This window comes from Oncorhynchus kisutch, linkage group LG5 (genome assembly GCF_002021735.2).
Source record: "Oncorhynchus kisutch isolate 150728-3 linkage group LG5, Okis_V2, whole genome shotgun sequence".
NCBI lineage: Eukaryota > Metazoa > Chordata > Actinopteri > Salmoniformes > Salmonidae > Oncorhynchus > Oncorhynchus kisutch.
In genome coordinates, this window is record NC_034178.2 from 6,365,731 (window position 1) to 6,574,625 (window position 208,895).

The 208,895-nt window shown below is 44.8% G+C and overlaps 6 protein-coding genes, 5 non-coding genes and 1 pseudogene across 38 annotated transcripts; 9 read left to right on the forward strand and 3 right to left on the reverse strand.

The window, feature by feature from the left end:
* The first annotated feature begins 37,919 nt into the window (after nucleotides 1-37,919).
* Nucleotides 37,920-47,495, forward strand: LOC109890397 (autophagy-related protein 9A-like). 3 transcript variants are annotated; one of them, XM_031824284.1, is made up of 21 exons: nucleotides 37,920-38,145; nucleotides 38,468-38,541; nucleotides 39,396-39,563; nucleotides 39,686-39,729; nucleotides 40,010-40,074; nucleotides 40,183-40,332; nucleotides 40,531-40,672; nucleotides 40,817-40,957; nucleotides 41,175-41,295; nucleotides 41,418-41,593; nucleotides 41,682-41,804; nucleotides 41,982-42,169; nucleotides 42,238-42,391; nucleotides 42,647-42,826; nucleotides 42,948-43,115; nucleotides 43,921-43,953; nucleotides 44,188-44,408; nucleotides 44,492-44,609; nucleotides 44,774-45,035; nucleotides 45,255-45,397; nucleotides 45,475-47,495. In XM_031824284.1, the coding sequence occupies exons 3-21, from the start codon at nucleotides 39,458-39,460 to the stop codon at nucleotides 45,481-45,483; spliced, it is 2,544 nt and encodes an 847-aa protein (XP_031680144.1). In that variant the 5' UTR covers nucleotides 37,920-38,145; nucleotides 38,468-38,541; nucleotides 39,396-39,457; the 3' UTR covers nucleotides 45,484-47,495. The 3 variants fall into 3 exon arrangements, with proteins under 3 accessions (XP_031680144.1, XP_031680143.1, XP_031680142.1); XM_031824283.1 differs by lacking the exon at nucleotides 43,921-43,953 and having other exon boundaries at nucleotides 37,921-38,145; nucleotides 38,468-38,596; nucleotides 42,948-43,148; XM_031824282.1 differs by lacking the exon at nucleotides 43,921-43,953 and having other exon boundaries at nucleotides 37,921-38,145; nucleotides 42,948-43,148.
* A 5,086-nt stretch (nucleotides 47,496-52,581) lies between these two features.
* On the forward strand, nucleotides 52,582-52,654 carry trnak-uuu (transfer RNA lysine (anticodon UUU)). The gene has a single exon. It is a non-coding gene; the product is annotated as a tRNA-Lys (tRNA).
* Nucleotides 52,655-54,340: 1,686 nt separating this feature from the next.
* trnak-uuu (transfer RNA lysine (anticodon UUU)) lies at nucleotides 54,341-54,413 on the forward strand. Its single transcript has one exon. It is a non-coding gene; the product is annotated as a tRNA-Lys (tRNA).
* A 2,978-nt stretch (nucleotides 54,414-57,391) lies between these two features.
* trnak-cuu (transfer RNA lysine (anticodon CUU)) lies at nucleotides 57,392-57,464 on the forward strand. The gene has a single exon. It is a non-coding gene; the product is annotated as a tRNA-Lys (tRNA).
* Nucleotides 57,465-57,786: 322 nt separating this feature from the next.
* Nucleotides 57,787-57,860, reverse strand: trnan-guu (transfer RNA asparagine (anticodon GUU)). The gene has a single exon. It is a non-coding gene; the product is annotated as a tRNA-Asn (tRNA).
* Nucleotides 57,861-58,141: 281 nt separating this feature from the next.
* trnan-guu (transfer RNA asparagine (anticodon GUU)) lies at nucleotides 58,142-58,215 on the forward strand. Its single transcript has one exon. It is a non-coding gene; the product is annotated as a tRNA-Asn (tRNA).
* Nucleotides 58,216-58,337: 122 nt separating this feature from the next.
* LOC109890576 (LON peptidase N-terminal domain and RING finger protein 2) lies at nucleotides 58,338-71,242 on the forward strand. 5 transcript variants are annotated; one of them, XM_020482509.2, is made up of 10 exons: nucleotides 58,338-58,848; nucleotides 64,832-64,950; nucleotides 66,240-66,362; nucleotides 66,489-66,813; nucleotides 66,993-67,110; nucleotides 67,211-67,325; nucleotides 67,461-67,582; nucleotides 67,731-67,889; nucleotides 68,496-68,808; nucleotides 69,080-71,242. In XM_020482509.2, the coding sequence occupies exons 2-10, from the start codon at nucleotides 64,840-64,842 to the stop codon at nucleotides 69,278-69,280; spliced, it is 1,587 nt and encodes a 528-aa protein (XP_020338098.1). In that variant the 5' UTR covers nucleotides 58,338-58,848; nucleotides 64,832-64,839; the 3' UTR covers nucleotides 69,281-71,242. The 5 variants fall into 5 exon arrangements, with proteins under 5 accessions (XP_020338098.1, XP_031680148.1, XP_031680147.1 ...); XM_031824287.1 differs by having other exon boundaries at nucleotides 58,362-58,636; XM_031824285.1 differs by lacking the exon at nucleotides 58,338-58,848 and adding an exon at nucleotides 61,992-63,470.
* A 636-nt stretch (nucleotides 71,243-71,878) lies between these two features.
* On the forward strand, nucleotides 71,879-125,469 carry LOC109890577 (mitogen-activated protein kinase kinase kinase kinase 4). 18 transcript variants are annotated; one of them, XM_031824289.1, is made up of 33 exons: nucleotides 71,879-72,407; nucleotides 72,766-72,831; nucleotides 97,412-97,468; nucleotides 102,231-102,356; nucleotides 102,516-102,626; nucleotides 102,803-102,893; nucleotides 103,057-103,187; nucleotides 103,416-103,470; nucleotides 103,613-103,691; nucleotides 104,156-104,331; nucleotides 104,805-104,877; nucleotides 105,112-105,322; nucleotides 105,845-106,006; nucleotides 106,114-106,200; nucleotides 106,985-107,593; nucleotides 108,781-108,936; nucleotides 111,282-111,500; nucleotides 112,331-112,437; nucleotides 112,538-112,659; nucleotides 112,764-112,861; nucleotides 113,089-113,097; nucleotides 113,613-113,791; nucleotides 114,117-114,228; nucleotides 114,403-114,699; nucleotides 117,114-117,231; nucleotides 117,477-117,647; nucleotides 117,870-118,013; nucleotides 118,133-118,267; nucleotides 118,390-118,490; nucleotides 118,609-118,758; nucleotides 119,642-119,801; nucleotides 122,690-122,829; nucleotides 123,010-125,469. In XM_031824289.1, the coding sequence occupies exons 1-33, from the start codon at nucleotides 72,351-72,353 to the stop codon at nucleotides 123,091-123,093; spliced, it is 4,593 nt and encodes a 1,530-aa protein (XP_031680149.1). In that variant the 5' UTR covers nucleotides 71,879-72,350; the 3' UTR covers nucleotides 123,094-125,469. The 18 variants fall into 18 exon arrangements, with proteins under 18 accessions (XP_031680149.1, XP_031680152.1, XP_031680151.1 ...); XM_031824292.1 differs by having other exon boundaries at nucleotides 117,141-117,231; XM_031824291.1 differs by having other exon boundaries at nucleotides 107,003-107,593.
* Nucleotides 125,470-125,762: 293 nt separating this feature from the next.
* On the forward strand, nucleotides 125,763-138,731 carry LOC109890398 (probable ribonuclease ZC3H12C). 3 transcript variants are annotated; one of them, XM_031824306.1, is made up of 6 exons: nucleotides 125,763-125,875; nucleotides 132,712-133,579; nucleotides 133,751-133,890; nucleotides 133,990-134,224; nucleotides 135,484-135,590; nucleotides 135,830-138,731. In XM_031824306.1, the coding sequence occupies exons 2-6, from the start codon at nucleotides 132,810-132,812 to the stop codon at nucleotides 136,918-136,920; spliced, it is 2,343 nt and encodes a 780-aa protein (XP_031680166.1). In that variant the 5' UTR covers nucleotides 125,763-125,875; nucleotides 132,712-132,809; the 3' UTR covers nucleotides 136,921-138,731. The 3 variants fall into 3 exon arrangements, with proteins under 3 accessions (XP_031680166.1, XP_031680167.1, XP_031680165.1); XM_031824307.1 differs by lacking the exon at nucleotides 125,763-125,875 and adding an exon at nucleotides 125,882-126,256; XM_031824305.1 differs by lacking the exon at nucleotides 125,763-125,875 and adding an exon at nucleotides 130,556-131,101.
* A 1,152-nt stretch (nucleotides 138,732-139,883) lies between these two features.
* LOC109890579 (radixin-like) lies at nucleotides 139,884-175,812 on the reverse strand. Of its 3 annotated transcripts, XM_031824309.1 has the most exons (16): nucleotides 175,352-175,582; nucleotides 171,122-171,169; nucleotides 170,963-171,011; nucleotides 170,441-170,527; nucleotides 153,042-153,125; nucleotides 150,216-150,311; nucleotides 149,397-149,519; nucleotides 148,677-148,828; nucleotides 148,455-148,538; nucleotides 148,177-148,323; nucleotides 147,507-147,603; nucleotides 147,133-147,296; nucleotides 146,548-146,678; nucleotides 143,728-143,981; nucleotides 143,338-143,574; nucleotides 139,884-143,162 (listed from the first exon to the last, which is right to left on the reverse strand). In XM_031824309.1, exons 4-16 carry the CDS (start codon nucleotides 170,450-170,452, stop codon nucleotides 142,998-143,000), a joined length of 1,746 nt encoding a protein of 581 aa, XP_031680169.1. In that variant the 5' UTR covers nucleotides 170,453-170,527; nucleotides 170,963-171,011; nucleotides 171,122-171,169; nucleotides 175,352-175,582; the 3' UTR covers nucleotides 139,884-142,997. The 3 variants fall into 3 exon arrangements, with proteins under 3 accessions (XP_031680169.1, XP_031680170.1, XP_031680168.1); XM_031824310.1 differs by lacking the exons at nucleotides 170,963-171,011; nucleotides 171,122-171,169; nucleotides 175,352-175,582 and adding an exon at nucleotides 175,748-175,812; XM_031824308.1 differs by lacking the exons at nucleotides 170,963-171,011; nucleotides 171,122-171,169 and having other exon boundaries at nucleotides 175,352-175,583.
* A 5,458-nt stretch (nucleotides 175,813-181,270) lies between these two features.
* LOC109890399 (toll-like receptor 13) lies at nucleotides 181,271-182,709 on the forward strand (annotated as a pseudogene).
* Nucleotides 182,710-182,760: 51 nt separating this feature from the next.
* Nucleotides 182,761-189,044, reverse strand: hpxb (hemopexin b). Its single transcript, XM_020482516.2, has 10 exons — nucleotides 188,863-189,044; nucleotides 188,109-188,131; nucleotides 187,676-187,795; nucleotides 187,009-187,166; nucleotides 186,064-186,217; nucleotides 185,192-185,404; nucleotides 184,739-184,831; nucleotides 184,524-184,654; nucleotides 183,885-184,032; nucleotides 182,761-183,596 (listed from the first exon to the last, which is right to left on the reverse strand). The coding sequence occupies exons 1-10, from the start codon at nucleotides 188,922-188,924 to the stop codon at nucleotides 183,370-183,372; spliced, it is 1,329 nt and encodes a 442-aa protein (XP_020338105.1). The 5' UTR covers nucleotides 188,925-189,044; the 3' UTR covers nucleotides 182,761-183,369.
* Between the last annotated feature and the right edge of the window lie 19,851 nt (nucleotides 189,045-208,895).

Sequence of the window (208,895 nt, forward strand, 5' to 3'; positions counted from 1 at the left end):
GGTCAGAAGTTTACACACACTCAATTAGTATTTTGTAGCATTGCTTTTAAATTGTTTAACTTGGGTCAAACGTTTTGGGTAGCCTTCCACAAGCTTCCCACAATAAGTTGGGTGAAATTTGGCCCATTCATCCTGACAGAGCTTGTGTAACTGAGTCAGGTTTGTAGGCCTCCTTGCTCGCACATGCTTTTTCAGTTCTGCCCACAAATGTTATATAGGATTGAGGTCAGGGCTTTGTGATGGCCACCCCAATACCTTGACTTTGTTGTCCTTTAGCCATTTTGCCACAACTCTGGAAGTATGCTTGGGGTCATTGTCCATTTAGAAGACGCATTTGCGACCAAGCTTTAACTTCCTGACTGATGTCTTGAGATGCACATAATTTTCCTTCCTCTTGATGCCATCTATTTTGTGACGTGCACCAGTCCCTCCTGCAACAAAGCACCCCCACAACATGATGTTGCCACCTCCGTGCTTCACGGTTGGGACGGTGTTCTTCGGCTTGCAAGCCTCCCCCTTTTTCCTCCAAACATAACGATGGTCATTATGGCCAAACAGTTCTATTTTTGTTTCATCAAACCAGAGGACATTTCTCCTTCCTGAGCAGTATGACGGCTGCGTGGTTCCATGGTGTTTATACTTGCGTACTATTGTTTGTACAGATGAACCTTCAGGCATTTGGAAATTGCTCCCAAGGATGAACCAGACTTGTGGAGGTCTACAATTTATTTTCTGAGGTCTTGGCTGATTTCTTTTGATTTTCCCATGATGTCAAGCAAAGAGGCACTGAGTTTGAAGGTAGGCCTTGAAATACATCCACAGGTACACCTCCAATTGACTAAAATTATGTCAATTAGTCTATCAGAAGCTTCTAAAGCCATGACGTCATCATCCAAGCTGTTTAAATGCAGAGTCAACATAGTGTATGTAAACGTCTGACCCACTGGAATTGTGATACAGTGAATTATAAGTAAAATAATCTGTCTGTAAACAATTGTTGGAAACATTGCATGTGTCATGTACAAAGTAAATGTCCTAGCCGACTTACCAAAACTATAGTTTGTTAACAAGTAATTTGTGAAGTGGTTGAAAAATGAGTTTTAATGACTCCAACCTAAGTGTATGTAAACTTCCGACTTCAACTGTAGCTACAGAGGGTTGTAGAGAACACAGCAAAGAGGGGTGAAGAGAGGAGGAGGAGAGACAAATTGTTTTAGCAACAGATGGCCCAGTCCCCTTGACAACCCCCTACTCCTGCATGACAACACACACACACACGCTGTAAGCCCAACTCACACATACATAGGTAGAATTGTGGCTATAGCCTTATAGTATGCCATGGCTACAAGTTCCAATCGAGTAAGAAACACTAGTTCTTCAAACGAGTCCATATTCTCTAGTGTGTGTGTGTGTGTGTGTGTGTGTGTGTGTTCTCAGACAGAGGATCCAGATGTGCTTGAGGGGAGCACAGAGAGGCACAGCTGGGTCCTGATGCAGAAGCAGCATTCTAACACAGCAAAAACACTGTCGGATAGAGAGAGAGTCTGTGTTTGTCAGACAGAAATACATAAAGGGATAGAAGAGAAGGAGAGATACGTGTCCTCTGTAGTAGAGAGGTAGGGAGAGAGAGAAGGAGAGATACGTGTCCTCTGTAGTAGAGAGGTAGTGATAGAAGAGAAGGAGAGATACGTGTCCTCTCTAGTAGAGAGAGGTAGGGAGAGAGAGAAGGAGAAAGATACGTGTCCTCTGTAGTAGAGAGGTAGGGAGAGAGAGAAGGAGAGATACTTGTCCTCTGTAGTAGAGAGGTAGGGAGAGAGAGAAGGAGAGAGATACGTGTCCTCTGTAGTAGAGAGGTAGGGAGAGAGAGAAGGAGAGAGATACGTGTCCTCTGTAGTAGAGAGGTAGGGAGAGAGAGAAGGAGAGAGATACGTGTCCTCTAGTAGAGAGGTAGGGAGAGAGAGAAGGAGAGATACGTGTCCTCTGTAGTAGAGAGGTAGGGAGAGAGAGAAGGAGAGATACGTGTCCTCTGTAGTAGAGAGGTAGGGAGAGAGAGAAGGAGAGAGATACGTGTCCTCTGTAGTAGAGAGGTAGGGAGAGAGAGAAGGAGAGAGATACGTGTCCTCTGTAGTAGAGAGGTAGGGAGAGAGAGAAGGAGAGAAGGGGGGTAAAGAAAGAGATACAGGGTGATAGAGGTGGAGAAAGAGAGACAGGGTGATAGAGGTGGGGATAGAGAGACAGGGTGATAGAGGTGGAGACAGAGAGACAGGGTGATAGAGGTGGAGAAAGAGGAAGTGTCTTATATTTATTCTGTCCCTCCAACACAAAGCTCCCTTTCAGCCAGTCAGTGACCTCTAACCCCTGACCCCTACACTACCCCAACACAGGGGGGGACTACTGTATTATAAAGGGGGTAAGTGGGTGAAGAGGGGAAGAGGAAAGGATTGAGAGAAGTTAAAGGGGGACTACTGTATTACATGTAAAGGAGGTGAGGGTGAGGGAGGGGTGAGGGAGGTATAGAAGGGGTGGGTGGGTAGGGGGTGAGAGAAGGAGGACCCTGAAAAAATCAAGGATACCTGAGGTGCTTTCAGTTCGATTGGACATTTGCGGAACGGTTTGTACTGAATGTCAAGTTTCCCCAAAACGTTCTGTAAGAACTTGAACAGACTTTGAGGTACGTTTGCTCCAGTTTCACGGGTGTGGCGAGGTGTGGCTTGAAGAAATTTGTGAAGTATTTTAAGGGCAGTGGCCATGGTGACAGCGTTTCCCAAACCACAACCTCTCCCCGTTTTTCAACTCGTCGTTCAGTAAAGCAACGTTTCGGTTCAATTGAACGTTCCAGAACGTAAAAGCATACTGAACGCAGCCCAGATGTGCACATCTGGAAGAAGAGTGAGAGAAAGAGGAGGAGAAGAGAGGAGGAAGAGGAGGAGAAGAGAGGAGGAAGAGGAGGAGAAGAGAGGAGGAAGAGGAGGAGAAGAGAGGAGGAAGAGGAGGAGAAGAGGAGGAGGAGGAGAAGAGAGGAGGAAGAGGAGGAGAAGAGAGGAGGAGAAGAGGCTTATTGTTTTAGCAACAGATGGCCCACACCCCCCGGCAACCCCCTACTCCCGCAACACACACGCCTACACACACTCCTGACAAAGGCTGTGGAGTTAACCAGGCAGAAAACACACACACACCCCAGATTGGTAGCTCGGGGTAGAACCGCAGGGTGAAGAGTGTCGCTCCTGTACTGTGAGTTGAACACCCGGGGCCAGTGACAAATCCACACACACTTTGTGAGGTCTCTATGCGATAGGTATATATTTTATCACTAGCTACAGTTACTGTTGATTCCATGAACAGTGGGGGTCTGAAATGATTGACAGCCTGCATTCTTTTTTTCGACACCAAACCCACCACTGGTGGGCGTGGCCAAAGAGCTCGATTTCATGTCATCTTCCCAAAACACCGGTTCCAATCCAAGTGCCAATTTCACTGAGCAAACTCCAGGTGTTTACATAAGACGACGTGAACATAGAGGGTTTTGGCCGTGCACACCAGCGGTAGGTTTATAAGCAGAACAGAACCCCAGACACTAGCGGTAAGTCATAAGCAGAACAGAACCCCAGACACTAGCGGTAAGTCATAAGCAGAACAGAACCCCAGACACTAGCGGTAAGTCATAAGCAGAACATAACCCCAGACCCACTGTAAAATATGGTGGTGGATCTTTGATATTATGGGGCTATTTTTGCTTCCACTGGTCCTGGGGCCCTTGTTAAGGTCAACGGCATCATGAACTTGACCCAGTACCAGAACATTTTAGTCAGAAACCTGGTTCCTCTGCCGGGAGGCTGAAACTTGGCCCCAAGTGGATCTTCCAGCAACACAATAACCCCAAACACACATCAAACTCCACAAAGAAATGGTTAACTGGCCACTAAATCAACATTTTGAAATGGCCATCTCAGTCTCGGGACTTGAAACTCATTGAAGAGGACAGTCCAGAAGCGCAGACGAAGGACATCAAGGATCTGGAAGGGATCTGTGGTCTCAGATCCCTCCCAATATGTCCTCTAACTCATAAAACATTTGAGAAATGGACTCAGTACTGTTATCAGCACAAGGTGAGGTATTAAAAGGTATTGAAAACAAAGGTGTCAATCATTTTGACCCTTTTGGAGAATCGTTTTTATTGCTTGTTAAACAAAATCTCTTTCTCTGAGAGTTTTTATTAGTATAAAATAATATAATTTCCCACTTTTTTATGAGCATACATTATAGCTCAGTGTTTGAATGATCTATTTCATACACTCCTTGAAAAAAGGTGCTATCTAGAACCTGAAATAGTTACATTAGGCTACTCCTCTGGCCTCTTGTGGAACACACACACACGCACGCAGAGGGAAGGAGGGGAGGTGACTGAGTGACAGGGGGAGGGAGGGGAGGTGACTGAGTGACAGGGGAGGGAGGGGAGGTGACTGAGTGAAAGAGGGAGGGAGGGGAGGTGACTGAGTGAAAGAGGGAGGGAGGGGAGGTGACTGAGTGAAAGAGGGAAGGAGGGGAGGTGACTGAGTGACAGGGGAGGGAGGGGAGGTGACTGAGTGACAGGGGAGGGAGGGGAGGTGACTGAGTGAAAGAGGGAGGTAGGGGAGGTGACTGAGTGACAGGGGGAGGGAGGGGAGGTGACTGAGTGAAAGAGGGAAGGAGGGGAGGTGACTGAGTGACAGGGGGAGGGAGGGGCGGTGACTGAGTGAAAGAGGGGGAGGGGAAATGACTGTGTGACAGAGGGAGGGAGGGGAGGTACTGAGTAGGGAGGGAAGGGGAGGTGATTGAGTGACAGAGGGAGGGAGGGGAGGTGACTGAGTGACAGAGGGAGGGAGGGGAGGTGACTGAGTGAAAGAGGGAGGGAGGGGAGGTGACTGAGTGACAGGGGGAGGGAGGGGAGGTGACTGAGTGACAGGGGGAGGGAGGGGAGGTGACTGAGTGAAAGAGGGAGGGAGGGGAGGTGACAGTGACAGAGGGAGGGAGGGGAGGTGACTGAGTGACAGAAAGAGGGGGATGAGAGAGAGAGCAGAGGGAAGGGAGGGAAGGAGAGAGAGAGCCGTGTAATCACACCATCTCAGGAACAGTTGCCATCTGACAGTCTTTCAGCTCCTGGGGGGAGGGGGGGAATTAAGGAGAGAAAGAAGGGAGGGAGAAAAAGAGAAGAATGGGAGAGAGCAAGAGAAGGGATGGATGGAGTGTGGAGGAGGGAGAAGACAGAAGGAGAAGGAATATAAATAAATCAGACATCAGCTAATGGAAGACAGGCAAAGGAAAGAGAGGAAGAGAGGAAGAGACGGAGGAGGAGGAAGAGGGGGAAATGTCAGACTCCCAAGAGAGACTCAGGGTCTGGGGTGAATGAGAAAGGCTGGACTTCTGTGTGTGTATGTGTGTGTGTGCATGTGTGTATGTATGTGTGTGTGTGTGTGTGTATGTGTGTATGCGCATGTGTGTGTGAGTGATTTAGGACCTCCTCCTAACTCTGCAACAGATAAAAGAACTACAACCACATAAATAAGGACTGGACATGTAATAAACTCACAGACCTGCAGCCCGTCTCTCTCTCTTCACTGAACTCTCTCTCGGTAAGAGGAGAGAAGACAGGGGGTGTGACTCTATAGGTCATGGTGTCGTTGTGACGATAAGGGGGTTAATCAGGTGAGGAGGAGGAGCATATGCTTACCTCAGAGACACAGCTGTAGATTGATTCTTGTCTCCTCTGATAACCTTGAACTCTCCCTCTCCCTCTCCCTCTCCCTCTCTCTCTCTCTCTCTCAACATTCCATTAAAGGTGATAATACAATCATCAAGGTGATGCACTCAGCAGATTATGGGTGGAGTGGTGTGTGTGCGCGCGTGCGTGTGTGTGTTGTCATGGACCTGACACCTGTCCAATACACTGAGTATACCAAACACTAGGAACACCTTCCTTATATTGAGATGTCCTCTGCAGTCTCTCGATGTGCAAAACTGATAGAGACATACCCCAAGCGACTTACAGCTGTAATCGCAGCAAAAGGTGGCGCTACAAAGTATTAACTTAAGGGGGCTGAATAATTTTGCACGCCCAATTTTTCAGTTTTTGATTTGTTAAAAAAGTTTGAAATATCAAATAAATGTCGTTCCACTTCATGATTGTGTCCCACTTGTTGTTGATTCTTCACAAAAAAATACAGTTTTATATCTTTATGTTTGAAGCCTGAAATGTGGCAAAAGGTCGCAAAGTTCAAGGGGGCCGAATACTTTCGCAAGGCACTGCATACACAATCCATGTCTCAATTGTCTTAAGGCTTAAAAATCCTTCTTTAACCTGTCTCCTCCCCTTCATCTATACTGACTGAAGTGGATTTAACAAGTGACATCAATAAGGGATCCTAGCTTTCACCTGGATTCACCTGGTCAGTCAATGTCAAGGAAAGAGCAGGTGTTCTTAATGTTTTGTACAGTCAGTGTATAAGTCAGATCTGGCCAGATCTGGTACCAAACACCTGGCAGTGAACACACACACACACACACACACACACACATCAGGGAGTCTATTGAGCTATTGTACTAGATTAGTTATGATCAGTATAATGACTTCTATTTGCGTATTCAGTGCAGTTCAGGTTATTTAAAGCTGGAGCTCCTTTCTGTCCCTTGTGACTCAGAACACATTAATGATTCATCTGAAACAGTTCTGAACCAGCTAAAACACACCATGGCAACTTAGACCCCATCACACACAGAGAGGCAGCAGCCTGGCGGATTAACCTGGGTGTGTATTGTGTACGTGTGTGTGTGTGTGTGTGTGTGTGTGTGTGTGTGTGTGTGTGTGTGTGTGTGTGTGTGTGTGTTTGCGTGCGTGCGTGTGGGTGTGTGTGTGTGTATTCAAACCTAATTTTGAGTAGTTGGCTAATTATCACATACTCTCTGATCTTGGATTAAACTACAGTCAAACCCCAGAAACGCCATGGCAACCAGAGCGCCATAGAAACAGCAGAATAATAAATAAGCAGCACAGGAAAGGAGGTGTAAAATAGCCTACTATATGGGATAACAACAACATATCTAACCCTTTACATTTTAGCATCTTCAGGTTGCTGGGAGATGGTGTTCTTGGTGAAAAAAACAGCTAAGGCCGCTGGGAGTTGGTGTTTTTAGTGAGTGTGAAAGATAGCTGTAAAGATGGAGAACTACTCCCATGCCTATAGACAGAGAGAGAGAGAGAGAGAGACCATCCCGGGGAAAACAGCTAAGAATGCTGGGAGATGAAAGAATGTGAAAGAATGCTGTAAAGGGAATCGAGATCCAAGATAGAGAACTACTCCCACACCTAGAGAGAGAGAGAGAGAGAAAGAGAGAGAGAGAGAGAGAGAGAGAGAGAGAGACCGACCGGGGACATGTACCAGGGATGAAGAGATCGGAGATTGTGGGGGAGGAAAAAGAGAGACAAGCGAGAGGGCAGAAAACAAGAGTGAGACGGAGCGATGGAGAGAGGCAGAGCTGATGCAGCTCTAAGCAGAACGAATGTGCTTGCTTCTGCTGAAAATGGGTCATACATCTCAAGCGACTGCTCTCTCTCGCTCCTCTCCAATGAACCAGGATACACTCTATGCATGACTATAACATACCCTTCCCGCTTTACACTACACACTAAACACTAAACTACACAACAGTCTTTCCCCTAGTTTAATATCCAGGCAGGGTGCCCAGGCCCCTTACGCAACATCTAAATCCTCTGGCATGAAAATTACCAATTGCACCAATAGAAGCCCAACTCATCCTTATAGGCAGGGGCCAACAGAGAGAGGCACCGCCTATACATCTGTAGGGGAAGCACTGTCACACATAAGTCAACAGAGAGGGAAAGAGAGAGAAAGAGAGACACACACAAGGACACAGACTTTCACACCACTGATCTAAATATGAGGGGGGTTGTGCAGGCCACAGAAGGATAATGTCACCTGACATTTAATGCTCGGGTTGCCAGTGTGGTGTCAGGGTTTCTGCCTGGGTTGCCAGGTCTAGAGACTAAAGCTGAAATCCTGCCCTCAGTTGAGATTTGGACCCCATCGCCATCTCTCTCTCTGTCCAGACAGAAAGGGGAAAGGGATAGAGGGAGAGATACTCTGCAGAGGGATGACAGACAGACAGAAAGAGAGAGAGAAAGGAAGGAAGGAAGGAAGGAAGGAAGGAAGGAAGGAAGGAAGGAAGGAAGGAAGGAAGGAAGGAAGGAAGGAAGGAAGGAAGGAAGGAAGGAAGGAAGGAAGGAAGGAAGGAAGGAAGGAAGGAAGGAAGGAAGGAAGGAAGAGGGGGATGATAGAGTGAGAGAGAGGGGGGGACTGTATGAGGGAGAGATGGAGGGATCATGAAGGTATGAAAATGAATGAAATGATGATGAAAAGGACCCCCAGAGGTTTGGTCTCCACCCAGCTAAATAAGTAGTCCTGTGTGTGTCCTCTGTTTAATTTAAAGAGAGGAGGTCTGGCAGTCATAACTCATTCAGAACAGACCATTTAATAAGAGTGAATATATTAGTTCATATACACTACTGTACTTTACACACACACACACGCCGCAGGCATGGACGCATGCACACACACACACACTATATGTGCCACTCTCATGCTTACATTGAATCAATATGGCACAGTATAGCATTTACCACAGCCACTGGGTCTGAGAGAGAGGGGGGAGAGAGAGAGAGCTGCATCCCTGTTTCACCCCACAGCCCTGTGGAAAGAAATGGGTGTTTTTTATAAAAAAAAGAATAAAAAAATATTTTACCCCTTTTTCGTGGTATCCAATTGTTTTAATAGCTACTATCTTGTCTCTCGCCCTCACCCTACTAGAATCTGTAGTCAAATGACTACTGTTTGCTGATGATCTGGTGCTTCTGTCACCAACCAAGGAGAGCCTACAGCAGCACCTAGATATTCTGCACAGATTCTGACAGACCTGGGCCCTGACAGTATTCCTCAGTGTTCCAAAAAAGGTCCAGTCGTCAGGACCACGAATACAAATTTCATCTTGACACTGTTGCCCTAGAGCACACAAAAAACTATACATACCCCGGCCTAAACATCAGCGCCACAGGTAACTTCCACAAAGCTGTAAATGAGCTGAGAGACAAGGCAAGAAGGGCATTCTATGCCATCAAAAAGGAACATAAAATTCGACATACCAATTAGGATCTGGCTAAAAATACTTAAACCAGTTATAGAATCCAATGCCCTTTATGGTTGTGAGGTCTGGGGTCCGCTCACCAACCAAGAATTCACAAAATGGGACAAACATTTTGTGTTGCACTTATCCTCCTGCCCAATGTACGATATTAGAGACACGTATTTCCCTCAGATTACACAGATTCCCAAAGAATTCGAAAACAAACCCGATTTTGATAAACTCCCATATCTACTGGGTGAAATACCACAGTGTGCAATTACAGCAGCAAGATTTGTGCCCTGTTGCCACAAGAAAAGGGCAACCACCATAGTGGACTGTGGTGGACCCCTGTCGGCCAGGCCTCCCCTTCCACTGTTGCCGGGGGATATGGAGGTGTGATGTCACAGTGTAGAGAATTTACTACATCTGTAACAACGCCCATGGAGACACACACAACCGGTCAAAAGTACTAGCACCTCAATGTTTCCAGTTTTTATTGAAATTCACAGTTTGTTGTCTTAATGTACTCTGAAATTAAAGCATAGAACAGATAAACAATTGGAGACAAAAAAAAGAAATCATGGAATTGTTTTGTTTAACAAAATTGTATCAACATTTTTGACTCTATATCTACATTTTTTTATAAAAGTAGCCACCTTTTGCTGACATAACAGCCGAACACACATTCTTTCTACAATGGAAATCAAACATTGTGAGGAAAACTCTTCCCAACACTGTTGCAGAAGTTCCCACAAATGTGTTGCACCTGTAGGTTGCTTTGCTTTCACCCTTCTGCCCAGTTCATCACAAACCAAGTCTGGAGACTGTGCTGGCTACAAACCAAGTCTGGAGACTGTGCTGGCTACAAACCAAGTCTGGAGACTGTGCTGGCTACAAACCAAGTCTGGAGACTGTGCTGGCTACAAACCAAGTCTGGAGACTGTGCTGGCTACAAACCAAGTCTGGAGACTGTGCTGGCTACAAACCAAGTCTGGAGACTGTGCTGGCTACAAACCAAGGCTGGAGACTGTGCTGGCTACAAACCAAGGCTGGAGACTGTGCTGGCTACAAACCAAGTCTGGAGATTGTGCTGGCTACAAAACAAGTCTGGAGACTGTTCTGGCTACAAACCAAGTCTGGAGACTGTGCTGGCTACAAACCAAGTCTGGAGACTGTGCTGGCTACAAACCAAGTCTGGAGACTGTGCTGGCTACAAACCAAGTCTGGAGACTGTGCTGGCTACAAACCAAGTCTGGAGACTGTGCTGGCTACAAACCAAGTCTGGAGACTGTGCTGGCTACAAACCAAGTCTGGAGACTGTGCTGGCTACAAACCAAGTCTGGAGACTGTGCTGGCTACAAACCAAGTCTGGAGACTGTGCTGGCTACAAACCAAGTCTGGAGACTGTGCTGGCTACAAACCAAGTCTGGAGACTGTGATGGCTACAAACCAAGTCTGGAGACTGTGCTGGCTACAAACCAAGTCTGGAGACTGTGCTGGCTACAAACCAAGGCTGGAGACTGTGCTGGCTACAAACCAAGTCTGGAGACTGTGCTGGCTACAAACCAAGTCTGGAGACTGTGCTGGCTACAAACCAAGTCTGGAGACTGTGCTGGCTACAAACCAAGTCTGGAGACTGTGCTGGCTACAAACCAAGTCTGGAGACTGTGCTGGCTATTCCATGATTTGAAGTCTACCGTGTTGTTCTTTTCATCTCAGGTAGTTCTGACATAGTCTGGAGGTGTGTCCTGGGTCATTATCTTGCTGTAGGATGAACCCCATAGTCTGGAGGTGTGTCCTGGGTAATTATATTGCTGTAGGATGAACCCCATAGCCTGGAGGTGTGTCCTGGGTCATTATCTTGCTGTAGGATGAACCCCATAGTCTGGAGGTGTGTCCTGGGTCATTATATTGCTGTAGGATGAACCCCATAGCCTGGAGGTGTGTTCTGAGTCATTATCTTGCTGTAGGATGAACCCCATAGCCTGGAGGTGTGTCCTGGGTCATTATCTTGCTGTAGGATGAACCCCATAGCCTGGAGGTGTGTTCTGGGTCATTATCTTGCTGTAGGATGAACCCCATAGCCTGGAGGTGTGTCCTGGGTCATTATCTTGCTGTAGGATGAACCCCATAGCCTGGAGGTGTGTTCTGGGTCATTATCTTGCTGTAGGATGAACCCCATAGCCTGGAGGTGTGTCCTGGGTCATTATCTTGCTGTAGGATGAACCCCATAACCTGGAGGTGTGTTCTGGGTCATTATCTTGCTGTAGGATGAACCCCATAGCCTGGAGGTATGTTCTGGGTCATTATCTTGCTGTAGGATGAACCCCATAGCCTGGAGGTATGTTCTGGGTCATTATCTTGTTATAGGATGAACCCCATAGCCTGGAGGTGTGTCCTGGGTCATTATCTTGCTGTAGGATGAACCCCATAGCCTGGAGGTATGTTCTGGGTCATTATCTTGTTGTAGGATGAACCCCATAGCCTGGAGGTGTGTTCTAGGTCATAATCTTGCTGTAGGATGAACCCCATAGCCTGGAGGTGTGTTCTAGGTCATAATCTTGCTGTAGGATGAACCCCTGACCAACTAGGTGCACAACAGAGGGTATTGCAAGGCATTGCAAAATGCTGTGGTAGCCATTTTGGTTCAGGGTGCCACTCACTCTGTGCAAGTCGTCGACTCTGGTTCCAGCAAAAGAGCCGCTGACCATCACGCTTCCTCCTCCATGTTTGACAGGTGGTGTCACACACTGACAAACCATCCTTTCACCTACTCGACGGCGGACAAAAACCCTGTATGAGGAACCAAAGATTTCATCGGTCCATAAGACCGTCTTCCAGTCTTCAGTAGTCCACTGGCGGTGCTTCGTGGCCCAGACAAGTCTCTTTTTCTTATTTTGCCATCATAGCAATGGCCTTCATACTGTCACTCGACCTGTCAAACCTGCAGCTCGAAGTCTCCTCTTCACAGTTGAAACTGAGACTTGCTGACTTCGACCAGTGTTAAGCTGTGCTTGAAGCTGTTGTTCTATGAGCCACCTATCACGCAAGCTGTTGACTCTCAGAAACTTGTCTTCTGATTCTGTTGTGGCTTTGGCTCTGCCAGACCTCTTCCTGTCAGAGTTTCCTCCAGGTTCTCTAAAGGAAAGACCTATACTTTCAAGAGGTTATAATGGTCTGTCTGTCTTCCTTTGTTAATTGCCTTCTTCTCGCCATTATGATAGCAATATACTACTTCCTGCAGTACAATAGTGTCTAAATAATGCTTAAGAGGGTGTAGTAACAGTCTGTTCCAACACTGCTTTTATACAGACAGAGGGTTTGAGAATAATCAACAAAAGTTGGGACACCTGTAGGAATTGTTAGCGTCAACTTTCAAGGCTTAATTTACGTCCATTGCTGCAGAACAGCTGTAAGTTGTTAACCCTTTACTTGTTCCCTGAGAAAAGGCTTTTTTATAACTCTGAAATGTACCTTATTTTTCAGTTTTTGGAAACCCAAACTTATTTTTTTATTTTTTTTAACCTCTGGCAGTTTACCTCTTACCTTTGTACCATTTCAGGTTATTCACTGGACTTTCAATAAAATGTCAATAAAAACTGGGAAAATGGGGGTGTTCTAAAACTTTTGACTGGTAGTGTACACGCACACAGAATGAATGACGTCACAGTGAGAAGGGGCGGTTGTTAAAGCTATATCAGATCGAGATAAAGAAGGATGGAGGTAAGTAGCCTACAGTTAGAGGATAACACATTCATGCACAGATGATACAAGTTGTGTGTGTGTGTGTGTGTGTGTGCCGCCTTTGTTTGTGACACCATGATGGAATGAATTAGAAACAGGGAGGAGATGGAGGTGAGGAGAAAAGGGGAGGAAAGAAAGGAGAATGAAGAGGAGGAGGAAGAGGAAGGACTGAGAAGGTGGGGAGGTTGGGCACCATCCCCAGTGGGGTGAATTGGGGAAGAATGCGGCCCTGTTTTATGTGTTAGAAACAAAGAACACACCAACCATGTCTAAACCTATTAGGCTTAGGTTGTCACAACAACCTGTCAATATATTAGCATATAATAGATTATACTGCAGGAAACACATGTAGTTTATAGAAAAATGTTTTCTACTGGGCCAAACTCAGTGGGCTAGCAAACTGGTGGCCGGACCAGAGATCTGTTAGCGCCGCTGGCAAAGAGAGAGTGAAAAGTCGAAAATGAGCTGATTGATCTGGGAGAATCGGTAACAACGCAATTTAAACACCAGGATGAGAGAGGACCTCTCTCTCTCTCCTTTATCTCTCTCTCTCTCCTTTATCTCTCTCTCTCTCCTTTATCTCTCTCTCTCTCTCTGCAGTGACGGAATCCAGTGCTATGTAACGTTTTTAAAATTGTATTATTGTTGATGGTGTGTTGTGTTTCTTCTCACTTTTGTTCATTTCACTTGCTTTGGCATTGTAAACTTGTGTTTCCAAAACCAATAAAACCCCTTTGAATTAATTTGAGAGAGAGATTAGGACATGGCGTTAATAATCCATAATAACAACCATAGCCATCGCTGTCTCACCTAGTCAATTCATATCCTTCCATTTGGCCTTCATCTTCCTCCTCTCTCCACCCCCGCCCTCCCCCCTTCAAATCCCGCAATAGCCACACCTCCCATCCTCCCTCTCCGAGACACAGCCCCACACAGTCCCCCCAGAGAGGGTAGAAAGAATCCTCCCACTGATCATACTAGTATAGCCACTAATAACCCAGTAGGTTAGTAGCTTGACAATACCACGCTTTTCTCCCTTAACAGATTGATCTTAATCCGAAACGCAGCTTTATGGAAAGACTAGCCTATTTTCTGGTCAGCCTGCATTTAGCCAATTAGCCTACTCCTCTCCTCCTCTGAGAGAATGGACAGATGAGGATGGCAGTGCAGGCTACATGATGAGTGGTGTGGTGCCATTTTAGCACATCCTGTCAGTTGACTTTAGTCTAATATGATAGGTAGGCTAGCATTCACTTGTGTTGATGACATTGGCCAACATTTTGAGAGAGCGAGAGCGAGAGCGAGAAAGCAAATGTTTTCGATATTGTGACACATAACCTACACCTACTGTATTTTTGAAGAGTTTTATTATGCTTGTGTCTGTCGAGGGTCGGCCATAAATGGATTCTCGTTGAACCACCATCATAGTCTACACCAAATAAAAATGTCCAAACGATATTCACAACACGGGTTTATGACAGGCTACCACGTAATTTATATTTCTATCATTAGGCCAACCAGTACCGGGGAAACATAATATTAAACCGGGGAAAAGCCCATCTCCCATCCCAGCTTACCTCCGCGAAAAACGCTTCCATTCTTCTCTATGTTGCTGCCCGGCGCGCGTGAAGTCAGTCGGTGGGCAGACGCTTGTCCCAGTGTTAACAGAGAACTAAATCACAGCGGGCACCGGGGAAGCTCGGGGTGGGTGGAGGTGGAATATGCTCCTTGGTCCTGGTCGGTGGTGATTTCCATTCATTTGTAAACGTCCCGATTTAAATCCGAACGGCTACAATCCCTGATGTGTGTGTTCCCACCCAACGCGAACAGAGAGCAGAGAGAAAGCAGAGAGAGCGAGAGAGAAAGAGAGGACACACACCTCTTCTCCGTGTGTGCCGCTATAAAAATGTAAGATAAATCCCAAACAGGGAAGCCAACGGTTCCCTCTTCAGTCCTGACAGTGAACTGACGGACTCCACGGATCGGCAACTGAGTGTGTGTTTGTGTGAAACCGAATAATGTTAAGGATAATGATTATGAGAGACAGAGTGAGGTAGCAACGTTATCATCGCGTGCACATCTTTATCCAAACTGTTTGTCGCCACCACAACATAGGCCCTGATACCCGAGTCTCAGGAATTCTCTGTTTGTTTCTGAAGAGGAGGAAAATAACAGGATGTGAACAGAGCTGGGAGCCACACGCGCGCACACACACCCAGTTAATTATTGGGCTAGTAACCGAAGGGTTGCTGGATCGAATCCCCGAGCTGACAAGGTAAAAATCTGTCGTTCTGCCCCTGAACAAGGCAGTTAACCCACTGTTCCCCGGTCGCCGAAGACGTGGATATCGATTATGGCAGCCCCGCCGCACCTCTCTGATTCAGAGGGGTTGGGTTAAATGCGGAAGACACATTTCAGTTGAATGCATTCAGTTGTACAACTGACTAGGTATCCCCCTTTCCCTTTCATTATGTGAACTTTGCCGCTCTGGGCTGTGACTGTAGCTGGGGTGAGTCACATTCCCTCTGGGCTGAAAGAAAATATAACTCACACGCATGTACGCGCCACACACACACACTCTCTCTCTAACCCGCAAATACAGAAAATGCACTATAGGCTACAGTCAAAAACGGCAGAACAATTTTTTGACAGTGGGTGCAGGATTTTTTCCCTTCTGCATATAATTTGGACATTTTGGCAAGCTATTTGTTAGTTAACTTGTCTATAATTAGATACATGTAGTTTATCTTCTGTCATTATATGTTGCCCTAGAAGACTAAATAAACCCTTGCTCAACAGAATAGTGTAATAGATCGATAGAATGAACGCGTGAATATAGTTGATATATAGTTGACATCAGTAAAGTTTTCTTTCGCGGATCAAATACGTTTAGGGACTGTGATAACATACAATAACACAAAGAAAAACAACGGGAAGATTTTCTGTTCAAAATGTCCAAATGACATCAGTTTGACCGGTTATAAGGAAAAAGCAGGCTGTGAAAACGAACCAACGTGTTTCTGATAAGATTTCAGTTCGGCTTCGATGCATATTTTATGTGGTTGAAATACTATCACCTTTTATTATGCTTTTATGTTGAAGACAGCCCCTTTACAGATGGTATCTAACTGAGCAGTGCATTATCTCAAGAGGCAGAAATAAATCAATCATATTTCTCCACACCTGTTCCCAAGTCCACATTTTGCCTACATTTGGTGTATAATATTACGGAAATAAATGCTTAATTATGCAGGAGTTAATATTAAGGCTATGTTAGAGGTTATGGACCTACAGTCTGTGTCCAGATTTCAGTTTACATTTAACCCATCTAAACAGAAGGCTAGTTTTCTTCACGTGCCATAAGCCTATTTGAAGTCCCGTCTTGTGACTGTCGAATTTGTATAGCGCCTCACAATCATCACACATTGTCACGCCCTGGTCTAAGTATTTTGTGTTTTTCTTCATGTATTGGGTCAGGCCAGGGTGTGGCATGGAGTTTTTGTATTGTGGTGTGTTTTGTCTTGGGGTTTTGGTGTGTATGTATTTGGGATTGTAGCTAGTGGGGTTATCTAGCAAAGTCTATGGCTGTCTGGAGTGGTTCTCAATCAGAGGCAGGTGCTTATCGTTGTCTCTGATTGGGAACCATATTTAGGCAGCCATATTCTTTGAGTTTGTCGTGGGTGATTGTCCTTAGTGTCTTTGTTCCTGTCGCTGTATTTAGTTGACAAGTATAGGCTGTTTCGGTTTTCATTACATTTATTGTTTTGTAGTGTTTTGTGTTTCTTCGTATTTACGTTTGTTTTCATTAAACATGGATCGCAATCTACATGCTGCAGTTTGGTCCGACTCTCCTTCACCACACCTAGAAAGCCGTTACACACATAACACAGCTGACACTACTATTATCCTTTTTAACCACTTCACCAAATATTTTACGAAGATTACTTTTCTGTCCCTCCCTTCTGTTTATTTTCAACTCTCCTTTCGCTGCTTTTGTCTTTTTGAATGAAACTTCGACAATGTCCTTTTTGCCTCCGTGGATTGACGTTAACTTTTTTCTGCCCGTTCCTAAACCCAGTCTTCAGAGCCTCGCGGATATAATAGCGTGGACTGCAGGTTATTAGTCAACCTGCGCATTACTAACACACACACACACACACACACACACACCTCTGTCTTCCCTTCACTGGATCTATCACGTGAGCAGTATTCTCTTGTTCTCTCCAGACTTCCAGAAAGAGGGCACAGGTGCCACCATATGAGCGCACACACTCACCAAGAGTGATGGATCCTGGGACAGAAACCGCCCTTTAGGCATGTCACACGTTGTCTGGGAAATCCCATCACTCACAATGTCAAAGCCAATCAGTTTTATGGGGAAATGGCTGTAAATATATTTTTATCAACCTCTTTCTCTCTCTACCACGTTCTTGATCTTTTCTGTCTAGATACACATTTATAACCGTCTGAAATAAGAGACAAAAAGAGAGAGGACACCTACAGGCTATTCATCTGAGAAAGTGAGCACAGAGACAGAGAGAGATAGAGGGGAAACTATTCAACTGTGGTTCTGGAAAGCTACCTGGAGTGCAGGGTTTCATTCCAGCCCTGCAGAAACACACCTGATTCAACTAATTATGGTCCAGACAGAGAGAAGACCTGGATTAGTGGAATATTTGAATCAGGTGTGTTTGTGATGCACAAAAACAAAAGCTTACTTATTGTGAGGCTCTGGATGAGAGCATCTGCTAAATGACTCAAATGTCTGTAACTGGTGTGAATTAGCCAGTGGAGAGTAAAGCTTGTATCAGATCAGTTCTAAGAAACAGCATCTTCAGACTGGAACCTTATATGGTCACACATTTTCAAGAAGTTGTAAACTTTCCGTTGACAGTTGAGAAGAAGCAAGAGGCTATGATGCAACCAGGGCTCATGAAGCACCAGTTGTATGTGGTTCTGTCCCCATCAGCATGTTCAATCTGAGTTTGAGTTTATATGATTTTTTTTTACAGGGACAGCGCACATTAATAATCAACGTTTCGGTAAAAGTGCCGGTTTTAGCCAGCCGGCCCATTTTCAACCGTAGTCCCTGGGCAGGTTATTAAAAATAATAAATGAGATGTTTTCGCCTATCAGAGACCTTCACCACTGCATTCTGCTCTGATATGTCAGGGTTTCCACGATTCTGTGGAAAAGATGAGGAGATATTGGGCTCAGCATCACGGGGTCGCCAGTATTGCAACATGGAGGAATAAGATAACTGACCAAAAGCAGATATAAGGAGACTGGTTCACCACAACACATCAAATCAAATGTTATTTGTCACGTGCCGAATACAACAGGTATTTCACCGTACAGTGAAATGTTTACTTAACCCTTAACCAACAATGCAGTTTAAATAATTAAAATAAATAAATAAATGAATAAGAAACAACAATAAAATAACAGTAGCGAGGCTATATACATGGGCTTCCGGTAGAGTGTCAATGTGCGGGGGCACCGGTTAGTCGAGGTAATTGAGGTAATATGTGCATGTAGGTAAAGTGACTATGCATGGATAATAAACAGAGAGTAGCAGCAGCATACAAATTGGGAATCAGGGTGGTGCAAATAGTCTGGGTAGCTAAATAGTCTGGGTAGCCATTTGATTAACTGTTCAAGAGTCTTACGGCTTGGAGGTAGAAGCTGTTAAGAAGCCTTTTTGACATAGACTTGGCGCTCCGGAGCCACTTGCCATGCAGTAGCAGAGAGAACAGTCTATGACTAGGGTCGCTTGAGTCCTTGGCAATTTTTGGGGCCTTCCTCTGACACTGCCTGGTATAGAGGTCCTGGATGGCAGGAAGCCTGGCCCCAGTGATGTACTGGGCCGTACGCACTACCCTCTGTAGTGCAATTGTGTTTGAAGGCAGAGCAGTTGCCATACCATCTTGTGATGCAACCATGCTCTCGATGGTTCAGCTGCAGAACTTTTTTAGGATCTGAGGAGCCATGCCAAATCTTTTCAGTCTCCTGAGGGGGAATAGGTGTTGTCGTGCCCGCTTCACGACTGTCTTGGTGTGTTTGGACCATGATAGTTCGTTGGTGATGTGGACAACAAGGAACTTGAAGCTCTCAACCTGCTCCACTACGTCCCCGGCGATTAGAATGGGGGCGTGCTCGGTCCTCCTTTTCCTGTAGTCCACTATCATCTCCTTTGTCTTGATCACATTGTGGGAAAGGTTGTTGTCCTGGCACCATACGGTTGTCTCATTGTTGTCAGTGATCAGGCCTACCACTATTGTGTTGTCTGCAAACTTAATGATGGTGTTGGAGTCATGCTTGACCATGCAGTCATGAGTGAACAGGAAGTACAGGAGGGGACTGAGCATGCACCACAAAGGGGCCCCTGTGTTGAGGATCAGCGTGGCGGATGTGTTGTTACCTACCCGTACCACCTGGGGGCGGCCCGTCAGGAAGTCCAGGATCCAGTTAGAGGGTGTTCAGTCCCAGGGTCCTTAGCTTAGTGATGAGCTTTGAGGGCACTCTGGTGTTGAACACTAAGCTGTAGTCAATAAATACCATTCTCAGGTAGGTGTTCCTTTTGTCCAGGTGGGGAAAAGGGCAGTGTGGAGTGCATCATCTATGGATCTGTTGGGGGCAGTATGTAAATTGGAGTGGGTCTAGGGTTTCTGGGATAATGGTGTTGATGTGAGCTATGACCAGCCTTTCAAAGCACTTAATGGCTACAGACTACAGATGTGTTCTTGGGCACAGGGACTATGGTGGTCTGCTTGAAGCATGTTGGTATTACAGACTCTGTCGGGGACAGGTTGAAAATGTCAGTGAAGACACTTGTCAGTTGGTCAGCACATGCTCGGAGTACACGTCCTGGTAATCCGTCTGAATGTTGACCTGTTTAAAGGTCTTACTCACATGTGTTATGGAGAGAGTGATCACACAGTCATCCGGAACAGCTGATGCTCTCATGCATGCTTCAGTGTTGCTTGCCTCGAAGCTAGCATAGAAGTTATTTAACTCATCCGGTAGGTTTGTGTCACTGGGCAGCTCGCGGTGCTTCCCATCAGTAGAGACAGGATGTGTACAATGGCTTCAGTCACAAACTGAGTGTCATACTGGTCTGATCCGAACCTCCCATGCTGTCCAAGAAACCTATGAGATTATAGAAGGTGATGAATATCTCTTTTACAATGATGAGTAAAATGACAACTGTTTGATATCCAACTCTAAAGCTGAAGAGAGCCTGTTGCTGTTGAACACTTCTAACCCTACACCTGAGAAATCCACACTGGATTCAGAATTATGGAAGCGACTGAAGCTCATCTCAGAACATTTGAACTGTCCTTCTCCAGAACCTGTCTCAGTCATACTCTGGACTATACAAGGTGGAGTGCTGAACAGCTGGCAAGGTGTCACTCCAGAAAAGCATCAACCTCACCATCTGCAGTACTGTACATGGTCGAACAGTGTCTTACATAATGTATGCTCATTTCAGAGGGAGCTAATTAGACCTGCTGTACTTCCCAATGGGACAGAGGAATGGTCCCAGGAAAGCCCAGTTGGAAGACTCACCAAAGTATCACCATCTCAAACCCACTCAAGGCCTGGAAAAATCCTTACTGACCAAGAGAAGCAGACAGACTATTTTGTGAATGGAGCATCGTCAGGAAATGACACCCAAACACTCAGGGTATTACTTGTGCATAAAAGTGTCCCCACTAAAAATCTTCAGAATATATAATCTGAGCCCCTCATTGAGTTCTTCCAGAGGGAGGGGAGGTTGTAACTCTGATGTCAAGGAGTATGATAGGTTAGTGTGGTATAGAAAGACTGCTAAAGTGGACAACGTTATTCTGATAGGGAGGAGTGACATACCTACATATAGAGATGATGAGTACAAACAAATGCATGAAGATTTAGATGGCAGATTGAATGCATCTCCCCTTTCTGTCTCTCTGGTCCTCTCTAACCTCTCACTGGAGGACAGTGGGGAGTACTCGTGTGCTGTCATGTCTAAGACAGACTGTTTATCAATAACTACAACCTTCTTGATCAACGGGGAGAGGGTTCCCTTTGGCATCGACTCCACGTTCTATGCAGTTTACTCTTCACTGATGGCCTGTGCTCTGCTGGAGATTGTCTGTGTCACGGTGAACCTGAGGACCAGGAGAAGAGACCAGGCTTCTCTGAAGGCCCAAAGGTATCATGTTTAGGTAAGACACAGATGCAGACAGTGTAGAAGTAACAAGAGTTTATTACAATCACCGGGGCAGGCAAACGACAGGTCAAGGCAGGCAGGAGTCAGTAATCTAGAAAGGGTGTAAAGGGTCCAGAACGGCAGGCAGTCTCAGGGTCAGGGCACACAGCACTGTCAAAACCAGGAGGGCCTAGAAAACAGGTGCAGGAAAACAGGCAGGAGCAGGGAAACAAATGCTGGTAGGTTTTACGAACAAAACGAACTGGCAACAGACAAACAGAGAACACAGGTATAAATACACAGGGGAAAATGGGGAAGATAGGCAACACCTGGAGGGGGGGGTGGAAACAATCACATAGACAGGTGAAACAGATCAGGGTCTGACAGTACCCCCCCTCTAGCGGCGCCACCTGGCATACCTGGATTACAGCCATTTCCCTGGAAACAGGAGACAAAGGGCTGTGAGACATGGTTTTAACTCTGGATACATGAAAGGTGGGATGTATACGACGGGTATGGGACAACAGAAGATGAACAGCAGAGGGGCTAATCATTTTGGAGATGGGGAAACGGGCCGATAAACCGGGGGGAGAGTTTGCGGGATTCCCCTCGGAGGGGCAGATCCCGGGTGGATAGCCATACATTCTGCCTGAGACGATACCGGCGAGACAGGGTCCGGTGGCGATCCACTTGTCATCGATACCTGGAGGTGGTCTTGAGGAGGGCCGATCGGGTTCTCCTCCAGGTACAACGACAGCAGCGGACAAACATCTGAGCAGAAGGTATGCCGACCTCGGGTAGTGGTTCTTCACCGTGATGTCATTGAGACCTCGGTAGTCAATGCACGGATGCAGGGAGGGGGAGGCAGAAGTAAGGATGAACCCAGTAGCTAGGGGGTCCACAATGTAGGTCTCCATAGCCTTGGTCTCCGGACCCGACAGAGAGTACAGTCGTCTCCGGGATGGAGTGGTGCCTGGGAGAAGATCAATCCCACAGTCATAGGGTCGGTGCGGTGGCGGCGAAGAGCCCTGGGCCTTCCTGAACACCTCCCGATGGTCCTGGTACTCCGCATGAATTGATAGAAAGACGTCCCGGAACAGGCTGCGCTGACTTCAGGCAGTGGGCGTGGCAGAACGGGTTCTGATGGCACCGACAGACCAGTCAATGAGGGAGTTGTGTCGCTGGAGCCAGGAGAACCCCAACACCACGGGAACATGAGGAGACTTAATGAGCAGGAACTGGATCGTCTCGCTGTGGTTCCCTAACACACGTAGGTTGATAGGGGTGGTATTGTGGGTGACCCGGCCAATGGACCGCCCGTCCAGTGCTCTAACATCCATGGGAACGGAGAGGGGTGGGGATATCCAGCTCGGAAGCCAGGGTAGCGTTCATAAAGCTCTCTTCAGCCCCAGGGTCGGAGTACCCGGAGAGATTTTGACTGGTTACCCCACAGCAAGATGGCATGAAAAAGATTGCGAGTAAGGGGAGAGGAAAGGTTCTCTGTATGGTCCACCAGAGTACTTGCTCCTACCGGTGAGCCTGGTCTTTTAGTGGACAGGTGGAGACTAAATTACCAGTAGTCCCGCGATACAGGCAACTCTTAGTGTGAAGCCTGTCTAGCCCTTCAGCAGGAGACAGTCTAGCTCTGCCTAGTTGCATGGGCTCGGGAAGAGGTGCATCGTCAGTCTTCGGAGGCTCTCGTGGGAACTCGTGTAGCCTCAGGTTCTCTTGGTAACGGAGCCGTCGGAAACTTCCGGGATACCCCGGGGGCATCTATCCGAATGATCAAGGCATGAGTGAGTCGAGATCCACCGGTAGTTCCCGGGCTGCAAGCTCATCTTTAACTTCCTCCGATACTCCATGTAGGAATGTGTCGAACAGCGCGTCTGAGTTCCAAGCACCCTCAGCTGCCGACGTGCGGAAATCCACTGTGTAGTCTGCCACACTACGGGAGTCTTGGCATAGCTGGAGCAGCTTGCGAGCAGCCTCTCGCACGGACAACGGAGAAAGGAGCAGGAAAATAGGCAGGAGCAGGGAAACTCTGGTAGGTTTTACGAACAAAACGAACTGGCCACAGACAAAGATAAATACACAGGGGATGATGGGGAAGATGGGCGACACCAGGGGGGGGTGGAGGCAATCACAAAGACAGGTGAAACATATCAGGGTGTGACATGAAGGACTGCAGCCAAGATGCAGGGGCAGCAGCACAGCACGGTGGAACAGGAGAGTGAAGAGAGAAGAGAAAAGGACAGTGAGGTGTAAAAGGGTTAGTGCCCTGCTGTAGCTTTTCCCCCCTCACTTATTCACTAGGTTTAAAGTGCATATTCAGGTTATTTTGTTACTTTTTTCAGCTATAGGCTAGTATTGACTATTTCTGTGCGTAACAAAGCTAATGGAATTGTGTAAAGCAGCTAGCTTTATGTGTTCTAAAAGGCACAAAAATATAATTAAAGTATTTCCAAAGCAACTTATATAGCGACTTTAAATCTTTGAGAGTTGTAAATATTCTCTTAATGTGAATGAATATTTGATATGTCTTGACGGAAGTATTTACAAATTTTGTTTATTGCTCAATGCTTGTGCTTATTCAAAGAAAGAAATACGAAGTTTAAAAGATGATTAATTTCTTTCATGACGAAGATGCAATCAGCCAATTGGGTTTCAGTCAGAGAACAGATTAATATAACATTATGCTAGTTTATTTTATTGATCTTGAGTCAAAACATGTTCTTATATTGTCTCCTCAGCTTCCTCTCTCTCCTAGAAACAAACCCCAGATAAAGTTACAATAATCATGAAAGGATAAGCTTCAGCCCTTCATCCTTGATATGACAGTTGTATGTGTAACAGTAAATTGATCTCCCCCCCACACACAACACTGACCTCCATCCCACCTCTGCCCACCATTCATTATTTCATTACCCCCTGACTCAAACATAGAGGACAGAACATGTATCTCACTAACCCATCCCCCCTACTATCACAAACACATTACTCAAAACCCTCTGACACAAAGCTACTTGAATACTGTATAGTGTTTGCAGTTGTATGTATACTGTTATGCATGTTTTAGTGTGTGCATGTACAGTATGCATCTACATGAGTATGTGTGTCAGTCTGGTTCTTTAATGTCTGCTCTGGTCTTGCAGGGAAGCAGAGGGGGAGGGAAGGGGGAGAGAGAATTTAAGGGAATACAGTAGGAGAAGGGGGGGGGGGCGATCTAATTAAGAATCCCATGAGAGATTACTTCATCCTGGATACCCCCTATCACCACAGGGGACTCCCCCCCACAACACACACACACGCACACACACCAATGACAGCATGTCTTCTGACTAAATTATCTGGCGTGGCGACCTCCTGGTTCCCTACAGACAGAGAGGTAATTTAATCAGCTATATCCCCTTCAGCCGCGCATGCACACGTGCGTGCACACACACGCACACTGACACAGCTTAGTTAGCCAAGGCAGCCCATTCATACATCTGTAACCAACAATGACAGTGAGACTGTACAAAAGCACCCAGAGTGGAGCAGCATACTGCTGAGATGGACTTGATTAGGCAAGTGAATTTCACCTGTTGACGCTCTCATGTAATCACACACCTGTCACTAATTATCAGGACTGCCCCGATTGGCTCATTCACACTTCTAGTTTGTATTTAAAGCCTGTCAAGCCATTTATCAGTTTATTTCCACTATTTTCAATATTTGAGCTGTATTAGTTTAATAGGTTTGTCCTTATCACCTTTTATGTCGTGTAAAAATGTATGTTTATTTACCAGAGTTCTGTTCTTTGGATTATATACGAAGATCCAGGACCCAATTTAAGTTTCTATGGAGGGGGAGTGGAGCATGTTTATCTTTTCATGTTATGTAACCTGCTATTGACATCTCCTTTTGTTACAGAACCACACACACACCAACCTTTACCATGTCCAACCGCCAGTCCTAAATAAATAAAGTAAACTTAGGCAATGTCTCTGCCATCTGTTTGCTCACTGACTGGAGCAGCGTACCCCTGGTGACATCTATCCCACTCCAATTCGCATACCTCCCCAAAAGACCCACAGTGACCGTACATACATATCCCAACCAGAAGCCATGAATTAAAGGCAACATCTGCATCGAGCTAAAGGCTAGAGCTGCCGCTTTCAAGGAACGGGAGACTAATCCGGACTCTTATAAGAAATCTCGCTATGCCCTCAGACAAACCATCAAACAAGCAAAGCGTCAAAATAGGATTAAGATTGAATCCTACTACACCGGCTCTGATGCTCGTCGGATATGGCAGAGCTTGAAAACTATTACGGACTACAAAGGGAAACCCAAATGCGAGCTGCCCAGTGATGTGAGCCTACCAGACGAGCTAAATGCCTTTTATGCTCGCTTCGAGGCAAGCAACACTGAAGCATGCACGAGAGCACCAGCTGTTCTGGATGACTGTGTGATAATGCTCTCGGTAGCCAATGTGAACAAAACATTTAAACAGGTCAACATTTACAAAGCCGCTAGGCCAGACGGATTACCAGGACGTGTACTCAAAGCATGCGCGGACCAACTGTCAAGTGTCTCCACTGACATTTTCAACCTCTCTCTGACCAAGTCTGTAATACCTACATGTTTCAAGCAGACCACCAAAGTCCCTGTGCCCAAGGAAGCGAAGGTAACCTGCCTAAATGATTACCGCCCCGTTGCACTCATGTCGGTAGACATGAAGTGCTTTGAAAGCCTGGTCATGGCTCACATCAACACCATCCTCCCGGACACCCTAGACCCACTCCAATTCGCATACCGCCCCAACAGATCCACAGATGACACAATCTCATTTGCACTCCACACTGCCCTTTCCCACCTGGACAAAAGGAACACCTACATAAGAATGCTGTTCATTGACTACAGCTCAGTGTTAAACACCATAGTGCCCTCCAAGCTCATCACTAAACTAAGGACCCTGAGACTAAACACCTCCCTCTGCAACTGAATCCTGGACTTCCTGATGGGATCCTGGTCTTCCTGATGTGCCAACCCCAGGTGTTGCGGGTAGACAACAAATCCCTCATGCTGACTCTCAACAGTGGGGCCCCTCCAGGTGCGCGCTTAGTCCCCTCCTGTACTCCCTGTTCACCCATGACTGCGTGGCTGCACACAACTCCAACACCGAGATCTGGCAGTGTGGTTCCAGGACAACAACCTCTCCCTCAATGTCAGCAAGACAAATTAGCTGATCACCGAGCACTTTAAGTTCCTCGGTGTCCACATCACTAATGGATTATCATGGTGCGCCCACACCAACACAGTCGTGAAGAGGGCACGACAATACCTCTTCCCTCTCAAGAGGCTGAAAAGATTTGGCATGGGCAGCTGCACCATTGAGAGCATCTTGACTGGCTACATCACCGCTTGGTATAGCAATTGCTTGGCATCTGACCGCAAGGCCTTACAGAGGGTAGTGTGTACGGCCCAGTACATCACTGGGGCCAAGCTCCCTGCCATCCATGACCTCTATATCAGGCGGCGTCAGAGGAAGGCCCGAAATTGTCAGACTCCAGCCACCCGATACACCAAGTCTGGAATCAACAGGACCCTGAACTGCTTCTACCCCCAAGTCATAACACTCTAAATAGTTTGTTTAACAGTTACCTGGACTATCTTCATTTACTCTTTTTGCACTAACTATTTTGACTCATACCATACACTGCTGTTACTATGCTGTTACTATTTATTATCTTTCCTGTCTACCCCTTTCCTGTCTAGTCACCCCTACCTATATTTACATATTTACCTCAATTACCTCGTACCCCTGCACATCAACTCGGTACTGGTACCCGTGCATACAGTGGAGCAAGAAAGTATTTAGTCAGACACTAATTGTGCAAGTTCTCTCAATTAAAAAGATGAGAGAGGCCTGTCATTTTTTATCATAGGTACACTCAACTATGACAGACAAAATGAGAAAAAAATCCAGAAAATGACATTGTAGGATTTTTTATGAATTTATTTGCAAATTATGGTGGAAAATAAGTATTTGGTCACCTACAAACAAGCAAGATTTCTGGCTCTCACAGACCTGTAACTTCTTCTTTAAGAGGCTCCTCTGTCCTCCACTCGTTACCGGTATTAATGGCACCTGTTTGAACTTGTTATCAGTATAAAAGACACCTGTCCACAACCTCAAACAGTCACACTCCAAACTTCACTATGGCCAAGACCAAAGAGCTGTCACCAGAAACAAAATTGTAGACCTGCACCAGGCTGGGAACACTGAATCTGCAATAGGTAGGCAGCTTGGTTTGAAGAAATCAACTGTGGGAGCAATTATTAGGAAATGGAAGACATACAAGACCACTGATAATCTCCCTCGATCTGGGGCTCCACGCAAGATCTCACCCTGTGGGGGTCAAAATGATCACAAGAACGGTGAGCAAAAATCCCAGAACCACACGGGGGGACCTAGTGAATGACCTGCAGAGAGCTGGGACCAATGTAACAAAGCCTACCATCAGTAACACACTACGCCGCCAGGGACTCAAATCCTGCAGTGCCAGACGTGTCCCCCTGCTTAAGCCAGTACATGTCCAGGCCCGTCTGAAGTTTGCTAGAGAGCATTTGGATGATCCAGAAGAAGATTGGGAGAATGTCATATGGTCAGATGAAACCAAAATATAACTTTTTGGTAAAAACTCAACTCGTCATGTTTGGAGGACAAAGAATGCTGAGTTGCATCCAAAGAACACCATACCTACTGTGAAGCATGGGGGTGGAAACATCATGCTTTGGGGCTGTTTTTCTGCAAAGGGACCAGGACGACTGATCTGTGTAAAGGAAAGAATGAATGGGGCGATGTATTGTGAGATTTTGAGTGAAAACCTCCTTCCATCAGCAAGGGCATTGAAGATGAAACGTGGCTGGGTCTTTCGGCATGACAATGATCCCAAACACACCGCCCGGGCAACGAAGGAGTGGCTTCGTAAGAAACATTTCAAGGTCCTGGAGTGGCCTAGCCAGTCTCCAGATCTCAACCCCATAGAAAATCTTTGGAGGGAGTTGAAAGTCCGTGTTGCCCAGCAACAGCCCCAAAGCATCACTGCTCTAGAGGAGATCTGCATGGAGGAATGGGCCAAAATACCAGCAACAGTGTGTGAAAACCTTGTTAAGACTTACAGAAAACGTTTGACCTCTGTCATTGCCAACAAAGGGTATATAACAAAGTATTGAGATAAACTTTTGTTATTGACCAAATACTTATTTTCCACCATAATTTGCAAATAAATTCATAAAAAATCCTACAATGTGATTTTCTGGATTTTTTTTCTCATTTTGTCTGTCATAGTTGAGGTGTACCTATGATGAAAATTACAGGCCTCTCTCATCTTTTTAATTGGGAGAACTTGCACAATTGGTGGCTGACTAAATACTTTTTTGCCCCACTGTATAGCTAAGTTATCGTTACTGTTATTTTGTTCTATATTTTTCTGTCTGCATTACTGGGAGGAGTCCGTAACGAAGCATCTCACTGTTAGTCTACAGCTGTTGTTTACGAAGCATGTGTTAAATAGAATGTGATTTGATCCAACCAGTTACCGACCTTGGGTTGGTTGGCCTATTTTTCAGAAACTTACTGTTAATTTGGCAGTACACTGCATTTAAGGTTGTTTTACACACTGAGGGTTGTGTTATGGACAGAAGGTGTTTCCTCTTTACCAATTTCCATATCATCATATTAGCATCTCAGTATCAACTAGGGGTTGTTGTCAGAATAGATGTGCGTGTATATAAGCTGTACAGTTGTGGCCAAATGTTTTGAGAACGACACAAATAAAAAAGTTCACAAAGTCTGCTGCCTCAGTTTGTATGTTGGCAATTTGCATATACTCCAGAATGTTATGAAGAGTGATCAGATGAATTGTAATTAATTGCAAAGTCCCTCTTTGCCATGCAAATTAACTGAATCCCCAAAAACATTTCCACTGCATTTCAGCCCTGCCACAAAAGGACCAGCTGACATCATGTCAGTGATTCTCTTGTTAACACATGTGTGAGTGTTGACGAGGACAAGGCTGGAGATCACTCTGTCATGCTAATTGAGTTCGAATAACGGACTGGAAGCTTCAAAAGGAGGGCGGTGCTTGGAATCATTGTTCTTCCTCTGTCCAACCATGGTTACCTGCAAGGAAACACGTGCGGTCATCATTGCTTTGCACAAAAATGGCTTCACAGGCAAAGATATTGCTGCCAAAAAGATTGCATCTAAATCAAACATTTATCGGATCATCAAGAACTTCAAGGAGAGCGGTTCAATTGTTGTGAAGAAGGCTTCAGGGCGCCCAAGACAGTCCAGCAAGCACCAGGACTGTCTCCTGATTCAGCTGCGGGATCGGGGCACCACCAGTACAGAGCTTGCTCAGGAATGGCAGCAGGCAGGTGTGAGTGCATCTGCACGCACAGTGAGGCAAAGACTTTCGGAGGATGGCCTGGTGTCAAGAAGGGCAGCAAAGAAGCCACTTCTCTCCAGGAAAAACATCAGGGACAGACTGATATTCTGCAAAAGGTACAGGGATTGGACTGCTGAGGACTGGGGTAAAGTGATTTTCTCTGATGAATCCCCTTTCCGATTGTTTGGGGCATCCAGAAAAAAGCTTGTCCGGAGAAGACAAGGTGAGGGCTACCATCAGTCCTGTGTCATGCCAACAGTAAAGCATCCTGAGACCATTCATGTGTGGGGTTGCTTCTCAGCCAAGGGAGTGGGCTCACTCACAATTTTGCCTAAGAACACAGCTATGAATAAAGAATGGTACCAACACATCCTCCGAGAGAAACTTCTCCCAACCATCCAGGAACAGTTTGGTGATAAACAATGCCTTTTCCAGCATGATGGAGCACCTTGCCATAAGGCAAAAGTGATAACTAAGTGGCTCGGGGAACAAAACATCGATATTTTGGGTCCATGGCCAGGAAACTGCCCAAACCTTAATCCCATTGAGAACTTGTGGTCAATCCTCAAGAGGCGGGTGGACAAACAAAAACACACAAATTCTGACAAACTCCAAGCATTGATTATGCAAGAATGGGCTGCCATCAGTCAGGATGTGGCCCAGAAGTTAATTGACAGCATGCCAGGGTGGATTGCAGAGGTCTTGAAAAAGAAGGGTCAACACTGCAAATATTGACTCTTTGCATCAACTTCATGTAATTGTCAATAAAAGCCTTTGACACTTATGCAATGCTTGTAATTATACTTCAGTATTCCATGGTAACATCTGACAAAAATATCTAAAAACACTGAAGCAGCAAACTTTGTGGAAATTAATATTTGTGTCCTTCTCAAAACTTTTGGCCACGACTGTACACTCCTACAAAAAAGGGTTCTTCGGCTGTCCCTATAAGACAACCCTTTTTGGTTCCAGGTAGAACTCTTTTCGGGTTCCATGTGAAGGGTTCTACATGGACCTCAAAAGGGTTCTACCTGATTCCAAAAGGGTTCTTCTACCTGGAACCAAAAAGGGACAGCTGAAGAATCCTTTTAGGTTCTAGATACCACTTTTATTATTATCTTGGACAGACTTTATCAGATTATCCCAAATGAATCCTAATCGCACCAGATGTAATAGCCCTACTCACAATAATGATTAGATTACACAAGCCTGGACACACACGCATACAACGATAGACAGCGAGAGAAAGGGGGTAGAGGGTGAGACAGAGAGCGAGGTGGGGAGAATGAAAGGATGAAACATGTCTTCTGACTAAATTATCTGGCGTGGCGACCTCCTGGTTCCCTACAGACAGAGAGGTAATTTAATCAGCTATATCCCCTTCAGCCGCGCATGCACACGTGCGTGCACACACACGCACACTGACACAGCTTAGTTAGCCAAGGCAGCCCATTCATACATCTGTAACCAACAATGACAGTGAGACTGTACAAAAGCACCCAGAGTGGAGCAGCATACTGCTGAGATGGACTTGATTAGGCAAGTGAATTTCACCTGTTGACGCTCTCATGTAATCACACACCTGTCACTAATTATCAGGACTGCCCCGATTGGCTCATTCACACTTCTAGTTTGTATTTAAAGCCTGTCAAGCCATTTATCAGTTTATTTCCACTATTTTCAATATTTGAGCTGTATTAGTTTAATAGGTTTGTCCTTATCACCTTTTATGTCGTGTAAAAATGTATGTTTATTTACCAGAGTTCTGTTCTTTGGATTATATACGAAGATCCAGGACCCAATTTAAGTTTCTATGGAGGGGGAGTGGAGCATGTTTATCTTTTCATGTTATGTAACCTGCTATTGACATCTCCTTTTGTTACAGAACCACACACACACCAACCTTTACCATGTCCAACCGCCAGTCCTAAATAAATAAAGTAAACTTAGGCAATGTCTCTGCCATCTGTTTGCTCACTGACTGGAGCAGCGTACCCCTGGTGACATCTATCCCACTCCAATTCGCATACCTCCCCAAAAGACCCACAGTGACCGTACATACATATCCCAACCAGAAGCCATGAATTAAAGGCAACATCTGCATCGAGCTAAAGGCTAGAGCTGCCGCTTTCAAGGAACGGGAGACTAATCCGGACTCTTATAAGAAATCTCGCTATGCCCTCAGACAAACCATCAAACAAGCAAAGCGTCAAAATAGGATTAAGATTGAATCCTACTACACCGGCTCTGATGCTCGTCGGATATGGCAGAGCTTGAAAACTATTACGGACTACAAAGGGAAACCCAAATGCGAGCTGCCCAGTGATGTGAGCCTACCAGACGAGCTAAATGCCTTTTATGCTCGCTTCGAGGCAAGCAACACTGAAGCATGCACGAGAGCACCAGCTGTTCTGGATGACTGTGTGATAATGCTCTCGGTAGCCAATGTGAACAAAACATTTAAACAGGTCAACATTTACAAAGCCGCTAGGCCAGACGGATTACCAGGACGTGTACTCAAAGCATGCGCGGACCAACTGTCAAGTGTCTCCACTGACATTTTCAACCTCTCTCTGACCAAGTCTGTAATACCTACATGTTTCAAGCAGACCACCAAAGTCCCTGTGCCCAAGGAAGCGAAGGTAACCTGCCTAAATGATTACCGCCCCGTTGCACTCATGTCGGTAGACATGAAGTGCTTTGAAAGCCTGGTCATGGCTCACATCAACACCATCCTCCCGGACACCCTAGACCCACTCCAATTCGCATACCGCCCCAACAGATCCACAGATGACACAATCTCATTTGCACTCCACACTGCCCTTTCCCACCTGGACAAAAGGAACACCTACATAAGAATGCTGTTCATTGACTACAGCTCAGTGTTAAACACCATAGTGCCCTCCAAGCTCATCACTAAACTAAGGACCCTGAGACTAAACACCTCCCTCTGCAACTGAATCCTGGACTTCCTGATGGGATCCTGGTCTTCCTGATGTGCCAACCCCAGGTGTTGCGGGTAGACAACAAATCCCTCATGCTGACTCTCAACAGTGGGGCCCCTCCAGGTGCGCGCTTAGTCCCCTCCTGTACTCCCTGTTCACCCATGACTGCGTGGCTGCACACAACTCCAACACCGAGATCTGGCAGTGTGGTTCCAGGACAACAACCTCTCCCTCAATGTCAGCAAGACAAATTAGCTGATCACCGAGCACTTTAAGTTCCTCGGTGTCCACATCACTAATGGATTATCATGGTGCGCCCACACCAACACAGTCGTGAAGAGGGCACGACAATACCTCTTCCCTCTCAAGAGGCTGAAAAGATTTGGCATGGGCAGCTGCACCATTGAGAGCATCTTGACTGGCTACATCACCGCTTGGTATAGCAATTGCTTGGCATCTGACCGCAAGGCCTTACAGAGGGTAGTGTGTACGGCCCAGTACATCACTGGGGCCAAGCTCCCTGCCATCCATGACCTCTATATCAGGCGGCGTCAGAGGAAGGCCCGAAATTGTCAGACTCCAGCCACCCGATACACCAAGTCTGGAATCAACAGGACCCTGAACTGCTTCTACCCCCAAGTCATAACACTCTAAATAGTTTGTTTAACAGTTACCTGGACTATCTTCATTTACTCTTTTTGCACTAACTATTTTGACTCATACCATACACTGCTGTTACTATGCTGTTACTATTTATTATCTTTCCTGTCTACCCCTTTCCTGTCTAGTCACCCCTACCTATATTTACATATTTACCTCAATTACCTCGTACCCCTGCACATCAACTCGGTACTGGTACCCGTGCATACAGTGGAGCAAGAAAGTATTTAGTCAGACACTAATTGTGCAAGTTCTCTCAATTAAAAAGATGAGAGAGGCCTGTCATTTTTTATCATAGGTACACTCAACTATGACAGACAAAATGAGAAAAAAATCCAGAAAATGACATTGTAGGATTTTTTATGAATTTATTTGCAAATTATGGTGGAAAATAAGTATTTGGTCACCTACAAACAAGCAAGATTTCTGGCTCTCACAGACCTGTAACTTCTTCTTTAAGAGGCTCCTCTGTCCTCCACTCGTTACCGGTATTAATGGCACCTGTTTGAACTTGTTATCAGTATAAAAGACACCTGTCCACAACCTCAAACAGTCACACTCCAAACTTCACTATGGCCAAGACCAAAGAGCTGTCACCAGAAACAAAATTGTAGACCTGCACCAGGCTGGGAACACTGAATCTGCAATAGGTAGGCAGCTTGGTTTGAAGAAATCAACTGTGGGAGCAATTATTAGGAAATGGAAGACATACAAGACCACTGATAATCTCCCTCGATCTGGGGCTCCACGCAAGATCTCACCCTGTGGGGGTCAAAATGATCACAAGAACGGTGAGCAAAAATCCCAGAACCACACGGGGGGACCTAGTGAATGACCTGCAGAGAGCTGGGACCAATGTAACAAAGCCTACCATCAGTAACACACTACGCCGCCAGGGACTCAAATCCTGCAGTGCCAGACGTGTCCCCCTGCTTAAGCCAGTACATGTCCAGGCCCGTCTGAAGTTTGCTAGAGAGCATTTGGATGATCCAGAAGAAGATTGGGAGAATGTCATATGGTCAGATGAAACCAAAATATAACTTTTTGGTAAAAACTCAACTCGTCATGTTTGGAGGACAAAGAATGCTGAGTTGCATCCAAAGAACACCATACCTACTGTGAAGCATGGGGGTGGAAACATCATGCTTTGGGGCTGTTTTTCTGCAAAGGGACCAGGACGACTGATCTGTGTAAAGGAAAGAATGAATGGGGCGATGTATTGTGAGATTTTGAGTGAAAACCTCCTTCCATCAGCAAGGGCATTGAAGATGAAACGTGGCTGGGTCTTTCGGCATGACAATGATCCCAAACACACCGCCCGGGCAACGAAGGAGTGGCTTCGTAAGAAACATTTCAAGGTCCTGGAGTGGCCTAGCCAGTCTCCAGATCTCAACCCCATAGAAAATCTTTGGAGGGAGTTGAAAGTCCGTGTTGCCCAGCAACAGCCCCAAAGCATCACTGCTCTAGAGGAGATCTGCATGGAGGAATGGGCCAAAATACCAGCAACAGTGTGTGAAAACCTTGTTAAGACTTACAGAAAACGTTTGACCTCTGTCATTGCCAACAAAGGGTATATAACAAAGTATTGAGATAAACTTTTGTTATTGACCAAATACTTATTTTCCACCATAATTTGCAAATAAATTCATAAAAAATCCTACAATGTGATTTTCTGGATTTTTTTTCTCATTTTGTCTGTCATAGTTGAGGTGTACCTATGATGAAAATTACAGGCCTCTCTCATCTTTTTAATTGGGAGAACTTGCACAATTGGTGGCTGACTAAATACTTTTTTGCCCCACTGTATAGCTAAGTTATCGTTACTGTTATTTTGTTCTATATTTTTCTGTCTGCATTACTGGGAGGAGTCCGTAACGAAGCATCTCACTGTTAGTCTACAGCTGTTGTTTACGAAGCATGTGTTAAATAGAATGTGATTTGATCCAACCAGTTACCGACCTTGGGTTGGTTGGCCTATTTTTCAGAAACTTACTGTTAATTTGGCAGTACACTGCATTTAAGGTTGTTTTACACACTGAGGGTTGTGTTATGGACAGAAGGTGTTTCCTCTTTACCAATTTCCATATCATCATATTAGCATCTCAGTATCAACTAGGGGTTGTTGTCAGAATAGATGTGCGTGTATATAAGCTGTACAGTTGTGGCCAAATGTTTTGAGAACGACACAAATAAAAAAGTTCACAAAGTCTGCTGCCTCAGTTTGTATGTTGGCAATTTGCATATACTCCAGAATGTTATGAAGAGTGATCAGATGAATTGTAATTAATTGCAAAGTCCCTCTTTGCCATGCAAATTAACTGAATCCCCAAAAACATTTCCACTGCATTTCAGCCCTGCCACAAAAGGACCAGCTGACATCATGTCAGTGATTCTCTTGTTAACACATGTGTGAGTGTTGACGAGGACAAGGCTGGAGATCACTCTGTCATGCTAATTGAGTTCGAATAACGGACTGGAAGCTTCAAAAGGAGGGCGGTGCTTGGAATCATTGTTCTTCCTCTGTCCAACCATGGTTACCTGCAAGGAAACACGTGCGGTCATCATTGCTTTGCACAAAAATGGCTTCACAGGCAAAGATATTGCTGCCAAAAAGATTGCATCTAAATCAAACATTTATCGGATCATCAAGAACTTCAAGGAGAGCGGTTCAATTGTTGTGAAGAAGGCTTCAGGGCGCCCAAGACAGTCCAGCAAGCACCAGGACTGTCTCCTGATTCAGCTGCGGGATCGGGGCACCACCAGTACAGAGCTTGCTCAGGAATGGCAGCAGGCAGGTGTGAGTGCATCTGCACGCACAGTGAGGCAAAGACTTTCGGAGGATGGCCTGGTGTCAAGAAGGGCAGCAAAGAAGCCACTTCTCTCCAGGAAAAACATCAGGGACAGACTGATATTCTGCAAAAGGTACAGGGATTGGACTGCTGAGGACTGGGGTAAAGTGATTTTCTCTGATGAATCCCCTTTCCGATTGTTTGGGGCATCCAGAAAAAAGCTTGTCCGGAGAAGACAAGGTGAGGGCTACCATCAGTCCTGTGTCATGCCAACAGTAAAGCATCCTGAGACCATTCATGTGTGGGGTTGCTTCTCAGCCAAGGGAGTGGGCTCACTCACAATTTTGCCTAAGAACACAGCTATGAATAAAGAATGGTACCAACACATCCTCCGAGAGAAACTTCTCCCAACCATCCAGGAACAGTTTGGTGATAAACAATGCCTTTTCCAGCATGATGGAGCACCTTGCCATAAGGCAAAAGTGATAACTAAGTGGCTCGGGGAACAAAACATCGATATTTTGGGTCCATGGCCAGGAAACTGCCCAAACCTTAATCCCATTGAGAACTTGTGGTCAATCCTCAAGAGGCGGGTGGACAAACAAAAACACACAAATTCTGACAAACTCCAAGCATTGATTTTGCAAGAATGGGCTGCCATCAGTCAGGATGTGGCCCAGAAGTTAATTGACAGCATGCCAGGGTGGATTGCAGAGGTCTTGAAAAAGAAGGGTCAACACTGCAAATATTGACTCTTTGCATCAACTTCATGTAATTGTCAATAAAAGCCTTTGACACTTATGCAATGCTTGTAATTATACTTCAGTATTCCATGGTAACATCTGACAAAAATATCTAAAAACACTGAAGCAGCAAACTTTGTGGAAATTAATATTTGTGTCCTTCTCAAAACTTTTGGCCACGACTGTACACTCCTACAAAAAAGGGTTCTTCGGCTGTCCCTATAAGACAACCCTTTTTGGTTCCAGGTAGAACTCTTTTCGGGTTCCATGTGAAGGGTTCTACATGGACCTCAAAAGGGTTCTACCTGATTCCAAAAGGGTTCTTCTACCTGGAACCAAAAAGGGACAGCTGAAGAATCCTTTTAGGTTCTAGATACCACTTTTATTATTATCTTGGACAGACTTTATCAGATTATCCCAAATGAATCCTAATCGCACCAGATGTAATAGCCCTACTCACAATAATGATTAGATTACACAAGCCTGGACACACACGCATACAACGATAGACAGCGAGAGAAAGGGGGTAGAGGGTGAGACAGAGAGCGAGGTGGGGAGAATGAAAGGATGAAACAGATGGCCAAGTAATGTTCTTACATATTCAACACACAGGTGTCCATTAGAGTTAACAGACACACTGAACAAAAGGCCAGCTGTCACTCCAGCGGCCCACAGTCACATTATGAATATTCTCATCCACACACTCCACAATGTCTATATGGCATTTTTTGAGAACAAACAACTTGGTTAAAAGCAGATACGTGTAATTGTGAGTCTAATCGACTTCATCATTACTGTAAGGCACAGCCAATGTAACTCAAACTTTAGCAATAGGTTGGGTTTATAGCCCAACCCAGAGGTGAGCTTCAGTAAGCAGTACCCCCGAATGTGTCAATGTTGTTGTAATACCATAAATATCCACTAAGAGGCGGTAAAATACCATTAATTTAATTTTCAGGCGCGCCCATGGATATCGTATAGGCTTTAATTAAAAATGACTGTACATTCAATTCATCATTGACGTTTTCTCGTCGTCAGGAATGATGTGTAGTCTAGATACTTTTGAGTTTTAGATGACGATATTTGAGATTGCTTTATATTTAATTCAAAACAGGAATATCATAATTGACCATTGACCAAAACCTGCATGTCATAAACCCTGTATGAGCTCAAAGGGCGTGTTAAGAAAGCTGAACCAGGGAGCTTTGGGAGTCCGCCTCTTTGGGAGTCCGCATCTGTCTTTGACTGGTTGTTTTCTTCTCCGTTTAGGAAAACCACTCTTCTGATTGGCTAAACCAGGTATCCATCAACCATGACGGGCATTGGTGTACATAATGTGTTTCAGAAATTAAACCAAATTTCGCCTCTGACTCAAAAATAAACAGGAAAACAAAGCCTAGACGTCCTCTATAAACAAGGGCTCGGCTATTCTCATTGACGATCAGTCCACCTGCGTCAAAGGTAGGCTGCGACCCGATAACATTTTCAACAGAATAATAGTCTAGTGCAGTAAAATATAGAGCTAAATCCTTGTGATGATTTTGTAGATCTGTCATGAACATGCAGCTTTCTTCAACAATAGCATTTTGCCAATATCCTGAGAACCAAATCATCTTCACGGTTTCGGTTCTTCCTAGGGTACACTTTCCCGGGCTGCCTAGCTAACGTTACATGTAATGTTTTTATTTTTTTTAATCACAGCTATATTGTAAGCAATGGGATCGGTTTATCGTTACAATTTCATGATTTTAGAATTGTAATGTCCCATGTTCTCTTTCTGTAGGGTGAAATGTAAACGGTAATCCCCTGACGTGTAATGATCCTGGAATGGAGCTAATCTATCCTTGGTCAACAGAGGTGGGCTATTTTCTTGTGTGTAGGCCTAAATACGTGTAGCCGAATCATTTTCCAGGTAAGCTATTTGCGGAAGACTTCAAGATGCAACAATATTTCCACTTACATGTAGATTATAGCATAGGAGGGGGCTGCGTGTCCCTCGTCATTGTCGCCCGCCTTTCAAAAGGCCAGCAGCACCAGGAACGCTTATTGTTTATAAATTAAAACCACGCTGCGCACGTCGGCCAAAAAGCTTGTATAGACTTGGTTTTTGTCGCTCACAAATTGTCACATGAGTAAATTCAGAGCCATAGGCTCTACGTAAAACAGTAGGATATGTGTAGGCTATAATGTGGTTTAAAACGCTCTCTGTGTCAATATCCGTCGTTGTGATTCCGCTGGAGTCGCAGAGCACATTTCGCAACACTGTCCATTGTGTCAGCAGCGTTCTGCCAGTGACATGTCTACATTGGCCAACATGATTAACGTAGGCTGTTTTATACTAGGCAAACGGTCATGGAAATTTTGTGGTATTATGGAATATGATTTGCTGCAAGAATAGTTTTTGTGTGCCTATATCCACACCTGTCAGTTGTCTGTCTGTCTCTTGTCTTTCAAGCATGTCCATGTTCCAGTGATGGGTGGAGCACAGGTGTGATGTGGCTTATTGACATGTTTGGCTTCCTTTCCTCACCTCCTCTCCTTTATCTACTTTCATGTGAGGAGCTGGATAGGTGGATGTCAGAAAGAGGTTCCCTCTGTTACTCAATCCAGTGCAGACGAGGGAAGAGAAAGACACATGGTTATTGTAATACAGACTATCTGTGGATTTATGGCACTGATCTCTCTCTCTCTCTCTCCCACCCTTTCTGTAGTCCACTGGTCCAATCAGTAGCTAGGGGCTTGATTGCTGGGGGTAACTGAAGCTGTGGTTACCATGGCGGCACACTTTGACACAGAGTACCAGCGCCTAGAGGCTTCATACAGCGACTCTCCACCAGGAGAGGAGAACCTACTGGTGCACGTACCTGACGGAAACAAGTGTAAAGTTCTTAAGTAGATTCACACACACACACACACACACACACACACACACACACACACACACACACACACACACACACACACACACTAACCTGTTTTTGTTATTGACTGTTCTCTGCAGCCCCGTGGCACCACATAGAGAACCTGGACCTGTTCTTCCAGAGGATATCCTTTTACCCCTCTGTGTCTCTGTACTCCTGGATCATTCACTACTACAACTACCCCGGGGGTTATTTTAAGACCGGGAGGGTCAACACCTTCCAGGAGAAGAATAGAATCAGGTGTGTAAGAGCAGGGCTGGAATAAAAGCCTGCATTCCCTGTAGCTCTCCAGGAGGAGGAATGTTGAGCTGGTGACCTGAGTTAATTCTATAGCCGACTAGACTTTCATTATGAGAGGACACATGATACTTTTATGTCATCATCTGATCCTTGACCCCTGACACGTCTATAACCTGCACCAGAAGAATGGCTTCACTTGTATGCTGCTGGGAGAGGTCTTTGAGCTGGTGTAAGTACACAGTGTGTCTGTGTCTTCTATGTGGTCCATGTCTGTGTCCTGTGGGTTCGTTTAAAATTTTCCTCTCTCTCCTCTTTCCCCATTTCTCCCCTTCTGTAGCCAGTTGCTGTTTGTGGTCGGATTCACAGTCTTCTTGGCTAACTGTGTGGACTATGACATTCTGTTCGCAAACAAGTTTGTCAACCACACCGACTCCTCCAAAGTCACTCTGCCTGACGCCTTCCTGCCTGTGGATGTCTGCAGCGCAAGGTAAGGCTTATAAACACTTCATAAATGTTTTATAAATGCATTATAAACACTTTATTAGCACATCTTTTGCACTCAAGTTACTAAGGAATGCCGGAAAATGTCCTTACTGCTTTTTGTTTCCCCACCGGTATCTGTGACAACCTGCTTGTTGTTTTCCCGCCAGTATCCATGACAACCTGCTTGTTGTTTTCCCGCCAGTATCCGTGACAACGTGACAGTGATGTTTGTATTGATGATATCTGGAGTGTTCTGGCTGCATCGCCTCATCAAGTTCATCTACAACGTCTGCTGCTACTGGGAGATACGCTCCTTCTACACCAACGCACTCAAGATGAGCATGGTGTGTGTGTGTGTGTGTGTGTCTGTCTGCGTGTCTTCAACCTACTGGTTTAACAACTGATCTTCCTCCCCTCCTCTCCTCCACCTTTCCCCCTCACCTCGTCCTTGTCTCCTCCTCCCCTCCCCCTTCTCCTCCCCCCTCTAGGCAGAGCTGCCATACTTCACATGGCAGGAGGTTCAGGCCCGGATCGTTGAGATCCAGAAGGAACATCAGATCTGTATCCACAAGAAAGAGCTCACAGAACTGGACATATACCACCGTATCCTGCGCTTCAAAAACTACATGGTGTGTGTGTGTGTGTGTGTGTGTGTGTGTGTGTGTGTGTGTGTCTGTGTGTGTCTGTGTGTGTGTGTGTGTGTGTGTGTCTGTGTGCACTCACGTGTGTTTGTGCTCGTGTCAGAGTACATCTTCTACCATCTACCATTCCTCACTTGTACCCCTACTACTGAACCACCTGTCAATCAAAAACAACACCACCTAAACCCCTTTCTTCTTCCTCCAGGTTGCCATGGTAAATAAGTCCCTCCTTCCTGTGCGTTTCCGCCTGCCACTACTTGGGGAGTGTGTGTTTTACACCCGCGGCCTCAAGTACAATTTTGAACTCATCCTCTTCTGGGGGCCAGGTTGGTGTGTGTGTTTTGGAGTTTGTGCTCGGTACACATTGTTTGGTACACTTTTCACCTCTCTCGCTGTCTCTCTCTCTCTCTCTCTCTGTGTCTCTCTCTCTCTCACCCCCACTTCCCAGGCTCTCTGTTTGAGAGTGAGTGGAGTTTGAAGCCGCAGTATAAGAGAGGTGGTAACAGGTTGGAGCTGGCAGACAAACTGGCATCACGTATACTGTGGATCGGCATCGCCAACCTCTTACTCTGTCCTGTCGTACTGGTCTGGCAAATACTGTATGCCTTCTTCAGCTATACAGAGGTAGGGACACGCACACACCGCTGTGCTCTGTTATGGAGGTGTAGCAGATGCTGTAAAGCTCATTTATTGTGTGTGTGTGTGTGTGTAGGTGATAAAGCGTGAGCCAGGTAGTTTGGGAGCGAGGTGTTGGTCTCTGTACGGTCGATGTTACCTTCGCCACTTCAATGAGCTGGACCACGAACTGATGTCACGGCTCAGCAAGGGCTACAAAGTAGGACTGACACACACACACACACACACACACACACACACACACACACACACACACACACACAGAAGGTGTGTAAGGTAATTATTGTGAAATTGATGAACTGATTCTTGTCTGTTGCTGTCAGTAGTGTCTAAATGCCAGATGTCCTTCACTTCCGTGCGTGTGTCCCACCTCCAGGCATCCTCTAGGTATATGAACTGCTTCCTGTCCTCGTTGCTGACGGTGGTGGCTAAGAACGTGGCGTTTTTTGCTGGCTCCCTATTGGCTGTCCTCATTGCGCTGACCATCTACGACGAAGACGTCCTCGCCGTGGAACATGTCCTGTCGTCCATCACCCTGCTGGGAGTGTGTATCACTGTCTGCAGGTGTGTGTGTGTGTGTCTGTGTGCTAAGTCATTTTGAAGGGTTTGGTACATTCTCCCTCTCTCCTCAGGTCTTTTATACCTGACAAACACCTGGTCTACTGTCCAGAGCAGCTGCTCAGGTTGATCCTGGCTCACATCCACTACATGCCAGACCACTGGCAGGGCAACGCCCATCGCTACGAGACACGAGATCAGTTCTCACAGCTCTTCCAGTACAAGGCTGTGAGTAGCACTATAGTCATAACCTTTTCCACTCTTTTTATAAAGCAGGAACTTATGAGTCATTTCTGAAGCACATAGCATATTCCTCTCTACCTGGCCAGAGCCTGTATTCACAAAACATCTCAGATTAGAAGTGCTGGTCTAGGATCAGTGTTCCATTTTTAAGGTTGCAATGAAGACGATTATATGCACAGGGGGGGTGACCTGATCCTAGATCAGCATTCAGGTGTTTTAACCTTTCCTCTGCCTGTCCAGGTGTTTATCCTAGAGGAGCTGACCAGCCCCCTGGTGACTCCCTTCATCCTGATCTTCAGTCTGAGGAGGAAGTCTCTGGAAATCATTGACTTTTTCAGGAACTTCACCGTGGAGGTGGTAGGGGTGGGAGACACCTGCTCCTTCGCTCAGATGGACATCAGACAGCACGGACACCCCGCGGTGAGTCTCTCTCTCTCACACACACACACACACAGATGAGCAATGCATAAATAGTGACTCTCTTTCCCCTCCCTAACTCCTTCCTTTTCTCCTTTCTCTTACTTCCTCTTCCTCCCTCCAGTGGATGTCTGAGGGGAAGACAGAGGCATCTATTTACCAACAGGCAGAGGATGGGAAGACTGAGCTGTCCCTGATGCATTTTGCCATCACCAACCCCCAGTGGCAGCCCCCCACTGAGACCACTCACTTCATCAGCCAGCTGAAGGAGAGAGTACAGAGAGAGACTACAGGAGACAGACACACTCTCACCTCACTGTCAGAGGTAGGGAGACAGACACACTCTCACCTCACTGTCAGAGGTAGGGAGACGGACACACTCTCACCTCACTGTCAGAGGTAGGGAGACGGACACACTCTCACCTCACTGTCCGGGTCAGAGGTAGGGAGACGGACACACTCTCACCTCACTGTCAGAGATAGGGAGACAGACACACTCTCACCTCACTGTCAGAGGTAGGGAGACGGACACACTCTCACCTCACTGTCCGGGTCAGAGGTAGGGAGACGGACACACTCTCACCTCACTGTCAGAGGTAGGGAGACGGACACACTCTCACCTCACTGTCAGAGGTAGGGAGACGGACACACTCTCACCTCACTGTCAGAGGTAGGGAGACGGACACACTCTCACCTCACTGTCAGAGGTAGGGAGACGGACACACTCTCACCTCACTGTCAGAGGTAGGGAGACGGACACACTCTCACCTCACTGTCAGAGGTAGGGAGACGGACACACTCTCACCTCACTGTCAGAGGTAGGGAGACGGACACACTCTCACCTCACTGTCAGAGATAGGGAGACGGACACACTCTCACCTCACTGTCCGGGTCAGAGGTAGGGAGACAGACACACTCTCACCTCACTGTCAGAGGTAGGGAGACGGACACACTCTCACCTCACTGTCAGAGATAGGGAGACGGACACACTCTCACCTCACTGTCAGGTAGGGAGACGGACACACTCTCACGTCACTGTCCGGGTCAGAGGTAGGGAGACAGACACACTCTCACCTCACTGAATGGGTCAGAGGTAGGGAGACAGACACACTCTCACCTCACTGTCAGAGGTAGGGAGACGGACACACTCTCACCTCACTGTCAGAGGTAGGGAGACGGACACACTCTCACCTCACTGTCAGAGATAGGGAGACGGACACACATGCCAATACATACATTGACACTTCAATTTTAATCTCAAGTTTAACATTGTATACATTTCTGAGTTTTTTGATTACACTGATATTAAAGGTCAAAATCGAATTCTCTGTCTCTCTCTGTGTGTGTGTCGCTCGCCCTCTCAGCCAAGGAGTCTGATAGCTAACTTCCTGGCAGGTCCCCCCTCATTGGCCTCTCTTCATCTGGGGCGGGACGGCTCCTTGACCAATCACGGGCCGGTGGGTGTTAGCGACGGGGCGTCAGCCTTGCGCTCCCTCTCAGTCAGCAGCATGAGGGGCAGCTGTAGCTCCACCCATAGGTCAGCCGGACACGCCTCTTCTGCAAGCAGAGCCATGGCAGGATCAAGGTAAAGCCCACACTCCTCCCACAACTAATCAAGCAATCTATCAACTAACTGTCAATCAACAAACTCTTTCTCCCCCCCCCCAGTACTGATGCTCGAACTGCTAGTTCAGGCAGTAGTGTGTGGGAAGGTCAACTGACAAGTCTCGTCCTATCAGAATACGCCTCCACGGAGATGAGCATCCACGCACTCTATATACATGAGGTTTGTCTGTGTCTGGATGGATGGTTTTAAAGATTTTGCAATAAAGAGCATCAAAAGTAAATGCGTCTCTCCCCCTCCCCTCTCTCTCCCACTTCCTCTTCTCCCCTCCCTCCTTCCTCTCCCCTCACTCCCACTTCCCCTCTCCCCCTCCTCCCTCTATGTAGCTCCATAAGCAGCAGTCTGGAGGGGAGTTGTCCCGGCACACCTGGCACAGGCAGGACAGTGACGACAGTAGTGAGGGGGGTTCAGGGGGAGGAAACCCTAACCCCCGAAACCTCATCCCCCGCTCACACACCTTCCCTATCTCCACCCCCGGCCCTATCCCCAGCTCTAACTCGGGCCCTAACCCTGACCGAGGTACCACCCCGGGACAGGAAGTGAGACCACTCCAGAGCAACAGCCAGCGTCGCTACGGGGGGAACACGGGTAACCATGACAACCATGAAAAATGATACTCTCATTCCCTAATATGTAATTATATTGAAGATGACTGATATGGATCATACTGATATCACTCTGTGTGTGTGTGTGTGTGTGTGTGTGTGTGTGTGTGTGTGTGTGTGTGTGTGTGTGTGTGTGTGTGTGTGTGTGTGTGTGTGTGTGTGTGTGTGTGTGTGTGTGTGTGTGTGTGTGTCACTCCTCCAGACTCTGTCGGCCCGGGGGGCAGAGTGGTGAGGTCGGAGCGTGTGCCCATGGGGGGTTGGGCAGAGGAGGGACATGGAGGCCGACACCCCGACACTGTACCTGAGGAGCGCTCAGAGGACGACATGCCTCCCAACATACACAAGGTGTTTACAAAATCACACACACACAGGCCCTGTGTCAGTGTATGGGGTTCCATATCATTGTTTTCCTCTCTCCTCAGGTGACGTAACTGACCAGAGAGAGCCCCCCCTTCACAAACACATCACACATCCTCATCCTACCAGAGAAGAACTTCCTGCTCATCTGTGAACTTTCGACCATGGCTTCACCTTTGACCTCAGATAGACAGACCTGTGGGATAGCAGCATGCCATGTTATTCACTCTGGGCTAGAGAAAAACAATCGAGTAACAGTGTGAAGATGACCAGGACTTTTTCTTGACACCCTCTGTGGATGACACTTCAGCCAATCAAGTGGCGGTGGTTGATGACGGTGGCGGTGGTTGCAGCATGGAAACCGTAGCATATTTATCGGCTTTTATAGTTGCCTCCTAGACACTAATCTAAGGTCAGCTTTATGGTTTGTTGCCGTAATGGTTACAGTTAGGATGTGTGGATCAGAGATCTGTGCCTAAGGGCAACTTCTATCCAGAGATGACTTGTTCTTCTTGGGTGTAAACTGCCATTAATGTACCTTTTTAAAGATAACATTTAGTAATGACAAGTTTCTTTTTTTTAATTCTTAGTTTTTTCTCTTTGTGTTGCTTATATTTATTGTACTTACAGAGAAAAAGTGTGTGTGTGTGTGTGTGTGTGTGTGACATGACAGGAGAGCGGACTTCCAACAAAGTATGACTGCACTGGCACAATGAATCCTTTTGGGTTTGGGTGGTAGATTTGGTGATGGTGTTGTACAAAGACCTCCTAGACATGAAGCAGGCACTAAACCGATATACACCGCGTGCATAGACATACTGGTATGATTCAAATCAGGACGCTGGACTGTTCTAAGTAAATCATCGAGGTGTAGATGGTTAATAAATAGGGATATACAAGAAACGCATCATAGTTATTGATTTTGTGCCAAAGCAAACTTACCAGGCTGGTTGGAACATGTAACTTCAGCCTCTTCAGTGCCATATTTATGCTCTTAAAGCGGCAATCCAATAGTTGAAATGATTACAAAGCACCATCACTGTTTCAGTAAAAGGTTGAAGGATGGGGCTGGAGAAATGGACCCACACTCAAATTCATAGATGGAGCTGTGGATGCAAGGACTTACCATCCATTTGGTTTTAACCCTGTTTTGAAGCTACAGTGTTTGTTTACATTTACAAATGTGTATTTTGGCTTCTGATGAGGTATGACAGTGGAACTAAGCTCATTGGGCATTTATACGTTTTTCTCTCCAAGAATCAATGGGTTTATATCCTAAATGGATGTAAGTCCAAAAATGGAAGTAGTAACTGCAGATTGCCCCTTTAAGCACAACCGTCTCATAACTATACAGCAATGAATCTGCAATCAACACTAACAACTGGACAGATTAGTCAGCATCAGGCCAACTGCATGTTTATTTCTGCCCAACTGTCTGGGGGAAAAAGAGAATGCACTTTAATGACTTTTGTTGAATCCAAAGCATGTCATTTATCAGTATATTGGTTTTGATCATTTCATATTTGTATGACTTTATTTTAACCAGGGCTTGTGCCACCGTCAGAGAGTTGAGGTTGAGATGCATGGTGATTTACAGCTGTTTGTTTTTGCTGTTCACACCGACTCTGGACTCACAAGTAGACTAGCCTGGTCCCAGATCTGTTTAAGTGCTGTATAACCAGCCCCCATATGGTCGACCATGCAGCACTAACAGATCTGGGACCAGGCTAAAGATGACAGATGCTCCCAATAGATACAGTCAGAGACTCTACAGCTGGGTATTAATTTCTAGATGGCAAAGGTCATCAGCGCTGCTCGCTTCATTGATTGATATATTCATGTAATTGAGTGGCCAGCCAGAGAGTCCAATCTGAATCAGAACCTGGATGAAAATAGAAGGCAGACGTGGAGGAATGGATCTGAATAATGTAAAGGGTCTCCTGGGACACAGTGGAACAAGTTTAACAATGAGGTAGTAGAATGCCTTAGCTGACACATATAGACTATCAGTTTTTGGTTTTATAGATTTTGCTGTAAATTGCCATTTTGTACAGTTGGAAATCATCAATAAAAATGTATTTATTTATGTAATTCAAGTTTTGTTACGAGGATACACATGGTAGACACCATCCAATGAAATGCTTACTTGTAATAAATAATAAAATATAAGAATACGAACATAAAGTAAATGGCTCAGTAGAATAGAATAAACATTTTAGCTTAAGTATATGGCATTTTTCTGGGGGGGGGGGGGGGGGGGACACCCCTCTATGTGGCAAAATGCCCCCCGAAGATGAATGTGTTCAAATGTATATGTTTTATTGTGGCATTTTTTTGTAATTGACTCTTAAAAGATAAAGTCTATGTATCTTATTTTAATTAAATGAATCAAATATCGGAAAACAAAATGGCATTACACATCTCACTATTAATATCCTCACAATAACCAGGTTCCCATCCAACCTTTTTATGCTAGTAAAGTACATAAATGTAATGACAGGCCTGATTGAAACAACACTTTCAGTTAACTTTCCAAATGTTGACAAAATAAAATAAGCTTGACAAGGTGAGATCTTTTTATATTTTTCAGTAAAATGAATTATGCAAAACATTTAGGTGGAAATCCTTTATTCGCATATAATAGGCATGATATTTAAGTAAACTTGGAGTCACGCGATGAGATGTGTGGTCCTCCCACTACGACTCATTGGGCAGGCATAGAGTTTATTTAAATTACAGATTAAATAAATTATGATAAACTTCACAGGGTAGTGAAAAGTGCAAGGTGATGAGATTGATGCTCCTTTCTAAAATATTGAGGATCTTATTCTGATGAGATGATAATCGATGCTTGGCTGGCGTGAGACAAATAAAAATAATCTTGCTCTTTTGTCCATAATAATAATATCATCATGTAATCATATAAGCCAGGGATGGGAAACTTCAGTCCTTGGGGACCGATAGTGGTGTCACACCTTTCCCCCATCCCTAGCAAACACAGCTGATTAAACTAATTGCATTCTAAACTGAAGATCATGATTAGTTGACTATTGGAGTCAGGTGTGTTAGCTGGGGCTTAAGCAAAAGTATGACACCAATCCATTTTTTTATTTCACTTTTATTTAACCAGGTACCTGGGCAAAGACTTATAGATGACCTGGAGTCAGTGGGTTTGACGACGAATATGTAGCGAGGGCCAGCCAACGAGAGCATACAGGTTGTAGTGGTGGGTAGTATATGGGGCTTTGGTGACAAAATGGATGGCACTGTGATAGACTACATCCAATTTGCTGTGTAGAGTGTTGGAGCCTATTTTGTAAATGACATCGCCGAAGTCAAGAATCAGTAGGATAGTCAGCCTATGCTGTCTTTAAGCCATTTTGACACAACTTTGGAAGCATGCTTGGGGTCATTGTCCATTTGGAAGACCCATTTGCGACCAAGCTTTAACTTCCTGACTGATGTCTTGAGATGTTGCTTCAATATATCCACATAATTCCCCACCCTCATGATGCCATCTATTTTGTGAAGTGCACCAGTCCCTCTTGCAGCAAAGCACCCCCACAACATGATGTTGCCACCCCCGTGCTTCACGGTTGGGATGGAGTTCTTCGACTTGCAAGCCACCCCCTTTTTCCTCCAAACATAACGATGTTCATTATGGCCAAACAGTTCTATCTTTGTTTCATCAGACCAGAGGACATTTCTCCAAAAATAGTCTGGCTTTTTTATGGCGGTTTTGGAGCAGTGGCTTCTTCCTTGCTCAACAGCCATTTAGTTTATGTCGATATAGGACTCATTTTACTGTGGATATATATACTTTTGTACCTGTTTCCTCCAGCATCTTCACAGGCTGCTTTGCTGTTGTTTTTGGGATTGATTTGAACTTTTCGCACCAAAGTACGTTCATCTCTAGGAGACAGAATGAGTCTCCTTCATGAGCGGTATGACGGCTGCGTGGTCCCATGGTGTTTATATTTGCGTACTATTGTTTGTACAGATGAACGTGGTACCTTCAAGCATTTGGAAATTGCTCCCAAAGATAAACCAGACTTGTGGAGGTCTACAATTTATTTCCAGAGGTCTTGGCTGATTTCTTTTGATTTTCCCATGATGTCAAGCAAAGAGCCACTGAGTTTGAAATACATCCAATTGACTCAAATTATGTCAATTAGTCTATCAGAAGCTTCTAAAGCCATGACATAATTTTCTTTAATTTTCCAAGCTGTTTAAAGGCACAGTCAATTTAGTGTATGTCAACTTCTGACCCACTGCAATTGTGATACAGAGAATTATAAGTGAAATAATCTGTCTATAAACAATTGTTGGAAAATTTACTTGTGTCTTGCACAAAGTAGATGGCCTAACTGACTTACCAAACCTATAGTTTTTTAATAAGAAATGTGTGGAGTAGTTGAAAAACTAGTTTTAATGATTCCAACCTAAGTATGTCAACTTCCGACTTCAACTGTAGGTCTATAACAGTTTGGGTCTAGAGTGTCTCCCCCTTTGAAGAGGGGGATGACCGCGGCAGCTTTCCAATCTTTGGGGATTTCAGACGATATGAAAGAGACTGTCACGGCCGTTGAAAGAAGTAGACCAAAGTGCAGCGTGGTGAGCGTACATATTCCTTTTTATTAGGATGACGGCGACAAAAACAATAACCAATACAAACACAACCATGACGCTTAAGGGCTATGTGCCATAAACAAAGTTAACTACCCACAAAGACAGGTGGGGAAAAGGGCTGCCTAAGTATGGTTCCCAATCAGAGACAAAACAAAGAATTACAAAAACATAGAAAATAGAACATAGAATGCCCACCCCACATTACACCCTGGCCTAACCAAATAGAGAAATAAAACGTCTCTCTAAGGTCAGGGCGTGACAGAGACGTTTAACAGGCTAGTAATAGTCGTTGCAACAATTTCTGAGGATAATTTTAGAAAGAGAGGGTCCAGATTGTCTAGCCCATCTGATTTGTAGGGATCCAGATTTTGCAGCTCTTTCAGAACATCAGCTGTCTGGATTTGGGTGAAGGAGAATTGGGGGGGGGACTTGGGCAGGTTTCTGCGGGGTGTGCGGGGGGTGCAGAGCTGTTGGCCGGGGTAGGGGTAGCTAGGGGAAAAGCATGGCAAGCCGTAGAAAAATGCTTATTGAAATGATCGATTATCGTAGATTTATTGGTGGTAACGGTGTTTCCTTGCCTCAGTGCAGTGGGCAGCTGGGAGGAGGTGCTCTTATTCTCCATGGACTTCACAGTGCCCCAAAAGGACTGGAGCTGCCCATCCCTGATGTAGTCCGTATATGATTCAAATAATCAAAGCTTGATGATGAGTTGGTTATATGAATCAGCAGTACCGTGAGTGGGGAGGCCCTAGGACAGAGTTTGGGAAACTCTGCACACATGCCAATGCCAGAGTGTGAGAAAAACATCAGTAGAATTGAAAATGCAATGGAAGCCCATTTAACTTGTGTTTGTTATTTGGTACATGGCAATTTAACAGCAAAAGGTATTTTATGTGCACTATGTCATCACGCAGAACCTTTAATCTGCAACAAGTCAATATCATGTACTTTATGTGCACTATGTCACCACGCGGAACCTTTAATCTGCAACAAGTCAATGTCATGTACTTTATGTGCACTACGTCATCACGCGGAACCTTTAATCTGCAACAAGTCAATATCATGTACTTTATGTGCACTACGTCACCACGCGGAACCTTTAATCTGCAACAAGTCAATATCATGTACTTTATGTGCACTACGTCACCACGCGGAACCTTTAATCTGCAACAAGTCAATATCATGTAATTTATGTGCACTATGTCATCACGCGGAACCTTTAATCTGCAACAAGTCAATATCATGTACTTTATGTGCACTATGTCATCACGCGGAACCTTTAATCTGCAACAAGTCAATATCATGTACTTTATGCGCACTATGGCATCACGCGGAACCTTTAATCTGCAACAAGTCAATATCATGTACTTTATGTGCACTATGTCATCACGCGGAACCTTTAATCTGCAACAAGTCAATATCATGTACTTTATGTGCACTATGTCATCACGCGGAACCTTTAATCTGCAACAAGTCAATATCATGTACTTTATGTGCACTATGTCATCACGCAGAACCTTTAATCTGCAACAAGTCAATATCATGGAAACACATCTCTGGTGGGAAAATGCTCATATTGTTTTTATGTGTGTTTTAGAATATTCACATGAAAATCTATCACCAAATTGGATGGAAACCTGTTTTATGATGAGGTTTTGATGTACTTTGATGTACTTTTTATTTCCACCCTTCCTGTCCAAGTAATCCTAAAACATCTCAAATTGATTGGGTAACTCAAAGAAGTTACTTACAGATGTTTTGGAAATTATTTGGTAAATGCTAATATATACAGGAGGTAGCATTGACTTGCATCGATTGTCTTGGGGCATTTTGTCCCAAACATACTCACTTAAAATAAAATAAAAACTGATAAAAAAGATAATCTCTAATCAAGTGGATTAGTTATATTTAGGCTCCCCTACTGGTATATATAAAAAGGTATATCACTTTTCCTACATGACAAAATATTTGATCAATGCAACCTCAAAACCGTTTTGTTTGAGTGACTTAATAAAAGTTGAGATGAGACAGATGGCATTTTTAGTTGAGCAAGACTAGTGGCACCCAAGGTAAGTGTCGAACACTTTTGGGAGACATAAAGTGGTTTGTGTGAGAATTACAGGAGCGGGGCGTTTAACCCCAAGCCACCCACATACAAGGAAGGTACAATTTATAGTCCAATGTTTACAAGTGTTTTGGCGAAGGTGGGATTTGGGTGCAAGTGTTTAAATTGAACAGTATTTAGCAATCATAATAAAAGTCTATCGATATAGTATTTACCGGTTAATCTATCATCAACAACTTTCCCTTATTCACAAGTATCCCACAAAACAATTGACCAGTCAAGACTACACCACCAGGTGGCAGGCTACTCCCCTCAACAATGACTACTGTCCTGTCCCACACATCAGTGTCAACATTGACTCCTATCCCGCTCATCAAAGTGCTAAAAGGAGCAGACAGTTCCAGTATTTATGTCCGTCATAATTTCGGAGAGTTTCAACCGTTGGATTTGATATATAATGGCAATTATGCCTACAAGAGCCCGGATAGCTCAGTCGGTAGAGCATCAGACTTTTAATCTGAGGGTCCAGGGTTCAAGTCCCTGTTCGGGCGATAGCGTTTTCTCTCCAGGTGTTTTAGAATCGTATAACCAATCATAATAGGTAGTTCAATTATGCAAATCACCTGCCGTACAATTTTCAGAGAAGAGTGACCTCTGTTGAACAGGTAAGCTTGCAAAAGAGATCTGTGCACTGAAAAAAAACAAGATGTAATTCGTCCTCGGTTCTGAAGTTTATACATTTGTTGTTACATACTTTTGCATACTTTAAATTTGAAGTATATACCTTACCAAGGGGGTTCATGTCAGATGAACGACAGGTATGCAAGTAGGCCAATGGCTGACCTCGTATTGGGACTATGAATCGGAGTTGGCTATGCTCGCCTACAAATGGTTAAGCGATCTGCTATTACACATGGATAATAAGCGGATACATTACTAATAATATTGTAGCCAATACATTTTTTTATGTACAAGAAATTAATGAATGAACTGAGTTGCAGGCCTAGACAAGGACTCAGTCTTGAATGCAGGGGAAAAACAGCACAAAATGTGCACCATTTTGGGTCCCCAGGACCAGGATTGAGAACCACTGGCTGTATTGTTCTGCATATGGTGTTGCAACAATCTTCAAGTCAAAGTTTATTGGTCCATACACAGATTTGCAGATGTTATTTCAGGTGCAGCGAAATGCTTGTTTCTAGCTCCAACAGTGCAGTTATGCTTAGTAAAAAAAAACAATACACATGTAGTCTCATAAAAAAATGAAGAAATATCAGAACGAGCCATGTCAGAGACCGGAATATAAATATACACAGTGTACAAAACATTAAGGACACCCAGTATTAAATTGCAATTGGGTTGAGGTTCTGGTGATTGTGGAGGCCAGGTATTCACTCTCCTTCTTGGTCAAATAGCTTTGAGGTGTGCTTTGGGTCATTGTCCTGTTGAAAAACAAATGATAGTCCCACTAAGTACAAAACCAGATAGGATGACGTATCACTGCAGAATGCTGTGGTTGCCATGCTGGTTAAGTGTGCCTTGAATTCTAAATAAATAACTGACAGTGTCACCAGCAAAGCATCCTCGCACCAACCCACCTCCTCCTCCGTGCTTCATGGTGGGAATCACACGATCAGAAATAATCCGTTCACCTAGTCTGTGTCTCACAAAGACATCGCGGTTGGAACCAAAAATTTCCAATGTGGATTTATCAGACCAAAGGACAGATTTCCAGGTGACTACGTCATGAAGTTGGTCGAGAGAATGCCAAGAGTGTGCAAAGTTGTCAAGGCAAAAGGTGGCTACAAAAACCAGATGTAACTGACCAGCCAGACCAGGTAAGACTACACCACCAGGTGACAGGCCACTCCCACTCAACACTGACTCCTGTCCTCCAGTCCCACCCATCTGCTGAGAGGAGCAGTTAATTCCAGTGTTTGGATTGGTTACAATTCTGACAAAAACAGACCATAGTTTCTAGCACTGACAATGTATAATAGCAGTTCCCCTTGCATAGAATTGAGCCCGGATAGCTCAGTCGGTAGAGCATCAGACTTTTAACACCACCAGGTGACAGGCCACTCCCACTCAACACTGACTCCTGTCCTCCAGTCCCACCCATCTGCTGAGAGGAGCAGTTAATTCCAGTGTTTGGATTGGTTACAATTCTGACAAAAACAGACCATAGTTTCTAGCACTGACAATGTATAATAGCAGTTCCCCTTGCATAGAATTGAGCCCGGATAGCTCAGTCGGTAGAGCATCAGACTTTTAATCTGAGGGTCCAGGGTTCAAGTCCCTGTTCGGGCGATACAATTTTCTCTCCAGGAGTGTTTGATTTGAGTCTTGTGTCCCCTCATGATAGTAGTTAAATTATGCTAATCACGTGTCGTATAATTTTCAGAGGAGTGACGTCAGTTTAACAGGTAAGCTTGCGAAAGAGATTTGTGTACTGACAAAAATATTATGTAATTATTCTTCGGCTCTAACGTTTTTACATTTGTTGCATACTTTAAATTTGAAATGCATCCTATGGATTGGAGTCGGCTATGCTCGGCTACAAGCTGTTATTAAACTATCTGGTATTACACACGGAAAATAAACCGATACATCACTAGTAATATAGTAGTAGTATTTTATTTATGTCCAAGAAATTAAAAGCCATTAAAGGAGTTGCAGGGCTATATGAGAAGTTCAGGAAAAACAGCACAGCTGGCTTGTGCATATTTGCCTCCTGGTAGTAAGAAAAAGGTGTTTTTGTAAAAGTATGGGAGTATGTTTGTTTCTTTGAAATGGTGCAGGGTTCAGGAGTCTCTTAGCTGTCCACGTGGATTCCATGTGCGCAGCCCAAAAAAAGCATGCATGGGCCAACTGTTTCTCGTTCTGAGTCTCATGAAAATGGACATTGGATTGTATGTAAAATATGTAGGCATATATTTATTTAGGCTTACAATCTGGTATTTTCAGATATGTTTTTGGTTTATTACAGACAGTATTCTGTCTCTTTTTCTGCTCATATTAACAGTTTGGCCTTGGCGAGAGAAGTCGAGGCTGTGTTCTGCTCATATTGACAGTTTGGCCTTGGCGAGAGAAGTCGAGGCTGTGTTCTGCTCATATTGACAGTTTGGCCTTGGCGAGAGAAGTCGAGGCTGTGTTCTGCTCATATTGACAGATTGGCCTTGGCGAGAGAAGTCGAGGCTGTCTTCTGCTCATATTGACAGTTTGGCCTTGGCGAGAGAAGTCGAGGCTGTGTTCTGCTCATATTAACAGATTGGCCTTGGCGAGAGAAGTCGAGGCTGTGTTCTGCTCATATTGACAGTTTGGCCTTGGCGAGAGAAGTCGAGGCTGTGTTCTGCTCATATTGACAGTTTGGCCTTGGCGAGAGAAGTCGAGGCTGTGTTCTGCTCATATTGACAGTTTGGCCTTGGCGAGAGAAGTCGAGGCTGTGTTCTGCTCATATTGACAGTTTGGCCTTGGCGAGAGAAGTCGAGGCTGTGTTCTGCTCATATTGACAGTTTGGCCTTGGCGAGAGAAGTCGAGGCTGTGTTCTGCTCATATTGACAGTTTGGCCTTGGCGAGAGAAGTCGAGGCTGTGTTCTGTTCTGCATTAGCAACTCTCACTCAAGGCAGTATAAATGGTAAGCCATGCGGTTTATATGTTTTGTGGCCCACCACTGCACCATTCATTTCCATTGTATTGACCCTCCATTGTCTATCCCATAGAGAATTGTAGAGGGCTCTAGTGCCCAAAAGCCAGTTTTAGCATGGGTGGTGCCATTGAGACTTACATCATTTTGAAGTAGTCAACTGGGTGGGGCTTCCAATGGGTTAAGGAAGGATCACATAATTCCATTTGGGTAATTCGGAGGGATAATCCAATTAGTTATACTCATGAGCAAACATTCCATAACTGCAGGTGGCAGTAAAATGTCAACCACGACTTTATACCTATTCAAATGGCACACTCCAGGTGGCAGTATGCAAATGAACCCTTTTTAGTTTGTTTACCAGCTCATAGAAGTAGTAGAATAAGAAAATGGATTACTTCAAAATGGAGATGGCCGCAATGGCGCTGCCGGCCCAGAAAGCCAAATTCCATAGAAGGCCACATAGAGAAGTCAGATTTGAAAATTCAGAATAATAACACTTTAGTCATCCCCTTTGTGAACAAACCATCCATTGAATTATTAAAATAATTGTCGCTGAGGCCAAATGTTTTTTCCCCCGTCACTTTCAGCCAAAGATATGAACTCTTTTTTTATATTCATCCAGTGTCTGCTATGTTTTTGGATGACGTGATGATGCGATGTTGGTCTGTATAAACCGGATGCAACCCAGATATAAATGGCGCTGCCCTGTATTGTGCAATTCCAGTCCTCTGGGGCCTGACTGCTGTCACAGTTTTGACCAAGCCCCAGCTAACACACCTGACTCTAATAATCACCTAATCATGATCTTCAGTTTAGAATGCAATTTGATTAAACAGCTGTGTTTACTAGGGATGGAGAAAAAGTGTGACACCAATCAGGTCCCCGAGGACTGGAGTTGGCCAGCCCCAATAGGACAGCTACAATGATGAGTCCTCTATCATTCTTTATGGTCTATCCTTGCTGCGCTTCTGTGTTACCAGTGGGGGCTACTGCAAGTTTACTTGAATGGGGCTATACAGTGTTATGTTTAGGGTGTTTTAACAACCTTGTTAGCTTAATAAAATGCACGTGAACAGTACTGTACGAACAGGAGCAGTTAAAAATCATGTTATTTGTGAATGGTTTTCAGGCCTCGTTGGCGCAGTAGGCAGCGCGTCAGTCTCATAATCTGAAGGTCGTGAGTTCGAGCCTCACACGGGGCAGACATCTTTTGTTGTAATTTTACGGTTGAGATGCGATTTTTATACAATTTACAATATTCTATTTTGAATCATGTTTATGGAGAATTATCACTTTGTGTGTGTCTCTGTGTTTGACAGTGGTAGAGTAGTTGAAACTGGGATCCAGTGGAGGCTACCATGGGAGGAGCCAATGGAATGGCATCAAACACGTAGAAACCATGTGTTTGATACCGTTCCACTGATTCCGCTCCAGCCATTACCACGAGCCGTCCTCCCCATTTAAGGTGCCACCAATCTTTTGTGCTGGGATCCCGTGTTATGGTGTCCTGCCATTTGTCCCAACTAGCTCTCTCTTCTTTGTGGCCAGGCTCCATCCATGTTGCTCTTTTATTGTTGAAGTAGGAGTCACTGATGTGGCGATACGTTTTAAGCTCTGAGAAAGGCCGTGAATCTCAGTGCCCGGCTAGCTCAGTCGGTAGAGCATGAGACTCTTAATCTCAGGGTCGTGGGTTCGAGCCCCACGTTGGGCGCACATCTTTTTTTTTGTAGGGACAGCAGCGAAGAGGAAGTGTTCTTGAAATTTGTGTAAAATGTATTTTACTAAAATGAAAGTATAATTGAGAGTACTTTTCACAGGAGTTATGGCAGACGTTAGTCTCCCGGCTCTCTCTGTTCTGGGCGCGGAGATTATTGTAGATGGAACAGCACTAATTCTGTTATGGCAGTAAAGTACCAGTATATGTGTTTAGGGAAAGAGGTTTGCAAAATGGTTGATGAATCTCCAGCATGTTGTCAGTTAACTTCGTTGTATTTTGTCGGAACCACACATTCAAGGAGAAAACTAAATGAAATCGTCCCTGGGTGGGCTCGAACCACCAACCTTTAGATTAACAGTCTAACGCGCTAGCCGATTGCGCCACAGAGACGGTGAAACCTCTTAGAAGGAAACATGCTAAAAATCTGCATCTTCCGAAATTGGGTGACTCAGATATTTGTTAGAGTTTAGAGAGCGCAGGTAAGGGGTGATTTGTATTTCATTTAGTCTCAGGATATATATTGACACTGATCTCTCATTAGCTCAGCCTACTATGGGTGCTGCCGAGCTGCAAAGAGTGTCACTTAGCATTGAAAAGCACCCCAAGAATGAAGTGGTCTGGCACGGGGACTGTGACATTCTTAATAATGGTCACATAAACATGGTGGAAACGTCTCTGTGGCGCAATCGGCTAGCGCGTTAGACTGTTAATCTAAAGGTTGGTGGTTCGAGCCCACCCAGGGACGAAGTTATATTTTGCAACCTGATAAATAGGTCCTTGCAACCCAGAAGCATTGGGACATCCTTACCCCATTTTAAATGGTTATGGTTATGGTTAGTTAAGGGTTTATGGGTAGGGACGTCCCAAGGATCCCGGATAGCACTAATCCATAGGGCTGGGCGATATGACGATATATATCGTGTGACGATAGACGTTTTTCTATCATTTCATATTTGGCACTATCGTTTATTTCGTTGTGTCTAAAATCACACTCTTTACCGTAATATTTTTTGTCAATTGGACGACGCTTTGCGTGTTGTGTGGCCACGTGGAAGGAAATTTGCAACACAAACAAACATGGAGGAGAGTGAAAGTGAAACAGAGCACGGAGATACGGAGTTCATACCTAAAAGAGGAGCTACTTCGGTCGCATGGACGTGGTTTGGGTATGAAAAGTCTGACACTGACCAGAAAACCATCCTTTGCAAAATATGCTTTTTTTTTACCACCTAACATAAACTCACCCCATTCCGTACAAATGTGCGCAACCGCAACATTCAAAAGAGGCTACAAAGAAAACTAATGGGACTGGAGCGACTGTGTTGACGTCAAAATCGGGGGTGTGAACTGGGTTTCTATTCAAGCGTTGATCTACATGGTATGGTAATGGCTCTATAGTATTGGAGAAAAGTTAAAAAACGGTCCCTCCGTTACATCTTGACATGTCATGTCGTAACTCACAGCAAGCATAAAGCAACTATTTCTGTCTTACAATCTCTCTCCACCAGGTGTAGCACTTCTATCATCCTTTTAAAAACAAGAAATCCCTTGTCATTTTTTTTCATCATCATTGCATGCGATCATAATTCTCAAAGGCGCTGTTTACTTCTAAGATCACTTTAGCACCGCCCTAAAAACCCGATTCAAATTCGACACAAAGCTTCAAAGAGGTATGTAATGACACAATATATAAACTCTTTAGTGTTTTATTTACATTTTAGAGGCGATAAGGTGATAAGTTGGACAGATCGAGTGAAAAAAAGCAATTTTCCCACACTACATCTCTCCATCTCACTATCATACATTAGTTTCGCTTCCCCACCCGCCATTTAAAAAAAAGACCCGACGGTATGGTATTGACATTACAGTGGATCTGGAAGTATTATGTTTTTGGGGCGCTAAAATAAGGGCAATTGTACGGACCAAGGCGATGTAAGAGTTTACGTGAGTTTACGTTACGCAAGAATCATGTACTGAAACAGTACGGAGATACGGAGTAACGGATGTGAAACAGCTAGCTAGTCGGTGGTGCGTGCTAAAAAGCGTTTCAATCGGTGACGTCACTTGCTCTGAGACCTTGAAGTAGTGGTTCCCCTTGCTCTGCAAGGGCTGTGGCTTTTGTGGAGCGATGGGTAACAATGCTTCGTGGGTGACTGTTGTTGATGAGTGCAGAGGGTCCCTGGTTCGCGCCCGGGTATGGGCGAGGGATGGGGATGAGACCCTAAAAAGTGGGCGGATTGCCTTGTAAGAATTTGCCGACGAGTAGGTAAACCACCACTACCCTCTGTATTATTGGCCAACGTGCAATCATTGGAAAACAAACTGGACGATCTACGATTAAGACTGTCCTACCAACGTGACATGAAACTGTAATATCTAATGTTTCACCGAGATGTGGCTAAAAGACAACACAGATAATATAGACCTGGCTGGCTTCACTGTGCATCGGCCGGACAGAGTAGCTACGTCTTGTAAGACGAGGGGTGGGGGGGTGTCTATTTGTCAATAACTGCTGGTGTGCTTTGTCTAATATTAAAGAAGTCTCAAAGTATTGCTCGCCTGAGGTAGAATACCTCATGATAAGCTGTAGACCACACTATCTACTATCTATATTATTCTTAGCCATCTATTTACCACCACAAACCGATGCTGGCACTAAAACTGCACTCAACAAGCTGTATAAGGCCATAAGCGACCAAGAAAATGCTCATCCAGTAGCGGCACTCCTAGTGGCTATAATGTAGGCAAATTTAAATCAGTTTTACCTAATTTCTACCAGCATGTCATATGTGCAACCAGAGGGAAAAAACTCTCAAACATCTTTACACAGAGACCCATACAACGTTTTCCCTCGCCCTCCATTTGGAAAATCTGACCACAATAATATCCTCCTGACTCCTGCTTATAAGCAAAAACTAAAGCAGGATGTACCAGTAACTCGCACTATACGGAAGAGGGCAGATGACTTGCCTAGTTAAATAAAAAATGTAAATGACGCGGGTGCTACGCTACAGGACTGTTTTGCTAGCACAGACTGGAATATGTTCAAGAATTCAATTTAAATAAAGGTTAAATAAATGTTTAAAAAATCATCCAATGGCATTGAGGAGTATACCACCTCAGTCACCGGCTTCATCAATAAGTGCATCAATGACGTCGTCCCCACAGTGACCGTACGTACATTCCCTAACCAGAAGCCATGGATTACAGGCAACATTTGCACTGAGCTAAAGGCTAGAGCTGACGCTTTCAAGGAGCAGAACACTAATCCGGCCAAATTATAAGAAATCCCGCTATGCCCTCAGACAAACCATCAAACAGGCAAAGGGTCAATATAGGACTAAGACTGAATCCTACTACACTGGCTCTGACACTCGTCGGATGTGGCAGGGCTTGAAAAATATTACGGACTCCAAAGGGAAACCCAGCCGCGAGCTGCCCAGTGACGTGAGCCTACCAGATGGGCGAAATGCCTTTTATGCTCGCTTCGAGGCAAGCAACACTGAAGCATGCATGAGAGCACCAGCTGTTCCGGATGACTGTGTGATCACGCTCTCTATAGCCGATGTGAGCAAGACCTTTAAACAGGTCAATATTCACAAAGCTTCGGGGGCCAGACGGATTACCAAGACATGTACTCAAAGCATGCTTGGACCAACTGGCAATGCAGCAATGCAGAGTTAAGATAAAGATAAAAACATACCTATATATAGAAATAGTGACACAAGGAATAAATACACAGTGAATAACAATAACGAGCAAAAGTAACATGGCTATATACAGGGAGTACCAGTACCGAGTCGATGTGTAGCGGTACGAGGTAATTGAGGTAGCTATGTACATATAGGTAGGGGTAAAGTGCCTAGGCAACGTGATAGATAAGACTGTAGCAGCAGCGTATGTGGTGAGTGTGAATGGGGTGTGTGGCGTCAGTATGCATGTGTGCGGATGCTGTGTGTGTTGGTTTGTCAGTATAAGTACGTTTTGTGTGTGGGTAGAGTCTAGTGTGCGTGCGCATAGTCAGTGCAAGATTTAGTGCAAAAAAGTATGTGTTTGTCTTTCGGGGTTAATGGGATATGCAACAACTAAAAAATTGCATTTGCTCAGATAGTAAATGGACCAATAAAGTAATCCTCATCTTAAATAGATCTATTTTTAGAGAATAACTAGTATGAATAAAAGTTCAATGAAAAAAAATAAAAAATACATAACAGCCTCCAATATATAGACATTGGTGTTCTAACATAGATTTCCCTTTAACTAGCCGGCTACCACCCGGTTACTAAACCCTGCACCTTGTACATAGACAAGGACTCACTGGTAACTTTAATAATGGAACGCTAGTCACTTGAATAATGTTGACATACTGTTTTACTCGTTTCATATCTATACACTGTGCTCTACTGTATTTTAGTCAATGCCACTCCGACATTGCTCGTCCTAATATCTATATATTTTTGAATTACGTTCTTTTACTTTTAGATTTGTGGGAATTGTTGGATACTGCTGCACTGTTGGAGCGAGGAACACAAGCATTTCGCTGCACCCGCAATAACATATGTGCATGTGACCAATACATTTTGATTTGAGTTAAGCTTTGACAAACGCAGTAACTGTCATTAGCCTATCAATAGCTACATCTATTTTTTCATGAATAATGACGTCTGATAAATAAATAACCATTATGTTTAGTCTATAATCTTTCAGTGACCCACTATTTCTTGTGTATGTTAAAAAAATGTAATAAAAAAAATGCTTACATAATTTTTTAAAATAATCTTGATCAAGGCTGTGTTAGCTACTTTGGACGAATATAGACCCTTTGCATTATACGCCTCGGCTCTAAAAAAAAGGAGCTTTATCTTAGTTATAAGTTATAAGTATCCATGTCATAATCTTCAAGAAACGGACCTTTCCATACATCATTCATGTTCACTTACACAACCTCCTGTCCGTTACAAAACGAACCATATAACACAAGGGGGGAAAAAACACAACACACCAATGGGGGCGCTCCATTGAAGTCACGTGCCATTACCAAACGCGGCGCATTCACCTAGGTCACAGTAAAATTAGGTTGACGGTTTATTTATTTATTATGCGTTGATTAATTTGAAGCCCCATAAGCATTTAGAATTCCAATCGCGTGTATCCTAATTCGGGAGGTTATACAAACTTTCAGTGTAGCAGGTCACATTAAAAAAACAACCAGTGATTGGACGAAGTCAATTCTCGGTCTGTCTTTATCGACCAAATCATTCATTTTTTTTGGTTATACAGATGTTATAGACTTCAATGATATGGATGTTCGTTTGGAAAACCACTTGGATTATTTTATCCACGACAATACTGCTGCTGCGTGGTTGAGTCCAGAAATGCTGTCAGTTGCACGGGAAGCCTTCGTTGCTGGGGACTTCAACCTCCTTGCTGAGATCTACAGCTCCCAGTTGGCGGACCTCCGACACCCGGACCGGAGCCTCTGCCTCCTGAAAGCGGACGCGCTCAGCCGGGCAGGGCGGGTAGCGGACGCTCTGGAATCATACTGTACCGCCGCCAACTTGGACAGGTTAAGACCAAATGAACTAGGGTCTCTCGTTGACTGTATTGCGCACACTTTACGCGTAAAAGAATGCCTAAAAGAATGCACAGACTCAGATAGGGTTTTCGAGGATGAGCATTCGTTGGACCTGTTCTCATGTCGGCTTTGCAAGTGCTTGTTAATCGAGCCAACAACTTTGGAATGCGGCCATACATTCTGCAAACCATGCATTGAGGATGACTGTATCAAAGAATGTGAATTATGTCGTTACAAACTGAACGAAACAAGTAGACAATTAAAACCAATCTGTTTTAAAGTGAATGTAGTACTCAGAGGCCTGTTGGATAAATGGTTTTGCGCAGAGAGTGAAGCAAGACGATGCTGGCTTGAAGGGGATAGAATGCGGAACGAACGTGGCTTTATCAACGCTCTTGAAAAATACAACAACGCTCTTGAAAAAGGTAGGGTAAAATAAAAACGTATTTAATTAAAGGGAAAATCCGCAGTTGAGACTAAGCGTATTCAGCGACACTTTTAGTAAAAAGCTGAGGGATGGGGTTGGAGAAAGGTAACCACTCCAATTCATAGAACTAACATTGCAGTTAAACAAGCTTACATTTTGGCTTCTGATAACGGTTGAAAAAAGGCCATGAGCCATTTTAAGTTCTATTCTAAGAATCAATGGGTGCATAACATAAATGTTAAGTCCAAAAATGAATGTAGCAACTGAAGATTGTCCCTTTAACATTGCATCATCATTCTATTCTCATGATCTTTCTGTGCACATTGAAATAAAAGCCCGTAAGCCACGTCAGTGAAATGCATAGGTTTGTAATACGTTATGTCAACCCGTAAGGTCAAAGCCATGTTATTGACATCACTGATTGAAGGGGAACAGCCCCAGTCTGCAGGTATAATCCTATCACTGCCACCAGTGTAGTGATTGGGTGAGGGGAAACAGTGGTTATGGGATAAGTGCATTACCACATGTGCCATGTTCATAACACAAACTATACCAGATAGAGGTTGGGATATATTAGCATCACACCATGATGACAAGTTCAGCTAAGGCATGAGTTGTGTAAGTAAAGTCATGCACTTTTGTCATAATAGCACAGCCAGAAGAATCATGGGCTGACCTGGTTTGTAGAGAAATGCCTGTGGAGTTTGAGGGAACTCTAGTCTGGGGATCAGAGTAGGCAGAAGGTAGCTTCTACTTATATTATTTCATGCATAGGTAGCAATGGTAGGCTTTCCAAATAAGTCAGGCGTTGCATAGACAAATGCATCGTGGTGTTATAGACACAGGCAGACATTTTTGTCTTGACCCACACACAGCATTGAATGACAGGGCGTCTGGAAGTGACACTCCTTCTCTAATCTCTACCCATTGGTAATGTAGACCTCAGCGTGCAAGGTAATAGGATAGAGGTATGCCACATTCTGAGGGCAGGAATGGTGGAACTGTTTCAACTCATGCCCTAGCCCAGAACTAGTTCCATATGACCTGGATCTTCTGAAATAATATTCTGCTCTACTTACAGCTTGTCATCATTTGCGTAACTGTTTATAGGTTGAATATGTAGGTAACACATTACCCTTTGACAATTCCCTTGAAAGGGTAATGAATACAGGTAAAGCTGTCAAGTAATGACATCTCAATGACAAACTAATAATTAACTGTCTTCAAACCCATACAGCCTGGTTTTATACTGGTTTTTAAGGTACTGAACACGAGCAATGGAGGGTGCTGGAGATATGTGAATAACTTAAGCTGAATCTGACTCTTAGCTAATGTTTGCATCATGTTCTCTCCTCACAGCCCCTTCTATGTGTAGGCTGCTGGGCCGACGGGCAGAGCTGCATATGGAGATGAGCAACTTCAGACAGGCCCTACAGGATGGAGACGCCATGTGTCGACTGACGCCCCTCTCTCCCAAGGTAAGGAAACACTCAACTGTTTCCTGACATTAACACATTTACCCAAATGTTTTTGTGTAAGTTAATAGCACAGTGTCTTTGGACACTGTGCTATCTAACCTCCAAACAAGCTTCAATGCCATACAACACTCCTTCCGTGGCCTCCAACTGCTCTTAAACGCTAGTAAAACCAAATGCATGCTTTTCAACCGGTCGCTGCCTGCACCTGCATGCCCGACTAGCATCACCACCCTGGATGGTTCCGACCTAGAATATGTGGACGTCTATAAGTACCTAGGTGTCTGGCTAGACTGCAAACTCTCCTTCCAGACTCATATCAAACATCTCCAATCGAAAATCAAATCAAGAGTCGGCTTTCTATTCCGCAACAAAGCCTCCTTCACTCAAGCCGCCAAGCTTACCCTAGTAAAACTGACTATCCTACCGATCCTCGACTTCGGCGATGTCATCTACAAAATGGCTTCCAACACTCTACTCAGCAAACTGGATGCAGTCTATCACAGTGCCATCCGTTTTGTCACTAAAGCACCTTATACTACCCACCACTGCGACTTGTATGCTATAGTCGGCTGGCCCTCGCTACATATTCGTCGCCAGACCCACTGGCTCCAGGTCATCTACAAGTCTATGCTAGGTAAAGCTCCGCCTTATCTCAGCTCACTGGTCACGATGGCAACACCCATCCGTAGCACGCGCTCCAGCAGGTGTATCTCACTGATCATCCCTAAAGCCAACACCTCATTTGGCCGCCTTTCGTTCCAGTACTCTGCTGCCTGTGACTGGAACGAATTGCAAAAATCGCTGAAGTTGGAGACTTTTATCTCCCTCACCAACTTCAAACATCAGCTATCTGAGCAGCTAACCGATCGCTGCAGCTGTACATAGTCTATTGGTAAATAGCCCACCCTTTTCACCTACCTCATCCCCGTACTGTTTCTATTTATTTACTTTTCTGCTCTTCTGCACACCAATATCTCTACCTGTACATGACCATCTGATCTTTTATCACTCCAGTGTTAATCTGCAAAATTGTAATTATTTGCCTACCTCCTCATGCCTTTTGCACACATTGTATATAGACCCCCCCTTCGTTTTCTACTGTGTTATTGACTTGTTAATTGTTTACTCCATGTGTAACTCTTTGTTGTATGCTCACACTGCTATGCTTTATCTTGGCCAGGTCGCAGTTGCAAATGAGAACTTGTTCTCAACTAGCCTACCTGGTTAAATAAAGGTGAAATAAAATAAAAATAAAAACCTGCTGTGGTACTTGGGTTTTGTGTTCTCAGGCTCACTACGTGAAGGCCCTGGCTCTGAACAAAGCCGGTTATAATGAAGAGGCCCTGCAAGAATACTTCTACTGTCTGGCTCTGAAGCCAGACTGGACGTCAGTCAAGCTGGAAACGCAAAAGTTAAGCGACTCCACTGTGTTTCTATAGCATTGAAGTTAGTTCACCAAACCAGTTACACAACTACTTGTGTGCCCGATTGACTGCGATAACTGCCAGTCACTGTCTTATGTCTCTTTCCCCCTGTAGATGCTGAGTGAGATGTTCTCTGTGTTCAAGACGGACGGTCTCCCCACGTCATCACCCCACCCCCACCAAACAGGCCCCACCCCCTACCTCAAACCAGCCTCCCTTCTCCTCGGCTCCCTCCATTCCACCCCTCGTAGATGGAGCCAAACCCCTATTGGCCGTAGAGACAGTTTGTCTGACACTGGGGCAGAGACCAAGTCCTCATGTGAGGATTCCAAGACCCTAGCTTCTGTCGTGGCTGCCTTACCTCTCCCCCCTGGCCTAAAGAGGAAGTTCTCAGACGAGCCCCAAGGCTCTGCACCCCCCAACAAGCTCCCCAGAAAAGGTACCCAATCCAACCCCTCCCATTCCATTTGGTAATTATTTATCGTTGCCAAAAAGTAGAATTTTAAAGTAATAGTACTGAACAAAAATCTTACAAAGTATCTTTGTGTTGCGTGAATGAAATCATTAGAAACGTATAGAAACCTCAGCAATAATATAATGTCAATGTATTTGTTTGAGTCTTGTGTTCAGATGAGTCAAGCTCATCCCAGATGCCTGCTGCTTGTTGCAGTGAGAGGAGAGAGGTGTCCCCTCAGCTCCTGGATAGCTCTGACATGGACTGCTCTGTTTGTATGAGGTAAGTCAAACACACACACACACACACACACACCCTGTCTGTAGGTCCAGTTCTCCCTACGTAGTTATTAAAACATCCCTCCCCCATGCCTTTTCTCCAGGCTGTTCTACGAGCCAGTCACCACCCCCTGTGGACACACCTTCTGCATGAAGTGTCTTGAGCGCTGTCTGGACCACAACCCCAACTGCCCCCTGTGTAAAGAGAACATTACAGAGGTAAATAGTCACCACACAGACCAGTCTTCACTACTATTGGAAATGAATACCTATTACTGAAAGACAACAGGAGTTAAGAAAGTAGTTATGACCCAAATTTCCCTTGTTATCTAATTGAACCTGTTGTAATTTCAGTACCTGGCCACTAGAGGGTACCATAAGACCCTGCTGATGGAGGAGGTGCTGCAGCGCTACCTGTCTGAGGAGCTGGCTGAGAGGAGCAAGGTACACCAGGAAGAAATAGCAGAGCTGTCAAAGTGAGTCAGGCCTCATCACATTTCAGCCCCTAACCCCTTCTCAAAACAAAATGTCTGACAATGTTTTAGAATCAATCATTATGATACAATATTATTTGGGCAGAATATCATATTTAGTGGTTTAACCCACGTTTTATTCTCTCTGCAGCTTGACCCAGGAAGTGCCCATCTTCATCTGCACCATGGCATTTCCCACAATCACCTGCCCCCTGCAAGTCTTCGAGCCGTGTTATAGGCTGATGATCCGACGCTCTATGGAGACGGGAACCAAGCAGTTTGGAATGTGCATCGCTGATGACATCAAAGGGTGAGTGGAGGTTTTACACCTGTGCCCACACAGCCATCAAAACACTTTGACACTAGTTTAACCTGTGCACACACAGCCATCAAAACACCTTGACACTAGTTTAACCAAAAGGGTAGCAAACCTATGTTTGCCACTCAAATCAAGATCATGTTAGCCAGCTGAACTAAAGCATACCCTATACACTTTATCTGAGTGCTAACAGGTTTCTGGTATAGTTACTCATCCACACAGGTGTAGCTCTGTGAACTACCTCCACTACACTAGCCTAACCCCCACACTTTCACTCCAACAGATTAATGTGAGCAAATGGCTAATACAGATGTAGGATCTTAATTTGATCACTCTTTTGTTGCAGAGAATATCCCTGCACAGCGGGAAATGCAAACTTGTAGTGTATTTGGAGTTTTAAAAAGGCTTCTAAAGTTTGTAAATTTGACTTGATTTGCCCTAATCTAAAACTTTATCACCCCCTACAAAAATGTCCATGAATTATAATCCACATAATAATTCCCATTTCCAGTTGCTTGCAGAATAATTTTTCTGCTGTGGCAAACTGGCTCAAAATTAGATCCTACATTTGTATACCCTGCGTTTCCCTGACCACAGCTTCGCAGACTACGGCTGCATGTTGGAGGTGAAAGACGTGAAGTTCCAACCAGACGGGCGCTTGGTGGTCGACACGGTCGGAGTGTCCCGCTTCAAGGTGCTGAGCCACGGCCACCGTGACGGCTACAACACAGCCAAGATAAAGCACCTGGAGGACCAGAAGGTGGAGGGAGAGGAGCTGGCGGAGCTGCAGAAGCTGCATGACTGTGTGTACGAGCAGGCCAGCACCTGGTTCACCTCCCTCAAAGACAACATGAAGAACCAGATCGTCAGTCACTTTGGAAAGCTGCCTGTAAAACACTGTGACATCCAGGTAAGAAACAGTCAGCAGATCCATACAGTAGAACTAGGGTTCCGAGTTTTTCCTGGTTTCATTGCCTGGTCAGGAATAAGATCGGACCCTATAGATCCACCCAGCTAAATCTAAATCCCAGTATCTGCTCATCTAAGAATTCACCTTTTATAAAATCTGATTAAACTAATAAACAGTGGCAACTTGGCAGTAGACACTGTTGATTGTAATATGGAATAATTCTGTGTCCCATCTTCTCTAACCCTACCACACTCTGCCTCTGTGTTCTCAGGGGAGTGTCAGTGGTCCTGCATGGTGTTGGTGGCTGCTGGCTGTACTGCCCCTGGAGAAGAGAGCCCAGCTAAGCATCCTGGCCATGACCACCCTCCGAGAGCGCCTCAGCACCACCCGCCGGGTGCTTAGCCTCGTCACACGCAAACACCCGCCAACACGGCGACCATCTTCCTCAGCAGCAGCAGCATCATCACTGTAGTGGCCCCCCCCTGGAGGGGATCAGTTTAGAATAATCTGGGCCCAGTTAGATAACTTTTGACAATCTGGATGTCGCCTATCAGCTAGGATTAAATGCATAATATAAATATATAATGAATATAGCAGGAGTCCCCGTTGAAGTCAGTTATTTTTCTGTTCTATTAATTATATTTCTATGCATTTAATACTATCCGATAGACTAAATCCAGATAGATCATTTTTGGAAAACTGGGCCCTGGAGAAGAAGGGAGAAACTAAATTTTACTCAGAAGCTCTAGCCTCAAATAGTGGGAATGATTTACCAGTGTTGTTCATGATCTCAGGAATGGGTTTTTACTTGAGTCTTACAAAAAGGATCGATGGACTAGCCCTACCCAACCAAAACACATAAATGAGTGTCATGTTTGCACACATATCTTTGGGTCAATTCCATTATGTCCAGTTTTGTCATGTTTATGTGTGGTACATTAGGTTAATCTTGTTTTATTGTTGACCTGTGTACAAGAGGCCTTAAATTATTTTTGCAATATGTTTTTTTTTCTACTATTTGTCATGTGAACACAATTTTCTGGTACAGAAATGTAGCATTTTTCTATGGGACACATAATTAAGATTAATGCACACCATCCCTTACTGGAATAATATGTTCTACTGTATATTGGTAATTATGGCACGAGGGAGCACTTGATGCAAGCAAGAGAAAAATAGCAGCAGAACAGACATTGTAGTAGCACCAAAGATTCACAGGGTGGCAGTCCCTTAAGGGAATGTTAATCTTTGGATGCTGTACAGCAGGGGTGTCAAACTCATTCTACAGAGGGCCAAGTGACTGCAGATTTTTTTGTTTTTTTAAGACCTACACAACCAGGTGAGGGGAGCTCCTTCCTTATTAGTGACCTTAATTCATCAATCAAGTACAAGGGTGGAGCGAAAAGCTGCAGACACTCGGCACTCTGGAATGAGTTTGATGTGGTGTACTGTACAGTAACAATGAGGCCACGTGGTGTTTCTTTCCACTGTTCTGTTGTGAGGCATGCATAGACACTCGCCTTCATAGTTATCTACATGAGTCTATTCCAAAATCACACAGTGGGTCTCTTTCCTGGGCAAAGGCACAAAATATGCCATTTTGCAAATTGTAAGGACGGGTGTACTCTGTGGTCACCACATTAAAAGCTTCTGTGACACTGTATCTCACTCACACAGTCAGATCTAGGAGATGCAGTCAGGTGAGTCATTTGGGATACTATGAAGTCAGAACCGGAAACGACACATATTTGTAGACAATGAGTCACCTCTGTGCTTTGTCATCACCATGTTGGAATGATTTGGAGTCTCCCCCAATTGATTCATTAGCCAAACCCTCTCGATAAACACACGCCTTCGTTCGCCCAGACCAGTGGAGGCTGCTGAGGGGAGGACAGCTCATAATAATGGCTTCAAACCATGTGTTTGAGGTATTTGATACCGTTCCACTGATTTTGTTCCAGCCATTACCACGAGCTTGTACTCCCCAATTAAGGTGCCACCAACCTGTGTCCCAGACACATTTGCAGAAATTGCTCACTACATTTTTGGTAACAAGAATGTGAAAATGGCATTTTATTGCATTCAATTAATCTTAACTTGTACCTTTTTAAATGTGGGATTTTGTTAATTGGGCCCAACATGTTTATTATTAAAACTATTCCATATAGTTATACATTTACCATAAACTTCATCCTCAACAGTCAATTGTCTCCTCAATTTGAGTGTGTTGGCCACGCATACTAATTGGCCAAACCAGATCTTAATTGGTTTGTGTCTTGAAAGGGGGTCTGTTTGAACAGTGTGAAAATAATGCTTTGCAGAGGTAGACATTCTATATGCAATGTGGGAAAGGTATTTGTTGTTTTAATAACCCTTCAGCATGGTCTCTTGAACCATCTGTTTTATAGCCTAATAAATATTTATTGAATTCTGACCATTTTTATCTGTCCAGTTGTTATTTTAACTCCTTGATGTGCATGGGGTGAGGCCGGCTCCTTCACAAGGAACATTGTTGCTAGCCATTTTGTATAGAATGCACACAGATCACATGATCTATAGTAGGACAGAACAGGCTCCATATGTGAGTTACCACAAAAAAATACATGTGTGAGTTACCACGCTGATGTTAGGAAGCAGGGGGCAACCATAGAAAGTTGCCTGAATATGAGGCTAACATCAGGGGTACTTTGGCCAGATGCCCACTGACTGAGACAGGATCAGCTGCATACATATCAGTAATGACGAAAAATGGAAGTGAGTAAAGGAAGCAGGTAGGGGAAATATCACCCTGAAGTTCTGCTTTAGCATGAGGGGTCGAGACTCACCCAATACAGTACACCGTCAGCAGTGTGTACATTTCCTATTAACTAAATATAGACAATTATTTATTATGTGGGACAGCACATGGCGCCCAAACGACGATGTATAGACGACTCTCATTGAAGGTAACCTAATGCGGTAGTACATAGCAAATAATGACGTTTCAGTGCACATTCCGCTCAGCCTCGTTCGATTGTTCCCTTGCCACACCCATGATTACGAATATTGACACCGATGGCTCAAGTGCGCATGTCCATGATTCTGTGCGATAGAGGCCTGCCTCGCCTTTTCTCTCGCACCTATTCTTTACAGACATCCTTCGTTTCAAATGAAAAAAAAAAAGTAATTCTTATTTTTTGAGGGGCCGTTGACTAGATGAGACAGAGAAGAAGAGAAATAGTTTTGTATCTCTATTTCTTGACTGAATAATCACCACTCCCCGGTTATTGCATCAAGGCCCCTGCCCCTCCTCTGATTCCCGACCGGCTTCCTGTGTTTGTGCGGTTCTCACTAGCCAGGGAGCGAGGAGGAGCAGAACTGGGAGTTGAGCGAGTGAAGGGCCGAGCTGCCACCTCAACATGGAGTAGCCTAGTGTCCTCGACAACAGTAGCGGACCACAAAGAGGAATACTCGAGGGGTTATTTTTCTACAAGGAGGCACCGCAAATGATACCAAGTCAAAGATTCCACAACGCGAAGGAAGGATCGGTTTATATTTAAAAGATGGCGAACGACTCTCCGGCTAAAAGTCTGGTCGAAATAGACCTGGCTTCATTGCGGGTGAGTGGTGGACAAGGGCAGTGCCTTTTATTTAAAGATTAGGCTACCCCCAGATGTAATCTATTCCACTACAGTGAGTTAACGTTATATAAAACAAAGCAAACATTTTTACCCAATAAAATATGGATACATTTTCGGGGTTACCATTGCTGGGAGACTTATTTATTTATTATTCGGATCGAGAGAAAGCTGTCGTGCTGCCTGGCTTTCCTTTGTTCGAAATGCATTTGGACGGTTGTGGAGATCAGGGCGCAACAGCTGCGTTAATCTAGGTCCCATTTTTGCAACAATTATTCAAAAGCATTTTCAAAAAGATATTATGGTTGTGTAAAAAAATATATTTTTTGACTCGTTTCAGGATCCAGCAGGGATTTTTGAATTGGTGGAAGTGGTCGGAAATGGCACCTATGGACAAGTATACAAGGTTTGTTACTCTATCGTATATATGTATATATATTTAATTCATCGGTGGCCTAATCTTCGATAATATTTTCTGACACTAGGTAGCTAACGTGACATTGATGCAGTTTTGGCATTGAACATCGAAGTGATCCAGATGTCATGCCTGTGTGATGGATTAGATTCATGTCAAGATGTCTCATCAGGATGTTTCTGTCATTGCACCCCTATAATCCCTGGTTGGATTGGTAAAGATGATGATGCCCCTCTGTGTATTATTGCTTGTAAAAACATCTTTGGTGAAATATGCACCACACCAATCCATGCACCACTCCATTAGCCCAAGCTCCCCTGTTTCTCATCTTCTATCCGGGCTAGGCCTGTACGCTCAGTTGTTTCCAAATTGGGAAAAAAAACACATCTTATTTTCCATTAATATTATAGATGTGTTTAGAAGTAAATGGCAACTGGGTTTGCAGACCAGTGTTGCTATGAGTGTTTATAAAGTGCAGCACATGTCCTACATCACATCCTGCTGCGGAGAGAGGGGGAAAGGGAATCGACTACTGCTGCCTGATGATCCAGACTAGGCCTTGCTTCATAGACAATTTGGTTAAGTAAAATATCATGTGTTACACAGCAGGCCTTTTCCCCTCTCTCAACCATCTGTTTCTTGGTGTCATGTTTCTCTGTGAAAATGATCATGGTGACTGTTTAAAGTAATTGTTGAACTTGACCTTTTTGGAGAATTTAGTGGGTTCCTTCTTTCGGATTTTGAGGATGAGTCTGACCCACTATTGGTGACCTGCCTCTCTTCCCTGTACTTTCCTGTCCATTGGAAGGCCTGGCCTGTGTTAACCCCTTCTTTCAAACAGTCAGGCTAGCAAGACTGTAGCAGAGCAGCTTGAAAACAACTGGAAAGCCTGTTAAGCAGGGTGGTTCACAGGGGCTGCGGTGTCCCTCCTGCCTGTGTCTATTCTCTTAGCTCTCAGGAACAGGGTAGTCTGGACTCCCGACTGAGGAGAATCAACAGTGGTAGTCTGGATGTTCAAACGTAAAAGCAGACCCATTCAGCTGATCCAACCCTGTGGAACAGAGGGCTTTAAAGACCAATGCTGTTTTCTTTTGGTCATGTGACCCCGTTTGTAATGGAAAACTTGCTAGCAAACGTCTTCCTTCCATGAACAGATGGCTTCATGGGTGTATGTGGAGAGAATGATTTACTTTTAGGCTTTTGTCACTCACTTTCATTCTCTTTACTGCTCTTTCTAAATTTCACCAAATGTTAGACTACAGAGTTTATTGGAATTGGTGCGTAAAAACGTTTACATCAAAGGCTCAAATGGGCATTAAAATGTTTACATCAAAGGCTCATATTATGAGCTATTAAATGCTATCTTTCGCCATTTATAGTCAGGCAGAGCATGAGCCACTACCACACTGCACGGGAATAGAATGGACGTCGGGCAAGAGGGCCCCGGGCTGGCTGTGTATGTGCCTGTTTAGTAAAGCAAAATGGAGGACATCCCTTGGTCTAATGATTCCAAGCAAAGCCAACTCGTCTGTGCTGATTTGAAAGATGGAGAACCATGGGGTTGTAGTTTGCTCCTGATTCATACGTCCTCATATGCTATTCTGCAGACAGGTCTACATGCTCTGGTTTGCTGTACATTTTCACAACAGACCGTCGAAAAGCCATTGGATGTCAGAGGTTTACTGTATGCCAACCTCTAACCTACATAATTGTCATGCCAAATAAAGGCAGTTTGTTTAAATCAAATATTCCCCTTTAGTGAGACTGTACTGTGAACTGCACGTTATAAACTAGGCTAATATGTAGCCCAGTTATGTACACTACATGAACAAAAGTATGTGGACACCTGCTTGTTGAACATCTCATAGCAGAATCATGGGCATTAATATGGAGTTGGTCCCCCTTTTGCTGCTATGACTGCCTCCACTCTTCTGGGAAGGCTTTCCACCAAATGTTGGAACATTGCTGCGGGGACTTGCAATCATTCACCAACAAGAACATTCGTGATGTCGAGCACTGATGTTGGGCGATTAGGCCTGGCTTGCAGTCGGCATTCCAATTCATCCCAAATGTGTTCGGTGGGGTTGAGGTCAGGGCTCTGTGCAGGCCAGTCAAGTTCTTCCACACCGATCAACAAACCATTTCTGTATGGACCTCGATTTGTCATGCTGAAATGGGGAAGGGCCTCCCCCCAAACTGGTGCCATAAAGTTGGAAGCACCTAATTGTCTAGAATGCCATTGTGTGCTGTAGTGTTAAGATTTCCCTTCACTGGAACTGAAGGGCCTAACCGAACCATGAAAAATACCACCAGGCGGTTTTTCCTCTTCCACCAAACTTTACAGTTATCGTTCTCCTGGGATCCGCCAAACCCAGATTTGTCCTGACTGCCAGGTGGTGAAGCGTGATTCATCACTCCAGAGATTGTTTCCACTGCTCCAGAGTCCAATGGAGGCAAGCTTTACACCACTCCAGCCTATGCCATTGCGCATGGTTATCTTAGGCTTGTGTGTGGCTGCTTGGCCATGGAAACCCATTTCATGATGCTCCTGAGGGCCAGCAGTTTTTACGCACTTCAGCACTAGGCGGTCCCCTTCTGAGATTGTGTGGCCTACCACTTTGCGGCTAAGCCGTTGTTGCGTTTTGACATACCCACTTCACAATAACAGCATTTACAGTTGACGGGGGCAGCTCTAGCCGGGCAGATATTTGACGAACTGACTTGTTGGAAAGGTGTCATCCTATGACGGTGCCACGTTGAAAGTCACTGATCTCTGTAGTAAGTTCATTCTACTGCCAATGTTTGTCTATGGAGATTGCATGGCAGTATGCTTGATTTTATACACCTGTCAGCAACTGGTGTGGCTGAAATGTCGAATCCACTCATTTGAAGGGGTGTCCACATACTTTTGTGTGTATTTGTACTTGTTACCTCATCAGCTGCCTGACACCAATGATAGGTCAGTGCAGTAACATGGTTAGGTTAACCTATCAGTTAGACGGATGCAGTCTATCACAGTGCCATCCGTTTTGTCACTAAAGCACCTTATACCACCCACCACTGCGACTTGTATGCTCTAGTCGGCTGGCCCTCGCTACATATTCGTCGCCAGACCCACTGGCTCCAGGTCATCTACAAGTCCATGCTAGGTAAAGCTCCGCCTTATCTCAGCTCACTGGTCACGATGGCAACACCCATCCGTAGCACGCGCTCCAGCAGGTGTATCTCACTGATCATCCCTAAAGCCAACACCTCATTTGGCCGCCTTTCGTTCCAGTACTCTGCTGCCTGTGACTGGAACGAATTGCAAAAATCGCTGAAGTTGGAGACTTTTATCTCCCTCACCAACTTCAAACATCAGCTATCTGAGCAGCTAACCGATCGCTGCAGCTGTACATAGTCTATTGGTAAATAGCCCACCCTTTTCACCTACCTCATCCCCATACTGTTTTTATTTATTTACTTTTCTGCTCTTCTGCACACCAATATCTCTACCCGTACATGACCATCTGATCATTCATCACTCCAGTGTTAATCTGCAAAATTGTAATTATTTGCCTACCTCCTCATGCCTTTTGCACACATTGTATATAGACTCCCCTTTTTTTCTACTGTGTTATTGACTTGTTAATTGTTTACTCCATGTGTAACTCTGTGTTGTATGCTCACACTGCTATGCTTTATCTTGGCCAGGTCGCAGTTGCAAATGAGAACTTGTTCTCAACTAGCCTACCTGGTTAAATAAAGTTGAAATAAAAAAATAAAAAATGAGGGGTGCTAGCTGGAACTGGTGGAGGAAGAGCAGCTGTCCTGGGCCCCAGACAGAGCCTGCATGGCCAGGCAGCTTCATTACAAAGCTGGTTTTGTCTATGTGTGTCTGGCTTTCTTTGGGAACCACCACCAGACCCACTGAAAGGATGTGTTTATTAGTCGGGTCTCAAATGCTGAATAATCAACTAGCCCTGTTCCGGAAATATAACTTTCTATCTCTTTCTGTGAGGCTTTTCTTCTTCTTTGCAAAGCAGTTTTTCACCCATTCAAACCTCTCACAATAAGACAATCAAGCACAGTCTATTTCTTCTATTCAGAAGGCCCAGGACAATTTCTTGCATTGAATTACAGTTTTGAAATGCATACTTTTTGTTGTTGTCTAACTCATCTGCCCCCTTTCCTTCTGTTTGATATTTTCGTTTTCAAACGGTTTGTTTTGTAGGTATGTTTTTGTGACACTGTCTCGGAACCAGTCGCCACAGCCTGTTTGATGCAGCTAGCCCAGGTGACATGCAGTACCTCCACTGAATGGCTGACCTTTTCATTTGGAGCTTTTGACAGAAGCGGATTGCAGACACTCTAAGAGCTGAAATGCCATATCACAGCCCCTTGCTGCACGATGTGGCTCTTCTGGATTCAAATGCCTGCAGCCAATCACAGCAGCAGAGGCAAGGTGGCAGTGATTGTTGTCTGGGGCTTTGGACCTTACTGTTAAACTCAGTGGTAGCTCAGGTTTAGATTGTCTTGGGCAACCAGCTGAATGACCTCCGATAAGACTTGAAACTGTCAGTGTGGGTGTGACAGTCAAGGGAAGATGACAATGTTATATGCTCACTAGGGATGCAAATTTCGTTAATAATTGCTACCGACTAACCCACCCTCATTACCTGGCCAACAAATGTAAAAAAAATATTCAAAACCGTAAGGAACGGACATTTTTCATTAAGCGCTTAATGGAAACGTGCAACAAGCCCATCGTCGCGCAGTCAAAAGGATTTATAGCCTATTATTGAACGTGCAATTCCAGTAATGACGCAGCTATTAAAATGTCATTTTCCATTTTTTGCCAAAATGTAATTGTCGGGAAAACCGTTCTAAACAGCTCACCTAATGCGAGCGATTCCATATGTGAGAGATGAACGTCTGTTAGAAACTAGGGGGGGGGTTCAAACTGTTTCGTTTACTCACTTAGTTTGGTTCGTTTGGACTGGTGTGAACTCTATTGGTACTAAGCAACGCACGGTGGTTCGCTCTAAAAGGGTGGTTTCGGTCTGTTTCAATTAGTACGGTGGTGTGGTTCGCTGCAGGTGAGAACGCAGTCCAGACCAAATGCAGAAAATGAACCAGAGTCACGCATTATTGGTTGTTTGACATCATAACTTGACATCTCTGAAACATTGTGAGTAGCGGGTTAGGGGAGATGAGGGCAGTACCGGGGATCTAGGCTGCTGAATATAGACTATTCAGGTAGCAGAGTGGCCATTACGCTGTTTTCTCCCGCATGTTGTTGGAATACCAAAACAAAAGTAATATGAAGATTTGGACACACAAGGGATGCATCACGATACTCAGAAATGTATTTAACCTCAGCATATTTGTCCAATAAACGTATGACTTGGATGAAGTTTTTTTTTTTTCTACAAATATTTTTTATTAAACACACAAGAATGGTGTATAGGTATACAAGACAGGTATACAATTGTTATCTAAACATAAAAGAGCATACAGGAACAACAAGAACCAGAGTTCTGGGTGCAAAACAAATAATACAAAACACGACATACAAAACAAGGACATGTAGAAAGAAAAAGGGTAGATTTCCCCTGAAGTGTTTTTTTTATTTTTTATTTTTTAAAATTTATTTTAAATTTCTGTTCATTTGGCAATGTGAAACCAACCGGACCAAATGGAACAAATACTGATTAAAACTATCGCTCAAAACTGTGTGATAACTCCCTTTGAAATATGGGGAATCTAATAGCAACCACTAGGATGGTTTCGCTAGGCTACATTGAAGCAAGGTAAATCATGCCTTGTTATTATTTGAAGTAAAATGTAGGTTTCAAGTAGAGGTCGGCCGATTATAATCGGCCAATTTTTATATATATATTTGTAATAATGACAATTACCAAAATACTGAATGGACAATGAACCCTTTTATTTTAACTTAATATAATACATAAAATCAATTTAGTCTCCAATAAATCATGAAACATGTTCAATTTGGTTTAAATAATGTAAAAACAGTGTTGGCGAAGAAAGTAAAAGTGCAATATGTGCCATGTAAAAAAAAAAAAAGGTTTAAAAAAAGCTAATGTTCAAGTTCCTTGCTCAGAACATGACAACATATGAAAGCTGGTGGTTCAATCCCTGTTCTTCAATATTCCCAGTTAAGAAGTTTTAAGTTGTAGTTATTGGAATTATGACGCGTCGACTATTTCTCACTCTCTCATTTATTTCATATACCTTTGACTATTGGATGTTCTTATAGGCACTTTAGTATTGCCAGCCTAATCTCGGGAGTTGATAGGCTTGAAGTCATAAACAGCGCTGTGCTTCAAGCATTGTGAAGAGCTGCTGGCAAAGGCAGGAAAGTGCTGTTTGAATGAATGCTTACGAGCCTGCTGCCATCATCACGCAGTCAGACTGCTCTATCAAATATCAAATCATAGACTTAATTATAATATAATAACACACAGAAATACGAGCCTTAGTTTCCGGATTTGACCATATTAAATCACATATCATTTCGAAAACAAAACATTTATTCTTTCAGTGAAATACGCAACCATTACGTATTTTGTCGAACGGGTGGCAACCCTAAGTCTCTAAATATTGCTGTTACATTGCACAACCTTCAATGTTATGTCATAATTATGTAAAATTCTGGCAAATTAATTACTTTTTTTGTTAGGAAGAAACACAGTTCGATACGAGCCAGGTGGCTCAAACTGTTGCATATACCCTGACTCTGCTTGCACTGAACGCAAGAGAAGTGACACAATTTTCCTAGTTAATATTGCCTGCTAACATGCATTTATTTGAACCAAATCTGCAGGCTTAAAAAAATATACTTCTGTGTATTGATTTTAAAACCTCTTGGTGTTAGGGGGCAGTATTTTCATTTTTGGGAAAAAAACATTCCCGTTTTAAACGGGATATTTTGTCAGGAAAAGATGCTAGAATATGCATATAATTGACAGCTTTCGATAGAAAACTCTAATGTTTCCAAAACTGTAAAGATATTGTCTGTGAGTATAACAGAACTGATGTTACAGGCGAAAGCCTGAGAAAAATCCAATCCGGAAGTGCCCCAGGTTTTGAAAGAGCTGCGTTCCAATGACTCCCTATTCAGCTGTGAATGTACCATCAACGAGCTTACACTTCCTACGTATTCCCCAAGGTGTCTACAGCATTGTGACGTAGTTTTGTTGAAGAATAGCCGTATGGGGGCACATTGCGTAAGTGGTCACATGGTGGCTCCGAGAGAGATTCTCGCATAAAGTGCAGAGGTAGCCATTACTCCAATTGGTCCTAGAGAAAAAGTAATTGTCCCGACGGATATATTATCGAATAGATATTAGAAAAACACCTTGAGGATTGATTCTAAACAACGTTTGCCATGTTTCTGTCGATATTATGGAGCTAATTTGTAATATTTTTTATTTATTTTTATTTTTCGGCATTGTGGTGACCGCGATTTCTCAGCCAAACGTGAAGAACAAACAGAGCTATTTCGCCTACAAAAATAATCTTTTGGGAAAAAATGAACTTTGGCTGTCTACCTGGGAGTCTCGTGAGTGAAAACATCCGAAGTTCATCAAAGGTAAACGATTTAATTTGATTGCTTTTCTGATTTCCGTGACAAGTTTTCCTGCTGCTAGCAAGGCATAATGCTATGCTAGGCTATGATAAACTTACACAAATGCTTGTCTAGCGTTGGCTGTAAAGCATATTTTGAAAATCTGAGATGACAGGGTGATTAACAAAAGGCTAAGCTGTGTTCCAATATATTTCACTTGTGATTTTCATGAACAGGAATATTTTCTAGGAAGATTTATGTCCGTTGCGTTATGCTAATTAGTGTCAGATGATTACAACGGTCCCGTTCACGGGCTGGGCGTCACTACAGGTTAAGAAAGGCATTTATGTTTATGGTTAGGTACATTTGTGCAACGAATGTGCTTTTTTCCCCGCAAATGTGCTTTTGTTAAATCATCACCCGTTTGGCGAAGTAGGCTGGGATTCGATGATAAATTAACAGGCACCGCATTGAATATATGCAACGCAGGACAAGCTAGTTAAACTAGTAATATAATCAACCATGTGTAGTTAACTAGTGATTTATGTTAAGTGATAGTTTTTTATAAGATAAGTTTAATGCTAGCTAGCAACTTACCGTGGCTCCTTTTGACGCTGCACTTGTGTAACAGGTGGTCAGCCTGCCACGCAGTCTCCTCGTGGATTGCAATGTAATCGGCGTCCAAAAAGGCAGATTACCGATTGTTATGAAAACTTGAAATCGACCCTAATTAATCGGTCAACCTCTCGTTTCAAACAATTATACTGCCTGAAGCTCACGTTGCGTGGTGGTAGGTGACGCATTGATAGCCTGCCTACCGTTGACTATAGCCTATGCACGCGAATGGCAAACGAGCTTGAATTACGAGTTGAGATTGAGAAATAAAAATAGCAGCTAATTTTTAATATTGGCCATCTTAACAACAGAAAATGGTGCGTGATTGCATTTAGAATAATTTGTTGCGCAATGACAGGGCTTCTAAAACCCCACGTTACAGTTCAGTACCAGTTTTTTGAGGTTCTCTTACGCTGTCTGACAGGTGATGGGCTATTCCGCTCCTCAAACTAGGCTTTGTATGCTGTGCGCATGTGATAAGATACATGACGTATAATGAAAATGCACATGCACTAATTTAATTCCACTAAATTATGCAAATAAAACAATAGACTGAAAAGCAAGACCAGTAAAATGTAGTTTCAACAGCACTTAACCATTAACAGCCCTAATTCTCACCTTGCACTGGAATGAAAGCTATTAGATACTGGTTCTCACTAACATTTTTACATGAGGCCCCTTTTCAAAATGGGCAATGTTGTGCTGCTATAATGTTACACTAAACATTTCAAAATGGCTGATCCTTTAGTTGTGGATGCAATGGCTTAGGCTATTTCCCCCATCACATTGTATACCGAATCTTACTGCCAGCGCCCCCCTCCTCCTGGCTCTCAACATTTCTTAATGAATTGCTTATGATAAACCCTGGTACTAGTCCCAGTAAAAGCATTAAAATAAGAGGGAGGCTAAAGACATACTTGGTGGTAATGGCTTGCTGCAGCACTTCAATCTCCCTGAACGTCATTGACGTAGTGTTTGTGGGAACTCGGTCGTCTTCTCATTACCCACAAAGTGGCGATGGTTCTTCCTCCCCAGCCAACCCCATCTTCAGCATCCGGTATCTTCATGGTGCTCCCCTAGCCACTGAACAATTGGCAATTGCCTCATTTAAGGAGACTGTCGTCAGTGTCCATGCTGGTCTCAGATGTGCACAGCTTTGTATGGTTGATCCAGACTGTATCTAGTGGTCCTATGTCTCAATACAGTTAGTTGTTGTATTTGCAGTGTTTTCATATTACATACATTAATCATTTCGCCTACTACTACAGAGGCATTGACCTCCTAGTCCCACTTTGGTGGTAGGCTGAAAGCCTCTTCCTGCACTGACTGACTCCACAATGGGATTCTCAGATCAGTTTGATCTCTTCTTTGGCTCCAGACCAGCTGGCACTGAGAGATGGGATGGAGAGCCCTCCGGTGTGTCTGAGAAGAGAATGATAGCGATAAAAACAAAACCTGAAGAATTCATTAAGTTATGCCTTTGCGTGGTATGTGGGGGAGGATTCCCTCTACTGGGCTGTACAGAATGGCCATATATAGACCTAGTTAGCCAGCCACTCTGTCTGTCAGGCCTGCAGGGCTGGTGGTGCCCTGGCACTCTGATCCCTGGGACGTGCCAACCTCTCTTAAAGATCATGCCTCTTTCTCTTCCCTTCTACTCTGCAGCCCATATCAGGCCACTACAGGGATGCAGGGAGAATATACCCGCAGTCCCGTGGTGCTGGCAGCTCCTGTGATCTCACTCTTTTGCACTCCATTGCTTTCCTTCCCGCTCTCTCCCTTCTCTCATTGTACCTGTGTGTAAACCACTTTACTTCTCCTGCTTGCTCATAACCTTAAACAATCCCCCTACCAGTCTCTCTCCCCCACTCTTTCGCTCTCTCGCCCATGTCTGCTTTGTCAGGGGAAGGACTTGGCAGGTTTGTGTGAACACAGGGTGAGACGTCTGCTGCAGCTCTAAATAGCTTGGCCCAGTTCTTTGATTGTAAGGTGCACACTGAGGGTCACTGGTTCCAACACTCTGACACGGTGTCAGACACACAGGTACAGAGGAAAGGTCATAAGTCATGGGCAGCATCAAATCCTCTGTGGCGGTAATGCTGTATTGGACCCATACTGGGCTAGCTTCCATATTGTATTTGGGCTATAGCCTTCATACTGGCTTTGCTTAAACATTTCATCTGTCCTAAAATGGCATCGGAAACTTGTTGGGATTTCAAATTCCTCACTTTAAGCTGTCTTCAATATTTAATATTAAGGATGAAAATTAAAATTTAACACTGCTTCATTTTTCCACAAATGAAAGGCAATCTATGTGAGGATGCTTCCCAGGACTTAAACCCATGACATCATGACTTCACCATAGAGGACCAAACTCGGTACTGGGGCCCCCCCTGCTGCACATTTTGGTTTTTGCCTCAGCAATACACAGCTGATTCAAATAATCAAAGCTTGATGATGAGGAGAGGGGGGGGGGGGCGGGCAAGTTTGGGGAACCCTGCCATTTAAAGGATGTAGATGCGCTGAACAAAGGAGCACTGCCGGCAGTGACGGATGATGCAACACAGACGCAAGCACACCGGTCTGCCTCCAAATCGTCTAGACATCCCCAGTCTCTGCCCCTCCCTGTCTTTTCCTTCTCCTCTTCCCCATCTCTCCTCTCTGTACCACTTGGCCATCTTTACCCAGGCTGCCATGTGGGTAGTGGAGGGGCCGTGCAGGGCGTAGGCCGGGCGTGGTGGTACTGTCTGTCCGTATGGAGGTGGGTATCCCCCAAGTAGTGCTGAGTGATTTAGTGCTTTTTGAGAGTTTTTGGTTTGATTATTTAAAAATAGTAACTTCGGTATAATATTTTTGGGGTGGACATGAAATGCACTTTGCATTATGTGGGTTGAATGATGTAACACAGAATAAAACGAGCTGAATTGATTGTCAGAGTTTGTCAGAATCTATCGTCAGAGTTCGTACTGCAAGGTGACCTAAATTGGGATATGCTTAATACCCCGTCCGTCCTACAATCTAAACTAGATGCCCTCAATCTCACACAAATTATCAAAGAACCTACCAGGTACAACCCCAAATCCGTAAACATGGGCACCCTCATAGATATCATCCTGACCAACTTGCCCTCTAAATACACCTCTGCTGTTTTCAACCAGGATCTCAGCGATCACTGCCTCATTGCCTGCATCCGTTATGGGTCCGCGGTCAAACGACCACCCCTCGACTGTCAAACGCTCCCTAAAACACTTTTGCAAGCAGGCCTTTCTAATCGACCTGGCCCGAGTATTCTGGAAGGATATTGACCTCATCCCGTCAGTAGAGGATGCCTAGTTGTTCTTTAAAAGTGCCTTCCTCACCATCTTTATAAGCATGCCCCTTTCAAAAAATGTAGAACTAAGAACAGATATAGCCCTTCACTCCAGACTTGACTGCCCTTGACCAGCACAAAAACATCCTGTGGCGTACTGCACTAGCACCGCATAGTCCCCACGATATGCAACTTTTCAGATAAGTCAGGAACTGATGCACACAGTCAGTTAAGAAAGCAAAGGCTTGCTTTTTCAAACATAAATTTGCGTCCTGCAGCACTAATTCCCAAAGGTTTTGGGACACTAAAGTCAATGGAGAATAAGAGCACCTCCTCCCAGCTGCCGACTGCACTGAGGCTAGGAAACACTGTCACCACCGATAAATCCAAGATAATTGAGAATTTCAATAAGCATTTCAATAAGCATTTCTCCACCCAAATCCAGACTGCTGATGTTCTGAAAGAGCTGCAAAATATGGATCCCTACAAATCAGATGGGCTAGACAATCTGGACCCTCTCTTTCTAAAATTATCCTCAGAAATTGTTGCAATCCCTATTACTAGTCTGTTAAACCTCTTTCGTATCGTCTGAGATCCTAAAGATTGGAACGCGGCCGAGGTCGTTCCCCTCTTCAAAGGGGGAGACACTCCCTACACTACCTTTTCTAAAGTCTTCGAAAGCCAATTGAACAAACATCACCGACCATTTCAAATCCCACCGTACCTTCTCCACTATACAATCTGGTTTCAGAGCTGGTCACGGGTACACCTCAGCCACGCTCAAGGTCCTGAAATGACATCATAACCGCCATCGATAGTACTGTGCAGCCATCTTCATTGACCTGGCCAAGGCGTTTGACTCTGTCAATCCCCGTTTTCTTATCGGCAGACTTAACAGCCTTGGTTTCTCAAATGATTGCCTCGCCTGGTTCACCAACTACTTATTTGATAGAATTCAGTGTGTCAAATCGGAGGGCCTGTTGTCCGGACCTCTTGCAGTCTCTATGGGGGTGTCACAGGGTTAAATTCTCGGGCCGAGTCATTTCTCTGTATTTATCAACAATGTCGCTCTTGCTGTGGGTGATTCTCTGATCCACCTCTACACAGACTACACCATTCTGTATACATTTGGCACTTCTTTGGACACTGTGATAACTTCTTGGATATAGGGGGCGCTCTTTTAATTTATGGATAAAAAAACGTTCCCGTTTTAAACAAGATATTTTGTCACGAAAAGATGCTCGACTATGCATATAATTGACAGCTTTGGAAAGAAAACACTCTGACGTTTCCAAATCTGCAAAGATATTATCTGTGAGTGCCACAGAACTGATGCTACAGGCGAAACCAAGATGAAATTTCAAACAGGAAATGACCCAGATTTTGAATGCGCTTTGTTCCAATGTCTCCTTATATGGCTGTGAATGCGCAAGGAATGAGCCTACACTTTCTGTCGTTTCCCCAAGGTGTCTGCTGCATTGTGACGTATTTGTAGGCACATCATTGGAAGATTGACCATAAGAGACTACATTTACCAGGTGCTCCGGTTGGTGTCCTCCGTTGCAATTATTGCGTAATCTCCAGCTGCGTGTATTTGAGCATTTGCTTCGGAGGAGAAACCAAACTGCCACGAATGACTTATCATCGAATAGATATGTGAAAAACACCTTGAGGATTTATTCTAAACAACGTTTGCCATGTTTCTGTCGATATTATGGAGTTAATTTGGAAAAAGGTTTGGCGTTGTAATGACTGAATTTTCAGGGTTTTTTCTTAGCCACATTTTATGAACAAAACACAGTGATTTCTCCTACACAAATAATATTTTTGGAAAAACTGAACATTTGCTATCTGAGTCTCCTCATTGAAAACATCCGAAGTTCTTCAAAGGTAAATGATTTTATTTGAATGCTTTTCTTGTTTTTGTGAAAATGTTGCCTGCTGAATGCTAGGCTTAATGCTATGCTAGCTATCAATACTCTTACACAAATGCTTGTGTAGCTATGGTTGAAAAGCATATTTTGAAAATCTGAGATGACAGTGTTGTTAACAAAAGGCTAAGCTTGTGAGCCAATATATTTATTTCATTTCATTTGCGATTTCATTTGCGATTTTCATGAATAGTTAACGGTTATGGTAATGAGCTTGAGGCTATAATTACGCTCCCGGATACGGGATTGCTCGAAGCAACAGGTTAACAAAGCTCCAAACGAGCTTCAACGCCATACAACACTCCTTCCGTGGCCTCCAGCTGCTCTTAAAAACTAGTAAAATTAAATGCATGCTATTCAACCGATCGCTGCCCGACTAGCATCACTACTCTGGACGGTTCTGACTTAGAATATGTGGACAACTACAATACCTAGGTGTCTGGATAGACTGTAAACTCTCCTTCCAGACTCATATTAAACATCTCCAATCCAAAATTAATCTAGAATCAGCTTCCTATTTCTCAAAAAAAGCCTCCTTCACTCATGCTGCCAAACATACCCTTGTAAAACTGACTATCCTACCGATCCTAGACTTCGGCGACGTAATTTACAAAATAGCCTATAACACTCAAATTGGATGCAGTCTATCACAGTGCCATCCGTTTTGTCACCAAGCCCCATATACTACCCACCACTGCGACCTGTATGCTCTCATTGGCTGGTCCTTGCTACATATTCATCGCCAAACCCACTGGCTCTTGTTATTTATGAGTCTTTGCTAGGTAAAGCCCCGCCTTATCTCAGCTCACTGGTCACCATAGCAACACCCGCCCGTAGCAGGCACTCCTGCAGGTATATCTCACTGGTCATCCCCAAAGCCAACACCTCCTTTTGCCACTTTTCCTTCCAGTTCTCTGCTGCCAGTGACTGGAACGAATTGCAAAAATCACTGAAGTTGCAGACTTCTATCTCCCTCACTAGCTTTAAGTACCAACTGTCAGAGCAGCTTACCGATCGCTGCAGCTGTACACAGCCCATCTGTAAATAGCCCATCCAACAACCTACCTCATCCCCATATAAAAAAGGTTTTCTGCTCTTTTGCACACCAGTATTTCTACTTGCACATCCTCATCTGGACATATCACGCCAGTGTAAATTGCTTCTCCACCTGCATTGCTTGCTGTTTGGGGTTTTAGGCTGGGTTTCTGTACAGCACTTTGAGATATCAGCTGATGTACGAAGGGCTATATAAATAAATTTGATTTGATTTGCTCAATTGTAATTACTTCGCCACTATTGGCCTATTTATTGCCTTACTTCATTTGCACACACTGTATACAGATTTTTCTTTTGTGTTATTGACTGTATGCTTGTTTATCCCATGTCTAACTCTGTTGTTTTTGTCGCACTGCTTTGCTTCATCCTGGCCAGGTCGCAGTTGTAAATGAGAGCTTGTTCTCAACTGGCCTACCTGGTTAAATAAAGACTAAATAAATACATGTATTTTCAGGTAGAGATTCTTCTCTCCATCCCCGTGCCCACAAAGACCGGACTAGTAGGAGCGCAATGGAGTATGGTCATTGTAGTTAATTACCACATTTTCTTCCCTAAACTACAGTACCAGTCAAAAGTTTCGACACGCCTACTCATTTAAGGATTTTTCTATATTTTTGCTATTTTCTACATTTATAGAATAATAGTGAAGACATCAAAAGTATGAAATAACACATATGGAATCTTGTAACCAAAATAGTGTTAAACAAATCAAAATATATTTGAGATTATTCAAAGTAGCCACTCTTTGCCTTGATGACAGCTTTGCATGCCCTTGGCATTCTCTCAACCAATTTCATGAGGTAGTCATGAACAGTCTTGAAGGATTTCCCACATGCTGAGCTTGTTGGCTGCTTTTGCTTCACTCTGCTGTCCAACCAATCCCAAACCATCTCAATTAGGTTGAAGTCGGGTGATTTGTGGAGGCCAGGACATCTGATGCAGCACTCAATCACTCTCCTTGGTCAAATAGCCCTTATACAGCCTGGAGATGTGTGTTGGGTCATTGTCCTGTTGAAAAACAAATGATAGTCCCACTAAGCACAAACCAGATGGGATGGCGTGGCGTATGGCTGCAGAATGCTGTGGATGCCATGCTGGTTAAGTGTGCCTTCTAAATAAATCACAGACCGTGTCACCAGCAAAGTACCATCACACCACCTCCTCCATGCTTCACGGTTGGAACCACACATGAGATCATCAGTTCACCTACTCTGCGTCTCACAAAGACACGGCAGTTTGAACAAACAATCTCAAATTTGGACTGATCAAACCAAGGGACAGATTTTCAACGGTCTAATGTCCATTACTCATGTTTCTTGGCCCAAGCAAGTCTCTCCTTATCCTTTTAGTAGTGGTTTCTTTGCAGTAATTTGACAATGAAGGCCTGATTCATGCAGTCTCCTCTGAACAGTTGATGTTGAGATGTGACTGTTACTTGAACTCTGGGAAGCATTTATTTAGGCTGCAATTTCTGAGGCTGGTAACTCTATTGAACTTACCCTCTGCAGCAGATGTAACTCTGGGTCTTCCTTTCCTGTGGTGGTCCTCAGAGCCAGTATGTGTAGGTAATTCTGTCTAACACTGCTTTAAAAAAATGTATTGTGTAAGTGTTGCTCTACGCTTTCTGGAGGACCGAGTTTTGAAATCAGTGGAATTAGAGTATGGTAACTAAGACGATGGCGAAAACACCGGTCTCTGGATTATACAGTTGAAGTCAGAAGTTTACATACACCTTAGCCAAATACATTTAAACTCTGTTTTTCACAATTCCTGACATTTAATCCTAGTAAAAATTCCCTGTCTTAGGTCAGTTAGGATCACCACTTCATTTTAAGAATGTTTAATATCAGAATAATAGTAGTGATTTTATTTCCGCGTTTATTTCTTTCATCACATTCCCAGTGGGTCAGAAGTTTACATGCACTCAATTAGTATTTCGTAGCATTGCCTTTTTAAATTGTTTAACTTGAGTCAAATGTTTCGGGTAGCCTTCCACAAGCGTCCAACAATAAGTTGGGTGAATTTTGGCCCATTCCTCCTGACAGAGCTGGTGTAACTGAGTCAGGTTTGTAGGCCTCCTTGCTCGCACATGCTTTTTCAGTTCTGCCCACAAATGTTCTATAGGATGGAGGTCAGAGCTTTGTGATGGCCACTCCAATACATTGACTTTGTTGTCCTTAAACCATTTTTCCACAACTTTGGAAGTATGCTTGGGGTCATTGTCCATTTGGAAGACCCATTTGCGACCAAGCTTTAACTTCCTGACTGATGTCTTGAGATGTTGCTTCAATATATCCACATAATTTTCCCTCCTCTTGATGCCATCTATTTTGGGAAGTTCACAAGTCCCTCCTGCAGCAAAGCATCCCCACGACATGATGCTGCCACCCCTGTGCTTCACGTTTGGGATGTTGTTCTTTGGCTTGCAAGCCTCTCCCTTTTTCCTCCAAACTTAACAATGGTCATTATGGCCAAACAGTTCTATTTTGGTTTCATCAGACCAGAGGACATTTCTCCAAAAAGTACAATCTTTGTCCCCATGTGCAGTTGTAAACCGTAGTCTGGCTTTTTTAAGGCGGTTTTGAAGCCGTGACTTCTTCCTTGCTGAGCGGCCTTTCAGGTTATGTCGACATAGGACTTGTTTTACTGTGAATATAGATACTTTTGTACCTGTTTCCTCTAGCATCTTCACAAGGTCCTTTGCTGTTGTTCTGGGATTGATTTGCAACCAAAGTACGTTCATCTCTAGGAGACCGAACACGTCTCCTTCCTGAGTGGTATGACGGCTGCGTGGTCCCATGGTGTTTGTACTTGCGTACTATTGTTTGTACAGATGAACGTGGTACCTTCGGGCGTTTGGAAATTGCTCCCAAGGATGAACCAGACTTGTGAAGGTCTACAAACATTTTTTCTGAGGTCTTGGCTGATTTCTTTAGATTTTCCCATAATGTCAAGCAAAGAGGCATTGAGTTTGAAGGTAGTCCTTGAAATACATCCACAGGTACACCTCCAATTGACTCAAATGATGTCAATTAGCCTATCAGAAGCTTCTGAAGCCATGACACCATTTTCTGGAATTTTCCAAGCTGTTTAAAGGCACAGTCAACTTAGTGTATGTGAACTTCTGACCCACTGCAATTGTGATCCAGAGAATTATAAGTGAAATGATCTGTCTATAAACAATTGTTGGAACAATTACTTGTGTCATGCACAAATAGATGTCCTAACTGACTATAGTTTGTTAACAAGAGATGTGTGGAGTGGTTGAATATGAGTGTTAATGACTGCAACCTAAGTGTAGGTTGGAGTGGTTGAATATGAGTGTTAATGACTGCAACCTAAGTGTAGGTTGGAGTGGTTGAATATGAGTGTTAATGACTGCAACCTAAGTGTAGGTTGGAGTGGTTGAATATGAGTGTTAATGACTGCAACCTAAGTGTAGGTTGGAGTCGTTGAATATGAGTGTTAATGACTGCAACCTAAGTGTAGGTTGGAGTCAACCTCAACTGTCTTCATACTAAGGCAACCATGGCATCATTGACAGGGAGAGGCGTCCATCCATGATTTTCTAGCTAGCTACATTTTCAGACATGACACTTCTAATTTTAACAGATTCATTCTCATTTTAAGTTAGTGTATTGTTAGCGAGCTAGCTAACGTTACAAGTATGATCTTATTATTTGTATCTCAGAGCCATTTGCTTTGCTAGTTCTAGCATAATGTTAGCAAGCCAATTTATATTATGGTTGATTAGCTACCTGTAGGGTAGTACAGTCATGAGTTGGGTTTATGGTTCATTGTTTAGCCAGCTAGCTACATGCCTCAGCAAGACACCACTATACAATTAACAATTTCAATAGAATGTCATTGCAACAACTGTTGATGGAACTAACGGGTAAATTCCCTCTGGCTATCTACTCCGATTTCAGAGCACTCTCGTCTGTGTGCAAGAGCACAGAATAATTGTGAAATTTACTAACGCCTAACACTCGTTTTTATTTGGCTAGTGTCAGTAAATGTTGGCAAAAAAATGTAAATTGTTGCCAGCTGCACAGTTGCAGTCACATATGTTCTGGATAACATAAAGACAGCCTAACTAACTCTGTTAGGGCGAGTAAAATGGTCAGTGAATGGTTCTCACGTTAGCCAGATTGCTTGATTGTTAGGACAGAACGCTTCGATCAACACTTGAAGAGATGCGTGGGGCTAAAGCTTGAGGGTGTGAATGGTGCTGAATAGGTGTAGACTATGATCTCTCCAGTAGGTACCAAAACATTCAAAGACCTTTTTCTCGAAAGTGAAGTTACAAGGTTATCAGCTTTCAAAGCAGAATTACTTTCCCATTGTTCCTCAAATGCAGTGTATGGTGTAGTCTGTATTTTTCATTTTTTTTTTACATTGGATAAAAGCAATTTCACATTTTCCTACATAAGACCGAATCAAGGCGGTCATTCACATATGGACTTTGTCTTTTACCAAATAGGGCTATCTTCTGTATACCACCCCTACCTTGTCACAACACAACTGATTGGTTCAAATGACAAACTTTTAACAAGTCACACTTGTTTATGTAAATGCATTCCAGGTGACTACCTCATGAAGCTGGTTGAGAGAATGCCAAGTGTGCAAAGCTGTCATCAAGGCAAAGGGTGGCTACTTTGAAGAATCTAAAATAGAAAATTGTATTTTGATTTGTTTTACACTATATTTGGTTACTACATGATTCCATATGTGTTATTTCATAGTTTTGATGTCTTCTATTATTCTACAGTGTAGAAAATAGTACAAATAAAGAAACCCTTGAATGAGTAGTTATCAACGTTTGACTGGTACTGTATGTAGAATATCCCCTCCCCCCCACTATATCGCGCAGTTCAGGCTTGATCTGATTTATCTCTAGAGAAACTGTGCATTGAGCTCAGAATTTATTTTAAATGGAACTGAAATAATTGAACTGACGTCGGTCAATTAATTGTTTAAAAATCAAAAAAGAATTGTCATTTTGGTTAACAGCACTACCTCCCAGGACAAATTGTGCAACGCTGGTCCCATACGGGAGGACCTAGCACACTAAAGGCTGCCTGGCCAACCCAGGAGGAGGAGTTAGAGGGAGTATCAGAGCGAAGCAGCAGTGATGATGCTTGCCTGGGGTCCATATTGGCTCCTTGTTAATCTACTACGCCCTTTGGTATTCCCAGATCCTCCCAGTCTGCTAATAGTTGTCGGTCAGATCTGTTTAACCCCAAAGTGGTATGGGCGAGGGACCAAAATGGAACCAGTATGAAGAAAAGTGAAAGATCCGCTTGAACATAATTTCTCCTATAAACAGGTCTATATTTAGGTAACACCTATAGGTGTGGGTAGCTTTGGAAACATCTCTGTGAGGTGCTCCATGCAGCCCTGTTGCGCTCCAGTACACAGACCTGTTAATGTGCGCTGTGCAGCAGGACGCTGACAGTCCTGCTCACAGTTATGGTACTAGCTGTGGGTTAACCGCTATTTATAGCCTAGCCTTCCACAGTTGGTGGAGGCACAATTGTAGGTTAGTATGCTGGGAATGGGAGTGGAGGGCCATAGGCAGTAGGCATGTCTCCGTGTGTTAACCCCATGGTGTTTGCACAGATTATATTGTAGCTCCTATTACCCTCTCGGGTACAAAAATGTATGTACCAATCACAGATCGGCACTTTAATCTCTGATCTAGCAAGGTCGTATAGGTATTTGGTACTAACGCTGGAAACCTTGCCTTCAATTCCGTTTGAGCACACAGACCAGTGATGGACAGCTATTGAAGCCAATCCCTCTGGGATCAGCTGGTCTGGTGTTGAATGTGTCACCCACTCTGTGGCAGGGCCAAGGTCTTACCCTGTGTCACAGAGGCTGTGTCAGACTTGACAGTTCATGCAGCTTTGGTGTTCTAATCAATTCCCAATGAGTCATGCATCTACACCTACATTTGAAATATGTCTACCATATCTGGATTCCCCTTTCCTGCGCTGTGTTCAAATGCTTTCTATAAACGGTGGGTGAGGCAAAATATGATAAGCTAACTACTGTAGATAACTAGCCACATAACCTCTGTAGCTAGCAAGCAACACTTAAGTGATTACAAATGGATGAGCATAACTCTAGCCAAGCCAAAAATGTTTTTTATATAGTTGGCTAGCTTTTATGAGGAAACCTAGTCCTCACATGTTGGGAATGTATTTCCTCCACCGTTATAATGAAAAGGTGCCTCAGTCCCACACTCAAGATTTCGGGAGTGCTGATGACGTCGCCCACTGTATGCACGTTTGGTACACTGAATGTGTCTAGACTGAGGTGAACACAATCAAGACCACAAAGCGACTTTTGTGCGTCTAGACCCGTCTTTTCAATGTGATCTTTGTGTTCTGATAGCAGAAGTCGCATGTAAGTGGAGACATGACCTGATGTACCTAGTAGTCACCATCAGGCCACAGTGTAGGGACAGACTGTGTGTGTTCCCTACACACACAGTCCGGGGAAGCTCTTTCGTCTGTTCTCCCTCCCTGCACTGGCCCTCACTCTAATGGCTGTCAGCAGACTCACACAGCCCCTGGGCTGTCCACACCACTGCCTGAACACGACTCTGCTTTGTGTGTGCGTGAGGAGCGACCCGTTGAGCTACCTCATTATCATACAGGGGCGAGGCGAGACACAAAAGCCCCTTGCGAACGAGGCTGCGTTCCCGTCCCGGGCTGCAGCCCAGTCTGAGCTTCAACAGACTTTCCCTTTTGGTGTCAGGTTTCTCACTTAGCACCTCGTCAGTTCTACCCGCAAACAAGCAGGTGAAATGCACCACACTTTGGGTCTATTGAACCCAACTCCGTTTTTATGGTTGATACTCTATTAGGAATTTAGTCGCCTCTTCCGTTGAGACCATTTAGTGCTGACGGAAAACAACTAGTTTTGTGTTGAGTAGTGTTTCTTCAGAGGCCGGTACTGTAGCAGCTGCACTGTGATCAATAGCAGCTGCGTTATTGACTGGTCTCTACTCTCACAGCCAGCTCAGCTTTGGCTGGCTTCTCCACTGGCTCAAAGTGGCTCGCTCAACTCCTTCAGTCTCTTGCTGACTCTGTCACATGTTGCCCAAAAACTGATCAGAGAATGCACTGACATCTACATACTTTACCATGGAGTAAACTACAACCTCTTCCCCCATCTCTTTTCACCTGTCTTTTCTTTCTGTTCCACCCCAATCCTCAGTGTGTTCTGGTGGTTGTAGGAAGTCGGGTCAGCAGTGGGTCAGTTGGCTGGTATGTGTAGTAGATACTAACAGACAGACCCTGTCTGTACTGTGAGGTAGGGTCAGCAGTGGGTCAGTTGGCTGGTATGTGCAGTAGGTACAGTACAGACAGGGTCTGTTAGTGAGGTGGGGTCAGCAGTGGGTCAGTTGGCTGGTATGTGTAGTAGGTACAGACAGGGTCTGTTAGTGAGGTTGGGTCAGTTGGCTGGTATGTGTAGTAGGTACAGTACAGACAGGGTCTGTTAGTGAGGTTGGGTCAGTTGGCTGGTATGTGTAGTAGGTACAGTACAGACGGGGTGTGTTAGTGAGGTTGGGTCAGTTGGCTGGTATGTGTAGTAGGTACAGTACAGACAGGGTCTGTTAGTGAAGTAGGGTCAGCATTGGGTCAGTTGGCTGGTATGTGTAGTAGGTACAGTACAGACAGGGTCTGTTAGTGAAGTAGGGTCAGCATTGGGTCAGTTGGCTGGTATGTGTAGCAGATACAGCGTAGTACAGACTCTGGGCCGTCTTGTGCTGCTGCTCACTAGACCATCTCTCTCTCACCACTGCTCATCTGGTTTGTGTTGAGAAGAGGGGCATCAATATTCGTTCCTGATCTGTGTGTTTATGCTTTCTCTTTTGTGTGTGTGTTTGTGAGAGAGACACAGAGACACATTGCCTGCCTAGCCTATACATTGCCTGCCCTAAGGTGGATTAGCTCGTCACCCAACGCCTGTACCCCTCTACCCACCCCCTCTCCCTGCTCAAATGTCATCTTCACCCCCCCCCCCCAGGGCGATCAGCCCCCCCATTACCAGACAGCTCACCCCCTTTTACACCGCCTTTGATGTGCTGGGCCAACCTTTATTTTAGGTAGGCTATATGCTTTAGCAGTGTGCAGCATAATTACATGGATGGACGGCAGTAACAACATGGATGGATGACCATCCGTTAGAAAAGCCAGTTTGTTGTGAGCTATCTTATTACCATGTATGATGATGTAATGTGATTTCACCATTCTGTCATTCATCTGGGCAGCTCCACCTCTTGTGGGCGTTATGTTGCCAGGGAATCGTTGAGAAGGATGACTGGGGAAAGAGTGCGATTTGCTTCTGGTTTTACTGGATGAATGTTGAAGAACAGCGGAGAGGGTTTCAGTGATGTTTAGAGAGACTGTGTTGAATGGCCTACTAGCTATTAGTGTGATCTGTCTTCCTCTGGTTGTAGTCTGGAGTGGGGAGGTTGTCTGTGCGCCTACTGCGCTCCAATCTGAGAGTTGGAGAGAGGCCAGCACATCTGGCTGTGGTTAGGGGCTTTATGGAGTGTCTGGAGCTGCCTGCTCAGTGATAACCCCTTGTTTCAGGTAACCTCTCCAGGGCCACAGTATCAGACCAGGGGCCTCGGGGCCCCTCAGTCAGTCAGCTCCTGCCCTGCTGCTGTTTCTGGACAGGGGCCATGTAGCTCAGCTCTAGCAGGTTGGGATTGGAAGATGGGGCTTGAGGTGAGGTGATTGTTTGTTGTGTGATAGTGGAGAGGAGTTTTGGACTGATATGGGAGAGGGGACTGGCTAGAGCAATGGGGGGGCCCTCCTAAAGCCTTGTCTCACACCGATTGGTTGAGAGATCATCCTCCACTTCCTGTCTTTAGCCTACATTCTTTCCTGCTTTATTTTGTAGTCCACCCCTCCCCATGACCTGAATCTGAGACATGAGAAATCAGTGAGCACTAAAATACATTCACGCCACGAGTAGTGAATTGGCCTACATATCCAACAATGATACGGTGATTCCTCTTCATTTACTGGATGAAACCGTCATTTCTTCCAAAGATTGTCACCCAAGCATCATGCTTAAAGGACTGTGTTCTCTGGGCTCACAGAGGAGTGGGGGGCCGCAGCGGGTGAAAACTGAACCTCTCCAATGCACCTGTGACCTTTCACCTCGACCAAAGGCTTGTGTGTCTTGACGGGGACTCAAGTTATAAGTAATGTCACTGATGTTTTTATGGACAGTGGCCCCGGGATCAAAGTTGAGAGGATTATAAGTCTAGAGATTAACGACATGAAGGCTTTTGTCTCATCCATAGCTGGAGAGAATAAGCTGCTTGGCTTTTGTCATTAACCCCGCATATTTTCAATTGATTGTGGAATGTTCATTCAAAATAGTCTAGATGGAGATGGTCCAGAGACGTGTGTGTGTGTGTGTGTGTGTGCGCATTTATACGCGTCTTGTTCAGATACACAGCTGCTTCTATCATCAAAAACAATACTGCTTTAGCCGTTATCATACACACTGCAGCCCCACAGCAGTGGAAATCCCCATTTTGGTTTCTATCCGGATAATTATTAGCAGCTTTTATCTGTTTTGAGGGGTTTGAGATTGAGGGGAGGGTAAGAGACTATTTCTGTCTCTGTTTATGGAAGTAGTGACTGGTGCTGAGGGAGAATGCTGTGGGAATGTTTGTTCAGCACAGAGATCGTAGCCCCAGTCCATGTCTGTCTGTTTGGATGCTAGTGATTGTTCTGTATCTATGCTAGGCTTAACCAGCCACATGACGGTACACAGACTGAATCGAAGTGATGATGGTTGTCTATGGAAAGAACTCTGACGGTCACCTGTAGATTATAGGCCACTATGTACATGGCTAAGATGGTGTTTACTGTAAGAAGGCATGTTTTGCAAGTTCAGGTGACGCACACACACACACACACACACACACACACACACACACACACACACACTTATTAACCCTAACCCAGCTGATCAGTGTATTACTGTTACCCTCGGTTGACCTCGTGATGACTGACCTGCTATCTTCTCCTTTTCTCTTTGTCTCTACAGGGGAGACATGTCAAAACTGGACAGCTGGCAGCCATCAAGGTCATGGACGTCACAGAGGTAAAGAAGTTCAAACTGACTGGAACACACCGTGTGTGTGTATTGTTCAAGGAGGATGTTACATGGCCAGGTCTATTGGTGAAACGATGTAGTCTGAAGCTGAGCTGCGATGACCTTTCACATTTCAAACTGCCCACCATGCCTGTTTATTTGTCAACCAGGTCTTTCAGATCATCTGACCATTGTCTTATTTGGGCCTCAGATTAAAGGATAAATGGCCTAATGTCAGGTGGCTTTGCAGGGTTATTACAGTGAGATTGACGCAAAGGGCCTTACCCATGGTTGTTGAAAGTGTCTTAGCCTAATCAACAATAGAATTAATATACATTTTTATTTCTGTGAGAAAAAATACCTTTTTAATTGGGAGAAGTACAAGCTCTTGATGCATTTTAGCCTTCGATACACACTATATATACACTATGTATACAAAAGTATGTGGACACAGTGGATTCGGCTATTAGTGTATAAAGTCGAGCACACAGCCATGCAATCTCCATAGACAAAAATTGGCAGAACATTGGCCATACTGAAGACCTCTGACTTTCAACGTGGCACCAACAAGTCACTTTGTCAACTTTCTGCCCTGCTAGAGCTGCCCTGGTCAACTGTAAGTGCTGTTATTGTGAAGTGGAAGCGTCTAGGAGCAACAACGGCTCAGCCGCGAAGCAGTAGAGCACACAAGCTCACAGAACGGGAGTGCTGAAGCTCATAAAAATCATCTGTCCTCGGTTGCAACACTCACTACTGAGTTCCAAACTGCCTCTGGAAGCAACGTCAGCACAATAACTGTTCGCCGGGAGCTTCGTGAAATGTGTTTCCATGGCCGAGCAGCTGTACACAAGCCTAAGATCACCATGCGCAATGCCAATCGCATTGGACTCAGGAGCAGTGGAAACGCTTTCTCTGGAGCAATGAATCCCGCTTCACCGTCTTGCATTCCGACGGACGAATCCGCCAAACCCAGATGCAAGGAGAATGCTACCTGCCCCAATGCATAGTGCTAACTGTAAAGTTTGGTGGAGGAGGAATAATGGTCTGGGCCTGCTTTTCATGGTTTGGTTAGGTCCTTTAGTTCCCGTGAAGGGAAACCTTAACACTACAGCATACAATGACATTCCTGACGATTCTGTGCTTCCAACTTTGTGGCACCAGTTTGGGGGAGGCACTTTCCTGTTTCAGCATGACAATTCCACCGTGAACAAAGCGAGGTCCATACAGAAATGGTTTGTCGATCGGTGTGGGAGAACTTGACTGGCCTGCACAGAGCCTTGACCTCAACCCCATCGAACACCTTTGGGAGGAATTGCAACGTCGACTGCGAGCCAGGCCTAATCGCCCAACATCAGTGCCCCACCTTGCTTCCATTCAGCCACAAGAGCATAAGTAAGTCCCCGCAGTAATGTTCCAACATCTACTGGAGGCTGTTATGGCAGAAAAGAGGGGACCAACTTCATATTAACACCCATGATTTTGGAATGAGGTGTTCGCTAAGCATGAAGTGTAGTGGTCTTGTAGTGTAGTTAGCCAACTCCTCATTTAGAATATACTAGTCTACATGGAAATTCTTTGAGGTCCTGTCTACATTTCAGGAAGAACTTTGACATCTCCGTAATCAGCCGCTCGTAAATCTCAGTATAATAAGCAGAGCTCATTACAGCTAAAGCCAGCGGGATGTTTTATGGCTAAATTACGTCATTTTGAGGCAGGAGGGCAGCCCTTTGCTCTCTCTGTGGCATTCTGCTTTTATCTACTGAAATAGGACCTACAAGTGAATATGGAACTAGCTGGACCACCCACACACACACACACACACACCCTAATGACCCCCCCCCCCAAGGAACTTGTGGTTAGTTTTATGATATAGCCGTTGCAGTATAGACCTACCATGTGGTCCATGTCATTTAACATAACATTTACTCTTAAACATTGTCTAAGTCAAATTCTCAATTCCGTTTCATACCAATGTGGTCATTCTGGTTCTAGACCAGTTTCTCTGTTCTTATGCCCTGACTTGCCCCCTGCCTGCCACTCCCTGCTGACTGTCATGAGTAAGGCTCTGATGTGTTGCCTAACCGTTTCCTGCCATGGGTGTCATAGGGCATGTCTCACCTGGTTTCCACTAGTTTATACCCCAGCCACAAAACCAAAAGGCCTATCTTTAAAATTCATGAAAACAAAAATGACTTAAAAATTAAGAAGAGAAATTGTAGAAATAGGTGGTTTATTACTTTGTCTGTGGTAACTCGTGACGACCCACTCCACCCCCAGGTTACGTGGTCATACACCTGGCCTGATATAGCCTCTCGTCTATGATAGGAGGGATAGATGTAGAGATTTCACCACTATAGGCTATGAATGACTCTGTTGCTTCACCCTGCCATGTAGAAGAGCACCTGTTATCTCAACAGCAGCTCACTGTTGTCCTGACAAACTGTTACTGTTGCTAAGAGAGGGAGAGGTGGGCATGGCAGTCCTGGGCTGTACTATTAGTCTGCTCTGCTCTCCCACTAGGCTACCTGCTCGGGAGGCAGGTAGCCTAGTGGTTAGAGCGTTGGACTAGTAACCGAAAGGTTGCAAAATTGAATCCCCGAGCTGACAAGGTAATCTGTCCTTTTGCCCCCCTTTACCCACTGTTCCCAGGCCGTCATTGAAGATAAGAATTTGTTCTTAACAGACTTGCCTAGTTAAATAAAGGTGAAATAAATATGCCTGGCCTGTGTATGGTTTTACCCTTTGATCTACAAGGTGCTGCGTTAACCGCTTGAATGATCATTTCTGTCTAACTAGAAAATGACAACCAAAAGTGAATCCCCCCTCGTTTTTGTCCCAGTGATTGTCAGGAATGCTCAGCCAGCCGCCTGTTCACAAACAGCTGCAGGAAACATGGGAAAGAGGGAGGGCTAGAGGAAGAGCAAATGGGAGCGAGTGCAGCAGTCAGACTGCCTGCACAGCCAACAGACAGCCTCTACTTGCTGGCACTGGAAGGGTCTGGTGGAAGAAAACTGTGTGTACCTACGTGCATCTCTAAACACACCACCGCTGTCACAGTAACTGCATCGCTCTTCACTAATGTCCCCATCGTTCAGACTCCTCCTTTCCACCAGGGCTTTCTGTAAGACGAGGGGTTTAACACTCGCTGTGTGTCAGTTACCGTCGCTGTTAATCATTGTCAAGTTGTTGCAACGGAAGAGATTAAGCTAATGGTGGGGTGACCTTTTTGTTGTCTTCCTCACGGTTTTCATGTGAGGTGGGGGAGGGAGGATGTTTTTGTGTGGGTGTATGTGTCTTGGATGTGTAAAACCCCAGTGATTTGAGGGGGTGTGTGGGGATATGGGTATCACATTGAAATCATGTTCTTCTGCTGAAAAGCCTGATTTTAAAATGCATATCTCTCCTGTAATTGGAAATAAATGTGGGCTCTAATGGAATTCCAGTTGATGTATACATGGACAGTTGTATAAGGGATGTGACAAATGAAATACATTTTAGTGTTTAAATAAAATCTGTTTTCTGTAAAAACAATATGAAAATGAATACAATTCCAAGTCAATTAACAATGCTGCCCTGCTATTGCCAGCAATGGTTTGGGTCTCCCCTTTCCAGATGGTTAAGCATGGCACCTGTACTTCAATTCCACCTTGCAAAGTTTGCGTTTCTTTCTCATTTAACTTCTCAAAGTATTGCCATACAGGGCTTAGCTGCTGTTGCTTGCCTTTCTCTGCCATTTTCCCAACCGTTAACGACGATGACGTAATGTTGGATAATCGACTCCAAAATAATTGATTCCTTGACACCTTGCACGTCGACTCCCATGTCAAGATTGACTCCGAAGATTCAGTATTTTTTTGAATTGAGACTGAATAGTTGCCGTAATTCTGAGAAGACGAACACTCGCATCTTTCATAGCGAGGGATGGAGAGAGAGGAGTGGGGCACATTATAGGTAGGTCGGACACCAGGCAGACAGTCCGAACCGTGCACGAGGCCTATCTATAGGCAATCAAAAGCAGTGTCTCACAATGGAATGCTGTACACACTCGCATCATTAGAGAAGAGAAAGAGCAGGCGAGCCATGGAGAGGGCGGAGGGGGCAGGCAGAACCGTGCTCATATGTCTTGGTCATCTGTCTCTCGCAATGTCTCGTCTTCCTTGATTCGCAAATTCACCAAAGTAGCCTAAAGTTTGCCTCTTCCTCTCTGGTTTTAATTAAATTACACAACTTTCCCCAGGCCTCTATAGCCTATCGTCTAGTTATGGTATAACATGGAATATCATATATAACTGCACTGTGATTTTAACATTTTGTGGAAGGCAAATTTTTCTGTTTGGGATTTTTATTATTGTTAAGGATCTCAATTTAGTTTAAACATTTTAATGTTTAAATGTTCACACCCTTAATACAGATAGTATAATGGATTCTGTCTTCCATGGACCCCCCCCCCCCCCCCCCCCCCCCCCACACACACACACACAATGAGATACACACATCATTAATACCCAAACAAAGAAGTCGTTAGAGGAGTGTGTGTACTGCGTAGCCGAGATGTCACATTGTTTAGGGGCTGTCGATGAATGAGGGTTTAATTTCCCCCCTACAAAGCCACTTATCAACCCCCGCCAGACTTGACCTTTGTGGAATGTAGGAAATGATTGACTATTATCCATCTGTAACCATCCACACACGATAGTGATTTTCCTAAGACGTCGTCCTCCCCCGGCCTTCTCTCTTTATCTAATGACTAATGGTGTCTGTGTGTCTGTAGGATGAGGAGGAGGAAATCAAACTGGAGATCAATATGCTCAAGAAGTACTCCCATCACAGGAACATTGCCACATACTACGGTGCTTTTATCAAGAAGAGTCCCCCAGGGCATGATGACCAACTGTGGGTGAGTATCTAGCCTGCGTGTTTCCCAATGGCTGAATAATCAGAACTGGTATATCTGCAGCAGGAATCAGACCATAAGTCTTCTACTGTTTTGACTCTCATATAGTCTTAGAAGTGCTTATGTAGGCGTCTGACTGAGTGTTGTGTGTGCTTCTTGTAGCTGGTGATGGAGTTCTGTGGGGCGGGCTCCATCACAGACCTGGTGAAGAACACTAAAGGAAACCAGCTCAAGGAGGACTGGATCGCCTACATCTCCAGAGAAATCCTCCGGGTGAGCCTGTCCTCCGGCCCCCTCCATCCCCTCTTTCCTTCTATCTTCAGTCTCCTTGTTCATTGTGTAATAATATGTAAATATAAAGGTGACACGTTTTTACCCTCCGCTACTTCAAAGCTCTGGTCTTAGACATGTGGTCTCATCTCTACACACCTCCCTCTCCTCCTCTTCAGGGACTGGCCCACCTGCACGCCCACCATGTCATCCACCGTGACATCAAGGGACAGAACGTCCTGCTCACAGAGAACGCAGAGGTCAAGCTTGGTGAGTGACAATATGTTTTGTACGTTACGGACAACAACCCTGATTAATCTGAACCCTATAGCTCCAAAATCACAGCCATTTTAGCCAGTCACCTAGTCTAGATGTTTACTACAATGCAGTTGTGTATATAACTAGTTTTAACTTCTGATTGGTTGTCTTGCAGTGGACTTTGGCGTGAGCGCCCAGTTGGACCGGACGGTGGGGAGGAGGAATACATTCATCGGGACTCCCTATTGGATGGCGCCCGAGGTCATCGCCTGTGACGAGAACCCTGAGGCCACCTACGACTACAGAGTAAGACTCTCGCCCTCTTCCACACAGTACTCTGACATTTTAGCCTTGATTTGAACCTGCCACTTATGTCCTCCTTGACATCTGTAGCTACTGGTAACTTAAGCTACTGCTACATTGTGGGCTAGAATGCACGAGTCTGCTTGGTAGAGTATGTTGCTCTTCAGTGTCTGATGTAGTGTGTGTGTTGCTATGTCTGGTGCCTCTCTCACTGTGTCTCTCCTCTTCCAGAGTGACTTGTGGTCAACTGGAATCACTGCCATCGAAATGGCCGAAGGAGCTCCTCGTAAGTACCTGCCTATCCCCAGATCACACACCTATCGTTTCTTGTAGATGGCAGCTCTATTGGTTCCTTCTGCCCTTGTCTTTGCTTTTCTCCCTGTCATGTTTTTACTGATTCCCTCTGGTGTGTGTGTGTTCACTTTTAGCGCTGTGCGATATGCATCCAATGCGAGCACTCTTCCTCATCCCAAGGAACCCTCCCCCACGACTCAAGTCCAAGAAGTGGTAAGTTACCAAGATTCTGTCAGCTGGGTTTAGAGGTCTCCTCTCTCGCTCTCCTCCCTCCTCCTCCTCTCTGAACAGCTGTGGCACATGGGAGGAAGGCCTGTTGGCCCACGGCGAGGCTCCTCAGCCCTCGTTCCGGGGGGAAACTCAACCCTCTGAGACTTTCCTCTGGCACCGGTGCATTTACGATTATGACCGCTTTTCATTGACGGGTTTTTCCCAGAACATTCATTGTATTTAAGTTCTGAAAGGCTCACTGGATTTCTGTCTAAATGGATAAAACAGGATCTTCCTATTTCAGACTTGTAGCGTCTCAGGCTTTTTTGACGGTTAGTTTAGTTTGTCTGTCATTTGTTGTCTTGTCAGTGGGTTGTAGACAACAAGCCCCCCAGGCTACATGATTACTGGTGGTAATACAACTATCTCATTAGTGGCCTCATCTGTCTTGACCCTTCCTCTTTCAGGTCTAAGAAGTTTTGCAGCTTCATCGAGGGCTCCCTGGTGAAGAACTACAACCAGCGCCCCCCCACCGAGCAGCTGCTCAAGCACCCCTTCATCAGGGACCAGCCCAACGAGAGGCAGGTCCGCATCCAGCTCAAAGACCACATCGACCGCACCAAAAAGAAGAGGGGGGAGAAAGGTGAGTCTGCTTCTCTACCTGTTTAATCACAGAGTCTTAAAGTAGCACTGTGAACATGATGACGGTGCCCTATTAGTGTAAGAGCTGTTTGAAAAGACCGCCAGAAATTTGTGCCTGTTTTGGTGGGATGGAGCTTTTGCCTACCTGGTGAAATCACCAGGTGGTGAATTAGTTAATAGGCCAATGAGAGAGTTCCAAACCTCTCTGCCAAGAACAGCACATTTTCCCCACTCAGACCACTCCCAGATACTTCTAGCAAATTTATTGCTTGAGAAATTTGTCTTTGATAAGAAGCTATTTTTGTGTCTTTGTTTTCAATTAAAATGGTCAAAATCACAGTACGGTACTTAATTGTTACCCATAAATTATTTGATATTGAGATAAAAAACCTCTGCATTTGGCCTTTTGTGTGTTTTACACTGAATAGCCCATGTTTCTACATCTTGTCACACTATCCACGTATTGTTTTTCAGACGAGACTGAATATGAGTACAGTGGGAGTGAGGAGGAAGAGGAGGATGCTGGAGAGCAAGAGGGAGAGCCTAGGTAATGGTTTAGTGTTACACGTTGATGTACACAGTTAATTTTGCAATTCACAATATAGCGGGATATCTCTGCTCACCAGTGTAGCAAACACCAACCTGGAAACGCTAAACAACTCCACCCATCTGACACAGAAACTAACGGTTCCCTTGAACTAACTCACTGTTCCCTTGAACTAACTCACTGTTCCCTTGAACTAACTCACTATTCCCTCGTTTCCGCTCGTCCACCCTGCAGCTCCATAGTGAACATGCCGGGTGAGTCGACGCTGCGTAAGGACTTCATCCGGCTGCAGCAGGAGAACAAGGAGCGCTCGGAGGCGCTGCGCCGACAGCAGCTCCTGCAGGAACAGCAGCTCCGTGAGCAGGAGGAGTACAAGCGCCAACTATTGGCCGAGAGGCAGAAACGCATTGAGCAACAGAAGGAGCAGAGGAGGCGGCTGGAGGAGGTAGAGTTATTAAACATTGATTCATGGATTTTAAAGTAAAACTTGTATGTAGAATTTAGGGTGCGAGTACAGTGCGAGGTGCTGCATGCTCTGAATAACTCGATTGGTTAGTTCTGCTGTCTGTGAAGAAATGGGCGGGGTGTAGGTTGATCCTGCAGCCACGATTGGACAGAGCGAAACTGTGATCACCCCATAGAGGGTCGAACTTGGATAGCCCACAATGACGCAGCCCATGCTGTCACAGAAGACTGCCATTACAAGGATAAAAGGTGTCCTACATTTTTAGATCAATAGACAGCTGCTCCTCGCTTGATCAATTCACCAAAGCCTGTATTTGACTTCCCATCCTCTCTTGTTTTCCTCAAATCATTCAGATCACTGCTACTATGGACAATCATTGCCATAGTAGCAGTGACATCTCATAATATCTTTGAACAGGGAATCCCAACTAGAATTTCAGCTCTCCCTGTGTGTCGTATCCCTGAGGTTCTCTCTCTGTTGCCCCCTCCTGGTGCCTCACAGCAACAGCGACGCGAGCGCGAGATGAGGAGGCAGCAGGAGCGTGAGCAGCGCCGCCGCGAGCAGGACGAGAAGAGGCGCATGGAGGAGATGGAACGACGGCGGAAAGAGGACGATGAGCGCCGGAGGGCGGAGGAGGAGAAGAGGAGGAGCGACCGTGAGCAGGTAGGTCTTTAAATGACAAGAAGCACTCAACTGCCCAGCATGTAGGCCAATTATTGTCACTTCCTGTATTTCATCCAATCATGGCGGCTGTTGTGTTTGATTGACAGGAGTACATTCGTCGGCAGCTGGAGGAGGAGCAGAGGCACCTGGAGATCCTGCAGCAGCAGCTGCTCCATGAACAGGCCATGCTCCTGGTAAGAAACCTGCATCCTACCACTCTTACTCTCCAGGGGCGCGTTCAGGAGGGCGCAATGTTACAGAACGTTGAGAAATTGGTGACGTAGGACACCCATGAGTCTTTGTCAAGTTGAACAGGGAATGGTGTCTGGAGCTGTATTCTATTACATTTGTATTGACAACGTTGTAAATGTTGCACCCCACTGAGAAAGCCCCTGTTTTCAGGACGGGATCGCACATTTAGGAGCAAGCTCTTTTCTAGAACATAGATAGTAATCAAGGCAAGGTGTTATGGCCATATTGTATGAATTATGGTTGACGTTAGCTGTTGTATAGATTAGTCATCCGGAAATACCCTACAGGAAGATGGAGTTCCTATGTTTCTCTGCCGGTGTCTCTGGTTACATTTACATCCTGAGGAAATGAGTTGAGATGTATTTATTTATGTGTGTGTATATAAAGTCACCTTTTGTTTCTTTATTGCTCAGCATTCACCATTCTGTCTTGCTTCCCATAAATTGAACCATTCCACACTATTCACCCAATCCTCAACTTTGGTTCTATTACTCGCTAAAGAAGGTTGTAACATTTATTTGTGAGTAATGAAATGGAACAATCTGCATTTGAAGGAAGACTTTATTTAACATGTTTGTAGGCTTGAATTTATCAAGCTTCATCTTTATAGAACTAAGCTGAATCGGTCTTCAAGTGCTTAATTTAATACAATTCACCCCCCAAGGTAGCATTAGCTTACACATGCCATTAGCCACTTTCCCCCATGTCTAATGTGCCTCAACTCAGCCGCGCACTCTGCATCAGGAGTTCAAATGGAGGGAGCTGGAGGAGCAGCGGAAGGCAGAGCGTCTCCACAAGCGTCTGCAGCAGGAGCAGGCCTATCTGCTGTCCCTCCAGCACGACAATAAACCACCGCAGCCCTGCGAAAAGACTGAAGACCCCAAGAGAATGTCCCCTGACAGTACTAACAAAGCCCCTCCGACAATGTCCCCAGGCCCCGTGGGCGATAGAGCCCCAGCTCCACAACCCCACGTCCTCAATAATTCTAATACTATTGCTTCACGGAGAACGTCCTGTGATAATACTAGCTCCCCACATGCCCATTTCCTGGACAATGTTACTGTTAACGCCCCACGGAGAATGTCCTCGGATACCACAAAGTCCCCACAAACCATGTCCTGCGATAACACTACCAAGGCCCCTCAGAAACTGTCCCCAAACAGTGTTGATAAAGACTCAGAAAATACCCCCTCTGACAATAGCGATGCCCTAGCCACCCAGTCCACAGACGTTACTAAACCCTCACAGACCGGGGGCCTAGACGGCCCCAAGTCCCCACAGACAGACCGCTCGGAGGCTAGCGACGTTCTCGGTGATCCTCAGCCAATCAGAGAGGTGAACCCCAACACGACATCACTTCCTCCTGCTGCCTGCTGCTACTTCTATTCTAGCTGCCTGCCCCCCTCTCCACACAGCGTGTTATGTTAGCCCTGGTGGTGTGAGCTGGCGCTATGGTTGTCTTTTTTCTTTCAGTTATCGTCTTAAAATAGTGTTTAATACCTCACACAGTCCAATGTAGCACTGCGTTTAATGTATGCGACACAAAATAGCCTATAACGTTACAGTACTAGGATAACGTTGTCTGTTTTGAAATGATTAGTGAATAGACTTCTCAGCCAACCATTTTGTTTGAGGAGCGAGGACAGTCAGAGAAAAGAAAGCCAGTCGCTCACAACCACCGCCTCTCTAAAACTGTACTGCTTCTCTGGCTCTAGTCTTTGCTTGACTATCTGATGCTTCTCTACTAAAACGTCTTGAGGATGACGTGTCTGAGTCTTGAGAGGACTGAGCAAGAAAAAGACTAAGTATAGACTGAAGCGCTGCAAGCTGGATCTCTGTCAACATCATTTTGCATTCAGGACCAAATGGTTTGCTTACGCAGAACACGGTACATTTTCTCTTGCCATTAGTAATTTCATGAAAATGCATCTATTTTTCCTTCATATGCATTCACAGTTGAGTTGCCATACCTGAATGTAACACATATTTAAATCAATGGGCTTGAATTGATAAAGGGACCCAGCAGAGGCGGTGATGAGTTGAAGCCGATAGTACTTCACATATTCTTGTGAATTACCAGTTGTATTGCTGTCTACTGCAGTGGTGAAAACAAAGTAGTCAGGTGTTCCTGCTCTTGTCGTCCTCTCACATACCTACTAAATAAGCGTGATCGTTTGTAATGCGGCTGTGCCTTGTACTGTTCAGGTAAGTGACTGGAGAGGATGTCATGCATGTGGTCAGCTCAGGCCCACACTAACATATGTGTGCTGCTGGGTCCCAGAGAGAGACCGTTCTCTGGGGTGAGTCCCCTGGAGGTGTAAGATATCATTAACAAGACTGTCTGAGGTGGGCTCATGTGCATGTCAGCGGACTTTCCCTCCCTGTCGATAACAAGGCGTCGGCTTCAGTGTTGACTCTTCCTTGTTCTCCTAGTCTTTCTCCTTGTGTGTTTTGTCGTTGAGTTAATGCCTCAACCTTGACCCCACTGATCCTCACTGACCCTGTCTGTCCTGCACTCACAGGCCGACGAGCGCTTCCGAAAGAACATTCAGGGCTCCCCCCAGACCGCCCCACCCACCAAGCAGCCCCCCGTGCCCCCCCGCTCTGAACCCTTCTCTAACGGCAGCTCCTCCTCCGAGTCTGTCCCGCCTGCCATGCACCGGCCCATGGAACCACAGGTAAACCCCTCATCCTTCCCTCCCTTCTCTCGATCTACCGCTCTCCATACAGTAGGTTATCTGACAGCAAGGCATTGGTGCCACGAGTTGTCCATTCTAGCACCCACACATATAATTCAATGTCTATTTCTGTGGATGAGCTAGTAGAGGTCCCAATTAGAGGTCGACCGATTAATCGGAATGGCCGATTTAATTAGGGCCGATTTCAAGTTTTCATAACAATCGGAAATCAGTATTTTTGGCAAACGAGTTGGCCGATGAAAAAAAATGTATTTTATTTTTTTACACTTTTATTTAATCTTTATTTAACTTGGCAAGTCAGTTAAGAACACATTCTTAATTTCAATGACGGCCTAGGAACGGTGGGTTAACTGCCTCGTTCAGTGGCAGAACGACAGATTTGTACCTTGTCAGCTCAGGGGATTCAATCTTGCAACATTAGTTAACTAGTCCAACGCTCTAACCACCTGATTACATTGCACTCCATGAGGAGACTTCCTGGTTGCGCGAATGCAGTAAGCCAAGGTAAGTTGCTAGCTAGCATTAAACTTATCTTATAAAAAAACAATCAATCATAATCACTAGTTAACTACACAAGGTTGATGATATTACTAGTTTATCTAGGGTGTCCTGCGTTGCATATAATTGATGCGGTGCTGTCGTTGCTCCAATGTGTACCTAAACATAAACATCAATGCCTTTCTTAAAATCAATACACAGAAGTATATATTTTTTAAACCTGCATATTTAGCTAAAAGAAATCCAGGTTAGCAGGCAATATTAACCAGGTGAAATTGTGTCACTTCTCTTGCGTTCATTGCACGCAGTGTCAGTGTATATGCAGCAGTTTGGGCCGCCTAATTTGCCAGAATTTTACCTAATTTTGACATAACAGTGAAGGTTGTGCAATGTAACCGGAATATTTAGGCTTATGGATGCCACCCGTTAGATAAAATACGTAACGGTTCTGTATTTCACTGAAAGAATAAACGTCTCGTTTCCGGATTTGACCATATTAATGACCAAAGGCTCGTATTTCTGTGTGTTATTATGTTATAATTAAGTCTATGATTTGATGGAGCAGTCTGACTGAGCGATGTTAGGCAGCAGCAGGCTGGTAAGCATTCATTCAAGTAGCACTTTTGTGCGTTTTCCAGCAGCTGTTTATGACTTCAAGCATATCAACTCCCGAGATTAGACTGGTGTAACAGATGTGAAATGGCTAGCTAGTTAGCGGGGTGCGCGCTAATAGCGTTTGAAATGTCACTCGCTCTGAGACTTGGAGTAGTTGTTCCCCTTGTTCTGCATGGGTAACGCTGCTTCGAGGGTGGCTGTTGTAGATGTGTTCCTGGTTCGAGCCCAGGTAGGAGCGAGGCGAGGGACTGAAGCTATACTGTTACACTGGCAATACTAAAGTGCCTGTAAGAACATCAAAGGTATATGGAATACAAATGGTATAGAGAGAAATAGTCCTATAATTCCTATAATAACTACAACCTAAAAACTTCTTACCTGGGAATATTGTAGACTCATGTTAAAAGGAACCACCAGCTTTCATATGTTCTGAGCAAGGAACTTAAACGTTAGCTTTCTTACATGGCACATATTGCACTTTTACTTTCTTCTCCAACACTTTGTTTTTGCAAACCAAATTGAACATGTTTCATTATTTATTTGAGGCAAAATTGATTTTATTGATGTATTATATTAAGTTAAAATAAGTGTTCATTCAGTATTGTTGTAATTGTCATTATTACAAATAAACTAAATAAAAAAATCGGCAGATTTAATCGGTGTCGGCTTTTTTTGGTCCTCCAATAATCGGTATCGGAGTTGAAAAATCATAATCGGTCGACCTCTAGTCCCAATAGAATGACATGCTCCATCATGTCAGTAGATCTACTCATATCTGTTATGATGTTATAGTGGGATTTCTGGGACCTTCCACTAATTGACCTGAGCAAAAGCTTGTCCCTTCAGTGGTGTGATAAACCTTACCCAGGATGCCAGAGGAGGCTGCATGTGATTGGCTGCTTGGTTCCCCTTCACTCATCTCCTTGCCCCTCTCACTGTGCCATTCAACTATCTGTTGTCCTGTTATTTGTCTTCACTGTAAATGTTTTTGTGTGTGAACCTGTTTGACTGTTTCTGTTGTCGCTTCTGTTGTCTTGGACTGCATGACGTATGTGCAATGCATGTCTGTTATATGCATATGTTACATGTATATGCATATGTTTTCAGCCATGTCCTTCATCTCTGTGCCTTCACTCTGTGGTTTGACCTTCTCCCCCTCCCACCTACCTCCCCCCTGTTCTCTCCCCTCTGTGTGTCTGTCTGTCTGGAAGGTCCAGTGGTCCCACCTGGCCGCTCTTAAGAGCAGCAGCGCCGCCCCGCCCCCCGTCGTGTCTCGCTCCCATTCCTTCAGTGAACCCGCGGTTCCTAGTTTTGCACATCTCCATCTGCGCTCCCAGGAGCCCCACAACCACCACCATCACCCCTCTGCTGCTGCACGCACTGACCCCCAGCCCCCCGCCTCGGGCCCCAGCGACGAGGTGCCCCCCAGGGTAAGAAAGGACAGCCCAGGGGACCCCCTTTTCCAGCCCCCATCCGGGGTCCCCTCAGAGGGGCAAGATAGCAATGTCTACAGCCTCTCTAGGTGTCCCATCCGACAGCAGTGGGATTACACTGTGGGCTTTTGCCCATGTTCCACAGCATATAGTGTAGAGCTACAATAAGGTAGATTAGACTAGTAGTCTGGTTCACTAGTATAATCAGTGACTGAAAGCTATCTTGACAAATATCTCCTGGTTGTAGCTGCAATTGTCCCAGTGTACAGTACTGGAGTCCCTATAGTAACTAGCTTTACTCAGTGCTGTGCTTCCACTGGCTAACTACACACCACATGGTCCTGCATGGCTTCATTAGTTGTTCCTCTTCTAGTACTTCACCGTGTACATCCTGCATGCCCATCATATTCACTCTGTTCACTAATGTAATGGAGGGCCGACACAAAACCATTACCTAGACCAGTGTTTCCCAAAACTCGGTCCTGCCCACACCCAAACCACATGTATTTTTTTATCCCAGCACTGCACAGTTGAATCAAATAGTCTAAGCTTGATGATGAGTTGGTTATTTGAATCAGCTGTGTAGTGCTTGGACAAAACCCAAAACGTGCTCCTAGTAGTTTGGGAAACTGAGTTTATTACAAATATCCATGTCTTGTCTATAGATGACTAAAATGATCCAGCAATCTATTTGTAGTTGAAGGGTAGAATGCACATTTGGGAAGAGGGATTGGGGCTATGCAGCGGTGCCAGGCCCTGCTGTGTGGTGGTGGTAGTTTATGCTCCTGTAGCCAGGCGTGTGAGGGCGTCCGTCTTGTCTACCACAGGTTCCAGTGAGGACAACGTCCAGGTCCCCTGTGTTGTCACGCAGAGACTCTCCTCTCCAGGCCTCTGCCCCGCCTAGCAACCAGGCAGTACAGCGGAACGCAGGCAGGTAGGTGGTCAACTCTGTGTGGTGTTGGAAAGAGTTGAATTGTTCGCGGGGTGGGTATGGGGAAGTGTGTTTTCAATCCCCTGTGTTGCTTGTCTTCCAGTAATGCGGAGCCACGTCTGCTGTGGGACAGAGTGGAGAAGCTGGTTCCCAGGCCCGGCAGTGGCAGCTCCTCTGGCTCCTCCAGCTCCCAGGCCGGCTCAGGGGAGAGGTTCAGAGCACGCTGTGAGTAACACACACACACACACACAGCATACGGGATGTACAATACTGCATTTAGTATCTTGTAGGTCTTCCACTGATGTTGGTTTTACCATCCTCTCGTCCAGCATCGTCTAAGTCTGAGGGCTCCCCACTGCAACGCCCCGACAACGCTGCCAAGAAGCCTGACGACAAGAAGGACTTTGCCCGACCCAACCGGCCAGCCGTAAGAACCTGTCTCTTATGACTGTGTCCACATACTGCTGTAGTAGTGGTCCCTGCATCTGGCTGTAAACCAGGCCAGCACTGCAGCCTGCTACAGTAACAGTGTGGTGGTGTTTCTATGACTGACTATCCCGTTGTCTTATCTTTTGGTGTTCCCTATGGGCCATGACACGACAACCTGTGGAATCCCATTACTCCAACGATGTGATTATGGGGGGAGTTGTATAGGGGGACGTGGTAAGCACGCGTGCATAAGAATGTCATGCTCTGATGCTATGCTTATTTCCACTGCATGGGCCACCATGTATGCTAAAACGTTTCAGAAGAGGGCTATCCTGTGAGAAGCTCAGGGCCCAATTCCATCGCTCTTCCATTTGCCTCCCACTCATTGGTCCTCCTCTCCTTGGCTGACACGTGATTGGCTGACGATGCACCTCTGACCCGCCCCTCTCCCTGCTGTCTTCTGTCTTCTTCTTGCCTCCTGCCTGCGCCATCCCAATCCAGTTGCTCTTCACCTGGCACATCACAAGTTACTGTTTTCAGCAGTGTTGGCTCTTAACTGAGTTTAATGTTATGGCCTTAATGTATGGGGAATGATGCTCCCCTCCTCGCCCCAGTTCAATCCAGTTCAATCAGTTCAATGCATCCTCCCCCTGTAAAACTAGTAGTCAGTAATCTGACATGGTTTAAATCAGTGACAACCTTTTGGAAAGGGAGTATTGAAAATATTCCGAGCCTTATTTGACCTCTAGGACCTGACGGCCCTGGCCAAAGAGCTGCGGGCGGTGGAGGATGTGCGTCCTCCCAACAAGGTGACAGACTACTCCTCCTCCAGCGAGGAGTCAGGCACCACCGACGAAGACGATGATGAAGAAGTGGACCAGGACGCAGCAGACGAGTCCACCTCGGGAGCAGAGGATACCAGGGCCGGGTACGTAACAACCCTGACCTGGGCCCGTATTCACAAAGCGTCTTAGTCTGCAATCAGGTTTCCCCACGTCCTGTAATCTTATTCATTATGATCTGAAAGGCAAAACTGATCCTAGATCAGCACACGGACCCTTTATGAACTCAAGGCCTTAGTGATACTGCCCTAAAGAAAGGCTTTCAGATGAAAAGTTGATCAGATAATATATACTATATAGCATAGAAAGACATGTATGAGGTGAGTAATTTGGCTCATTGAAAAGTGCTAAATAAGTCCCATGTATTATTAATAATTGGAGTTTGAAAATGAGACGTACTGTTTCCACCAGGAGAGGTCTGAGTAACGGAGAGACTGCATCCCTGAAGACCTTACTGGCCCACGATGACTCCGAGAACGACCTCACCACACCCTCCAAGGATGGCACCTTGGTCATCAGACAGGTAGGACTGCAGAAGACCCTCTGGTTGTTATCATGTCCTCTTCCACGCCTGGTTTCAGTTATCATCTTGTTTGATTTCCTATGTTGAGTCTTGGTTTGCTGGTAAAGCACACTGTCATGTACAGTTACTAGTGGAAAACAACGAGATACAAGTTGAGGTTGTTCTTGGTTACAGAGCGCGGGTGACAAAAAGCACCCGGCGGTCAATGTCTCTTCATCCTCCTCCGGTCCCAGTGTGGCTCACGGTCAAGCCGTTCAAGCACATACTACTCCTCCCGGGCCTGGTAACGGTCACCAGGAGAAAAACGGCTTTGCTGGCCGCATTCACCTGCTGCCAGACCTTATTCAGCAGAGCCACCACTCCCCCGCCTCTGCCTCTTCCACCTCTTCCATCTCCATCTCCCCCTCCTCCAGCCATGTCAGCCCAGCCATGTCCCCCCAGACCCCCTTGGACAAGCTCACTGCCATCGAGGTATGTCCCCTGTCCCTTAAGCTGGCTACTCTGGTTGTTCAGTCTACTTTGTCCCTTAAGCTGGCTTCTCTGGTTGTCTACTCTGTCCCTTAAGCTGGCTACTCTGGTTGTTCAGTCTACTCTGTCCCCTGTTGGCTGGCTACTCTGGTTATTCAGTCTACCCTGTCCCTTAAGCTGGCTACTCTGGTTGTTCAGTCTACCCTGTCCCTTAAGCTGGCTTCTCTGGTTGTCTACTCTGTCCCTTAAGCTGGCTACTCTGGTTGTTCAGTCTACTCTGTCCCCTGTTGGCTGGCTACTCTGGTTATTCAGTCTACCCTGTCCCTTAAACTGGCTACTCTGGTTGTTCAGTCTACCCTGTCCCTTAAGCTGGCTACTCTGGTTGTTCAGTCTACCCTGTCCCTTAAGCTGGCTACTCTGGTTGTTCAGTCTACCCTGTCCCTTAAGCTGGCTACTCTGGTTGTTCAGTCTACTCTGTCCCCTGTTGGCTGGCTACTCTGGTTGTTCAGTCTACTCTGTCCCCTGTTGGCTGGCTACTCTGGTTATTCAGTCTACCCTGTCCCTTAAGCTGGCTTCTCTGGTTGTCTACTCTGTCCCTTAAGCTGGCTTCTCTGGTTGTCTACTCTGTCCCTTAAGCTGGCTACTCTGGTTGTTCAGTCTACCCTGTCCCTTAAGCTGGCTACTCTGGTTGTTCAGTCTACCCTGTCCCTTAAGCTGGCTACTCTGGTTGTTCAGTCTACCCTGTCCCTTAAGCTGGTTGTTCAGTCTACCCTGTCCCTTAAGCTGGTTGTTCAGTCTATCCTGTCCCTTAAGCTGGCTACTCTGGTTGTTCAGTCTACCCTGTCCCTTAAGCTGGCTACTCTGGTTGTTCAGTCTACCCTGTCCCTTAAGCTGGCTACTCTGGTTGTTCAGTCTACCCTGTCCCTTAAGCTGGCTACTCTGGTTGTTCAGTCTACCCTGTCCCTTAAGCTGGCTACTCTGGTTGTTCAGTCTACTCTGTCCCTTAAGCTGGCTACTCTGGTTGTTCAGTCTACTCTGTCCCCTGTTGGCTGGCTACTCTGGTTGTTCAGTCTACCCTGTCCCTTAAGCTGGCTACTCTGGTTATTCAATCTACCCTGTCCCCTTTTGGCTGACTGACTGAACTGACGAATGATCTCTGGGCTGCTTCACCTTCTGAATATTACTCATAGCACTGCCTCTAACACTAGCGCCACCTAGTGTGGGACCTTAGCAATGAGCAAGCGGCTTTACTAGTCTAGAGAGCGTTGGTAAAACACTTTGCCCAGGTGCAAGCTGGGAGGTGAAGTCTATGTAGTCCATCTTGTCAGGGGTAATGAGGTTGTGGAACACCTCATTGGACTTCATCTCCCATCTCTCCATGGCCTTAGTGCTTTGATGCCATTTCACTCAAGCAGTTTAGTAGTAGGCTGTGCCTGGGTGGTAGCTAGCTTGCTTGGTGTGTGGTGCTTTTGGACAAACCTAGCTTGTATGGATTTTACTACCCAACTAAAGGTGTGTGTTAGCATGACAACGCTACTATCATGGAAGACACCAAGACACTGAACAGCGCGTCTACCTTTAAGCCTAATGATAAACTGCTGCGTTTTGATGGTTGCGTTTGATCAAAATCTGTGTGCTTTACACTGGCAATTTGACTTTTCATATTTCATCCCGTTTCTCTCAATTATTTTTCTGTCCTGAACCTGCCATCTTTATTTCGTCTTCCATGTTGGTTCTACTCTCCTTTTTAAGTCACTGACCTTGTTTTTCATATCTGCCTCCAACAAATGTCATATCTTCCCATGCTTTTTGTGTGTTGATGTTTTGTTTTTGCCGTCCATAGAGTAGATGTCATGTTTGATTACTAGATGAGAAATGTCCTGATGTACAGTGTGTTGTAACAACCCAGTGGGTAGATGGTGTTTTATGAAGCCCTGTGGTTTCTCAAGCAGGTCTGAGTGATTCTCAGTTTTAGATTGGCCAAGCCTGCAGGCCCTTCCTATTGTACTGTTAATTGGCTACTGTAAATCCTATTCGGCCTTATGATATTGTAGCCCAGCAATAAACATGTCTTCCATAGAACGTCATGAGCGCAGTAAAATGGATCCATTGCTGAGTTCAAACCAGACTCACTGCAGCTGCCATAGCTCCCCCTGCTGGGGAAAAAAGTATTATTCTATGCAAACAGATTATACAATAAATAATGTTGTAATATTTGACAGTATGAAGCAAAGGAGAAATAGGCTCCAGGAATACTGATAGTGTAGCAGACCAGGTTGAGTTACAGGTAGATGGGGATCTCCATTTCACACCTGTGTATAATACACACTTAAAACAGGACAAATATAAGCACCCAACATATCTGTCCACTGTTGTTTGTCTGTGTTCTGCTCTCACTCCCGTGCCTTTGTCGCCAGACCCACTCGGCCAGCAACACCATGCAGAAACACAAGTCTTCCTCCTCCTTCACCCCCTTCATCGACCCGCGCCTCCTGCAGGTCTCCCCCTCCAGCGGCAGCTCCCTCAACAACATGGGTGAGTCACCTCTTTTTTTCCTCTACCCTTTAAAATGCTGATTTAGGATCAGCTCCCTCATCTTATCCATTAACAATAGATGTCATCTCTGGGTCAGTAACTAGGAGTTAGTATACCCTGACCTATACATAGAACATAAAGTCACTGCTTGGCACAGGAAGTGTAATACAGAGCATGATCATCAAGGGCTATTAATGACAAAGCAAAGCCCCGCCCCTTCTCCCTCTGACCTTTGGTGTCCACAGCGGCCTTCGGGAACGATGGGAGGCTGGTGGACGCCCTGAGGGCTGACCCGTCACGTAAGGGCTCCGTGGTCAATGTGAACCCGGTCAACACACGCCCCCAGAGCGACACGCCCGAGATCCGCAAGTACAAGAAGAGGTTCAACTCTGAGATCCTGTGTGCTGCACTATGGGGTACGTACCTGAGGAAGAGGTGGCTGAGTGGAAGGATAGAGTTGATAGATGGATGGATGAATAGAGAGATTGATGTGTGATTTACTGATTGGATGGATGAATGGATATATACAATTTATAGGAAATCCATCATAGGTTTCGCGACAAGCATGGCAGACCTGCTTCCCCCTGGGTTCTGACTGGTATGTGTGTGTGTGTGTGTGTGTGTGTGTCCTCTCCCAGGTGTCAACCTGCTGGTGGGGACAGAGAGTGGTCTGATGCTGCTGGACCGTAGCGGTCAGGGGAAGGTCTACCCCCTCATCAGCCGACGGCGCATCCAGCAGATGGACGTCCTGGAGGGACTCAACGTCCTGGTCACTATATCAGGTACGGACCACGGAGGTGCACGGACACACGAATACACTCTCCTGAATTATACTCAAACTCATTCTCTTGTTCTTTTATCTCACCATCACACACACACACACACACACACACACACACAGGGAAGAAGAATAAGTTGCGTGTGTACTACCTGTCCTGGCTGAGGAACAAGATACTCCACAACGACCCCGAGGTGGAGAAGAAGCAGGGCTGGGTCACTGTAGGAGAGCTGGAGGGCTGCGTACACTACAAAGTCGGTACGTTCCACTCCCCATTTACCATCAGGAATGACCCTTCTCTTGTTACAAGGCTGTAGCAGGTCCAAGTCCAATCTTGACGAGCGGGCAGAAATAAAACCTTTTTTTTCTCTTGATTTAAGTGAAATATGAGAGGATCAAGTTCTTGGTCCTTGCCTTGAAAAACTCTGTGGAGGTGTATGCGTGGGCCCCCAAGCCGTACCACAAGTTCATGGCCTTCAAGGTACAGTAAACTGGCTCAGGCTGCAGTCAGACCACCATGGCATTGGTTTACATTCACTTTCCCACTACAAATGACCTTAAAGGTGCATTTTGTCCATTTTAACGTTTTCCTCCTGCAGTCGTTTGGTGACCTGGTGCACAAGCCCCTGCTGGTTGACCTGACGGTGGAGGAGGGTCAGAGGTTAAAGGTCATCTACGGCTCCAGCAACGGCTTCCACGCCGTGGACGTGGACTCTGGGGCGGTTTACGACATCTACCTACCCACACACGTAAGAGACCCACCCATCTGTCTCATTCCTCTGCTTCCCGTTTTTCCCTGTTCCACCAATCCATGGCTGAATCTGAAACCCAACACTTTCACCACTCGATATGTGCCTTCACGAGCCAATCTCAAATGCTGATTGTCGAGTCAAAGGCTCCACTGCGCCCTTCGGAAGCCTCTTTATCCTATGACTCAGCGCCCTTGGCAGCAACTTCTTCCCATGAATCTTAGCATGTTACCTAGCAACAACAGTCACTACCTCCTCGCCGTCACATTTGAAGTTTAAATCCGAGGAGGTCTTAGTGACAGGATTTTTTTGTGTATTTCTGAAGTTTGAGCCAGTCACTGCTGCGCTGTGCAGGAACAGGCAGATGTCGTTTTATTTTTACTACTTTCTCACTGTATATCGGAGTATCCGTCCGTCTGCCCAAGGTCCCCAGTGCCCGTGTTTCATGAGTCATGCTACAAGACAGGTCGCGGGCGACAATACTCGCAAATGGACTTAGATAGGTTGCAGTTGTGACATCGCGTGTGTATCGTCTCAATGTTCATTTTGGCCAAAACACTGACAGACTCGAGTAATCACTCTCGAACACAACCGCAAGTGGCCACTTGATAAAGGCCGTAAGGGCCAAGTCTTTGGTTTGAGATTCAGCCCATGTATATGGGGGCATATTCATTAGGTCACACTGTATCAAAAACATTTTTCAACGGAAAGCGAAAACAAGTCTTTCTTATTGGGCAAGTACAGGTAGTCCTTGTTTCAGTCGCTTTTTTCTTCAGCTAAGTTCTTTATGAATACGACTCGAGACTAACCTTTTTTGTCTTTGTCTCTGTTTGCTCTCCTCCCTCCGACTCTTCCTCCCACTCTACACTTCCTCTCCCTTCAGATCCAGACCAATATCCAGTCCCATGCCATCATCATCCTGCCCAACACGGATGGTATTGAGCTGCTGGTGTGTTACGAGGACGAGGGTGTCTACGTTAACACCTATGGACGCATCACCAAAGACGTGGTGCTGCAGTGGGGCGAGATGCCCACCTCAGTGGGTATGTAACACTCACACTGGGACACATACGGTGCATTCGGAAAGTATTCAGATCCTTCACTCTTTCCACATTTTGTTACGCTACAGCATTATTCTAAAATGGGTTAAAAACTATTTGTCAAGTCCCTCATCGATCTACACACGATACCCTATAATGAAAAAGCAAAACAGGTTTTTAGAACTTTTTGCAGATTTATTAAAAATACTAAACTGATATCACATTTACAGCATTCAGATCCTGGACTCAGTACTTTGTTGAAGCACCTTTGGCAGTGATTACAGCCTCGAGTCTTCTTGGGTATAACGCTACATGCTTGGCACACCTGTATTTGGGGAGTTTCTCCTATTCTTCTCTGCAGATCCTCCAAAGCTTTGTCAGGTTGGATGGGGAGTGTTGCTGTACCGCTATTTTCAGGTCTCTCCAGAGCTTTTCAAGTCCGGGCTCTCGCTGGGCCACTCAAGGACATTGAGACTTGTCCTGAAGCCACTCCTGCATTGTCTTGGCTGTGTGCTTAGGGTCGTTGTCCTTTGTCCCAGTTTGAGGTCCTGAGCACTCTGGAACAGTTTTGAAACAAGGATCTCCCTGTACATTGCTCTGTTCATCTTTCCCTCGATCCTGAGGAGTCTCCCAGTGCCTGCTGCTGAAAAACATCCCCACAGCATGATGCTGCCACCACCACCACATTTCACTGTAGGGATGGTGCCAGGTTTCCTCCAGACGTGACGCTTGGCATTCAGGCCAAAGAGTTTAATCTTGGTTTCGCCAGACGAGAGAATCTTGTTTCTCATGTTATGACTCCTTCAGGTGCCTTTTGGCTAACTCCAAGCGGGCTGTCGTGTGCCTTTGGCCAGATGGAAGCCACTCCTCAGTAAATCTACCATAAAGGCCTGATTGGTGGAGTGCTGCAGAGATGGTTGTCCTTCTGGAAGGCTATCCCATCGCCACAGAGGAATTCTGTCAGAGTCACCATCAGGTTCTTGGTCACCTCCCTGACCAAGGCCCTTCTCCCCTGATTTGGTCGGGCAGCCAGCTCTAGGAAGAGTCTTGGTGCTTCCAAACTTCTATTTAAGAATGATGGAGGCCACTGTGTTCTTCAATGCTGCAGACATTTTTTGGAACCCTTCCTCAGATCTGTGCCTCGAAACAGTCCGGTCTCATAGCTCTGTGGACAATTCCTTAGACCTCGTGGCTGTGTTTTTGCTCTGGTCAACTGTGGGACCTTTATATAGACAGGTGTGTGTTAGTTCGACTGATTAATCGGCATGGCTGATTAATTAGGGCCAATTTCAAGTTTTCATAACAATCGGTAATCTGCATTTTTGGATGCCGATTACATTGCACTCCATGAGGAGACTGCGTGGCAGGCTGACCACCTGTTATGAGAGTGCAGCAAGGAGCCACGGTAAGGTGCTAGCTAGCATTAAACGTATCTTATAAAAACAATCAATCTTAACATAATCACTAGTTGACTACACATGGTTGATGATCTTACTAGTTTAACTAGCTTGTCCTGCATATTTAGTTAAAGGACATCCATGTTATCAGGTAATATTAGCTAGGGAAATTGTGTCACTTCTCTTGCGTTCTGTGCAAGCAGAGTCAGGGTATATGCAACCGTTTGGGCTGTCTGGCTCGTTGCGAACTGTGTGAAGACCATTTCTTCCTGACAAAGACCATAATGAATTTGCCCGAATTTTACATAATTATGACATAACATTGAATGTTGTGCAATGTAACAGCAATATTTAGACTTATGGATGCCACACGTTCGATACGGAGCAGTTCCGTATTTCACTGAAATAATAAATGTTTTGTTTTCAAAATTATAGTTTCCAGATATAACCATATTAATGACCTAAGCTCGTATTTCTGTGTGTTATTATATTATAATTAAGTCTATGATTTGATAGAGCAGCCTGCAGGCTCGTAAGCATTCATTCAAACAGCACTTTCCTGCGTTTGCCAGCAGCTCTTCGCAATGCTTGAAGCACAGCGCTGTTTATGACTTCAAGCCTATCAACTCCCAAGATTAGGCTGGCAATACTAAAGTGCCTATAAGAACATCCAATCGTCAAAGGTATATAAAATACAAATGCTATAGAGAGAAATAGTCCTATAATAACTACAACCTAAAACTTCTTACCTGGGAATATTGAAGACTCATGTTAAAAGGAACCACCAGCTTTCATATGTTCTCATGATCTGAGCAAGGAACTTAAACGTTAGCTTTCTTACATGGCACATATTGCAGTTTTACATTATTTAAACCAAATTGAACATGTTTCATTATTTATTTGAGACTAAATTGATTGTATTCATGTATTATATTAAGTTAAAATAAGTGTTCACCCACTATTGTTGTAATTGTCATTATTACATATATAAAATCGGCCGATTTAATCGGTATCAGCTTTTTTTGGTCCTCCAATAAGCGGTATCAGTGTTGAAAAATCGGAATCGATCGACCTCTAGTGTGTGTGCCTTTCCAAATCATGCCCTACAATTGAATTTACCACAGGTGGACTCAAATCAAGTTTTAGAAACATCTCAAGGTTGATCAAATGGAAACAGGATGCACCTGAGCTCAATTTCGAGTCTCATAGTAAGGGGTCTGAATAATTATGTAAATAACGTATTCATTTTTTAATAAATTAGCAAATATGTGTAACTTGTTTTTGCTTTTTCATTATGGGTTATTGTGTGTAGGTAAACATTTTATTTAATCAATTTTTGAATAAGGCTGTAACGTAACAACATTTTGAACAAGTGAAGGGGTCTGAATACTTTCCGAATGCACTGTACACAATTTAAGTACTTAGTAGTTTTCAATAAACACTTACACACACACACACACTTTCTTAATAACTTTTGTCCATCTGTGTGTGTAGCCTACATTAGGTCCAACCAGATCATGGGCTGGGGGGAGAAGGCCATAGAGATCAGGTCTGTGGAGACAGGACACCTGGATGGGGTCTTCATGCACAAGAGAGCCCAGAGACTCAAGTTCCTGTGTGAGAGGAATGACAAGGTGAGTTATGCGTACAACACACACACACTTTGGTTACTTGCATAGATGTTCATCAATGTTGATAAAGATCCCTCGCTCTCACTCTCTCACTCTCTCTCTCACTCTCTCTCTCACTCTCTCTCTCACTCTCTCACTCACTCTCTCTCACACTCTCTCTCTCACACTGTCTATGTCCTGCAGGTGTTCTTTGCGTCGGTGCGCTCTGGAGGTTCCAGCCAGGTCTACTTCATGACCCTGGGCCGTACCTCTCTGCTTAGCTGGTAGTGTACACACACACCCAGCAGCATGAAGACAGCACCCCTCGGTTTATTACCACCATAATGATGACTCATGACGATCTTGAACTTGACGTACAACTGGAGTATCGAGCTTCACTGAGCTCTGAGGTGGCGCGATAACTAAATATCACCGGTTTCAAATAAGAAAAGACAATTGCACGATAAACGGACTGAAATCATGAAGGGGAGGCCACGGTGTCCCTATAGGCTGATGGGACTGTGTTTGTTTGTCAGTTGGTAGTGCTGTCATCATGCCCATTGGCTACTCTGCTCTGACAACAGAGCCCCCAAACCCTACTAGAGCCTTCCCTTACCTCCTGCACCAGTGGGAGTAGGGATCTGAGCCCGACTTATTCAAAACACTAGTAGATGTTAATGTGTGTCTATTGGAAGAAAAGAGAGGGGGATGTGTTGTGTGACAGAGGAGGATGGAAAAGGAAGAAAGAGACTGTTGCAGAGGAAGGGAAGCTTATAGCACCAGACAGGTGAAAGGTCATACAGTAGTTTGTTATTGTGTTTAGTCCAGGTCATGTTCAGGTCAACCTCTGTGTTGAGTTTCTTAGATCAGTTCCTCTGACTGACATGCCGTTGTCACCACATGGGTACATCTTCAAATGGGTCGTGCTTGACATTGAAAATGTAACTTTTGTCTCTCTTTCACTCTGGCCTTCCTCTTGATAAGGGTTCAAACAGGGTTAAAGTGTGGAGAGAAGTTTCATCAAAGATGTCGACTTAACCCTTAATAGGACACTGCAACCTTATAGGGGCCTTTCCAGTCCCATATACTCCTGAGGGTCTTTTCCAGCCTCCCTCAACTTTAATGTGCCACATTGCCTCTCCTTGGTCGTGTTGGGTAAACTGTGAATGGGTTGATATGTACAGTAGACTCTAGAGAACAGTCTTGGTCATGAGTCATGACTTTGACCCACCATTTGGTAGCATGATGACCAGGGTATTCAATGGAACAAGCGTCAAGATTAAATATACCTTAAAGATTTGTAGATGAAGATTTAAAATCCACAACATATCCAAATGTATCAGCAAACACAGGTTCGATTTGTTTTTCATTTTAATGGGCCCCTCCACTGAATTCAGGTTTACGTTTGTTGCTACTTGTACAATCTGTTGTGACAAATGCTTTAGGTTTTGCTCATAACTCCTACAGGAAAATGTATCAAAATCTGACATTTGAGTGAGATTGAATTATTCCATGTAAAACTATTATGAAGCAGCATGGTCCCCATTTTGATACGTTTGTGAAATTGTTGTATTTCCATGTTGGACTCTTTAATACCAACAGACCACCATAGCCTGGTAGCTTCACCCCCTCAGCTTGTCTGCTTTATTTTAGTATCTTGACTCTGAGGGCAGAAGGGGACATTTTGTTTTGTACAGTCTGTCCCAGTCCAGGCAGTAGTATGCTATGGATTAAAGCAACACGACAACAACCTAGAAGCCTTTCCAAACCCCAGCAGCTCCTGGTTTTAATTGTTTTGTTTTCCTTTTGCCCCTTGATCCAACGAGTGAAAAATGGGACTGCGCTTGTTTGTCCTAATGTTTCCTGGTTAGCCTGGGTGCCTGTCTGAAGCAGCAGCAAGGAGCTAGACTGGCACCCTGGTTAGATTCTTTGTATGGACAAACTTTTTTTCAAGAATGGAAATTATAATGTCTCTATCACATGTCCCTCCAAAGCTTGACCCTCTTACAGTGGACAGTCACATCCTGTTTGGATGATTCCAGGCCTCTAAGGAACGCAACGCTGTAAGAATATAGAAATGAGATGCTTTCTCCTCTGCAAATCTGTGAAACGCGGTGCCATGCCAAGATGGCATAAGTCACACATTTTAAGTGTTACAAACCACTACAGAAAGTATCGATTTACATTTTTAACTCCTTAGTTTGTTTCTGTCATTTTTATTACCCTTAAAATGATGCGGCTGCAGTGGTTTATAAAGGTTAATGCACACATTATGTTAAATGTTTACAGAGGCAATGTTTTGTTAAACCAATGTGCATCAATATAAATATTTATGGTTTATTTTAGGGCAATAATCCCTTTTTTAGCTTTTGTATCATTTGGAGGTTCATGTACAGGAATAACCCTCGACCTCTGTTCATTCACTTTTCAAAAATGACAAAATTCTGAGTTTAAATCACTGATTTTCCTGGATAACACAGCAGTGTGCCCTTGGCTGTGGCAACGTTGCAGCAACACAGTGACAAGGTTCTCTGCTGCCCAGGTGACATGTTTTCCTCAAGTGTTTCTACCATGCTACTCTAATTTATGTCCTCTGTGTATTATGGGAATTGTTGTATTTTCCTCAAGGTCTTTTTTCCATTGAATAAAATCCTAAGTAATTTACTAAATTGTGTGAGGTAGTTTTGTTAACCTTTAACATAAAGCGTTCAGTCTTCTCTATTCTGTGAAATAAATGGGTCTGTAAACAAATCGAATGTCTGTTGAATGTCAAATTAATCTGAGCCTAAGAAACATGGAGATATTGTATTTTAAGTGTTCCAAATATGGTAACATTTATACAAACCATGTAAAAGAACCCCAAGTAAATGTTTCATGACGTTTCCATAATTTAACCCATTTTAATGAATTTATCTTCAAGTAAAGACTCCTTGTACATCTGTCAGCTCACCACAAGATGACCCTGTACCACGCACTGCTCCTAGCTCTAGCCTGCCTGCTCTAGCCTCCCAGACAACTCGAGCCGGATGTTTATGTCAAGCATCAGCAGGTGAACTGCATCATGACAAAGGTTCGTTTCATGATCAGACATTTTCAAGTTTGGGACACATATACAAGTGCCGTAAATTTGACTAGCCGTTTGTATGTAGCTAGCTTGGATGATGTTACTGGTGGTTCTGACGATCAAGATTTCGGTATGAATTACACGTCGAACTTCAAAAGAAAGCAGGAATGCTGCAGGCGGTCTAATCCTGTCAACGCTAGCTAACTAGTTCGGTAACCGACAACAACGTTATCATTTTGCAGCTGTCAATTATTTTTACATTTTAGCTTGTCAACTTTGTGTCGAATGCCACGCCCAGCAGCTGTTGGCACTGTAGACTAGAGCATGTAAGGACCACCAAATGAGTGCTGCTGATTTTAATGTCGCTAACTTGGCTACCTACCACTGGTGAGTGAATTTCTTGTGCTTTTTAAGTTAGACATTTAGCGATATAGATCAAATCGGGCCCCGTGTGTGTTACCCAGGCCAGCTTGCACGTGTCCCAGTCTCTTCTGGTCCATTCAGCTGTAAGAGAGAGGGGCACCCCAGACATGAGCATGGAAGCCTCATGATTTTTAAAATTTTTAAACAGAAGTCACCATTCATAATTGGGCGGGCTGACTGCGGAGTTGTCTGACCTGGGCAATGGGTTTGCTTGGCCCAACAGCTGGTCTGTCCCATGAGGGTCTCTCCTTTTCTCCTGCCTGCCTCCAGGTCCTCAACCTGGCCCCATGGACCACAACACTCCTGCTACTGCTCCTCACCGACCTGGCCCTCTCTGCCAAGGCTGGAGGCCGCCTGTCGATAGAAGTCATTACTGGTCAGTGGTCAAAAGTAAATAAAGGGACACAATTATTAAGCCAATTTTTTTTTTATTAGGGCAAAATCATTTCCTAAATATTTTCTCAACTTTCCTCATGTTTTGTGCCTACTGAACATGTGTATGTTGACTGAGATGGCAGGAGGTCAGTGGTGACGTGACCCTTGTAACTGAAAAGCCAGCGGGGTCAAATAAAAGGTTAGAGAGCACAGGGGCCATAGAGATGCTATTAAATGACTATTCTAATGCCTAATTCTATGACAGTGGCCACACGGCTCTCTTTGACACTGGTAGCACAGTGTCTTCTAGTAAGTGTCCCTGACTCTACTTCGCTACTTTCCTTTTTAACCCTAATTTGAGTAGTTCAGTCCTATTGTCCTAGGCCTATTACTGTTGAAAAAACATTTGTAACCAAATCTTCATCTAACCTTTGAAACTGTGTGGTGTTTGGAGTGCTGTGTTGAAGACAACCTTCCATTTTGAGGAATGCCAGCTATTTGTGGCTGTCTGAGAATGCAAATCGTGGTATAGGTGATCTTCCAGCAGTTGTCGTAAAGACACCTGTTTACTTTAAGTCGAGGGGGCAGGTGGTCCCTAAGCCACTGTAACAGTGTGGCTGATGGTCAATGGGCTACTGTGTTATTAGACTATGTTATACAGTATGTTGGTGGACCTCCAGCAGATGTCGTAAAGACACCTGTTTACTTTAAGCCGAGGGGGCAGATGGTCTCTAAGCCGCTGTAACTGAGAGTGGCAGCGTTCACCAACTGGCGGGCCAAATTTGATTGTATTCAAATGTAAGCAAGGTTTGTAATGATTGTTAAAGTCAAACATATTTGTTTGGACTTGTTGTGGGCCATTTGCAGTCTACAAATGATTTGTCATTCTGTTCTGGCCCTCCAACCATCTGCTCCAGAAAGTATTGGCCCTTGGCTGAAATCTAGTTGATCCCTGGTCTACTATGTTATTAGACTGTTATACAGTACCATGGGCCAGCTTTACTCTTTTGCCTCCAGCCCTCAAACATCTGCCCGGGCTATTCTGCTCTCCACAGCTGCTGTGGTTCTATTACACAGCCAAGGTAATACTGAGTGCTAAAACACAACTATGATATGCTCACAGTCCCAACAGTGACTTATGTGAGTGTCAGATAAACAAGTCACAGTTGGGAGCATTTTACTTTTGTTTATTAAAAAAAGTTCTGTCCAGTGCCACCAACTCTATTTAAACTTGTGTTTGTTTTCTCTAGCCTACGTACATGCAGTGTTTATCCCAACTTAAAGTTCAGGAACTAAACTAACTATTTTTGCTTCCAAGTCATTTCCCTTAAAGTGTGCTGCCCGGAACAATGAAGTCCCCCTTTTCATCCTCATTCCAGCCCACCCTACATGCCCATCCTGTCCCCTTTCACCCCACTGCGACTCTCCCCTCCCCTCCCCTCTTGCATTCTCTGTAAGGACATGCAGTGCTTTTAACATGATTTACCCCAGTAGAAGTGTGTAACCCTGACCCTCACCCCAACCAAGCCAAAAACAAAGGGGTTAGAGCTGCTGCAGTTCCCCAGCTAGCCAGGTGTTCCTCACCCCAGGCCTGTGTTCTAGCAGCGCTTAGCCTCATGTTGCAGCTGCCTGCATGGGTCCCTTTGTGTGCCTCTGTTATTGACCATACACCCCCTCTTTGATTCATTGCTCACACAGGGGAAGACCCTTTCAGAGTGACAGGGGGTGTGTGTGTATATCTGTCTACGCGTGCCTATAGGAGACTGGGTTCATATGCGCCTGCCCGCCTGCGTTTGTGTGTCTCATTGTGAGGTCACTGCACTCCCATTGGTGGAGCCAGGCAGCCAGTGTCTAACCGAGGAATGGTCGACATTGTAGCTCCATCTGTTGAGACACTCATTGTTCAACCTGCCTGGCTTTCTTGGGAAAAACTGTGCCTTATGGTAAACACACTATCCTTGGATTTTGGGTTTGAAGAGTAGGAAGCGTATGGAATGTGAAATACTTAATTTTTTGCTCACATCTGTTGAGCGGGGATCTATGAACTTCCAAAAGCTTTCTCTAATGCTGGAATGAACCAAGCTATTTCCTTAAGGCCATTTTACTAAGGAGGTTTGCTTTGTTTGGCCGTTGGATGTTCTGCTGAGGTCAGGGTAAGTGGAGATATTAGGCCTAACTATTTAGGCTATCTTTCCCATCAAACCATGTCTGTTTCAATGCAGCATTTCAATAGGCTTATGTCTTCTGACAGAATTATAACAGGTTTCAAAAAACAAGTTGCCATGAGCATTTGTAATGACATCAAATATGTTAGTATTTAGCTGTACCCAATTAGGCTTTCATGTGTTATTTTTCCTTGGAATGTGTAGTGATTTATGTTTGACCAAGGGCATGTCTCTTCACCAGTGGAGGGGTCACCTTTCAACACGTTGTCTCACCACACCTGGTGACAGGTTTCTCTTTCACAGGGCTTTGGGGCAAATGTCTTTTCACAGCCTCTTTTAAGAGACTTTTAGCACGAGAGGGTGTATGTTATGAGACGCTCACTGTGCACATTTTTTGTTTCAACATTTAGTTTATTCTGGTTTTACAGTTTAGTGAAAAATAACACATTGTGAGGAGGAGGTTGGAGTAAGTTATGCCACACTTCTTTCTGAAAAGAATCGATTGGGATAGTCTGAATTTGACCGAGATATACTGAGCCTTCCGAAAGTCTTCATACCCCTTGACTTACTCCACATTTTGTCGTTACAGCCTGATTTCACAATGAATGAAATATAAACAAATTGTCACCCATCTACACACGAAAACCAGTTTTTGAAAATGATATACAGAAATCTAATTTACATAAATGTTCACAACCCCGAGTCAGTACTTTGTAGAAGCACCTTTGGTAGCGATTACAGCTGTGAGTCTTTCTCGTACAGCTTTCCACAGCTGGATTGTGCAACATTTACCCATTCATTCTTTAATCATTGCTAGACGACCCTTTTCAGGTCTTGCCATAGATTTTCAAATAGATTTAAGTCAAAACTGTAACTCGGCCACTCAGGAACATTTACTGTCTTCTTGGTAAGCAAATCCAGTGTAGATTTGGCCTTGTGTTTTAAGATATTATTCTGTACAGGCTTTCTTCTCTTCACTCTGTCATTTAGGTTATTCTGGAGTACAGTTTCCTCTTGCTTTCTCTGACGGAATAATCTCTCCGAAAGTGAATGAGAATCAAACTAAGCTTCATGTCCGTGGTTTAAGCCTCGGTCTGAATTCTAAGAGACTATTGGAGACTTGGCCAGTTTGACAATAGTTTGGTTTTAAAAGGTAAATTATTTGTTAATTGCTTTGCTTCAAAATACTTTTGGACGAACATTACTGGAAAAACTGGCCCACTGAGATGAAGGTACGAGAAACATTCTCACTGGCTGGGTGCTGGCGTATGAGTGATGTGTTACTGATGAGTTGGGGAAGAGACCGTGTCGTGATATTTTTTTTAGGACCAAGAAAAGGTTCTCCCTTTTAGTGTCACGTGACTCTGTCTGTCTGGCGGGGCGGGCGCAGCGGGCTCCATGGAGCATGAGGGGGAGGGGGAGGACCAGAGATTGCTCTCGTTCCCCTGCGGTTCCAGAAGACATCTGTTGCCCTGGCTAATGGAAGCAAAGCCTTCAGTCCCCTCATCTCTCCCAGCCAGTGCTGAACAGGGCCAACCCTTCCTTTTCTTTGGAAATAATTCAACTCTGCAGACAGCCACCCCCCTCTTCGCCATCAACACCAGAACCAAGGAGGGAAAATCCAGCCCCCCCCCCCCCCCCCCCCCCCCCCATCTCACACACCGCTGCCCCCTAGCCCAAAGCCCTGTGTTACATATTCATTAGCCTACGCTTCAGTGCTTCAATCAATGAATGCACCGCCAATACTAGGAGGGACTATGGGCTGATGTTTGAAAGATGCTATCGAATGAAATGGCAGTTGAGGCTGGCGGCTGTCCAGCAAGGCATCATAGTCCACACAGCTTGATAGTTGTGCTGTCACTGATAATGAGCTACGTTATTGAAAGGAAAAGGTTGTAGGCTACATGACGTAAGATTTCTGTAACGGCTTTTTTAGCCGACATTGTATTATCTGCATGTCTGAAGCAGCTTCTGTGAGCCTCTGGGGTTTGTGGCCAAAGTCTCTTTCAAATCTCTGCCGTCCGTCTCTCTCCTTAACAGGTAACTAGGCCATCTGGAGTCCCTGCGAGAACACACGTTGAAAGATGCTGAGCTAAGGCCTCAGAGCAGGGCGGACACCCTTCACTGCATGTTCTGCATCCCATCAGGAGGACTGTTGCTTCGAGAGGCTCGTCACCTAGACAACAACAACCCAGTCCCCTTCTGTGTGTGCGGCTGTGGACAGGCGGCGGGCGCTCTGAGCATCAACCCGACAATGGCTGCAGTGGAGGTGACCCTGAGTGCAACTGGCAGTTGTATTGTTGGGGGACCGTCAGTCAGGCACACTTAAGCGGCCCCTCTTCCCCGGGTCTTCCTTTGTGCACAAAGGACAGAATTATTCCAGCTCTGGCTCTGTCTTTTTAGGGGACATTCTTTCAACCGCTGCAGCCTAGCAACCCTGGGCCATGTTGCTAAGCAGCCCTCTTTCATGTATGCGCACACTCCCATCCTCCCACACCACCACGACACCTTTTAAAGGGATGTTACCTTTTAGCAGACATGAAAACATGTGGATTAGGTTTTAGGTACCTTTAAAAGGCTAGAGGCTGCAGACTCAACAGATGTATCTGCTAATGTGATGATGCCCTATAACCACATTGTTGCACAGTTATGGCTAAATGATGATGCTGTGGGCTATACACTGACTGTTATTTCTTGTGATATTATAATATGCAGTTGTTTATAGTGCCCATCCGGGTTTGGATCTTCAAATCCATTTCACAATACAAGGGATCTATTGAAACCTCTGTTCAAGAATTGAAAATGGCCATTTATTTTAAGTGAGGATTTTTCCATTGAATTGGTTTTTCAATGCTGAAATGACTCCTGAAATGACTGGATTGAAATGGATACTTCCCCAACTACCATGGTGCCCTATCTTCGAGGAGCAGACCTAATATTTCCTAATTGCAACTTGCAAGTGATCAAATTCTGCCACCCTATTGGTTACCATTGAGGCCTGAGTGCCTCTATTGATTTTTACTTCCTGTTCCTTTAGTGTACAAACGAGTGACTCTTCCCCAGGGGAGGAACCATATTCTCCTGAAGCACAGGGGGAGTCAGGCCTTAGCCCAACACATAACGGCTATTTGTGTTTAAACAGAGCATCCTCTGTTCCCCCTGAGATTGATGTGTTGTGATATGGGCTGGGTGAGAGGCTGCACGCGTGGCTGGCCCCCCTAAAAGAGCGGGAACCCCTTAATTAGGACAGGGCACCCCCAGGAACGCACCCCTCTTTGTCTCAGCCAATCTGTTCCCTGCTGGAGAGCTCGGCCCAGGTCAGCTAGTCACATCCAACAACCAAATTAGGTTCCGTGTTTAAGTAGCCGAGACATGGCCTTATTTTACTATAAAAACATACAATACTTCTCATATGTTTCCTAAGACAGCAGTCTGTCGCAGAGCGTATTTTAAGGTCTGTATTTATTGCAGTACAATTTGTCCAAAAGTGTCAAATATTGGTTTATGGAGGATCATTAGTTTAGTATATTCAATTATTCTCGCTTGCTCGCTCTCTCTCGCTCGCTCGCTCGCTCTCTCTCGGGTGAAGCTCACAGCTCCGTCTACCTATCCTCACTAAAGCCGAGAAATGAATCTCCCAGGTGTTGAATGTCAAGCCCGTTGAAGTTTCTCATCAGGTTACTGACACCAGAGGTGTGTAGGAGATGTATGTCTCGTGAGAGCCGAACTTTAACAAGACATTTTATGAGCATGGATTCTCTCCTATTGTATTTCAACTGAAGTCTAGCCTTGTCTAATGGATCTCAGTTAGTCCTTGGGCTTTACTCACTGAAATACTCTTCCATTTAACTCACTCTTTTACCTCTCTCTCTCTCTCAGGCACTCATGCCATGGACACGGTAAGACTGGGGTAGAAGTGGTGGGAGTGGTCCTCCGGGTCACGCCTCAGCCCAGAGCTGGATGTTTGTGACAGATTCATGGGCCTGAAGGACCATCCGGAGGAGGATAGAGCAGGCAGCATCCTTGACCTGGGGCTGGTTTTAGAGTACCTCCACATCGAATGCTCTGTCAGCAGGCAGGCTGGCGCCGATACAGGGCCCAGTATGGAGCCGGGCGAGGAGGAGGAAGAGGCCTGCGAGGGCAGCGGCAGTTGCAGCTTGTCCACGCCTGGGGGGAAGGAGGGGGAGGTGGTGGGGGAGGAGAGCGCTGGGTTTGACAGTGACCCGGAGCCAGCCCGAAAGAGCACCTGTTCTAACCCGGCTGGAGGAGTGTCCGTATCTGATCTAGATGGTGTGCCTGTTCCCAACACCCACCAACCTCTATGCAGGACTCCCTGTGTGGACCTGGGGTCCGAGGGGCCTCCTGACCCTCCGTCAGGGGAGCCTTCATCCGGGGAAGCCCTGAGGGAGTACCAGTCCAAGCTGGAGTTTGCTCTGAAGCTGGGCTACGCAGAGGAACTGGTGCGGCTGGTGCTGGCCAAGCTGGGGCCGTACACGCTCATCAACGACATACTGGGAGAGCTGGTCAAACTGGGCCGTAAGGTCGAGACAAACCAACAGCTGACTGGGTCCACGGCTTCACAGCCCATCCCCTCATCCTCCTGCTCCTCCTCTTCCACCTGTGGGTATGTGGAGGCAGTGGAGGCGCAGCAGGGGAGGACAGACTGCCCCTATCAGACAGACCTCCTCCTGGGGGACAAGGACAACCTGCGGCCCGTCGTCCTGGACGGTAGCAACGTGGCAATGAGGTGAGGGTCTATGGACCATAGACGGTCATCTTGATTACAGAAAACACACAATGCCTATTTCCTCCATTGTAGCCCGTTGTAAAGGTAGTTGTGTAACTGTTGTCAAAGTCACCTATATATTGTTGATATGATGTTAGAGCCTGTAAGGTAATTAACATCTGTCTCTGGTAGCCATGGCAATAAGGAGGTGTTCTCCTGCTACGGCATCCAGCTGGCTGTTGATTGGTTTCTGGAGCGAGGTCACCGTGACATCACTGTGTTTGTGCCTTCCTGGAAGAAAGAGCAGTCCCGCCCTGACGCCCTCATCACAGGTAAACACACACACACCTGAGAGTTCACATACATATGTCAGATGGGCCTCAGTGCTCACTGGATTACACGGTTCTCCAATTCTCTCTCTCTCTCTCTAGACCAGGATATTTTACGTCGTCTGGAGAAGGACAAGATCTTGGTGTTCACTCCGTCTCGTCGGGTCCAGGGTCGCCGGGTGGTCTGCTATGACGACCGTTTCATTGTCAAGCTGGCCTACGAGTCCGACGGCATCATCGTCTCCAACGACAACTACCGCGACCTGGCCAGTGAGAAGCCAGAGTGGAAGAAGTTAATTGACGAGCGGCTGCTCATGTACTCGTTTGTCAACGACAAGTAAGGAAGGAGTGATACGACTCCGGCTTAGCGTCCATATGCTTTAGCCTAGAAGTGGTATGATGTTCATTATGTTAATACTTGGCTGTATAGGATTCAGTATGTTAATATGTTAATAATCTCCCTCGCTCGCTCCTCCTCCCCCCCCCTCCCTCCCTCCCTCGCTCCTCCCCCCCCTCCCTCCCTCCCTCGCTCCTCCCCCCCTCCCTCGCTCGCTCCTCCCCCCCTCCCTCGCTCGCTCCTCCCCCCCCTCCCTCGCTCGCTCCTCCCCCCCTCCCTCGCTCGCTCCTCCCCCCTCCCTCGCTCCTCCCCCTTCCCTCGCTCGCTCCTCCCCCCTCCCCTCGCTCGCTCCTCCCCCCTCCCCTCGCTCGCTCCTCCCCCCTCCCCTCGCTCGCTCCTCCCTCCTCCCCTCGCTCGCTCCTCCCCTCGCTCGCTCCTCCCCTCGCTCGCTCCTCCCCTCGCTCGCTCCTCCCCTCGCTCCTCCCCTCCCTCGCTCCTCCCCTCGCTCCTCCCCTCCCTTGCGCCCTTGCTCCTCCCCTCCCTCCCTCCCTTGCTCCTCCCCTCCCTCCCTTGCTCCCCCCTCCCCCCCTTCTCCCTTGCTCCTCCCATCCCTCCCTTTCTCCTCCCATCCCTCCCTTGCTCCTCCCATCCCACCCTCCCTTGCTCCCTCCCTCACTCGTTCCGCCCCGTCTCCCCTCCCTCCCTCCCTTGCTCCCCTCCCTCCCTCCCTTGCTCCTCCCTCCCTCCCTTGCTCCTCCCTCCCTCCCTTGCTCCTCCCTCCCTCCCTTGCTCCTCCCTCCCTCCCTTGCTCCTCCCTCCCTCACTTGCTCCTCCCCTCCTTCCCTCCCTCACTTTCTCCTCCCCTCCTTCCCTCCCTCACTTGCTCCTCCCCCCCTCCCTCCCTCACTTGCTCCTCCCCTCCTTCCCTCCCTCACTTGCTCCTCCCCTCCCTCTCTCTCGCTCCTCCCTCCCTTCCCTCTCTCTCGCTCCTCCCTTCCTTCCCTCTCTCTCGCTCCTCCCTTCCCTCTCTCTCGCTCCTCCCTTCCCTCTCTCTCGCTCCTCCCTTCCCTCTCTCTCGCTCCTCCCTCTCTCGCTCCTCTCTCTCTCTCCTCCCCTACCTCCCTCGCCCCTCCCTCTTGCTCGCTCGCTCCCTCGCCCCTCCCTCGTCCCTCCCTCTCTCTCGCTCCTCCCTCCCTCTCCCCTCCCTCTCTCACCTCCCTCCCTCTCCCCTCCCTCTCTCGCTCCTCCCTCCCTCCCAGGTTCATGCCTCCTGATGACCCTCTAGGTCGTCATGGTCCCAGTCTGGAGAACTTCCTGAGGAAACGTCCCATCATGCCAGAGCACAAGAAGCAGCCCTGTCCTTACGGTGGGCCCCGCCATTATTATTAACTCTTTAGTATGTTTATCACTTCACCTTGACCATGTTCATGATGAAGACTTCTCCCAGTGTTATAATGTGAATGAATCATTTCTTCATCAGCTGGATGACATCCATCTACTGGTGCTGAAGATGCATTGGGTTGCTACTTTCTAAGTGAACCACTGCCACATCATCACTAGCCTGTGTGCTATCCAGTACCCTATCCTTTCTCCCCCTTTCTTTAGGCAAGAAGTGCACTTACGGCCACAAGTGTAAGTACTACCACCCGGAGAGGAGTGCCCAGTGCCAGCGCTCGGTGGCAGACGAGCTGCGTGCCAGTGCCAAGACCTCTGCCACCTCTACTAGCGCCAAGGGCCAGGCTAGCGAGGCCGGGCTGGTGAAGAGCCACAGCGTGCCCAACAATGTAGCGATGGGTACCAAGAGAGGTTCTGCCCCCAAAAGGCAGTGTGACCCCAGCATCCGGGCGCTGTCCTACGGCGAGGCAGAGGACAAGCTGAGACACGCTGAGAAATGCAACAGCCTCAGTAGTAGTAGTGGGAGTAGTTGTTGTAGTGGGAGTGTTACTCTGTCCCCTGCCCCTGGAGGACCCCCCTCCTCTGCCCTCAGCGACCCCCAGGAACAACCACCGAGCCTGGGCAGGGACACACCCTACATGACCCTGCCGCACCCCCACCCTGACCCCTACTCCTCCAGCTGTGACCCTCCAGATCTGAGCTACTACTCAGTGACGCCGGCCCACTCTGGCCTGGCAGCACGGAGGAATCCGGAGTCCCACTTCCCGCTGGACACCGATCTGCGTCTGCTGGGCTCGTCAGACTGTGTCAGCAGCGGATGCGACTCGTACGGAGAGCGAGCCTCCTGTCTGTGCTGCCCAGGCCCTCTGCTGGACAAATACACCCACCATCAGCACCATCAACACAACCGCCTATACTCTCAACACTCTGCCCCCCTGCTCGAGCCACACCACCCCTCCCCCCACGCCTCTGTCCTCTATGGCTATTACCAGAGCCTGGCACGGGGCCACAGCTTCCCCCATGACGAGCCCCCTGACCCCCACCTGAAGCGCCCTCTGTACCCCCCCCCCCCCTCCCCTCCAGCACCAGGCCGTAGGCGCCCGCTCCAGCTGCCCTGGAGACTACCCCTCTGTGTCCCAGTCCGGCCCCTACCCTGCTGGCTCCCCTCTGGGCCGCTGCCTGGCCAACACGCGGCTGGAGACCCTGTCAGACTCCCGGCTGTACGAACGCTCTCCGCCGCCCCCCAGGAAAGCCTTCTCCTGGGATCCCTACTGCAGCCAACCCCCTCAGTCCTGCTATGAGACCTACCAGAGTCTACCAGAGACCCACGATGTAGGCTGGGGACACACATCTCCATGGGGACAGACCACACACTCTTACCACCCCTCTCACCAACCCTACTCCTCTCAGCCCCCTCACCCACCCTACCCCCCTCACCCATCCCATGCCCCTCAGCCATCCCACCCGTCCATGTCCCTCCACCACATGCACCAGGAGCCCCCCGCCCTGAGCCGGTACGGGGAGGTGCGGGGTAAGGTCTACCTCAACCTGTGTAACATCTTCCCCTCTGAGCTGGTGGGCCGGGTTATGGGGAGGAACCCTCATGTGACGGACGCCCAGCAGCTAGCTGCCGCCATCTTGGCTGAGAAGTCCCAGTCTGGCTACTGAGTCCAGCTAGACTACTACTCTCTCCCTATTCATAAAGGTTGGTTGTAGATTTGACAATATAAGGGTTTGAATTTGTTTGACTGTACATTTGTTTGTGGATAACTTAAGTGTTAATCATGTGCAGGTGAGGATATGCATTGATTTACAAGTCACAGTTTGAAACATTTTAAAAACTAACTGTGGAATCCGAGGGATCTGATTATATTCCTAATCTTACTTCTATTCTATATTTTCTACTCCATTTGGAAACATTCACCCCCAAATTGGCCCCCATTTATCGACAGATTCTTGGTTGTTGGGGATGTGTATATCTTCTGTGTTCAATTGGTGTAATTGATTTGTTTCTCAGTTTTTTGGCTGTGTGTTCTGTTTGTGCCTGTTGTTGTTATGATAGTAGCTGGCTGAGTTAGTCTTCTCAGTTGAGAGAATGTCTTGCAGTAGATGTAGAGGCGGGCACGTCGTTTTGGCTCCAAGCCTGCAGCTGCTACAGACACGGTAGACTCAAGCTCAAATCCCAAGATAATTCCCTTTGGTTGTTTTCCCTGAAGACCTATCCAAAGGGCTCAGAGCACTTGGCTTGATGTAGACAATCTGTTACAGTTACTGGCACAATCCCTGGTAGACAGAGAAAGCTTTTCTTTGTTGATACAATTTGTATCGTTCATTTAGGATTATATACCTGTGTGTATGTATATATATATATATGTATATATATGTCTAAAAATCAAAGTATATATATATATATATATATATATAATCTGTAGGTGTGTAATCGATTCATGAAAAGCTGTTTATATATAGCTGGTGCATTTTAAACTCTAATACTGTATGAGATATTCCAGGAAACATTTTATTATTTTTAGACATGTTTAGGAATATTAATCAAATTAAATACATGAAAAAGGTGAGGTATTCTGACCTTTTTGGGGATGGAGAATAGTTTAGGCTGGGTTGAACCCAAGTGGCCAGCTAGGTGAAATGAAATGGGTAACTGCTGCGTGAAATATGCAGTGGGTCGGTAAACAATAAATCATTTTGTTATGTAACGAAAAACCTTCTCTCTGGCACCGTGTGTCAGTGAGGGCCCGGGCGTGGGCAAAAAGTCATGCCTTTACACGGCATTGTGCTTCTGACACATCAAATACTCTGAACCATGTTCAGCAAACTGTTATGCATGTTTTGGTGACACTTTATTTTAATCGACCGTAATAAGTCATTTATAAAGTGTGTTCACCATTTAATAAACAGTCTTTTTGCAGACCCTGATCTGAAGTGAGCGCTATTTATACTTTGATGTTGAGTGACCAATGTAATTTCAGCAGTACATGGTAACACAGGATATTTAAGGACATATATACATTTGTGTGAGTGTACTGTTTGCAAATGCCATATAAATGGTTTATAACGGACCCTTAAAATAAAGTGTTAGCCATGTTTTCTTCAAGTGTTCTTGTCTCAATTTTATTGTACCATATTAGCTTGACAAATATAGTATTGGCTTAGTATTCTTCATTAACAATTGGTTGTCCTTGTTTTGTTGGAAATGTATAGTCTTGTCAGATGTGATGAGTTGTCACTAATTTCCAGAACACCAGAGAATTTAATGTACTAACATTTACTATATTTCAGATTGGAGTTTTCCTTTGATCTAATTCTGAGGGCAGAAAACTTTTGATAAACCCCCCCCCCACAAGGCTTCAATCCTCGGCATCATCAAGATTAGAACCTGTGACCTTCTGGTCCCAGTGCCTAGTCCACTACACTAACAGGGGGGAGGGCACCACGCTAGTTTTTTCACATATTTAAAGCTGTTCATTTAGACTGTTAGTTTTGAAATGTGATTAGTATGTTGGAAAACAAAAGTATCATTAGGATTTGAACTGGCAACCCTGTGTGTGACACCATTTGACTCACCTGAATACTCTGCCCATGGACTGACAGGGTTTCATCCATAGAGAGAGAGGACTCTAATGCCCAAAGCCTGTTTTAGCATGGGCAGCGCCATTGAGGCCTTTCACGAGTTTGAAGTCGTCAGCTAGGTGGGACTTCCTATGGGTTAAAGAAGGATCACATAATTCCATCCAGGTCATCAGGAGGGGTCAACCAATTAATTATACTTGTGAGGAAACATTCCATCACCAACCTTGGCTTTATGCCATTTTAAAACACACTCTAGGTGGCAGTGTGCACCCTTTCCATTTGTTTGCCAACTCAGACGTAAATTGACTACAATGACACTGCCCATGGTTCCAAGCTGTTTGAGCAAGTTCAAATAAAGAAAAACACCAATTTGATATGCAACAACTCAATGGCAATTATGGTTAATTTGGCTTTACCATTCCTGATGTGATCAGATGTTAGTGGCAGCTGACCAGATAGGACACTGAGAAAATTAACATTTTCAGATCAAAAGATGAACTGCTCATTGTATGTTCTTGTTATAACCAAGCATCAAGATGGCATTAATTAAACCATGCATGAACAGTATTGCTCTAGGTTCATCTAAAGAATCACCGATCAACATAACTTTTACTGGTGTCAGAGGTACCAATCATTTAAACCAATACTATATTTGTTAAATATATAAAAAGGCAACTTCATTTTAAACTTTTATTGTGAAACCAATGGACTAAGCTCCACCCGGGCCTTTATCGTACAGAAACGCTAGTATGAACATAAGGAAAAACTGAACCACATATACATGACAGCTGGTTCCAACACAGGCATCACTGACACTGCTCTCACTGGAGGCGACACAAGCAGGCTAACAGGCTCAGCCAATGGGAAAAGCCCAACTCAATGCACCCTGCCCTAAATATGGGGGATGCTGGCATGTAGAGTAGTTCTCTTTTCACCTCCAGTGAGCTACTGATGCATGCTGGTACATAGTTTGATCTTGGAACAAGTTACAAAAATAAGTTGGAAGCACAGTTTTTTCACCTGCTATGGCAAATTCAACCCCTATATTTGGACACTCACTGGGTTAGCGAAAAGGCAGGTTTGGGTCAAGCCCCTTCAATGTCCTCCAGATTAAAACTCTGGCTTTAAGATCTCAACTTAAACCAGCTGTCTAGTGTAGCATAACAAAAAATACATTCCATCCGATTGCAAATTTTAAAAAACTGAACACTCCCGTTAATTCAAAACTGACCAGTAACATGTATCCACAATGCTGGAGTTAATTTGATTTGCAGTAAGTGAAAAGATCAAGGTCTGAAAATGTTTTTATTGGCCTGTCCTCTATTCCCACTGAACATTGAGGTGGGGGGGGTTGACCCAGGAGGCTGGGTCCCTCTAATGAGAGCGTATAAATAGGGGGGCACATTCACCTCTAACATCTGCACTGGTCTGTCTCTTCACAGTCCTAAAATGGTGGCACTCTGCCATTGAGTTTCCATCCATCCTGCTGACAGCTGTGGCAGAGAGAGAATGGTGAGCAGATCTGTCCAGCAGCAGAGGAGAAACATGGTCCTATTCTGGCCCCAGTTGGCTGTCGGCAGACATGCAGGTCCCGAGTCCAAACAGAGCTTCATGATAACCAGTCACACCAGCTCCACTACCACAGGACACAGACACCATGTCTACACAGCCTGGGTCACGGAAGTTCTCAACCTTACTACTGCACAGTATCAGAACAGTCCACTGCAGACTCACAGCCGTGTCCTCAGTGTTGGATTGGCTTGGCTTGCGTGACCTTTGATCTGTATAATTTAGGTGTAGTTACAGTTCAGAGAAACTTCAGTAACAGAAGGTAGTAACACAAAACACAAGGTAGATATCTCAGAGAGACCACCATGTAAAACTAGCTCCAAACTTAGTATCATTTTTTGATCAATTGTCTCCACTAGTGACACTTCAATGTGTCATCGCTTGAAAGTACACCTGGCATAAAATAGCACTCATTTCAGTTGAAACGTTAACCAATAAAGCTACATCGCCTCCTAGTCTGAACTTGTCAAGCCAGTCAAAACTCAATCTGTGGGAGGGGATCTGAGACCGAGTGTTTGTTTGGTCAGTCACCATGGTTACAGTATTGAGGTAGAGATCTGTTCTCTGATGAGGACTAACATTTTCATGGGTTCTTCAGCCAGAAAGAACAAGGCCTCTTCAAAAAGTCACTACTATGCAGACAGACAATACTGGCACTCTCACAGCACTTAAGCATCTCGGTCTTTTCCAGGCCTTTGTGAGCTGGTAGGCAGAGGAAACCATCTTTGGTGACTGGACATAAAACATAAGGAGTCAGCTCACAGGAGCTAAACTAACAGCTTTCGCTCTCTCTTCCTACCGGTCTCTCGCACACACACACACCTAACCAATTAGCTTATCTCCATCATACTATCAGCTTATCTCAGACCAAATGTGTTTCACAACATTATTTATCCTTGAGCACCAAATCAAATCTCACTATATTCTACAACCTTATCACGTGAAATCATTGGCTTCCCATTGGAGACCAGTCTTTCATTCATCAAGACTCACGCCTCTCCTCAAGACTGGTGTAGGCTTTGCACTGATGCTCAGAGTCAAGATGGTAGGGCCGTTCAACAAAATGACTTCCTTTTGCATCCTTTTGATATTTTAAGTAGAAATGGTGAATCAATATAGACATTTTAAAAGCCTGTTCTTTTCAAATGAAGTGCCCTTTAATATAGACCACATGGTAAATTCAATAAATCTGATTTTTATATGAATAAAGACTTAGTGGCAAAATTCAGCATTCGCCTCCGTCTTCCAAGACGATTTTAACACAGTTAACAACAATTTCTCCAGGTTTTCACCATCATTGTTAAGCAATAGTTATTTTGTTGCTTTGACGAAGACATTTCTGAAGACTTTATTTCATGTGATTAGTGATTCATTTTAAGGTTACAAAAAAACCTGGTCTCTCATTTTAAGGTCAACCCTGTTACGACAACTGAACTCTCACTTTAATATGGTGAAACTATTCCTTTCTAAATGTATTTTTCTCCAAAAGAAAACATTGAATATCTAATAGTCAAATCATAGTGTAAAAGCAGGTGAGCTGGTTCTACTCTTTTTGGCCATTTTGTGGGTCAAGCATAACACGTCAACCCTGTTACTCATAGGCTCATATCTTTCAAAACAATTCAATGTTTTGAAAATTTTCACAACATACCTGAATGGATCGATCCCCTAACACAAGCCTCTACCAGCCTCGGACCAATCTACCGTCAAAGTTAACAATGAGAACAGAGAACTTAACAAACAGGGCTTCAATAAAACGTGTTATAACCATAGATCAGAACAAAAGCAAAAAAGGTTTGAAAGTACCAGACAGCATCAATACGTTCAACTGAAGACAAGAGTCAGTAATACTAAAGCATTGCATACTAGCTTTCTGGCAAGAACAACAAAGCTTTCCATACCCCTGTTCGCTTAAAAATCTAATCTTTCCCATTTTGGTTTTTCTTGCGTCTCCACATTAGATATTTGAAAGCAAAGCACAGACACATCCTTTGCAATACAAGGAGAATACCACTTTTGGAATGGTGCAAAGCGTTGCTTGCGCCCGATTCCTGATGGAGATGCGGGCAGAGCTTTGGCAAAGTTTGAGGCGGTGGCGGCCGTGCCCTCTGGAACCTTTGTGGGTATGGGTACGGGGAAAAGGGGAGTGTAGGAGAGACAGTGCCTGTTGTTCTGGCGAAAAGCGAGACGCCAACGAACGGATGGGGGAACCCAGAACAGATCACATGGACTCAAACTCGTCGATGCGCTGCTTGGTGTTTCCCAGGCGGATCTGACGTAGGGTCTTGTACTTGTCTCTCCCGGCCTTCACGTTCTCCGCGTGAAGCATGTCATTCTGGGTCTTCATGGTATCGTCTATGGCTTCAGCCAGCTCCGAGCTCAACACCTGGGGGAGGACAGAAAGGGAGAGGGTAGAGAGAGGTGGAGAAAGGGGGGGGGGGGGGGGGGGGGGTAGAGAGAGTGTTGATTGACAGTTAACGCCATCAAGCAACTAAAGAAGGCCCTTTAAGGGGAGGTCATCAGGTCTTGGGGTTAAAGGTTAGAGGTCAGAGGGGACCGACCTGCAGCTGTTTCTTGAGGCGCTCGTTCTTCTGGGCCTCGGTGACGCGCTCCTCCTCGCTGCGCAGGTCCAGGGCACTCACGCCCTCCAGGGAGAGCTCGGCGGCATCCTCGGCGTGGTTCTCGTCCTGCTCCTCGTGCTCGCTCTCCGTGGAGCCGCCCGCTGGCGTCGACGGGATCGTCATCACAGTCTTTAGCTCCTCCTTGGTCTTCTCCAGGTCGTCCTGGGCTGAGATGGCCTGGGGAGAAGGGGAGTGCTGGCGAGTTATGGGACTTATTCAGGAAGGTGCAATGTTATAGAACATTTCAGTACAACCTACAACTTGCTGATTCTATACAGTGTAGTCTATATTGTAACCAGGACACAGTGTAGAACGTAGGGAGGTGGTTACCTTCTGCTGCCATTCAGTGGCCTCCTCTTCCTTTTTCCTCTTGGCTTCCTCCAACAGGGCTATTTTGGCGGTGAACTCGCCCAGCTCAGCGGCCAGTTGTTCCTGGTTCTTCATCTGGTCAGCGGCCTGCCTGGCCAGCTCCGCCTTGGCCTCCTCCGCTGCCTGTCTCTCCCTCTCCAGCCTCTCCGCCTCCTCCCTGGCTCTCTTCCTCTCCTGCTCCAGCTCCAGGGCCCTGCGTGTCTGCTCTTCCAACTCTGTGACCATGAACAAAATACAAAGTCCGCTAGCCCGTCTCAAAAAACAACCCTTTTCGCTGTTCGTCTTCCTCAAACCATGTCCAGCAGCACCCACAATTTTTACAATGTGACCAATGGGATGCTCGGGTCAGCCATGATCTCACAAAAATTGTGATTGACTTTAAGAACAACAACAAAACAACCTATAAACAGTGAGAGAGGACCCACACACACACACACACACAACAGTAAAAACAGTATGGAACAAAAAAAGAAAACAACATGGATGTCTCTCAACACACCACCAAGTCAGTCTATACCACTGGAACACAATGTGGATGTCTCTCTCAACACACCACCAAGTCAGTCTATACCACTGGAACACAATGTGGATGTCTCTCTCAACACACCACCAAGTCAGTCTATACCACTGGAACACAATGTGGATGTCTCTCTCAACACACCACCAAGTCAGTCTATACCACTGGAACACAATGTGGATGTCTCTCTCTCTCAACACACCACCAAGTCAGTCTATACCACTGGAACACAATGTGGATGTCTCTCTCAACACACCACCAAGTCAGTCTATACCACTGGAACACAATGTGGATGTCTCTCTCAACACACCACCAAGTCAGTCTATACCACTGGAACACAATGTGGATGTCTCTCTCAACACACCACCAAGTCAGTCTATACCACTGGAACACAATGTGGATGTCTCTCTCAACACACCACCAAGTCAGTCTATACCACTGGAACACAATGTGGATGTCTCTCTCAACACACCACCAAGTCAGTCTATACCACTGGAACACAATGTGGATGTCTCTCTCAACACACCACCAAGTCAGTCTATACCACTGGAACACAATGTGGATGTCTCTCTCAACCCACCACCAAGTCAGTCTATACCACTGGAACACAATGTGGATGTCTCTCTCAACACACCACCAAGTCAGTCTATACCACTGGAACACAATGTGGATGTCTCTCTCAACACACCACCAAGTCAGTCTATACCACTGGAACACAATGTGGATGTCTCTCTCAACCCACCACCAAGTCAGTCTATACCACTGGAACACAATGTGGATGTCTCTCTCAACACACCACCAAGTCAGTCTATACCACTGGAACACAATGTGGATGTCTCTCTCAACACACCACCAAGTCAGTCTATACCACTGGAACACAATGTGGATGTCTCTCTCAACACACCACCAAGTCAGTCTATACCACTGGAACACAATGTGGATGTCTCTCTCAACACACCACCAAGTCAGTCTATACCACTGGAACACAATGTGGATGTCTCTCTCAACACACCACCAAGTCAGTCTATACCACTGGAACACAATGTGGATGTCTCTCTCAACACACCACCAAGTCAGTCTATACCACTGGAACACAATGTGGATGTCTCTCTCAACACACCACCAAGTCAGTCTATACCACTGGAACACAATGTGGATGTCTCTCTCAACACACCACCAAGTCAGTCTATACCACTGGAACACAATGTGGATGTCTCTCTCAACCCACCACCAAGTCAGTCTATACCACTGGAACACAATGTGGATGTCTCTCTCAACACACCACCAAGTCAGTCTATACCACTGGAACACAATGTGGATGTCTCTCTCAACACACCACCAAGTCAGTCTATACCACTGGAACACAATGTGGATGTCTCAACACACCACCAAGTCAGTCTATACCACTGGAACACAATGTGGATGTCTCTCTCTCTCAACACACCACCCAAGTCTATAAGATCAGATGGTAGTGTTGGGAGGGAGGGGGTTAAAAGAAGTGTTTCTGAGTGGACGTAATGTTTACCTGGTGCTGAGAACAGTCCTATAAGTAGTAAGAGATGAGAGTTTAGTACCGCGGTGCAGTGAGGACCAGTCTAGAAGGTTAGGGTCAGGTCCCATTGGCATACTGACCGACACTGACCAACCAACAGCCCCATGTAGAGCCCACATATCAACACCACGAAAACCCTCCAGGTGACGCCAGAGACAGGTTTACCTAGCATTTACAACAGTGCAACATTTGCACCTGATATTGCCCTGGGTCAATATAGATTTGAAATACAAAGTAAATATATAATTCCCCTATGGCAAATAAGAGGTGCAGATATTGCATGAATGCTGAATGAATGTGGTATTATAGAGTGTCTACACTTGTACAGAGACAGGAGGAAAGTTAGAGGGTTGAACTTCTGGGGAGCTGTGGGAAGACAGGTGGAAAGTTAAAGGGTTGAACTTCTGGGGAGCTGTGGGAAGACAGGTGGAAAGTTAAAGGGTTGAACTTCTGGGGAGCTGTGGGAAGACAGGAGGAAAGTTAGAGGGATGAACTTCTGGGGAGCTGTGGGAAGACAGGTGGAAAGTTAAAGGGTTGAACTTCTGGGGAGCTGTGGGAAGACAGGAGGAAAGTTAAAGGGTTGAACTTCTGGGGAGCTGTGGGAAGACAGGAGGAAAGTTAAAGGGTTGAACTTCTGGGGAGCTGTGGGAAGACAGGTGGAAAGTTAAAGGGTTGAACTTCTGGGGAGCTGTGGGAAGAGGCTGACTGGTACCTTCCTGGGCCCTCATCGTCTGGTCCTCGATCAGCCTCAGTCTCTCCATCAGTTCGTCCTTCTCTCGCTCTATTCTCTCCTTCTCTTTCTCTGCGTGCTCTCGTTTCTTCTTCTCGTTCTCCAGCTGGGCTCTGTCAGGAATTGATGAAGGGATATCTCATCTATATAGGTGTGTTTTTCATCGCCACCTTAAGTGATTTTGTATCTTATTAAAGTGTACAGTAATATCCAGGGTATCAAACTAACATGTCAATGTATTGTACATGATGTCTTGTTAATGTCTGTATGTAATATCAACATTCTGGATATTATTGACTTTTATTGATATTATTGACTTTATAAAATATTCTGAAACGGTGATGTTGTTTGCTAGAAAGGTTCAAATATACAGCATACCTGCTATGGAATGTCTCTAAATAGGCTTTCATTTCTGTCAACATATAGCTATGACTATGAAAGTAAAGTAAATATCCTTGATAGCTATTTATATACAGTCTAATACTGCCCTCTAGTGGTGCTGATCCAGGGTATTGTCAGAAGGTGTGTGTCTGCGTTCGTGTGTGTCTCTATGTGCTCCTCCTGTACCTCTCCTGCTGTTTGTGGTGTTTCTCCTCTCTGGCCTGGGCCTTCATCTGTTGCACCTCGATGGTGTCAGGCTTCCTCCTCCTCATGTACAGCTCGTGGTTCCCCATACACAGAGCCAGGATCCGCTTGTTGATCCGCAACCGTGGCGCGTAGAACACAAAGTCCTACAGGGACACAGGATACCCGAATTTAGGGGAACCCGTTAGGATGGCTAGGTAGACCATGAGATTACTATGTTTGACAACAGAGAATATGATAAACTCTTTAGAGTATAATTCACTACTACTTATTAAAGTGTTCTGGAAAAGGGATCTGTGCCTTCACATCTTGTTGTTTTAGGATCTTAAAGGAAAATCAGACGAAGGGAGACTTACTGGAGCTTTCTTGTCAATGGGTTTGATGACAAACTTCTTGTCGTTGAAGGAGATGTTTCGGATCTCGCTCCAAGGGAAGCCGATCTTTGGTGTCAGTCTGGGGGGGGGGGGTCATTGATGCACACAGACAGTTTTCAATATTCAAAATTAAGTCGTATTTTGGGGTGTAAAATATTGTGCTATAAAAGCAGATGGCGATGATAGGCGAGAGACGTCCAAATCGATTGCTGTATACTATACTGATCTGTGATCAGATTTCAGTCCTGCCAATGCAAGTCTCTACTCAAGAAATTGGCACTGCATTATTGTCTACCAGCTGATCTGAGGTCAGTGTTGGGAAAGAAAGGGAATGGGTCTTACTGGCAGGACGGGAAACCATTTCAAAGCCGTGCCACAGTTGTGTCCCATCCACAAATGAGGGGAAGACCGGAAGAGTAACAGACCCCACTTACTCTCTCCTTCCCCCACCCCTCTCCTCTACTGCTAAAAGTAACATTTACTCATCCTTCTCTTTCTTTCCTTCTTGGACATCTTTCAGTCACCCCGACAATCAAACTACAATTTGTAAAGTAGAACAACTAGGCGAAATCTGATTAAACATCTGCTTATCATTACAGTAGATTTCCAATAGGCCAGCCATAGTTGATACAGCTGTAGTAGTGAGACTGACTTGTCTTCGTGTTCGTAGATGTTGAGTCCCAGGGCGTCCACTCCCAGCCACAGCTCTGTCCCCTTCTTGTTCTTGATCTCAAAGTAGTTGACTCCGTACATCTCCAGGTCCTGAGCTATCTTCAGGTACTCCATCATAGAGTCCTCTCTGGGGGAACAGCACATTGTTACGAAATGTCTCAATGTGGTGGAACCATTCAGACAAATGCATCTTCTACGAGACAAAACACCTCTCCCAATAACCCTCAAACACACACAGAGAAAGAAATCCACACAGACCTGAGCATGCCTCGGTGCTCCTCATGCCAGGTCTGTATCCGGTCCTCCCACTGCTCCTTGGTGAGCTTGTGCTGCTCCAGGACTCTACACAACACAGAACATTCCAGAGGAAATGTAAAATATAACAATACATTTAAAAACAAAACATTCCAGGATTCCTTGTTAGAATGTGGATGGTGCATGACTCCGGGATATCCCTGCTTCTGGCCAGTGGCCACTCACCTCTGTGGCAGCAGTCTGTCGTTGGTGAGGTAGCCAGGCTTGTGGCTGTCTTTGTTGTAGTCGGTGTACTTGGCCTGGACAGAGTAGGATGCCAGCAGCACGGCAGTCTCCGGGGGACAGTAGTTCTCATCGTTCAAAATGGCCTCCTTCACCTGGTCAGAGAAGCCCAAAATTAAAAAATTAAAATAAAGTAGAGGTCATGTGACCTCATCTCACCTTTCCCAGTAAGGTACTGAACTTAGGAAGAATTTGGCATCAAGAACACTTATTTAAAAAAAATAAGAGTATGTCTGTTCTTGACTGTCAATACTGATGACTTAGAATCCTAGACCAACAATGAAAAGCCCCCCCCCCCCCCCCCCCGACTGACGTGGTGTCATCACTGTGCGACAAAGACGGAAGCGTTGTTCGAATACCCATACTAACATACTGTATACTACATACTATTTGTATACTAAGATGAACTAACGGTATCCTTTCAGTTGAGTGTACCGTTGAAGCCACGCCCATTTTCTGAAGAATTACATTATGGGCCCTAAAAGCACAGAAATAGTGTCCACTGTTTGCATACTTCGTATTTTGGTGAATGTACAACATCTGGAAACTTTTGGCATACTAGAAATATATATATACTATGACCAATAAGCATACTACATTCTCAATTTATGTCACAAATATTATGGTTAGTATGAGTATTGGAACACAGCTAGTGTCAGTTACCTGCAGGAAGAAGAGTCTCTGTGTGATCTCCTGGATCAGCTCCTCAGACACGTCCTCAGGGAAGAACTTGGCCCGGAACTTAAACTGCAGAGGGTTCTCCTTCTTTACGTCCTGGGCTGTCACCTAGAGGGGACAACACCTTTAAAGCCCTGTACAGACACAACAAGACCACTAGAGGTAAGACTAGACGACTGTCAGTAGTCTGGAGTGCCTCCTATCGCCTCGTCTCCTCTCACCGACAGGGAAAAACGTGGCTGGCTAAGATGCATGCTCAGTAAGCATCAGTGTTTGACTATTGAGATACTTGGAGGATCTAGAAGCTTTACAATCTAAGCTTTATAAGCTGGGCTATAAAGCTAAATCATAGAAGTTGGTTATGAAGCCATAAAGGTATGAACAAACTTATGTTATCTAATCTTATCCTAATTAGTGATAGGATTGGACTCTTTACAGCCGCTTACGTCCCAGACTCCAGGGCCTAGAATCAGAACACTTTCCACTGGAGACAACTGTTACAATAAATCGTGCTGTAGATCACCCTGACAGAACCACACTGCTCTACGACTACTGAACTAGTTCCAACACACACACACTCCCTCTCTCGCCGTCTTTTACAGGCACTTCAGAGCAGTTTCTTTGGGGGTGGGGGGGGGGTCTTTGGCCTGAGTGCGACAGGAAGTCTGTGAAAGTGCACATTTGAGGCCCCCTGACCACAGCCTAATAACCAGCTCAAACTGACTGCCTGCTGGCAGCCGCTCTGGAAACAGAGCGTAAGAGAAGAGATAGAGAAACCAAGACAGAGAGAATGAGAGAAGACACCTTTTTATTAAGCTTCAGCCACGTGCTGTAACCCTTGCTGTCCACGTACTGCAGTCCGAAGAACCAGACCTCTCGAAGCCCCACCGTCTTCACCACCTGTTAACATCAGACAATACTCCACCATTAAACAGTTGGGAGGGTGGGATTACTGAAAAAGTCACACATTTCTCATGTGAAAAGTCCTATAGAACGCAACATGCTAGCAACCATTTGTTTCATGACAAAAGTTCAGACTTCCTGTGACTAGGATGAAAGTTAGGCTCACATGTTACTGTGTAAATAAATATACTGCAATGCAGGTTTAATTGAGAGGGGTGTTTTAGCCTCTGCCTGACTGGAGGCTCCTCGGCAGCGATGGGCCCATTGTGGCATAACTTCTCCACAGTGGGCCCTGGGCTCACCGTTAACTCTGGGAGGGTGACTAATAGCCCAGCCAGTTGACACGCGGCAACAAGCTACTTAGATCCACTCTGTCTGTTAACTGCAGAGGAGGGCAATGAGGCGGATGGCCATAACTCCTGCTGATTCCCTGGAAATGGATTGTGCGTGTGTGTGTGTGTGTGTGTGTGTGTGTACTGAGAATACAAAACACACACTGTGAAGTGTAAGAAGACAGCTGGACACACCGTCCAGGACAGTCGCCACCTGCCTGCGCGTCAATGGTCTCATTCACTACAGTTCTTCAGCCATCCTAAATGCTCTCCAGTTTCTGTTTGTGAGAAAATGCTCTGGTACTGTTGATTGTCACGGCGATATCTTTAACATGTGTTACAGAGTAGCTTTACAGGCATATAGGGACCTCAACAGGGATAGAAATTAGGCTCGGATATTACAATTAGAGGTCGACCGATTATGATTTTTCAACGCCGGTACAGATTATTGGAGGACCAAAAAAGCCGATACCGATTAAAATCGGCCGATTTATTTATTTATTTGTAATAATGACAATTACAACAATACTGAATGAACACTTATTTTAACTTAATATAATACATCAATAAAATCAATTTAGCCTCAAGTAAATAATGAAACATGTTCAATTTGGTTTAAATAATGCAAAAACAAAAAGTGTTAGAGAAGAAAGTAAAAGTGCAATATGTGCTATGTAAGAAAGCTTTCAGTTCCTTGCTCAGAACATGAGAACATATGAAAGCTGGTGGTTCCTTTTAACATGTCTTCAATATTCCCAGGTAAGAAGTTTTAGGTTGTAGTTATTATAGGAATTATAGGACTATTTCCCTCTATACCATTTGTATTTCATTAACCTTTGACTATTGGATGTTCTTATAGGCACTTTAATATTGCCAGTGTAACAGTATAGCTTCCGTCCCTCTCCTCGCTCCTCCCTGGGCTCGAACCAGCAACACAACGACAACAGCCACCATTGAAGCAGCGTTACCCATGCAGAGCAAGGGGAACAACTACTAGAAGGCTCAGATCGAGTGACGTTTGAAACGCTATTAGCGCACGCTAACTAGCTAGCCATTTCACTTCGGTTACACCAGCCTCATCTCGGGAGTTGGTAAGCTGGAAGTCATAAACAGTGCAATGCTTGACGCACAACGAAGAGCTGCTGGCAAAACACACGAAAGTGCTGTTTGAATTCATGTTTATGCTCCTGCTTCTGCCTACCACCACTCAGTCAGATACTTGTATGCTCAGTCAGATTATATGCAACGCAGGACATGCTAGATAATATCTAGTAATATCATCAACCATGTGTAGTTAACTAGTTAAGTTAAGATTAATGCTAGCTAGCAACTTACCTTGGCTTACTGCATTTGCGTAACAGGTAGTCTCCTTGTGGAGTGCAACGAGAGAGAGGCAGGTCGTTATTGCGTTGGACTAGTTAACTGTAAAGTTGCAAGATTGGCTCCCCCGAGCTGACAAGGTGAAAGTCTGCCATTCTGCCCCTAAACGAGGCAGTTAACCCACCGTTCCTAGGCCGTCATTGACAATAAGAATGTGTTCTTAACTGACTTGCCTTGTTAAATAAAAAGGTATATAAAAAAATGTAAAAGGCAAATCGGCGCCCAAAAATACAGATTTCCGATTGTTATGAAAACTTGAAATCGGCCCTAATTCATCGGCCATTCCGATTAATCGGTCGACCGCTAATTACATCATTATCATCCTCCTCCAGTGTCAGGCTGAGAAGTTGCAGAAAATAACTATCCAACAATAACGATCCCAAAAACAGTCCGTCATTCAATGACCTCCAATGCACCCTCAAAACTACTGTTTAACCATGTCATTGTTGAAATGACATCAATGTAATTAATTGGGGACATTGTCTCCACTCTCAACTCATTGAGGTGGCCCTCGTGGGACAAATCCTTTGAGTGAACCATAGGACCAGGGCAGGCCCTGGTTTTACCCCAGCTAGCTAGATGTCTATATCATATGAATATTTCAGCCAGGGACATCAATATTGCAATGGGCGTGCTGCCTCAGCATGACTTGTCAGTCACAGTAATGCTGCTCCATTATGACAGGATAACAGTAGTGATACCATGACAACAGTAACTGACTGTCAGTCACAGTAATGCTGCTCCATTATGACAGGAGAACAGTACTGATACCATGACAACAGTAACTGACTGTCAGTCACAGTAACGCTGCTCCATTATGACAGGATAACAGTACTGATGCTATAACAGTAACTGACTACACATCAATCAGGACAGTGTATATCAAAATACTCATCTTCAATGATAATACTAACAAAAAGGGAGAAATTAACCTCATCCAGGAACAAGGTAAAGCACCCACTTGATCTTATGTTTCATACTATAGGTTTTAAGTTATGTGAATTCTCTTGCTTACCTGGTCAAAGAGCTGTTTGCCAGTGGTGTTGGGCTGGATGGCAAACTCCAGCTCTGCGTCCATGGTGGTGACCCGCACATTAATCTACAAAACAAGTTTGCATGTTATTTGCCAGTTGCATGTAATTTTCCATTCACTGTACTGCTGTACTGTAGGCTGTCAACTTTTCATGCAACACCGTCACCACTGTGTGCCGTGGTCAGCGTTTCAGGATGTGTCAGATGCAGCTTTAACACATTTCAAATGGTATTGAGTCAGCCATTTTGGTGGACATGAAATTAACAAACTCAATTTCAGTTTGTTTTAGTGCAGGAGACTGAACGCTCCTCGAGGGAGCAACAAAGGCCTTCCAGCAAGACAGAGAACTGAAGGAGTGTTGTGTGTGTGTTTGAATGGGCTAATGTAGTGCCTGTGTGTGTCTTTTTGCCCTCTCAGCACTCAGTGAGTACTCCCCTTCCTAGCGGCCGCCTCCTCCTCCTCCCTGTGAGGCGGAGCAGAGGAGCGAGGCCAGCCATTGGCTGCTGCTGTCTGAGATGCACTAGGCTGGCCTGGCACCAGACCTGACACACAACTGATAGAATAGGCCTGACCCCGAGGGCATCCTCCATGACTGACACACACATTCTCCACCCCGGTTTACACACACTGGAGAGGCAGAGGGGAAAATAAAAAAAAGTGCGATATGCAGAGCGAAAGATGATGCCGAGTGGCGGCCAGCTGCACTCCAATCCAGATAGTGCAGCTGTGGGCGACTAAGGTTACAGTACCTTAGTGGCCCATTGAGAGGAGCAGCTTCCCTTGCTCACCCCGTTTCCTCTTTCTATCATGAATTACCCATGAAACCTCAGGACAGGAACACACACATTCTCTATCCCCGTTTACCCCAACACACACCATTACTTATCCAGAAAACGTGTAAATATCCAGCACAGTACTGTGACTCTCTCACAAAAACCACACTCTAGAGACTGTGCATCTGCCTCTGTCTCGCTAGCATTAATTAGCCATGAAACCTCCTGTATTCTCGTTCTGCCCCACTAACATTTCAGTATTCTCCAATGAAAGCACATGTAACTGGTGTGAACTGGCTAGCTAATTAGCGGTGGTGCGCGCTAATAACGTTTCAATCAGTGAAGTCACTCGCTCTGAGACCTTGAAGTAGTTGTTTCCCTTGCTCTGCAAGGGCCGTGGCTTTTGTGGAGCGATGAGTAATGATGCTTCAGGGGTGTCAGTTGTTAATGTGTGCAGAGGTGTCCCTGGTTCGAGCCCAGGTAGGGACGAGCAGAGGGACAGAATATATACCGTTAGACACACATGGGACCCCTCTCCACCTGCATCCTAGTACAGCACAGAAAAAGGCAAGTAGACTAGAGCTAGAACTATGATAAGAAGTTTATCTACCAAACATGGTAGATGTATATTGGGCAGACAAATCAAGTCAAATTGTATGTCACATGCAGCGAATACAACTGGTGTATGTTTTACCTTGAAATGCTTGCTTTACACGTACAAGCCCTTCAATGCTGCAGAGTTGAAAAATAATACCAAAAAACTAGAGGAATAAAATGAAATGCACAAGAATGGAGCTATATACAGGGAGTACCAGATCAACGTGGAACTATATACACAGGGAGTACCAGATCAACGTGGAACTATATACAGGGAGTACCAGATCAACGTGGAGCTATATACAGGGAGTACCAGATCAACGTGGAGCTATATACAGGGAGTACCAGATCAACGTGGAGCTATATACAGGGAGTACCAGATCAACGTGGAGCTATATACAGGGAGTACCAGATCAACGTGGAGCTATATACAGGGAGTACCAGACCAACGTGGAGCTATATACAGGGAGTACCAGACCAACGTGGAGCTATATACAGGGAGTACCAGACCAACGTGGAGCTATATACAGGAAGTACCAGATCAACGTGGAGCTATATACAGGAAGTACCAGTACCAGATCAATGTGGAGCTATAAACAGGAAGTACCAGATCAATGTGGAGCTATATACAGGAAGTACCAGTACCAGATCAATGTGGAGCTATATACAGGGAGTACCAGTACCAGATCAATGTGGAGCTATATACAGGGAGTACCAGTACCAGATCAACATGGAGCTATATACAGGGTGTACCAGTACCAGATCAATGTGGAGCTATAAACAGGAAGTACCAGATCAATGTGGAGCTATATACAGGAAGTACCAGTACCAGATCAATGTGGAGCTATATACAGGGAGTACCAGTACCAGATCAATGTGGAGCTATATACAGGAAGTAGCAGATCAACGTGGAGCTATATACAGGAAGTACCAGTACCAGATCAACATGGAGCTATATACAGGGAGTACCAGTACCAGATCAACATGGAGCTATATACAGGGAGTACCAGATCAACGTGGAGCTATATACAGGGAGTACCAGTACCAGATCAATGTGGAGCTATACAGTGCCTTGCGAAAGTATTCGGCCCCCTTGAACTTTGCGACCTTTTGCCACATTTCAGGCTTCAAACATAAAGATATAAAACTGTATTTTTTTGTTAAGAATCAACAACAAGTGGGACACAATCATGAAGTGGAACGACATTTATTGGATATTTCAAACTTTAACAAATCAAACTGAACAATTGGGCGAGCAAAATTATTCAGCCCCCTTAAGTTAATACTTTGTAGCGCCACCTTTTGCTGCGATTACAGCTGATTACAGCGATTACAGATATGTCTCTATCAGTTTTGCACATCGAGAGACCAAATTTTTTTCCCATTCCTCCTTGAAAAACAGCTTGAGCTCAGTGAGGTTGGATGGAGAGCATTTGTGAACAGCAGATTTCAGTTCTTTCCACAGATTCTCGATTGAATTCAGGTCTGGACTTTGACTTGGCCATTCTAACACCTGGATATGTTTATTTTTGAACCATTCCATTGTAGATTTTGCTTTATGTTTTGGATCATTGTCTTGTTGGAGGACAAATCTCCATCCCAGTCTCAGGTCTTTTGCAGACTCCATCAGGTTTTCTTCCAGAATGGTCCTGTATTTGGCTCCATCCATCTTCCCATCAATTTTAACCATTTTCCCTGTCCCTGCTGAAGAAAAGCAGGCCCAAACCATGATGCTGCTGCCACCACCATGTTTGACAGTGGGGATGGTGTGTTCAGGGTGATGAGCTGTGTTGCTTTTACGCCAAACATAACGTTTTGCATTGTTGCCAAAAAGTTCAATTTTGGTTTCATCTGACCAGAGCACCTTCTTCCACATGTTTGGTGTGTCTCCCAGGTGGCTTGTGGCAAACTTTAAACGACACTTTTTATGGATATCTTTAAGAAATGGCTTTCTTCTTGCCACTCTTCCATAAAGGCCAGATTTGTGCAATATACGACTGATTGTTGTCCTATGGACAGAGTCTCCCACCTCAGCTGTAGATCTCTGCAGTTCATCCAGAGTGATCATGGGCCTCTTGGCTGCATCTCTGATCAGTCTTCTCCTTGTATGAGCTGAAAGTTTAGAGGGATGGCCAGGTCTTGGTAGATTTGCAGTGGTCTGATACTCCTTCCATTTCAATATTATCGCTTGCACAGTGCTCCTTGGGATGTTTAAAGCTTGGGAAATCTTGTTGTATCCAAATCCGGCTTTAAACTTCTTCACAACAGTATCTCGGACCTGCCCGGTGTGTTCCTTGTTCTTCATGATGCTTTCTGCGCTTTTAACAGACCTCTGAGACTATCACAGTGCAGGTGCATTTATACGGAGACTTGATTACACACAGGTGGATTGTATTTATCATCATTAGTCATTTAGGTCAACATTGGATCATTCAGAGATCCTCACTGAACTTCTGGAGAGAGTTTGCTGCACTGAAAGTAAAGGGGCTGAATAATTTTGCACGCCCAATTTTTCAGTTTTTGATTTGTTAAAAAAAGTGTTGAAATATCCAATAAATGTCGTTCCACTTCATGATTGTGTCCCACTTGTTGATTCTTCACAAAAAAATACAGTTTTATATCTTTATGTTTGAAGCCTGAAATGTGGCAAAAGGTCGCAAAGTTCAAGGGGGCTGAATACTTTCGCAAGGCACTGTATACAGGAAGTACCAGTACCAGCTCAATGTGGCGCTATATACAGGAAGTACCAGTACCAGCTCAACGTGCAGAAGTACGAGATGAGGTAGATACAGTAAAGTGACTAGATATGAGGATAGATAGATAAAAGAACAGCAGCAGCAAATATGTAAATGTGTGTGCCAGTACAGTGCCTTCAGAAAAGTACTCAGACCGTTTGACCTTTTCCACAATGTTCTGTTAGTTTTACTCAAAAATGTATTTTAAAAAGTTATCAAATCTACACAAAATACCCCATAATGACAAAGCAAAAATAGGTAATAATCTTTTGCTAATTTATAATAAAAAAATATTAACCTGTAAAATGACATAAAAATAATAAACTGATTTCACATTTACATAAGCATTCAGATCCTGGACTTTGTTGAAGCACCTTTGGCAGCGATTACAGCATTGAGACTTCTTGGGTATGACGCTACAAGCTTGGCACACCTATATTTGGGGAGTTTCTCCCATCCTTCCATGCAGATTCTCTCAAGCCCTGTCAGGGTGGATGAGGAGCGTTGCTGCACAGCTATTTTCAGGTCTCTCCAGAGATGTTCGATCGGGTTCAAGTCCGGGCTCTGGCTGGGTCACTCAAGGACATTGAGACGTGTCCCTAAGCCACTCCTGCATCGTCTTGGCTGTGTGCTTAGAGTTGGTGTGCTGTTGGAAGCTGAACCTTCGCCCCAGTCGGAAGGCCTGAGAGCTCTAGAGCAGGTTTTCATTAACGATCTCTCTGTACTTTGCTCCGTTCATCTTTGCCTTGATCCTGACTAGTCTCCCAGTCCCTGCCGCTGAAAAACATCCCCACAACATGATGCTGCTACCACCATGCTTCACCGTAAGAATGGTGCCAGGTTTCCTCCAGATGTGACACTTGGCATTCAGGCCAAAGATTTCAATCTTGGTTTCATCAGACCAGAGAATCTTGTTTCTCATGGTCAGAGTCCTTTAGGTGCCATTTGGCAAACTCCAAGCGGGCTGTCATGTGCCTTTTACTGAGGAGTGGCTTTTGTCTGGCCACTCTACCATAAATGCCTGATTGGTGGAGTGCTGCAGAGATGGTTGTCCTTCTGGTTCTCATCTCCACAGAGGAACTCTGGAGCTCTGTCATAAGGTTCTTGGTCACTTCCCTGACCAAGGTCCTTCTCCCCAGATTGCTCAGTTTGGCCGGGCAGACAGCTCTAGGAAGAGTCTTGGTGGTTCTAAACTTCTTCCATTTAAGGAGGATGGAGACCACTGTGTTCTTGGGGACCTTCAATGCTGCAGCAATGTTTTGGTACCCTACCCCAGATCGGTGCCTCGACACAATCCTGTCTCAGAGCTCTGCGGACAATTCCTTCGACCCCATGGCTTGGTTTTTGCTCTGACATGCATGGTCAACTGTGGGACCTTATATAGACAGGTGTGTGCCTTTCCAAATAATGTAAAATCAATTGAATTTACAACAAGTTGTAAATTCAATCAAGTTGTAGAAACATCAAGGATGATCAATGGAAACAGGATGCACCGGAGCTCAATATCGAGTCTCATAGAAAAGGGTCTGAATACTTACGTAAACATATGTGTTTATTTTAGAAATTTACTAACATTCCTAAAAACCTGTTTTCACTAGTGGTTAGAGCATTGGACTAGTAACCGAAAGGTTGCAAGTTCAAATCCCCGAGCTGACAAGGTACAAATCTGTCATTCTGTCCCTGAACAGGCAGTTAACCCACTGTTCCTAGGCTGTCATTGAAAATAAGAATTTGTTCTTACCTGACTTAAACTAGTTAAATAAAAGGTCAAATAAAATAGAAAAATTATAGGGTGTGTAAATTGCTTTTAAATGGAATCCATTTTAGAATAAGGCTAAAACATAACAAAATGTGGAAAAAGTCAAGGAGTCTGAATACTTTCCTAGGCACTGTACATGCTTGATTTTCATATCAACATTTCACTGTATGTGTTCGTGCCGGTATGCATGTGTAGTGTACACTCATTGGCCAGTACACCCCCGTTCACGAAAATGGATCACTCCTCCAGACAGTGAGTCACTTCACTGTGACTTGCTATATAAAGCAGGCACACAGACATCCAGTTACTGTTCCTTTGAACGTTAGAATGGGCAAAACGAGTGACCAAAACGACATTAGGCTTTTCACGCAGGAAAGTGAGTGAATTGATACCAATTCAGCAACAACGTTTCCGACACCTTGCAGAATTCATACCAAAGAAGACAGGCTGTTCTGGGGGGGGGGTCCGAGCCAGTACTAGATGGGTGTACCTAATAAACTGAGTATATGTGTGTGGGCGTGTCAATGTGTGAGTGAGTATAGTGTGTTAACACTCTCTTCCCTGCTGTGTGCATCTGTGGACTAAGTCCTTAGTGATGTGGTTGCCAAGGAACTTGAAGCTCTCAACCCGCCCCACTACAGCCCCGTCAACGTGGATGGGGGCGTAATCCTCACTTTCAGCTCCTTGGTCTTACGGATGTTGACAATTAAAGTCAGAAGTTTACATGCACTTAGGTTGGAATCATTAAAACTCATTTTTCATCCACTCCACAAACTTCTTGTTAACAAACTATAGTTTGGACATCTACTTTGTGCATGACAAGTAATTTTTCCAACAATTGTTTACAGACAGATTATTTCACTTATAATTCACTGTGTCACAATTCCAGTGGGTCAGAAGTTTACATACAGTATGTTGACTGTGCCTTTAAACAGCTCGGAAAATTCAGAAAATGATGTCATGGCTTTAGAAGCATCTGATAGGCAATTTACCTTGAATTGAATTGTACCTGTTAATGTGTTTCAAAGCCTACCTTCAAACTCCGTGCCTCTTTGCTTGACATCATGGGAAAATCTAAAGAAATCAGCAAAGACCCCGGAAAAAAAATTTGTAGACCTCCACAAGTCTGGTTCATCCTTGGAAGCAATTTCCAAATGCCTGAAGGTACCATGTTCAACTGTACAAACAATAGTACGCAAGTATAAAAACCATGGGACCACGCAGCCGTCATACCGCTCAGGAAGGAGATGCGTTCTGTCTCCTAGAGATGAACGTACTTTGGTGCAAAAAGTGCAAATCTGTCCCAGAACAACAGCAAAGGACCTTGTGAAGATGCTGGAGGAAACAGGAAGCTATATCCACAGTAAAACGAGTCCTATATCGACATAACCTGAAAGGCCGCTCAGCAAGGAAGAAACCACTGCCCCAAAACCACCATTAAAAAGCCAGACTACGGTTTGCAACTGCACATGGGGACAAAGATTGTACCTTTTGGAGAAATGTCCTCTGGTCTGATGAAACAAAAATAGAACTGTATGGCCATAATTACCATCGTTATGTTTGGAGGAAAAAGGAGGCTTGCAAGCCAAAGAACACCATCCCAACCGTGAAGCGCGGGGGTGGCAGCATTATGTTGTGGGGGTGCCTTGCTGAAAAAGGGACTGGTGCACTTCACAAAATAGATGGCATCATGAAGAGGAAATATTTGTGGATATATTAAAGCAACATCTCAAGACATCAGTCAGGAAGTTAAAGCTGGGTCGCAAATGGGTCATGACCCCAAGCATACTTCCAAAGTTGTGGCAAAATGGCTTAAGGACAACAAAGTCAAGGTATTGGAGTGGCCATCAGAAAGCCCTGACCTCAATCCTATAGAAAATGTGGGCAGAACTGAAAAAGCTGATGCTAATATATGCATATTATTATTAGTATTGGATAGAAAACACTCTGAAGTTTCCAAAACAGGTTTGAATGATGTCTGTGAGTATAACACAGCTCATATGGCAGGCGAAAACCTGAGAAAAATCCAACCAGGAAGTGGGACATATGAGGTTTGAAGATTTTCAAAGCTTGGCCTACACATTGAGATATGGATGAGGTTGCACTTCCAAGGGCTCCCACTAGATGTCAACCGTCTTTAGAAACTGGCTTGAGGATTCTACAATAAAGGAGGGGCTCATGAGACCTCATTGAGTCAGTGGTCTGGCAGAGACCCTTGGTCTCATGACGCGCGCTCCCGACAGAGTTCCCTCTCGTTCCAGTGCTTTTCTGAAGACCAAGAAATTCTCCGGTTAAAACATTATAGACGTTTTATGTTAAAAACATCCTAACGATTGATTCCATACATCGTTTGACATGTTTCTAAAGGACTGTAACGGAACTTTTCTAGTTTTTGTCTGGATGAAGTGCCTGCGCCTCATGAAGATGGATTATTATATATATATATTATATAAGTGGCTATTTGGACATAAATGGAACAAATCAGTCATTTATTGTCGAACTGGGATTCCTGGGATTGCCTTCTGATGAAGAGCATCAAAGGTAAGTGAATATTTATGGTGTAGTTTCTAACTTTGTTGATTCCAAAATGGCGGATATTCCTCTGGCTGTTTTGGGTTCTGAGCGCCGTTCTCAGCTCATGCTTTTTCCGTAAAGTTTTTTAAAAATCTGACACAGCGGTTGCATTAAGGAGAAGTCTCTCTAATTCTGTGAATAACACTTGTATCTTTTATCAAATGTTTATTATGAGTATATCTGCAAAATAACTTGATATTTTGGAATCAAAACATTACTGCTGCACGTAAGGCAGATTTTTGGATTTAAATATGCACATTATCGGAAAAAACATACATGTATTGTGTAACATGATGTCCTATGAGTGTCATCTGATGAAGATCAAAGGTTAGTGATTAACTATCTATATATTTCTGCTTTTTGTGACCCCTATCTTTGGCTGGAAAAATGGCTGTGTGATTTTTCGACTTGGCGGTGATCTAACAATCATTTATTGTGCTTTAGCTATAAAGCATTATGTTTTTTTATATATATATATATTTTTTTAATTGGACATGATGGGTAGATTAACAAGATGTTTATCTTTCATTTGCTGTATTGGACTTGTTCATGTGGTAAAGTTACATATTTCAAAAAAATATTTTTCAATTTCACGCGCTGCCTTTTCAGCGGAATGTTGTCGAGGGATTTCTAGAAAGGTTAAGGTTAAATGAGGTGTTTCTTCTAAGGAACTCAGGTCAGGTCCCCTCCCTCAAATAGCTGATCGAGTCAGTCCGGGGATGGGATTAGAAGGGAATATGTACACATATAAACCAAACCACCACAACACAGGCACAAGGTCACCGTTAAGTAACAAGTCTTTCCTAACCTTTTCACGTGTGAGTTCCAAATATCTCTGTCGCCCCTGAATGAGTTTATTCATGTCCGTGATGTCAGAATGCTCTCACTGTTCCAAAATGCGACTGATATGTCACAGAAGTTACCCGCGCTGCCCTCAAACCAAGGCATACTGCCTGCTAATTACCTTTAAGCGTTGTTTCAACTTGTCAATTTCAAATTATTTTCAAACAAGTTCTATACTCTAAGAGATTTAATTGAGATGTGTTCCACTTCCTTGTTAATTCACATAAGAAGTAGCCAATTTCACTGTTGTGGACAATTTTTGTTTGAGGTTTTACTGAGCCCGACAAACTTCTCTTCAACGAGAGCTCAAGCACTCCCTAGTGTTTCCCCAGATCAAGTATGAAAACATTGTGCATCCTAGTCAGAACAGGCCTTGCACAACGTTTCCCCCCAGCACATTTTCAGGTAGGCGCCCGCATTGCCTTTGTGTTTGTTTTCCTTACCAATTGGACTTTAGACGTGTGCGTTCCAATCAAAGTAAGTGGCTTATTTTCTGTATATAGTGTTGTTTCTGCTGTAAATATGGATCCTAATATATTTACTGTTTTATTCACGTTTTCAAGTACAGGTGACAAATCATGCATAGATTGTAATGGACAGGTGTGTAAAATACTTTTTTGAATGTGGTACTGATTATTATGAGCTAATGCTAGGCTATTTGCCGGCTATGTGTGGCGCCATGTTTGTAGCCATGTTTGTTGACATCATTAAATGCATTCTGGTTGTAAATGGATAGTTCACTTGACTGACTTATGGTTCTTTCATGACAACTGTGAACTCGGAAAAATACTAGGTAAAATCATGACGTCAATGATCTTCAGGTCGGAAAGTCAGAGCTCTAGAAAGAGGCCCGAGTTGGAATTCCGAGTTGGATGACCATTCAAAACGATTTTTTACAGTCGGAGCTCGTCGCCCCCCAGAGTTCCCTATTGTCTTGAACGCACTGAAGTCGGAAGTCTAAGATTTCCCAGTTGTTTTGAACACGGCATCAGATTGTAACTTGGGTACCTCAGGGTTGCCAGCTCAGACCCCCTTTCCAGGGGTTTTATTTTATCGTATAAACTTCTGTGTTTGCCCCCCATTTATTGATAAATCCCCCATCATTGTAATATTTCCTGCATCATATCCCTCCCAATACCTTCACCCATTTCTACCCCCCCATGTACTTGAAAGCCCCCCACAAATGAAATGAACCTCCCCACAAACCCCCCGAAAATGGTTTCATCCCTGTATAGCTTTCGCGCTACGGTTAGGCAGTAGGCTTGTATTTGGTGCGATGATCTGTGAGGTGAAAACATTTGTGATTTGTCAAAAACGGTAAATGACTTAAATTATGTGCCCAGGTTCTTGTATACACTACCAAGTACATCAACGATTTGTAATATGCTGAAAAGTGGCGAAACTATGTTCATATTTTTCAGGAAATGGGCGCAGCCATCTTTGACTTTGTTTATTTGCGTCTTATAGTGAATGGCATTCTGGGATTAGGGAGTTTTCGCCAAGTCAAACAAACAAAAACATGTCTGCCATTATAAATAATTTAGCTTCTGTTAGCTTAGCGAACATGCATCTCTTTTCTAAACAATACTACATTTCTCCCTTATGGAATGAGTTTACCTGTGGATGTGTTCCGTGTTATGTTCGCAATTATCTTTTACAATAAATATGTTAAATTGTGGAATAAAGTTGTGAAGACCTTTATTTCCCATCAGTGCAAAACATTGTTTAGATGCTTTTCAGACAACAACGCCGTTTAGACGCATTTGTTGCATCATACTTTGATGCTACTGTTCCAGTCACGTTTGTGATCGTACGCTGCAGGGACCACTCAACAATGATCACACATACGTGATCATACTTGTTAAAGGGTTAAAAGTAACAAGTCTTTCCTAAAGAGCTAACCAACAGCGATAAACTGACTTGGAAAGACCATGCCTTAGTCCCGTTATATAATGAAGTAGCAACATGCAGTGTCCGCAGGACAAACGGACACCTTGTTGGGTATCAGAGTTACAAAGCTGTTATGGAGAGTCAAGTGCTTAACTTGTGTTTCCAACAGATGTTTTCAATGTCCCTTTCCTGGTGTTTGTGTGGGGGCTGCCTGCCACCAGCAATCAGCTGTGCAGGTGCTGACCTTTGTTAGACTTCACACGCACGCGCGTGCGTCTGCCTGTCTATATCTCTGGGTTTGTATGCCTGGGTGTGTACGTGTGTGTGCCTGTGTATGTGTGTTTATGCCTGCATGTGTATCTGAGCCAAAAACACAACTAGCCCACGGAGTGTGAAGGCGAAGAGAGTAGTCTAGCTAAAGCCAGGCAGACAGATGGCTCTCCATAATCCCTGGCTGTCCCGTGTGTGGACAGAAGGAGAGGGGGAGGAGAGACGTGCTATAGCACCCACACAGCTAATCACATCCTCTGAAAACACCACTGAACCAAGCCCCAGTTACTCATGACACCCCAAATACAGTACATAAACCATCAATGTGATACAACTGGTGGATTTCAAACTAAAAACAGTACAGTAGCCCTTTCTCTTGGCGATAGCACCGGTTCTGATTCTGGCCTAGAAGAAAACGGCACAAGAGTCTAAGGAGGACTCATATTAGGGCAATTGGGAGTGTGATCAGGTGTGTGAGGGACATGGTCAAAGGGATCTGTCTTTTGCCTCTAGTGGTCATGTTTCCCACCATCCATGTGACTGAGTCAGTAGGGCAGAGCTAAATGTGGAAGACCAAATGCCCCAGAGAGGCCATGCATGAACAGAGTGGTGATGAAAGGAAGGCCGAATGGACCACACAGTGTGTGTGTGAGAGAGAGTTCTAGAAAGGTTAGCTGAGACACTTTTCAGTCAGAATCTTTATCCTGTTGCTCGTCATGCATTTTGTTTAGAGGATGAGTCTTCTCTCAGACAATCCCCTCAGTAAATGTGCAGCTGTTTGTCCATAAGCTGTTTACATAGGCTTTGCTGAGAGGATGTCTCAGACAGACACACAGGACTGCTCTCCTTTAGTCAGAGAGGAGTTGTTAATCTGGCCAGCTGGGCAATAAGCAGCTGTCTGTCCGGTTGATTAACCCCCCTACTGGGGAGGGAGGGGAGGAATCCCCACCTACACACGTACTCAGGATCAGGTCGGGTGCTTGTCAACAGAGCACAGGATCAGGAAGCGTTCCACTCAGACTCATAGACCAGGGGTGTGTTCAGTTTGCTTGAACGCTTGGTACGTTGCGGAACGGTTTGTAATGAACAACACATTTTTCCCAAAACGTTCTGGTATGTACATCAAAGCTGGGACCGAGAGACTGAAAAACAGCTTCTATCTCAAGACCATCAGACTGTTAAACAGCCACCACTAACATTGAGTGGCTGCTGCCAACACACTGTCAATGACACTGACTCAACTCCAGCCACTTTAATAATGGGAATTGATGGGAAATGATGTAAATATATCACTAGCCACTTTAAACAATGCTACCTTATATAATGTTACTTACCCTACATTATTCATCTCATACGCATACGTATATACTGTACTCTATATCATCGGACTGCATCCTTATGTAATACATGTATCACTAGCCACTTTAACTATGCCACTTTGTTTACATACTCATCTCATATGTTATACTGTACTCGATATCATCTACTGTATCTTGCCTATGCTGCTCTGTACCATCACTCATTCATATATCCTTATGTACATATTCTTTATCCCCTTACACTGTGTATAAGACAGTAGTTTTTTGGAATTGTTAGTTAGATTACTTGTTCGTTATTACTGCATTGTCGGAACTAGAAGCACAAGCATTTCGCTACACTCGCATTAACATCTGCTAACCATGTGTATGTGACAAATAAAATTTGATTTGATTTGAACAGACAGATAGGTTTGCTCCGTTCGGTGGGTGTGGCTTGAAGCAAAAAAAAACAGTGGTGCATTTTGAACACACAATCCAACCCCTCCCTGTTTTTAACTGGTCGTTCAGTACAGCACCATTTCAGTTCAATTAAACATCCCATTACATGCTTATGTACTGAACGCAGCCCTGGACTGTGCAGTGCTGGGCAGACTAGAATGTTAACTAGGGCCCAGTCAGTCTGTTTGGACTTCAACAGGCAGGCGTGAGGATAATGGATGCTGCTCCAACTTTGTGTTGTTGGTTTATCTATGCGATTTGACAGAGCTCACCAAGGCCGCGCAGAGCTTTTCACTAGCAGACAGAGATATAACAGAAAAGAAAGCTGCAGTGTCACCCAGTGCCCCCCCACCACTTACAGCCTGTCCCCCTACTCATCCCCTTACCCTTCTTCCACAGGATGTTGACACAGCTCTCCCATTTATATGGGCCCAATTCACACTCAGGCCCTTCTGCAGCAAACAAGACAGAAAACAGGCACGTCCCTGCAGGGGTCCCTTCCTGTGGGGTCTGTCGGGTCATAAACACCCCCCGCCAAGCTCACGGGAAGGGGGAGGGGTCTGGTCAGCGTGTGCCAGTTCTTATGCCCAATGAATAATGCAGGTTATTCAGTATAGGCTACCCCAACCCCCCTGACCTCACACTGTTACCGCTACCCCAGAGGTGGGCTACCAACACAGCAAAACACAGGCCTTGCTTGGGGTACAAACAAGCACATGGACTCTCAGCCCTACTAAGCAGCCTGCCATTAAAAAAGTTAGGAGCAGTTTGACTTCCCAAAGCCATTTTTAACATATTAAAATGTTCCATCCTCAGTGCAGTTTCATTCACCTGCTGAATTTTAAAAACAGGTTAATTAATCCCATCATGAGTATAATCCCAGTCTAAACCAAGAGAGGGTTTCTAAAATAACATATGGAATTGTTTAAAGATGGTCATACCAATAATTATTTAGATATTTGATTTGGACCTCTTAAGGTATCAAATATTTAAAAAATATTTTATTTTTATTTTAACAGATTCACTACATGGTAGATCATTTTGATTTATTTTTGGGACTAAATTTGTTCTGAAGTGTCTGTCCTATATCTGAGAGCTATAAGAAAAATCAGGAAATTACTTTGACATGCATTTATCCCTTTATTTAGGCACTAAACTCTCCATATATACTTCCATTAAAAAATATATATATATTCTACTGGTATTGGAGAACACCATAGTGTTCGTGAGAGTCTCAACTTTCCACAGAGGGGTCACATGAGTGTGTACCCAAACCGTTCGGACGCTACAGACAAGTTGGCAGAAGAGGTTGTATCGACTTCAGATGAGTCTTATGGTCGTCCTAGAGCAAAAACAGAGTACACCATCGTGTTCGTGAGAGTCATCTCTCATCATAGTTTGTAGGCTAAACCTTTCGTACACTACAAACATTTTCATGAGAAGACAGATTTTCGGGACGTCTCATGGTCTGACAAACACCACTCTAGCTCTCCCACCTTTTACCGCAGATGCGGAAGGGGTTATCGTGGATGCAGTAGATTGAGATGCAGCCCATGCAAAACATAACATCTCTCTAGCTTAAACAGACAGATTTTGATGGGGATGTTTTTATTACAGTGCCTTCAGAAAGTACTCAGACCTCTAGCGTTACAGCCTTATTCTGAAACTGATTCAATTGTTTTTTTCCTCAGAATCTACACACAACACCCCATAATGACAAAGCAAAAACAGGTTATTAATTTATTAAACAAAAACATGGAATATCACATTTACATAAGTTTTCAGACCCTTTACTCAGTACTTTGGTGATTCACTTTTGGCAGCGATTACAGACTCAAGTTTTCTTGGGCATGACGCTACAAGCTTCTCCCATTCTTCTCTGCAGATTCTCTCAAGCTCTGTCAGGTTGGATGGGGAGCGTGGCCGCACAGCTATTTTCAAGTCTGGGCTCTGGCGGTGCCACTCAAGGACATTCAGAGACTTGTTTGGAAACTACTCCTGCGTTGTCTTGGCTGTGCGCTTAGGGTCGTTGTCCTGTTGGAAGGTGAACCTTCACCCCGTGCTGAGGTCCTGAGTGCTCTGGAGCAGGTTTTCATCAAGGATCTCTGTACTTTGCTCCATTCATCTTTCCCGCAATCCTGACTAGTCTCTCAGTCCCTGCCGCTGAAAAACATCCCCACAGCATGATGCTGCTGCCACCACGTTTCATCGTAGGAATGGTGCCAGGTTTCCTCCAGATGTGACACTTGGCATTCAGGCCAAAGATTTCAATCTTGGTTTCATCAGACCAGAGAATCTTGTTTCTCATGGTCAGAGTCCTTTGGGTGCCTTTAGGCAAACTCCAAGCAGGCTGTCATGTGCCTTTTACTGAGGAGTAGCTTCTGTCTGGCCACTACCATTAAGGCCTGATTGGTCACTCTCTGACCAAGGCCCTTCTCCCCCGATTGCTCAGTTTGGCCGGGCAGCCAGCTCTAGAAAGATACTTAGTGGGTCCAAACTTCTTCCATTTAAGAACGGAGGCCTTGTGGACCTTCACTGCTGCAGAAATGTTTTGGTACCCATCCCCAGATCTGTGTTTTGACACAATCCTGTCTCGGAGCTCTACGGACAATTTCTTCAACCTCATGGCTTGGTTTTTGCTCTGACATGCACTGTCATCTGTGGGACCTTATATAGATAGACAGGTGTGTGCCTTTACCAAATCATGTCCAATAAATTGCATTTACCACAGGTGGACTCCAATCAAGTTGTAGAAACATCTGAAGGACTATCAATGGAAACAGGGTGAACTTGATCTCAATTTCAAGTGGAGAGTCTGAATACTTATGTAAATTACTTCAGTTTTTTATTATTTATAAATTTGATAATATTTCTAGAAACCTGTTTTTGCTTTGTCATTATGGGGTATTGTGTGTAGATTGCTGAGAATGTTTTTTTAGAATAAGGCTATAAGGTAAGAAAATGTCAAATAGGTCAAGGGGTCTGAATGCTTTCCAAATGCACTGTATGTTAATTACATTGCCGCAGGGGCACGGAAATTTTAGGCCAAGGGGTAACGGACAAATTAAACGTATGAATATTCCAGATAAGAATTCAGCCACCCCGAATTCCCCTTGGTGGTGTTTAGGGGCCTTTGAGTGGCCCCTGTGTGGCTGACAAACTCTGGGGGACATACTATTCTCTAGTGCCTTTGACAGTGACCTTATCGAAAAAGGATGCCTGGCCTGTTTCTGCTGTGTGCCGTGTTGGGACGGTGCGCTGATGACTCAGTAGACAGAGAGAATCAGAGGATGATGAGATCATCGGTGCACGTCTGCGCCTCTCTCCACTGCCATTTCCCCACCACCCCAGATTCCCAATATATCCACAAGGAGAGAGAACAGTGAGTATAGCCAACTGCCATCTTAATCATTTGACAAGAGCCAAAACCAGCCCTGCATAACTCCAGTCTCACACAAGAACAGTTCCCCTACCAGGGCTTCCAAAACACTCCCTCCCCTACAATGTTTTCCTCCACTGACCGTAAATCAAACTCTGTATCATAACTAAGCATAAAATCAAAGCAGGAGTTATGCAAGAGCCACATGACTCATCCTCTAACCCCATGTCCCGACCTGCTTCTTAAGACATGAACAGAGAAACTAGGAGAAACAGTGAGAATGTTCAGTGGATATCGGATACCATGCACTGCATTGAATGGTTTGTTTTGGCGTCTCTTGTACAGCAGAGGGCCCTGGTATTCTCTCTGTCCAATTAGCTGTTAACAATAGCAGCAGTGTTGCAGAGCCTCTGACCCTGTGTCTGTGGCTGAGATGGGCTGAAAGCCTGGGAGGCAGACATACACACAGGCCTACACTACATCACACCATGGGTCTTGGAAGGGAACCATCAAGTGCAAGGGTGAAGGAGGGTGGGCGGTACAAGCACATACAAACTTCCTGTACACTCAAGACACTAGTCTTATCCAGAGCATCTTACAGATAGTCAGCAGTCAAGTCAGTGCATGTGGCCCAAGTAGGAAGTGAAACCACATCCCTTGTGTGGACAGCAGTACAAACTAAGTTCCCATCGACTGGACAGGAAGCAGTCTAACCAATGAAGACCACAGATGGTTTAGAATGGGTTATCTCGTCCTTTCCACTGCATTACTATTCAGTTCATAGTTCAGTTTCTGAGGTCTTACCGGTTTCGGCATGTTTGTCTCCTCCCTTCACCCGGCAGCTGAGAAGACAACTGTCACAGGATGGATAGCTTCCCTGTTTCACAGGACCTAGGGGACAGAGAAGATCAGTTCAGTTATGGGGACATTGTAGCAGATCTAATGCAGGTAGAACAGCTGATGCAACACATGGGTAAGACCGAGAAACCAGGGCAAAGGGGAAGGAATGAAAGAGAGGAAGGGGAGTTTAGGTCAGTGGGTAGAGAGGGGGTAACGATGATATTGTCACTGTGGTGTCCGGGTCAACCGGACTGAAATAAAGCTCAGGAAGTAAAACATAAGATAGACCTTACTAAAACAACTGTTGTACAGAGAAATCTCCAATAACTCGTAATAAAATAGAGTTTTCGGGGTCCACGGGGGAGTGAATACTTATGATAGGCAATGTATGTACTCATTTCTAATTTGATAGAAAACTAGAAAATAAAGGAAAAGAGCACTATCATTAAAGCAAACTTGGCAAGTTATATAGATAATTTGGATTACCTGTGATTTACAGGACACTGCTGAGGTGGAGGACCTCTCATAATAATGGCTGCAATTGGAGTAATGGAATGGTATCAACCACACAGAAACTATGTGTTTGATCAAATGACTGTTTCAGTAAAGAGTGCAGTGGTAGTGTAATCTCATGACTTGAATCACCTGGTAAGAAGATGTTGATTACGCCCGATCCAAATATAGAACGGTTGCCTGGGAGACAATAAAACATGAGACCGAGGGGTCTATTCAATTTCAGCCCTCCAAGGCTTTAGCATAATCTCTCATCCCCCAGTCATACATACTATTGCTGCACTGGGTGAAAAGGGTCCAAATCAGGGGATATCTTTACATGACACGTTTTTGATATTCTAGAGGATACGGACCATTTCCAATGCATATTTTGAGTTGTGTGGATTTGCACCATACCAGGACAAATTCTGAATCCAGACGTGTCTTTTAGACATGTATGATGCTGGAATTACTCTGAATATCACACATGGACATTTCCTATGGCCGGATATGGACTCATTCAATATCTTGAGATGTGCGACATCCCATTTCCTCTCTTCATGTTGACAAATACTGACTGTATACATCGCATATCTGTGTTCTCAGCACATTCAAGATATGCTATATTGATTCCAGACATTGCTTTTCTTGGCTGATATCCCTATCTGGATCTTGATATGCCGAAAATAACGACGATTTCTGATGCATTTATGAGTATTCCGCACATGCTCAACAATTTGTCGAATATGAAATCCATATTTTTTCTTTCATGCAGAAATCATTATGGGATTCCTTCCGTATATCATACATGGTATGGCCGGATATTGAGTCATTAGATATCCTGAGATGTACCTATGTGGACATCTTATTTTCTCATTAATGACGTCATCTTAATTTCTCTATATGACGACAAATACTGACAGTAGGCCTGCATAGTATATTTTCATATGCTGAGGTTCATAATCAGGATCCTGATATGCTTTTTGATAAGCTAAATAAGGACCATTTCTGATACTTCTTTGAATTTCGAGGACATGTTCAATAATTTGAAAAATATTAAATCCATATAATTCTTTGACACTTGCTAAACGTTTTGTATTCCACCTGCATAAAGGCACATGCAAATCACAAGCTAAAAGCACTGTAACTGGCAGCCTAGCAACAAGAATAACCCCTTTTCTGATGTGGAGTTCCAATTGTCATTTTTTAGATTGTAAACGGTGTGTGGTCAAACTGACAACAAGAAATTAGAAAATGTTCCGAAAATACCTCAAATAAGTTAAAGCTAAAGTGAGCATCTAATTTGAGATGTTTTATTTATATCTTAGTAACGTTAACTAGAATCAAGAAGGTTCGCTAATTAGGGGGGAGCGTAAAAGCTAACTGGTAGCCTAGCTAGGTAACAAATAACATTTCTTTCCCTTCAGGGAAGACATTTGGGCGCATTCTGTATAACTGGTTAATCTAAGATCGCTAACCAGCAACTTGGCCAGCTAGTTTGTACCAGTTTGTTTTCTCGTCATGAATGAAGCCGGTACATAGCTACCTTGTGGTATGGTTATGCGAAATGACAATATTTTCTTGCAATATCGACCCAATTTTGATGAACGATTTATGCATTGACAATTTGGAGTGGATTACAGACCAACACTAACTATCACCACGTAGGGCCTGGACTGCCAGGGACCGCCTCTGACAACCCAATCTGCACCCATCGCCCATAACAAACAGTGCTTGCAGGGGGATTGAGGGTGTGCAACTTATTTTCTGTTAAATAAATCAACTACATTTTCAGCATAGATTGGCCTACGTTTGTATCTTTACAGAAAACAGGTGTTCCGATTGGAGCTCTGGATTTGCTTTGCTGCATTTTTTAAACAGAAACAGCAGATGTGCTTTGGATAAAATATGACAACATTTGCTTTTCCGTGCCTTGTAGCCTACTTCTGAATATGGCGCTGTATGCTCAGTTATGTCAACTTTATGTGAAGAAGCACAATGATTTTAGGTGCCTGAACAGGTAAATCATTTAGATGCTGGACATTAATCATGAGTCAGATTTAGTCCATTTTCAATCAGACATATGAGGATGAATATTAAATATCATGTAAGGATCATGTAAGGATATCCATTGAAATTAATAATTTGGGGAGAAATATGGATCCAAAAATGATCAGGTAATGACTACAGATGATACATTTCTGAAAGTATGTGGATTCGTTCATGCCTAAGCATAAAGGCTTAGACACGTCAGCATGTTGACACATACCCTTCCTGAGTTAAAATATGTAAGCGGGTGCACGCTCATCAGGGGCGTCTTGAAGGGATCTCACCCCAGATATCTCCCTGGACTCATACGGTAGTAGGGAGATTTCTGAGGTCCAGATTGGATGCCTGTAGAAACTGTCCCATTACAGAGAATATCCTATCTCAATATATGAAATGAAGGACATGTGTTTCTGGAGCATGTCTACTCCTTATATCTAATAAAATTTTAGATATCCGGAAATATCTAGATAAAAGCACCCCCTGATATGGACCCTTTTTGCCCCAGGGCTGCTTTTCAACTAACACCAGCATTCCATCCGAAACAGTTCCTGCCTATATGACAATATTTTGTGAAATTTTTGTTTGTTTTGGTCTTCGGTCATTTTCTTTTGGGATGTTCACGCACACAAACATTTTGAGACAAGCCGAAGTCTAGGCAGCCGAAAGTCTAGCCAGCCGAAAGTCTAGGCCCCTTCGTAGCAGATTTGTCAACAGTAGGAATTATTCAATTAAGTGTTTGTTGCCATTCAACAAGACGCAACTCGTTTTCATGTAAATGTCTTCACTTGAGAAATACTGCACCAAACATCCTTGGCAAAAACGTCAAAATGAATGACAGATCGAATTAATCTAAAATAACTCAAACTATTTTGAGGATGCGTATATTGGCTACGGCATCTCAAGATGCACAAACAGTACTATTTCTGCTTTTTTCTAGTATTTTTAGCAAAGGTCTTGTAAGGAACGATGCGAGCACACTCGTTCAGGTCAACCAGCTGAGTTGGGGTAGGCACCAGTTGAACTGAAGCATGATGACGCCTTTACACTTAGTGTATACTGATGTTATACTGGGAAACTGAGTTTCCATAGCTAGGGCTGACAATGAGGACTTGTGAAGAGCAGAATCAACAACCTCTGCATAATCAAAACAGTTGCTTTGTGAAAAGGTGAAAGTCCAGTTAGCCATGGTGATGTAAACGACAGCTTTGGCCCAGTGACACATGGGCGCCAGCCCACGTAGATGTAAACAGAAAAGGATGAGCCTTTTGGGTAATGGAGGGATGAGATGGAGAGAAGTTAAACCTGCTTTGTGTTTGGTTTCCATGACATTAACATTAATGAATATTGTGATACTGGTATGTCCCGGCCCTATCAGACTGTCAGTGATAAGTTGTAACATTGTGTGCACCTCTGATGCAGTGCATTGAGTCCTGGGCAAACACTCCCAAAAGTTAATTTCAAGTGCATGTTCCTTAACAATGATGGGACCCAGAATTGGGGGGAAAATGTACTGACTGGCAACCACGTATGCAATTCAAAGCAACCAAATCCAGCAGATCATTGGCATTAATGACCCTCAACATATATTTCAAACAGATGGTAAATTGAGTTAAGTTGAGTACGATAGACGGGTGTGCAGCTGCTGATTATTTTTCTGCAAAAAATGTGGTCATGCGTATTTAAAAAAACGTTGGGTAAGGACCGGTGTTTAATGCACTGGGGTACATAAGTATTGGCGCCTGTAGAAAGTAACGGAATTATGTGTAGGTTATAATTTGTAGACCGTGATCGCGTTGAGCAACATTGTTTCAATCATTGCGACACTGGTTACACTACTCACCGGCCCGCCTCCCTTTGCAATAGATGACAACCGTCAAAACGCGCCAATGCTACATTGTAACAGGTTAACCCAACTAATGAAACGAAATTATACTTGCTAATAATGATACGCCATGGCTAAAACTGCAATGATATTATAGGCTACGTTTCAGGTCTAATAACACGAGGCAATGCATTTCACACTAATAAAAACGTTATTGCAAACAAGGTAAGTCAAGTTTTGAAATCTTCGCAAGACAGATGTGACCGCGTGTCACATAGACGAAAGCACAACATTAGGCTAAGTGCAAACTATTATTGCGCAAATAATGAAGTAGCATGTCTGCCAAAAAAACGTTTTTCAGAGATAAAGACCGTTTAAATTTCCTCACAAATTTATCAGTAATAGGTTGAAATGAAGGCCCGTCTTAGCCTACTTTTGCAACACGTCGAGTACACAAAAATCGCCCCTTTTTCATCAGCATGCAGCTCTTCTAAGGAGACAGACAAACTCACCTCTGGTGAAGGACTAATGCTTCAAAGACCGACAAAATCCTGAGTATTCAATGCTTTCAGGTTATCCAAGCTGTAAACTAAACGACTATATTTCATGTACCCTTGTCACCTCCAATGTTCTCGTGAAGCCTGTTAGAACAGACATGAGTGAAAAAAGCGTGCAATTGAGATCCACCGTAAGGCGATTTGTGAAGACATTCAATATGGCCGTCGGACTAGTCGAGGCCAGGCGTGGTTGATTTAATATGTGGGGGTACCCGCTCTGCTCAGTAGCAGCGATGAGAACTCCCCCAACTTTAAAATAGAGTATTCTAACAGTGTCGGTGGGTGTACTCCATGCTGTCATAGTTGTGTGTACAATATATGATACTAAATGGAGGGAGAAAATCAACATACCAAATCCTACGAATTGCCCTGAAGCCAGGTTGCACACACACACCTTGTCCTTCTAAGTTATCTCCATTTATTCCAGTTTCCTTACTTTCACCTGTGGATCAAATATAGTCTATTGAGTATGCATGATAAATAGAACAATAACATGGGGAAAGTCAGTACACAAAGGGAAACAGTATCTATATTAGTTATGTTATATCATAAAGAACATGGTATCAGCTTTGTCTCAAATAAGGACTCTCACAAATAAGGACTCTCTCTCAAATAAGGACTCTCACAAATAAGGATGTCCATGATGTCTGTGAATACTTCTCTCATACCTGCTTTGTAAAACCCTGAACCCTTTTCCATGAAGTCTTTGTCTTCACAGAGCATCACAGAAACATTGGTGGGAAAAGTACCCAATTGTCATACTTGAGTAAAAGTAAAGATACCTAAATAGAAAATGACTCAAGTAAAAGTCAGCCAGTAAAATTCTACTTGAGTAAAAGTCAAGGGAATTTGGTTTAAAATATACTTAAGAATCAAAAGTAAATTCAATTACTAAAATATACTTAAGTATCAAAGGTCAAAGTAAAAATAATTTCAAATTTCTTATATTAAGCAAACCACACGGCACCATTTTCTTTTTTCTTTTAGTTACAGAAAGCCAGAGGCACACTCCAACATTCAGACATCATTTACAAACGAAGCATGTGTGTTTAGTGAGTCTGCCAGATCAGAGGCAGTAGAGATGACCAGGGATTTTCTGTTTATAAGTGCGTGAATGAAACAATTTTCCTGACCTGCTAAGCATTTAAAATGTAACGAGTACTTTTGGGTGTCAAGGAAAATGTATTGAGAATGTATTGCTTCTACACCTGCATTGCTTGCTGTTTGGGGTTTTAGGCTGGGTTTCTGTACAGCACTTTGAGATATCAGCTGATGTACGAAGGGCTATATAAATACATTTGATTTGAGTAAAAAGTACAATATCTTCTTAAGGAATGTAGTGAAGTAAAAGTAAAAGTAGTCAAAGATACCCAAAAAAACTACTTAAGTAGTAATTTAAAGTATTTTTACTGAAGTACTTTACACCACTGCTCACAAATAACTCTCCTTCACTCAATAATCTTCCAAGGCACTGCAATGAATTCAAACATGAGAGTTACGCATTATGGATCCATTTATAACACTGATAATGTTCAGCTCTGTGAAGACGTTTGTTTAAATTTCATCGGTAGGTTTTGTTAGGCTATATTTGCCGTGAGCCTAAATGGGTATACTCTTGAAAAAGTTAAGAATTCCATGTTGCATTCTCTGATCCTTCTTTACTAACACATAGCTTTGCATGCTACGTCATCTAGTGGACACAAACTGTTATTACACTAAGGAGACACGAAGAAGTGTCTCTTCTAAAACACTGGTTTAGACATTTCCTTGACCACGCAATTAAGCATAACTTGATGTTTCAGAGATTTACTGGTTTGGGTGAGCAGCAATCAAAGCATTTTGAATTTCATCAACAGCGGGAGATTAGTAAGTGCTAGTACCAGTTAGAATTGTAGATCTTAGTTCTCAGAAATTATTTCTTAATTTTAAATTCACTTTATTATTGGGGTCAGCAGTGGGTCTACATTCTCTCAGCTGAGACTCTTTGTTTCCTGATGTATTGCTGGGTTCTTGCTGATTCAGTATGTGGGTACTTCCTGAAAAACTGCACAATCTGGGGTAATCTCAGTAACCTAACATGAAAGTACTCTGTTATAACAGGAATCTTGAAGTCATACCTATAGATATTCCGTGGAAAGTAAGCAATTTAGACTTGGCCATGAATAAGATTTCCAAGTTCGTAAAGTTGGATTTTAAAGGCCTATCAAACCTAAAAATCTCTCAAGTGGATGATTGAGACAAAAAGGCTTCTCAACAGTTTTTACCCCCAAGCCATAAGACTTCTGAACAGGTAACCAATGGTTACCCGGACTATTTGCATTGTGTGCCCCCCCAACCCCTCTTTTACGCTGCTGCTACGCTCTGTTTATCTTATATGCATAGTCACTTTAACCACACATCCATGTACATACTACCTCAATTGGCCCGACCAACCAGTGCTCCCGCACATTGGCTAACCGGGCTATCTGCATTGTGTCCCACCTCCCGCCAACCCCTCCTTTTACACTACTGCTACTCTCTGTTCATCATATATGCATAGTCACTTTAACTATACCTACATGTACAGTGCCTTGCGAAAGTATTCGGCCCCCTTGAACTTTGCCCCCTTTTGCCACATTTCAGGCTTCAAACATAAAGATATAAAACTGTATTTTTTTGTGAAGAATCAACAACAAGTGGGACACAATCATGAAGTGGAACGACATTTATTGGATAGGTGCTCTGGTCAGATGAAACCAAAATTGAACTTTTTGGCAACAATGCAAAATGTTATGTTTGGCGTAAAAGCAACACAGCTCATCACCCTGAACACACCTTCCCCACTGTCAAACATGGTGGTGGCAGCATCATGGTTTGGGCCTGCTTTTCTTCAGCAGGGACAGGGAAGATGGTTAAAATTGATGGGAAGATGGATGGAGCCAAATACAGGACCATTCTGGAAGAAAACCTGATGGAGTCTGCAAAAGACCTGAGACTGGGACGGAGATTTGTCTTCCAACAAGACAATGATCCAAAACATAAAGCAAAATCTACAATGGAATGGTTCAAAAATAAACATATCCAGGTGTTCGAATGGCCAAGTCAAAGTCCAGACCTGAATCCAATCGAGAATCTGTGGAAAGAACTGAAAACTGCTGTTCACAAATGCTCTCCATCCAACCTCACTGAGCTCGAGCTGTTTTGCAAGGAGGAATGGGAAAAACTTCAGTCTCTAGATGTGCAAAACTGATAGAGACATACCCCAAGCGACTTACAGCTGTAATCGCAGCAAAAGGTGGCGCTACAAAGTATTAACTTAAGGGGGCTGAATAATTTTGCACGCCCAATTTTTCCGTTTTTGATTTGTTAAAAAAGTTTGAAATATCCAATAAATGTCGTTCCACTTCATGATTGTGTCCCACTTGTTGTTGATTCTTCACAAAAAAATACAGTTTTATATCTTTATGTTTGAAGCCTGAAATGTGGCAAAAGGTCGCAAAGTTCAAGGGGGCCGAATACTTTCGCAAGGCACTGTACATACTACCTCAATAAGCCTGACTAACCGGTGTCTGTATGTAGCCTTGCTACTCTTATTTTCAAATGTATTTTTACTGTTGTTTTATTTCTTTACTTACCTACACACACACACACACACACCTTTTTTTCGCACTATTGGTTAGAGCCTGTTAGAACCTGTTGTATTCGGCGCACGTGACAAATAAACTTTGATTTGATTGTGCTCTTGGACACCTAGAAGCTCTTCGGGAGCTGGGTTTGGCTCATAACAGACTCACAACCTTGGCAGACCATTTGTTTCAGGGCCTGGCCAACCTCTCCCTGCTACATCTGGACAACAACCTCATTGCAACCGTCAGCTCCTCCTCCTTTCAGCCTCTCTCCAGTTTGAAGACAGTGAATTTAACCAAGAACAACCTTTATATGGTTGGCTGCCTAGAAGGCAACCGATAGACTTGCTCCCACAAAATGTCCAATGCTTGGTCGTGACAGTCGGCCGTGGCCTGGAACCCCTCCATCATACTGCGAAGCAACTCCTCATGCCTACCAATGGTGGCTCCTTGGGAGGAGATAGCGCAGCGTAGCTGGTCCAAGTCTGCTGGGTCAGTCATGGCCAGTTCGTACTATCAGGAATCAAGGTAAGACCCAGATACAGACTGTCGAAGTAACAATGTTTATTGTGGCAACAGGGACAGGCAAAGACAGGTCAAGGCAGGCAGGGGTCGAAAATCCAGGGTAAGGCAAAGGTCTCAGGGTCAGGCAGAGTTCAGTAATCCAGAGGTGGAGCAAAGGTACAGGACAGCAGGCAGGCTCAGTGTCAGGCAGAGAGGTCAGGCGGGCAGGTACAGGGTCAGGACAGGCCAAAAACCAAGAGGGTGACGAAAGAGAGGCTGGGAAACGATAGGCGCTGACAGGAAAACCTCTGGTTAGCTTGAACGAGCAAGACAAACTGGCAACAAACAGACAGAGAACACGGGTATAAATACACAGGGGATAATAGGTGTTGTGTCTTTGGCTATGCCGGATTAAGTGATATGACATGCTATTCTATAAAACAATTTCTCCGCAATTAATATCACCTGATTGAGCTAATCATGTAAATGTAATTAACTAGAGTCGGGCACCACAAAATAATATTTATAGAGCTGTTATCTTCCGAATAAACTTAAAGACCTAGTAATATTTTACATCAATAGCAGTCAATATCAATCGTCATCTTAATTCAGTTTCATCTGAAAGTTGTAAATTCTTTTATCTGCACGAACCCTGGCTAATAATTTGAATCAGCAACATAAAATTGGGTTTAATTATTTATTTATGAAATACTTAACTAATCACACAGAATTACACATACACATAATTCAATCATAACTTGATTACAAATTACGTCATAAAGGAAAACGTCCCTAGCGGGCAGAACAGATATGACAGCTTGTTACACAAAGGAAAAGGGCTGGGTTTGAGTGAAAGACCGGGAAGACTGAGGAACAAAGGGAAGAAGCTGTGCTATCGTAAATACAGTATCTTATGCATTCTAAATTACCGCTCATTTGGAAAAGGAAATGCAATAAATATTTACTCTGAGCTGCGCTTCGGTAGGTTGGTGGTAGATGGAAGGCCGTGTTGCCCAACCAAGTCCTTTGAAGAATGTCTCTGGTAGTCAATTGGATACGTTGTAGTAACGCCGTTGTGTGGTAGAATGGGATACTCTGTCTGTTCCTTCCTAACCTGCTAACTCAACGGCTAGGAGGTATCACTTCTGTAGTGAATAAGAGTTAAAAGTTCATACCATTTGCAACAAAAGCTCACGCTGATGTCGGCTTCGTTCTGTTGTTATTATCTGAACCATTCTGACATAGGACCGTCGTCCTACATCCCCGGAACAGAAAGTTCTATTGTCGTCAAGGGCTTATATAGGAAGGGAGAGGAGGGTGTGTTTGAAAAGTTTTATAGCCCATGTCCCTTCACAGGGCGGGCCACTGAGTGAGCAGCCCTATTTTATGAAAATCCAAATCTCTAATTTTAGAAGCTAAAATCAAATTTCATCCCATCACAAATAATTTAATATTCAAACATTTAAATTGAACAACAATTCCATGTGAATCCGATAACTCTGATGTGTAGACTTTCCACATAGAGTTTATGTCATCTTATCATTGATGAGAATGTCTCAGATGACAACCGAACTGACATCATATTCATTAAATACCACCGCATATGTTAAATTGTTTGGATTACCAGAATATAGTTCATTTCCCCCCACCTTCTGATGTTTCCAGAATCTCTATGTTAACCAAGGGTTTTGCAAATGTAACCTCACTAGGGTAGAGAGAGGAAAAGGGGGGGAAGAGGTATTTATGACTGTCATAAACCTACCCCCAGGCCAAAGTCATGACATAGGGAAGATGGGTGACACCTGGAGGGGGGAGGAGACAAGCACAAGGACAGGTGAAACAGATCAGGGCGTGACAGTCACAAGGGACTATCTCATCTACCTATCAACTTTCTTGAAGGTCTGAAATCTTCATTGGTATTCCAGGCAGGGAGTCTTAATATTAAGGAGCTGCAATTAGACATATTCATTCACACACCCCGGTTGTGGTTCCTTGAGATCAGTAAGAATGAGTTCACAGTCCTCACTCCAAAGCTGTTTCACCCAATCTCAAGGCTCAACAGACTGTATCTGTCGAAAGGCCGACTTCAGTCCTTAGATTTCCTCATAGGAGCAAACCTCAGCAGAGTCACTTTCTAGCAGGTGAGAAAGAACAACATAACAGTAGTCAATGAGACAATAAGTTGCGTTCTTTCCCTGCCTTGATATACCTGGACATGCAAGATAATCATTTTACCTGTGGCTGCAGCAATGCTTGGTTTGTCCAGTGGATGGAGAACGACAAGCAAACACAGGTTGTTGGCTCCACAGAGTTTACCTACAACTATCCTGCCGAGCTAAAGGGCACCAAGCTGTTGGATGTTGAGCTTCAGTTCTGTACAGTACACTTAGGACTTTACTACTACATCTCTTCCACTTCTCTGGTCCTCCTCACCCTGATAGCATCCTTTGCCTACCACTTCCTGAAATGGCAGGTAATAGACGGCTATTACCTCTTCTTGGCTTTCCTCCATGACACCAAGCAAAGGAATAAGCACAAGCCTCGTGGATGTCAGTATGATGCCTTAATCTCCTACAACGTCTACGATGAGCCCTGGGTCCTGAAGGAGCTTCTGCCAGAGCTGGAGGGAGAGCAGGGCTGGAAGCTGTGTCTCTACCACCGGGACTTCCAACCAGGCAAACCAATCATAGACAACATTATGGACGCCATCTACGGAAGCCGCAAGACCATCTGTGTGATCAGCCACCGCTACCTGAAGAGTGAGTGGTGCTCCCGGGAGATCCAGGTGGCCAGCTTCCAGCTCTTTGATGAGCAGAAGGACGTCCTGATTCTGGTGTTCCTGGAGGAGATCCCAACCCACCAGCTGTCACCCTACCACCGGATGAGGAGCTGGTGAAGAGACACACCTACCCGAGTTGGCTCAGAGCTGGGGAGCACACCAGGGTCTTCTGGCAGCAACTACGGTTGGCTTTAGAGACCAAGGACGGCCCTGCTGAAGAAAATCCTCTCTGGGGTGGAGGCACTGTGACTTTGACTACTTGATTTGAAACAACCATCACATTCTGAACCTTTTCTTTACATCTGCATGGGAATATCATTAAGAAATGCTTATACATAATTAGCCAGTTCATGATCACATTTACCTGTAAGACTTATTTTTGCGGGTCATACTGTAGAATTACTCATCTGAATGTATTACTTGATTTTTTCCTGTATCTTAATTATCTCATGAATGAATGCAATATAATCATACTATTTCAGGTTCTTTGTATCTTTTTAATTCAACTCATCTCTGTCATACACAAATGTTCAACAAAAATGTGATAAAATATTATTTGAACCTTAAAAAACATTGTTTGGGTGAGTTGTGGTGTCAAGTTAAAGTAACTGCCAAGTGTTTCCAGATTTCTATGAAATATGTCCTATAATTCATTCCAATATGAGATAGTTTTCCTTCCACATTTAAAAAAAATGAAGTATGTTTAAATGCAGCTTTTCTGTGTTGGAAAGGATGTGTGGGTACCCCAACACAACAGAATGGTTTTGGCATATACTGATCATTACAAATATGAAATATTAGAACACTGATAATATCATCCTCTATGAGGAAATAGCAAGCATTTTTGAAACGGTCTGTTTGAGATAAAAAAAATTACCTGGGATTTCGGAAGTGTTTTTTCTCAAATGTATGCTTTGGCCACAGAAAAGAGTATAGGATGAGTCAACATTATTTGGGTATGAGTTAACAGAAAACCTTTACTGGACAGTTACTTTAACATGTGATTATACGTTTTGATGTTGTCCATTGAGAACAGATGATCACAGTTGTTATTCTTCGAAAAGGTATCTAACATAAACTGACTCCTATTCGACACAGCCCATCATGTCTGGGGTGACGTTTTTAGGCTCTTGGAGCATCCTGCTCAAAGCCAGGACCCCGGGGCTCTCGTAGTGGTAGTACTCAGAGCCCACATACAATTTGACTCCATCAGGGCCACACATGCCTGCCTCGATGCCGGAGATGGGCAGTGAGGCCTCTCTGGCTACTACCCTAGGGGTGGCAGACAGGTCAATGTCCTTCATCATCTGTCCTATAGGGGGAAATAGAGACAGGAAAATAGTTTTTCACTGAGTGTGTGAAAGGTTCCCAAAGATGACGCCACGTTTGCCCCGCAGGTCTTGTGGCACGTCAGACCTCTCCAGCAGGGGGAGGTAATGAGTCATTAAAGGTCCAATGCAGCTGTTGAATTTTTTTTTTTAACATCAAATAATTTCTGACACAGGAAAATCAAATTTTTTGTGAATATTGATGTAAAAAGAGCAACACTTTTTTGGGGGATAGATTTGAATGTACTCAAGTTCAACGTCCAATTAGTTACCTTGAATAATGTGCACAATATGGTGATCTTTACAAACAAAGGCTGCGTTCACAGGCCCTTCGATGCCCAGCTCCTCATTCAGGCTTTTAGGATAGCCCTCAATCAGAGTGGAGGGAGCTGCTGATTTGTAGATGTAAACTTGGTCGCCCTGTCAACCGGAAATGGTGGTATTCAGGTGTGTTTTATGTGCCATGGGACAAACAGAGGCATGATGATGTAACAAACAGTTGACTGAATGAAAGTCATTTTCTATATACTCATATCGAAACCATTTTTGTTGTTGTCACATCCTTCGTAAACAAGTTGTAGACTAACAGTGAAATATTTACTTAAGGGTCATTTTCCATCAATGCAGAGTAAAAGTGACACGGGGAGTAAATACGTTGAATAACAATAAAGAGTAAAAAATAACATCAGGGACTACATGTTACCGAGTTGATGTGCAGGGGTACGAGGTCATTGAGGTAGCCATGTACATATACTGTAGGTAGGGGTACTGTAGGTAGGGGTACTGTAGGTAGGGGTACTGTAGGTAGGGGTACTGTAGGTAGGGGTACTGTAGTGAGTAAAGCTTTGAACATGTTATTTATTGCAAGGGAAGTCCCTGTCTTCCCCTACATCCTGTAACCTTTGACCCACCTTGATAATGTAGATCTTGTCACTGTAGGAGAAGACTGCGTCCACGCCGTTGGTCACTTCCTTCCAGGTTCTGGCAATGGGGAAGGTATGTTTACCATCACGATGGGTGTCTAGACGCATATAATTATGACCTGAGGAAGTGGGACGGAGGTGAAAATTGGCAACTGTCTAATGCGAGTTGTGCGCACAATTGAACACAAAGGCTTAGTTCTTACCAGTGAATGCATAGGTTTTGCCTGAGTCGTCTGAGGTGATGGCATCCAATGTCACTTCACTGCATTTGGGAACCTTTGCCTCACCGCCATGGCCTACAATCCAACAATAACATGTCTCAACACAATCCAAAATCTTTTTTCCCCTGAAATGGTGTTGTTATTACCATTCACCGTTCATCTGTTCAATCTCACACCATGTACACTGGGCAGAGGAGGCTGGTGGGATGAGCTATAGGAGGACACACTTATTGTAATGGCTGGGATGGAATAAATGGAATGGAGTTAAACATGTGGTTTCTATATGTTTGATGTGTTGATGATACCGTTCCATTTATACCATTCCAGCCATTACAATGAGCCCATCCTCCTACAGCTCTTTCAACCAGCCTCCTCTGACAATTAACTGATTTTGATAAAGGAGGAAGGGTAACATCCTTTGCATGGTTCTCTTACCGAAATTGGGGCACCTCATGAAGTAGTGCCTGGAGTCCTTAGGGTACACACCATTCACCTCCCCAGATACAGGGTGGAACCGGGTGAAGTTGTGACCATGGAAACAGTAGTATTGCTCTAGCCAACGGAAGGCAGACGTACAGTTGGGCAGGTGGGCCCACTGTCTCTCCTTTACTAACTGCGTGGCGATGTCATAGTTGTACACTTCTTCTCCTGTGAGAGAGGAAACATATGCTAGGCAGCACACACCAAGACTAGAAAACTTGATATCCATAACACATTTCCTGGTATGTTGTCTGTGAATAAATTATAAATGTTTAGGGCCTCCCGGGTGGCGCAGTGGTTAAGGGCGCTGTACTGCAGCGCCAGCTGTGCCATCAGAGACTCTGGGTTTGCGCCCAGTCTCTATCGTAACTGGCCGTTACCGGGAGGTCCGTGGGGCAACGCACAATTGGCCTAGCGTCGTCCGGGTTAGGGAGGGCTTGGCCGGTAGGGATGTCCTTGTCTCATCGCGCACCAGCGACTCCTGTGGCGGGCTGGGAGCAGTGCGCGCTAACCAAGGTTGCCAGGTGCACGGTGTTTCCTCCGACACATTGGTGCGGCTGGCTTCCGGGTTGGATGCGCGCTGTGTTAAGAAGCAGTGCGGATTGGTTGGGTTGTGTATCGGAGGACGCATGACTTTCAACCTTCGTCTCTCTCGAGCCCGTACGGGAGTTGTAGCGATGAGACAAGATAGTAGCTACTAAAAACAATTGGATACCATGAAAAAGGGGTAAAAATAAATAAATAAAATGTATAAATGTTTATAGCAACAAACCAGAGAAATGTTCATTATGGTCTTATGTGGGGCATCAAAGGGTTAACAGGCTTACCCTTGAAGAATAGGACAGAGTCTGAGTTACACTCTCCCTTGGGGCACTCCACCGCAGCGTCCAGGTGGCTGGGCACCCCTGGGAAGTCCAGCTGGATGTCCTTGGGGTAGCCCTCCTCCAGACTGTGGTTATAGTAGCTGAAAACCTTGTCGTCCTATAATTGAGGAGGGATGGAGAATACGGAGTATACTAAGTGAATGCTGTCAGAGGTGTCATATACCCCCAAAATCTGAGGGTGCACAAAGTATGTGAGGATGGCAGGGGGGTGGTCCGAAGGTGTTTTCAAACACCTGCACAGCCTTTTCCTGCAATCTAGAGCCATAACCATTATGCTTTATTATTTGTAAAAAAATGTTTCTTTTTCTGCATATCTAAGCATTTCTCAAGCTTCCTGTCTGTTCCTGACTGATGGTTATTTTTTTCAAGAAACTAAATATGCTTCTCCGCATCTCTGCTAAAATATGGGTAAAAGATTGAAGGAATGTGAGTCTTATTCAGTACATTTAGTTATTGCTTGCTTTTATAAAGTCTACCAACCTTGCTAGCAGGCATGCTAGATAAGATAGTTCGACAAGCTAGCTACTCCAACTTGATTGATAGCCTGTAATGGCTTCTTGCTAGCCAGTTATGCGGTTGGGAGATTGGGAGCCTATCTGGGCTATCTAAAGCCAACTTCATAAAGTTGCTAGGTGGCTAGCAGCATGACAGAGAAACAACAACCAAAAATGTTTTAAAATAAATCAAAATAAATCTCATATTATTAGTATGTCTTTTTTTACAGGACAAATCTGAGAGGGCACATGCTGGTATGCCACCTATGGGAACACATGATTGCATAACTTGACTTTTAAAAAGATTGCCCAAGCTGATGAGTCACTAGTAAAACTACGTGTTAAAGTTCCCTATTCATATGGATATCGACTACATCATTGATATTGACAGTACCAGGAAAAAGTAGATGTGATCATGTTTTCCATTTTCTTCACTGTTGTGCATGCGGAAGGCAGCGTCAACATGCCCCAGGTGATGGTAGTCATCTAGCTCCCTGAAGAAGGCACTGGAGACCTGAGCTGGACCATTGAAGCCGTTCCACAGGTGATCCCCTTAGAGTAGCATAGTTCAGATCTGGGATCAGATATACTCATGGAAATGTAAGCTTACTCTCCTTACACAAATATCTAGTACAAACCCACGTTTACAGGTCATGTTAGCCCATATCAAAATACCCACTAACTAATCCACTACACTCTTGAAAATAGGGTTCAAAAAGGGATGTTTGGCTGTCCACATAGGAAAACCCTTTTTAGTTCCAGGTAGAACTCTTTTGGGTTCCATGTAGAACCTTCTGGGAAAGGGTTCTACATGGAACCCAATAGAGTTCTACGAGGAACCAAAATTATTCTACCTGTAACCAAAAAGGGTTCCTCAAAGGGTTCTCTTTTGAGAACATCCGAAGAACCCTTTTAAGTTCTAGATTGTACCTTTTTTCTAAGAGCGTACCCGTAACCCTAGCCATCCCGATGGGGACATAATGACATTTCATGACAATGACAAAGCCCACTGTAGGGAGAATGAGGGTAAAAAAAGACGACTCATAACATGGTTTTGATACCCTTGAAGAAGAAGGTGTGTCCTTTCTCGTCGGGGGCAATGGCGTCAAACTCGATGCCGTCGCACCTGTCTGGGTTGGCGTTGTGGTGGACCTGATCCTCGTGGTGGTCGTGGTCATGGTCTAATGGGCCAGTCAGAGTCAAGGTGAGATGCACGTTGAATGACTTTTCATTATTCCAACATTTCTCCACATGAAAGGTGTGGTGATTTGGAAGTCATGCATCCTACTCTCATGTAAAAGCATGTAGGACATGAGTAACGGGCTGAAAGGGAGTTGAATAACACCTGTGAATAACACCTGTGAATAACACCTGTGCCCGTGGCAAGTTGCAACCCTAGTTGTTTGCCTTGCCTAAGCACGTCTGGATCAGTCAATGAGTTTTGAGGTCCTACATTTTGACAGGCTGTTAAATGAATATGGATCTTAGACTCACCTGACATCATTACATCATGGATCCTGCGTAGAAAAAAAAGCAGACATTATTCATCATAAACCATAATGTCCTCATTCTGATGAGACATGAGTGAGGTCATAGAGATGGGAAATGAGATAATACGCTGCACATCATGACTCCACCCTCTGGGTAGACAGACCAATAATGATGCTGTAGTATACACAGCCCTATTCCAAATAGAGCGGCTCAAAGGGACACCTGATTGATATGAAGGGGATCTGTAATGATGAGGTAACGGGGTGATTCAGTGATAGAAGTGCTGAGGTACACAACTGACTTTGACCACTCTTTGTGTGTTTTGGGTTATTGATCCTGCCTTGACCTCTGTGACATTGCAAACAAACGTATGGAACTAACCCAGCCAATGTGGGGGAGCATAGTATCCAATTGGGTTGTGTAAGACATGTCTTAACACAGCACAGCGAAGCCCATAATGTGTTGAATAAAGTAACAATTCAACAAAGTAAGTACAGAGGCAATTTAGAGGCAGTGTATTTTGCTGTGGCTACCCTGAACATGAATAAGAGAATAATAAGATGCCATTTTGGTAGCCCAGCGGTTAAGAGAGTTGGGCCAGTAACCGAAGGTCGCCGACTGGGTGAAAAATCTGTCAATGTGCTGTTGAGCAAAACACTTAACCCTAATTGCTCCTGTAAGTGGCTCTGGATAAGAGCGTCTGCTAAATGACTAACATGTAAATGTAAAGGCTTAGCAGTTGATCAGCAGTACTCACGTTGGAGCAGCATAGCTGAGTGCTAGTGCCAAGCACAGGCAGAGTGTTTGGGAGAGAAGCATCACGTTGAGCGGTCCTCCTCTGGGTCCAGGTACCGAAGAGAGCTGAGCTGAGAAAGGTGCCTGAGTAGGAGCTGACCAGACCTTTTATACTGGATCTGGATTTACCAATGTGCCTTTTGTGTGTGGGAGTGTGGGTAGTTCTGCACTTTGTTTACTGAAAGAGCAGGGGGGGGGGGGGGGGGGGTAGTTCTGTGCTCTGTTTACTGAAAGTGCAGGGGGAGTGTAGGACTTTTTTCTGTTGCAAAACGATTATTTAGCAGAAACTGGTTTTATATATGCATCTCATATAATGCAATCAATATGAGCACATTTAAAAATGAGTTTATATGGCAAATTCTAATAAATATTGAACATGTTGGGATGTTACACATTAATCTGGTTTGGCCAACATCATTGGGTCAGATGAAATATCATTTCCTGGATTCAAGTGGCACACTTTTGGCAAGTTTTAGCCAGGACTTTGGACAAGTGAGTTCATCAAGTAGGAGCACAGAAATCAGAGTCAGACAGGGAGATAAACAGTAGTCTGTAACAGAAGGAGCCTTGCTTATCTTTGATCTATCATTTGAAACTATAGACACTGGATTTCTAAGAAAGAAGTCAAAATAAAGAACAAGTACATTGCAACCTCTATCACTCCAGTGTTAATTTGCTAAATTGTAATTACTTCGCTACTATGACCTATTTATTGCCTTACCTCCTTACTACATTTGCACACACTGTATATAGACTTTTTCTATTGTGTTATTGACTGTACGTTTGTTTAGTCCATGTGTAACTCTGTGTTGTTGTTTGTGTCGCACTGCTTTGCTTTATCTTGGCCAGGTCGCAGGTGTAAATGAGAACTTGTTCTCAACTGGCCTACCTGGTTAAATAAAGGTGAAATAATTGTATTATTATAAATTTTTTTAAATAAAGATTTCAACCCAATCCAAATGTTTTTCAAGGTGTCAGTCTCATGATACATGTATTCAATTTTACTGAGTCATTACCAGAGCGTAGGCTATGACACATGACTGTGTTTCACAACATAACTACTGGGGATAGACAGCATTTCAAAAGCTTTCAGACTTCAACCTTACAAAACAAATGTGCAGTCAGACTGCAGTGTACAATAACTGCAGTACATTGTAGTATAACTGTAGTTAGAGTGCAGTATAACTGCAGTATGCTGCAAATACTGTGTCCAAAATACCATTTTCCTTTTACTGCAGTAATTTTGCAGCATAACTGCAGTTCAAATGCAGTATAACTGCAGTTCAAACGCAGTACACTGCAGTTATTTTGCAATTACTGCGTCCAAAATACCACAATAGACTGCAGTTACTGCACTTTTAGTTTTAAAACGGCAATCTTTTTTTGTAAGGGCAGAGGTGAAATTACAGCAACATCACATACCCTGTTGTTACACATGATATAAAATGGACGATTTTGTAAAAGTTAGTTTATTTTGTGAGTAATCACCTACTCATAACAACAGCAATTTCAATTTTCATTGAAATACCTATAACTCTAATAACAGAAATAAAGATCCACCCTTACTTTTTGGTCAGTGTGAATCCTTGAGACATCCCTACTCTAAACCATAACCCTAACCCTAACCTTAACCCTAACCTCTACCCTTACCTTTGCCCTAACCCTAACCTAATCCTAACCTTAACCCCTACCCTTACTCTAGCCTTAACCTTAACCATTACCCTTACCCTTACCTAACCCTAACATAACCCTTACCTAACCCTAACCTTAACCCCTACCCTTACTCTAGCCTTAACCTTAACCATAACCCTTACCTAACCCTAATCTTAACCCTTACCTAATCCTAACCTTACTCTAGCCTTAACCTTAACCATAACCCTTACCTAACCCTAACCTTAACCCTTACCTAACCCTTACCTAACCCTAACCTTAACCCCTACCCTTACTCTAGCCTTAACCTTAACCATGACCCTTACCTAACCCTAACCTTAACCCTTACCTAATCCTAACCTTAACCCCTACCCTTACTCTAGCCTTAACCTTAACCTTAACCCTTACCTAACCCTAACCTTAACCCCTACCCTTACTCTAGCCTTAACCATAACCCTTACCTAACCCTTACCTTAAACATTTATGGGGTAGGGATGTCCCAAGATTCCCAGATAGCACGGACCCTTAATTTTGTGTTATATGGTGTAAATAATTCACTGCTCTCTACACTGTAGCAGCTATTAAAATACAATTATACTTCTGCTAAATATATATTTTTGCTATATACAGCTATACTTCACACGTTTCATATGGTTCATTATCAAACTATGATTATCACATTTAAGGCAATGGGCAAATTAAAAACAAGCTAAAACATTTGCTGCAAATGAAATTGTCCTCTGTGATAATAAAGATGTAATCTTCTCTACAGTTCTCCACAACTATATAGAGTGTCTTCTTTCACAATTTTTACCCTACATTGTAACTATGATTCACTTTTTCTAGAAGAACATGAAATTCTCAACAGGATTTAGGATTATGCCAAAGTAGTTACTTATTTCAGTATTTACTGAAATCTTCATCGGTGTTCACTAGTGAATGCCTACTTCTTCACCTTTCCATCCTCATCTTGACAAGTTCACCCCTCCAGTGCCTGACTTGTATTGATAGATCTTGATACAGTGGTTCATGCTGTCTGACACCACAAGCTGGCCCTCTGGCAGCAGGGCCAGGCCTCGGGGGCTGCTCAGTCCCTGGGTAACAAGTGGCCAGCCTAGGCCCTTGGCAGGGTACAGCAGGACACGATGCAACCTGCCCCAGTCTGCCACCAGAACATCCCCATCACTGTCGATGCTGAGGCCCCAGGGGCAGGCCAGGACGGGCCCCATGCCGGAGCACACCCCCAGGACACGGATGGTGTTCCAGCCAGGTTCCAGCACTCGGATGCAAGGCGCACGGCCAGTCTCATTGCCCCGCTCAGACACAGCCATCAGTCCAGAGGTCAGGCAGGCAGCCACCAGGTAGGGCCTGTGGAATCCTGTGATTATGGTGCGTTCGAGCCTGGCGCCTGTCTTGGGGTCCAGCATCAGGGCAGTTAGAGTTCCACGCTTGATGTCGGCCACCAGGAACTCATCCAGACGGGTGACGGTCACTCCCCTGGGTGCATCTAACTCTTCATGGGTGGATCCTATCACGTTACCCCCGAAAGTCTGGAGGAGGCGTCCATGACGGCTGAACACCAACACGGCACGCTCTGCAGCACAGGTCAGCACAATAAGGCCCTTGTCGTTCACAGCCGCATCAAAGTAGTTGCAGATGCGGGCGGATCTCTCAGTTCCGGTAGGGGACACCTGCTGCACAACATACTTCTGAAGGTCGGTCACCTGAATTCGGGCATTGCCACAGTCCACCACAAAGAGCTGCCCTTTGACAGTGGCATGGAGCCCGCTGGGCAGGTTGAAGTCAGAGCGCCCTGAGCCCTGCTTTCCAAACTGCTTGATCAGATTTGCTGACTCAAAGGCACTTGAACCTGCTTCCTCCTCCAGATCTCTCAAGACTGGCCATGGTTTGTCTCTCCTTCTATTGTCTGATTGTTTCTTCTTGGTTGTAGGGTGGCTTTCACTGTAAATAGCCGACATGGACAGAGATTGGCTCACACGGTTAGAACCTACACTCCTTCCCTGGTATCTTGATTCTCTTTCATCCAAGCTTGTGGGGCTTCTGCCGCCAGACTCAGATCCATTCCCTTGCTCCATGGTTGAGGAGGCAGATGATAGACAGGAGTGGTTGTCTCTCTTAAATCCCAGGTGAGCACCCTTTCCCCCATTGATCAAGGGACGGGTCTTGCTGGAGAGGTCCGCCGTCGACATGGCACGTCGGTGTTCCTGGTTCAGGGAGACATTGTTACTAGGAGAGGGGCTGGTGATGTAGTTGTAGCAGTGCTCACTGCCAGCCGGGGATGGGGGACTCCCCCCATTAGTGGATGTTCCACGGGGTGATTTGCTGGGTGACAGGCTTCGACGTGAGCGCGCACGTCTTGAAGATAGGTCCAGGAGGCTGTACCTGGGATGGGGTCCTCCACGGCTGGACTTGGGAGAGGTCTGTGGTTGGTCACTATGTTCAGATCTGCCGCCTTCTGGAGGGCAGGAGGGTTCCTCGCTGGGGACGAGAACCAGGGTCCTTTGCGTTCTCTGACACTTGAGGATGGAGCTTTTCTTGTTTCCAGTTTGTCCACAGCCTGGTTCGTCTCCCTCCGACTCCCCTTGGCTGGAGATAGGAGGGATAGCCAGGAAGAGGTCCTGGTCATGTGTGTCTAGCTTCTCATCCATGGATGACTCAGATGCTCCTCGATGCCGGGGACTGAGCGGTGGCTTTGAGACTGGTGACTTTGGCTCATCCTTGTCTGTGGTGGACAGGCGGAGCTTCCTGACTACACGCATGCTCCCACTATTTGATGTGGATGAAAAGTCCTTCCGAACTTCAAATGATCCACGGTCTCCAAACTTTATCTCCCCTGAGTGAAGAGCACATTTCTTCCCTGTTTCACCGCAGACACCAATAGGGTAGTTCAGATTTTGATCCTGGACTTCTACCTCCCCTAACCTAACATCCTTCCGCTGCGTACCGGGCTGAAAAGTGACCCTCTTTAAGGAGAGGGAGATTTCCCAAGGCTGTGTAACTTCTGCCACACCCCTCTGAAGCTGGTTCTTATTGGGTCCCCCACTGCTTCCACCCCATCTCTGGACCTGCTCCTTCAGTTGGCCCAGTTTGTGGAGCTGCCGGTCCACCAGGGACTGTCCAACCCTCACCGCCGCAGCGTTCTCCCTCTTCACCTGCTCCAGGCACCGCTGGGCTTCTCGGTGGTCCTGCTCAACTTTTTCCAGCAGTCGGCGCTCTTGTCTCTGAGCCTCAATGATGGCGTTGTCAAGCTCTCGGTTAATTTGCTCCACCTCACTTGTCTGTCGTTCTCTAAGGCTCTGCAGCTCTTTCTCACCCTGCTCTACATTGCAGAGGGCCAGCGTCACCCAGCTGGGTGGATCGGTAAGGGCTAGGGGTGCGAAGATGGACCCCCTGGGGGAGTTTAGGTCTCTCTGTATGGGGGAGGTGGGTGACAGGTAGGTGGGTGACATAAGTGCTGAGAGGCCAGGGAGGGAGGCTTTTCTCTTGGAGCGAGACCTCATTAACATCATGGAGGAGAAAATGGAGAATCTTCTTGTTGGTCTGGTATGTTTCAATTTTCAGCTTGCTGTTGAATCCTGGGAAAAGAGTGTGAAATAGTTGAATTTGTGTAAAATGATCAGCAAGAAAAAGGTTGATGTTGGTCTCAAATTTGAGTGACAGGGAAAGACTAAATTTGTACCCGTGGATGATACTGAGGGGAGGACGGCTCATAATAATGTCTGGAATGGAGCAAATGGAACGACATCATGCACATTGAAACCGTTCTACCATTCCAACAATTCTGCTCCAGCCATTACCACGAGCCTATCCTCCCCAATGAAGGTGCCACCAACCTCCTGTGATTTGTACCATATATCTTTATTCAAACAGTGACAGACACTTTGGTAATCAAAGAACAACAGACTCAAAAAACATGTGTATGTTTCTGCTCTGACAATGAACAAGAAACAGATGCTGGTTTCCCAAACCATCAGACTACCACCACCATGCTTGACCGTTGGTTTTCGCCAGACATAATGGTTGACTGAAGTTTGACAAAAAAGCACCTGGAAGCACCTGGATGATCATCAAGACGCTTGGAGGAATGTTCTATGGATAGACGATACAAAAGTATAACTTTTTGGACAACATGGGTCCCATTATTCCTGGCAAAAACCAAACACTGCATTCCACAGTGTGAACCTCATACCAACGGTGAAGCATGGTGGTGGTAGTGAGATGGTTTGGGGATGCTTTGCTGCCTCAGGACCTGGATGACTTGCCTTAATAGAAGGAACCATTAATTCTGCTCTGTATCAGAGAATTCTACAGGAGAATGTCAGGTCATCCTTCCGTGAGCGGGAAGCTGAAGTGCAGCTGGGTCGTGCAGCAAGACAATGATCCAAAACACACAATCAAGTCTACATGAAAATGTCTAAAAAGCGAAACATCTGAAGTTTTGGAATGGATCAGTCAAAGTCCAGACCTAATGATCCCAATTGAGATGTTGTGGCAGGACTTGAAACGAGCAGTTCATGCTTGAAACCCCAGAAGTGTCGCTGAGTTAAAGCAATGGGCCAAAATTCCTCCACAGTGATGTGAGAGACTGATCAACAACTATAGGAAACATTTGGTTGCAGCCTTGCAGCTAAAGGTGGCACAACCAGTTATTGAGTGTAGGGGGCAATTACTTTTTCACACAGGGGAATTGAGTGTTACATAACTTTGTTAATTAAATAAATAAAATCCTTTTAAAATCCTTTTTTTTGTGTTATTTATAAACGCAGGTTCCCTTAATCTAATATATGATTTTGGTTGAACATTCATTAGAGAAAATATGCAAAAATAGAGAAAATCAGAAAGGGGGCAAATACTTTTTCACAGCACTGTAGGCTAAGTATGAAGCCCTAGTTAGAGAAACCTTTCAGCCCCAGAAGCAAAACAACAGGGCTTTTTCTAGGATGAAAGAGTGGGCTATCAGTTTACCTCAGAGCGCTGCACAATAAGGTCCCCCTGGAAACATGTGACCTCAGAGTGTGAATGGGTAAAAACACAGTTTCTCGTGTATTGAATAGATGCATCTTCATTCTCTTTTGTATTTATCTAGGACCGATAACCCGTGTAAAAACAGATAACCCGTGTAAAAACAGATAACCCGTGTAAAAACAGATAACCCGTGTAAAAACAGATAACCTGTGTAAAAACAGATAACCCGTGTAAAAACAGATAACCCGTGTAAAAACAGATAACCTGTGTAAAAACAGATAACCCGTGTAAAAACAGAACCTGTGTAAACAATTACCCGATTGATCCATTCAGAACATGCAATTGGAATAAAATATATTTAAAAGAACAAAACATCACAAGAAAAAATAAACACATTTGAAAACAGAAACCGGCCTCCCAATTCACATTTTTCTGAATATAACATGTCCAAAGAATAACTGACAGGTGTACAGACACATACTTGTTTGATGGAATGTGAGAAAATAGGCCTGTGTGTCCGTGTGAAACAAATCCCAGTCACTCTTTCGGAGTGCGGCTACCGGTCCCCTCTCACATTACCCAGTTAAATGTTGAATGAGGGACCCTGGTTGCTAAGTTACCCAGGGACCTGCATGGCACTAGCTGAGGTGTTGAGTGGAAACGATAACATTCATATTAAGGACACCTTCACCAGTATCAAGTGTTCAACATCCACTAGTGTATAAGCATGATAACTGACTAAATACTGTATGTCAGAAATACATTTTTAAAAGATCCCCCCAAAAGATCCTTATAGATTTACTTAAAATGCTCATCAAGGAAAAGGTCAACATTACAATGCCAACAAATTGCAGTTAAATTACAATAAAATCAATGACAATTTATGACATCTGTCAAGAGTTCATTGACATATTGGGCACAGTACTTGTGCAAACCTATTTATGCAAAGTTATAGTACTTCCTATATTTTGTTATTCATTCTATCAGCCTTGATTAAATGGAGCAGAAAGGATCTTACCTGGGCCAGGTGCACTCCTTTTCCTCCACTGCTTTCTGTGCAGCGTCCTACAGTGTCACATCCTTCCTCTGTCCCGTCCACACCTCTCCGTCACACCCCCTTCAGCCCCTTTCCCGCTATCCTTCTTTCTTTCTTTCTTTCTTTCTTTCTTTCTTTCTTTCTTTCTTTCTTTCTTTCTTTCTTTCTTTCTCCCCATTCTTCACTCTTCAGAATAGTTCGGACTGCATATCTAAATTCCCTTACACTGTCAATATCTCTCATGCACACAAACCCTCTGTCAAACCCATATCAAACCCAAATCAAACCCAAATTCAAGTTCCCCCACATAATACAGCCTACTACCTTATTCCTGTTGACAGATCACATGACAAGATGCAAGATAACCCCATCCAACTTCAAATCTGTGTACTGTGGGTTTCAAGCAAGATGCCACAGTCAACCATCCCATGCCCTTGCAAGGTCATAACTTGTCAAAAGGTAAATAGGCTACATCTTGATGATGTTGGAGGAGCTGCACAATATTAGTCAAATAGATTTAGAGATCACAGGTCACATAATTTCACTTGCATGTTATAACCACTAGATGTCAGCAGATAGTAAAGGAAGGATAATTTGTGTGACTTGCTACTGCTGTTCTGATATTGATGATGTCTGTGAGCCCATATAGATCTGTTTGGGTTGGTTTGCTTTCCCACTGTGGGTGTAATTGAGCAATTTGCATAACTCCCCATGACTTGAGCAACTTAGCTACATTGTTTATATTGATTTTAACACAACCAAGCTAAATCAAAACCTGACAGAAGCATTTGGAGTCACAGTTTTTGACACCTGCTGTATTTTTTAATTGTGTTCCAAATGGGATTGTTTTGAGAAAAATGTTTGCTAACTCCGCTACTAAGGAATGAGAGTGTGTTTTCATGTTAGCTGCTGTAGCTAGCTAGGGTAATACTGCCATTAACTTTGGTGAACAACCTTTGCATTTATTTTTTATTTAAAAAGGCAAGTCAGTTAAGAACCAATTCTTATTTACAATGACAGCCTACCCCGGCCAAACCCGGATACTGCTGGGCCAATTGTATGCCGCCCTATGCTATTCCCAATCACGGCCAGTTGTGATACAGCCTGGAATCAAACCAGGGTGTCTGTAGTGACTTAGACCGCTGCGCCACTCGGGAGCCCTTGCATACATGCAAACGTGAATGTGAGAAACCACCTGAAAAGAAGAACATCAACCCCCGTTCTCCCGAGCGTTGCAGAGTTTTTCTGGACAGCCTTCTTCATCTTCACCAGTTGGTTTCAAAGATGCAAAACTTAACGGAACTGCAGCCAGCTGTGGCCAATGGGGTTGCCCTGTCCATCTGCGTAGCCATCACAACAGCAGTGAGGTTGGTAGTGACATATAATTTTTTTAAAATATATATATATATATATATATAGGAAAAAAAATCTTAAATTGTAATTTCATCTCTATAGGTTGGTAGTTACTTCTGGTATGGAGTAGGCCTGTAATAGTAAAGATGAATCATTTGTTTAACTTGTTCACTCTTGATTTCTAGTGGAGGCCACTTACTAACGGTCTGCATGAGTGCCGTCAACAGGCAGAGCAAGCCACTCATGGCACCTTTCTGCATCCGACTGACTGTCACCGTCGGTATTCTGGGAGGGTGAGTGGGTCACTGTCAACATCCTGAGTCTCCAATGCTACTTAAACAGCAGTCCACCTGCAGGATGGTGGAATGTTATTACTGTTCCACAGCAAAGTGTATGAATTTCAGATGTTCGCTAAACTTTTTAACATCATTGTTCTTTCTTGTCGGTCCCATGTTTCATGAGCTGAAATAAAAGATCCCAGGAATGTTCCATATGCACAAAAAGCTTATTTTATTAGCTTGTGAACAAATGTGTTTACATCCCTGTTAGTGAGCATTTCTCCTTTGCCAAGATAACCCATTACCCTGACAGGTGTGTCATATCAAGAAGCATATTAAACAGAACGATCATTACACAGGTGCACCTTGTGCTGGGGACAATTAAAGACCATTCTAAATTGTGCAGTTTTGTCACCCAACACAATGCCACAGATGTCGCAAGTATTGAGGGAGTGTGAAATTGGCATGCTGACTACAAGAATGTCCACCAGAGCTGTTGTCAGATAATTTAATGTTAATTTCTCTTCCATAAACCGCCTCCAACGTCGTTTTAGAGAATTTGGCAGGACATCCAACCGGCCTCACAACCGCAGACCACATGTAACCACGCCAGCCCAGGACCTCTATATCCGGTTTCTTCACCTGCGGGATCGTCTGAGACCAGCCACCCGGACAACTGATGAATCTGTGGGTTTGCACAACCAAAGAATTTCTGCACAAACTGTCAGCTCATCTGCGTGCTCGTCGTCCTCATCAGGGTCTTGACCCGACTGCAGTTCGATCTCGTAACTGACTTCAGTGGGCAAATGCTCACTGGCAAGCTGGAGAATTGTGCTTTTCATGGATGAATACTGGTTTCAACCAGGCAGATGTCAGACAGCGTGTATGGTGTTGTATAGGCGAGCGGTTTGCTGATGTCAACGTTGTGAACAGTGGGGTTATGGCATGGGCATGCATAAGCTACGGACAACGAACACAATTGCATTTTGTCGACTGCAATTTAAATGCACAGAGATATCGTGACGAAATTCGGAGTCCCATTGCCGGGCCATTCATCCGCCGCCAACTACTCTAACACTGGGCCTGTTGTGGTGGCTAACTACTCTAACACAGGGCCTGCTGTGGTGGCTAACTACTGGTCCTAACACTGGACCTGCTGTGGTGGCTAACTGCTGGTCCTAACACTGGGCCTACTGTGGTGGCTAACTGCTGGTCCTAACACTGGGCCTGCTGTGGTGGCTAACTGCTGGTCCTAACACTGGGCCTGCTGTGGTGGCTAACTACTCTAACACAGAGCCCGCTATGGTGGCTATCTACTGTTCCTAACACTGGGCCTGCTGTGGTGGCTAACTACTGGTCCTAACACTGGGCCTGCTGTGGTGGCTAACACCTCTAACACAGTGCCTGCTGTGGTGGCTAACTACCCTAACACTGGGCCTGCTGTGGTGGCTAACTACTCTAACACTGGGCCTGCGGTGGTGGCTAACTACGGTTCCTAACACAGGACCTGCTGTGGTGGCTAACTACTGGTCCTAACACTGGGCCTTCTGTGGTGGCTAACTACTCTAATACAGGGCCTGCTGTGGTGCCTAACTCCTCTAACACAGGGCCTACTGTGGTGGCTAACTACTGGTCCTAACACTGGACCTGCTGTGGTGGCTAACTGCTGGTCCTAACACTGGGCCTGCTGTGGTGGCTAACTGCTGGTCCTAACACTGGGCCTGCTGTGGTGGCTAACTACTCTAACACTGGGCCTGCTGTGGTGGCTACCTACTCTAACACAGAGCCCGCTATGGTGGCTAACTACTCTAACACAGAGCCCACTATGGTGGCTATCTACTGTTCCTAACACTGGGCCTGCTGTGGTGGCTAACTCCTCTAACACAGTGCCTGCTGTGGTGGCTAACTACTCTAACACTGGGCCTGCTGTGATTGCTAACTACTGGTCCTAACACTGGGCCTGCTGTGGTGGTTAACTACTCTAACACAGGGCCTGCTGTGGTGGCTAACTACTGGTCCTAACACTGGGCCTGCTGTGGTGGCTAACTACTGGTCCTAACACTGGGTCGACTGGGTTGGGCCCATGGTCCGCTGCTGTTCTGGTTGGCCTGGTGCTGAGATAGGTCACTCAGTCACAGTATCTATCCTTCTCATCCTCTTTATTATGATCAGCGTTTAATCCTGTCTTGTGTTTGTTCTGTTGCTAGGCTCCTCCCTCCTGGGGGACCCAAGAATATGACTCATCATGTAGAAAAAAACAGCACTTGTTTGAACTGTGAAACACTGAGGTGTAGTTTATGCACCGATGCATCTGGGACTAAACATATTACCTATCAACTTGGATATGATATGTTTTCTTCGAGACAATTTTCACTGACATAAAGGATGTCAGGAAGATATGAGACCCATGTTATATTATAAACTCAGATTAAATAGGTAGGCCTACCATCACATCTTAACACTATGTACTGTAACTAACTATCTCTGTCCATCTGCTACAGACAGTACCAGTTGTGTCTTTGTGTCCTCCGCTAGCTGAGAGCCCACCACTCCAAACCACTGATAAGATCATTAATTCCTCTGCTTCTTCTTTAGCCTGAGAGGCTAACAGCTATTTCCTCTCTGAGATCCAGCATTCTCTGTCCGACACTCCTTCACAGAGCGACACACACGTGGTGAAACTTCTCCTTAGACACAGATGGGTCCTCAGACGTCTGTGTTTTTGAATGTCACACCGAGTCCTGGAGGCTCCCTGCCTGGCTGACTGATTATTACTATCGTTGGTCTGTCAGCATCAATGGGAAATGATATTGGCCCACAGTCGTATCAGACCTCGCATGTTATTGATACGACTGTTAAACTCCACAAGCCAGCTGCCCGCCCGCCTCCAACCAGGGTGCAATTAAATCTACATGCCTCTCGCTTCTGTTTGTGTGACAGAGAGTAATGGGACCAATAGTTAACTGTAACAAAAAATTATGTGATACATCGTGCCTTATATTACAAACTCACACGACAGCGCCACATATGGGTTATTACCAAATATGATCTATTTAATTCTAGTCATGCCAGGTTTTCCCATCTAGACTGATGCGTAGATAAATAATTAAGAAAATAACATTACTCTTTGAATACCAGAGATGGACAAAAAAAGTCATATTCCACATTATATCTTATTATTTTGCATCTCTCGATATCAGTTCATAAATATGGTAATAGTCTGTTCTCTCTAATGGGACTATCGTCTTTCAAAGGTGCGGATCCGGTTCTGCCACTAGATTTGATTAATTCCTCTGATGCCACTCCTCATTTTGTGTACCCCCCTCTTTTAACACTTTCAGGGGTATGATATTAGGGGAACAATCGCAGAAACAAAACGAGCTGGAACCACCAAGAAGGGAACAGATGGCACATAATTGCCTCGTAGAGGAAGCCAGGGAGTCAATTTTTACTGGTCTCAGGGGAGTTGCAGTTGCAAAAAGTGCAGGTGCATTTGTTTTGATCAGATATGGCCTAGAGGAACCATCTGAGAAATATTCATCACACGCACATTAGAGGGAGAATTTAACAAAGCGCGTCATTGGTGAGACCAGGATGCGACCGTGTGCTTTCATTAGGCCAACGAGGTAAACACAGGGAAAGGGAGCCCATGCCTGCCTGCTTGGCACATTCAACTACAACAGATGCAGCAGGAATTAATGCAGCACCAAAGTGTTGGAACATCAAGATTAAATCATGGAAATATAACACAGTTCATTTTTTGCTTCTTGTCAATGTAATTGTAGAAAATGTATGAAACTGAAAAAGTTGTTTCCACAATAACTGCCTCATTACCAATACTGTACATATTGGTAACATTCATCTCACAAAGAAAATATGAAACTATACAAACACTTAAACAGGTTTATACTGAGATAGACTAGTTAGCTACTTTTGCAAGGTCAGAAGGTCAGACAAAATTTGCTCTATGACCAAATCTATATAAAAAAAAGCAATTATCATGTGTTTTGTATCCATTAATACTTTATCATTTACTTGGTAAATCAGCTTGTGAATCTACAATTTTATGATGGTCTGAGTGGAATGCTGTCAAGTGGGACCCAGCATGGACTCAGAATGAGCTTTCTGATGAGCAATAGGCCCTCTCCTTTATAATCCCAAACTCTGCTCTGCCTTGCGATATCAAACTAATAAATTACAGCCTGTCTCCCACATAACTCACTGATAAATAAAAAAGGGTCCGCTTTAGTGTGCAGCTGTGACCCAGGGTTACCTAGCAACAGGTCATGCCCAGACGAAATGCACAAGGTGGAGATACACCTCTGAGGATCCGGGAGGGAGGGAGGGAGGGAGGGAGCGGTGGAGAGATGGATAGAAGGAGGCCTCATCCTCACTCTCTATGACCCTTGACAGATAGAAAACGCACTCAGAGGAGACGGGTTTTGATTGACAGGGATATTTAGAGACGCTGGAGCTCTGATTGTGCCATTCCATGTGTTCTTCAAACCGCCAGCATGCGGCAGATATGAAACTTGCATGTGGTGTGGACTAGTGTATATTTCAGTTGAGGTATGAATAAATTAGGGTTTTCACAAACAGATCTTCGCAGCAGAACTCGATGGAATGCAATGACATCAACCTGACAGTGTCGGCTACAGTATACAGCTGATGGTAACTCTATCTGACGGAGTCAGAGATTGAGCAGTAGCGCCAGGCCTGCGTGTGCCAGAACACTGTTGTACGGAAACGAAAGGCTCAGTGTGCAGTCCGTGTCTTCTCAACAGTCGCCTGTGTCACACACCCTCAAGGGGGCTATGCAGCTGTGTGAGGTTAGCACACGGTCCAGTTAGGCCCACACTCACTGGGAAGACAAACACACATTGTTTTGTCTCTAAATGAACTGTGTGGATATATGTTCAGGTGGCATGTTGTGTGTTCTACTGAGAGTATGCAGCAGCAGTGTGTATCATGTCATCATTAGGCAGAGGGTTGAACATATGAAAGGTCAAATCAAATCAAATCACATTTTATTTGTCACATACACATGGTTAGCAGATGTTAATGTGAGTGTAGCAAAATGCTTGTGCTTCTAGTTCCGCCAATGCAGTAATAACCAACAAGTAATCTAACTAACAATTCCAAAACTACTGTCTTATACACACAAGTGTAAGGGGATAAGAATATGTACATAAAGATATATGAGTGAGTGATGGTACAGAGCAGCATAGGCAAGATACAGTAGATGGTATTGAGTGCAGTATATACATATGAGATGAGTATGTAAACAAAGTGGCATAGTTAAAGTGGCTAGTGATACATGTATTACATAAATATGCAGTAGATGAAATAGAGTACAGTATATACATATACATATGAGATTAATAATGTAGGGTATGTAAACATTATATTAGGTAGCATTGTTTAAAGTGGCTAGTGATATATTTTACATCATTTCCCATCAATTCCCATTATTAAAGTGGCTGGCGTTGAGTCAGTGTGTTGGCAGCAGCCACTCAATGTTAGTGGTGGCTGTTTAACAGTCTGATGGCCTTGAGATAGAAGCTGTTTTTCAGTCTCTCGGTCCCAGCTTTGATGCACCTGTACTGACCTCGCCTTCTGGATGATAGCGGGGTGAACAGGCAGTGGCTCGGGTGGTTGTTGTCCTTGATGATCTTTATGGCCTTCCTGTGACATCGGGTGGTGTAGGTGTCCTGGAGGGCAGGTAGTTTGCCCCCGGTGATGCGTTGTGCAGACCTCACTACCCTCTGGAGAGCCTTACGGTTGTGGGCGGAGCAGTTGCCGTACCAGGCGGTAATACAGCCCGACAGGATCCCTGTAGAAGTTTGTGAGTGCTTTTGGTGACAAGCCGAATTTCTTCAGCCTCCTGAGGTTGAAGAGGCGCTGCTGCGCCTTCTTCACGATGCTGTCTGTGTGGGTGGACCAATTCAGTTTGTCTGTGATGTGTACGCCGAGGAACTTAAAACTTACTACCCTCTCCACTACTGTCCCATCAATGTGGATAGGGGGGTGTTCCCTCTGCTGTTTCCTGAAGTCCACAATCATCTCCTTAGTTTTGTTGATGTTGAGTGTGAGGTTATTTTCCTGACACCACACTCCGAGGGCCCTCACCTCCTCCCTGTAGGCCGTCTCATCGTTGTTGGTAATCAATCCTACCACTGTTGTGTCGTCCGCAAACTTGATGATTGAGTTGGAGGCGTGCATGGCCACGCAGTCGTGGGTGAACAGGGAGTACAGGAGAGGGCTCAGAACGCATCCTTGTGGGGCCCCAGTGTTGAGGATCAGCGGGGTGGAAATGTTGTTGCCTACCCTCACCACCTGGGGGCGGCCCGTCAGGAAGTCTAGTACCCAGTTGCACAGGGCGGGGTCGAGACCTAGGGTCTCGAGCTTGATGACGAGCTTGGAGGGCACTATGGTGTAAAATGCCGAGCTGTAGTCGATGAACAGCATTCTCACATAGGTATTCCTCTTGTCCAGATGGGTTAGGGCAGTGTGCAGTGTGGTTGAGATTGCATCGTCTGTGGACCTATTTGGGCGGTAAGCAAATTGGAGTGGGTCTAGGGTGTCAGGTAGGGTGGAGGTGATATGGTCCTTGACTAGTCTCTCAAAGCACTTCATGATGACGGAAGTGAGTGCTACGGGGCGGTAGTCGTTTAGCTCAGTTACCTTAGCTTTCTTGGGAACAGGAACAATGGTGGCCCTCTTGAAGCATGTGGGAACAACAGACTGGGATAGGGATTGATTGAATATGTCCGTAAACACACCAGCCAGCTGGTCTGCGCATGCTCTGAGGGCGCGGCTGGGGATGCCATCTGGGCCTGCAGCCTTGCGAGGGTTGACACGTTTAAATGTTTTCCTCACGTCGGCTGCAGTGAAGGAGAGTCCGCATGTTCTAGTTGCGGGCCGTGTCAGTGGCACTGTATTGTCCTCAAAGCTGGCAAAAAAGTTATTTAGTCTGCCTGGGAGCAAGACATCCTGGTCCGTGACTGGGCTGGTTTTCTTTTTGTAATCCGTGATTGACTGTAGACCCTGCCACATACCTCTTGTGTCTGAGCCGTTGAATTGAGATTCTACTTTGAATCTATACTGATGCTTAGCTTGTTTGATTGCCTTGCGGAGGGAATAGTTACACTGTTTGTATTCGGTCATGTTTCAGGTCACCTTGCCCTGATTAAAAGCAGTGGTTCGGGTTTTCAGTTTCACGCGAATGCTGCCATCAATCCACGGTTTCTGGTTTGGGAATGTTTTAATCGTTGCTATGGGAACGACATCTTCAACGCACGTTCTAATGAACTCGCTCACCGAATCAGCGTATTCGTCAATGTTGTTGTCTGACGCAATACGAAACATATCCCAGTCCACGTGATGGAAGCAGTCTTGGAGTGTGGAAACAGATTGGTAGGACCAGCGTTGAACAGACCTCAGCGTGGGAGCTTCTTGTTTTAGTTTCTGTCTGTAGGCAGGGATCAACAAAATGGAGTCGTGGTCAGCTTTTCCAAAAGGAGGGCGGGGCAGGGCCTTCTATGCGTCACGGAAGTTAGAATAGCAGTGATCCAAGGTTTTTCCAGCCCTGGTTGCGCAATCGATATGCTGATAAAATTTAGGGAGTCTTGTTTTCAGATTAGCTTTGTTAAAATCCCCAGCTACAATGAATGCAGCCTCCGGATAAATGGATTCCAGTTTGCAAAGAGTCAAATAAAGTTTGTTCAGAGCCATCGATGTGTCTGCTTGGGGGGGAATATATACGGCTGTGATTATAATCGAAGAGAATTCCCTTGGAAGATAATGCGGTCGACATTTGATTGTGAGGAATTCTAAATCAGGTGAACAGAAGGACTTGAGTTCCTGTATGTTGTTATGATCACACCACGTCACGATAACCAACGAAGCATACGCCCCCGCCCCTCTTCTTACCAGAAAGATGTTTGTTTCTGTCGGCGCGATGCGTGGAGAAACCCGCTGGCTGCACCGATTCCGATAGCGTCTCTCCAGTGAGCCATGTTTCCATGAAGCAAAGAACGTTACAGTCTCTGATGTCCCTCTGGAATGCTACCCTTGCTCGGATTTCATCAACCTTGTTGTCAATAGACTGGACATTGGCGAGAAGAATGCTAGGGAGTGGTGCACGATGTGCCCGTCTCCGGAGTCTGACCAGAAGACCGCTCCGTTTCCCCCTTTTACGAAGTCGTTTTTTTGGGTCGCCGGCTGGGATCCATTCCGTTGTCCTGGGTGAAAGGCAGTACACAGGATCCGCTTCGCGAAAGTCATATTCTTGGTCGTACTGATGGTGAGTTGACGCTGCTCTTATGTTCAATAGTTCTTCTCGACTGTATGTAATGAAACCTAAGATGACCTGGGGTACCAATGTAAGAAATAACACGTAAAAAAACAAAAAACTGCATAGTTTCCTAGGAACGCGAAGCGAGGCGGCCATCTCTGTCGGCGCCGGAAGTTATTACATGTGGGTTTCATCATACATCAAACAACTCTTATACAATCGCCAGTGTTTAGGATCTTTCCACAAGGGACATATTGGTAATTGGCTGAATCTGCAGTAGCCTACATTACAGTAGATCAGGGTAGTTTGTAGGTAAGGCATGGGGACCATAGGGATATATTCATATAGATGTGGCTGTGAGGCGGGTTTGTCGAAGGAGGCTCACCTCGCAGTAATATCCAGGACAGCCATGTTAATGCACAGCTAGTGAACATGACAGACGTCATCCGAGGTTAGTGTTGAGTAAACGGGCATCCATCACGGATGCTAACAACTCTGATTAAAAATACATAATCTGGAACTGGCCCCCTGATGGTGGAGAACGGTTCCGGGCGTAATTACGGCGGGGAGCGCTTACGATCAAAGGCAGAGTCACACCTGCTTGCCTTTCAAATTCTGTTTCCCTGATTACATTTTCATATTTCATTAACGTCAAATTGATAAATGGGATCTGATGGGGGGGATACCTGTTTACCCACAATCACGATCACTATCATGACCTCATGACCCTCCCCTGCCACATCTCTCTCTCTCTCTCTCTCTCTCTCTCTCCATCTCGTCATCCTATCCCCTCCAGGGGTGTAAGTGTGTGACACAAAGCAGCAAGAGAAACTTCCCCAGCTTCCACTAACGGCTTTGCATCCAGCACTCACCCAATTTACACCTCTCTCCCTACCCTGTCGGCGCCACCCACCCAGGTTCCCCTGGCGACAGCACCATGCCAACAGCCACCTCCCCTCGGAAGGGGCGAGGTGGGAGGGGGTTGAGGCTCCACAGGAAGCTGCAGAAACACACTGGGTCTTGTGAAGCTGGTGTCACGTCAGTGGAGCTAGAACTGAGGCTCGCAGCACATGTTTACAAGGTAAAACCTGCAAACTCACATGGGCCAATACAGTGCCACTGCTCCACCTAAGAGGGAAAGAAATCTGACAGGGCTTTGAAATGATGTCCTCCTAATGTATGTAATACTCTGCCTGTTTAAACATCTCGACAGGATTAAAGCGGAGTTCAACTGCTTTGCAGGGCCAGTTAATTGAAGCGGATGAGTTTTTTTAATAAAGCGTGCAGTGTTAGCAGCTGACAAATGGATGGGGCTGACACACAGGGGAAATTGCATTTAATGGCATCAGGTATGTGCTGCTTTGCTGCTGCTGGCCCTCATCGCTTTACAGCTTTCTTCCTCCTGCCGTTTCATTTACGCTAACCTGAGTCAGTTAAGGTGTTCTTCCTTCTGGGTGTTAATTATGGGTCACATGGTGGGGGGGGGGGGGGGGGGGGGGGGGTAGGGTGGAGCAGAGTGGAGCAAGTCTGCCTGTCAGGTGATCTCTTGTGGAAAAAACACTGGATATTTTAAGTCACATTCATTTTCCATCCATAGATTGTAGCTGCATATCCGTATTGATTCTGAACTTGGGATGTAGCAACAATGGGTGCATGGCAGACAACTACAAACCAAAAAGTCACAGACCGTCAGAGAACAACAATGCAATGTGAATTATTTTGAGTGATGTGTCAGCGGACCATCACAAAGACGCCCTATGGGAATTGTCTATTTGATGTCTCACCCAACGGCAGACTGTCCGGTTCTATAGACATTCCTCATATCAGGGGACAATTAGAGACTTTCATTTTCCCCTAATATCAATCACACAGCTCATGAATAAAAACAATTAGCTCTTCATAATTCATAGAATTGCAATTGCCCTTTGCTAGCCCCGTTTTGTAACCGCTGATGCCTCTTGGGTATATCCTCTCATCACTGTGGCAGGGGCCACCACCACCGAGCCCCACCACCGTAGTCAATGGGCCAAAATGGGGGAGGCAGGGGCAGGGCCTTGTTTCAGAGTTAGAATCAGTCCTCTGGACATGTGTCACTCTTTATTAGAGAGGCGGAGGAGAGTGACGCCCTTGGGTAAGGATGGACCGTAGCGAAGGAGAAGGCCCAGGGGGTGGATGGGATGGAGGAAGGACAGGGAGGGATGAGGAAGGGGGAGGTGGGCAGAGTGGCAGCTGTGGAACAATGACAGAATCTGTGTCCGAGGCCCCCCCAGGCCAAACACCAGCTCCCCACTGCTGCGAACTGATCTCTCGCCTCTAGAACAAGATGAAGTAGACAGACAGAGAGAGAGAGGAGGAGTCAGAGAGATAGAGAGAGAGAGAGAGAGAGAGAGAGAGAG

What these genes read in the sequence shown, in the direction of transcription:
- hpxb (XM_020482516.2), bottom strand. Translation starts at nt 188,924, where the DNA reads ATGCTTCTCTCCCAAACACTCTGCCTGTGCTTGGCACTAGCACTCAGC. An exon ending in ACACACCTTCTTCTTCAAGG is followed by an intron (nt 187,167 to 187,675) that starts GTATCAAAACCA and finishes TGCTACTCTAAG; the next exon opens with GGGATCACCTGTGGAACGGC. An exon ending in ACAAGATCTACATTATCAAG is followed by an intron (nt 184,033 to 184,523) that starts GTGGGTCAAAGG and finishes TCCGGTTGACAG; the next exon opens with GGCGACCAAGTTTACATCTA.
- LOC109890397 (XM_031824284.1), top strand. Translation starts at nt 39,458, where the DNA reads ATGGCGGCACACTTTGACACAGAGTACCAGCGCCTAGAGGCTTCATAC. An exon ending in CGTACCTGACGGAAACAAGT is followed by an intron (nt 39,564 to 39,685) that starts GTAAAGTTCTTA and finishes TGTTCTCTGCAG; the next exon opens with CCCCGTGGCACCACATAGAG. An exon ending in AGCTCTTCCAGTACAAGGCT is followed by an intron (nt 42,392 to 42,646) that starts GTGAGTAGCACT and finishes CTGCCTGTCCAG; the next exon opens with GTGTTTATCCTAGAGGAGCT.
- LOC109890579 (XM_031824310.1), bottom strand. An exon ending in AGAGACTCTTCTTCCTGCAG is followed by an intron (nt 148,829 to 149,396) that starts GTAACTGACACT and finishes TTCTCTGACCAG; the next exon opens with GTGAAGGAGGCCATTTTGAA. An exon ending in CCATTGACAAGAAAGCTCCA is followed by an intron (nt 147,297 to 147,506) that starts GTAAGTCTCCCT and finishes GTGTCCCTGTAG; the next exon opens with GACTTTGTGTTCTACGCGCC.
- LOC109890398 (XM_031824306.1), top strand. Translation starts at nt 132,810, where the DNA reads ATGGGCCTGAAGGACCATCCGGAGGAGGATAGAGCAGGCAGCATCCTT. An exon ending in GGTAGCAACGTGGCAATGAG is followed by an intron (nt 133,580 to 133,750) that starts GTGAGGGTCTAT and finishes TGTCTCTGGTAG; the next exon opens with CCATGGCAATAAGGAGGTGT. An exon ending in GAAGCAGCCCTGTCCTTACG is followed by an intron (nt 135,591 to 135,829) that starts GTGGGCCCCGCC and finishes CCCTTTCTTTAG; the next exon opens with GCAAGAAGTGCACTTACGGC.
- LOC109890576 (XM_031824285.1), top strand. Translation starts at nt 62,771, where the DNA reads ATGGATGTTCGTTTGGAAAACCACTTGGATTATTTTATCCACGACAAT. An exon ending in GTAAAGAGAACATTACAGAG is followed by an intron (nt 67,326 to 67,460) that starts GTAAATAGTCAC and finishes TTGTAATTTCAG; the next exon opens with TACCTGGCCACTAGAGGGTA. An exon ending in GAAATAGCAGAGCTGTCAAA is followed by an intron (nt 67,583 to 67,730) that starts GTGAGTCAGGCC and finishes TTCTCTCTGCAG; the next exon opens with CTTGACCCAGGAAGTGCCCA.
- LOC109890577 (XM_031824289.1), top strand. Translation starts at nt 72,351, where the DNA reads ATGGCGAACGACTCTCCGGCTAAAAGTCTGGTCGAAATAGACCTGGCT. An exon ending in AGGCCACCTACGACTACAGA is followed by an intron (nt 103,188 to 103,415) that starts GTAAGACTCTCG and finishes CTCCTCTTCCAG; the next exon opens with AGTGACTTGTGGTCAACTGG. An exon ending in GTACAGCGGAACGCAGGCAG is followed by an intron (nt 112,438 to 112,537) that starts GTAGGTGGTCAA and finishes CTTGTCTTCCAG; the next exon opens with TAATGCGGAGCCACGTCTGC.